General features: G+C 39.1%; 3 protein-coding genes and 1 non-coding gene across 4 annotated transcripts; 3 read left to right on the plus strand and 1 right to left on the minus strand.

Moving 5' to 3' along the window:
* The first annotated feature begins 3,968 nt into the window (after positions 1–3,968).
* Positions 3,969–6,014, plus strand: LOC132236146 (DNA-directed RNA polymerases I and III subunit RPAC2-like). Its single transcript, XM_059699532.1, is given in 4 exon segments — positions 3,969–4,062; positions 5,370–5,515; positions 5,518–5,536; positions 5,539–6,014. Coding segments are annotated over 4 exon segments (525 nt in total). The 3' UTR covers positions 5,805–6,014.
* Positions 6,015–25,333: 19,319 nt separating this feature from the next.
* On the plus strand, positions 25,334–242,067 carry ADAMTS19 (ADAM metallopeptidase with thrombospondin type 1 motif 19). The gene is made up of 23 exons (XM_059695332.1): positions 25,334–25,478; positions 26,057–26,703; positions 66,457–66,622; positions 74,059–74,231; positions 75,781–75,864; positions 76,551–76,708; positions 89,623–89,666; positions 119,788–119,893; positions 138,810–138,950; positions 140,343–140,493; positions 154,084–154,185; positions 160,214–160,344; positions 161,604–161,776; positions 169,081–169,208; positions 174,833–174,953; positions 182,263–182,343; positions 194,040–194,197; positions 203,929–204,082; positions 213,633–213,768; positions 218,744–218,948; positions 220,564–220,716; positions 238,309–238,486; positions 240,897–242,067. The coding sequence occupies exons 1-23, from the start codon at positions 25,385–25,387 to the stop codon at positions 241,046–241,048; spliced, it is 3,636 nt and encodes a 1,211-aa protein (XP_059551315.1). The 5' UTR covers positions 25,334–25,384; the 3' UTR covers positions 241,049–242,067.
* On the minus strand, positions 36,120–36,312 carry LOC132236373 (U2 spliceosomal RNA). Its single transcript, XR_009453300.1, has one exon. It is a non-coding gene; the product is annotated as a U2 spliceosomal RNA (small nuclear RNA).
* Positions 242,068–248,365: 6,298 nt separating the features above from the next.
* On the plus strand, positions 248,366–261,462 carry MINAR2 (membrane integral NOTCH2 associated receptor 2). Its single transcript, XM_059695333.1, has 3 exons — positions 248,366–248,535; positions 256,820–257,047; positions 261,283–261,462. The coding sequence occupies exons 1-3, from the start codon at positions 248,371–248,373 to the stop codon at positions 261,460–261,462; spliced, it is 573 nt and encodes a 190-aa protein (XP_059551316.1). The 5' UTR covers positions 248,366–248,370.
* The last annotated feature ends 26,896 nt before the right edge of the window (positions 261,463–288,358 follow it).

Below are 288,358 nucleotides of genomic sequence, written 5' to 3' on the forward strand. Positions count from 1 at the left end.
TTTTTTTTAAAAAAAATTGTGAACATTTTCAAATATATACACCAGCTTCTACAATCATCCTCCGAAAGTCTACCAAGTTTTATCTCTAGCCCCACCAACTTCACAACACCTATCCCAGTAATTTTGATAGAAATCACCATTTGTACAGAATAGTCCTGGTTTTAGCACTGGAAGTTCCAAGTTTCAAGAAACCTCTCAATCCTGGGCAAAGCAGTACATTTGCTTGCCATAGATATTCTATCATCTCTGTAAATATTTAAAAGGATAAGGAATCTTTTCTTAAAAAAAATACAATGTTATTAGCATACTTAGCAATCATTACTCTCATCAAATATTCCATTAGTGTTCACTTTCTCTAATTGTCATGAACTTTTAAACAAGTTGTTTTTCAGATTAGGATCTAACTAAGGTGCATAAGCGTGATTGCTTGATATGTTTTTTAAACTATTTTAGTTTTATTATTTTGTTTTGTTTTAAGTCTATAGAGTCTCCCTTTCTCTCTCTTCCAGTTTTTGTTATTGAAGAAACAAAAGAGTTGTTTATCCTGTACAATTCCTCATAGTCTGTATTTTGCTGATTGCATTCTCCTGGCACATTTAACATGTTCCACTGACCCTTATTTATCTTGTAAATTTCTAATTAGATGTACGGTCTTGGCCACATCCAAGTTACAATTTGGTGGGGAGAGGACAGGACTACAGGGGATGTGTGCTTCTGTTATCCATCCGTGTGAAAGTCCATGTCTACCTGATGATAACAGCCAGCAGTCAATATTGCCTAGACTCGTATGTAGTCTTAGGATATTTAGTCTAGACCAGTGATGGCGAACCTATGACACGCAAACTCATTTTTTTGGTTGATTTTTCTTTGTTAAATGGCATTTAAATATATAAAATAAATATCAACAATATAAATCTTTGTTTTACTATGGTTGCAAATATCAAAAAATTTCTATATGTGACATGGCACCAGAGTTAAGTTAGAGTTTTTCAAAATGCTGACACGCTGAGCTCAAAAGGATCGCCATCACTGGTCTGGATGATTCAGTAGAAAAATATTTCAAGAGTAATGGAAAATTACACAGGTCTTGCATAATTACTGTTCATTCTATCTAGCATGGCCCATTTCTAACTGGCACCAAAGGTGGGAGTTGTCATATTTTGTTTCCAATCAATTCTAACTCAGGTATATTAAAGTAATCCTTTTTCTTATGTGTATTATCACTTTAAAATGGAATTTTTAAGGCTAGAAACACCCTGCACATATATGAAGTTATACTAGTGTAGAGGTAGGACAAAAAAAGTATTTCAGAACATTGTCTTGTTTTTGTGCCCCTTCTAATAATGTCTTATAAATAGTCATTCAGGGGACTTGCGCATTTGTGTATAGGAATATTTCATTTATTAGTGATACTAATCATTTTGATATATTGTGTGTATTGCATATTTTCCCCCAGTGTTTATTGTTTTATTTTTTAAGGTGATTTGAGCCTTTAGAAGTTTTTAATTTTGATATTGTTATCTATATTCTTCTTTTTTAAACTATATTTTTATTGATTTCAGAGAGGAAGGGAGAAGGAGAGGGAGATAGAAACATCAATGATGAAAGAGAATCATTGATTGGCTGCCTCCTGCATGCCCCCCACTGGGGATCGAGCCCGCAGCCCATGCATGTGCCCTTGGCTGGAATCAAACCTGGGACCCTTCAGTCCGCAGGTCGATGCTCTATCCACTGAGCCAAACCAGCGAGGGCCTTTTGAGCTTTCTTGATTCCCTTTCTTAATGATGCCTAAGGGCTGGTAATTGTTTAGAGATTGAGGTTTTCTAAATCATGCTTAGTTTTTATAAGCAACTTTAATAAATCTAAACAATGTATTAGTGTATGGAGTAGCACATAGCCAATAATTTTAGTTCCTCTTTCCCTGAAGAAATGCTAAAGTGCCTGATTCATTAACTTAATGAGGTTACATTAATCACTCGGAGAAAACGGCCAGCACTAAAGGCAAGAGTCCAAAGGAGGAAATAGCACACGGATGGCAAATAGGCTTAATTGTGAGTGCTGGCTTACATATGTTGGTAGTGAGACCTGAAATATAATGCCATGAATATTTATAACTATGAATTCGTCGGGATTTAGGGAGAAACAAAACTCTGATTAACTAATACTATCAACAATTGATTTAAGAGAAGGGAGTGATGGCACACTTGCCGTTTATTTGCTGATCCTTTCCAAAACCAATTCTTTACCAAGCTTTGTCTTAGTCACTTAAGCCAGTTTCCTAAAATTACCACCATATGCTAGATGCATTGAAGAATGTAAGAAAGTATGGCAGTAGCTTTATTCATCATGATGTATAAATTAACCTTTAAGAAAATATAAAGTCTATATGCCAAATATTATCATCGCTTGATGCCTTTTAAAATTTTTTATGGGAATTACTTGATGTTTTGTAGTAATACTTTATAGTCAACATAAAGTTGAGAGAATTCATACCTAGGAAATATTCAGGTCATTATATAGCTACATCTTGAAAAAATTAAGTCCATTTCATTATAGTGACTACACAAAACAAGCCAACAGGAATCTTAATCACTGGGCTCTATCTCATGTGAATATCTAAAAAACTCCCCAACTAGGTATCATTAAAATTACCAGAGGCAGAATAGTCAGATCTCAGAAAATTTAGGAACTGGTCAGTTTTTCAACATCCTAAGTAGCCTTCCCAACTGTTTCCTAAGAATTGTAAGCCTACCAACCTCCATTCTGTTAATATTTATCAGCTATGTTTTCTGTCTCTTCACTGTATATGTCTTCATCTTAGGTTGTTTTTGCTGCCAAACCAATAATGCACTCTTTCCTATGAAGGGCTTTTGGACTTGTGTTTACACATGGATTCTATTTCCTCTTCCTGCCCATCGCTACTTATTGGTCTCTTTTTTCTCTCTTTCACTTTCTGATTCTACTACCAAACAAATAGCCTCTGACTACTTATTTACAGTTCAGATTATTAAGAGAAAGGAAGTTTCTAATTCTTGTGTGGCTTTTTCCAGGCTATCGATTGACTGCTCTTGAGTTACAGGCCAGCTATCATGTAATCATGTTTAACTGGAGAGATGGCACCCTTACAACACTGTCATGTCGACTAAAACAAAAGGAAATTCTGAGGCTCAGTGTAATGTACATTTACCTTTCAGAATATTGAATTGTATTAGGAAATGTGCATAGGTCTATAGTTTGTAAAACAGAGATGAAAACATTCAAATTTTGAGTATAAATAAATAGTAAGCAACGAGCTTGTTAGGCATAAGCAGAATTCATGTTTAATAAACATAAGTACTTAGTAGCATAGTAATCTTAAACATTAAAAGAAATGAACTGCCCTAACTGGTTTGGCTCAATGAATAGAGCATTGGACCTTGGCCTGTAGGGTGGCAAGTTCAGTTCCAGTCAAGGGCACATACCTCAGTTGCAGGCTTGCTCCCTGGCCCTGGTCTGGGCATGTGCAGGAGGGCAGGAGGCAACCAATTGATGTGTCTCTCTCACATGGATGTTTCTCTCTCTCTGTCTCTCCCCTTCCTTTCTACTCTCTCTAAAAACCAATGGAAAATATCCTTGAGTGAGGATTAACAAAAAATAAAATAAAATAAAAAGGAGTGGACAATGCTTCATTTTATAAATATCATTTTCTTTGGATGGTTGACAGGGGTCTAGAAAGAAAAGAAAGGAAAAAAATTGAAAAGGAGTACAAGGAGATATGAGGTAGAAGTTTATGAATGGACATACCAGTATGAGAGTGGATGTAGGGTGTGACTATTGTTTGTTGCATCATATGGTAATGCCCAAAAAAGAACATCCCTCATAGAAGAGGCAAGAATTAAAAAGGACCTAGCCAAGGGCATTCGATTCGCCAGCCTCTCTCATTGGCCACTCTAGTACTGCTACAATGGACCACGAATAAAGTGGCCTTGATGGCAGAGGTGGAGGCTATCTATGTGCCCAATAGCATTTGCTCCTACTTGCTGATCTACCGGAAGCCAACGTCAAAGGTCTCACCAACCAACGGTAAAGACTGACACTCAGCCCCCATTTCGGTACCATTCTTTGAGGAGACCAATTGGCTAGTTAGTGCCATGGTGACTATATTGTACCCCTTTCACTCTGGACAGGCCAGCAAATTGTTCCCCAAAGAATGGATAATATTCAGAGCTGAGGTTCGTCTTTCCTACACATAGGGTCTCAGCGAGCACTACTATTTGAAGTTTGATAGCGTGATGGATCCACTGGCATGGGGCCCCACAGTACAGTGCATCAGGCCAAGGGGCCAACTTTATAGCAGAGAAAGTATTTGCTTACCTGGGGCATATACCATCAGATGGCATGTAATCTTGTAAGAATGACTAAAGGCCAAACCTAGGCCATTGTCAGAGTGTGTAGCTGCAGGGTGGGGGGGTGGGGGGGGGGCGGCTGCAGCTTTTAACTCCCTGAACGCCAGGAGGGGTTCAAGGGAAAGGCTGAGGGAACTGCTGAGAACTTTCCCTGGTAGTGTCAGCTGGGAGAGAGAAACAATAACCAATGCCAGAAATCCCACCTGTCCCATCTGCCCTATCTTCCTCATAGAACAAAAAGCTTAATTTGCAAGGGAAAGAGCATGAACAATTGTCACTGTTTCTACTGGGAGAAAAGAAAAAAGAAAAAAGAAGAGCTGTACCTGGGAGTGAGCTGCAATACTTGTTAGTCCCCCCACCCCCCAACACTACAGCTAGAAGAGGGACACATTCCACAAGTTCATAGAGGCTGCTAGGATTGAAGCTTACTCAGAACGTCAGAGGATGCCCCCTGCTTCCCTCCACAAGGGTAAGAAACCCTGAGTGAAAACAACCAGAGGACAGCAGGGACTGCTCCGGGAGACAGCTCCTCCCTGCGCCTTGGCCGTGGGGAGCCTCTCGGGTAAACTGGCCCTCACCCGAACTCCTACAGTCACCGTACAAATATGAAGCCTCTGGGACAGGGAAGGTAACCATAGCAACACCAAACTTTAAACCCAGCCTGATATTTGACTAGATCACCGCCCCCCCCCCCCCCCCCACACACACACGCATACACAGACACTAAGGGTGTAGAAGCGGAAAAGGTATGCTCATCTCTAAGGTAAACTTGCTTCAGAATCTTACCTGTCTGACTTCTAGCAACAATGATAAGGCGTTTGAAAAGCGAAGAATAGATACAGTCTGAAGATGGAAAGTCATCACCAGAACCAGCCTCAGATACAACCCAAATGCTGGAACTGACAGGGAATTTAAAATAGCTATTAAGCCTTCCTGCTTCTCTCGCACGTTTCACAACATGAGGCAGAGCGTACCTTCCTCCAGCTCCGCCTGAACAGCCCGGAAGCCGGCCAGCGAGGGACGAGGGCCACGAGCTGGAGAGAAAAATGTCTGGATTGAAGACCTCAATGGCTGAAGGCGAGAGGAAGGCAGCTCTGGGAGCGGTCCAGGCAGCTGGAACAGGTAGACACCGTGTGTGACACTTGTTTTGCACCGGAGGACCAGACCCTAGGAAATGCTCTTTGCTACATGATCATGAAGAACCCAGAAGTGGAATTTTGTGGTTACACTACAACCCATCCTTCAGAGAGTAAAATTAATTTACGAATTCAGACTCGTGGTGCTCTTCCAGCTGTCGAGCCATTTCAGAGAGGCCTGAATGAGCTCAGGAATGTCTGCCAACATGTGCTTGACAAGTTTGAGGACAGCATAAAGGAATATAAGGACCAAAAAGCAAGCAGAAATGAATCCACATTCTAGTCCCTTGTGCACGACACAGGGAGGAACATCCTCTGGGATAGTCTCTTCCTGATCTTGCAAGACCCAGAAATAGAAGTTTATGATCACAACAGGACCTGCCCTTCAGAAAGGCGTGATTCTAGCGATTAACTCATTTCAGCTGTGGGAATCCCTGCAAGAACCTTTTGTATTTTTCTAACAAATTCCCTCTTTAAACTAAAAAATAAATGAATAAACAAAATAACTAATAATACAGTAAAACCTCAATATAATGGACTAATTCAGGCGAGGGGGTGTCTGTTAAAGCCAAAAGTCTGTTCTATAATAAAGGAGGTTTTCTCAATGCATATGTTAAAAAATTGGCAAATTAGTTAGTGTATCTGTTTTTACTTACGTAGACACATTTGTGTAATTAAAATTAAGTAGGCATGAAAAGTTTAATTTCACAGAAAAGTTTTCTATATGTATTACTGTAATTTTAAATGTCTACCGAATGGGTGCATTCACCAGTCACTGTGAGTAAACAAAGGCACACGGCTGGGGAGTGGCTCAGTGCATGTGAGAACATGGGCATTAAAACTGCTGCAGAAAGTTATGCCAACAGATCCAATTACCCAGGGTGATGCGGATTTATACTGTAGTTGTAGATATGTAATGTTTTTTATGTTGGCAAAATTACTACAGTTTTCCCCCCAACATATGGCCTATTCACTAAACTCTGTTAAAAATAACAGTGAATTAATAACAAAAACATAACTTGTTAATTTAATTATAAGCAAATCTTAGTTAAAAGTATTTTAAAGTTCACAGTGTGGTAATTTTCACTTATGATATACAGATCAGAAATTTGTCCATTAAATCCAAAGTCCGATAAATCGAGATCCACGAAATTGAGGGTTTACTGTAATATGTTAAAGGCTCTAATAGAAAAGTTAGACAACATGCAAGAACAGATGGGTAATTTTAGCATAGAGAAGGAAACTATGGGAAAGAGTCAAATCATAAGGAAATACTAGAAGTAAAAAACACAGTAACGGCAATGATGACATTTCTATATACTTAATTTTCAGAGCTCTGAAAACAAAATTTAGTTGTTATTTAGCTCCTTATTTTATACTTCTACTGCTACAAGAACGCAGACTGATTTGACATAGTGTTTTAAACTTAGCAGTATTTCTTTTGGATTTTTTGAGTAATAAAATGAATAAAAACAAGCAAATCCAATAGAAAGCTATTTTACCGACTCAACTGTGTTTAAGTATGTATGTGTATATGTCACTGTATCTGTAAACTGCTTTTATCAAATTTAATAAAAACAGCTGAATTCTGCATAAAGTCATTCATTTTCGAGGGATTGATTCAGGTGTAAAGATGGAAAAGGGCTTTGTGTCTGAAAGAATGCTACTTATTCTAGAAATTTCTGCATATCAGACAAGCATGCAATCTTTCAGGCAGCAACAATTTTTTATTTCAACTTAGACTAAACTTCCCAGGGAATTCCATTGAATTGAATTGTTCTGGGGAAACACAACACTGTGTATGATGTAAAACAGCCCCTGGCAATTTACTAAATTGCTTTTTCATTAAGCTGTATTTTTAAAAGTAAAAATGATCAGTTTAAGCATTTCTCCGTAGCATAATGCACCTAAGACAAGATCAAGAAAATCTTGACTGACAATCCAATTAGTGTTCTGTTGAACAGTGCTCTTAAAAAAAAATAACCATCCAAATTCTACCCACATGTACTGCTGTTAATAGTGCTATTTATTATTTGTTGAGTGCTGACAGTGAGCAGACACAGCCCCTGCCCTAGGGGCTTATAATAGAACCTAGACAGCCAAGGAGAGAAATCTGAATAAAGTCCGCCAGTAGGTGTGAGGCTTTGGAGCTTATGTCCGTCTATAAATTTCTCTTCCTTTCCTCTTCATTTGTCTTGCAAAACACTGTATATAAAGTAAGAATATTACTGTAGTATTTTTCCCCAGATTTCTTGTAATTTACATTAAACAAGTCACATGTTACTAGTAATTTGTAATATGTAAATAATAGATGTCATTTAAGTGGAGAATGCTGTAAGTTCATAAAAGCTTTTCACAGAGAATTTGAGATTAAATCCATAAATGTTTGTAATCAAATAAAAACATTTTAGTGACTAAAATGATCCTTTCTCATTTTCAGAGAAGAGGACTATTTTAGTTGGCTAACAAAAAGAAGGAAAGAAGGAAGACCTGTTAACTACACGCTATTTATTCACAGTATTTGAAGTCATTATTTTTCCTAACAGTTTTCTGTAGTGTAGTTGAATTTTTATAAGTGAATTTTGTTCTAAAACAAGTTTTCCTTAAGAAACTTAAAAAAAGCTTTTGAAACAATCTCTAATATATGTGTATATATATATATATATATGTAAATATTTTAGTTAAGCATATAAATATAATATAGAATTACACATTGAACATTTAGAAATCTTGAGTTAATGTGATGTAAATTTACTGTTTAGATCAACAGAAATACATTGTTGCCTTCATTGAAGAGAACAACACTCTTTTCACTAAGCATTTTAAAACAAAAATCAATATCTAGCACATACATGTATGTTTCTGGGATGAAAAACCAGCTTATAATCTATCTTGAGTTTTTATAAGAGTTTATTTATCCTGAGATAACATTTGAAAGACTTTCCAGAAACAGGAAGACATAAGTTTCTGGTTCTAATTTAAATAGTCATATGATATGTGACCTTAATGTAGTAAGAGGTATTCCAGCCAGGGTAGTTTCTCCTATGGATCAAGTGTATTTTTGTTAAATTGTAAAAATTTAAAACAAATGTCTCCCAAGCTGAAAAAAAAACCTCAAGGGCATCATCAGTCATAGGTTTAAAACACATGCCCAAATAATTAACAGCTAAATCATAGTAGAAAAAAATAAGAGCTTTTCCTGAACAATTTGTGGCATTATTTAAAGTCTTCTCTTAGAAGGCAATTGTTCTAGAATGACTGATTTTCTCTGTGTACTTTTGCTCAATAAACATTAATGAGTCAATTATGTAAAAGTAGAAATAAAGCAACACAGAGGAGCATTGAACACTTGGAATGGCAATGTTTTTTCTTTAAAGACTCTTTAGTAGATTTCTCAAAAGTTACAGGGAATTAAGCGACACAATAGAAAACATTCTGAAAAGTTTTTCTCTGTGTCGCTCTCTCTCTTACACCTAACATACATCCACATTCCTTTGATATATTTCAATAGTTTATTGTATACTCTGCCACCCTTTTCTGTAATTCATACAAATGCATACAGCCGCTGCATATCAGAGGCAATGCTATTCCTGTACTTTATGACTGACATTTAAAAAATTATAAAATATAGAACATACTTTTTTGCATATCAGTAGAAAAAGGTCAGTGCTTTTGAAAAGTAATTGAGAATATCCCACAGCAAGGTGTGCTGTAAATTATTCAATCATTTGCTTAATGATGGACATTGAGGCTTTCCTGCACTTTAAGTGCCACTAGAAACAGCGGTGCCGTAGACATCGCTGGACGATAGCCTGAGGTGCGTTGGCTTCGAGCTCTTCAAGATAGGTTTCTTCAAGTGGGATGGACGGGTCAAGAGCATGTGTTGTTTAAATGTTGCTGAAGAGGTCCAGAGGGCTTAGCACACACTCTCAGAAACAGGTTAAGACTGTTTCTCTCTCTCACACTTCACCTGCAGTGACTCTTAACACTTTATTTTGAGGGGTTTTACTAGTAAAAAAAAGTCAAAACAGGATCTTTTTGTAATAATCTGCATTATTCTCCCTAGTGGTGAAGTTGAGCATCTTTTTCATATTGTTTCTCATTTGAATTTCCTCTTCCCTCAACGACTTATTCTATCCATTATCTATTTTTCTTTTTGGCTGCTGGTCTTCTTTTAACATTAACTTATGAGAACCCTTTTTATACCAAGGATATTAACCCGTTGTCTGTCCTGTGTGTGTGTTTTCACTTTTTAGATATATATTTTGCAATACAATCTATTTTAAAGAGATGAAGACAAATGTCTTTTTCTTTATGACTATTAGCCTTTCTATATTATTTCAAAAAACTTTCTTAACCAAAGATTATTCAGATATTTTCCTATAATGTAATGATATTTTTGCTGCTGGCATATTAGTGGTAGTAGAGGCCCAGTTAATTTTAGCGAGGGAAGTGGCCCCCAATGCTTTTTAGTTACCCTCTCATGGATTAATGATGAGTGTGTGGAAACAGAGGCTGGCTGACGTTGGCAGAGAGAGCTGGTTTGTATAATCACAGAGGGGGCTTTGGAGGAGTAATCACATGGGACACAAATGGCTTCCAATCTGGGAGGTTCTTGAACTTCAGCTTCAAGAAGTTCATCCACATAATTCTTAGACAGGCTTCTTTTTCACCAGTCCTTTAATCAGACTTCTTCCTAGGTTCTCACCATTAACCACCTTCCATTAATCAGTAGAGAAACTTACTTCATGCCACGCCTCTTTTCAGGGGCGGACAAGAGCGATGCGCGGCTTGCAATTTAGCACGCTGTTCTTCAGGACAGCTCCTTTGCAGCTGTCCACTTGTGGTTGGTGCCAACAAATTGTACAGAGAAACGTGTGAACCAGGGCTGAATTTATTCCTCTGTAATTGTCAGCTGCTCTTAAGGAAACTTCCCATGAAACAATAGATAAGGTCTGTGGGAGGGACTTCAGTGAAATTAGAGTAAGCCTGCTCATATTTTGAGAGAACTGTTTATGAGGGCTTTCAGGACCTGCTTAGATGCTATCCTGTTGATGCGAGTTCTACTCGATGAGAATGTTTCTGAGCAGGTGGAGCTAGAATCCTTTCTCTCTCTCATCCTCCCTTGTTCCTTCCTTCCATCCTTTCTTTTTCCTTTCCTCCATCGATTAGCAGATATTTACTAAACAATGATTACATGCCATGTATCAGTCCAGAATCTGGGGAAAGAGTGGTGCCTGTGCCTTCCTTCATGGTGGTAATATTCTGATAGAGTAGAGTAGCACCTGATTTATGATGGGCAGCTCCGTTTACATGGCCGCCTCCTATTCCACAGCCAGGTATTCAGTCTCAGTCATGGCCTAGTGGAAAGGCAAGAGCTTTTGTAAAGAAAGGAATTATTTGCCAAAGAGGGCCTGGCAATGCTCCAGAATTTTTCCTGCCTCCATTTCGATTTTCTAATCGCTACTGCTCCACACAGGGATGGGATAGTACACACTTGCCCGATGCCCCTCTTAATCCCCAGGTCTATAGGATAGAGAGGCAGAGCTATTTGCACCCCAACAAGGCCAAATGGGGAAACTTTGGTTGCTCTGAACCATGCTCAACATATGTCATCCTTTAGATCAACTGGTAAGTATGTCGGGAAGGCTAACTCACATGGGGTGCATGTTTTCTCCTGAACTCAAAGAACCAACAAAATGTTTTTCATATTAGTAGGGGTGCACGGTACACCAAAATATTTCTTTATTTTGAGAGATCCTGTCTTGTCCCCAAATCACTGGAGTACTAGAAACTTTACTAAGTTGGTTGGCCCTTAATCCCCACTCTTTAATCTATGTAATATATATGGTTTTCTTCAAGACTGGCTACATCATGCCCTCTGTGTTCTATTAGCATCATTATTAATTTAATGGAAAAGCATTATATCCTTGAGGGATCAGAAACTTTGATATCCCTGTGGGCTAAATTATGGAAAACATCAGAGAGTAGATATTATCCAGGAGGAAGCTATACTTTGATCTTTTTCAGGTAAAAACAAATTGTTTCCATTGATTTACATTTATAGGAATAAAGGAAAAACTTTTACCAAACAGCTGCCTATTAATTTTCAGAGGCTATATTTATTTGTCCAAGCAAAAAATTACATCTAGAATAGCAGCTAAAATAGGTGAAATATACAACCTCATTTATTATTTTCCAAGGCTCGCCTGTTATCTGCAGATAAGTGATTTAATAGGAATATGACAAAAGTCACCACCTTTGCATCTTCTAAGTCTTTGATAGAGGCACTAATTTCTGTAGTTTCACAGTAATTCAGAATTACTTTGATAAATAATTTTGGTTCAGAGGTGGAGTTGTAGTGGTTTCCATTTGGTATCTTATTGCAGTAGACATTACCTTATGTGTCAGGAAACCCATGTGGGAGATCAGCCAATTCTCAGTATTTTTATTTCTGCCCAAAGAAGAAAGGAACCTGTGTTCTGTAGTATAAGGAACATCTATCTCAACTGTGACATAAGTGATAAATATATTTCTATTGTTTTGTAGCTATGATGCATTTTTGAGTATATTTGTTCCTGTAGTCTTTTAAACACAGTGTGGATTCAGGATTTTACTACACCGTTCGTGAGCATACTCAAATCAAAATTCATTTATGACTTTCAGAAGCCCCACTCTAACCTGCATATTGCAATGGATGTTGGGTCCTCAACTCCATTTCTCAGAGTTAGTGTCCAACAGTAAGACTCAAAAGATCTGGGCAAATTCTATTCCCCAAAGCAAAACAATCTTAGTAAATAATTATAGGTCCTTTTCTGGCAGGAAAGAAGATTGGCTGATAGCCGATGTTATCAGGTCTTTTCAGGGGTATCCAGGTTTTTCTTCCTTCAAGGGACTGGGGACTATGTAATGAGCCAGGCCAAGGAATTTGATAAGTAGCATGGGGATAGATTATGGTAACTCTTCCTTAGCTGGGGAATCCTGGGTACCTATACTCATAATACCTAAAAGTGAAGCATCAGGGAATGTTGCATATTCATCTCAAGTCTTTCCTTAAATAGGTTTTATTGAGATATAATTTACATACAATAGATTGCATCATTGCTAGGTATGCAATTTGAATGAGTTTGGAAAAATACAGTTAGGTAACCAGTATCATAATCATGATATAGAACATTTTCATCACCTAAGAAGGCTCTTTCATACTCCTTTGCCTTCTGTGGCCACAGGCCAGCTCCTGGCACTGATCTTTCCATCACTTTGGTTTTGCCTTTTCTAGAATTTTATATAAATATAAGCATTATTTATTCAGAATAATGCTTTTGAGGTTCATCCATATTGTTGCATGTATCAGTAGTTTGTTTCCTTGTATTGTTGAGTGAAATTCCACTACCAAGATATAGTGAAATTTGTTTATCCATTCACCAGTTGATGGACATTTGAATTGTTTCCAGTTTGGGGCTATTACTAATGAAGGTGATGTGAAAATTCCAGCAGTACTTTGTATATACATGTTTCCATTTCTCTTGGAAAATATCTAGAAAATGGGTTGCTGGGTTGTATGATTAAGAAACGTAAATTGTCATCCCCTCCCCGCAAAGTTGCTGTATTTTGCATTCGCATTGGCAATGTATGAGAGTTCCAGTTGTTCCACATCCTAGCAAACATTTGGTATTGTAGATATTTTAAATTTTCTCCATTCTTTTAAAATATGTTTTTACTGATTTTAGAGAGACAGGAAGGGAGAGGGATAGAGAAGTAGAAACATCAATGAGAGAGAAACATCCATTGGCTGCCTCCTGCATGCCCCCTACTGGGGATTGAGCCCATAACCTGGGCATGTGCCTGACCCAGAATGTAACTGGGGACCACTTGGTTCATGGGTCGATGCTCAACCACTGAGCCACACTAGCCAGGCAAAATTTTCTCCATCCTAATGGGTGTGTGGTATTATCTACCTGTGTTTTTAATTTGCAGTTAATGTTTATTTAGTTACTAATGATGTTGGCTATTCATATATAAAAATATAAATCTTTATCTTATCTCACCTCATCTACCAGAATTAGGCCAAAATGGATCAGAGACTTAAATGGAAGACAAAAATTCTTAAAACTTTTAGAAAAGCATTTGATCTTGGGTTATGCAAAAATTTCTTAGATAGCAAACCAAAAGGACAAACCATACAGGACAAATTAATAAATTAGGCTTTAAATTAATAAATTAGACAAAATTCAAAATGTTTGCTCTTCAAAGGACATTGTTTAATAAACAAAAAGACAAGCCACAGACTAGGAGAAACTCTAGTTTACTACATATATATATATATATATATATATATATATATATATATATATATATATATCTGTTAAAGGGTTCTCTCTTCTGGTTTGTATATATTTTGATAAGAAATTTGCTGTCATTATTATCTTTGTTTCTCTACATAATGCATCTTTTTTTCCTCTGCCTGCTTTTAACATTTTCTATTTCTCTTTGGTTTTAGGCATTTAATTAAGATATACATTGGCAACATTTTCATTAGGTATGCTCTGCTTGCATATACTACATATATATCCTACGTTCAAAGGCTATTAAATTGCATTGTTTACCCATATCTTCAGAAAAAAATCACTTCTACTGTCGTGGTAAACAACCTGCTTCCCTATGTATAATGGCCTGGCCCTCTAGCAACTTCAGTGCAAAATTATAGCTACTTTGCCTACAAACGTCAGGTCGTCATAATAGTCTGGCCACTCAGTGTATATGTTGTACAGTAGCTTTTATCAAATTTGGATAATGTTCAGCCATATTTCCTCAAATGGTCTCCCTTCCTCTTCCATTTCATCTCTCCTCTAGGACTCCATTTACTCATATGTTGGATCATTCATTATTACCCCACAACTCACCAACATTCAAGTAATTTCTCGTTTGCATTTTTTTCTCTCTCTTTCTCTGTACTTTGACATAGTTTCTGTTGCTGTGTCTTCAAGTTCATTCATCTTTTTTTTCCTGAAGTGCCTAATCTGATTTCAATCCCACCTGGTGTGTATTTCATTTGAAATATTGTGCATTTTATGTCTAGAATCTCCAATTGGGCCCGTTTTAAATCTCTCCTCATCAGGTTCATCATTTCCTCCATCTTCTTGTAAAGCAGCATATTTGCAATAGCTGTTTTAGTGGTTTTGTTAGCTCATTCTGTTACTTCTGTCATGTCTGGATCTATTTTCACTAATTGACTTTTCCCGTTTTGTTAAGAGTAATATTTTTCTGCTTTGTGCATGCCTGGGATTTTTAAAAAAATATATTTTATTGATTTTTTACAGAGAGGAAGGGAGAGGTATAGAGAGTTAGAAACATCGATGTGAGAGAAACATCGATCAGCTGCCTCCTGCACACCTCCCACTGGGGATGTGCCCACAACCAAGGTACATGCCCTTGACCGGAATTGAACCTGGGATCTTTTAGTCCAAAGGCCAACACTCTATCCACTGAGCCAAACCAGTTAGGGCATATGCCTGGGATTTTTTATCAGATGCCAGATAATGAGAATTTTACATCCTTGCTGCCTATTATTATTATTCCTTTAAATACAATGGGTTTTGTTCTGATAGGCAATTAAGTTACTTGGAATCAAATGAATCATTTTGTGGCTTGCTTTTAAGGTTTGTTGGAATGAGTTCAAATCAGTTTTAATTATAGGTCTAATTTAGCCCCACCAAGCAGATAATTTTCTAAGAGTACTATCAAATGCAACTTGCACTGTGAGGTCCTTCCATTGTACCTGGGGTATTGGTTGACCTAATGCTTTCTGCCTCCCCGCCCCCCCCCCCTCCTCAAGACTGTAGGTAGTTTTTCCCCTCATGCTGCATGAATCAGGACACAGACAATTACTTCAGAGTTCTCTCTCTCCTCTCTCTCTCTCTCTCTCTCTCTCTCTCTCTCTCTCTCTCCTGTAGTTTTAAGAGTGTGTCCACAAATTCTTTGACTATTCCTCCCATCAAATGGAAGCGTATTGTCTCCTTCTGAGAGTGAATTAGACTGAGTAACCCATGTTTGACAAATAGATTATGACAGCAGTGATGGGGTATCAGTTTTGTGGTTTTTATGAAAATATTGTGTCTTCCTTCTTGGGCGTACTCTCTTGCTCCCTCTTGGATAGCTGCTCCAAAGGAAGCCAGAACCTTCAGGCCCAGTCAAATTGTCAGTGATTGTAAACTGTGGATCTGGCCAACAGCTTGGTTGAAGCCTTATGAGAAATCTGGAGCCTGAATTACTCAGATACACCCTTCCTGGATTCTTAACACTAACAGACTGTCAGATAATACATGTTTATTGTTTTAAGACACTAACTTTTGAGGTAATTTGTTATTTGCAGTAGCTAACTAATACATATTTTGGTACCTTGAAGTAAGTATTGCTGTAACAACAACTTCAATCGTGAGCGTGGTTTGGAGCTGGTCAGTGAGCATTGAGGAGAGTATTAGTGAAAGCCTAAAGTACTTTGAAAAAGCTTATTTTAGGTTTACTTGAAAAACTTTGTACTAAAAAAATTACAGATATTTCCTATGAATCCTTCATCCAATTTTCACTAATGATAATATCTTATATAACCATAGTATATTATCAAAACCAGGAAATTGACATTGGTACAATATTATTAAGTAAACTACAGACTTTACTTGGATTTTACCAGTTGTATATGTGTTTGTGTGTAGTTCTGTGAAATATTATCATGTATAGATTTATGTAATCACTCTATGATTAAGAGAGAACTGCTTCATTATAGCAATAAAACTCCCTTTTCCATTTATTGATAGATACCAATCAATACTGCTCCAAAACTTAATCCCTAGAAGCCACTGATACGTTTTCCATCACTATAATTTTACTAGGGACCCAGTGCACGAATTTGTGCACCTTGAAAGGAACTGTAGGCTGCGAGGCTGTGGTGGGCACAGGGGTGGGTCTCGGCCCATCCTTCGTGCCCCTACCCAGCCCTTCCTGCCCCTGGTCCCCTGTCTGCCAGCAGCCCCACTCCATCTGCCACCACGCCCATGCGCTGACAGCACCAGCCCCGCTCGCACCCACTGATGGCGTGGAGCACTTGGGGCTGGTGCCAGCAGCAGGTGCAAGTGGGGCTGGCACTGGCAGTGGGTGTGAGCGGCGGCAGCAAGTGTGAGCAGGGCCGTCACCAGCAGTGGGTGCGAGCCGCAGCTGCTGGCCCCGATCATCCCTCAGGAGCAGGGGTAGGTGGAGAAGCCCTGAGGGGCGATCGGGGCCAGCAGCCACCGCTCGCACCCGTTGATAGCGCTGAGCAATTGGGGCCGGAACCAGGCTCTGGCAGTGGGTGTGAGCGGCGGCTTTGGCGCTGGCCGTGGGTGTGAGCAGGGCCAACGCTGGCAGCGGGTGCAAGCGCCGGGCAGGACTGTGGCGCACGGGAGCAAAGAACTTTTAGTAACCACCAGAGGCTTGCCTGGATGACAGTGACCAGTGCCCCGCCTTGGTTTGGCACCCCCACTCACCTACTCCACCATCTTGCCATGGCTGACACTCGCCGTGTTCTACGTGTGCCCCCTGGTGGTCAGCGCACGTCAAAGCGACTGGTTGTTCAGCCGTTTGGTCTATTTGCATACTAGGGTTTTATATATGTATATATATATATATATATATATATATATATATATATATATATATAATTTCAAGAATGATATGTAAATGGAATCATGGAGCAATGTAATGTTTTTAGATTGACTTTTCATTTAGCACAATGCCTTTGTGATCCATTCAATAGTATATTAAAAAAATATTTTATTGATTTTTTACAGAGAGGAAGGGAGAGGGATAGAGAGCTAGAAACATCGATGAGAGAGAAACATCGATCAGCTATGCCCGCAACCAAGATACATGCCTCCGACTGGAATCAAACCTGGGACCCTTCAGTCCGCAGGCCGATGTTCCATCCACTGAGCCAAACCAGTCAGGGCAATTCAATAGTACATTTAATGTATGAGAGTTCCAGTTGATTCCAGGTCCTTGACAACACTTGAAATTGTCAGTATTTTGTATTTTAGCCATTCTTATAGGTATGTAATAGCATTAAATTATTTTAATTCATATTTATCTACAAATTAATGATGTTTAATATCTTTTCATATTCTTATTGTTTCTGAATATACTTGATTTTCAAGTTTTTTGCTCATTTTTTAGTTGGATTTCTTATTCTCTTAGTCATAAGTTCAAATATTTTTTAAAAGTTCTATATTTAAGTCTTTATCAAATACATTTTCAAGTATCTTTCTGCAGCCTGTGGCCCATTTCTACATTGTTTTATTGGGATCTTTTTCAGAGAAAAAGTTTTTAATATTGATGAAGTCCAATCTATCATTTTATTTTTTTATGGATTAATAATAATGGTAACTATTATTATTATTTTACAGATTCTGATTTTGATGTCATTTCTAAGAACTCTTTGTTTAACCATAAGTCACAAAGACAAAAGATTTTGTTTCATATTTTTTTCTAGAAGGTTTATGTTTTATACTTTTACATTTTATATTTAGATCTATGATCCATTTTGAGTTAATTTTTGTATATGAGATTCAAGTTTAAGTTCTTTTTTTGGTCCAGTTATTCCAACCTCATTTGTTGAAATACTATATTTTCTACATTGAATTGCTTTTGAACCTTTGTCAAAAAACAGTTGTGTACTTATGTGAAACTATTTCTAGACTTTCTATTCTGTTTCACTGATCTATAGAATCCCATAATCTCTTGGTTAGTGTAGCTATAGAATAACTTTAACATTACTCTGTTAGTCCTTGAACTTTATTCTTCTTTGTCAATTTTTAGTTCCTTTCTGTTTCTGTATATATTGAAAAATTAGTTTGTTGCCCTAACCAGTTTGGCTCAGTAGACGGGGCGTCGGCCCCCTGGACTGAAGTGTCCCAAGTTTGATTCTGATCAAGGGCATGTACCTTGGTTTCGGGCTCCATCCCCAATAGGGGGCATGCAGGAGGCAGCTGATTGATGTTTCTTATCGATGTTTCTAACTCTCTATTCCTTTCTCATTCTTTCTGTAAAATTAATAAAATATATTTAAAAAACCAGTTTGTCTATATCTATAAAATTATTCTGCTGGCATGTTAATAGAAATTTATATAAACAAAAAGATAATTTGGGCAGAATTGTCACCTTTAATAATTTTATTCTTCCAAACTATAAACCCACTATGTCTTTCTATTTATTTAGGTCTTTAATTATTATTATTATTATTTTTTTAAAATATATTTTATTGATTTTTTTTTTTACAGAGAGGAAGGGAGAGAGACAGAGAGCTAGAAACATCGATGAGAGAGAAACATCGATCAGCTGCCTCCTGCACACCCCCCACTGGGGATGTGCCCGCAACCCAGGTACATGCCCTTGACCGGAATCGAACCTGGGACCTTTCAGTCCGCAGGCCGACGCTCTATCCACTGAGCCAAACCGGTTTCGGCATCTTTAATTATTATTAATGTTTTGTGATCTTCAGTAACTAGATCCTATACATGTTTGATAAGACTTATAATAGTTCATATAAATAGTTCATTGTTTTGAATTAATTTAAATGGTATAGAATTTTAACTTTAGTTTCCAATTGTTCATTGCTAGTATATAGAAATATGATTGATTTTTGGTGTTGACCTGTGTCCTGTGATTTTGAGATCTAAGAATTTTTCTTACTCTAATAATTTTTTAAATCTTACTCCAAGGCTATGTTTAGAGAGAGGAATTGAAAGAGAGGTTAAGAGAGGGAGAGAAAAACTTTGATGTGAGAGAGAAACATTGATCAGTTGCCTCCCATACACATCTGAACTGGGGATTGAACTTGCAACCTAGGTATGTGCCCTAACCAGGAATGGAACCCACAACTTTTGGGGTGTGGGATGATGCTTCAATCAACTGGCCACCTGGCCAGAGCATCTAAGAATTCTTTGGGGGAATTTATTTTGAGGATTTTCTACATAGACAGACATGTCATTGGCAAATAGGGACAGTTTATTTTTTCTTTTCAATTTATATTAATTTTATTTGTTTTATTGCTTTATTGCACTGGTTAGGATTTTCAATACTATGTTGAATAGGAGTGGCAAGAGTGGAAATCTATGCCTCAATCTCAATTTTTAGAGGAATAGCTTCCAGTCCTTCACACTTAGCTATAGCTTAAAAAAATAGATTATTCTTCACCCTGTTGAACAATTTCCTTTTTACTCCTATTACAGTTTGCTGAAAGTTTAATCAAGAATGGATGTTGAATTTTGTTTAATGCTTTTTTCTGCATCAATTGGTATACTCATGTTTTTTTTCTTTAGCCTATTGTTATGAATTACATTGACTGATTTTAGAATATTGAACTAGCCTTGCATTCCTTAAATAAATCTCACTGGTCATATTACATTATTCTTTTTATATATTGCTGGATTCGATTTACTATTATTTTGTTGATTTTGCATCTATATTCATGAGATACATTGGTCTGTATTTTCCCTTTTTGTTCTGGCTTTGTCTGGTTTTGGTATGAGATTATTGCCACCTCATAGAATGAGTCATGAACTATGGTCTTCTATTTTCTGGGAAAGATTATATAGAATTGGTGTTACTTTAAAAACAAATGTTCAGTAGAATGAACCATTGAAACCATCTGGAACTAGATATTTCTTTTTTGAAAGTTTTTTTTAACCACAAATTTAATTTCTTTGCTACCTTAGAAAAGTTTTTAGTCGAAGCCATATGATTTTTTTGGTAAGGATATAGGTGAGGGTTTATAGGAAAGTGAGGTAAATATCATTAGAAACTAAAGGAAGGGGAATCCTTGTTATATAATGGCAATAAGCTTACTAACACTGTTGTCTGCCATAGAAAATGGACCTAGTGAACTTGTTCATCAAGTTCAGGACATTTCCAAACATTTTTGTAGGTCCCACCTGGTTTCTTCCTGCTTATAGAACATGTGAAAGGAGAGAAGATAAACTAAAGAAAGACTGTTAATAAAAAGCAGCCAGGACTGGATGACTTCAAAATTGTTTAGCCTCTTTTTCTGGTAAATAATGTTAAATTAAGAACAAATTGCATCATAGCAAAGATGAAATACAGGGCACTTTCAGGAAAGCATGGTCTAATGATGAAGCCAAAGATGTGACTGTAATATCCCTTGTTAAAAAATCATAAAGATCACATGTGGTCATTCAGAGTATCTTTCAGTTAGAACGAAGGCCCTCTAAACTGCAGCGGTTCCCAACCTGCGGGTCGCGAACAATGAGAATACGTCCTGCATGTCAGATACTTACATGACGATTCATAACAGTAGCAACATTACAGTTATGAAGTAGCCACGAAAATAATTTTATGGTTGGGGGTCACCACAACATGAGGAACTGTATTCAAGGGTCGCGGCTTTAGGAAGGTTGAGAACCACTGCGAGTCTAAAGTGTTTAAGTGTGTATCTCCTAGATCCTTTCAATCAAACATTAGGGCTTCTAAGAAGTATAAGAGCACTGCTTCTCAGCAGTCTCATCAAAAAGTCAAGATAGAGAGGTCTCATCTTCCAGAAATTTGAGGGTGTGGCTTTTGTCTAAACTTCATAAAGATTCACAGAAGACTCACAAAGTTTGGAAAACAGAATTACATATGCAAAACCATTTCTGGACAGAAAGGGGCAGATACTCTATAAAATAATATGGTCAATGGACTTAGTGATTTGCTTCAGATGAATAGAATAGCCTTTTCAAGATTAGGTTAAAAGAAGATCATAGTTTATAGTTTGGTTGCACTCTATTGGATCACTTGTTTTGAGGGAACATGTAATGAGCAGCCCTATGGAGAGATCCATGTGGCTGGTTCCATGTCTATCTCCAGTTAAGTCTTCAGAAACTATAGACCTGGCTAAGGGTTTGATTTTAATCTTATGAGAGAACCTGAGCCATAAATATCCAGCTTAGCTACTCCTAGATTCCTGATCCTCAGAAACCATTTGAGAAAATAAATGTTTTTTGTTTTTAACTACTAAGTTGGTTATGCAGTGAGACATAAATACTACACTGTCTATGTAGGTCACTCATCTCTGGTACTTTGCCCTATAAATTCTAGTCATTTTGCTCTGTCTTCTCAAATCTGCTGGTCTTTAGGGCTCTGTTTAGACTTTTGCTCCTTGTGCTGAAGACTGGACATTGCCTTCAGGTAGTAAGCTGGGGAAATTTTAGTGATAACCTATTTGCTTTCTTTCTCTAATAGATCATAGTCCTAGGCTGCCTGTTGTCCAATGTCTGAAAACCATTCCTTTTTAAAAAATATTTTAAAAAATATTTTGTCTGTTTTTCTAATTGCTGAAGGTGAGAGTTAATCTGGTTCCTGCTACTCTGCTACTCTACCGCGGCCAGAACTAGCGTAAGTCTTTTTTTTTTTTTTTTAAATCCTCTCCTGAGGATTATTTACTTAGAGATGAAAGGAGAGATAGATAGATACAGAGATAGATAGATAGATCAATTGGCTGCCGCCCATGAGAGCCCTGATCTGGGACTCAAACCAACAACCCAGGCCTGTGCCCTGACCACGAACCGAACCCACAACCTTTAGGTGTGTAAGAGACTATGCTCCAACCAACTGAGCTACTGGCCAGGCCAGAACTAGCTTAAGTCTTGATGTCCATTTACATGTGAGTGCTATTGGGAGTTGGTATGCTCACATAACTCAGTGAAAGGGTTCTTTGTATTTCATAAGATTTTATGGTTTCTTGGATTGGAAAATTTTTAAGATTAGCTTTAGGTAGTGAGAGGCTTCAGGCCAATGAGGGAAGAGAATGAGTAAGGGCTGAAGGCATCAAAGCCAACTTTCTATATAGAAAAGCATGGGTTATAAAATGCAGCATGTGAGCACCTTGTGCATAAGAACAGTTGGTTCCACTTACTCTGATGCTTGGTCACTTACCTCCACTTCACAAAAGCTTTGCTTGGTTGATGCTAGCTACCATCTGGTGACATATGTATTGACCTGTCTTAAGCAACATATTTTTCCCAGCTGTTCTTTTCTTCCCTCTAAGATTGGTATTGCACACATATGTCACAGTCCTGCCCTTTTTCCTCTATCTCACCATATGTAATTTACTCAATTCCAAATCAGGCTAGTTCTTTCTTTCACTTACATGCATATGTGAAACTTACTCCAATCCACTTTAACCAATGCTCTTGTTTGCACATCTAAGTCTCTTCTAGTTAGAGCACAGAAACTTCCTACAAGTCATTGCTCTCCTAGGCTTGTCCTCCATAAACCAGAAAAATCCTACTGGTAGTCGAAGATCACCAACTGAGCTAATGTTGTAACTGTGGGTTAAACTTGGAATTGAAATAAAGTACTACACAGACAGCAATTTCTATCATCTCCTAAAGCATCTTAGAGAATTTCTACACCTATTTGGTGTAAATCGTTGAATTAGGCAGGGTGATAAAAAATTAAAAGCAATTATTCCTACCTTCAAAATTGATGGTATAATAGGAGAAATATGTATACAAGTCATTGCAAACCAAATTATTTATAAAAGCCTTTGAAAATATACCAGTAAATTAGAACAGTATTTCAAGTGGGAGGAAGAGAAGAGCTTGCTGGGAATTAGGCAAACCTTTCTGGATTACGTTAGTAGCGGGGGAAACGGCAGAGATGGGAACTCACATAGGCAACCTGTGCTTTTGAGTTGTATATTTAATTTAATCATATAACTCATCGTGTTTTAAGGAATCACAAATGTACTCCAATAAATGCATACAATTTAATATGCATTCCTACAATTTTACTCTTATATTTTTGTCATTGTTAAAATTATATGAGAAAAATTTAAGACATACCCTATGGAGGTGTTTCATTGAAACTAGCCTTCTGTCTTATTGACTTGCTGTATTTATTAAAAATAAACTGTCTCTGATCTCTTGCCTAGTTTAAAATCTGTATAATTGAGTCCCATAAAAAGAATTGTGTAGGTTCCTAAGTAACTCAGAAATTTCTTGAGTGTCAGGATACCCACACCCATCCATTTTAGATCTTTTGCAAGACAAGGTTTGGAGACAAAACACTCTCTACAAACACACCTAGAGGGTCTTTGTGTTTGTTTTAAAACTCCGGACCACTCAAACAAAGTATTCTAGGACCCTGCTTATTCAAACAATGGCTTTCCTTTGAAATAAGATCGTCTGCCTCCCTGAAAGGCATAGTGGTCACCTTTGACACAAGGAACAGAAGGTAAAACAACAAAGGACATGAAAAACCAACCTCAGTGCCGGCATTTAAAAAAACCCTCACCGATTTGCATTAACTCTTATATGTAGGTGCCTGGCCTAGACTAGAGGGTGCAAATAGCAGGTTAGATCAATCACCCTTGAGTCTGACTTGAAAGGTTTGATGTGGACAAGAAAAGAGGTGTGGAAAGGGGGTAGGCACCATGAAAAGCTGCAACAAAGGAGGCAATATTTAAGGTTGAGTTTCCCCCCAAAGACAGAAATAGCAAAAATATATTTAATGTACGTAAAAAAGACAAAATAATCTCACTTGGCCTGAGACCTTTAGAATACAATATTCAACATTGGTCCTCTTAATCTTACCCTCATTATGAGTGCTTGGTGTGTGTGTGTGTGAGTGAGAGAGAGAGAGAGAGAGAGAGAGAGAGAGAGAGAGAGAGAGAGAGAGAGAAATTGATAGCACTGATTAATGGGAAGCCGGAAAGCTAAGGTGGGATAAGGGGCTCTGAAATGTCAGGATGTCTGGATGTCTACTGTCCTGGGAACCTTTGAAGCACACTCCATGACGAATTACATTATCTCCAGACTTAGGAAATTCCTAGAGACAAAGATGGGAAGAAAAATCAAAGGTCTTTGGTAAATGGGGCCCAGCTTTGTGCTTAAGTTTGCATTTAAGTTTTGCTTTGTGTGATGCGCGGTGGGGAATTCGACCGAAGGAGGAGCCTGAGTGAGGAGGTGGGGTGGGGAGAGGGAGGCACTTCTACCTGCTCACACCTCCACGAGGGGTGGGTGAGTGGGTGCGGTGTTAAGGATGCAAATCGGGCGCCTCGGGTAGCCAATCAGGAGTCAGGTGAGGAAATTTGGGTCCCCACCCCATCCCAACCGGGCGTGTGAGCACGTGTGCGGTGTTCAGGGACCTTTGTCCGGCAAAGTCACACTTGGCGGGCAACCCTGGTCCCTTTTTCTTGTGGGATCCGTTTGAAACTTTTCTCCTCTAACATCCCACCTTGCATGTCGAGTCTCCCCCTCATCCTCCCACAAATTCTCTCCCGCGCCGCGGCGGGCGAGAGCCTGCAGGACTCCGGTCTCAAGGCGGATGAGGCGTGCGCGGATACGGGCACACCAGGTTGCTGGGACTGCGGCACCAACCCCTGGCAGTTCGGCGCGGGTGCAGGCGGCGAGCCTCGGCTCGGACACCACGGCTCTTCAGCCCGCGCAGGGCAGTCCTCCCTCCGTCTCCAGGCAGCCCTGACCGCCTGGCGCTTGCCGGTTCTCTGCTGATTGTGGGTCGGTCCTGTGGGGCTCCGGAAACTCCTGCAACATCCAGGACACGGGAAATAGACTCATCACCTAATTCGCCAGGGAGCCGGGGAGCCGCGGGCTTTGGCGCTGCCTGCCCCCGCTCCTCCCCCCACCCCACCCCCGCCTGTGCTCGGGCAGCCTCTCGGAGTCACACAGCAACCCCCCCCCCCGCCCCCCTTCAGACAAAGGGCCTGGGCAAACTCGCCGCCTGGCCTTCTAGCGCTCCGGGGAGGCGGCGGCGCCCACGGTGGATCGCGCAGGGAGGCGCGCGCGGGGCAGGGAGCCGCGGCCGCTGGAGCGCGGGATGGGGAAGAGTCGCGAGATGCGCCTGGCTCGCCTCTGCTGCTGCTGCTGCCTCCTTTACCAGCTGGGGGTCTTGTCGAACGGGATGGTTTCAGGTAAGCTCTGGCGTGACCTGCGGAAGCCGCTTTCCAAGGTCCCCAGCGGGGACCGGAACGCGCGGGGGTCGGCGGGGCTGGTGCAGCCCGTGCGCGGGGAGCAGGGCTCAGTGGGCAGCTAGGAAAGGCGCGTGCGGGCGCGGAGGACGGGGACACGCTCCGCAGCCAGCACCGTTCTCCAGGCCTTTAAAAAGCCGCCCGAGAGGGTTCGTCTTCCTCTATGAGAGGAGTGGTGTTTGGAGAGGTGCGTTTACAGCACCTGGAGGAAAACTGGGACGTCCATCAATGGAGAGCTCTGCTCTGGCATGTACTTAAGACAATTGCTTAATGGTGCTGTGGTCTTTGCACCGTTCAGCAACCAAGGGCTGTCACCAGACTCGACTGCCCCATCCCCGCTCCCTTCCCCCCACCCTGTAATAGTACTTTTATTTTGAAAACCTGGGGCTCTGTAATCTGATCGCCAGGCTCCAGGGCTTGCCGGAGTTCCAGGGGCTAGACGGGTGGTCTGCAGCGACGGGGAGCCGGGCACGCCGGGGCGGTGCGCTCTCAGCCCGCACTTCTGTCTGCCCCGCCCGCAGGGCTGCAGCTCGCCCCGGACCGCGAGGAGTGGGAAGTCGTGTTTCCTGCGCTCTGGCGCCGGGAGCCGGTGGACGCCGCGGGTGGCAGCGGGGGCAGCGCCGACCCGGGCTGGGTGCGCGGCGGCGGAGGCGCCCGGACGCAGGCGGCCGGCAGCTCCCGCGAGGTGCGCTCCGTGGCTCCGGCGCCCCCTGAGGAGCAGGCGGAGGGCCCGTCCGAGCCCGGGCCCCGGCCCTCGCCACCGCCCGGGGGCGAGGAGGACGAAGAGCTCGAGTCGCAGGAGCTGCCGCGGGGATCCGGCGGGGCTGCCGCCCTGTCCCCAGGCGCCCCGGCCTCGTGGCAGCCGCCGCCGCCCCCGCTGCCGCCCCCGTCCCCGCCCCCGGCCCCGCACGCCGACCCGGAAGGCGACGAGGTGCTGCTGCGGATCCCGGCCTTCTCCCGGGACCTCTACCTGTTGCTCCGGAGGGACGGCCGCTTCCTGGCGCCGCGCTTCGCGGTGGAGCAGTGGCCGAGCCCCGGCCCGGGTCCCACGCGGGCAGAAGCCGCCCCGCGCCCTCCCGCGCCGCCCGACGTCGCCTGTTTCTACACCGGGGCGGTGCTGCGGCACCCCGGCTCCCTGGCCTCGTTCAGCACCTGTGGAGGTGGCCTGGTAAGCCCGCTCCTCCCGCTCCCCCCTCCCCGGCCGCCCTCCCTCCCCCCTCGCAGACCAGCGGATTCACGCGCACCTTCCCCCTAGTCCCAGCCACCACCCCGCTCACCTCCCAGCGAGCATCGCCAGGGCAGCCCTCGGACCTGAAGGCTCAGGGGGTGGGTTCGGAGCCTTCTCCTTCCAGACGATTCCCACTGCTATAGGGAACGGCCTCCTTACAACTCTTTCCCTGATTTTGCTCTTCTCTGGTCTCCAAAACAAGCCCACCACGTGGTGTCTTTCAGGAGCTTGGAAGACAACCAATCTGCTCACTGCCCCCCCCCCCCCCAGTTCCTCTTCTATTACCTTGTAGTATTTCTCATGCCCTACTGCGAAGTTGTCAGAACAGCTCTCTGAATTACATTCTGACAACTGTCTATAGTTTATGCACATCCACGAACCAGATTGGACCGCTGTTCACGGTTCCGGTGAAGGACAGGAGTTGAGCGGGACCAGCCTGAAAGACTGGGAGCTGTTGACTAGCGGATGACCTTGTAATCTAGTCAGTTTCAAGGGTTATGGTTCTATGACTTAACATTATCTTTCCTTAGGTTAATATTTTATCTGGCAGTCGTTCCTTTTCTTCTTTCCACTCCACGGGGAAAGGCACTTGCTGGTGGAACTGGAGCGTGAAAGCCATTTGCTCTCTGTCTGAAAAATAGAGATCATTCATTACTCGCGCCCCCCCCCCCCCCCCCCCCCGCACCCCACCCCCGTCTTGACGAAGGGTTTGGGATAATTGTTACCTCCTGTAAGTTCGCCTTCACTTTGTGGTAAAGTATGCATAAAGTTACCATTGTAACCATTTTTAGGTGTCCGCTTCAGTGGCGTTTAGTACACTCACATTGTTGTACAGCCTTCATGACCATGGCCTTTATTGTTGGTTTAAAGCAAAACCCACAATATATTGAAAATGCACAAGTGATTTGTGGCTTCATTTTGTTGTTCCCAGTGAGCCATTGATGAAACCCACAAGGACTTGTCTGAAAGCAACCTGTCTATTTGGAGAAAAATCTAACAGTAATTATTTAATCTTTTCCAAAGTACTTAATCTTTCTGGATCTCATTTTCCCTATTTATAGCAGGAAATATCAGCCCAATCAAAGCTACCCAAAGCCATGAAATGGAAAAAGACGGTTAAAAATTCAAACAGAATGAAACTGGATTTTAAAAAATATATATTTTATTGATTTTTTACAGAGAGGAAGGGAGAGGGATAGAGTTAGAAACATCGATCAGCTGCCTCCTGCACACTCCCTACTGGGGGTGTGCTGGCAACCAAGGTACATGCCCTTGACTGGAATCGAACCTGGGATCCTTCAGTCCGCAGGCTGACGCTCTATCCACTGAGCAAAACCAGTTAGGGCGAAACTGGAATTTTTTACCTCTTCCCTTCTAAGGTCCAGTAGTCAAAAGATGCAAATTACTGGACAGGGCTATATTTTACCAGAGGCTCATAATGATGAATATTCAAATGGGAACATTTTAGCCATGAGTGAAAAAAAAATTGGCATGGAAAAAAATCACATGAAAAGCTTTTAAAAATGTTTTTTGTGGAACTGATGTTTGAACACCTCACTGCGGGGGGGGAACTTTTTGTGGGGATTTCATTGTCCACTAGTGTTCAGCCTGGGATTAAATAATTACATATAGAAAGTTCTTGGTGTGATGGAAGGGAAAGGGGATAAAGCATTTCACTGTGTTGAAATGTGGGCTTTTGGTCAGATTTTCCAAATGAGCTATGCCTTCTCTCCATACTTAAGGGAGCAAAGTTAGAATTATGAGTAGGTTTTTCATAGCCTGAATAGGAGTTTGACATACCTCCCTGTTTATCATGTTGGACTTATACTCACTTTTCCTGTTAGCCACATATGTATATGTTCTGAACTGGGAAGCCTTTGTTATTGAGGAAAACTGACATTGCCAGCAATACAGTATAGCAGTCAGACTTTGAGTAAAAAGTTAGGCAAATAGCCAAGAAGGGTGGGTTTGTTACTCCAGACTCTACCATGCCAACCCTTTCCCATATGAGGTGGGTTGTGAAGGAGTGAGCATAATTTGTTATCTGAGCCCTAACATTGGCTTGTTTCCTCATGATCAACAAGTCCCCTACCTCTCTGGAATTCAGTTTTCATAAGTAAAATGAGACAATTGGATGATTTCATAAATAATTGGATGATAGAATTAATATTCAACTGGAGGTTAAATATATTCTTAGTCCTGTGTTAGGGGTGCACAGATTAGTAGAAGGACATCACATACAAGTAGACATGACATAGATCATCATGAGACAGTGACATACTGACATGATGAATAAAAAATTATGCCTGAGGTCAAGTCCCGTTTGGGGAGTGAGTTGGAGAAGGCTTCCCAACGCTTAATTGGATTTTTAAGCATGGGAGGCTTCCTCCTGCCAGAGAAGAGCCGAGAGTGTTTCAGACAGAGGGGAGAGACGGAAGGGAGGTGTGGAAGTGCACAGTGTATCGTGGGGACAAAAAATGATCTCACAGGACGAGGCCAGAAGGTGCAGTAAGGGGAAAGGCCCCTGAACAGCTGGTGAGATCAGACCTCAGAAGCCTTGTGCGCTGGCTTCCTCTGGCTCATGCCGATCAGCACTGGACTACAGTTTTTGCTCCTTTCTATTTCCAGAATTCTGTGATCCTGGACTTGTAACGTGAGGAACCATGATGATGTCTGTCTATGAGGTTGAATGATTTATTAATGTAACTGCCTTTAGTTGGCAACAGTTTTTTCTTCTCAGTTAGTGAAGATTTCTGATGGTCAGTGGCACATAAAAGATCACGAAGTATACCTTCCCTTCCCTCTCTGAACGCCTCAGCACCTTTGGGTTGTTACAGATCATCATCTGTTCAGTATTGCAGAGTACTGAACATTTATGAGATTGGTCGTTCATTCTCCAGATATCAGTCCAGCTGGTGCTGGGATGGGAAAAGTGCTAGAATGGAGAAGTTGGGTTCAGGGCCAAGTGCTGCCTTTTCAAAGTATTTAATCTTTCTGGGTCTCATTTTCCTTATCTATAAAATGCATAAATTGTATTTTATACCTAGCAATTGATATATAAAGTGTTCTTACTATTTCTGTTTCTCCTTATTCGTCTCTAATATCTATACTAATAAAAGGGTAATATGCTAATTAGATTGGAAGACTTTCCGGGAGACCTTCTGGACGTCCTTCCAGACAAAGCCATGGTGCTGGGGCTGAGGCAGAGGTGGTTAGGGGTAATCAGGCCAGGAGGGGAGGGCAGTTGGGGGTGATCAGGCTGGCAGGGGGTGGGGCAGTTGGGGCGAGCAGGCCGGTGGGGGGGGGGAGGGCATTTGGGGTGAGCAGGCCGGCAGGGGGGGCAGTTGGGGGTGAGCAGGCCGGCAGGCAGAATGGTTAGGAACGATCAGGCAGGCAGGCAGGCAGGTGAGTGGTTAGGAGCCAGAGGTCCTGGATTGTGAGAGAGATGTCCGACTACCAGTTTCGGTCCAATCCCCGTGGGGGTCCCAGATTGGAGAGGGTGTAGGCTGGGCTGAGGGATACCACCCCCTCCCCCCACCCCATGCATGAATTTCATGCACCGGGCCACTAGTTGAATAATAATCTGATTTGAGCCATATATATATTTTTTAAATGTATTTTTTATTGATTTTTTACAGAGAGGAAGGGAGAGGGATAGAGAGTTGGAAACATCAATGAGAGAGAAACATCGATCAGCTGCCTCCTGCACACTCCCTACTGGAGATGTGCCCACAACCAAGGTACATGCCCTTGACCAGAATCGAACCTGGGACCCTTGAGTCTGCAGGCTGACGCTCTATCCACTGAGCCAAACTGGTCAGGGCTTGAGCCATATATTTGATCTAAGGGGCACACAAATATAATGCTAAAGCAATTAAACATTTATTGAACAACTCCTTTGAGCAAGGTATTGTGCAGATAACACAGAATACAAAAAGGAGATGAAGAAGCCTTGGTAGGTTACAAGGAGCTCACAGCAGCCTGGCCCACCAGTCACAAACGTCAGCAGAGAAATAGAACAGGTTGAGATATGTACAAATGCAGGGATGCCCCAAGTGCTATAATGGTACTATATTGTCTATCTCTCTTCATTTCCACAACATTGTAAGATATCTAATTTTTAGTATATACGCAATAACAATCACTAAATACAACACATGCAACACTTTATTAGGTTTTAAATAAATAATCTCTATTAAAATACAAAAAAAGCGACAATTAAATTCCATGAAAAAGTGCAACAATTATGGTTCCTCAGAGTTAACACAATACTTATACACACACACACACACACACACACACACACACACACACACACACACAACTCTAAGCACTGGGCCACGGTATACTAATCAGGACATACCTTGCCTATGGTTCTCTTTATATGGACTGCTGAAATGACTCTCAGTTATAATTAGATTATTTTTCCAGGATGATAAAGAGTGACTCCTAAAACTTAAGTTTAGAGTTTTACACAGTAGTCATTTTGATTAGCTCTGAATCAATCTGCAGCTTTGTATAAATTATAATTTTTAAAATTTTGCAATTTACTCCCTTGCTTGAAATAAAGTATTTGATGCCATGGCACATGTTAAATACTTAGCTATTTGGAGGTACCTGTCTTGGAAAAGGCACTTTATCAAGTATTAGCATGAAAGCAGGAGCGGAGGGTGTCAGGGCAGGGATGGGGAAAGGTAGTGCACAACTAGATCTGGGTAGAAGTGGAATCAGCATCCAAATGGAAAAAGTAAGATTGCAGACTAACCTCACACATCTACCTTCTTTGTTTGATCCAAATCTTAGGAATGACAGAAAATCTATTCTAAATAAATCTAAAGCAGTATTATAAAAGAATGCCATCAGTGCATCAAACATTTTGAATATCTCTTGAAAGACTGAAACAGTTTGGATTGGATTAATGGAAAACATATAGAGACGTTAGAAAACATCTGTGAATGGTGGGAGCTGAGCCAGAGGAGCTATTGCACATGCAGTGGGCAGAGGGGGCCCCTAGAACAGCTCCTTGACTTCTTCTGATTTCCAGTTATGCCAACAAGTGGAGGCCAAATGCGTGTCCCTAGGCAAGAGCACAAAGAATAGAGACAGAGCTTTCCCAGGCATGTTGGTGAATCCAGAGGATTAAGAGTCTTCTACTCTCAAAAGATGAATGATTGGTTGCCTGGACCCAGTAGAAGGTCCCACCTGTCTTACCAAATAACTGGAAGAGAGCTGGGTAAGTGAACTAGTCAACAGATAAGTGAGCAGAGAAACCAAAAAGAGATGAGCTGACAGCAAGAATACCTTTTAAGAAAACGAACCATATAAAAGAGAGCCATCAAACTCTGGTTAATTAATATATTAAGCAACAAAATTAATAGAATAAAATAAACACTTTCACAGAAGAATAAAAGTGGATATATCTTTATGGAAAAATAAGTTTAAAAAACAACAGCTTGCCGAAACCGGTTTGGCTCAGTGGATAGAGCATCGGCCTGCGGACTGAAGGGTCCCAGGTTCGATTCCGGTCAAGGGCATGTGCCTGGGTTGTGGGCACATCCCCAGTAGGAGATGTGCAGGAGGCGGCTGGTTGATGTTTCTCTCCCATCAATGTTTCTGACTCTCTCTCTCTCTCTCTCCCTTCCTCTCTGTAAAAAATCAATAAAATGTATTTAAAAAAAAAATTAAAAAACAAACAAACAAACAAAACAACAGCTTGTATTTGGAAAAAATGATTAGATGCAATGAAACTAATTTTTTTGATCATTATAATTAAAAAACTTCATATGTGAACTGATCAATAAGTTTGTGATCTAGAAGATCAAACCCAGAAATAATCCCAGAATATAATATAAGGGATAAAAGGATACAGAATATGAAAGAAAAGTTGTGAGCCAAAATTGTAGATCTAGATGGTCCAAATTTTTCTAATAGGAGTTCATTTATAAAATAAATTATAGGATAGAATTTTTAAAATGCATGATATGTATTTTAAACCCTAAACATTTAATTCTAATTTAAATCACCACAATGTATATTCATCTGCCAACCTTTGGATACAAAGCCAGATACTACTTATTCCTTTGAGTGTAGGTCACATAACTGGTGTTCCAGGTGAGCCTTCCCAACTGTGCACCAAACCAATTTCCAATGTAGGTTTCTGTATTTGGGGTAAAAATTAAAGACAAATGCAAGGCAATTTATGTGTAGAATCTTGGACTTAAAAAAAAAAAATTGAATCTTTTTTCCCCTTCATTTATTTTTTATTAACTATACTAGCGGCCCAGTGCACGAATTTGTGCACGGGTGAGGTCCAGTTGCCCGCCCCCTGATTGGGGTGGGGGTGGGATAATCGGGGGCAGGGAAGATGGTGGTTGTGCTGGGCTGGGCACCTCTCCTGGACACCTGACTGACAGTCCAGACCAGGGGTGGGCAAACTTTTTGACTCGAGGGCCACAATGGGTTCTTAAACTGGACCGGAGGGCCGGAACAAAAGCATGGATGGAGTGTTTGTGTGAACTAATATAAATTCAAAGTAAACATCATTACATAAAAGGGTACGGTCTTTTTTTTTTTTTTTAGTTTTATTCATTCCAAATGGGCCGGATCCGGCCCGCGGGCCGTAGTTTGCCCATGGCTGGTCCAGACAGAGCGGTTTTCCTCCTGGTTTTCCTCCTGATCACTCGTCATTCAGGTTCCTGATCTGTGAAGGCTGGAGAGCGTTTTACTTAGAATCACTGAAGGTCACACTTCAGTGATCAGGGCGGGGGTGGGGGGGCTGATAAGGGGCCGGGTGGCAGGGGGGAGAGGCCGCAGGCTGTTGGCTGACTGGCCCTGCCTCTGTTGGGCCGGGTGGCTACTACAGTGTGTGTCATAGCCACCAGTTGTTCTGGTCATTCTGGTCGTTCCGCCATTTGGCCGCTTGGCTTATATTATATAGATTGGAATGACATTGGTTAATAAGATGATATAAATTTCAGGTGTACAACATGAAATATAGTAAACACCTGTATACTCTATTGTGTGCTCACCACCCAAGTCTGGTCTTCTGTCACTATATATTTGGGATCCTGTTTAATCTCTTTGCTCTCCCGCCACTCCTCTTTCCTTCTGGTAATCATCAAACTATTGTCCGGATTTTTGTTTTTTTCTTTTTGTTTTATACCCCCATAAGCGTGATAGCATATGGTTCTTGTCCTTTTCCATTGACTCATTTTACTTAGCATTTATTTAGTAAATACTCTCAAAATCTACCCATGTTGATTCAAATGGCAGTAGTTCATCTTTTTTAATGGCTGAGTACTATTCCATTGTAGATATGTACCACATCTCTCATCATCTGCTGAAGGACACGTAGTTGTTTCCATGTCTTAGCTATTGTGATAATGCCACAGCAAACCCAAGGATACATATATATTTATGAATAAGTGTATTCAAAACCAGTTTTCAAATATTTTATAGTTGTTTCATCTCAAATGAAATAGATCTATCTATCTATCTATCTATCTATCTAACTTTAGCAACTTATCTGTCTCAAGCTTTTCCCAAAATCTTCCTGGAAACAAATACACCTTTTGCACTCATAGCTCACTGGCTGCTAATATTAGTGTCTGAATAAATTACGTAATTGCAAAATGTTGTGCCTACATCTGTTCAAACAAATATGGCTGATTCTTGGTAAACATGCAGGCCTGTTGGTGAAAATAATTGTGTACAGCGAGACAAGGGAGCAATCTCCAAACTGAGTACTGATGTTATTTCAATGTAATTTTATTTACTTATTTTTGTGTTATGCTAGGCTGAGATCTTTTCATATTTTTATTATAATTTCCTTTACAGTAAACTTTCATATTCCCTACTCATTTTTCCATTAAGTTTTTCGGCCTTTTCAAATTCCAAACTGCTGGGAGCCGGGCCGGTCCATCCTTGCTGTTTCAAGGGACCTGGCATATATAGCATACTGTTCTTAATATGTTTGCTCACCTTCTTGGCGCTGTGTTTTAACCAAGGTCACCTCTCCGAGAAAGGTTGAATCCCCAGGTAGGGATTTTCCCCTGAAGTTAGGGAGGGAATAAAACCTCTTAACTAAGTGCCAGGCGGGTAATTAATCATTTTAACTACGAACAATCATGCTTAAACTACATAATCTTTTCTCCCTGGAATGGAGATAAGAAACGCCCTAACCTTTGTAATAGAGATTGATAGGATTGAATCAACTGGTATAAATACAGTTGTAACAAGACAGAAATACACAGAACTCAGAACAAGACAGCAAGAGACAGAACTCAGACAGGGCTTGGAAGACAGGACCAAGAGAGACAGAGCCTAGGCACAGAACCTACACAGAACGTTCTCTAGAGACAGAAGAACTTCGCTGGAGAGAGCATGCCGGAGGATCCTGGACAGGGACTGGCCTCGGAGCCTAGAGACAGAGCCTAGCGGGAGAACATGGCAAGGGATCCTGGACTGAACCTGACTACAGAAATTGGCAAGAGAACCTGACTAGAACCTGGTGACTGAACCTGACTGGAGTACCTGGACAGAACCTCTCTGGAGAGCCTAAGCAGAACCTCTCTGGAGATCGAGACCAGAACTTGGCTGGAGATCCTGGCTGGAGATCCTGGCTAGGCTGCTGATCAACTGAACGCTGTCTCCGTGTCATTCCTTCTTCGCCGACTCCGTCTACACCTTTGGGAACCCCTGGACCCGCTGGGGTTGGACCCCGGCACCAAACCTCTATTTTTTTCAATGATTAATTTACTAGGGGCCCAATGCATGAAATTGGTGCAAGGGGCTCGGCCCTCGCAGCCCCAGCTTCACCACGAAGGTCATTCAGCTGTCTGGTCTAATTAGCATATTACACTTTTATTATTATAGATTTCAATTTCAGTTGACATTCAATATTATGTTAGTTTCAGATAGACAGCACAGTATTTGGCTGTTATATAATTAAAAAGTGATTAAGTTAGCACCAACCTGGCACCATACATAGGTATTACAATATTATTGACCACATTCCTTATGCTGTACTTAAATTCCTGTGACAATTTGTAACTATCTATTTGTACTTCTTAATCCCTTCACCTTTTTCCCCCAGCCCTTCAATCCCCCTTTCCTCTAGCAACTGTCTGTTCTCTGCATCTATGAGTCTGTATGTTTTGTTTTTTAGATTTCATAAAAGTGATTTGCTGACATTGAACCAACTTTGCATCCCAGGAATAAATCCCACTTGATCAAGATGTATAATTTTTTAAATGCATTGCTGAAATCAGTTTGCTAATATTTTGTTGATTTTTGCACTTGTGTTCATCAGGGACATTGGCCTATACTGTTTTTCTTGATTATCTTTTGTGTCCCTGAGGGGGTGCACTGCTCCCCAGAGGTACTGGAATATCAGGCCAATGCTTAGCGTGGGGGGAAGCAAGCTCCTATTCATCTCTCTGCCCCCAAAATTCATTTAATGTGGATTTCTTGGATAGAGGACGTATCAGATGTTAATCTGATAAGAGGAGATACCTACTCTTGATCTTAGCCAAAAGGCTGAGAAGCAATGGTCTATAATTTTCTTTCTTTTTTGGGGGGTAATGTCTTTCTTTCTTAGGTTTTGGGATCAGTATTATGCTGGCATCATAAAGTGAAGTTGGGAGTCTTCCTTCCTGTTCAGTTTTCGGAATAGTCTGACATGGGCCCAGGCTGGCTGCCACTGAGAGACTAGCCTTCTGGAGTTGGCGAGGACAGGGCCTCAGGGAGTCAGAAGGGTGGAGCTAGTGGAGCTCACCAGGTTAATGCCCTGTGGGGGAAGTGTTTAACCCGGGAAGATGGTGCCAGGGGACTGTGCAATAGGAAGACTCAACACAGGGGCATCAGAGGCTGTCCCTTCTGCCCCTGCCCTGAAGCCACAGAGCTGTCTGTCCTTGTGTGACTGATACCCCCTGAGCTGTTGTCCCTCTGCTGGTGCCCAGGGTGAGTGCCTGTGATAGTTTGTGAGTTGTCCTTTTAAGAGGGTGCCTGAATTTCCAGCAACTGTCCGTCTTACCCAGGCATGGATGGAATCCCCACTGAATTTCACTGCCAGATGTTATGCGAGCTCTTCTTCCTGGTTCTTGTGCCACGGGCTGGGGAACCTAGTGCGGGGTCCAGGGGGGACCTTGGCAGGTGAAATATCCCTCTGGAGTCTCAACTGACACACCTGGGTGTGGAGCCAACCCATTTTGTGTTTCTGACCCTCCAGTCTTGCTGTAGCTTCTTCTTTATACTCTTAGTTATAGGACTTAGGTTCAGCTACTCTTTTTTTAAAATTGATTTTTAGAGAGAGATTTTGATTTGTTGTTCCACTTTATGCATTCATTGGCTGATTCTTGTATTTGTCCAGACCTGGGGATTGAACCTGCAACCTTGTTATATTAGACAATGCTCTAACTCACTGAGCTACCCAGCCAGGGTTTTGGCTACTTTCAGATGGTTCTCTAGGTTGATTGCTCTATAATTTAGTTGTAATTTCGATGTGGTCATGGGAGAAGATGAGTGCAGCTTCCACTTACTTGGCTATCTTGAAGTCCTATCCCCCAGGAAATTATTTAAGGAAGTCTTAAAATATTTTTTATGCAACATTAAAACAGAGCACATTTTTATTGTGCTCACACACAATTGAAATGTTTTTGCTTAATTGAAATTATATTTTTACCCCAGATGGTCTTATGGCTTTGTGTTTGCAAAATTAAGAGTAACCAGAGGCATTCCAGGTTCCTGATAGATGGGAAGTATATTAAGTTAGGGATGTAATTTGACATATTTTGAGGCCATGGGAGAACCAATGGTTTGTCTTGGATTATGATTAGGGGGGGGGAGGGTGTTCCTGAAAGGAAGTTTTAAGATTCCCCTAGCCAAGTGAGGATCATAATTTAATGCAGAGTGCATTCAGGGTGCAGCCATGGTGAGCACATCATCTTGTCTCCATCTCATCTTTATTCTAATGCCAAGTCCTAGACTGAGAGAAGTGAGAAAATGGGAACTCAGCCATTTCAATGCTCCCAGATATTTGAACAGAATTATTGCATGGCGGTGTTGGGAGGCCCTTGGGGATGAGATAGATTGGGCCTTGCCTTTTCCAGCAAGAGAGAATTGATTTCATTTCATAATTAGTGTGCATGAATATGCAATAAATTATTAACTATTTAGGCTTTAACTCAGATAATTAGGGAATGGGACTGATCAACCCAGACCAATTTTGGCATTATTAAACAGCTTCTGTTTGCCTGTTGCTTTCCATTAAATAAAATGAGATCTAAACATCTTTTTTTTTCTCTTCACAAGCACTTAAAGATGTTTTGCCTCAGACTTTTATTTCAGTCCTCTTACCTCTGCCTGGCTTCACCTAAACTATAGGATCATCTTCTGCAGAGAGCCCATATCTCCAGCTACTTGCTCATGCTTTTGATGCCCTGTTTCTGAAAGTCTGGTGTGCAAACTCTTTATCAAAGTCATGGCAGTGGGGGTGAGGTTGAGGAAGTTGGGGTCTCTGCATTTAAAACTGGAATTTCAGAGTGTACCTCAAACCTAAGAAATGTATTTAAAAAGAATCCAAGGTAATTCTTGTGCAAGCTGAAATTTGAGGGCAGCCACTCTCGTAGCTCGGAAAACTCCAGAGCTCATGATATTCAGCGACTAGATTTGTATTCACCGAACTTTATATACCCTACGTGTTTTGAATGAATTTTAATACTCTTTTTTTTTTTTAGCTCCAATGTTAGTAAAGTTGGATACCTTCGCCTTTACCTTTCACCTCCTCCCAGGAACCCACTTAGATTTCATTGTGCTAGAAAAGATTTTACGAATTTCAAGTGATTATTTAACAAGCTATCCATGTGAACTAGTTGGAGATAATGTAATGGGGCCTTAATGCCAGTATGAATGTTTTTGTACTCTTCAGGTGGAAAAGTATACAAAAGTTGAAACTTGCTTCCCATTCTATAATTTGGAATAAATAGAGCAGATTATTTCAAACTGTCATCCACTGTTTTGTGGGTAATGTAGCAGGAGAATGAAAGTATTATATTACCAGATGTTTCATAGTAGTTACTTTAATAAGATGAAATTGTTGAAAAGTAAAGGAAGAAACATACCTTTAGGTTGAAAGGGGGCTAGCATACTACCAAGTTCCGATGTGGATAAATGAAGATGGAAGTCCATTATGGAGGGATTTTAGATGTCAGTAGGCTCTTCGTGAGAGATTGTCCACACTGACTGGCAGTGCGTGTGATCAGGTTAAGAGGTTGAGAAGACCTTGGACATGCATAGGAATGAAATGGCAAGCTTACTTAAATGGCAGAAATAAAATAATATGTTTTATCTACTTATTCACATCCTAAGAATTTTTTTATCAAGAGCCCATAAGCCCTGACCCGTGTGGCTCGGTTGGTGGGCATTGTCCCAGTACCGAAAGGTTGCTGGTTCTATTCCTGGTCAGGGCACATGCCTGAGTTGTGGGCTTGACCCCTGGTAGGGGGTGTGCAGGAGACAGCTAATTGGTATTACACTCTCACATCGATGTTTCTCTCTTCTCCCTTCTTCACTCTCTAAAAATTAATAAACTATTCTTTTTTTTTTTTTTAAAGAGTTCTATAAAACTCATTAAAGTTAACAGCCAAACAAATAACATGCTGTGAGGAGTGGCTAGGCAAATAATTATATTAGCTAATCTAATTCGTGCAAATTGTCTCTGTTATAATTTGGATTTAAATGTATGTAATAGCAACAAAAATGTGATAGGCATATCTCCATTACTAAAACATTATATTACCAGCAAATATTTAGCGCAGTTCATAGTCAGTTGATAGAGGAATTTATGTGTATTTAGCATAGGGCCTTTGTGTTATCTGACTCTGGTTATGTGCTTGAAGATAAAATAAATATAACTTCAAAATTCTATTACAAATAATAGAAAGTTGGAGTAATTTATTATGGAAATAACAATTATGTGTAAATATAATTAACAAAGTAATGTCTGAGTAATTTATTGTGGACATATCTGTCATTTTATAAGTTTAATTATTTTATCTACTAACATGGATAATTCCTGTGTCTCAAGAACTCTGTAATTAGAATTTTTCAGTTCAAAATAGGTGGTTGTGATTAGTAATGTTTTAAAAGTATTGAGTTTAGTATCTTAAGATTAAAGTTCCTACTTATAAACTTTTCCAAGTAGAAACTAATTATTTCTCATTAGTAAGATAGATTCATGAATATATTGAGCTGATTTTCTGATATAACAAATTTTAAAAGATAGTATGAATGCCTTTTTTTCTAATATCTTTCTTCTGGTATGATTTACATGCCATAAGATTCACCAAAATCTACAATTTAGTGATTTTTAGTACATTTTCAAAACTGTGCACCATCACACGATCCAGTTTTAAAATATTTCCATCATCCCAAAGAGCTTTCTCATACCCATCTGCAGATATCCAGTTCCAAGCAACCATTACTCTTTCTCTCTCTATAGATTTGCCTTTACATTTTATGTAAATGAAATTATATAAAATTTGGTCTCACTTCTTAAACTTAGTGTAATGTTTTTGAGGCTCATCCATGTGGTAGCATGTGTCACTAGTTCAGTTTATTTCCTTGCTGAGTAATAAATTATTGTTTGGATAGACCACATTTTATTTACCCATTCATCAGTTGATGGGCGTTTGGATTGTTTCCACATTTTGGCTATGATGAATAATGCTAACATGAGCATTTGTGTACAAGTCTTGTGTAGAGAGATATTTATTTTCATTTCTGTTGGGTAGATACGTGGAAATGGAATTGCTAGGTCATATTGTAAATTTTTGTTTAATATTTTACAAAGCTGCCAAATTCTTCTCCAAAGTACTATACCATTTTAAATTCCCATCAGCAATCTGTTAGGATGACAGTTTCTTCTATTATAACTATTCTTGTGATTGGGCAGTGGTAGCTTGTGGTTTCAATTTGCATTTTTCTAGTTACTAATTATCTTGAGCATCTTTTCATGTGCCATTTCATAGCCACTGATATATCACCTTTGGTGAAATGTCTACTCAAATCTTTTGGCTATTTTAAATTAGGTTTTTTGTTTTTTTGTTTTCATACTGTGGAGTTTATAGAGTTCTCTATATATTCTGGATGTAAATCTGTTATCAGACATATATGGCTTACTAATGTTTTCTTCCAGTCTATTGGTTTCTACTCGTTTTCTTAATGGTGTCTTCTAAAGCCAATTAAAAACACATACACACTGAAAATAATCCAGTTTATCAATTTTTTTCTTTTACTGAATGTGTTTTTGGTGTTGTATCCAAGAACTTTGTGTCTTAATTCAAAGTCAGATGTTCTCTTATGTTTTCTTCCATAATTTGATTTTTACATTCAGGTCTATGATTAATTTTTAGTTACTTTTTGTGTATGGTGTGAGATAAGAGTCTAATCCCTTTGCATATATGTATCCAGTTTTTTTCTCAGCACCATTTGTTGAAAAGATTATCCTGTTCTCATGAAATGCCGTACATAGAACTTCTGTCAAAAGTTAATTAATCATAAATGTAAATTTACTTTTAAACTATTAATAGTGTTCTTTTGATCTGTCTGTACATCCTTATGTCAATACCGTACTGTCTTGACTTATGTAGCTTTATAATATGCTTTAAATGCAGGAAATTTAAGTTCTTCAACTTTGATTTCCTTTTTTGAAACTGCTTTAGCTCTTCTGGATCCTTTGCATTTCTATATAAACTTTAGATTGTCAATATCTCCAAAGAGTCTGCAGGGCCTTTAATAAGGATTGTGTTTAAAGATTAATTTTGGAAGAGTTTTTTAGCTTTCTGGAAATAATGATCACTAGGCAATCATTAAGGGATATTTATGAATACCCCATTGATTAAAATGAACAAAATTAGCTACTGTAGCTCATATTATAATGTTTACAATGGACTAGACCAGCTGTGGGCAAACTACGGCCCGCAGGCCGGATCCGCCCGTTTGAAATGAATAAAACTAAAAAAAAAAAAAAAGACCGTACCCTTTTATGTAATGATGTTTACTTTGAATTTATATTAGTTCACACAAACACTCCATCCATGCTTTTGTTCCGGCCCTCCGGTCCAGTTTAAGAACCCATTGTGGCCCTCGAGCCAAAAAGTTTGCCCACCCCTGGACTAGACTTAAAATTTATAAAGGATTTATAAAAACAAGTAATCGAAGTTATTCATTTGACGGTATACAAATAAGGTATACAGAAATAGGAAGTTATACAATTAGTAGTGTCTTTGCAGGATTAGGGCATGAATTCAGGTATAAGTTCAATATTGTTTCATATATCCCACTGCTGTGAAAAAGACCAAATTTGTTAGGGTAAAGGTTCAAATCAAGTAAACAAATATATACAAAAAAACTAACAGCATCTAACTCAACCTTGGCAGGAAGTAGATTTTAGTTGTAAACAGAGTTATTCTGAAAATATAGACCTGTATCCACATTATTGTGTGTTCACTCAAATAGAACCAAGAATTCCTTTATTAAAAGTCAAAGCAATATGTTCTCTGATAATCTGAATTTAGGCTATAGGAATCATGACTGAAAAAACATTAAGGAAATAAAGGCCCTTAGTTAATCAGTTAGGTATCTATATACAAAAGCCCAAGTGACCATTATGACTAGACGACTGGCCAGTAGCTATGACGGGCACTAACCACCAGGGAGCAAACGCTCAATGCATGAGCTGCCCCCTGGTGGTCAGTGTGTTCCCATAGCCAACCTCCCACGGCCAGCCAAACTCCGGCAGTCGTCATCCCTCCCCCACCCCCCACCCCTCAATTGCCGGCCAGGCCGAGGGACCCCACCCGTGCAGGAATTCATGCATTGGGCCTCTAGTTAATTTAATAATGATATAAAGGAGCCTAGTAAAGGATAGAAATACTGTATTTAGTTAATTATAATAGATAATTTTTCACATTTTAGCAGCTCTTACAGAGGGCTATTTCATAACACAGTATCTTAGAATTGATGGATTTTGATATGAAAGCAATGTGGACTTGGTGTCATTTTTAGGAAGTGAATATTTATGAAGACCTAGTTGTAACAGTTGTCCTGGAAAATGTGGCTTAGGAAGAAATAGGGAATGATACCTGAATGCTTCTATTTAAATTTTTGGTTTTGAATAATGTATGGAGATATACACAGGAAAGCTTCATAGCTTTTTTTTTAAATTTTAAAAATTGATATCAGAGAGAAAGGGAGAGGGAGAGATGAAACATCAATGATGAGAGAGAATCATTGATTGGCTGCCTCCTGCATGCTCCACACTGGGGATAGAGCCCGCAACCTGGGCATGTGCCCTGACCGGGAATCCAACCCTGACCCCCTGGTTCATGGGTTGATGCTCAACCACTGCGCCACATTGGCTGGGCTATAGCTTTTAAAAAAAATGTGCTTAAAAATCTACTGCTTAAGTTGTCTCTAGGTCAGGATTAAACCATTTTTATCCATGTAAATCTTACAGTAAATATGAGCTTCAAGGGGTAAAATGATGACCCAATAATTTTATTAAGAGGGATGTTTTGGATCAGTCAGAGGAAAATGGACAGGACATACATACAAATGTCACTTGAAAGTTGAGACCACATCTTAATTGGTAATATGGTAAACTAAAGACATATATTTGATTAGTATTTAATTTCCATGATTATTTATTTTGCATTTTCAGATACTATAGTTCTTGTTCCTTGTCAGGCCCCAAGAGTTGACATAATCTGTATGAACTGACACAACCTTCCTATGAAGGAGGTAGTGTCATGAGGCGGTCAGTGGGTGGAAAGATAAAAGAGGAGAAGTGAATTCACTGATGTATATTTAGAGTATGTTTTAAGCTTAAGAATATGGAAACCTCTTACTCCTGTTTGAAATGCCTTTGGAATAACATACTAAAGCACCCTTGGGGACAGCCTAACAGTGCACATTAATATGGCTTAAAAGGTCTCCAAAGCCTTTGCCTATAGTTAGCTCAGTTGTAGTATTTTAGTAAGTGTTCTAATAACTTGGCTGCTCTTGCCCTTGGCCATGGAATCGCCACAAGTGCACCGTGTCCAATTTTGGGGTGTTTGGTCACTTGGTCTTACGTGTTCCGAACCTATTAATAACTCACCATAGGCTTGTAAGAGACTGCATCAGACTGTATATTACAACTGCATAATCAACGGTATACTTAGTCTTTCTCGCATTTCTTTCCATTACCTTTCCCTCTAGAAGACACACATTCAGTCCTGTGTTCAGTGCTTCTAAATTCTCTTATTTTGGTAATTCTGAAATGGATTTCAATTAATTAGTCTTGGAGAGTTAAAAAATAATACAAGGGAAAGAGAAAACAGTGGAGGAACTCTGTAATAATATAAATAGTTATCACCATGATAACGACGTAGTTTTTAAAATACCTTACAGTTTATAACCTGCATTTACAAAATCTTTGGTTATAGTACGTGTACACATTTTTAGAAAGTAAGTGACTTCCTCAAACATTTGTTTACATCTTTAAAAACTTATGTGTAAATCTAGTTTTTTTTGAACGGAATTATGTTTTAAGGGCACTATAAGATCTATTTATGTAAGGGAAACCTATGGTAATTTTTTTTGTAAATAAGTAATAACCCCTAATTTAGTATCACTTTCTTAGTACAAATTAGTTTGTAAATGCCTTATGTTTTACCTTTTAATAATTTAGGATACTTTTTTATATATTTTAAAGTATTCAGAAACTTTACATATGAAAAATAAGAATAGTTTTCTATGCCGTGGTAGTGGTAAGTAGTAAATTATGAAAAACTGCAAGAAATAAAAAAGGCGATAGAGTCTTCCACTAATCATATTTACAGGGGCAGGAAGTAAGTGCTACCTCCACTTTTTCTTTATCCAATCAGTGTCTAAATGTACCATAGTTTGTTTATTTTTAATCTACTCACCTACTGATGGACACTTGACTGCTTTCATATCTTGGCTGTTGTAAATAATGCTGCAATGAACATAAAGGTGCATATATTGTTTTGAATAAGTGTTTTGGGTCTCTTTGGATATATTCTCAGAAGTGGGGTTGCTGGGTCATAAGGCAGTTCCATTTTTAATTTTTTTTTTTAAAAAAAATATATATTAATGATTTCAGAGAAAGGGAGAGGGAGAAAGAGACACATCAATGATGACAGGGAATCATCTGATCAGCCGCCTCCTGCGCACCCCCTACTGGGGATCGAGCCCACAACCAGGACATGTGCCCTTGACCGGAATCGAACCTGGGACCCTTCAGTCCTCAGGTCGCCGCTCTATCCACCGAGCCAAACCGGCCAGGGCCATTTTTAATTTTTTAATGCTTTCAACATTGGCTGCACCAACCAACAGTGCATGATGGTTTCCTTTTCTCCACATCCTTGCCAACACTTGTTGTTTGTTGCTTTATTGATGCTAGCCACTCTGACAGGTGTGAGGTGATATCTTGTGCTTTTAATTTGCATTTCTCTGATGATTAATGATGTTGAGCACCTTTTCATGTGTTTGTTTGCCATCTGTATGTCCTCTTTGGAGAAGTGTCTATTCAGGGTCTCTGCCCATTTTTAAATTGGATTGTTTGTTTTTTGGTATTGTGTTGTGTAAGTTCTTTATAAAATTTGGATTTAACCCCTTTCAGATGTGTCATTGGCAAATATGTTCTCCCATTCAGGGGGTTGTCTTTTCATTTTGTTGATAGTTTCCTTTGCTATGCATAAACTTTTTAATTTAATGTAGTCCCATTTTTCTTTTTTGTTTCCCTTGCCTGAGGCAATATATCAGAAAAAATATTGCTATGAGAAATGTCTGAGATTTTACTGCCTATGTTTTCTTCTAGGATCTTTATGGTTTAGAGTCTAACATTTAAATCTTTAATCCACTTTATGTTTATTCTTGTGTTTGTTGTTAGAAGATGGTCTGGTTTCATTTTTTTGCACATTTATCTGTCCAATTTTCCCAACCCTATTTATTGAGTGGAGTATCGTTAGCCCATTGTATATTTTTGCCTCCTTTGTCAAATATTAATGGACCATAAAAGTGTGGGTTTATTTCTGTGCTCTCTGTCTGTTCCATTGATCCATATGTCTCAGGGCTTAAATAGCAAGTTGATAAAAATAACAGTGCATTTCAATTATAAAATATAAACTTACAGTTTTAAAGTTATATATATATCTTAATAAATTTGTTTAAAAACTTACTATAGTAAGTCAATAGAAGTGTTTTTATTAATTTTATGGATTTTGAGGTCTTTAACATTTAATACAAGTGTTTCATAACAAATATATATGTGTAGTTTATAATAACATTAGGATAGGTCTGGCTCACTATCTTGCATAGTGTCTGATCACATTTCTTTTTAAAAAATATGTTTTTATTGATTTTAGAGAGAGGGGAAGGGAGAGGGAGAAAGAGAGAAAAAAAGAGAAACATTAACATGAGAAATATCCATTGGTTGCCTCCTGCACGCTCCCTACTGGGGATTGACCCTGTAACCTGGGCATGTGCCCTGACTGGCAATCGAATTGGTGATGTTTTGGTGCATGGGATGACACTCAGCCAACTGAGCCATACCGGCCAGGGCGTGATCATATTTCTATTTATAGATCACAATATACTGTATATACATACAATATATTAGCATATACACTGAGTGGCCAGATTATTATGACCACCTGATGTCTGTAGGCAAATTAGCTATAATTTCACACTGAAGTTGCTTGAGGGCCAGACCATTATAAATAGGGAAGCAGGTTGTTTACCACGATAGTAGAAGTGATTTTTTTCTGAAGATATGGGTAAACAACGCGATTTAACAGCCTTTGAACGTGGGATATGTATATATACAGTATATGATAATTAATGTATCTGGATTTTAATGTGTTGTTTTTTTTCTTTTTTATATATGTAAGATAATGAATACATTGATCTTTTTTCCTGACACTTGAACTGAATTCCAAATAGCGTAACATTTTCTAGATGAACTTTTCTCAGTTTGAAATAATTAATCACAGTTTGTTGAAGTAATTAATTTCAGTTTGTCACCAGTAATGGTCTGTGTCCTCCCTAATTAAGAGACTAATTCAGAAAAACATGTGAAGCAGTTTACTCTGGCACATAATTAATTAGTGAGAACTGTCATTTATATGTATTCTTTCGGGCAGCTGTTGAATTCAACCTGAAGGGATTAATACCCATATGTGGTTTTGAGGTCTACATGTTGGATAAGGTGAATAAATAATCACAGATAAAATACAAGACCAAAAAGAAAGCATAAGGCAATGTATTATGTATGTGGTACAATTTTTAGGTCTTTGGTTTTACTTATTTTCTGTCAAAAACCCTATTAGTAGTCATAGCCAAGGAAAGACACCAGCCTTTTAAGTTGAAACGAAAATCTAGAATAGAATTATTTGGTGACCAAGTACTTAGGCCTTTGTCCGGTACAGCACAGGAATGGCTTAATTTCTAGAGAGTTTTATAGTTGTATAAAATGCTTTCATGTATATTATTTCATTTAATAGGCAGGGAAACTGTTATGTGTAAGATAGGAAAGGCTTGCTTTAATTTTACTCTTAATGTTGCCTTTGTCCTAATCTTTGCACAGACACTCACTCTTTTTATCTGACAAGCATCAGCCCACCTCCTTAGGTTGAAAAGTGAACCAAATTTGGTATGAGTGTTCCTTTACAAGAAAGAGTTGTATTTAAGGAATTAATCCAAAGTAGAAAGGATAATCTAAAATGTGACAATGCCTCACTAGTCTTTGAAGACTAGGCTTTTAACATTACCATTGAGCCTGTTTAACTTTGTTTCATAGTTTTGGTTTACTACACAAGTCAGTAGATAGTAATTCTGATGTCATCATCATTAAAGGCAACATTTCTCGAGTGCCCATTACGAAAAGTAAAGTTTGTGGCTCTTCTCATCTTAAAGACAGTTTGTGGCTCTCCTCATCTTAAAGAGATGAACACAAGGAACAGTATAGAAAACAGAAAAAAGGAAAAGTAATGTCGCAGAAGTCAAAGCAAACAGTGCCCACTGAAGGACAGGGTTACTTAGAGATTCTGTTTCCTATATCGTTCCTTGTGTTCATCGCTGATGTGGAACGTGTGAGTCTATGTGATCCTTTTGGTAACCAAGGTGATCTTATCTCAGGAGCATGTGGTAGGATGCTCAACTGAGTTATTAGGAAGAAGCCCATGTTGTTTATAATCTTTTGGCCTGTTTGGCTCAGCGGATAGAGTGTCAGCCTGTGGACTGAAGGGTCCCAGATTTGATTCTGGTCAAGGGCATGTACTTCCCTGGCTCAGGCCCTGGTTGGGGCTCGTGCAGGAGGCAACCAATCTATGTGTTTCTCTCACATCGATATTTGTTTCTGTCTTCCCACCACTCTTCCACTCTCTAAACAGCAGTGGGAAAGTATCCTAGGGTGAGGATTAAAAAAACAAAAACAACTTTTGGCCTAACTCGGCCACTTTGGTTTTCAAATGGGGCTGCAGGTCACTTAACCTTTCCTTTCTTAATTCCGAGATCTCCAATCTTTGGTTTTATCATTTCCGAGAATCGGATCAGGATCATTGGCTCTTAATTTTCTGGATGAATGGACAATTCAATTACAATTTCCTGAGATTGGTTGTTTTCATGTTTTCTAAGAAGCATATTTTGAATTATGGAAGTACTTCAGAAGCATCCATCTTTTGTAATTAGGACATGGGCACTCTTTTCAGAATTGTACTTAGTGTTTGTTTTGCACATTGTCGTTGATGAGAACTTTTTCCAGATTAAACTGCTTTTTTTTCTCAGGAGCCATGATCAACAGATCTTTCAGTGTTCCCACACTCACAGTGAGAAAAATAAGACCCCCTGAGGCAGTATTGTGTGCTCCAGGTCACCCAGATCCCGTCTGTGAAGCAGGTACTGAGTTTGGTCTTTCAGTGCCATAGCCTTTGCCTTTCCCTTATGCTTAAGGTTTCTTCTTGTTAGGCTGAATTGTATGAAGTTGTTAATATAGGAGTATTTGACCTACAATAAAAAGCAGTTTCATATGCTACTACAAAAACAAACAAACAAAACCACCCAAAACGAACAAACAAAAACTCCACTTAAGAAAAGCTCATTTTGCAGGCTGGAAGAGGATAATGGGGGGAAAAAGGTAAACTTCTTTAAGGGGAAAAAAACCCTTAGTCATTAATGTCTGAAAAGGATGAGCCAGAGTAACAAGAGTTCTTTGAGAATGCTTGGCTCCTTTAACTTAAAAGCATGGACTGAGGAGACGAAGTGTGTGGGTTTGAATCCCATCTCCCCTCTTACTACCCTACTAGCTCTGTGACATTAGACACTTCACTTAACCTCTTAGTGCCTCCCTGCCTTCACTTTTTAAGATCCAGTAAGTTATTTTCATCAGTATCTGGCATTATTATAAGGACTATAACTGTGTGTGTTACATAAACTGGAGATGAGAAATAGAGATAGAATATGTTTTGGTCAACGCATTAAATAACTTTCTAAACCTTTCAAAATGCTATTTATTAGACAGTTTGAAATTAATTAAGTGAATGTAGAATATTAAATTAGGTTAACATAGTAGTAATTTACCCATGTGAAGTTTGTACATTCATTTAAATGTACAAATGGTTCAACTAGATCTGAGAGTGAGTGTATACAATGAATTACCCCTTGCTTTCAAGAAATGAGTGAAATTTCCTCACAAGCATTCTTTCCCCAATATTCCTTTCAAATTTTTAGTGCTAAAGTGCCACTCAGAAACAGCTCCAAAAGGACTCTGACACTTCCCCACTCAAGTACAGATCAGGGACTTAATTAATGACTTCCCATGGCCAAGGGACTAATGTGACTATAAAGTGCACATCTACAGAAATGGTGGTTGATTTTCTTGTTTTCCTATAGCCTTCAGTTTCCTATGCAGTCTTCAAAAATTTCAGAAGAATGGGACACAGAAAGGAGAAAAGAATGTGCATTGATAACCAGCTAGTGACTGAACTAAGTGCTTTCAGGGTAAGAATAAAGTCATAATCTCTCTGTATAAAAGCCTAAGGGACCGAACGACTGGTCGACCAGTCGCTATGACACACCCTGACCACAAGGGGGCAGACGCTCAACACAGAAGCTGCACCTTGATGGTCAGTGTGCTTCCACAGTGGGAGCACCGCTCAGCTGACTGATGGGCGCCAGACGCAGGGCTCACGGCTGGCTGCTGCAGCCCAGAGTCCGCAGTGGTGTGGCAGTGAGCCTATCGAGAGATGGTGGCAGGTGCAGCGGGGCCAGGATGAGCAGGAGCAGCAGGCAGGAGTGGCAGGTGGCATTGGACTGCTGGTTTCGGCCCGATCCCCGCAGGCTATGCTGAGGGACCCCATTGGTGCACAAATCCGTGCACCAGGCCTCTAGTATTATATGAAAGGTGAATGAAGTGCTCTGATTCCTATGTTGCCTCTATCAAATCAAATACAAAATTTGTTAAAATACTTAATTTAAAGTGTGTGAAAGAGAAATACTGGCCAAATGGAATTGAAGTCTAGGTAGATAGTGAGATCAGAGAGCCCCTAATTCTTCAAATAAAAATCCATGGATAGCTAGAACCGGTTTGGCTCAGTGGATAGAGCATCAGCCTGCGGACTCAAGGGTACCAGGTTCGATTCCGGTCAAGGGCATGTACCTTGGTTGTGGGCACATCCCCAGTGGGGGGCATGCAGGAGGCAGCTGATCGATGCTTCTCTCTCATCGATGTTTCTAACTCTCATCCCTCTCCCTTCCTCTCTGTAGAAAATCAATAAAACATATTTAAAAAATAAAATCCATGGATTCTGGGGCCAGATGTGTCATTTCTTCCGAGGTTACTGAGAGAATTTGCAGAGTGAACACTGAGCCACTATTACTTATTTTTTAAGAGTATCCTATCTAATAAAAGAGAAACATGGTAATTAGTGTATGACTGCTACCCTTCCCATTGGCTAATCAGGGCAATATGCAAATTAACTGACAGCCAAGATGGCGGCCAGCAGCCAGGCAGCTTGAAACTAACATGAGGCTTGCTTGCTTCAGTGATGGAGGAAGCCAACGTTCCCGCCTGCCTTGCCGGCCTCTGAGCTGCAACTCTAAGCAACTATGTAACAAATATAGAAGCTAAACAAAACCCCAGAAACCTGCTTTACTCCACCCGGCTTCAGCCAGCAGGATCGCAACATTGTAAGCAAAGGCCAGAAACCTACTTTCAGCAGCGGAGGCCTAAGAGCTGAAGCCAAGCCTCAAAGCTAAAGCTGGCCCAGAATAAAAAAAAGAAAAAGAAAAAAAAGGAGCGGTTGGGAGCTTCAGTCACCACCAGCCTGAAAACAGCCCTCAGCCCCTCACCCAGACTGGCCAGGCACCACAGTGGGAACCCCCACCCTGAAGGGTGTGTGACCAGCTGCAAACAGCCATCATCCCCTCACCCAGGCTGGCCAGGCACCCCAGTGGGGACCCCCACCCTGATCCAGGACACCCTTCAGGGCAAACCAGCCGGCACCCACCCGTGCACCAGGCCTCTACCTTATATAGTAAAAGGGTAATATGCCTCCCAGCACCGGGATCAGCGGAGCTGCGGGGCCTCCCGGCACCAGGATCAGCGTGACAGGGGGCAGCGCCCAAACCCCCTGATCGCCCTGCGGTTCTGTGTGTGACAGGGGGCGGGGCCACAACCTCCCTATCCGCCCTGCTCTGTTCGTGACAGGGGAAGGTGCCCCAACCCCCTGATCAGCCCTGCTCTGTGCCTGATAGGGGGGAGCTCCCCAACCCCCTGATCGCCCTGCGACTCTGTGTGTGACAGGGTGCGGCGCCCCAACCCCCCCCCCCCCCCACGGGCCCTGCTCTGTGTGTGACAGGGTGCGGCGCCCCCCCCCCCCCCCTCCACGGGCCCTGCTCTGTGTGTGATGGGGTAGAGCCATAACCTCCCCATCAGCCCTGCCCTGAGTGTGACAGTGGCGGCGCCCAAACCCCCTGATCGGCCCTCTCTGTGGGTGATAGAGGGCGGTGCCCCAACCCCCTGATGGGCCCTGCTCTGTGCGTGACAGGGGGTGGCGCCGCAACCTCCCCATTGACCCTGCCTTGAGTGTGACAGGGGGTGGTGCCCCAACCCCCCAATCGGCCCTACCCTGAGCGTGACTGAGGGTGGCATCACAACCTCCCGATCGCCCTGCTCTGTGCATGACAGGGGGTGGCGCCCCACCTCCCCAATCGGCCCTGCTCTGAGCCTGACCAGGGGCTGCACCTAGGGATTGGGCCTGCCCTCTGCCACCCGGGAGCAGGCCTAAGCCAGCATGTCGTTATCTCCCGAGGGGTCCCAGACTGCGAGAGGGCACAGGCTGGGCTCAGGGACCCCCCTCCCCCCCCCCCCCCCGAGTGCACAAATTTTTGTGCACCAGCCCTCTAGTATATTTTATAAGCATCTCATTCATTTAGATCAATGGTTTTCAGCTGGTGTGCCTCAAGAATTTTTAAAACACGCAATACCTGACTATTTTAGTCAGGGGCACTGACCTCTATCCCTTAGATTGTCAAATAAAAAAAATGACAAAAGCCAATATGACAATAGCCACCTGGTGTGAATGAATCAAAATCATACCTATTTTTGTCAGATCAGCAAAGAATATATTTTTGTGTGTGTGCCACAGAATTTTAGTAATACAGAATGGAAAGAAATAATAAATGAAAACACTTTCCATCTTGTTATTCTACACCAGTCTTAATGTTTTACTTTTCTTACAGTCTCTTTATTTCAGCTCATTCTATGTGATTAAGACATTTTTTGTTCAACATTCATTTCCATACTTTAAAAGCAAAGAAAATCAACCCTCAGAATGACATTTATAAAGTAGAGAACTTCCAAGTAAAATGAAAACAGTGAAGAAGGACAGGGAACGCATTTCCTGTTGGGAATGGTTACAGTAACTGGGCACGTACGGAGAGGCTGTGAGAATATTTTGAAATGTGAAAAGGTGCTTAGGATGCAGAATCAGGGCTCATGGTCTGAAGTCATGGTGAAGCACCTTTTGGACCTTTTATAGAAATGTTTGTGAGAATTACCACTGTCCAGTGGAGGCCTGGGTTGCTTCAGAGTGGTGATCTCTCAAGTAGTGATTGAAATGCATAAACAGGATATTAAATATTTATGAGATGTTGTTGAACGATTTCTTTTCTGGGTAGAATTTGGAACAAACTGACGCCTGATTTCTTGTTCAGGTATGTTCCTGTTTATACATGTCTTTCTTTATAAAATGTGATGCATGGATATAATATTCCTGATGTGGTGTGGGATATGCAGAGTGCATTGGGTTTCCTGGTTTATACCAGATCATTTCAGCTCTTTAGGTATATGACCTCCCAGGCTAACCTCTAATAAATCAGTCTGAGATTACATTAGCTTTCTGAGCCTCTGTACTTACTGATGGGACATGTATGAAAGAGGCTAAAGAAAGGTTGGGAGGGAAAAAGGTCAAGTGTGTTCTTTCAGCTCTCCCTAGTAATACATTTGTATTAGGGATCTTGTAGTTAAGAAACAGGCCGTGTGAAAAAGAACTTTGTTGGTACACAATTTATTGCTACCTTTAAAGGGGAAAAACACCACTATAATTTATTGGATGTTACTTAATGCATTCAGAATGGGCGGAGAGAATATATGAATTATCCAAGGGTCTTAAATGAAAAACAACAACACATTTGGCTGATGTGGGTGCAAATGGGAAAGAAGATAAAATCTACAATAACTAAACTTAATTATTATAAAAGATATTTAAGATTGTTTTGAAATGACTAGTGTATTTCCTGCAGCTAGCACATTAGCTCACACATGGTTTGCACTCAGTAAGTATTGTCAAATAAATGAATTGTATTTATTTGACCTTTAATTGAATCCGGAAAATGAGTTGCAGCACATTTTCCATGTCTCCGAGTACCAGGGCCCTGGTCCTTGAGTAGTTTGCTCCGCTAATCTTGTTTCCATGGTAAAGTGAATTTGCATCTGCTCTCTAGGGGTATGTAGGAGGTTGGCAACATCTCTGCTAATTGTGAGGTCACCCGAAAGACCTGGCAGTGATGAGTCCTTCCCCAAATTGCAGCTGTGCAGCTTTCTCAGTGGTCTCATTCAGCTCCACTTCAAGCACATAACTGGGCTGGAATTGCATGAGATAAGTGCCGCCAGTGCTCATCACCATGGTGAATGGCTCTGAGAAATCAGTGAGTAACTAACCCTTTAACAGAATATACTTGCTCATTAAGTGCTAGGGTGGGTGGCAAGTTGGAAGCCCCTTTAAAAAATTAGTCAATAAGTTTAAAACGTAGCCAGTAAGTTTAAATTCTTCTCATGTCTCCCCAAAATGCAAGAAAAGTAGGTAACACTGTTATGACTTTTGAGAGCCCTGGCTGATTAGCTCAGGGGAGCATTCCTTTGCTCAGGTTTTGCTGTTGAACTTCACAGAACCATGAGTTCATGTGTTTGTTCATCTTGCATAGGGCTACTGAAGTTTTAACTTGAGCAGCCTTGGTTAGACCAGGCAATAGCTTTTTTTCAGAAGGAAATGAATGAGAGCTTTTTCTTTAAAGCCACTTCTAGAAAGAGTTAATTCTGAGTTTTAAAAAATCAACTATACAACCTCACCAGCCCTTCCTCCAGTCTCCTTAGCTGATTCCTTCTCTACTTCTCCATGTCAGGGTCCTCAGGGTTTGGTCTTAGATCCTTTTCTGTTCCTGCTCTACACTCTCTTTCTGGGTAGCATCACTTACCCCATGGATTGGAAAATGTTGGCAGCTCCCAAATGTAAGTCTCTAGCCCAAAACCCTCCACTAAACGCCATACCCCAAATATCGACTTGATTTCTCAACTTGGATGTTTCACATGATTTAAAACCCAATAAGTTCCTATAAGACACTTTGATTCTCTGTCACTAAAATTTGTTTCATCCTCAGTGTCTGGCATTTATATCCCTATCACAGACATCTACTTACCCTTCCTGAGTACTGAAGCTATAAACTCTGGAGTCATCCTAAATCCTTACGTTATTGTCCCTCCACGTTCCAACATCTAAACCATTAACAAATTGGAGTGGTTGCCCTCTAGTGTGTATGAGAATCCAAAATTAATCTCAAATGCGCTTAACGTTTCTACGCGTCTTTAGTTCAGCCACCCTGTGTTGCTTCCTTGGTCTAGCCACCATGATCTCGCACTTGGCTATTATAACTAACTGGTCTCCCTGATTCTACTCTTATCACCCTAAAATCTGTTTTCCAAAAAGAACAAGAATAACTGTCTTCAAAATTTATATCAAATTAGGCCATCTACCGACAGTTGCTTCCTATTTTAGGTCAAATAAAATCTAAATGTCTTATGGTCTTCAGAGTTCCATATGAACCATGCCCTGCCAACCCCTCTGTTCTATTTTTGCTGCTATAATGATTTCTGTGATTCTTGCCACTGTCTCAGTCTTCATGTCAGTTCTTTAACTGTGCGCTGTCTCATGTATTGTTCTTCCTCACTTACACACTTTACACTGATGCCACTTTAATTATTGCAGTTGCCTCTCAACAAGTCTTATTTCCACCTCTTTTTTTAAAATTAAAGTGTAATCTAAGTCATATATGTACATCATTTGAAAAATCAGTACTTACTACAAAAGTTATATTGGAAAAAATGAACATTCCTGCGCCCTCCTCTCCATCCTTAACTTCTGCCTGCTGTGAGCAATTGCATTTCTTTTGATACTTGCCTAGCCTCTATATTGCTAAGTAGTATAGTTATTTATTGTTTGTTTTTCATTTAAAAAAAATGTATTTTGTTGATTTTTTTACAGAGAGGAAGGGAGAGGGATAGAGAGTTAGAAACATCAATGGGAGAGAAACATCGATCAGCTGCCTCCTGCACACTCCCTACTGGGGATGTGCCCACAACCAAGGTACATGCCCTTGACTGGACTCGAACCTGGGACCCTTGAGTCCGCAGGCTGATGCTCTATTCACTGAGCCAAACCAGTTAGGGATGTTTTTCATTTTTAAAATATTTTACTGTGACATAAACATATGAGATCCAAACATACTTTGTTATAAGTAAATTTATAATTTCTTAAGGATATTTGTCTGAATACCTAATTTTTTCCCTGCCTTTCCCCCTAATATATAAGGTTCATGAAGACAGAGATTGTTTTCATCTTTCAATACTTAGTAAATTGCTAACTTGTAGGTACTCAGTGGGTATATTTGTAGTGACCATTAAATGATCATCAAGAAGATACCGTGGAATGTAGCTTTTGAAAACACTGGTTGATAAACTTAGGATAAGCTTAGAAGTAAGTTAAAAACTGGATTTGCTTAATGTCAACTGGCTTTTTGCATATTTAAAGAATCCATAGACATCCGAGGGATCAATTAAAAATCACTTAAGCAACAAGAGATTACAGTGAAGTGAATGGATATAAGAAAGTATATGAAAATCATAGTTTTTCTTGATGTGAGCAAAAATTAGACTATATAAAATGAGAAATGAGATAATCTTTATAATACAAAAAAAATCAATCATTTTGGATGAGTAAATGTTAGGATGGAACATTCATTTTCCATTTTACCAGTTTTTACCACTTCATTTTCACTTCTTCAACATAGAGCAGCTTCTGTTTATTATCACACTTGTGATGCTGTTTATCTGTAATGCAGTTAAAAAGGAACATTTTGAAATTGTCTTTAAATCTATATCTTTGTCAAATGTTGGGAAAAAGAGAACATTGGTTTTAAAGAAAATGGGAGAGAAAGCATATTTTTTTCATTTGTAAGAGTGAAATCTAGTCCTGTGTAATTATATAGATAGACTAAGACTGTGTTGTAAGACCATAAGCACAGAAGCCATTATAACATGTCCCATAGTAAAATCGGTAACCAGTGTCCAAGAGAGATAGATGGTCTAAAAACCAAGGGAGGATTTAATCAGGACTTATTTTGAATGTGTGTCAAATAAGTGACACTGTGTGGAATGCCCCTGAGTTCCTTTCTAATAGTCATTTCCCATGTATCACTGTTTCAACTGTACTACCCTTGCTTTTCCTTAAATATGCTAAGCTTATTCTGATCTCAGGGTCTTTGTTTCTCCCTCTCCCTGGAACGGTCTCCCCATACACTTTGGCCTGGCCATCTCTCAAACTCTAGGTCTCTGCTCAGATGTCACCTCACCCGAAAGGCCACCCACTCTCTCACCCCTTCATGGGATTTGGCACCTGACTTTATATTATACATATATAACTTTTCATTGAGTAAATAGGCCTTTAGGGATGTCTTCATAAAACAAGTGGTGTGTCTTTTTTTCTTTCTGGTCTTCCTTCTGGTGTTGTTCACACTTAGGTTGTGAAAAGTCCCCTGGGAAATTTAGTCACAGAAAGTCTCTGGTAATTAAAATATTTGGTAATCCACAGTCCACATTCACGTATAGTTAACATTTTTCTGCCATACGCACTCCACATCCAGGCCTTCTCAGAGCTCATCACTCCCAATGAAGAAGGCGGATGAAGTTGGAATCCTCGTTACTTCCCCACCGAGAGCGTTCATGACTCCTGCTCAGTATTGCGCTTCCTCCGGCTCCTCTAGGCCTGAGCCACTGGGGAGGCGAAGGGCAGGAGAATGCTCAGGTGACTGACAGTGTCATGGAATGGTATTGCTGAGCACTATGCATTTTAAATCCTCACCTGAGGATATGTCTTATTGCTTTTTTCTTTTTCTTTTAGGAAGGGGAAGGAAGAGAGAGAAGAGAAAGAGGGAGACAGATACATTGATTGGTTGCCTCCTGTATGCACCCCAACTGCGTATTGAACCTGCAACCTGGGCATGTGCCCTGACCAGGAATCAAACCCGAAACCTTTTGTTTCACCAGATGATGCTCCAACAACTGAGCCACACCGGCCAGGGCGAGGGCTATTTTTGATGGCTGCTTAGAATGAACATTCTCTTTCTCTCATGGGAGGGTCTCCTCTTCAGAAACACCCATCAATCCCTGGGTCTCACTCTTGTCTTTTGAAGAGGGTTAATTCATCTTCCCTGGATGGTCACTTTCAGCTCCTACTGTGGCCTATGGGCTATATTTTAACCTTGTTTTATATTGTGAAACAGAACACAGACATAAATATGTATATAAACCATCAATGTAAGCTCATTAACCAATGGTTATGGAGCAATTGTGTGTGACTTAGACCAGTTGAATCAGTAGCACATTGTCTCCCTTCCTAAAGTATAAGTTAGTGATGTGTCTTCCCTCGTTCACTGCTGCACCCTCAGCTCTGGCTGTACAAAGTTGGAACTCATGGGCATTTTATGGAATAGAGGATCAAATGAATGAATAGCTAATAAAATTATTATACATTTAAAGGACAGACTATTATTCAGCAATGAAAAAGCAAGCTTATGAAAGTTATTTAATACGATTAAGAAACAAAATAGCTATTAAAGCTATTCTTAACTGGGAAAAAGAAGTAGAACATAAAACTAACATATGTATGCATATGTATAGGAACACACATGCACACACACTGCCACATACACACACATATACTTACATATACGTTGTGTGTATGTGTGTGTGTAAATAGACTAGAAAGAAATAGTATATGCATACGTTATAATTGTGCAGGATTTGGGATGGTTATTTTCTCTCCTTAACTATGTTTTTAAATGTTCTGCTATTTAAAAGTTCAGGTTTTAAGATCACATTTTAAGAGGGTAAACAAAGAAAGAGAACTAAAAGAAAGGAAGACGGAAAGAAAACTAAAATCTGGAAATATTCCCGCAGATCTGCCACGGGAGAGTCATTGGGCAGCCACCATGGAGGAGGCCCCGAGAAAAAACCCTGGGCCACTCCGAAAGCCAGGGTGCTCTTGGCAGCTTGTAAGTCTGGTCACAGAGAACTGTCAGCCCAAGATAAAGCTCAGAGCCGAGCGCCGTATTTTATCTTCTGCTCTGTGAGGGAAGGGGCCTGCCTTGCTATTGATATCAGAGTTTGGACTAAGACCATCTGTGAGGTGCTGTGCTTGACGTCAAATCCTTAGTGCAAAATTTTTTAAAGATGAGAGTTCTTTGGAATAACACTCACAGGGCAGGCCTAGCCTCTTTCAGATAGCCTCACGAAGGCAGCGCGCGCCTGAAGCCAGGCGATCTTTGGTATGAATTCTGTTTCACCACAGACTGATTTGTGACCTTAGAATGCAAGACTACTTTTTGAAACTCTTTTCCCCCCCAACTCTACAACGGGTGAGACTAACATAGGTGTCTCAGCTGGCGGTTTCTGATTCAGTGAAATCATGTATATGCCGTGTCGGGCATACAGGTATAGTATTTTCTTACCTTATTGTTTTCTTCGAAATATTTTTACATACATTTCAAAAGAGAAGAGTGAAGGACTTTATAATTATTGAAGCCTGGGTAACTAGAAAAAAGAGTCATGAGCAGAGAAAAGACTTGGGAAGAGAATGACGGTGCCACTGTAGTGAGATGAGAAGTGGAGAGTGTGTCTCGGATGGAAGCAGTGGGATGGGAGGGGATTTGGGGAGTTATCTCCAGAGAGGGGGGGTAATAAAACCACTGGAGGTGACAAAGGCAGAACAGTTGCTGACCAGAGACCAGCCCTGGAGTGAGGAACATCGGCCTGTGTAAGGAAGCAGAAACAGTGGCTAGAGAAAAGGAAAACTAGAGCGACACAGAGGAGAAAAATTGTCCAGGTTCAAATGCCTTAGGGAGGAGAGTAAAGGAAAGGAAACTGAAGGTGACCCAGAACAATTCCTGGAGTTCAGTGGGGCAAACTAGAATGCAGGCAAAAATGTAAGTAATGTAGGTAGCAAGCAAATTTAGAGGGATGGATTAAAACCCAAAATCAGTTTGGAAATTGGGAGCTGTAGATTCCAGCCCTGACATTCACAGGGACTTACTGTGTGATTTTAGGCGAGTCCTGCAGCATTTCTAAGCCTTGGTTTTCTTGATTTTTAAAGCTCCAGTGATGGCAGGATGGTTTCCGAGTTTCCTTCTTGCACTGTAGTTTGTGATTCTCGTTGAAGCCCTTTGTCAGGGAAAGAAAATGTGAATGGTGCTCATAATGTTCCTTGAAAGCTTTTCCTAAAAATAGAACTTGGACCCCCAAAGAAAGCAACAGAACTGCCAGAGGAAGAAATTAAATTGTAACCCCCCCAACCCCCCCTTCCGTGATAGGGCCCCAGGTGGAGTAAATGGACCGCTCTTGAGGGCAGTGAATGGATATGTTTTCTTTGATCTCAAGAAGGAAGAATACATTGAGTTAAAAGCAATATTCCTTGAGCACCTGTTCTGTAGCAGACCTTGTGTATTGAAGGCATGACGAGAGGCGCTGTGGCCAATGCCTTCCCTCAGACAGCTCATGGTCTAATCAGAGAGACCCCAAAACAATAACCACAGAGGATTTATTAGTGTCATAGTGGAGAAGGTCCAGGGTATAAGTGGATAGGGGAGGCAGCGGTTACTTTGGACAGAAAACAGGGTTGGCTTGATTTTGAAGAAATAACTCTCGATACTGACAGTGACTTTCTGGACAGAGAAAGCAGCGCATGCCATGTACCAAGATGTAATCATGCAGCTGGAAGTTTTTTGGAAACACGTTACAATAGAAAGCTTGTTCACACAATTAAAATTGGTTTGTTAGGGTTCTATATGAAGTTTAAGTAGTAAAAAGAAAGCTGGAATGATAAGCAAGACTTTGTCATGACTTTATACCGTGTGTGTCTTCATTAAGGACTTGGTGTTTATCCCTGTGGCTATGAAGGGAAACAGAAAGGGTCGAGTCAGACAGAGTATTTTAGCATAAGGCAGTAGGATAGATGTGGTGTCAGAGGTGTATTTTCATACAGATTTGTGTGTGTACATAGAATGCACAAATGCATGAAAAAATACTCCAATTTTATAGTAATATTGAAAATGACATTTTAAAAATAAAGCGTGAAACAAACTTAGTAAAATTTATGTCTTGCCTATATTATGCTTACATTTTAAAGTATATAATGCTGTATTTACTTAATGAGATAGATATTCTAACATTACCATACAAGAAAATACTTAAGAAAATAAAGCCAAACTTGTGTAGACATTCAGATCATGTAGAGCATCAGACAAATATATGTCTAAAGTGTTTTTACAAGCACATACTGATGCCAAACTTTTCAGCAACTTCTATTACTGTTGTTTAGAAATGAAACACTTGTGCTACTCCCAGTATCCTCAGGTCTTCAGAAGATAGACTTTCCTTTTGCTATCAAGCACTTGGTCATTTGATGTTTCCAGTTATATGGGTTCATTTTATCTTTTGGCTACATTTCTCCAGTTCTCTTCTCAAGCCGGGCCTCTTCTTGAACTGTTTCTGAGACTCAAATTCCTCTTTGCCCTTGTTCCCAATGCCTCCTCTCATAGGGAGCCACCTTGCCGCAGTCTTATCCAAATCCTGCTATTCTTCAGGACTCCGCTTGTGTACTGAAGTTATAATGATCTACCACCTAATGTCCCTTAGCATTTAGGGACATTAGTATGGTATTTAGTTCTTAATTATCCTTTAAATATATACATACATACATACATATATACATATATACCTATATACATATATATGTATATATATAAAGGATATTCTCAAAGACTCTCACAACACACGTTTGAGCCTCAGATAAAATACTTTTAGCCAGTTCAGTTAAAGGTTAGCTAGAAAACCTAGGTTTTGTAAAATACAGACAAGTTCAAGAAAGCACATGGAAGAATGAAGGGAACACTTGAGAGAAATAACCACAGTAGTGCTTCAGTTTTGTGAGTGAACAGGAAGTGAGGCCGTGAAAGGGAGGGAGGTAACCCAGTAGGAGTGGGAACCAGAGTGGAGAGTGCCAGGTTGCTTACTAATTTTTTGGTTACTTTTTAGTTATGCTTCTACTAGAGGCCCAGTGCACGAAATTCGTGCACGGGTAGGGTCCCTAGGCCTGGTCAGCAATCAGGCCCAATCAGAGCCTTCCGGCTGCTGGCTGGGGCTTTCCTTCTGCTTGCCGGCCTGGGCTTCCCTTCCCTGCTGCCGGCTGCCAGCTGGGGCCTTCCTTCGTTCTTCGCTGCACCCTGGTGGTTAGTGCACATCATAGCGAGCAATAGAACTCCCGGTCTCCCGGTCGAACTCCCGTGGGGACACTTTGCATATAGAGATTAGAGCTTTGGAATCTGTTTGTCTATGTAATAGGCCATGGTTCATTTAAATTCAAACAAATGCAACATTGATATTTGGTGAATTGAAGAAACAGTATATAAAAATTTGTGCATATTGGCCAAATTACATTTCATGTTGTGATAGAATTTGGTGGTAGTATCAGTAAACCTACATGTAAATCAGTGTTAATGGTTGTTTTAAAAAGCACAGAGGCATCTAAATAGAGAAATGAAATATCAGAGCCAGTAAGAGAAGACATGGCTGCCAACACCTTTATGTAAGTTATGGTAAATGTGCAAAATACTGAAATTCTTGCTAAATCATCAAATCAAAGAATAACATTCAGTGACAAAATAACTGATGCCACCATATGAGGAAATGTACATGATGACAGAAATAAGGTAGGGAATAACTGTGAAACTTAATTTCATTGCCAAATATTTGCATGAAATGTCTCATTGAAAAATCTAAAAAGAGCAACTGGGAGTAAAACACTTATATATTCTGCATTTATTTTAGATAAGGAACAGTGTCGTATTAATTCACATAATATTTCCTTTCCTTCTAAAATGGAAAGGACAATATTTGCCCTAAAGTGCTGCTTCATTGCGGATCGTCGAACACAGAGGCCCTTGTGCAGAGAAGTTAATATGGAGTTGTGTTCTTCCATGGCCTGTACAATCATAGTATAGATAAAACAATCTATTTTATTAGTGGAAAAAGTAAGCCCTTTGTGGAGCACAGAAAACCTTAAGATTTTCTGCAATTTTTAAAAAAATATATTTTATTGATTTTTTTACAGAGAGGAAGGGAGAGAGATAGAGAGTTAGAAACATCGATGAGAGAGAAACATCGATCAGCTGCCTCCTGCACATCTCCAACTGGGGATGTGCCCGCAACCCAGGTACATGCCCTTGACCGGAATCGAACCTGGGACCTTTCAGTCTGCAGGCTGATGCTCTATCCACTGAGCCAAACCGGTTTCGGCTGCAATTCTTTTTAATACAAGTCATTATCTTGAAAGAAACCAACCTAAGCTAGAGCACTTCCCATGCTGCAGGATAATATTCAGACCTCAGACAGGAAACGTGTCCCTGGAGAGAGCATACCGAATGTGCCCCAGAGTGAACTGAGCCGGCACACTGTGGTCAGACAGTAAATATACATTGAATGAATAACATTTTTTTCTTTTTAGGTTGGTCCTTCTCCTTTTAAAAATGTCTATAGATAGTGTCATACTAAAGTTACACGAAAAAATGCCCCAAATATATACATATTTAAAAAATTTATTTAAAAATATTTTTATTGATTTCAGAGAGGAAGGGAGAGGGAGAGATAGAAACATCAATGATGAGAGAGAATCATTGATTGGCTGCCTCCTGCACGCCCCCTACTGGAGATTGAGCCCGCAATCCTAGGTACGTGCTAGGATTCAAACCGTGATCTCCTGGTTCACAGGTTGACGTTCAACCACTGAGCCATGCTGGCTGGACAAATCCTATCCAATAAAAGAGAAAAATGGTAATTGGCGTACGACGATACCCTTTTCATTGGCTAATCAGGGCTATATGCAAATTAACTGCCAACTAAGATTGGCAGTTAACTGCCAACAAGATGGCGGTTAATTTGCATATGTAGGCACAATGCAGGGAGGCGAAAGGGAAAGCAGGAAGAAGCCCCCTGCCACTGACAGTGATCGGAAACCCAGGGGGGAGCTAAGAGCTGGGGGGCAGGGCAAAGGCGGCCCTGGGGCCGCCTTTGCCCTGCCCCCCAGCCATGATCGGAGAATCAGGTGCCTTTTCCGCCTGGCCAGTGATAGCAGGAAGTAGGGGTGGAGCCAGCGATGGGAGCTGGGCACGGTCGAAGCTGGCAGTCCCAGGAGCTAGGGGTCCCTTGCCTGGGCCTAAAGTGAAGCCCACGATCGCGGGGCTGCTGCAGCTGTGGGTCCCTGCTGCCCGAGCCAGACGCCTCAGCCAGAGGTGTTAGGCCTGGGCAGGGGCGGAGCCTGCAACCGCGGGGAGCTGGGGGTCCCCTGCCCAGGCCTGACACCTCTGCCGGAGGCCTCAGGCCTGGTCAAGGGGCCGATCCGGTGATTGGTGATCGGAGGGTGATGAGGGTCAACTCCTCTGGCCGAGGCATCAGGCCTGGGTGGGGGGCGGAGCCGGGGATTGGGGGGATATGATGGTCCCCTTGCCCAGGCCTGAAGCCTGGGTCAGAGGCGTCAGGCTTGGGCGGGGGGTGGAGCAAGCGATCAGAGGGAGATGGGGGTCCCCTGCCCAGGCATGATTCCTGGGCCAGAGGCCTCAGGCCTGGGCAGGGGCCAGAGCCAGTGATCAGGGGGAGATGGGGGTCCCCTGTCCAAGCCTGACACCTCTGGCGGAGGCGTCAGGCCTGGGCAAGGGGCCGATCAGGCGATCGGAGGGTGATGGGGGTCTACGCCTCTGGCCGAGGCATCAGGCCTGGGCTGGGGGCAGAACCAGTGATGGGGGGAAATGAGGGTCCCCTGCCCAGGCCTGACGCCTCTGTTAGAGGTGTCAGGCCTGGGCAAGGGGCCGATCCTGTGATTGGAGGGTGATGGGGGTCAACGCCTGAGGGCTCCCAGTATGTGAGAGGGGGCAGGCTGGGCTGAGGGACACTCCCCCTCACCCCACACACACCCAGTGCACGAATTTTGTGCATCGGGCCCCTAGTATATACATATTTTAAAAGAATAATATTTTAAAAGAATCATTAAGGTAAATCTTTTTTTGCATTATTCCCACCCCCAAATGATATGTGCATGTGAGCCTGCACTGTGTGTGTGTGTGTGTGTGTGTGTGTGTGTGTGTGTGAGAGAGAGAGAGAGAGAGAGAGAGAGAGAGAGAGAGAGGGAGAGGGAAGAAAAGGGAGTGAGGGAGAGACAAGGGGACAGATAGAAGTGGTGTAATTATTATTTTATTTTTTAAATATATTTTTATTGATTTCAGAGAGGAATGGAGAGGATGAGTGAGGTAGAAACATCAATGATGAGAGAGAATCACTGATCAACTGCCTCCTGCATGCCCTGCACTAGGGATCAAGCCTGAAACCTGGACATGTGCCCTGACCAGGATTTGAACCGTGACCTCCTGGTGCATAGGTCAATGCTCAACCACTGAGCAATGCTGGCCAGGTGGAACTGTTACTCTAGTTCTTCAAAATTTTATTGGTGGTATAATAAAATGAAATTGATGAAGATTTTTAGATTACTTAAGGTATCTTATAATGTTAATTCTTACAGAATGAAATGAGATAGCATATTCGCAATCACCTGGACTTTTTGTATGGAAGATGCAACATACTTTAATCATTAGAACAAAGCAAAAGAAAAAGCCTCTTTTATACTTCTAAGGAAAATGTACTTTTTTAAAACATAGATTTATTTTTTCCTACTATTCAGCTTGGGAGAATTACTGTGTCTGAAAAAGTAATTATATTTTACTGTGGTAGGTATATGTGGATCAAGTTAAAACGAACTATATATAATTAATGCAAAGCAGAATTATGAACTTTGATATTAGCAGATTGGGTATGAATAATGCAGGTTCTAAGGGATTATTTCTTCAAAAATATTTACTAAAGAGTTAACAGAGTGATCAAATATATATTTATATATTTATTACAGTGGAGTAAAATAAAATTGAAAAGATTAAGTCATATGTTCTTCCATGTGGAATATTTTCCTAGTTATAATGCAAATTTATTCTAAAAAAGGAAAGAAATGACTAGGCTTAGCTTCAATATAATAAAAGGATACCTACTTGTTATGAGTTCTTTTTATTGATCATAACCATATTTTACAGTTTTTAGCCCTCTGCCCACAATTGGTGAGCATTAAAATCCATTTTCTTGGCATTGAATGAAATGAAACTTGTTTATGTAAGTGATGCCTTTTCTTCTCCTGTAATTTATTGTTCACAAGGTTTTCAAAATGTTTCGTAGAAGGCTTTGAGAATATTTTATATAATGACTTTAATGCTATGTCTCTTACGTTTGCTTTGATGTTACATGACTTACTTTGTTAAATAATGATTGTCAAAAAGTTGGACTATGTCGTGTATGCAATTAAAAGCTGTATTGCTCTTCTGTACATGCTGTACATGTAAGTGAACCCATGGGTCTCCCAAAGTGAGCCTTTAACATTCCAGAAGTTTTACTGTGCATCTGTTGCTGGCATCTAGCCTCCCACCCACACAGGCTAAGACTAACTAAATGAGGTTTATGCTAGTGTAATAAAGTACATAAAGATGAAGTAATAAAATGGGAAGACAGTTACTTTATTATGCGGTTGCTCGAATAGCTTCACTAGAAGAATGTATGCACATATGTGAAAGAAAATAGTGTGCGAGTAGGAGAACCCAGAAAGTAATTTATTCAAATGGCATTTTTTACATGTCTTTTTATGTTATTTATTCCAGATGGGATTCATACAGCTCAATGAGGACTTCATATTTATTGAACCACTCAACGATACAGTGGCGATAACGGGTCACCCGCACCGTGTATATAGGCAGAAAAGGTCCATGCAGGAGAAAGTCACAGAGAAGCCAACTCCTCACAGTCATTACTGTGGTATCATTTCAGGTAATGCCCTCTGAAAGATTTCACTAACTATTCAATGTGGGGGGCGGAGGGAGCAATATGAGATGGATCCTTCAAAAATTCTACCCATCCATCCATCCATTCATTTACTAGCTTTATCTTTTTCCTTTGGTTAATGACAAATCTATTTTCAGATTATTTTTTTAGTTTTCTGGGCAGTGCCATATTTTAATATCAAGAAATATAAAATCAAAATGACTTCAGAGATTAATATGTAATATACCCCACATGTCTCCTGAATTGTGAAGTGTTTCTCTTGGGATGTGGGTCACCTCACTGGGATAGAAATGACACTGAGCATCCTGAAGCCGGTCCTGTGAGCTGAGCTCCTGGCCTTATTTTAGTCCAGCTCTGTGAGAATGGCATAGCTACCTCTTTCCTTTGGCCAGAAGCATCTTTTACTCTTTCTTTCTTTTTAAAAAATTTTAAACATTTTACCCAAGTAAAACTCACCTTGGAGGTTAAAGTTATCAGAGGAATAGGAAGAAGAGTAAAAATTTCTTTGAATTTTATTCACAGTATCAGAATACCCTAAATCTGGCAGTTTCAGAGGCACATAAACCTTCCTAGCCATCAAACCCTTGTCTCTGTCTGTCTGCCAGTACTTCACAGAAATGAAACGGTGACTATTTGGTGCACTTTCTTCCTTTGGCAGAGCTTTGTGGCATTAGCAAGAATGGCAGGGGAAATGAATGATTTCTCTTATATAAGTAGGACCTGGAAGTCGTAGCCAACATTCAGAAAATAATGAGTTTCCCTAGGACAAATTTTTATACATCTAAACCAGACATCTCAGTGAATACTCACTGATATTAGATTAGAATCTGAGGAAATATGAATTTATTGAAGAATTCTTGGTGCAAAGGTTTTAAAATTCGACTTGCAGATTTCAAATTAGGTGTTAGTGCCAACATATTTAAGTCTAAAGTTGGTTATGGTTTTGAGGCAGATTTGGATATATGAATTATGACAAGAGTAACATTTGCAGAGGCCATAGGATGTTCGTATCATCAATTGGGTAGGGGGTTTGGATTCAGAAAGGTTTACGATATGTTTCTGTTTAGATATATTCATCTCAAATTAATCGGTGACTTCTGTTTTCTTTTGTGGAAGGTCATATCAGTCTTTCTGGGAATCATCTTCAAAAGCGGTTATGTGAATCTCTGTCACACCATTCGGGGTACACGATCCAGTCCATTTAAAAGACACATCTCTCTTCTCCATTCTAAGAACGATAGCAAAAGGCATATAACAGCTGAATGGAAGTCATAGCACTGTGAACAAGCAACAGAAAGGCTTTTGCATGGTGAAATGACAACAGCCACCACAGCTTGAATTTAGTCCATTTAAGGAGATAGCCGTGTATGAGTTATACTGTAGTAAGTTCCAGCTGTTCTAGATACCCATGTACATGGGTGACAGAAAGCAGGCTTTGTGTGCGTCATTATGTATGGGGAAAAGACTTCTAGAAAGTTTTTAATTTTAATAGGTTTATAACGCATAAATACTTGGTTCAGATTTGACAAACATTTCTCATGAAGTTTTAATTATTTTTTGTTAGGCATAACTGTTATATGTTAATTGACCTGCACTCGCATACAAGAAGTGCTAAGCTGTCATCAATTGGATGATTTACTGAGCTTTCCTATTTTCAGTGGCTTTTTAAGAGCCTAGAATTTAAAAAATCATTTTAAAATTAACAGTTTATTAAATAAAATATTTATTTACTTATACTGAGATGTCTAATTGTAGCTCTTACTTCAAGCTGATATATTCACATATTAAACACATGATTAAAATTTGAATAACAGTGAAGTATTTGCCTTTGCACAGTCCTATATAATAAAAGCCTAATATGCAAATTGACCAAATGGCAGAATGACTATTGGAACGACTGGTAGCTATGACGTGCACTGACCACCAGGGTGCAGATGCTCAACGCAGGAGCTGCCCCCAGCCCACAGGTCCCAGGCCAGCCAAGGCGGGTGCCAGCGGGGGCCCCCCCAATCACCCTGCCGGTTACCCTGCAGAGGAAGGCGACTGGTGGCAGCGGCGGAGGGTGGGGCTGGCGAGTGGGTGGCACCAGGCCAGCCAAGGCAGGTGCCAGTGGGGGCCCCCAATTGCCTCGCAGAGGGAGGCGACTGACGGCAGCGGCAGGGGGTGGGGTCGGCGAGCAGGTAGTGTCAGGCTGGCCAAGGCAGGTGCCAGTGGGGGCCCCCAATTGCCTCGCAGAGGGAGGCGACTGGCGGCGGCGGCAGGGGGCAGGGCCGGCGAGCTGGTAGTGTCAGGCTGGCCAAGGCAGGTGCCAGTGGGGGTCCCCCAGTCGCCCTGCTGGTTGCCCCACAGATTGGCCCTGATCGTCGGCCAGGCCTAGGGATCCTACCCATGCATGAATTTCGTCCACTGGGCCTCTAGTGGAATCATAAAGTTACTTGTATTCAACTTAGTCTTTGTCCAGTTTTCCTTCTGCATTTTGATGCCTTAGTATATTATGTTTGCATTTATTTATTATATGAATATTTTTTCAAAACAGGGATCTTTATACTTTAAGATAACTTTGCTGTATTCTTTTATTAAAATATAATTAGAGGAAGGGAAGGCACATGAGGTTGAGGGTCAGAGGCCCTGATTTTAAGGCACACCTTCACTCCCACTCCAGCTAGGTACTCTTTTTCAATTCTCTTAAAATTTTGAAGTTTAGCTTCATATTTGCAACATAAGCATGACCAGTCACCTCACAGAGATGTGGAGTTAAAAGGCATAGCTCATAGTCTCAAGAGGCAAACAATGTATTATTTTATTTTAAATATTTTATTCATTGATTGACTTAGAGAGAGAGAGAGGAATAAGGGTAGGGGGAGAGACAGACATCGATTTGTTTTTCCACTTACTGATGCATTCATTTGTTGATTCTTGTATGTGTCCTGACTGGAAATCGAACCCACAACCTTAGCATATTGGGACAATGCTCTTACCAACTGAGCTACTGAGCCAGGGCATCAATGTATTATTTTGGACAAACTGGTGAAGGAGTAATTATTCTGTAGTGTGATGAGAACTGTGACAGCCTCAGTACACAAGATCCCAAGCTTCACTATTGGGGAGGCTGAACCTCAGAGATCAAATAAAACTTCTCCGCACCACAGGAAGAAAAGAGGACAGAGTATGCAGGCTGAGTTAATGGACTTTGGGGTCTGACTGCCTGTTTTCACATTCATGTGCTACCACTTCCTAGCTTGGTGACTTTAGAAAACTTTATCTCTCGAGAGCTCCATTTACAATATACAAAACTAGAGGCCCGGTGCACAAAAATTTGTGCACTCGGGGGAGAGGGGTCCCTCAGCCCGACCTGTGCCCTCTCGCAGTCTGGGACCCCTCGGGGGATGTCCACCTGCTGGCTTAGGCCTGCTCCCCGGGGGATCGGGCCTAAGATGGAAGTCAGACATCCCTCTGGCAGCCCAGGAGCCCTCGGGGGATGTCCACTTGCCAGCGGGGAGCAGGCCTAAGCTGCAGTCGGACATCCTTAGCGCTGCTGAGGAGGCGGGAGAGGCTCGCACCACCACCGCTGTACTGGCAGCCCTCAGCCTGGCTGTGGCTGAGCAGAGCTCCAGCGTCTGCCCCCTGGTGGTCAGTGTCATAGTGACCAGTCATTCCCAGTCATTCCGCTGTTAGGGTCAATTTGCATATTACCCTTTTATTCTATAGGATGGGGATAGTGATACCCGCAGCTCAGGGTTGTTGTCAGATTTAGATGACATTATGTGAGCAAATGAAAAACTTATGTGACATTTTTAGTGCATGTTGTTAGGGGGGGAAGTATTCAGGCAGAAGGAACAACGGCATCACCGTGGGGAGTGGAAGACGGATGCCTGCAGTGCGGTCCCGAGATACCACCCTGAGAAGGTAGTCACCGGCTAGGTAACGAAGGGCCTTCTGTGCCGTGGGAAGGACTTTATCTGGAGGGCAAATGTGGTCTTTGAAGACTTTTAGCAGGCAAGTGACATTATCAGTATATACTCCTTAACATTTTAGTATAAATCGTGAGTGTGTCTAGGACTCAGACCACTGCTGAAATCATTTCCATACACCATCCATAACTGTTGTGGAGGTTATTGTCAGTATGTGGAGGATATTATGGAGATCATACATTGAGCCCCAGTGAATACACGTTTTAAAATTTATTCTCTGACTGGAAGTGTGTGATATCAATTATGTTGTCTTTATATTTGCATATGGTTGGAAAATGGCCTCAAGATTTAGGAGATGAAGAATGAGCATATTTGGTGTAGACAATGAAGGCTTCAAAGGAAGCAACTTTATAAAATGATTACTTCAATATGCATGATCTTCACACACAGTGGCTAACTTGTATGATAGCATCTACCATGAAGTGGAGATTCTTAAGAAACTTAGACTGTTCCAAGTAGCCTATCCTACATAATAAAAGCCTGATATGCTAATTGTCTGGTTGTCCAGTTGTCCGTTCCACCAATCAAAGCGTAATATGCTAATGATATGCTAAAGCCACTCAATAGCTCGCTATGATGTGCACTGACCACCAGGGGGAAGACGCTCCGACCATTAGGTTAGCTTGCTGCTGGGGTCTGGCCAATCAGGACTGAGTGAGGGGGTGGACACCCTGGAGCCCTCCTGCAGTCCCTCCTCGGCTGGCCAACCTCCTGTGTCCCTCTCCGGCCCTGATCTTGCACCAATGGGGTCCCTCAACCTGGCCTGTGCCCTCTCACAATCCAGGACCCCTTGGGGGATGTCAGAGAGCCGGTTTTGGCCTGATCTCGCAGGCCAGGCAGAGGGACCCCACTCATGCATGAATTCACGCACTGGGCCTCTGGTTTATATATATAAAAGCCTAATATGCAAAATGTTTCCTTGGGAGTTCTACCGACCAGGAGTTCGATCACTTGCTGTGATGTGTGCTGACTACCAGGGGGTGGTGCAGAACTAAGGAAGGCCCTGGCCAGTAGGTGGCAGCTGCTAGGGACCCTACCCATGCACGAATTTTGTGCACTGAGCCTCTAGTTTAAATATAACATGCAAATATGGATGCTGCATAGTGACAGTTTGGGGCCAACGTAGCTGTCACTAGCTGGGGCAACAAAGGGAACATACTTGGTCTATTTACTACTCTTGGTACAAAGCCCCTCTCATTGTGTAGCTATCTCTGTGGTTTCTTTTGGGCTCTCCTTTTATTTTTCTTACATCTCTTCATGAGTGTGTCTTCTTCCACATGTACACCCCCTACATGTAGGAGTTTCCTAGGACTTCCTCCTTTTCTTTCTACTTCTCACTCCACACGCTTTCCTGGGGGATATAATCCAAATTCCACCTACTCTTTTGTAATTGGCTTCTTGTGCTTAGCCTTATTGTTAGGAGGTTCATCCATATTTTTGCACATTGCAGTCGTTCAGGGATGGGGAACCTATGACACGTGTGTCAGAGGTGACACACGAACTCATTTTTTTTTTGGTTGATTTTTCTTTGTTAAATGGCATTTAAATATATAAAATAAATATCAAAAATATAAGTCCTTGTTTTACTATGCTTGCAAATATCAAAAAATTTCTATATGTGACATGGTACCAGAGTTAAGTTAGGGTTTTTCAAAATGCTGACATGCCGAGTTCAAAAGGTTCGCCATCACTGCAGTAGTTGGTTTATTTTTATTGGTATATAGCATTTCATTGTATGACTAGGCCAAAATGTCTTTATTCATTATACTATTTTTTAAAAAGATTTTTAAATTAATTTTTAAAAGGAGAGGGGGAGAGAAACATTGATGTGAGAGCAAAACAGAGAGAAAACATCAATGTGAGAGTAACACAGCAATCGGCTGCCTCTTGTACACCCCCAGGGGATTGAGCCTGCAACCTGGGCATGTTTCCTGACCGGGAATCCAACCAGCAACCTTTTGGTGCATGGGACAACACCCACCCAATTAAGCCACACCGGCCAGGGCTATCCATTGTACTATTGATGGTTATTTGAACTATTAAGAATAGTGCTGCTTTGAATAAATTGTACATGTGATTTGCATGCATTTTTGATGAGTATATATTTTCGATCATTGACCATTGGGTGTGCAAATGTTCAGCTTCAGTGTTTAGTATTTCAAAGTGTTTATTCTAATTTAAACTCCCAGCACGTATGTGTATGGGACTTCCAGTTCTTGTCACCACATTCTTGTTGACACCATACAATCACCTCTTTATTTTAGCCATTCTAGGGATTTTAATTAATTTTATTTATTGTAACTTCAATTTTTATTTTCTTGAATACTAATGAGATTGAGCAGCTTTTTAAAAAATATTTTTATTGATTTCAGAGAGGAAGGGAGAGGGCGAGAGAGAAACATCAATGATGAGAAGGAACCATTGATCCGCTGCCTCCTGCACACTCCACATTGGGGATCCAACCTGCAATCTGGGCATGTGCCCTGACTGGGAATCAAGCTGTGACCTCCTGGTTCATAGGTTGATGTTTAACCACAGAGCCACGCCGGCTGGCAGCATCTTCTCATATGCTTTTCATCAGCCATTTGGATATCCTTTTAGTGAGAAATCACTGTTCTAGTCCTTTGCCAGTTTTCTAATTGGTTTATCTGTCATTGATTTAGAGTAGCTTTTATTTCTTTCTTATGGAAAAACATTGTAAATATCTTCTCCCACTTGGTGGCACGCTTTTCATTAGATAGTGGCATGTTTTAATAAACAGAAATTTTATATTTTTATGTATTTAAATTTATAAATATTTTTATTTGTGGTTACCGCTTTTATTTGGCCCTGTTTGAGGAATCTTCATTACCCTTAGGTCAAACTTCTTTATGATCCTGATGGAAGGCAGAACCAAATCCTTTGTAACCCATGCATAATGTTTTAGTCGTTCGGGGTGTCTGCCTGAAATTAGGATATGTGGTGAAGTCACTTCAGGCACTTCTTGCAAGTAGACCTTTATTTTGTTACTGGTCTCAAAAAGAAAATCATCTACCTTTTGTTTATTGAGTTATTTCATTTATACTAATTTTATTTTTTGTTTTGTTTATTGAGTTATTTTATTTTTACTAATGTGACTTATAAGCCATCAACAACTCTAGAAAGTAGGTGTTAGTATTATTCATTTTACAGATGAGGAAACTAAGGCTGATATAGTGATGTTAGTTCCCCAAATGGTAGATCTAGTAAGTGGCAGAAGTCCATTCTGTCTGGTTCCAAAGTCATACTCCAATGCCAGATGCCCTTTTAGGTTCCACATGTGAAGGGGACGTACTTGGTTTTGCTCCCCATTGTATCATCATTACATACTGGTATTTGGTAAACATATTTTGAAATTATTGAATAAACAGATTTTTAAAATTTACTTTGCCAAGATGGAGGCACATTTGAAAATTCATTTCTCTGTTGCAGATAAAGGAAGACCTAGATCTAAAAAAATAACAGAGAGTGGAAGAGGGAAACGATATTCATACAAATTACCCCAAGAATACAACATAGAGACTGTAGTGGTTGCAGACCCAGCAATGGTTTCCTATCATGGAGCAGATGCAGCCAGGAGATTCATTCTAACCATCTTAAATATGGTAGGCAAACTTTAAAGTGCGCTTGGAATTTTTTCAAGAAAACTCTAAGGAAGAAATGTGTGAGTATAATGAAGTTCTTTAAAAATTCATTACTGTTCCTTTCTTTTATTGACATCAGTAAAAAAAAATATATTTAGGTTTACCACATTGATTTGTCTCAGAAAAGATATCAACATAATAATTCACATCGTCTAGTAAAAACAACAACCCTTATCGTTCATTGTGATGTGGCAAAACTCTATTAGTCTTTTCTCTCTTTTTTTGTGCCCATCTTTTCATTCTCATTTGTAAAGGCCATTTGCTGAAGTGGGCAGCAATGTTATAATATTTTTTTATATGCATGGTCCTACCCAAAATACTCTGGATTTTGAGGTGGAATAAAAATGGAGGTTGGTAACCCATTGAGCTCTTATATAGGTATGTAAAATTAGATTTCAGCTATAATACTAGTGAATGAGTAAGACCTGAGAGCTAAGAGCTAAATTTTTAACCAGCTGAATTGTTCGTAGCTAACTTTAGTTGACAATATCCGGACTGCAGAAATCTAGTTTGCACCTAGCATCTTATGGATGCTTACTGCCTAGTCAATCCTTTGACCTAATTGCGTATGGTTTTGAGTAAACCTCCTTCAAGGCCGAATTAGAAGGTCATAGTGAAAAGTGGTTCTTAGAGGGAGAATAAACATAAATAAAAGCGAAAGGCAAATGTCCATTTATAATTCCAGTCACCATATATGGGTGAGCACTACTGATTCAAGGATAAATATGTTATGTTTTTGTAAAATTTCCATTTTTACTATTTTTGTTATTATTTGGTTTGTTTTCCCAGCAAAAAGATTTTCTCACACTGCAGTCATTTCAGTGTATGTTCAGCTACCCCCTGAACACTCCGCCAACTTTCAACTAGTGCTGTCTCTGAGAGCGTGGGTTTGGTGTGTCAGTGTTGTGTTTTCTATTCCAAATTAAATAAATGCTAAATTTTCCAAAAACTCCACATACCACATAAAAATTCGCCTTGCTCTCCAGCATTTCAACATGCATCACGTTTTGAGAAAGCCTGTCATGATGATGGTCTGAAACCGTTAAGCAGCCATGAGCCACAAGCGTGTCTTCATGGGATCTTTGAAGGGAGGAGCTTTGAAGTCGTGTTTCTATTTGACAGCTAGTCCGGGGAGAGAAAAAAGACTCCAAGGAATGAATTGGGACGTGGCATAAAGCAGGCTGAGTTTTCAGGACTGTTTCTCAGAAGAAAGGAAGACACTGGCATTTTGTGAATTAAGAATGAAGACAAATTCTAGATTTTAGTTCCCAAAATTCCTCTCTTCAGTGTCATCCAAGCCCACCCTTCTCTCAGCACCCCATTGAAATGCCCAGACTAAAATGAATTAGCTGAGTTACTGCTTATTAAGCTAGTTTTTTAAATAATTAAAAAATTAAAGATATGTAAGATTTCCCAACTAAATGGACACTGCTCCCATTTCTGGGCTTTTAGAAAAATTAAGATGTTTTTCAGTTTTACTTTAGGCTTTTTTATTTTTATTTGTTTTTAGGTTTTTAACCTTTTCCAACACAAGAGTCTTGGCGCGCAGGTCAATCTCCGTGTGATAAAGCTTATTCTGCTCCATGAAACGCCAGTAAGAAAGTCTTGAGTTTTTTGTTCTAAATTAAGTGGGTGAGAAGTTGTGTTCAGCTACTTTTAAGTAAAGGGAATGTTAGGGATGTACTTTTTATTGACTAAAAATCCAGGAATATCCACTGAATCACTTAGAATATGCATAAACTGGTCTTTAGTTTTGGTTAATACCCCAACTTTTATTCCAAAAAGGGAATGTTCTTAGTTTCCAAGGATCCTGACCACAAACCTTAACTTTCTAAAAGTAATTTTAAAAAGTCATATTGAATGACAGTTTTATTTTCTTCTCTAAACATGTACGTGTAAAGCCTTTTCTTATCTGCAGTTCATTTTAAATGAGGACTATTCTGTGACATCATTTTAGCATGCTGCTTAGCTGGCACTTTGTAAAAACGTTTGTTCTTAAATTATAGAAATAATGAGTTACATAAGTCTAAAAGTTCCACATTCTCAATATTCATTGACCCTCTCTTTTTCTGAAGAGTGTTGAACAGGTTTTGTAATTACTGTTCCTTCACAAAGTTCTAAGATTTTTACTTCAGGCTAAATTAATCCTTAATGTCTTCCAGGTTCTAATTAATGTTATGGTCAGCAGTTTGCTTTAGTAATTTATGGCGTCCCCTCAGTTTTCAGTGTTTTGTATATCAGAGGATAATTTGCCTTGAAGTGAAACCTCTTCTTTTACAGGCAGATCTATATATTGGGCACCATGGAGAGAAGATGCTGGAGAGTTTTTGTAAGTGGCAACATGAAGAATTTGGCAAAAAGAATGATATACATTTAGAGATGTCCACAAGCTGGGGAGAGGACATGACTTCCGTGGATGCAGCTATTCTTATAACGAGGTAAATTCCCCAAAGCCACTTACGACATTCCTCATTCCACAGCCATGCTAGTAATCCGACCAATCCCTTCACTCAATGCTTTTATTCTAGATTTTGTGTTCCAAAAAACATTTGGCATAGTGATGTTAGTCCGTTTCCCTCAAATCTTAATAATCGGTTTCTGAACTGCCATTCATTGAGTGGTATGTTGACAAAACATTTGGCTAGTTAACTTTTAAGTAAAATTTTGCTTCAATTTTTGATGTGAAGATATAGTCATTGATAGTGATAACTGAAAACTATGGTTTAACTTAGTGGACCTCTGAAATTATGGGCCCAAACTATATATTTTTCAGTGATCACTGTATAAAGTAATCCAATATATTAAATTTAGAAATTGACAAACTTTCTTGTTCAATCTGAGAAAAAAAGTTTCAATTAGGTTTTGAGGTAATTAATTTGAGCTGCGTTGTGAATGTCTGTAGTATTCACAAGTTTTGTAATGCAGCATTATGTCTAAATATAAGGAAGTGAAATAATGAGTAAAAAGATACTATCCAAGAGCATTGTATATTAATAATTATTGGTAAATGTATCTTACTTAAAGCTAGTAAAAAGGATGGTAATTGTTCAGTAACAACTTGATTTTAGTATCAATAGTGTTGACATTTCACATCACATAATACACAGTATTATGTGATTTAAATGTGATTTTTTTGAAATGAGTCTATTAAATGCATGATAAGCTTCTGTTGCTGAATCATAAAAAACTATTCTAGCGATACATCTATATTAATCAATGCATAATATGCTAATTAGACCAGACGTCCTTCCAGACGACCTTCTGGACGAAGCCGCAGTGGCAGGGGCTGAGGCAGAGGCCCCAGGTTGCCGGGGCGGGTGGGGGTGGAGGCCGTGGTGGATGGGGGCCAAGCCCCTTGCACGAATTTCGTGCATCGAGCCTCTAGTAATTCATAAAGTGAAAAAAATCTTTATGTAAAAACATGCCTGGACTTCCACAGGTAGGAATACCTGATACTGTAATTAATAAGCATACAACTGTAAAATATTTATTTGGCATCTACTTTCAATCATTGGCAAATGAGCAATATAAAACTAAAACTCTTGAAAGAAGAAAATTTATTAACACCAGTCAATCCAGCTTTTGCCTTTTGACAATCAAAAAAAAAATTTTTTTTTAATCCTCACTAGAGGAATGATGATATATTTTCCATTGATTCTAGAGAGAGTAGAAGGACTGGGGGTGGGGATTGGACCTGAAACCCAGGTACATACCCTTGCCTGGAAACGAACATGTGACCCTCTGGTGTGCGGGCTGATGCTGTAATTACTAACCAAGGCACAATTTTTTTAAAAAAATTCTCACCCAAGGATATGTTTATTGATTTTATAAAGAGGAAAAGAGGGAAGGAAGGAGAGGAAGAGAGAAAGAGAGAGAGAAACATCCATATGAGAGAGAAACATTAATTGGTTGCCTTCCATGTGCTGTGCCCTGACTGGGGATTGAACTCACCACCTTTTGTTGTGTGCTCCAGCCGAGCCACAGAGCCAGGACGATGTTTTGACTGCAAGCTGAAATCTAGGTAGAGCACAGTGAACTCTTCCGAAGGGAAAGGTGCTAAGAAGTCTGTGTGTAGATTATCTGCGAGACCTTTGAAAGATTAGTTTGATATATATAGACATAGACTGCCCAAAATTTATCAGAGTGCTGTTGCTATGGAGTTTAGATTTTAAAAAGATACTAGCAACTGAGCAGATTCAGGCCATAAGAGTAGATCAACCTTGTTAATACTTTATTATTACACCTGACATTTAACTGAAAAAACAGGACGGCTGTGCTTTCCTAGTAGGGACCATGATCCAGAGAGATGCCCGCCCTTTAGGGGAAATAGAGTTTGGAGTTTGAGTCCCACTGATTTACAAAGGTTTGGGGATCATCTTGAGCTTTGATAGATCCTTCCTACCAAAGAATAAGCTCAAATCGACCAAAGTTCAGGTTGATCAGCCGATTGAACTGCCTCCTACAATAAAAGTTAGTACTCTTCAGAGGAAGAAAACAGAATCTTGAATCTCTATATCATCCACAATGTCTAAAAGGTAATAAAAATTAGCCAAGTAATGAGACATGAAAATGTGACCCATAGTCAAGGAAAGTAGTCAATAGAAACTGACCTTGAGATAGCTTAGATGTTGGATTTACCAATTAACTTAGTTGTAATTGGAATCTTAGGAGAAGCAAATGAGAATGGGGAAAAAAAGTTATTTGAAGATGTAATGGCCAAAAATTTCCCCAAGCTTGATAAAAATTTATAGACATAGGCATATCATAGGAAAATGGTGAAAACCAAAGATACAGAAAAAATTTTTAAAAATTTCCAGAAAAAAATAGATACATTCCACAGGGGAAACAATGTTAAGATCAACAACTGACTTCCCATCTGAAAAAAATTAGTCCAGAAGACAATGGAGTGATCTCTGTATTGTAAGGGGACTAATCCTATCAATAAAAGTTCTTAATGAGTCCTTTTAAGGGTACTTTATTAATCTACGAAGGAGAATTCACACACAAACACAAACCAGTTATCTATAACTAATATCACGCTTAATAGATATTTTTAAAATTATAGGGAAAGAAAAAGGTCTATATTCATTCAGGTTATTTAACAAGTAACTAAGATTCAATTCCTTATCTCATATTTCTCTCAATTGTCTGCTAAATTTTCACACATTTATTTAAATTATACTTAATTTTTTTGTTTTCACAGTTACATTGTTAGGATTGTTAAATTATACTGTTTAAATTATTTTATTCAAATTATATTATTAGAGTTGCTAAGATAGATTTTGAAAGCATGCATCTTTTCTATGGTGGAGGTCCATTTCATGATATTTCAGAGTGATAGGGTAAATTTGGAAAGATGGTCATTTTCTTTTTATCTTTCTTTTGTTAATCCTCATCCAAGGATATTTGGATTTATTGATTTATTATTATTATTATTATTTTTAGAGAGAGTGGAAGGGAGGGGGAGAGATAGAGAGAAACATTGATATGAGAGAGACACATCGATTGGTTGCCTCCTGCAAGCGCCTCAACCAGGGCCAGGATCCAGTCAGCAACCGAGGTACCTGCCCTTGACTAGAATCAACCCAGGACCCTTCAGTTCGTGGGCGGATGCTCTGTCCACTGAGCAAAACTGTCAGGGCAGTGATGGCGAACCTTTTGAGCTCGGCGCGTCAGCATTTTGAAAAACCCTAACTTAACTCTGGTGCCGTGTCACATATAGAAATTTTTTGATATTTGCAGCCATAGTAAAACAAAGACTTCTATTTTTGATATTTATTTTTATATTTAAATGCCATTTAACAAAGAAAAATCAACCAAAAAAATGAGTTCGCATGTCACCTCTGACACGCGTGTCATAGGTTCGCCATCACTGGTCTAGGGTGATGGCCATTTTCAATCACTTTATTTTGGGGGCCCTCTAAGAAATCAACTTATACTAAAATTTATCTTGTTTATGACTTGACGCATTTTTTATTAGAATAAGATTAACAAATAACACTTAACTCTACCAAAAGTTTAATGAATTGCTTTTGTAAAAATAAAAGAGTAGCAAATATTGCTATTAGTGAAGGTGATTAGTATCCCCAGGGAACATGCAGACTTTATTTATTTATTTTTAACATGAAATTATGTCCTGTTTTATAGTAATTCTGCATGACAAGGTTCTTAAAATATATTATTTTTATATAGTACTAAATATTATATTTCTGAAGAAAGAATTTATAGTGACATATAATCCATAGTACTAGTTACGATCACGTAAGTTATTGTATGTGGTTAATTTGAACTTCTAACCTGTGACCACCAATCTGATATAGACAAATTAGATTTCCAGAATGCATTAACCATGAGTGATTTTATATTTTTATTTCTTGATTGATGAAATCTGTCTTTCTTCTCCTCATAGTGTAGGTTTTGGAAATACTGCTTGAGACTAAAGAGGATAATAATTAAAATAATATATTTTTTCTCTTATTCAAAATTTAATACATTTATTATAGAAATTTGAGAAGTACAAGAATAACAAATAAAATATTAGCCTGTAATTCCACTACCTAGGAGTAATTATAGGTAACATTTTAAAGTATATTCCTTCAGCTTTGTTTCCTATGTATTTGTTGTCACTAAATACATACATTTATAATATTGAGCTCATACTCTTTATGCAAGTTTTGTCTTGCGACATTAATTTAATTTCCTTATCTACAATGCCATTTTCTCTTCAAAACTGTGAAAAAATAACATTCTACATCTAATTTATTTTCTTCTGTGATAAAGCTTTAAAAGTCACACGTTTAAAATTAAATTTATTGGAGTGGCTAAGGTTTCAAGTGCACATTTCTATGATACCTGATCTTGTATATTGCATTGTGTGCCCACCACCCAAAGTCAGTCTTCTTCCATCACCACATATTTGATGCCTTTTACCCTTTGCTCCCTCCTCAAGCTGCTTCCCTCTGTGTGTGTGAGTTTTTATTTGTTTTTATTGTTGGTTCATTTATTGCTTTCAGTTTTATACATCACATGTGAGTGAAATCATATGGTTCCTAACTTTTTCTGTCGGACTTATTTCGCTTAGCATTACATTCTCAAGCAAGATGAAATAAAAGCCACACTTTCACCAGTCTTCATAATTATTTCCCTTGCTGCTAGTCTTACTAGCAAGACATCACCGGAGTTCTCTTAAAAAAAAAGTTGTGTGATGCATTTGAAGAAAATATAAGAAATAATAAAATTAACAGCTGCCTGTTTACCGCTCTATAGCAGAAAGAATATTATTCATGGAGTTTAAGTGCCCATTTCATTTACAATACGCTAGAGGCCCGGTGCACGAAATGTGTGCACTTGGGGGGGCTCCCTCAGCTTGGCCTGCACCCTCTCACAATCTGGGACCACTTTGGGGATGTCCGCCTGCCGGCTTAGGCCTGATTCCCCCGCGGATCGTACCTAAGCTGGCAGTCAGACATCCCTCGCATAGTCCGGGGCTTTCGCAATCCGGGACCCCTTACTGCCCGCCTGCAGCGGAGCCGGGAGAGGCTTGCACCATCACCGCTGCACTTGCCAGCCATGAGCCCAGGTTCTGGCTGAGTGGCGCTCCCCCTGTGGGAGCACACTGACCACCAGGGGGCAACTCCTGCATTGAGTTGCCCTCTGGTGGTCAGTGCACATCATAGCGACTGGTCATTCCGCCGTTCGGTCGATTTGCATATTACAGTTTTGTTATATAGGATATTTTCCCTTAAAAATCTAGTCCAAACATGTCCTTGTTTATAAACAGTTCTTTAGGAAACACTGTTGCATAATTCCCAAGTAATGCGTGAACATCTTTTTAAAAAATATATATTTTATTGATTTTTTTACAGAGAAGAAGGGAGAGGGATAGAGAGTTAGAAACATCAATGAGAGAGAAACATTAATCAGCTGCCTCCTGCACACCTCCCACTGGGGATGTGCCCACAACCAAGGTACATGCCCTTGACCAGAATCGAACCTGGGACCTTTCAGTCCACAGGCCGACCCTCTAACCACTGAGCCAAACCGGTTAGGGCTGCATGAGCATCTTTTTATGGTAAAGTTGCTCGAAGGTAACCAGTGTTGAGTTGGTATGTAATCTAAAGAATATTGCTTCATGTTATACACAGTTTCCTCTATTGTTTTTTTTTCTCACTCTATACTATGTTTTGTAAATCCTTTCCTGTCATTAATTGTCCACAGAAGCCATGTATGTGTTCCTTTACATGACAAAAGGGACTTTGTAGATGTGACTAAGGCTGTTGAGATGGGGAGAGTAGTTATATCCCAGAGTATTTAGGTGAGTCCAATGTCATCACAAGAATCTTAAAAGATGGAAAAGGGAACAGAAGTCAGAGTCAGAGAGGCTGGACGATGCTATACTGCTGGCTCTTAAGATTGTGGAAGGGCCACGAGCCAAAGAATGCAGGCAGTCTCTAGCTGCTGGAGGGGGCAAGCCCACAGATTCCACCTGCGAGCCTTTGGAGAAATGCAGCCTTGATGCTACCTTGATTTTAGCCCAGTAACACCTATATTTGGCTTCAGATCTCTAGAACTCTAAGATAATACACTCCTGTTGTTTTAAGTAACTAAGTTTGTGGTAATTTGTTACAGCAGCAATGGGAAACGGATATAACCATATTGGTCGATATCATTTGGAGGGAGGAGCAGACATTTTGTTGCATGTACGTGTCCTAATTTATATAACTACTCTATATTTGTACAACTTTATGATTTTTTTCACATTTAAAGTAAAACATATAAGCATCTTTATGTATATATGGTTGTAAACATGTGCTACTATTTATTTAGGGTGATTAAATAGTACTTGTGTCCTGGCCGGGTGGCTCAGTTGGTTAGAACGTCATTCTTTACACCAGGGGTGGGGAAAATCTGGCCTGCGAGTCATATAAGGCCCATGAAATCATTTGGTCTGGCCCTGCCAAGGCATTAGGGGTGTGTTAATTAAACGTTTGACCAAATATAGCAGGCTAAGTTTTAAGTTGATAATTTTGTATGGCCTGCAAATGATATTTATATATCCAAATGGGCCTTGGCAGAAAAAAGGTTCCCCACCCCTGCTGTACACCAGTGGGTTCGATTCCCGGTCAGGGCACGTACCTAGGTTGCAGGTTCGATCTCTGGTCGGGGTACATATGGGAGGTAACCGGTGGATGTTTCTCTCTCACGTCCATATTTCTGTCGCTCTCCTTTCCTCTCTCTCTAAAATCAATAAATATATCCTCGGTGAGGACTAAAAAAATAGTACTTGCTATTGTGTTTAGAAATATAATCTTCCTATAGTCAGATGCCCGTAATATGCAATCAGACTTCATGTTTAGCCATAGGGCTAGGGTAATATATTAAGAGAATGAACTGAAGGTGATAATCCTATATAATAAAAGCATAATATGCAAATCGACCGAATGGCCGAACAGCGGAATAACGACGACCATCTGGGACCATGCTGTGACACCCACTGGCACCAGGCCAGCCAAGACAGGTGCAGTCTGATTGGTCGGGAGCCCAGCCATCACCCATGATTGCCCCTCAGAGGGAGCTCAGGCCACCGGCCGGCCGGCTGCAGCAGGTGGGCGGGCCTCCTTCTGTGAGGGAAGCCCGGTCCCGGTCCTGGGTTGCCGGAAGCCGGTCCATCCTTGCTGCTTGACACAGTCGCTGCAGGATAGAAACATCTGCACAGCATATGTTTCAAGGGACCTGGCGTATATAGCATACTGTTCTTAATATGTTTGCTCCCCTTAGCGCTGTGTGTTTTAACCAAGGTCACCTCTCCGAGAAAGGTTGTTTCCCCAGGTGGGGATTTTTCCCTGAAGTTAGGGAGGGGATGAAACTCCTTAACTAAGTGCCAGGCGGGTAGTTAATCAATTTAACTACAAACAATCATGCTTAAGCTACATAATCTTTACTCCCTGGAATGGAGATAAGAAACGCCCTAACCTTTGTAATAGAAATTGACAGGATTAAAATCAACTGGGATAAATACGGATGTAACAATACAATAAAGAGCAGAACCTCTCTGGAGACCCAGACCAGAACTTGGCTGGAGAACCTGGCTGGAGATCCTGGCTAGGCTGCTGATCAACTGAACGCTGTCTCCGTGTCCTTCCTTCTTCGCCGACTCTGTCTACGCCTTTGGGAACCCCTGGACCTGCTGGGGTTGGACCCCGGCACTGGGTGCTGGCAGCCAGGGGAAGGAAGGCCTCCTCTTGCACGAATTTCGTGCATCGGGCCTCTAGTATCTAAAGAATCTTCTCCAGGAACACATACAACAACCTGTGTTTTATAATTTCAATCTGCAGGATCAGGTCAACTGATAAAATCATTATTCAGACTCAGATTTTCAAAACTTGTACTGCCACATGACTAAATATGTATTCTCTATGCCCAAATTATAATTTTCAAAGCTAAAGACAGACTAAGGCAGTATTATTTCCAGCATATCTTTTAGTTATGGAAAGAAAACCCAAGCTTCACTGTTTAAACAGGACTTCTGTTCAAAACCTAATGGAAAAGCCTTTTTTGTTACAGTTTTGCTAAGCCATGTCATTTCATGGAAAAAAATTCTGTATACCTCCTCAGTCCTTTAGCAGAAATGGTGACTTCAGGTTTTTGCACCCTGATAAGTAGGTCTTGGAATAGGCTTAATAGGTTGCTTCTGGGTGTGAGTTTTCTTTTTTTTGAGGGGGGGGGGGGGTTAGGCGAAGTAATGGGAATAAAAATCTTGAAAATAGAAAAAGATCTGTTAAAAACTATACATGCATTAAATATTAATAGGTACTGACAAATAATTCTCCCTAGCTTCACCTGTGGAGATAAGGCTTATGTGGTGGGTCACTGTTTCTCCATAATAGTGTGTTCAGTGCCGTAGCAGCGAAATCAGCCCACTGAAGGGGATGTGGCCTCGCACCATTTGATCAGGAAAGTCTAAGTGAATGGGTTGACTTTAAAGGAGAATCTCTTTTTAGTTAGTGGAAGCATAAAGATGATCAGGTCTTCAGCTTTGCCAGGAACCTGTGAAAAACAAAACAAAAATTTCACTCATGGATTTCATGTGCTTATCCATATTTGACATTAAAGTCGAATCCAGCCTGGTTTCTAGTGAATGCTCATCCTAGATAATGATTAAATGTTGTCTGTTATGTGAACACATGAGTAGGAAGAGATTTTAGCTCCGTTATTAATTTTGGTTTCAACTAAAATGAATGTTTGCATAAATCCAAACCTATCTGCAATAATATCTTTGTTAAAGTTGCTCTGTGGATACAATGAAGTAAATAGTTTCAAGCTGACCTAGTGCTTGTGGGCTCATAGTAACAAAAAACACAAAACATATTTTCCCAACTGTCAACTCTGTGATTTCTTTCTGTAATTTACACGTTTCTCTTTTAAATCAGGGAGAAGACCTACGTCTATGCCTCTTGAAAACACTCTTTAATTTAGGATTTCATTTTGTTAATGATTGTTTTGCCATTCCTGTTTACTGAAATGCTCCTGGTTGATGTACAGTACTCCTGAAAGTTAGTTTCAAACTAATGACATTGGCAAGCAAGATAGAAAATTTAATATTAGAAATGGCAGAAATATATTAATTTAATACAAATCATAGAATAATATTTGAGTGAGTCATTTATAGGTATAACCCAGGGCACTATAAAACACTACAATGAGACTTATTCTCAGATGCATCTTCATTCTTGGAAATTAAAGGCTATATTTCTTTTTTTTTTTTTCAGTATAAATCAGAACTTAAGCAGAATTTATTGGCTTTCTCAGTTGCCAAAGTCTAACAGTATCGTTTCCATAAACTCACATAATGAAACTCTATGATGCAGACCTCAGGCGCACTGAGCCAACGTGAGCCAAAAATTAGAGAATTTGAATTCACATGATCACTGGTCTAGGCAAACAAATCCCCCAGCCTCCCCCCACCCCCCCAATAAATCTTTGAATATTATGAAATTAAGAATATATTTTGGTCCTCTGGAAAGAAATTGAAGATTACGAATTGCAGTCTGACCTGAACTTTTGAAGTGCTGCTGTCAATACGTTCATTCGTCAATTGTACTGAGAGGTATTTCCAGTGCTTTTGGATAAAAAAACCTTGTGTTTTTTGAAAAAATGTGCTTTATTCATCTGTTTGCTAAGTGAACAGAAATTGGCTGTGTGAAGAACGAAGTGCCCTTGACAATAAGCAGTACATTTGTCATAGTTTTATCATGTTGTTTAGTTACAGATGCGGTCCCTTGCGTCACATTATGTAAATCAAATAGTCATGTTGCAGCCTCATGCATGATTATATGATGTATTGTACGTTTAGAAAAAGCACATGAAGTCCCTTTTCCCTTACATCTGAATATACTTTGTACTCAGTAATTCTTGGCCCTAAGGTGAAGAATTGATTTTGTGTGTTTCTCTAATTTTCTGCATTACCTATTATTCAGTATCATCTGTTTGGGTGTTTCTCTCTCCATGTGCTGGCAAAGTCAGTTGCGAAATAGAACTATCCATTCTTTAATGCAATTTCCCTGGCTTCGTTCTCACCGATCCTGGGGCCCTTATCACATTACAGAGGTAATGGTGTTCATCCTCTTCTTTGCCTTCCGAAGAGAAGCCTATGTTACTTATCTTTGTAGTCTTCCCTTATCCAATGCTTGGCATATAAGAGGCACTTACTGAATCCTGCCTTATCCAATTGTATAGGGAGGTTGTGTGCTACACAACAGCAGAGGGAGCCATTGATAGTGTTGCATATGCAAACGTACCCCTAGAGGTAAGCAATAGACAACCTATACTCTAGGTCTGGTGTCCCTGTGGTGGATTTGATTTCTGTATCTCCTGATCCAGAGAAGGACTAACTACCTGGCCATTTACTGGTAAAGAAAGAATGTCAGCTAACCTTTTTCATTCTTCTTTATCTGTAGTTATAGTCAGACTCTGAACATGTTACACCACTGGTGGGGATATATTTTCCTGTTTCATTTGGTGGTGGTTTTGAACCACAGAGACCAATTTACACCAGAAGTGTTGCTTTGGGTTTTTTTTTTTTTTTGTGATAGCTGGAGGAGATTCTGTGTAGTACTTAGAATCAAGGGGAGAATTAAAGAACCGTGCATTAAGAAAGATAGTAAAGGGGCAGGGGGTTGGGGAAAAAAAAAAGACAATGGAGAAGGAAACTCTAGAAATCTCAGCTGATGGGTTTGGATGATCCAGGGCCATTTACAGTCTCTTAGGCTATTATCCACTTTAGATTTTCTGAAAAAATATTATCAGTTGCAGTCCATGTGAATAAAGCTTATATGGCTAGTTTCTATGTATATTAAGATCTAATGTTAACAATAAACAAATATGTTTCACTATGCTTAATTATCATATGATTGGTCACGGATTGGTTCATTTCTTTTAATTATGTGGTAATCTGGCTGAGTAGGTGATCAGAAAGTATTCTCATTTGTAGGCATATAGAAATTATAGAAAAAAATGTAATAAAACCCCTTTATATGCACAAATAAGCCAAAAACAAAGAGGGCTCTGGCAAAAAAAAAAAAAAAAAAAAAAGTAGCATGCTTCTGAGATCATGTGATAGCTGCCCTGGGAAAGGTTTGTTGGACTTAAAAATCTGGGTTCTTGGGTTTAGCTCCCCATGAAGAAAAACCTCTGAGATTGTGCAAAGTAGGGAAGTGGAACTGAAACGATGACATACAGCCAGAGCCCGTAGGTGGCTATTCCTTTCATGAAAGTGTGATCTGGGAAGAGCTCTGCAAACAAACATACGTTGTCAACAGGAAGCGTTTTGTCTCAACCATGATCCCACGTGAGGTGAAGCAGCCCCTCCCTGGGATTCACTACCACGGGTATCATCGCGCCACGGAGGCACGGAGCGAAAGCCTATGCAGGGCTCTGAAGTGGCCCTCTTTCAACTTACCCTACACAGGCAGCCACCACTGAGTTCAGCTAAATGAGGTCACAGTAGAACTCCGAAACGCCAAAGGACACATCTTCCATTGCAAAAGCCAAGAATTGTGATAAAGAATACTTTTTAAAAAAAGGCTGACAATGATTATAAAAGCATATTCTCATAATTAAAAGCACGCAAAAACATTCCAAAATGTTAGCATAAGGTGGTTTTAAAAAACAGTTGACTTGAAAATTAAAGAAAATTAAACACCTATAAAATAAATGTATTTATACTTGAAATCTTAATTTGTAAGTTGGAAATCAGATTAGATGCAGATGAAGGGAGCGCTAGAAAATTGGATGATAGAGCTGAGGGAATTCTCCCCGAAGGCTGCACAGAATGGTTAACAGATGGAAATACTAAACTGTGCTTGAGAGTTACAGACATTAAAATGAGGACTTATATGCACCAGAAGGAGTTTCAGGAGAAGAGAGTAGAGAGAACGTGAGAGGAATTAGCTAAATAGAAAATGGTAAGAGTTTTCATGTGTTCATGGATCTTCTAATTGGAAACATACCAATGCCAAAGAAGATAAATAGAAACAAACTTGGTATCTAGACACATCTGAGTAAGACTGTAGAACTACAAAGACAAAAATAAATTTTAAACTTAACCAGAGACCATGACGTATGCCAGTTATAACTAAAAAAAAAGAAATTAACTAGAATGCAAGTGTATGGAAGAAGAGCAAGGTGATTGCAGACTTTTAATCTATATTTAGGAATGCTAAACATTTTGCTTTCACATAGTGTGCCTCAAAATTTTATACTTTGTTATAGAATGCTCTCCAGGACATAGTAGTCAAGTAAAGAGCAAATCATAGACTGTAATTCATGGTTAGATCCCAGCTGTGTAAAAATACTAAATTCTAAATAAATACTAAATTCATGCTCTATTAGAACAATTACTATCAGTCTTTTTAAAAATTTGCTAACCTTATGATATAAAATGTTATGTTGTTTTAAGTTGTACTTCTCACGTTTAAATCTGCAATCTGGAAATTATTTTTGACTCATGTGAAGTAGAGATCTTACAATATTTTTTAAGTAGGAAGCCATGTCCCAATACCAGATACTATTATTTTATAATAAAAATATGAAATCCTGTAAAAATAAAAACAGGATGCAATTTTACTTTGGAAATATTGTCTGTGAAGTAGGAGAATGTGTTTCAGGATCATATCAGGTAAAAAGGTATAAAAATTTCTCACATTTTCTTAGAATTAAAAAATTATTTAATCTGATATTCAGTTTTAGTAAATTCTTGGAGATAAAGATAGTGGCTTATTCAAACAAATACTAAAATAAGTCACATAGTCTCTATTATTTTTGGAAAAGTTTAACTTTATATTTTTCTTTCTAGGAAAGATTTCTGTGTACACAAGGATGAACCATGCGATACTGTTGGTAAGTGTCTATATAGATTTTTACAGTTTTGAGGAGTTCTGGGGACCTTGAACACATCATTTGTTTAAATATAGGAAATTATTGCAGGGTGCTGTTTGTAATAGGATATTTTTAGAATGTCAGAGATCTATATTTTCAACCTATATGTTTAATCATTTGCCAACCCTTCAGTTATGAATGGAACAGCTTAAAGATATGTATACACTGTATTTGAAAACAATTAAATTATGCTTTAAGAATATACTGGGTCCCCGGTGGCTCAGTTGGTTGGAGTGCTATCCTCTACACCAAAAGGTTCTGGTTCAATTCCTTGTCAGGGCGCATATGGGAGGCAACTGATCTATATTTTTCTCTCACATCGATGTTTCTCTCTCTCTCTCTCTCTCTCTCTCTCTCTCTCTCTCTCTCTCTCCCTCCCTCCCTCCCTCCCTCCCTCCCTCCCTCCCTCCCTCCCTCTTCCCTCCCTCTCCCTTTCCCCTTCCCTCCCCCCCTTCCCTTCTCTCTAAAAATAAATAAAATAATATCCTTGGGTGAGGATTTAAAGAAAAAAGAATATAATGAGTATTTTCTCAGAGCTATAAATATGGGTTTAATAAAATTCTGTTATTTTTGGTAAAGCAAGGCAAAATATATTAATGACAGTATGATTGGCTTTTTTAGGCTAAAATATTTGTTTTTAAGTTATATATGCTTGAAGTTATTTGCAGTAAAATAACAGTCTATTTAATTTGACTAAAGACAATTTTCTATACATGAAGTAGCAAATTTTCTGTATTTTTGTCCTAAATATCTAAAATTCCTAAAGCATAACCATTTAGCCAGTAGAATCCATACAACCAGAGTTCTTAAGTTTGAGGGAATGACCATATATATGTACATATAAGACATATGTAAGAGTCATAATTTGGTTTTGACATCATGTGGGGTTCATTTCTACAGGGTAATAAGTATCTTAACCGTCTTGAGGTTCTATGTAAGATGAACAATAAAAAGGGGATAAAAACAGAATAAGGGGTTATGGGTATTTAAAAAAATAATTCTAACCAATTCCATTAACTTCAGTTATCATCAACCTTCTCAGATTATTAAAATCTGAGATAATAAGTGGAAAATAGTTATAAAAGAGTAAAGAGGACAACGATGTCAAAGGAATGTTTGGTTCTGAAGGAACTTTAAGCATAAAAAGAGCTGGACAACTGAGAAAAAGCTGACTTGATTTTGGGATGATCTTGATAATGTTACCTACCTGCTTCCTGCAGTTTTCTGCTCTTCTTGCCTGGATCTCCATAAATTAAATCTTAATATAGTTTAAATCAACTGAACCATGGAAACTGTTGATTACCAGTAAAGTTTGCCTCAAAATAATGACATTTTCTCCACTTAAACAGCTATGTTGCCCCTAACGCCTTTTTAAGTATAGACCAATTTCTTGCTTTATTTGTGCACTCAGAAAAATCAGCAGCATCCTACAATAATTATGCCCCTTTACAGCATGGGCTCATGGACTAAGGAAGCTAGCACAGATGAGGTAGAGCAATGTTTTCTTTTTTATTGTGACTATTTTACATCTTGCTAAATCTGCTTACCAAAAATAGCATTATATTCATGATGTATATTATCTATGAGATTTATTTTCTGGCTTAAAGCATATTTGATTCATGAAGTAGCTTGGTGGGCTTGAATATTCAGGAAAGTGATGCAGTCAGTCCCGAGCTCTATTAGTCCTGTCCATAAAGTGACCCGTCTGCTACCCATCTGGCACCAGACTTAATTATTTCAATATTATTGTTTATATTCCTTATAGGAATGCCTGACTATAGTTTAAATGCAATGCTAAGATTTATGCTGTGCATTGCAATTTGACCCACACTTTCATGGACATTATCTCATTTAATTCCTTCAAAATCTGAACTCTCTGCTTTTATAATCATTACTAGAGGCCCGTTGCAGGAAGATTCCTGCAAGAATGGGGCTTCCTGAGGCCGGAGCGAAGCCTTGATGGGCCTCACTCCCTTCTCCGCCACCTCACTCCCTCCCATCTCAGCTGCCTGACTCCCTCCCATCTCTGCTGCCTGGCTCCCTCCCGTCTCCTCCGCCTGACTCCCTTCCGTCTCCGCAGCCTGACTCCCTTCCGTCTCTGCTGCCTCGCTCCCTCCTGTCTCCGCCGCCTCGCTCCCTCCTGTCTCTGCTGCCTGACTCCCTCCCATCTCCGCTGCCTGACTCCCTCCCGTCTCCGCTGCCTGACTCCCTTCCATCTCCGCCACCTGGCTTCCTCCCATCTCCGCTGCTGTCCTGCCGGGCTGCCCCGGGTCACACACGGGAGGGCTGGATGGAGGCCGGGAGATTGCTGCTGTCCCGCCCGGCCGCCCCGGGTCACACACGGAAGGGCCGGATCGCTGCTGTCCTGCCCGGCTGCCCCGAGTCGCAGATGGCAGGCCCGGGTGGTGGTGGGGCAGACCGCGGATAGTGCTGTCCCGCCCTGCCTATAGTGTGCAAATTTAACGGCCAACTTTGTTGGGTTAATTTGCATACTCTTCTGATTGGCTGATGGGTGTAGTGAAGGTATGGTCAATTAGCATCTTTGTCTTTTATTAGTGTAGATTATTTCAAAGATAAAGAAAACCCTGAAGTAGAACAGAACATGGATTTGAAGTCAGGCTAGATCTAGATTTAAGTCAGAGTCTGATTTAAATCTAGATCCTACATTCATGTTACCTACATGAATATATGCACATTATTTAACACCTCAGAAGTTTGGGTTCCTCACATTTACTTATTTGTTTGTTTATAAATGTATTATTGATTTCAGAGAGGAAGGGAGAAAGAGATAGGAACATCAATGATGAGAGAGAATCATTGATCAGCTGCTGCCTGCACACCCTCCATTTGGGATCGAGCCCTCAACCAAGGCTCAACCACTGAACCACACCAGCTGGGCCTCATCTCTATTTATTTTATAAAGCAAAAATTTTATAATTAACATGTGAAATTTCCCAATATTGCTTCTTTCATGTCTAAATTCCCTCACGAATAAATGGAGAAAATACTGGTACCACACTTCTTAGTTGTGAGGTTTAATATCTACATGTTGTTATGGATCGTTCTGTAATTGTATTAAAATGTCAGTTACATTTGGCCCAAAAATAGAGGCTATGTTATCGACTTCACAGAATGTTGTGAAGCTCTGACACTTGCAGAGGCAGCTAGTTTTTTTAATATATATTTTTATTGATTTCAGAGAGGAAGGGAGAGGGAGAGAGAGATAGAAGCATCAATGATGAGAGGGAATCATTGATTGGCTGCCTCATGTATGCCCCCTACTGGGGATCGAGCCTGCAACCAGGGCATGTGCCCTTGATTGAAACCTAGGACCCTTCAGTCTGCAGGTCGACACTCTATCCACTGAGCCTAACCAGCTTGGGTGGCAGGTAGTTTTTAATTGGTGCTCAGTATGCACTAGTTTTTATCACTTCCTTTTATTTCCTGCAGAGAGGTTATAAATTTGCCCAGCATCATTGTTAGTAAATAGTGCTACTGGTCTCTGCTTCAGATCTTCTTAGTATAATGAGAATCATTATACTTTATAACACGAAGTGTTTGTATAATAGAGGAAAATACAACTAGAACACTCAAGGTGAGAAGTATATATTTATTCTTCATATCCACCTCTGTGTTTTGTGCTGTAGGTAACTTTTTCAGTTATTTTCTATCAGTTTATACAAATTTCCTATTTTCTTAATATGCTATTTTATCTGTTTAATTTATTTATCAAGATTCTTTATTTTAATAACTCTTATTTCTAGAGATTCCATTTATCGTTTTTTCCTCTATCTGCTGGGTGTTTCAATAATACAGTGAGTTTTCCTCATGTTTTCAATCTCTTCTTTTAGGTACTAATCATTTAAAGTATATTTTTGAATAGTCACTAACTAATAATTTTAATATTGACATTCTTTTCACTCTGGCTCCATTTCTTTATTTTCCTGAATCCTGTCCATGGCGACTTGTCCCTCACAGGCTATATACTTTTGTATTTGAGCTCTTATTAAGATTCTTTTTTTAAAAAATCTGTGGACATCCTGAGGGACCCGGGGAAAAGGCTGCCTCTCTCAAGAAATAATTTTTATTCACAAATACTAAAGGGGTATTTACGTTAATTCCTTGGGTTAGTATTCCTTGGAACATGAAAGTATTATGAATTAGGTATCCTAACTCTATGAGAGATTTCTTTAAAAAATTGAGTTTGTGTCAAAGAAGACAAGTTTTTATGCTATGACCTATGTCAGGGAGCAGTTTGTTTTGTTTTTCTAACCTACCCTTTCATTGGGTTTAGCAGTTTTGTTGATGGAGAGGGAGGTGGTATCTCCTTCCCCTCGCCTTATGTAGAAGTCCCAGATCCAGGACGTACCCGGAGCAGTTGCTCAGCGCTGCGGCTAAAGCTGAACGGCTTTGGATTTGAGTGTGGCAAATGCTCACAGGCCACCAGCACATCAGAGCTGGCTCAAAACTCTGCATTTCCCTTCTTTTCTTTAGACCCGTTGGAGGCTTTCCCTTACTTGTATGCTCAGCCTTGCATTTAAGAGGATGTTTGTTACCTTTATTCCAGCATTTGTATGTATAGGGTTGCAAACAGATTGTCTTGCTGCTAGAATGGGTATTCCAAGAAACACTCTTAAAGCGTTATTGTATATATTTCAGTGCACTCTGTAGCTGCACGTGGTGATTCAGTCCTCGTTTTCAGCATTCAGCTGTGCTCTGGCACCGATTTGGAGAATTGATGTTAGAGTTATGATGACTCCCACAAGATTTTAAAAAAATAATTTTAGAAGCTGTTCTGCTTAAATTGTCTATATGCTATAAGCCAGTGATTCTCAAACTTTTTGGTCTTTATATTCTTCAGAATTGTTTATGTAAATAATATTTATCAGTTGTCACTATAATAGAAATTAAAACTGAGAAATTATAAAAATAATTTATTTCAAATGAACAATAACACATCAAATGTTAGCATAAAGAACATGCTTTTTTAAAAATAGAAATTATGTCATTCAAATTTAAAAATAGAAGACATGACTTTGTTTTAAATTTTTGCAAATCTCTTTATATCTACTTGGCTTATAGAGGACAGCCAGGACCTTATATCTGCTTGCGCTTGTGTTGCCTTTTGTTATTTTGGTTGAAGTATAGTAGGAAAATGTGGCCTCACAAAGATATGTAATTAGAAAATGGATGAGTATTTTTAGGTTATTATGGATGTGCTTTTTGAAAGTAAACTAAAACACGTGGTAGTGTCTTAATCGTTAGGAGAGTGTGGTATGGAATGTGAAATCACATTAGTAACCTTTTATATTTTGTTAAGTTAATTTCTGATGGTATATTTTATACTTTAAGTGGATGTGTTTAACTAGGCGTGGGTTTTTAGCATCATTCATTGGTCAATTAGAAAGTATTGGTTCACTGAATTAGGCAGATTTTCTTAATGTTGACACATTTCTCCATACAGTATATATAGAAACATCTCCTTTGTCAATATTATCATTGATCTAATCAGAAAAGTCTTTAAGCATTGGGAGGTTGTCAAGCTCACAGTGGCAGATGAAAGTTTTCCAATATTCTAATTTCACTCGGAAGCTTAACATTTATCATTAGGGAAAAAATGCTATCAGTTGATTTCCTTGGAGTCACAGGTTCTCTTTGTTTATTTTTGGGTGACTGTCAGCCACGTGCCCAACCAGAATAACCATGTGTGTCCATCATTCTTTCAAGTACGAATGATATTCAATGAAAACCACATTTAGTTGAGCTCATAACTCAATCTCATGATACATTATTACCTTTTAGTCGGCAGCAGAAATGCTTTATCCATACTTTTTTGTTACACAAAATATTAGAAAATGGTTGTACGCAAGGGTTCAGATTTAATAAAATTAATACGTTTCATTTTGGGAATTTTAAAGTGGAATGGACATGTCTTCCCCTGGGGGTAAGTGGCAGTGATGGTGAAGCGCGGTCCGACTGTTCTGATTTGTGCTAGGCAGTCTTACCTACCCTTGCTTCTCATCAGTGCAAGTGTTGACACTTTTGATCTCGTGAACCTCCTGAGGAGACCTGGAAAGAGACGATGGCAGCCCAGGATTCTGCAGCACACTCTGAGAAATTTTGTCACCATCAGGGAATGATTGCTAATCAGTGGTGACAGTCATTGATTTTGTGTGTGTGTTTCATGAAATTTTTTAAGGACTTTGAAGTATAGAAAATTGGCAAATACTTAGAGCTGGCAAAGGTACACGTTGATCAATATGAGTTGGCAGCTCTGAGTATTTTCCTAATCCTAGTCGATGAGAGAGGCTGTGTGTCCTTTACCACCAGATTTCCAGTTGTGGGGTGCTTTGCCCCTTTCTGCATTGTATTGCCAAGACTTGGATGCTTCAATATTGTTAATGAACTTTCTTCTCCCGCCTTTCAGCGGGTCGGAGTGATAGTTTTATTCTTCCGTATGCTTCTAATTCTGATGTTACGTACTTGCAGATTGTCAAACAGGCATACAGACCACCTGGGAAGCAACTGCCAAAAAGAAACATATTCACTAAAACATACTTAAATCACCCTTTAATGTTGACATTGTGCATGTGAGAATCTCCAGACGTTTCCCTTTCTGAACACCAGTATGTTCTCCAAACCGCATTTCAGCAGAAGTAATCATTTTATTGGGTGAGAAGAAGAGGTCAAGCCAATTTTTAAAAGTAGCTTAATTTTTTCATTAAATAGCAGTTGTAGCATTTTTTTCATGCATTGTGGCACCTAAAGCATAGAGAATTTCAGGGTAAAAATACTTAAAGAAATTGCTGACATTATCTCTCTACTTTAATCCCCTTTGGTTAGAAATAGTTCTAAGTAGAGAGATAATATTTTTTTTTCTACTGAAAAATCATATTAGTTTAACGTTTAATATTTTTGAAATTTGAAATCCTTTGGTCTAGGCATAGAATAGAGTTAAGTTTTTCTATATAATCTTACTTTTTAAATGAATTAGTAGTGTAAGTCTTCAGAGGAGTTCAAATATATTTATTGGACATTTGCCATATTCAGAGTTCCTTGCTGAGTTCTGTGATGGATTCAAGGATGACACTGGGACATATACTTTAGCAAAAGAGATTATTAAACATATTAGAAACATGTATCAGCCTTAAATGTGGATGATTTTATATAAACTAGGGTCAGATTTGAAAGACCCAGAAGTCGTATTTGTGAGGTATGTTATGAAGTTTTGCTCAGCGTTTAATGTGGATGTTCTCAGAAATGCAAAGAGAATATGTTCAGTGTGGTGGGCAGATTCTACAGTGACAGTCCTAAGATTTTTCCTCTGGTTATTCAGTCAAACTCTAATCTAGGTAAAGCTGTGAAGGGATTTTGCAGATGTAATTACAGTCCTTCAGTAAATCTTAAAATATTGAGATCTAACTACATTTGCCCGGTAAAGCACAGGCAGGGAACTTAATTGTGCCAGTAACGTCAATGAATTTGAAAGCTCGTTCTTCCCCACACCTCAGCTTGGCTGACACCTTGATTTTGGCCTTGTGAGACCCTAAGCAGGGGACCCACTTAAGCGGTACCAGACTTCTGACCTATAGAACTGTACAATAATAAATGGGTAATACTTTCAGCCACTACATTTATAATAATTATGTAGCAATAGAAAACTAACACATTCAGACTAAAGGATGCATATTGTTATTCACTAGAGGCCTGGTGCACGAAATTCATGCACGGGTAGGGTCCCTAGACCTGGCCGGCAATCAGGGCCGATCTGAGCCTCCCGACTATAGGCTGGGGCCTTCCTTCTTTCCGCACTGCCCCCTGGTGGTCAGCACACGTCATAGCAAGCGATTGAACTCCAGTCTCCCAGTCAAACTCCTGAGGGGACAATTTGCATATTAGGCTTTTATATATAGACTAGAGGCCCGGTGCACAAAAATTTGTGCACTCGGGGAGAGGGGGTCCCTCAGCCTGGCCTATGCCCTCTTGCAGTCTGGGACCCCTCGGAGGATGTCCACCTGCTGGCTTAGGCCCGCTCCCTGGGGGGATTGGGCCTAAGCTGGCAGTCAAACATCCCTCTGGAAGCCCAGGAGCCCTCGGGGGATGTCCACTTGCCAGTGGGGAGCAGGCCTAAGCTGCAGTCAGACATCCTTAGTGCTGCTGAAGAGGTGGGAGAGGCTCCCACCACTACCGCTGTACTGGCAGCCGTCACCCTGGCTTGTGGCTGAGCAGAGCTCCCCCTGTGGGAGTGCACTGACCACCAGGGGGCAGCTCCTGCATTGAGCATCTGTCCCCTGGTGGTCAGTGTGTGTCATAGTGACCAGTCATTCCCAGTCGTTCTGCTGTTAGGGGCAATTTGCATATTACCCTTTTATTATATAGATAGAGGCCTGGTGCATGGGTGGGGGACGGCTGGTTTGCCCTGAAGGGTGTCCCAGAACAGGGTGGGGGTCCTGCTGGGGTGCCTGGCCAGCCTGGGTGAGGGGCTGATGGCTGGGTTTTTTTTTGTTTTTTTTCAATATATTTTATTGATTTTTTACAGAGAGGAAGGGAGAGGGATAGAGAGTTAGAAACATCGATCAGCTGCCTCCTGCACACCCCCTACTAGCGATGTGGTCGCAACCAAGGTACATGCCCTTGACTGGAATTGAACCTGGGACCATTGAGTCCGCAGGCCGAGGCTCTATCCACTGAGCCAAACCGGTTAGGGCTGATGGCTGTCTGCAGGCTGGTCACACCCCCTTCAGGGGGTGCCTGGCCAGTCTTGGTGAGGGGCTAAGGGCCGTTTTCAGGCTGGCCAAGCCCCTCGGCGACTGAAGCTCCCAGCCTCTCCTTTTTTTCTTTTTTTATTCTGGGATTTATTTACCTTCTATAATTGAAACTTTGTAGCCTTTGAGCTCAGAGCCGGCCAGGGCGGGCGGGAGGGAAGCCTCCTGCTCGCTCCAGCTCTGTGGTCATGGCCGGCTGAAAGCAGGTATCTGGGGTTTATTTACCTTCTATAATTGAAACTTTGTTGCTTTGAGTGGAGCTCAGAGCCGGCTGTGGCAGGCGGGAAGCTTGGCTTCCTCCATCATTGGGGCAACCAAGCCTCCTGCTTGCTACAGCACTGTGGCTGTCGGTGGCCATCTTGGTTGGGTTAATTTGCATATAGTTTCTCTGATTGGCTGGTGGGCATGGCTTAAGGCATAGTGAGGGTATGGTCAATTTACATGTTTGTCCTTTATTAGTGTAGATTGATTTGGGTTTAAATACTGGAGAAAACGAGGTCACATTGGAAGAAAGTACAGTTCATGGCCCTCTGTGAAAACAGAATTACAAAAAAAGAAAATGTTTCTTAAGAAATAAAAGGTAAGGGAGACATTCAGAGACTTCCACTAATCAGACCTGATGGGACAGTAGAACAGTGAAAGGATTTTAAGAGGATTTCCCAGGATTTGCTCTTTGCATTTTCTCCATATTTGATATTTATTTTTCCTCATCTCATCAGTGATGAACAAAAGTACATTCAAGTGCCATGGGTCTGAACACTTACCCAATAGGCCAGAAAGGAAAGAAGTAGGGAAAACTGAGTGTTGATGGAGGAAATTGGGTGGCATTAAATCAGAATACAGGAAAATGCATTACTGTATGGGCCTCCAGCAAGGAAAATAAGAAAAGCCAAGGGAGTCAGACTAAGCTGGGGCATGTATCACTTTAGTGTTGCAACACAAGGTCTGTGATGTTCATCTTTGGATAAGAAGATCATATGATCTGCAGTTCATATTAAGACACTTTGAAAAGTTAAAGGAGGCATAATTAATAATTATGCATGGACAAAAGCATAAAGTGGGATGCCCTAGGGCAGTGGTTGGCAAACTGCGGCTCGCGAGCCACATGTGGTTCTTTGGCCTCTTGAGTGTGGCTCTTCCACAAAATACCACGTGCGGGCGCGCATGTACAGTGCGATTGAAACTTCATGGCCCACGCGCAGAAGTCGGTATTTTGTGGAAGAGCCACACTCAAGGGGCCAAAGAGCCGCATGTGGCTCGCGAGCGGCAGTTTGCCAACCACTGCCCTAGGAAAACCAGCTGTATGGTCACTCTATTATTTATGAACATGTTTGAGACATTCTTTTGTATTTTGATCAGAATTGCAGATTATACATTAAAAGTGCTTATTTCAGAAATGTTAAGCTATAAAATTATTTTTGTAATTTAGGTATTTTTTTTACTGGATTCCCAGATGATAAAAATTAAACTTACTAAGAATTAACAGATGAGCATTTTTGCTGCATGTATTGGAAGCTGGTTTCACCCCATTTCTCCCAACCTTGCTTTCCTTCAACCAGATGGCCACAGAGCCTTGGCTGTGGGTACATTATAATGGTTTGAGTCTCAAATATATCAGGTATAAAAAGGGTAGTAATTTCCATCATGTTCTAAGTTCTGATCTCTGAAAGGCCTAGAAACATACTTGGAAGGTGATATGAACTGTGCTTCTTTATTTGTCCTTCTTCCTCAATTTTTATTCGTTCTTCCATTTCAGCTGATCTTCCTTTCACTTTTCTGGGTCTTTATCTCTTTATTTCCCCCCCAACCATTCCATTTTCTCTAATACCGAAGCACTATCTATTCCTGAAAGCTTATTAGGTACTAGAGATAGAGTGGTGACTAAAATGAAACTATTTGTGCATTCTTTTAAATCTTTTCCTTTTTGACATCCTTTTGTTATTGTTGCCTCGGTGGCTAAAAATGTTTCTTACTTGTCTGTCTTTCACTGTGAGCCAACTTTCTCTCCACAATTATACTGCCATGGCTTTCAAGCCTAAATGAGTTAATACACATCTCTTAAGAATCAAGAAACCTTAGTATTTTTTAAAATTTGCATATCATCTATCATCAACTTTTAGTAATCTTACTATGATCTAAAGACCCTGTCTTGACACAGTAAAATATTTTCTTTATCATTTATTTATTTTCTTCAAGTAAGCATATTGAAGAAAATTGAGAGTTCATATATTGTTTTTGGTTTCTGTTTAATCATTAGTATGTAATAATATTAGTATGACCTATATTATTTAATGTACATGTTTAGTAAACCATTTCTATGATGGTGTATAGAATATTATCAATTATTACATGGCACAAAATGTAGAAACTCTATAAGCCCATAGAAAAACAAATGCCTTTTCAGATATTGCCACGATTTGTGGCTTTAATACCTAAATAGTCTGGTGTGCAGCAGAGTTATCGCTTTGCGGTTGCCATAGTCCTCCCAGCCCTGGCCCTTCAGTAGTTGGAAGATGGTAATGACTCTAGGGCATGTTGAGGTTATTGAGATGCTTCATTTGTGTTGTAGAGATAATAAAATCCCATAGGTAGTTTTCTTTTAATTACAAGATGCTGGTTTTTATTGTTATTTTTGGAGAGAAGAAACTCTCTGTGTCTAGTTTAAGGTAACCTGGAGTACACACTCCACCCTTCCCTTTCATTGAATGCAACTATAAAACATGGGAGAATGGAACAGCTATTTGAGGATTTTAAAAAGCAAATAGTAGCATGAAAATTGGGAAGACAAGAATTTGAAGTACCAACAAACCAGCAGTGAGTTTATTATTTTGCTCTCTCTCTCTCCAGGATTCGACACAGCTGAAACATGGAAGTGGTCATTAGGTCAGGTATAGAGCGAACTACAGTGAATCCCTCTAGTTTGCATCAAGGACCAGGAAGGCCCCCTACTGGTCAGAGAAAGTGGGGGGGTAATCACCCCTTTTAAAAAATTGTCCGCATTCTCTCCTGTCATATCTACCCAGAAATCCTATCGTACTGGCAGTGAGGACAGCCACAGTGGCAGCAATGGCAGTCATAAAAATCTGAGAGGAACCTTCTCTGATCTGCAGAGCTTTTATTCCAAAAGGGTGGGGTGAACCCCAGTGCTTCGTGTCTCTGTCTTCCTATTGCTCCAACCTAGGAGAAGACAGAGTAATGGAAAGTGTACGACAGAGAGGGGTGACTAAAGCCCAGTCTTTCTGGAAGTAGGATTGAAATGAGAACCATAGAGACATGAAAGGTAGCAGGGACATAATGGAGACAGAGGAACTCGGGAAAATGCCCTGTAAAGTTATTAATCAACTCCGTTGCTCATCTCCAAGCTTTGCATGTGTGAATATGACCCTAAAATTTCTTTGAGAAATGAGCTACTAAGCCACTGAGCCACCTAGATTCCAGACTGGATGCTAGGTGACAAACACATAGGATAGAATTGCATAGCAATGAAAAAGCTTTGAAATGGAAACAAAAGTCCACAGAAGACTTGGAAGTATAGAACTCACATCCTGAACCCAACTAGGTGATTTTATGCCAAAAATTAAAAAGTATCAGCATGCATCATATGGTTTAAATAAGAGTGAGAGTCTCATAATATAAAATCAGAATTCTAGGATACAGTCCAAAATTGTACCACCTATAAAGAAATAGGAAAAAATCTCAAATTGCGTGGGAAAAGACACTTAGCAGATGACAACTCTAAGATGGTACAAATTTTGGAATTACCTGACAAAGACTAAAATGTCTACTATAAAGGTGTTACAACTAGTAAGTACAAACATTCTTGAAATGAATGGAAGGATAGAAAGTCTGAGGAAATAAATAGAATATATACAGAGAAACCAAATGGAAATATTAGAATTAAGAAAAGAATAACAAAATAAAAATCTGTCCAGATGTATGGGATAGTTAGTAGAATGGAAATGACAGAGAAAAGAGTCAGTGAACTTAATGATAGATCAGAAGAAATTATCCAATGTGAGCACCAAAGAGAAAAGAGGATTGGGGGCGCGGGAGAGAATATATAGAGTCTCAGGAATCTGGGAAATATCACAATTAGTCATTGCGAACAAAGAAAATTACCAAGAACTAAGAGGGACACTATATAATAATAAAAGTTAATTCACTAAGAAGATATAATGATCTTAGGTGTTTCAGCACCTAATTATAGTGCTTTAAATCTCATGAAACAAAAACTGACAGAACTAAAAAGAATAATAGACAAATGCAAAAGAAGACTGAAGAAAAGAAGTATGACTGAAGACTTCTCAAATTTAGCAAAAGGATTCAAGAAGCTAAGTAAACTCCAAACAAAAAATACTGAAGAAATGCACAGACAGAAATATAATCCAACATCGTAAGTCAAAGACACAGAAAAACGTGACACAAAAAAACAACTTGTAATTTTTAGAGGACAGTGATACAAATGACAGCAGAGTTCTCATGACAAGCATTGAAAGCCAGAAGAATGGCTCATCATTTTAAAAATATGAAATGAAAGGATTGTCACTGTGGGAGAACGTGAAATAAGGGCATTCTTAGATGAGGGAAAACTAAGAGAATTAATAACCAAAAGAGCTACTTTAAAAGAATTGCCAAATTAAGTAATCCTGCCAGAAGGGAAATATTACTTAAAGGAAACTTGGAACATTAGTTATGAAGAAAGAGCAAAAGAAATGACAAATCTCTGGGTAAATATAATATACTCGGGGCCCAGTGCATGAATTTGTGCACCTTGAGAGGAACTGTGGGCCGCGAGGCTGCAGTGGGCACAGGACGGGTCTCGGCCCATCCTCTGCGCCACTGCCTGGCCCCTCCTGGAAAAGCCCCCGGTCTCCTGTCTGCCAGCAGCCCCGCTCCCACCGCCACCACTCCCACACCCTGATGGCGCCGGCCCCACTTGCACCTAATGACAGCGTGGAGCAATCGGGACCTGCACCAGCAGTGGGTATGAGCGCTGGGTGGGACTGTGGCATGCGGGAGCAAAGAATTTTAAGTAACAACCAGAGGCTCACCCTGATGACAGCGACCGGCCCTCCGCCTTGGTCTGGCACCCCCGCTCACCTGCTCCACCAGCCCGCCATGGTTGACGCTCACCATGTTCCACGCTCTGCTGCCTGCTGCTGATGCCTGCCATGTTCCGTGCACACCCCCTAGTGGTCAGCGCACGCCATAGCGACTGGTTGTTCCATCGTTAGGTCTATTTGCATATTAGCCTTTTATTATATAGGATAGGCCTTTTCTCATCTTGAGTATTTTAAATAGATAGTTGAAAGCAAAAATTATAACATTTTCTGATGAAATTTATTTTGTATGTATAAGAGAAAAATACAACATACATAGAGGATGGTAAAGGGATCTGATGGGGTTAAATTTTATGCATTTCACTTGAATTGGAAAAATATTGATTCTAAGTATACTTTGAAAGTTGAAGAGGTATAATGTAAAATCTATTGTAAGCAACCACTAAACAAGTACATAGAAAGGTATAGTTAACAACATACTAAATAAAATGTAATACTAAAAAATTTGAGCCCTTTTCTCTTTTTAAATGTTTTTGTCCAAAAGAACAAAAAAGAAGGGAAGGGGAAACAGAAGAAAGGGAAATGGGGTACAGACGAAGAACAGAATGGTCGACCAAAACCCCAACATACCAATAATTACATTAAATAGTAGTGGCCTAACATGCACCATTAGAAGAAAGAGAGGGACCTGAATGGATTAAAAAGGCAAAGACACAAGTCTTTGCTGTCTGCAAGAAACTCACTTTCACAATAATAGGTAGGTTAAGAGTAAAGATATGAAAAATACATGCCATGAAAAAACTCATAAAAATTAAAAACACTCAAATGGCTATGTTAATATCAGACTATTTTGATTTCAGAGCAAAGAAAATTGCCAAGTACTAAATGGGAAATTATATACTAGTACTAATAAATAGGTAAATTTACTAAGAAGATATAATGATCTTAAATGTTTCAGCACCTAATAATAGTGTTTTAAAATTCATGAAACAAGAACTGACAGAACTAAAAGAAAAAAATGGACAAATGCACAATTATATTTGGAAGATGTCAATACTCCTCTTTCAGTAATTGACAGAATTGGTCAACAAAATCTGCAAGCATATAAGAATTGTATAGCCCTGCTGTGTGAGGCTCAGTTGGTTGGGCATCATTCCATGCTCTGAAAGGTTGCCGGTTCAATTCCTGATCAGGGGACATGCTTGGGTTGTTGGCTTGATCCCCAGTAGGGAGCATGCAGGAGGCATCCGATCAATGTTTTGCTCTCACGTCAATGTTTCTATCTCCCTTTCCCTCCACTCTCTCTCTAAAAATCAATACAATTTTAAAAATTAATAACACTATTAACATTTATACACTGCTCTACCCCAAATAATAAAATCTGCAGGCTTTTTAAGCAACATGGAAATTTTCCAAGAGAGAACATTTTACAGCTTATAAAACAAACTTTTACAAATTTAAAATAATTGAAATCATATAATTTATGTCCTTGAACAGATGGAATTAGACTAGAAGTCAATTATTGAATGATAAGAAAATATTCTCCAAAATATTTGAAAATAACATATTTCTAAATAATTTTTAGGTCAATGAGGAAGTCTCAAGGAAAATTAGAAATGATTTGAACTAAAAAAAAAGAGAGAGAAAAGGCAACATATAAATTATGGGCTGCAGATAAAGCAATGCTGAGAGGAAAATTTGTAGGACTAAATGTTTTTATTAAAAAGAGGAAAGGTATGAAGTCGATACTCTATGTTTCTACCCAAATAAACTGAAAAGGAGATGAAAGCAAAACTAACAAACATGCTCATATTAAACAGAAGGAAGGGAATAATGAAGTTAAGAAATCGAATGAAGAGAAACCAAGATGGCGGCGTAGGTTAACGCAGGAGATCGCTGCCTCGAACAACCACTTCAGAGATATAACTAAAGGACAGAACGGACATCATCCAAAACCACAGGAAGGCTGGCTGAGTGGAAATTCTACAACTAGGAGGAAAGAGAATATCATACCCAGACTCAGAGGAGGCGCAGTGCTGAAGTGAAATACTCAGGTGCGGAGTGCGCGCGCGGAGCGGGCTGGTGGCGGAGGGCGCGGTTGTTGTTTTCAATCGGGAGGGAGTTTCAGACTCTGAGCTCCAGATCCGGGCGAGTCTCTGGGGAGCAAGACTCAAACGGGAGAAGCGGGACTGTCTGGCTTCGGTTGGAACTCGAAGGCAGCTTTCTCTCCGAGGTTTGCAGCCATTGCTGGGACTCTGAGAGGCAGAGCCCCTGGGGAAGGAACTGAGAGCAGCCATAACTGCTCGCTCCGGCCCTCCCTGTAGATCCCTGGGGACCCGCCCCGCCCAAGCCCTGCGCAGAACCATTTGCCAGATAGCCTCAGGCAAACGCTAGATTAGCACCGCCTTAGAGATCCAGCACAGAAGCCCTCCCACTGCAGACACAGCGGACTCTCATAGCCAGTTAGCCTGGAGGTCAAATCACCCCCGGTATTGCCGACATCAATCAAGGCTTAAAGGCAACAAGACTGCACACAAAGACCACTAGGGGGTGTACCAAGAAAGCATAAAAAATGCGGAGACAAAGAAACAGGACAAAACTGTCAATGGAGGATATTGAGTTCAGAACCACACTTTTAAGGTCTCTTGAGAACTGTCTAGAAGCTGCCGATAAACTTAGTAAGGCCCTCGAAAAGACTGGTGAGACCGCCGATAAATGTTGTGAGATCCTCAAGAAATCTAATGAGACCCTCGATGTTATATTGGGGAACCAACTAGAAATTAAGCATACACGGACTGAAATAACGAATATTATACAGACTCCCGACAGCAGACCAGAGGAGCGCAAGAATCAAGTCAATGATTTGAAATGCGAGGAAGCAAAAAACACCCAATGGGAAAAGCAAAATGAAAAAAGAATCCAAAAATGCGAGAATAGTGTAAGGAGCCTCTGGGACAGCTTCAAGCGCACCAACATCAGAATTATAGGGGTGCCAGAAGATGAGAGAGACCAAGATATTGAAAACCTATTTGAAGAAATAATGACAGAAAACTTCCCCCACCTGGTGAAAGAAATGGACTTACAGGTCCAAGAAGCACGGAGAACCCCAAACAAAAGGAATCCAAAGAGGACCACACCAAGACACATCATAATTAAAATGCCAAGAGCAAAAGACATAGAGAGAATCTTAAAAGCAGCAAGAGAAAGAAACTCAGTTACCTACAAGGGAATACCCATACGACTGTCAGCTGATTTCTCAACAGAAACTTTGCAGGCCAGAAGGGAATGGCAAGAAATATTCAAAGTGATGAATGCCAAGAACCTACAACCACGATTACTTTATCCAGCAAAGCTATCATTCAGAATTGAAGGTCAGATAAAGAGCTTCACAGATAAGGAAAAGCTAAAGGAGTTCATCACCACCAAAGCAGGATTATATGAAATGCTGAAAGGTATCCTTTAAGAAGAGGAAGAGGAAGAAAAAGGTAAAGATACAAATTATGAACAACAAATATGCATCTATCAACAAGTGAATCTAAGAATCAAGTGAATAAATAATCTGATGAACAGAATGAACTGGTGATTATAATAGAATCAGGAACATAGAAAGGGAATGGACTGACTATTCTTGGGGGGGAAAGGGGTGTGGTAGATTCGGGAAGAGACTGGACAAAAATCGTGCACCTATGGATGAGGACAGTGGGTGGGGAGTGAGGGCGGAGGGTGGGGCGGGAACTGAGAGGAGGGGAGTTATGGGGGGAAAAAAGAGGAACAAATGTAATAATCTGAACAATAAAGATTAAAAAAAAAAGAAATCGAATGAAGTGGAAACAGAAAAACAATAGTGAAAATCAATGGAAGCAAACCCGATTTTTTGAAAATGTTGGTAAAATTTTAAATTGGACTCATTTTATGAGGCCAGCATTACCCTAATATTAAAACCAAACCAAGAAGTACAAGGGGGGAAAAAACAAACAAACTCCAGTCAAATGTTCCTAATGAACATACATTATTAGCAAATTGAACCAAGATATAAGAATATTAACAGTCCGGTGCATGAAATTTGTGCATGGGTAGGGTCCTTAGGCCTGGCCTGCAGTCAGGGCTGATCTTCCCCAGCTGCCTGCAGCCGGCCCCACCCCCCGCAGCCACCGCCAGTCACCCTGTGTGTGGGGCGTCTGGCGGGGTGGTTGGGGCCCCACTGCCACCCGTGTCTGCCGCCACCCAACCCGGTTCCCTGTCCCTGTCCCCCATCATGCGATTGGAGCCTGCCAGCCAGGGGGAGGGACTGAGAGGTTGGCTGTTCCCGCCCACTCGTCGGCCCTGCCTCCCACCACCACCACCACCACCAGTCGCCCTCTGTGTGTGGTGACTGGTAGGGTAATCGGGGTCCTGGCACTGCCTGCATCTGCTGCCACCCCCCCTCCCCCGGTTCCCCGTTCCCCATTGGGCGATTAGAGCCTGCCGGCTGTGAGGAGGGACTGAAAGGTTGGCTGGCAGGCCCTGATTGTCCAATCGGGGCCTGCGAGCTGGGGGCAGCTCCTGTGGTGAGCATCTCTCCCCTGGTGGTCAGTGCGCATCATAGCTGACCGGTTGTTCTGCTGTCCGGTCAATTTGCATATTATCCATATATATATATATATATATATATATATATATATATATATATGATGGGGCTTGTGTCAATATTTAAAAATCAGTCTGTGTAATTAAACATATTTAAAGTCTAAATAAGAGAGACGTGATTATGTCAACTGCTGCAAAAAGAGCATGTGACAAAATTCAACATCCAGTCACAATAAGAACTCTCAGGAACGTAAGAATAAGGGAACGGCCTTTTAATCTGATAAAGAGTGGCTACAAAAAAGGAAAGATTTACATCATATGTAACAGTGAAAGAATGAATGTTTTCCCATTCAGACTGGAACCAGGCAAGGCTGTTCACTCTTTTGTTTTAGAATTTCCAAATGGAAGGCTATTTCTTTGTTGTCCCCTTTCCCCTTTATCCTTGTTTATATTCTATCTACCCGTTCTTCAGAACCTTGATTAAACTCCACCTTTGGACTTCCTACATTGTCACTCTACCATGCTTGAACTTGGCGGACTTCAGTGTACTTTCCTTATAACTTGCCTTCCTTCACTCACTCCCTTTCTAATCTCTTTGTGGTCAACGATCATGCTCGATGCTCTGTGTACTCAACACAGTGATTGAGGACGTACTCAATCACAGTGACTGAACATCCCAGATTCGGAAATAAACTGTGTATTTCCGAATAGAAATGAGTTCCTGATTAGAAAATAACATCTTTCCTATGGTTTACAATAAAAGCAAGTTCAAATTTATCTGGTTTAATTCTTGGCTGCTGGTGTGTATCTTGGTAGGCACTGGCCAGAACATACACCAGACACTTTATGTTTCTATTTTGGCAAGACAAGTTGCAGGGACAGGACTTGGAAACATAATTCTTAAGGAATTACTATGAAAAGTGGTTGTTCTCAAGATATTTCTTTTCTTAAGATCTTTTATTGTTAAATATTGATTTTAATTATAGAATTTTCTTTATATTAGAAAAGTGTTAAAGGTGCTATTAAACACCATATGAATATTAAAAAGTGCAGAGCATATCCTTGCGAAACAAAAACCTTCTTAAATTAGAGAACTCCCTGAGGTCTTCCTTACAGTTTTGAGAGTTGTTATTATAAGCGTCTGGAAGTCTAGCTCTGTGTTCACCACACACACAATGTTGTCAGTGAACAATAAGACTTTTAAATACGTCACCTCCCTTAACCCTTGAAGAATTTTGTCATAAGGGATGGTTACCTCATTTTACAAATAAGAAAGTTAAATTTAACATGTAGTGGCTACCATGTTTCAGACATGTCAACATGTACTTGCATATGTTATCTAAATTAGTATTCCAAGGACAAATCATTTCCAATTTTACTGTTGGCAAAACTGTGGCTTAGAAACCAGAACTAATTTTTCTATGGTCACAAAGCTAAAAATTGAGCCTGGGACTCAAACCCTAGAATATTTGACACAAGAGCATCGATTCTTAAAATTTTCCTTGCATTTTGCCTTTTTTACACTTAATATAGAAAGCAGATCATGAAAAATTGTTATTGAATTCCAATCAGGATTTTAGAAAGTGTCTCATTCTTTCGGAGAAATTTTTAACAAATTTATTATGAACTACCTCTGCATATAGACCTCAAAAACTGGAATCTTAAAAATGCATCTAGAGTTGAAATCACTTGTCCCTAAGTAAACATTTTATTTAATACATTATGTCAAATATAATATTTTGAATATTAGTAGTTGACATGTAAGAACATCCAGATATTCATAGTTGTCCCTGAACTTGACATACAATGGTATCTAAATTTCAAATGGTATGTAGTGTTAATGTATTCATGATATATCAAAACCACAATAATGTACATTGGAGGCTGGCTTAATTTGAACTCTCCAAGGATTTGAGAGTTTAATTTCTAAAACCATCCAATAAGCTGGTAGTTTGTGTTTGTCTCTTATTTTTCATCAGTTTACTAGGGAATAATGAGCTTTTGCCAATTTCCTTTCACATTTATTTTATTCGTTTATTTTTCCTCTTTACTATTCCTTTCTTCTATTTTCTTAAGCTTTGACTCTCTCTTCTTTTCCTAGCTCCTGGAAGGAAGTTTAACCATTGATTCTCAGTCTTTTTGTATTTTCTAATAGATGCTGTGAATTTTTGTAAGTACTGTTGTTTCGGCCCACATTTGATGTGTTCTATTTTTATTATGATCATGTTTAAGTACTTTCTAATTCCCATTATAATTCCTTCTTTTACTTGTGGATGAATATCATCCCAAGTCTAGGCAGTTTGGGTTTCTCTAGTTATCTTTTTAGTTCTTGATTTCTTAATTATTTCCTTTGTGGCCTGTGAACATACTTTGGATGATTTTCACTTTTGAAATTTATTTTTTTTTCCACTTCTCAGTATATGGTCAGTTTTTATAAGTGTATTATATAGTACAATAAAAAGAAAACAGTATGGAGAATTCTCAAAAATTTATGAATGGAATTACAATATGATCCAGCCATTCCTCTTCTGGGAATTTATCGAAAGAACACTAGTTCAAAAATATATATGTACAGTCATATTCATTACATCGTTATTTATAGTAGTCATTGAAGCAACCTAAGTGTCCATAGATAGATGAATGGATAAAGAAGACATCACACACACACACACACACACACACACACACACACACACACACACACACGCAGGAATACAACTCAGCCATAAAAAAAATGATATCTTGCCATTTGTGACAGATTGGATAGACCCTGAGAGTCTTATGGTAAGCGAAATAAGTCAGACATAGGAAGACAGTGATTTCACTCATCTGTGGAATCCAGAAAAACAAACAAAGAAACAAGCAAAAGAACAACAAACTCATAGATACAGAGAACAGATTGGTGGTTACCAGAACATAAGGCAGTTGGGAGAAGAGCTAAATGGGTGAAGGGATCAATTGTATGGTGATGGATAACAACTAGACTTTTGGTGGTGATCATGTTGTAGTGTACACACACGTATGTCAAATTATAAAGTACACCTGAAATGTATATAATGTTATAAATTAATTTTATCTTAATAAAAACATAAATTTTGTTGTTGGGTGAAATATTCTAGTATGTCAGGTAAGACATAGTTGCTATTTTTTTGTTCAGATCTTTAGGTCCTTAGTGAAATTTTTATGGTTATTCTATCAGGCATTAAAAGAGACATGTTAAAGCCTTTAGGTTCAATTCTGGATTTGTCTATTTTTCTTCTTAATTCTATTTATTTTTGCTTTATATATTTTTAGGCTTAGTTAATGTGCAAATACAGATGTAGAATTGTGATATCTTGTTGGAGTGACCCCTTTATCACAAAAATATTCCTCTTTACCTCTCTTTATGCTGTGGCTTAAATTCAATTTGTCTAGTTTTATGTATTTGCAATATATTGTCACCCTTGCTCTGTTTTGGTTAATATTTGAATATTATATATTTTTCTATTCTTTTCCTATTATTTCTCTATGTCCTTATACTTAGTGTTGTTTCTTCTAAGCAGAATAGAGTTGGGGTTTATGTGTTTTTTTTTAAAATCCAGTTCTATAATCTTAGTTCTGATTTAGCAGTCTTTTTTATTTAATGAAAGTTTTGGTATGAAATGCTGTTTCTTATTTGACATTATCTCATGTTTTTCTCCTTTCTTGCATTTTTAAATAGATAAATCCAATATTTGTATGCCACTTTCTTTCTAAATGGTTGTTGGTTAAGTGTTATGTTACTGTTCTTTTGCAATTATATTACACAAGGGCCCAGTGCACAAATTTGTGCACCTTGAAAAGAACTGTGGGCTGCGAGGCCGCAGTGGGCGCCGGGGCGGGTCTCGGCCCATCCTCTGTGCCTCCACCCGGCCCCTCCCGCCATGGCCCCCAGTCCCCTGTCTGTCAGCAGCCCTGCTCCTGCTGGCCCTGCTTGCACCCACTGATGGCACAGGGCTATTGGGGCCGGCGCCAGCAGCGGGTGCAAGTGGGACTGGTTCCATCAGCGGGTGCGAGCGGTGGCTGCTGCCCTGATTGTCCCTCAGGAGCAGGGGGAGGTGGAAAAGCCTTCAGGGACATTCAGGGCTGGCAGCTGCTGCTTGCACCTGCTGATGGCGCCGAGTGATCGGGACCGGCACAAGTGGCAGCTCCAGCACCAGCTGCAGGTGCGAATGGGTCCGGCGCTGGCAGTGGGTACGAGTGGCAGCTCTGGTGCCAGCAGCGGGTGCAAGTGGGGCTGCCACTGGCAGCAGGTGCGACCACCGGGTGGGACCGTGGCACGTGGGAGCAAAGAATTTTCAGTAACTACCAGAGGCTCACCCTGATGGCAGTGCCAGTGCCCTGACTTGGTCTGGCGCCCTCGCTCTCCTGCTCCACCATCCCGCGGCAGCCGGCGCCCGCCATGTTCCGCGCATGCCCCCCGGTGGTCAGCGCACGTCATAGTGACCGGTTGTTCGGTTGTTCTGCCGTTTGGTCTATTTGCATATTAGCCTTTTATTATATAGGATGTTATGACTTTTATCCTTCACCACTCTCCTGGTATTACTAGAACTTGTGAACTCTTGAACTCGATTTATCCCCCACAGTAAATGGTCACATGTATTTTAGTTGACTATATTTTAAATTTTAAGACATTGGAATTAGTGTTTTATATATTCAATATTTGTTTATAGTTACCCATTTACTTACCCTGTTTGGTGTTCTTATCTCCTCCTTCATCTCCATGTTTTAGTCTGGGATTTTTCCTTCTGCTTGAAGAAATTTCTTTCACATTTCTTTATACCAGTATTTTGATATCATGAAGAAGGGTTTCTTTCTCCAATTTACAAAAAGATGCATTTGGATTGTGGTGACACAGTGAATGTGGATTTGAAGTTCCCTATTTTTATGTTAAAATGTCTTTATTTCATTATAATTTTTCTCTAGTGTTTATGTCAGTGGCTTTCCTCGCACCGTGGACCACTTTCTTCACTTGGTTTGTAATTTTTATTTGTGGCTCATCTTCAGGGTGAATATTCTGTTTGCTGGGATGATATAGTATGTCATAATTGTGATATTTCATTTGTTTTTTACTGAACTACCAACGTTTTCTCCAGTGTATGATCAAGTTGTACATTATAGTCATGGCTTAGTATTTGTGTATGGATCTCATTTCCTTACTCACTAATACCCATCCCTGCAGATATTTTGAAACACACCCGTTATTTAATAAGACTGGTATCTTATCTGACACCCAGGTTGTGACATCAGTCACTCATGATCTTAAGACTCCATATTTTGAGTCTTAAGCTTTATTTTTATACTTGGGAATTCTTTTTCTTCAATGTTACTATGCATTAAAATTTTTGTATATTACACAAAAGGATGCTCAGTCCACCATGATGAAGGAACACATAAATAACATTTTAATGTGTATAAAATATTCTGCACTATTTGACTACAGAAATTCACTGTACTGTTTATTAAACTAATGTTTCTTTTTGTTAGAAGTCACATTTCTCTTAATATTCATAGAGACTGTACTGTTAAGAATGTTATAGATTTGTCAAACATTTAGAAGAAACTGGAAGCCTGTTTTTAAAATATATAACTACATGATAGTAAACTCATAACTTGTATAATTGTACTTTTATATTACTAGATCATCATCTTGTATTTTAATGGAACAGAGACAGATAATTAACAAACTAGTGAGGCAAGTTATTTTAAAATATGTTTAAAATCCAAATTGAATGTAATCATGTAAATGGTTTTCATATTGTCTGGGCACCATCATTAATAATTCTATATATTTTTTCAAATTAGTGGATGAAATTCTTCAAAATTGCCATTTAAAGGTCCTGCATTGAATCACATCTTACATTAATCTTTGTTTCAGAAGATTTAATCTATGTAATTCCTTTAACACACTCTTAATCGAGAATGTGCTAAATACAGTGTTGATGCAGAGATGCATTACGTGGCTTGCACCTTTGAAGAACCTAAGCTACTCCTCTCTGGGTGACATCAACTCTCTTAAGCATCTCCTCACCCTTTTTCCTGTTCAGTCTATTGTTCAGAAATCACCCACACCCCCAGTTTCCACTGCCTTTCCCTGGCTGTTCTCTGCCCATTCTGTGATAACAACAAGCTGTTTTCTTTCTTTTTTAGAATATATTTTTATTGATTTCAGAGAGGAAAGGAGAGGGAGCGAGAGATAGAAACATCAATGATGAGAGAGAATAATTGATTGGCTGCCTCCTGCATGCCTCACCCTGGGAAGCAAGCCTGCAACCCATGCATGTGCTCTGACCGAGAATTGAACCTGGACCTCCTGGTTCTTAGGTCAACGTTGAGCCACAGTGTCTGGGCCTGTTCTCTTTTATAAAAGCACTTCGATTTTTCTATATCAGATGTCTCTTTTTATTCTCCCATAATATCCTATGTGCATCTGTATGTCTTGATCACAGTTTAGAATGAGTACTGTTTTGGCTCATGCTTCTGAAGACATGATTAGCATGTATTCATCTTTGTACCTTCGGCACCTGTCCCCTATTACATTACTTGTTCCGTTAGGTCTCAAGTAATAGTAGAACTCAGAGATAAATAACTCATACTGTGCAGTCATAGGATACTAGTAAATAACTTACCTAGGACTGTGCTAGGAGAGCAAGGATTTTAAACTCAAGTAGTCTAGCTAGTGGTTAAAAGCAACAGTTCTGGACCTGGATGACTGACTGACTTTCGTTAGGATACATCCATCTGATCACATAAAAACTCTGATTTCCCAATTAGTCCATTATTGTAACATGCACCCTGCATGGTTTTAGGGGTTTGATCATCGTGATCAGGCATATCATAGCATGTCCTAGGATAGTGCACTAGTTTTCAAATGAGAGATCTTGTACACTCCTGCATGACTTGATTAATTTTTAGGTGAGAAATTCAAGGCTATTTTGATTTCCTGTATATTTCCAGGTTTTTTTTATATTTAAAAAGGGTCTGTATTACATCTATCTTTAAATAACAGCTATATTGAATCCTTTCTTCTTCTAACCTCTACCCTTTATTATAATAGGAAACATGTGGGTTTTGGAAAGGGACTGAAAAGCATGGGCTTTTAAACAGAATAATGCAAGTCATTTAAATTAGTCATGGTTACACTCATTCTCCATAATTTTGAAGTCAAAGAAAGTCTTGGTATGCCAAATGTAAGAACAATGAAGTTAAAATTTATCAGAGTCTTAAAGATTCAGACTTAACAGTCCCATAAAAGAAGAATAACGGTAGAGGGTCATTTTTGATTGTTAAATTACACCCTGGTCTCTAAGAGATTTTATTAGTATTCACATTTCATCGACATACTGTCACATTTATATCTTTAATTTTGTCATTAATAAACTATTTATAGATATTTACATAAATGTGAAAAATGGGTAAAGAGGAGGAAAATTACCTATAATCTCTCCACCTAATATAATTTCTATTAGCTAGTTAGCATATTTTTGTAATCTTTTTGTTCTCTTAAAATGTGATGGTATAGTTTTTAATACATAGTTGTAATCATACTCCTATGTCAATATGTACTCATCATTTTTGAATTTATTATTTTATATAAATTCACGTTTTATAGTATAAATATATATCTTACATATTATAAATTATAACCTTTATCAGCATAATATTTTACATGGCCACACAATAGTCACTGACTTCCATAACCTGTTGAGGAATCTAGGGCCCCCAGAGAGGTCACTGTGCATTCTTTCTCTTCTCCTTTATCACAGGCTAATGCCAGGCAGATACCAAAGTTGTAAATCTGTTGCATTCGTCTTCCATTCTTCTTGCTTCCTACTCCTACAAAATCTCTCCTGTCCGCAGATGAAAGCTCTTCATGTGAAGCAGAAGCTGTTGAGTTTTGTAATCTTATCCCTCACTGTCACTGAGATTAATCTCACTGATTCTCGCCCCTGTCCTATGGATGCTGGCCACCGTTTCCACCTTCCTGAGTTCATTGTGATCATGTTCATGTAATCAGTCCACTCAACACTACTTAATAACTCTTTGACCCCAATATTGATGATCTCTACTTCTACCCTTCTTTACTCTCGTGGCAATACCTAATTATGTCATGAAACTTCACCTCTGAAATCCTCAACCTCTAAATCCCACCCTCTTATCGCAATCTTCAATACTTTTTTGGAAAGTGTCTGTTCTTTTTCAGTGTTCATTGATGTATTCATTCTCCTGACAACGGGATTCTATTCTCCAAATCATCAGGCTCCATTTGACCTTACTTCTTAACTTATCTAGCATAGGGCATACAAGTTCTATTCCTTTTTCCCCGTTCAGTTTTACTGCCAACTCTTACATCCTTTGATTCTTCCTTTACAACTGATCTACAAAACCTCAATGCAAATTTAATCCAAATATTACTCTTCTCTGTTTCAGCCAATAGGTTGGATATTCACAACTGGATATATTAGTGTTACTCTCTAGGCTCATGCCCTTCACTACCAGCTGAATCATCTTTTTTCTCATCAATTTACATTAAGTTTTCCACTAGCACTTAATCAGCTGTCTTTCCCATTTCTCTCAGTTGTTATGCTAAGCTTTTGTTTCTTTTCCAAAAAATACTATTCAACTCCCATCCACTTTTGACCCATGCATCAGACAATGTCCCCTGTTTTTCACTGAGACATACAAGAATATCATAAAGTAATTTTCTTAACAAGCTATATCTAAGAAAGTCCTACAGCAATCATACTCTATTGTGAAACTGTAAACATTTGTATTTAAGTCAGCAGGAAAAACAAGGAGCTCAATATCATAGATATATTTTACCAGTATGTTGGAAATCCTAGCCAATGTAGTAAAATTACAGAAAAATATTGTGTGTGTGTGTGTGTGTGTGTGTGTGTGTGTGTGTACTTTATACTGCACTAGAGGCCTGGTGCACAGATTCGTGTTCTAGTGGGGTCCCTCAGCTTGGCCTGTGGGGATCGGACCGAAACTGGCCCCCCGACATCCCTTGAGGGGTCCTGATTGTGAGAGGGTGCAGGCCAGGCTGAGGGACCCCACTGGTGCACTATTGAGGCCGGGGAGGGACCATAGGAGGGCTCCAGGGTGTGTCTGGCCCATCTTGCCCAGTCCCGATCAGCTGGACCCCAGCAGCAAGCTAACCTACCGGTTGAAGCATCTGTCCCCTGGTGGTCAGTGCATGTCATAGCGACCGGTTGAACGGTAGAATGGTTGGACACTTGGCATATTAAGCTTTTATTATATAGGATATGGTGATGATATTTAGTTGTGGTGAAATATATAAGCATCCTAAGGGAAATTTTGTACCAAATTGTGGTTATTGGCATGCTAATTACAGTTTAGCTTAATTTAGTACGTCTGTAGGAATTTTAAGCTCAAACTACATCTTTAAAAAATTTTTTAAAGCTCATAGGAATTTTAATATTCTATTGATAAGGAGATACTTTATTTTTACCTTCCTTTTCTCCCTCCCTCCTTTCTTTCTTCTTTTCTTCACTTATGACACAAGTTCAATTAGTTCCTAAATCTTCATTTTCCACTTTTTGTTGTATCAATAAGTACATGACTTAGCTCTCTTAAAATTCACATTATGTTTAAGAATTTTTAAAGGCTTTTATTTCATTTGTTGTTTAATGGAATTAAATAAAGAATATGTTTTTCTCTTCCTTCTCTTCTCACTTCCCCAACCCCTCCCCATTTAACACTACCTCCATCTTTCCTTCTTACTTTATCTTGATTTAACTCTGGAGTACCTTTAATTGCCTTAAATAAGCAAAATGAACTAGTAGGGCTTATCATCTGTCCATTTATCCATTATCCATCCATCCACCTATACATTCATAAGGAAGTAACTTAATCTATTTGTAGATTTAAAATTTCTATAAAATCTATTTTTACTTGTAAATATTTAGAGAAAAAACACATCTATATGTATATTTAATCTCAGTTGTTTGTGTAGTTATATTTTTAAAATAATATGTTTATACTATATCTCATTTAAAGAATATATCTCATTTTCCTGATAGGCTAGTGAATACCAGGCCTTCACATTCTGTATGAAGGTTTTGAATGAGTAGTAGAAGATTTTAAATATATTTTTATTTAATCTCCATTTTCAACCCTCCAGCAGTGCCTCTCCTCAAACCTGTGTGCCTCAGATCTTGAGCCTCTGTGAGCCTCTGTGGAGTTCTACCTCCTCATAAACTCCTTCTCTCCTGCCATTTGGCTGTGGCTTCACTAAATCTATTCATATTCGTCCATGAGTTTTCTATTTTTTCCCCCCAAAATGGGCAAGTTGATTTATTCTTTTATTTAAATTTAATTATTTCTTACCATTATATTTTAAGTTTCTGCAAGGAGGAGAAAACTCACAAGCAGCCAGCTAACCATCTTTAACTAGAGGCAACTCTGCTCTAGATTGTTATCAGAAGCAAAATACATGTTGACTGATAGATTAAATCAAAGTTGGGTTCAAACACTCATTCTAACATATTTAGTAGTCATGTGATATTTAGGAAATCATTTTGCCTGTTCAGGCCTTTATAATTTTATAATAAGATTAAATGTGTTTTATAAGGATATGAGAATTAGAGAATATACAGTGAATTCAATAAAGCTAGATATTATTTTAATAATTTTTGTTAAATAATTTTGTGACAATGTAGTAAAATTTACATTTAGAATATTTCAGTCCCTTGTGTTAAACGATATTTATTCAGGGATATATCTGTGTTGGTAAAATAGCACATACATCTTTGAAAAAGAGTTATGATTTCAGATATTATCATCTTTACTGATAATTTAAACCAAAAGATCAAATATCTTGCCAGAGGTTTTATCTTAAATTATATTTCAGTATTATACACTCTTCAGTTGGATCATCTTATTAGCCAAGAAATTTTTGAGGAAACATTATAAATTTTCCAAATATCACAGATAGTTTTTAAAAAATATATATTTTTATTGATTTCAGAGAGGAAGGGAGAGAGAGAGAGAGAGAGAGAGAGAGAGAAACATCAATGATGAGATAGAATCATTGATTGGCTGCCTCCTGCATGCCCCCTGCTGGTGATCGAGCCTGCAACTCGGGCATGTGACCTTGACCTGAGTGGAACCCAGGACCCTTCAGTCCCCAGGCTGACGCTCTATCCACTGAGCCAAACCGGCTAGGGCCACAGATAGTTTTTGTCATATTAATTAAAATGGTATTCCACAATATTAAATTTCAAAATGTATTAACTCAAAATATAAATGTAAGTACAAGAATATCCTATATGTAGTTTATTTTATTTTAGGATATTTCTTTGAGACTAGGTTCTTCACAAGAATTGAAAAATATTTAACATAACCGTTGTTTTTTTGTTTACATTTCTAAGTTGCAACTGTTCGTTTATCTTAAATTACAATGAAAAGTGGTCATTATAAATGTATTTTTATAGTATGCCTTTTGAGAATTGGATAATTGATTAAATCATCAGTTTATGAGTGACTTATACATATGCATTTCCTCCTAAAATTCCACTTATAAAGGCTAGATATTATATTTTAATGTTGACATTTTTTTGTTTCTTCACTTTTTGTTTCTTCTATTAGTACCTAGCATAAGTATTTGCATTTTAATTCTGAAATATCATTAATGTTTGTGTTTTCTAGGTATAGCTTATTTGAGTGGAATGTGTAGTGAAAAGAGGAAATGTATTATTGCTGAAGACAATGGTCTAAATCTTGCATTTACAATTGCTCATGAAATGGGTCACAAGTAAGTAAAAATTCTGGCTATGGTAGCAGAACTTTACAATTTGAGTTATTGAGTTACTTGCATACATTTTTCTTTGTTTTTTTAATCCTCACCTGAGGATACGTTTTTATTGATTTGAGAGAGCGAGGAAGGTAGAGAGAGAAACATTGATGTGAGAGTGATACACCAATCGGTTGCTTCCTGTATGCACCAACTGGGTATTTAACCCACAACCTGGGTATGTGCTCTGATGGGAAATTGAGCCACCTGGCCAGGGAGCATATATATATTTTTTTCTTTGGGCTCAAGCTTTTAAAAAATCGGAAACAAGAAGAGGTGGAGAAGACCTTCTAAATTTAGAAAGTGTCTTTTGAATATTGTAACCATTCCTGATAGGTTGAATAACATTTTATTACATTATTAAAATGCGCATCAGGACAGTAATTACATGGCATATGATTGGTTTCACTACACATTTTCAAATGAAATAAACATTGCAATAATCATGGCACTACAAAGCTGTGTATTATTTAAAAGTCTAAGTAAAACACTTTGAACAAGTTTAAATATTTTTAGTTTATAATGGTACCAATATTTATTATTGCCCGACACAGAGTAAAGGAATTAATCTTCATGGTTTAGGGATAATGTATTTGAAAGAGAATTAAACTGGATACATAATTAACATGTAACAACATTAACTATGTCTCAGACAGAATCTAAGCATTTGACATCAATTAGTTCATTTAAAACGAATAAAAAGAAAGCATCTCATTTTACAGATAATATTAGTAATAGCAATAAAGAATTATTAATAGGAACACTTATATAGCACTGACTATGTGCCAGGCACATTTCTGTGTGCTCTAGGGAAGTTAATTTACCTTTTCAAAGTCATAAAAACAGTAAGTGTTGGAGGAAGGATTTGAACTCAAGTCATCTAACGCAGGCCATACTATTGTGAATTTCTTTGTTATCTGTTTGCTACTTTTGGGCCCTAAATCACTCATCAGTAAAAGGGGGATAACATCTGTGTCATGAGGTCTATGCACATATTTACAGGCAGTATATTCAGTATACAGACTGAAAGTTGATTGTTGGCTTTCCTACACGGTCACAGCATCAGCAGTACAAATGAAAAGTATTTTAATTGGACTCAGATTTAGTGAGGTCCTTCTCAGGGAGGTAGGTGATCATTATGGCGGCTTATTTGGTCAAAGACATATTTAGTTTGGCTGATGGTGTTTATAAAAGTGAATCAGTTGCCAGCATTAAAAAGTATAAATTTGACATAAAAAAATTGAAATTCCAGACTTGGCAACACTAGACCCACAGTCCCATATGGCAGCCATTCCTTGGAGCTGAGTAGCGTCTGTACCCCGCAGACTGGGCCCATCTTTCCTACTCATCGCAGGCTATAGCACTCTCCTATCAGATGTCCGGCTCACTTCATTTTCATTATGTGCCTGGACTATATAGACAATGAAGTAAAGTTATGTTTGATTGATGTAAGAAAGCTTAGAAGACAACTTATATAGGATATAACAGTGTTTGATTTAAAAAACAAACAAACACCTTTTTAATCAGGTAAATGAAGTATAGGAAAATAATCAAGACATAATTATACAGCTCAGTGAATTATCAAAAATTGAATATACCTGTGTGCTTATAACCTAGTCCAAGACATTATCAATGATGATCAATTTTTGATGTGACTATTTAAATGTGTAGATATGCTTTGAGTGTTCAGTTGAGTGCTCTAGAATGCAAGTTTATTATTCAGAAAAGAAAAAAAAAGGAGATAGACTTTAATATGCAGTGCAATAACCTCATTCAGTATTGCATCCCACATATGATAGGATTTAGAATTTTAATTCCAAAACAGTTTTTATAATTTAAAGATATTTTAGTTTAATCGTACCAAGAAAAACCATGTGCATCATTAGAATGTAAATATTGAGAATAATGTTTAAAGGCAAGAAAAAAGTTATCATTAAAAAATTTTAAGACAATAAATGCAAATTAATCATAAATATAATTCTTATAAATTAAAGGCATGTTTCTGAATAATTATAATTTTCACTATTAAGCCATGCATTAACAGCTTGATATACAAGCAATCTGAATACATTTTTATACCACAGATGTTAAATGATTTTGTCAAGTACCCTGAATAGTAGGTTTACTTTCAAAAGTTATTTTACTTTTTAAAAACAGATATGTAAAATTACTTTATTCACTCGATGTTGTAATCTTAAATGTATTAAAGGAACCAGCCACAATACATGTTACTTTATTAACATGTAAGGCTTGGTCAAGAACCTACAGCTACTTAAACACAAAACTAAATGATATGATTTAAGGAAAGGCCACTTCAACTTTATGTAGTAGAAACATTGCTTTATGACCAGGAACTCAGGTTGGAATGGCTAAAATGGTAGTAAAATATTATTTTACTTGACTTTTATAGAACTGTACCCAAAATCAATAGAGATGTGCCAAAGGTATGTGTAATGCTTGATGGATTAAGACCAGGACATGTGATATATGTTGAGCTACTTCATTGCTAAAAGTTCTCCTTACTAGGAAGCGGGTATTTGTCTTTAAGTAGAGATTAGTGCTTTTTTAAAATATGTTTTTGTTGATTTTTAGAGAGCGAGGAAGGGAGAGGGATAGAGAGATAGAAACATCAACGAGAGAGAAAGATTGATTGGCTGCCTCCTGAATGCCCCCCCCCCCCCCCCCCCCCAGGGATCGAGCCAGCAACCCAGGCATGTGCTTTGACCGGGAATTACACCCATGACATCTTGTTTCATGGGTTGACCCTCTGCCACTGAGCCACACTGGCTGGGCGAGACTAGTGCTTTCTTGATGCTAGATATTAGGAGACAATAGCAGTGAGACTAATGGTATCTTTATAAAGAAATAAACAGGAGGGAGTTCATCTACATAAATTCAATGTAAGACATAATGCACAATGAAAGAAAAATGTGGGTGAAAGCACCGAATTCTAGACCACCAGGGAGGGTAAAGGGCAAAGGGGGTCAAACATATGGTGATAGAAGAAGACTTGACTTTGGGTGGTCAGCACACAGTGCAATATACAGGTCATGTATCATAGAAATGTACATTTGAAACCTGTGTAATCTTATTAACCAACTAGAGGCCAGTTGCATGAAATTCATGCACGAGTAGGCCTTCCTTCCCCCGGCTGCTGGCACTGGCTTCCCTCTGGCATCCGGGACCTGGGATTCCATCCGGGCGCCGGTAGGCACCCGGGACCCAGGCTTCCCTCGCAGCCCTGGCTTCGTCTGGAAGGTCGTCTGGTCTAATTAGCATATTATACTTTTATTATTATAGATGTCACCCCAATAAATTTAATTTAAAAAGTATTTAAAAAATGGAAAAAAAAGAAAGGAGAATGTTAATATATATATATTATATATCCTCTCCAAAAGGAAAAAAAAAATATATATCCTCTCAAATAGGAAAAGTTTCCATAGATGTTAGATCATTATATCTATGAATCCTGTGTATACACCCACACAAACATATCAATTGAGCTCTTTTGTTTTATTTTTTAAAATATATTTTTATTGATTTCAGAGAAGAAGGGAGCAGGAGGGAGATAGAAACATCAGTGATTGGAGAGAATCATTGATTGGCTGCCTCCTGCTACACAACCCCTGCTGGGGATGGAGCCCACATCTTGGGCATGTGCCTTGACCAGGACTCAAACCACCATCTTCTGGTTTCCTGGTTCAAAAGTGGATGCTCAACCACTGATCCATGCCGGCCGGGCGAGCTCTTTTGATTTAGAAAGATGCCAGTATTGAATATTGAAAAAAACAATTTTATCTATCTTCTATCATCTATCTATCTATCTATCTATCTATCTATCTATCTATCTATCTATCATTTATCTATCTATCTATCTATCTATCTATCTATCATCTACCTACCTACCTATCATTTATCTATCATCTATTTTTGAAGAGAAAAAAGATAACTAAATACTTATGGCATTAGTCAGAAAATGGGAAAAATGTAGGGCTCTTTTAATTAGAGGTGTAATTAAGAGTTAATTCCTTAAGTAAAACGGTTAAATTCTTGGTTTCTTTCTTTTAGAATTTCTTTCCCTTTTTGTTTTTTGTTTTGTTATTATTTCTTCCCCTCTAGTTCCCTATATGGATCAGAAAAATGGATCATATAATTCTGCATCCATAATTTTAAAATGGCAGAATGATTCCATTTAAACTTGTCAATTCAAGGATACCTTTATAATCACACATGAAATATTTCTAAATTGATTGTTTGTTGCCTTGAATTGCATTTCTAGAAATTCCCAGAGCAACACCATATATAGCTGGGAAAATCAATATGGGAAAAATCAATATGGGCCACCAAGGGGTAAGAATTTGAGTTATCAAAGAAAACAAAAAAATCCTTCTTTTACTATTTCAAAGGAATCTTAAATAATGTCAGCAAAAATGTATCAAATTTTTCTCTTTGGAATTTATCAATTTAAAATACCTTGTATGAAGTTATATTAAAAATGTAAGTTAGAATCATAGCAACAGAAGAGAAATAAGTGATTTTTGTGGTTGTTAACCCTCACTTGAGGATATTTTCCGTTGATTTTTCTAGACAAAGTGAAATGGGGAGGGAGAGATAGAGGGAGAGATGTGAGAAAGACACATCGAGTGGTTGCCTCCCGCAAGCACCCTGGCTTGGGCAGGGGGTTGAGGTGCATGCCCTTGACTGGAATGGAACTGGAGATATTTCAGTCCGTGGTCCAATGCTCTATGCACTGAACCAAACTGGCTAGGGCAGAAATAAATGATTTTTACCAATGTTTTATGTTTCCCTTTCAAAATTATTTTTCTTTTTAAACAATAGGTTTGGGAAGTGATAATTTTTCTTGGAACCCAAAATTTCAAGAATGTGATATTTTATTTGGTATTGAGTGTTTTTATACTTATGAAATAGGAATGAGATCTTCATTAATTTACTGTGATAAGGACTAAAACTTTTTTTATACATTAAAATATTCATGAATTTGACAGGGTTTGTTGAGTGCATACATATACACACTCACTACATTGTATATATTTTATATGATCTTGATGAGCAGCAATTTGTTGGAGAAAGAAATTTTCCTTTGATTTTAAGCCACAATTTGTTATTAATACATTAATTGCAGTTAGTTGGATTATGGTGTTGGAGGAGAAGGTCCCCAAGATCACCCTGAGGTTCCATGATTTACTGAAGGACTCACAAAACTCAGCAAATCAGTTTAACTCATAATTATGGTTTATTATAGCGAAAAGATGTAGATACAGATCAGCAAAGGAAAAAGGCACGGGGCAGGGTCCGGGAGACACCTGGCACAAGCTTCTGCCTGCCCTTGCCCACTGCACTTACACAGACAGCGCTAAACGCTCCCAACCACAATGTGTGAAAACGCACAGAGGATTGCCGACCGGAGAAGCCAACCTGAGCTGGTACCTAGGGTTTTACTGGAGTTTGGTCATGTAGGCCTGGCTGACCACCCACAAGGCAGGCCTTCAGTCTCCATCCGCCTCAGAGGTCAAGTTGGCTCAAGTCCTCCCCTCACGTGACATTGCTTGTATAAACTAACCACATAAACAAAGATACTCCTACCAGGCAGGATATCCAGAAGCTTAAAGGCTACCTCGCAGGGCCAAGCAAGGACCAGACCTTTCTTTGGAATGTGGAGGCTTTGGACCACCCAAACTCGTGGAGTTAACTCTTTACCGCACATTTACACAATAATTTTGAGGTCTTAAAATATATTTGTTAGGTTGTTAAAGGCTATCTAGCAAAAATAATGTCTCCTGCTATCAGCAGGCATTGCACTAAATACTGGGTGTCCTTACCTAATCCAATCTCATGAAAATCTTGAGCTAAGTATTGTTATTGTCTTTTTACAGATGAGGAAACTGAAGTTAATAGAGATTAATTTTTTAGCATTTCTTGTTTGATATGAAGGACATACTTTTTGATCAAATATATTCTTAAGATTTCCTCTTAGTTAATTTAATCTTGTTTTTTTAATGTTTTTGACCAATAGATATTTTTAGTAGTCAAATCCCATATTTTCTTTTATTATTTCTTCTATAGCTTTTTGCAATTAGAAGGGCTTCCTCATTATAAAATTAGGGGAACACATTTTTGTCCAGTTGTTTTATAGTTTCTTCTCTCTCCTTTCCTTCTAGCCATTTAAAATCTGGAATTTACCATAGTGTATGTAGTGAAGTTCTTGCCATTAAATTTTATTTTCTCAGTAATTGCTCAGTAAATGACCTTGCTATTCAAAATATGGTTGTGATGTGATAAGGAGCTGTGCCAGAATACAGGTGGTATATTTCCGTAAAAAAGAGTTCACCTAGTGGCAGCCAGGGCACAGACCACACTCTGAGTAACCCTGTCACATAACACATTAACTCTAAGCCAGTGTTGCATAGGAAGTCACATTTGAGTTGCTAAAGAGTAATTAATCCCCAGTCAGGGCATGTACAGGAGGCAACTGATCTATGTTTCTCTCTCGCATCAATGTAAATGTTTCTTTCTCTCTCTCTCGCTCTCTCTCTCTTTCTCTCAAATTAGTTTTAAAAAAGCATATCTTTGGATGAAGAAAATATAACAACAAATTAAATAAGAAAATCTGAGAACATAAAGCTCTATGATTAAAGAAATTGAATCAGCACTTTCCCAAAGAAAACACCGGATTTAGACATAGGAATCGGTTTAGAGATAAATAATACTGATATTAATCTAATTTTTCTAGAAAATGACAGAACATTCCCCAACTCATTATTTGAGGCTAGTATTAATGTAATATAGAAATTAGAAAAGGACAATTATGAGGAGGAAAATTACAGCAGTTTTTATCTGAAAATGATATAGAAATGTCAAGAAGGCCTTTTCAAATAAAATAGCAATGTATTAATAAACAAAGGTAATATAAGGGACCAGCGTTGCCTTTTATATCAGGATAACAAAAGTCACATATTTATTATTTTAAAATCTTAATCCCCACACTAAAAGATTAAAGGTAAAAACTACACCATCTCAGTAGATACAGAAAAAGTCCAATAAAATAAAATTTACTCATATATTTACCAAAGTTAATGGGGAACATCATTCTTAATGGTGAAATATTAGAAATTGCTTTTACAAAGTTAAGAAAAAAACAAGGGTCTCACTATACCTGCTTCTGTTATGTATTGGGGGTCCAAAGAAATACAGCATGACAGAAAAAATAAAAAGTGTAGGATGAGAGTGGAAGACAAAGGTATTTTAATTTGCAAATGATATGATTGCCTACATAAAAACATGATAGAATGTACAAGTAAAGTATAGAATTAATTGATAAGTTTAGTAAGATTATTGGATAGAAGATAAATATACAAAAATTAAATGTCAGAACAAAAATCCAAAATATCACTTTAAAAAAGGATATTATTTACTCTAGTAAATAGAAAACACAAAGTACTTAGGAATAAATCCAATAAAATATAGGAAACTCTATTCCCCTATTGAAATGCATTAAATTATCCCTGGCTGGTATGGCTCAGTTGATTGAGCATGATCCCATACACTGAAAGGTCATGGGTTCGATTCCTGGTCAGGGCATCTACCTAGGTTTCAGGCTCAGCCCCCGTTACAGGCACCTCATTGATGTTTCTCTCTCTCTCTCTCTCTCTCTCTCTCTCTCTCTCTCTCTCTCTCTCTCCTCTCCTCCCTCCCTCTCCCTCTCCTTTCCTCTCTAAAATCAATAAAAGTATATTTTTAAAAAACTTAAAAAATGACTTGAGGTTCCTGGAAACTTGAGGTTCCTGGAAATTGCAATAAATATACCATCGCAGCTTTTCTTATGGAAGTTGGCAAAGTATTTCCAAAATTTATATATAGATGCAAATTGCCCTCAAATAGCCAAAATATTATTGGAAAAGGAATAGATGAAGATGGAGGCAAAGACAGAGGAAGACGGGGAGGAGAATCATCTGTGGATCTTGGACTATTATGGAGATCAAGGACTATTATGAAACTATGGTGGTTAAGACATTTCGACATTTATGCAGATAGAGAGTTAGAGCAAAAGAATAAAATGCCGAGTGTGAATAGGGTTAGTGTTATATATGGAAACCTGAGGGCTAACCGTGGTGCCACTGCAGACCAGTAGAGGTAGCTGACTAATCAGATATATGTGATGTTGCACCTGGTTTTCCACATGTATAAAAATGAAATTAAATACCTTCTTCATATCATTCCTAAAAATCAACCTCAGGTAAAATAAAGAGTGTTAAGTCACAGTTAACACTTTTAAGAGAAAACATCTGAGACTATCTTTAGGACTTCAGGGTTGAAATGATTTCTAAAACAGCACACTTTCTGTGAGTCCTGTTTTAGAAGACAGAGGAATGAGATCTGATAGAGGAGTCTGACATGGATCTCAGGATTGGTCTTGTCCAAATTTCTTATTTATGTGATGTTTCCTTTAATACTTAAGTTATATTAGATTGCATAACACACACATAGACACATACATGTATAGTATGTATAAACACGTCATAACATATTTGTTTTTATGAAAATATTTCATATATTTATAATGAAAATAAAACTAGAAAGGAGTGGCAAAATGAGCATTATTTGTGTAATTGGAAAACTCAAGGCAATCTAAAAAATACCTATTATAATAATAAAAATGTTTTATTGGCCTGTTACAAAACTACATAAAAATTTTTGCTTTCCAATGCATAAACAACAGCCACTTGAAAACTATTAAGAAAGAAAATATAATAAATGTATATTAAAGATAGCAAAAAATAAAATAAAAATTTAAAAGATAAAATACCTAGGAATATACTTACACAGGAATGTACAAAACTTATAAAAAGAAGAATTTATAACTACACAGAGAGTCATAAAAGTGGTTTAAATAAATGGAAAGACATTTCCTGGTTTGGAATAGGAACAGTCAATATTATAAAATGACAATTATCTATATATAAATGTAATGTGATCTGCCCAAAAATGCAAATAGAATTTTCATTTCTTTTTTTATTAGACTTACTGATTATAGAGTCCATATGTAAAAATCAACATAAGAAATTCCTTGTTAAAAAAAAAGAAAAGAAACAGTGGGGGGAGAAGAGTGAATGTTATCAGATACTACATTTCATAGTACATAAAGCAGTTTGTGCTTATGCTTGAATATGCAGACAAGTCAATAGAAGAGTAAAAAGAATTCCATTTATAAGCAGGAAATGCTGTGGAGATGCAGTATATACTAAAAGCTGCACCTATAATCATTAGTGGAGGAAATGAATTAGTAACAAAAGTAACAGGAATTTGATTCTGTACCTTAGACATTACATCAGAACACACCAAAATGATTCTGTACATTGAGATATTTTGTTTTGTTGGCTGTTTTCTTTCTTTTTTTTTTAGTCTAATAGGGAACGTCTATTCTAGATATGAAATCCATAAACATTTAAGGACAAGTCATAAATTTAACAACTCAAAATTAAATAATCAGAAAAAATACAATAATCAGAAGATAAACCACTAGCAGTGAAAGGATTTGCAACATATGACAAAGTAATATTTTCCTTAATATAAAAAGAGCTCTTACAAATCAATACACAAATGACCAAGTCCCATTTGAAAAATGGCAAAGAATATAACCACACAACTCATAGAGGTGTATCCAGGGCTTATATAAAATAATTTTAGCATCATTCATAGAATGCCAGTTCAGACCACAAAGCAATTCTACTTTCACCTCTCAGATTACATCAATCTGTACAGATGAATCCATACTTACTCCCACTATAAGGACCATTTGCTTCCCTTGGCAAGAAAACTTCCTGCTCTTTCCCCTCATTTTTTTCCTCTTCCTTAGATCACTTTTCCAGCGAAGTGCTCCATGGGTAGGCTAACTCCCTCAATCTGTGCTTTCAGAGGTCCTATGCAGTTTCTGTTTCTAATTTTTTCACAGATGCTGCTTTACAGAATTTGTATGATTGATTATTTGGTGTCTGATCGGATTGTGCTTCCTGAGGACAGAGGCTGTGTCTTGTTTGTGCTGTGCATTGTTGTTGTCATTTAGCATTGTCTCGCTAACACCTTTCATATGTGCCCAATAAATAGCTGTTAAGTGATGTTTTGATAATAGTGTAAAGTGAATGAAAAGTGTTGGAATGTGTGGGAAAACATATTACATTTTTGAGAGGAGTATAAAGTGGGGCACTATTTTTGGAGACCATCTGGCAATAGTTATCCAAATTTAAATAGAGGCCTGGTTTTGACTAGTTTTAGCTCATTTTGCCAGCTTGAGTATAGCACATTTTAAATTATAACTTAATTGATATTTGTGTTTCTTTGTTTACTAGAGTGATTAGACATCTCATCTTTTTCTGATTTCCTAAATTTAGCCCCATTATGTAAAAATAACCAATAATCATAAGGACTTAAAAATGGTCACTATTTTACATTACTAAAACTTTATTTTTTGATCATTTAGTATGTGATGGCTCACAACTTTCTTTTCCTAACTATAAAAAGTGCCCTTTTAAAATATGTCATATTCTTGAAATAATTCATTCTATGGGCATAAAGTTGTGGACAGAATTGTTTGTCTTAAAATCAATACATGACATGGTTTTGTAATTTGACATTAGCACATTTATATTTGTAAGAATTTATACTTGTAATGCTGTCTGGAAAATGAAAAAGCGCTAGCACAGCGGTTCTCAACCTGTGGGTCGCGACCCCTTTGGGGGTCGAACGACCCTTTCACAGGGGCCGCCTAAGACCATCAGAAAACACATATATAATTACATATTGTTTTTGTGATTAATCACTATGCTTTAATTATGTTCAATTTGGACCAAGGAAATTAGGGGTCACCACAACATGAGGAACTGTATTAAAGGGTCGCGGCATTAGGAAGGTTGAGAACCACTGCTCTAGCAGATTTCTGTATTTTTAAAAATTAAAAGAAACTGCGTTAAACATACACAATTTATTCACTGAGAATCTCATGTGATAATTAGATTGCCTACTTTTTAGAGATGTTGAGTGGAGAAAATTTTATAAGTTAGGGGAAATCTCTTAACAAATCATGTAATAAAAACATACAGCATTTTTTGATATGAGCAAAACACGTGTTTTAGGGTTTTATTTTGCTTTTTGAATTAGGGGGACTATGTATTATTAATATATATATTATTAAACTTTGGCACAGGGACATGGCTTTTCCACTAAGTTGGCAATTCAGGAGTTTTTTGTTGTTTTTTAAACGGAGAGGATAATGAGGTAATAAATATGCAAAGTTAGCTCCTTGAAGGCAATATATATTTGGGACACCTGCTAAAGTTTTATGCCAGAGTACCAAGAATATATATGGCCCGGCCGGTGTGGCTCAGTGGTTGAGTGTCAACCTATGAACCAAGAGGTCATGGTTTGATTCCTGGTCAGTATACATGCCTGGGTTATGGGCTCGGTCGATTGCGGGAGGCAGCTGATCAATGATTCTCTCTCATCATTAATTTTTATCTCTCTCTCCCTCTCCCTCCCTCTCTGAAATCAATAAAAATATACTAAAGAATATATGTCTGTGACTAATAAGCCTTTGAAATCAATGAGATTTACTCACGTACTCTGCTGGATACTGTGCCAAGGATAGAACCAAGGGCTAGGTTGTAAGTTTGAATCTTCAGACATCTGCATTTCTGTGATTGGCACCAATAATGTTACCATTTCTTTAGTTGAGACATCTGAAACATTTTTAACTCTTTCTTCCCCTAATTCTTTCCATAATCAGTTGCCACATTCTCTTCACTCTTCATCTGAAATAGCTATCTCCTCTGTCCGTTCCTTCTCCTGTCATTCCTCCAGGTTTGGACTATTGCAGTATCTACCTCACTGGTCTCCTTGCCTTGCATGTCATCTTTCTGATCTATCTCACACATTAGTGGTCCTCATGGTCCTCATCTTCAGTTTAGAAATCTTTATTGCCCTTTACTATCTAATGAATGAATTCCAAATTCCTTACCCTTAGGTTCTTAACTTTTATAGAGTGGTCCCAATCTACCTTTCTGACTTTATAACCCACTTCTGTATTTCACGAATGGAAACAGTCCATAATTTTCAAATTTTTTGTCTTTATTAATGCTTTTGCTTATCCTAACTCCGAGCCCTTCTTTCAGTTTTACTCACCCATTAACAACCAACATAAATGCTGTCACTCTCGGGAAATTAGAACTGAAAGTTCGGCTGGAAATACATTTTCTTTTTAAATTTTCACTGTTTATTATGAATACCACTCACCACTTAGTTTCTAATATGTACTGATTTATACTGCTATCTTCACACACACACACACACACACACACACACACACACACACACACACAGTCCCACACACCCTACTAGATAGCAATCTCTCTGAAAATAGGATTTCTGTCTAATACATTTTTTCTCGGCACGAAATTGAGTGCATTGTACATTATAGGCACTAAAACATTTGTTGTGTGAATGAATAAACATTTGTTGTACAAAATATTTATCTTTTGGACAATCATCTGGAGATACAGATTAGAAGGTAATTGAATTCTAGAAGAAGAGAAGAGGAATTAGTTTGTCAAAGAATGCAATTGCCTGACTGAGTAAAAGAAAATATGACTATACAAATAACTACGGTTAAATATTTTTCCTTTTTGGTACATACTATTTGGAATTCCTATATAAAATAAGCTGTGGAAATAAAATAGTTAAACTGTATTGGTTATTATAAGTCTACTTTGAAGTCTGGTTGCAAGGTCCTATCCAATTAATTCATGCAAGTCCTGACATCATGGGTTTTGAAGGACCAAATCCAGCAGTTTTAGCAATAGGACCATTGAATCTAAAATTCTGCTAATTCAATAAGAAGCTAGCATATGCCCTAGGAGGCATCCTGCCAAACATAAATTTGGCTCGTCTCAGCTTGCTGCAGGAGTACTTTTTAGAAGAGAATAAAATATTTGCCTTTTATTTTGCATTGATATGCATCAATAGATCTACTAGAACTAGAAGATATATTCTAAATGGAGGGTAGACAGACAGTAAGAAGTAAATAAGAAATGAGGATAAAGGCAATGCCTCCTCATCTAGGATTATTAGGGTGGGAAAATATGAAATAATAACAGATTGCTGTAAGTAAATAAAAACAAATATACTCTTACCTCTGGAAATCCATTGCTCCTTAAAATGTCCAAAATTAATTATTCTGTTAAGAATGCTCCTTAACCCACTGAAATGGGGAATGGCTACATGTAAATTTCCTGCCCCCACATTTTACTCTTTAGAATTCCGTATGGCAGAAGTCACAAGTATCTTCTTCTAACACACATGCCTCAATTAGTGTTAGAAACTACTCATTGGGCAGATGAGAGAGAAAGTGTATTAGGGAAATGCAGACTTGGACCTGAATTCTTGTTCCAGCTATTCACTGAATGAATGTTAGGCAAATCCATCTGTCTGAACTAATTTTCTTCATCCCTAAAATTTGGATACATTTTCCTTTCAAGGTTCTTTATTAGATTGGTAATGCCCTAATTGCATGGCGCAGTTGTTAAGACATAATACAGGGTGAATGAATAATAAGAATAATTAGTCATATTATAATTTTTTACGAATACTTTTATGTAAAATTGAGCTTTTCAGCCTCCAATGGCCGTACATTCAAGGAGTGATTTAATATCCTTCTGAATGCTTATTGGATTGGCAGGCAAGTGAGCTTATTATGGAGAGTCTTATAGATCACGAATATATAGCGTTTGCATTTGATACTTTATTTAGACCATGATACCAGTTATAGTTATAAGGAGTTTGTCCAAGTTAATAGTGATATTGGAACTTGAGCCAGTATAGATGTGGCTGCACTCCCACACGAGGTTCTCTTCACATGTAGGTTTGGATGCCATGCTATCATAGAAGAGGGAAAAATCACCCAGCTAAAGAGTAACCTTACAAGAATTGGTCTGTTTGCATTTCTCTAATATATCCTGGTAAATGTATGCTCTAGAGCAGGGGTGGGGAAACTTTTTCCTGCCAAGGGCCATTTGTATATTTAGAACATCATTTGCTTAGTACAATTCACTTCATATAAATGCATGTTGCTATGAAAAAAGCTCCTAGATTTATTGAATTTGAAGTCCCGCCTGCAGTGGCCTTGGCAGGTCCAGAACAAATGATTTCGTGGGCCGTATTTGTGGCCTGCGGGCCGGGTGTTCCCCACCCTGTCCTAGAGTAAGGCAAGCAACTTGATTGAGCAGAATTTCTGTAGACTTTTCAGGCTACGGTTTCTCTAAGCCAGTAAGAAGCCACATTAGTTTCAACTTTTCATCACATTTACAGAATATTTAGTTGTATTGTCTGTAGACATTTATTTAATTAGGTAGATTCAAGGAATTAAAAAGAAAATATGACAGTTCTTGGTCTCTGAACACAAATTCTAGGTGGTGATAGTTTATATATATCACTTAAAATTCACCAGAAATAGAAGGTAGTTCTGATATATCTTACTTGCCATATATTTGAAGGGCACAGAAGTTTAGGATTGTGAGAAATATACGCTAGGATTTTTGAAGCGTCCTTTATGCAGGAAGAAGGTGTTAAAATTGAGTTGAATTTATAAATACAGACAAGCTGGGGAAAGCATTCTGAAAGGAAAGCACTGTGCAAAAGGTAGGCTGGAATGAACTGTTCCTGTGAAAATTAGATTGAAGTCAGTTTGCAGATTGTTTGAAAAACAGGATAAGAAGATCATTGGTTCATCCAATTGGTTCAGTTGGCCAGACCATCATCCAGTACACCGAAAGGTTGTGGGTTCGATTCCTGGCCAGGGCACATACCTAGGTTGTGGTTTCAATGGATCCCTGGTAGGGTCACTTGCAGGAACAATCAGTTGATGTTTCTCTGTCTCTCTCTTTCTCTTTCCCTTCCTCTCGCTCTAAAAAGATTTTTTTTTTAAGTCCATTGGTTCTCTGAATTTTAAGTAAGAATCATCTATAAAATGTGTTAACATAGTTTCTTGGGCCTTACCTCTAAATATTCTCTTGCAATCAGTTGGAGTAGGGCACAGGAAGCTGCATTGTCCCTAACCCAACATCATCACGCCCTCCGATTCTGATGCACACAGTTCACATTTTCAGTAAATTGCTTGTCAAGGAAAATGAAAAGATTTTGCCTAGGAAACTAGTTTGTGTATTAATGTATTTCTAAGAAACTAAAGTAATTAAAGCAATGTGAAGAGTTAGAGGGCAGGAGGTCAGTGAAGTAGACATTACAATCCAGGATTGAAGAGAATTAGCACTTGTCAGGGTTGACAGTATGTAGTAGTAGTGTGAAGGGAGGGAAGAGAGGAGAGTTTTAAGGAATGTAGAACTAACAGGATCCAGGCATTTATTAGCTGCTTAAGGGTAAGAACTGGATCTTATTCATTTCCATGACTCCAGCTGTGTACCCAGCATATAGTGGGTTCTCAACAAGTGTTTGTTGAATTGCTAGATAAGCCTGTTACATAATACATGGAAAAGTAAAAAGGAATCTTTTTGTATCTCTAATTTTTAATTAACCTCTAATTTTTTTTTACCTTGTTGCTAACTTGCTTTTAATTGGCTTTTGACTTGCAATAGAGGTACATATTTAATTGTTTTGTGCAAGTTGAAATAATTGAAATGAAATATGAAAAGTAATGAAAATATCTTGTATTTTTAAATGTTGGTCTTTTTTCCATAAACACACAGCAGTGGACTTACATCAAATCAGATATAGCCAATGAATTGTATGAAATTAAATGTGATTTTGTGGAAATACAATCCACTTCCAGTTAGATATTGCTATAATTAGTTTCTTTTTAAAATTGATTCTTCCATATAATATGTGGCTTTTAGTGGGAAATAATGTATCATGATAAAATGGTTAATGTGTTCAACACAAACTTACTCTTTTAAAATATTGATCTTTTAAAAATTATCCAAAAAGTGTGAGTGAGTTTATATATGTTCTCTTCTGTAGCTCTTTAACCATCAAAGGGACCATCTTCACAATCCGAGTGCCTCTCCCTCCAGCTTTCCGCAGGATATCACACAACTGCCTGGCAGGGAGTTTTAAAAGTTGAGAAGTTTTATAAGATAAAAATATTTTTTCAGTTGACTTGACAACCATGTACAATGTTAGTGGAGAGTTTATTTGCCCAAGGCTCTTTGTCAAAATGAATTTAAACTGAGATTATTAAAATGTAGCTCAGTCGCACAGTGTGAGAAGTGATGCTAATGTCTCACTTCGAGATGCATACAACTTGGTTGTGGGACTGTATGTGCATTTTTGCTACCAGAGAGGAGACATTTGTAATATAAAACAATAAATCATTCGCACTAATTGAGAGTTTTGATCCAGAAAGAGAAGCACCTCCTCTTTTTTTAAAAAAAATCTCTAATTTTGGTGGTTTAGAGGTCTCTCAACTTGACCTTCAGACTGCCTGGGTCTGAGACACAGCTCCACTATTAATTAACCTCAGTGCCTTCCTCATCTGTGAGATAGGAGTCATGATAATGGAAACATTATGAGAATACTGTGAGGAGTAAATGATATCATCATTGTAAATGATTAATATAGTGGCTGGAACAGATAAAGGCTCACAATTAATTGTCTTATTTCAAATGCGTAGAATCAGGACTAAGCAATGTCTCCTGATGACAGGTCCAGATGCGTGGTAAAAAGCCCTGTCCCAATTTAATGATAATCTTTTTTGTTACGAGTTAAATAGCTTTAGGAAAATTTAACTAATGGTAAACAATGCTTGAATCACCAGCTTTCTCCGTGGCTGTAGCTAATTTCTTACATGAGAATCAAGATCCCAAAAGGAAAATGCTCATCTGGATGAGAAGTTGTAATCTTCCCAATTTAGAAAATCGCATTACACTACTTCGGGAGAATGTCCAAATTGCTAAATCTTGGAAGCAGTTCCTCTTCTTCTCTCAAATGGACACATTATTTAAGAAGTTTTATTATTTCTGAGAAATATCAATTGTCTTTCAAAAATAATAGTATTTGTGTATGGTTCAGAGGACTGCACACCACCGATGGAGGGGCTGAGCGTGTTCCATGTGGCCAGTGCCCGTTGACATGAGAAGCACCCAGCGACACTGCTCAGCTGGGCTCTGTGGTGGAGGGGACAGCGGTGCTGGCAGGGGCTGTGTCAGAACTGTACAGTTAGAAATGCACTGAGGACTCTTTATCCATCCAAGAGATTGTACCATATTTGCAATTTCTTGTTTTAATTTAACATTGGAACAAAGTAAATTCTTGTCCTTATTATGTTCTTGGTTTTCCTTAAGTCCACAACCTTCACCAAAGTCAGCAAATCCAACAGATTACCTTTAATGATTATCTTTAATGATGTTTATCGCTTTGTGTTTTTCGACAAATTCAAACAATAAGATGTATTTCTCTGATTTACTGCCCCAATAAAAAGAATAGTTATGAATTCCTACTATAATCCAGCACTGTGCCAGGCATTGTACATCATCCCTATGCAAACGTCACAGCCAGTCAGTAAAGTATTTTAAACAGATGAGAAAACAGAGGCACATTTATTTTTTTATTATTATTTAACTTGCCTCTGTTCACATGAAGAAGGAAGATACAGAATTCAAATCTCTAACTCCAACATTTTTCACTCTACCCCTAGTAACTGAGCTGGCCCATACCTGCTTGACAGCATCTCTTATTTTTCCTCTTTGTTTTCAAAGTATGAGAAACACACATCTTCTTATTCTCTCTATTAATCATCTTATTAATGTGTGTTGATACAGGCCCTATTTAAAGGCATTAATTAGACTAGGAAAGATAAATGTGATTCATCATATAGCTAATTTTTTTTAACACTACAAGTGAAAAAATGATATTCAATAAAGTGTTTTTAGTTTCATTTAGGCTATAATTTTTATAGTCTTCAAAGATAGGAAACATGGTGAACTTGTTATTCCATTACTCTTATTCATTAATTAATTCCATCTATAGAATTTTCTTTCAAAATATATTGAGTATAATAATTTTTATTTAAATTCTTAATTTATCTTAATGAAAATATAGTTTGATAGTCTTGAATTTTTTTATTTAAGAAAATGTAGTCTACTTGTCTTTTTCCTTAGCAACTTCTATCATAATTCTTTTATTAGTGTTTTAAAACACACTATAGATATTCTTGTTATTCACAAATTTTCATTCTGAAAGGCTATTCCCTAGATCAAAACACAGTGAGAAAAGGGCAGTTTTTAGACATATTCAATTTAAAATTATTTTAGTACATTTTAAGTTAGATTTTTAGAATGGAATTCCAACCTAACAAAACAGATTCAGAATGCAATAGGAAAACTAAAGATGGCCATGAATGCCGTTTCCCAGAGACACAGTTTGTGCCATCTGAAGAGTGGGAGAAGATGGTCCAATGAAGCACACAGTGAAAATGATAGTTTAATGTGGTTGTGGATGTGATATAATGCATGAATAAAGGATCTCCAGTCAGGAGAAGGAATCTCAGTTGGCCAAATAGAAATTTACTACTTCTATGTGTCTCATACAACTACCATGTGAAAAATATATCTATAGATGACTTCTATATAGGTGAACTAAGCATATTATTTGCTAGGTTGATTGGGAAAATGGTTTTTACTAAATAGAAATGTAACAACATTTAAAAAAATCAATCAATCTGAAATCTGATTTTACTTTGAACTTTATAACAAATTTCTCTCCCATTATTGTAAGTCTTTAGCTGTTATTTAATTGCAGTTTTAAAAAAGCTAAAAATACTTATCTAATGTAATTTTAAAATTTTAATTATATTTCAAATCAGCATGGGCATTAATCATGACAATGACCACCCGTCATGTGCTGACGGTCTTCATATCATGTCTGGTGAATGGATTAAAGGACAAAACCTTGGTGATGTTTCATGGTCCCGATGTAGCAAGGAAGATTTGGGAAGATTTCTAAGGTACTGAGGTCACTTACTGTTGTTGTGTTATGAATGATTATGTGTGCCTGCTTCCTCTGCCAGCCAGCGAGGGTGGTATGGCAGAGCAGGACACCAGATTGGGAATCAAGGCACTTGGTCCCAATTCTGGCTCTTCCACAGTCTCATAGTGTGGATTGGGACATATTATTTAACCCACCTGCTTCTTAGTTTCCACATTTTCAAATTAAACATTGGGCAAGGTGGTTTGTAAGGTTGAAAAATTATAAGGATTTAAAATACCTGTCACAGTCTCTAATTCCCTCTTCAGAATTTTGCCGTGGGAGCACGCTCATTGCGCATCACTCAGCACATCTCTTGTCATCACAAGGCACCACTTTCACCAAAGCTGCACCTTTTCATTGAGATGCTTCTGCACTCTGACTCTTTTTTTCATCACTGCATAGTTTTCATCATTATAAATAGTCCTCGATTCTCCTCCTTTCCGCCTTCAACAGCAGTAACACTTAGCTCTCACCTGGTTGGAAAAATAAGTGAAAAATATTATTATTGTTTTAATTTTTATTTTAAAGCCCATGTTCTTTAATTATCCTTTTGATCATAAAAGAAGCAGCCGAAACAGTGGGCAAACGTAGTAAGAGAGGGTCTGCTTAAAGTATCCAAAAGTCTACGTAAGAAATATAGAAACACCTAGTTAGCTAATTTTACTGCACTGAGAAATTTAATTCATTTTTACATACCATTTAAATTATAAAGCCCATGTTTTCTGCTAAATCTACTAAAACATGTATTACATTGCCATAATTCTGCTCTGAAATATGTACAATATATTCTGCGCACGCTCTTTGTTGTGATGGCATAGCCACGGCGCTCTGAGCATGTCATATGAACACACCGGGTCACTGGAGCAGCAGCCCGAATGAGTTTCTAAGGAACAGGGGAACATGTGTGATTTTGTTTGGCTGCCCTCACATGAATCAGGATTATGATAAAATTAAATGTCACCTCATAAATGGAAGTTGTATTACAGTGTCGAGCACAGACATATTCGTACTATGCATACTCACTAGAGAATGCTTTCTATAGATTCTTTAAATCCCTGCATGTAGTTCATTTTTTACCTTCACCCATTGCTTTTGGACAAGCTAATTTCTGAGTCTGCGCTTCTCTCGTCATCTTATAAATGTGTAAAATAATAAAGCCATCTCAGTGTTATGTAGATTAGCTGAGTTAATCCAACAAATTCTATTATCTTGAACATCATTATCATTATTAGGATTCTCTTAAATGGAAATGCTTATAAATAAAAGTCAGACCATAGTTTTCATCTTATGAAATATTTCCTGTTGCATGCTAATGATAACAGCTTTTTACAGTAAATTCAGAATTTTACACATATCTGCATATTGTCAGGTCGAAGGCCAGTAACTGCTTGCTCCAGACACATCCCCAGAGCGTCAATGCCGTGATGGTCCCCTCCAAGTCGCCAGGGATGGCGTACACCGCTGACGAGCAGTGCCAGATTCTCTTTGGGCCACTGGCTTCCTTCTGTCAGGAGATGCAGGTAAGGGTTGTGTCCCGGTGGGATTTGGAAAGTGTACGTTCGCATCCATTGCTTAGACTTATGGATTAGAGGAGGGGAAGGTGACTTTATTTTAGAGTTTGTGGCTCAAATTCACCCCAAACTTAGAAAGCAGGGTTTTCTAAGGCAGTGGTTCTGAACCTTGGCTGCACATTAGAATCACCAGGAATCTTTTTAAAATCCTGACTTCTGGGCCTCGTCCTCCGGAAATCTTGTTTCTTTGTGATGGGGTGGGGCCACAACATTAGTAACAAAGAAGCAATTTCCGGAGGATGAGGCCCAGAAATCAGGATTTTAAAAAGATTCCTGGTGACTCTAATGTGCAGCCAAGGTTCAGAACCACTGCTCTAAGAGAAGTTTTCTGCATTTTTCCCTGAGCACTTTGGCGCTGATAGAAATAAGGTGTGGGCATTTAATTGATAAGGAATGACGGTCGTTAAAACTTTTCCTTCTAAGCCACACTCCACTATGAGAAGTGGAAATATTGTTTTTTATTTATTTATTTTTATTGTTGACACGGTTACAGATGATTTTAGAGACTCTTAGAGCTAAGAGGTTGGACTTCTGTGATTTCAAAATCTTATTCTGTACTAACCTTGAAAATCATCATTTTGATCCCAAATTAGTGCAGCATGTAAAGTGTAGGAACTAGATAGGTAGAGAGATAAATAGATAGAGTCGTTGAAGAGGTTACTTACAAATTCAGTCTCTGATCTGACAAATATTTATTGAGTTCCAACTACTTTCCAGACACTGCTCTGTGCACTGATAACACAGCAGGAAGCACAGACTCCCACCTTCATGGAGCATACATTTTAGTTGGGAAAACAGACAGAGAGCTAATATATATAATATGTCAGTTGGGGTAAGTGTTTTAGAGAAGTATAAACTCAGGTAAGAAGTATCGGGAATACAACCTGGACGGGAGCATAGGAATGGTGCTGTTTTATATAGGGTGGTCTGGGAAGGCTTCCTATAAAAGGTGGCACTGCAGGGGTGGGGAATGTCTGGCCCGCGGGCCATGTAAGGCCTGCCAAATCATGTGGTCAGGACCTGCCCAGGCCTTAGGGGTTAGTCAGTGACATTCTTAACCAAACATAGCAGGCCAGCTTTTAAGCTGATAGTTTTGTATGGCCTGTGAATGATGTTATAAATATCCAAATGGCCCTTGGCAGAAATAAGGTTCCCCAGCCCTGGTTTAGAGATTTGAAGGGTGTGAAGGCAAGCCATGCATTTATCTTGGGGGGACTATGGCAGGAGGAAATGGGAAGCAGAATACCTTGGAATGGAGTTGTGGCTATGTTTTAAGTTTAAGATGCCTATTAGACATCCAAGTAGACATGTAAGTTGGTACAGGATAGACAGTGGCAGGAGGTATAACAAAAATATTGGAGGAAATAGTTATTAGTTCTGCTTGTTAAGACACACACATATACCTTCAAGTGGATATACGTGGAATTATTGCACCTACCAACCTGCCATCTAGACTTTACCCAAAACAAATCTCCTAGAAGGCAAGTCCATAACATCGAAGGAGTTGTCACTGTACCTCTGGCACTAAAGAGAGTGCTCAATAAGTATTTGTTGAGTGAATAAATGAATCGGTTGAATGATGGAATAGTAATTCTAAATTTTCACTCAGATAGTGATTCTTAGCTACAGACATACCTCATTTTATTGTGCTTCACTTTATTGCGCTTTGCAGGTTTGTGGCAATCCTGTGTAGAACGAGTCTATCAATGCCACTTTTCCGTTAGGCTCAGAAGATGGTTAGCATATTTCGGTATTAAAGCACTTTTAATTAAGGTGTTTACATTGTGTTTTAGACATGGTGCTATTACACACTTAATAGACTACAGTATAGTATAAAAATGAATTTTGTATGCCCTGGGAAACCAAAAGAAATTGTGATTTGTTTTATTGCAGTGGTTTGGAACTGAACCCACAATATTTTCCAGACTTGTGGGTATATGACAAGATAATGTGAAAATAACCTTCTAAAATACTAATTTAACCAAATTAATTAATTCATTAAATTCAGTAATACCTAATTCAATAAAATATTAATTTATGACTACATAAAAACCAATGGATAAGGCCAGACAACTTTTGTTTCACAGCTTATACATGTTAATCAGGCGTCCTTACCACCATTCCATCTCCAGTTATAAATAACTATCAAGCTGCATGGAATGAGGATTTATAGCAACTTTTCAACGTGTGTTTCTGGTAAAATGTTAGAGACTATGGCAGTTGGTCTATAGTATTTAAATTACATATTGCTCTTCCATACTTGTAAACATTTATACACAAGCACTAGTGACTCCGACATTACATACATGCTGACCTAATTAAGGATAAATTTACCCGAAGACATAGCTGTAAAGATGCTTGAGAAACATCTTGACCCCCAGCAATAATAGCTCACTCTTCTGCATTAACATGCTAACTTCTTGGATATCCTTGTTCCTGAGTTCTGGTGCCTCTAGGCCATCTGGCATCTTATGGCTGAGCCAGCTCCAACTGCATCAAGTCATTATAATAGCTGCCTGTAATAGCCTAGCTGAGAACACAGATGTATGGATGTTTCCCTAGAAACAGCAAGAAGTGGCCACACAAAGTTACATTTTTTGAGTAGTAAGGAAGTGTGCTAAAATAATTGAAGACCTCCGGGAAACTTAAGGCTCTGCCTTTGCTTTTGGACAGGCACATTGTGAATTGTGTACGTACTACATTGTCTAGAAAACTTTCTAGTGTAATTGAGTTATATGGTGACTTAAAAAAGTTACGTAGAAAGTTCATTTTACATTTCTCTAATACCAACTTGATACATCAAAGTATGTAGGACTTCTAAAACCTCCCATTTGATTCCTCGAACAGTCTGGCAGTGAGTTAAGGTATCCTACGAAGAATTCTAGAAGACTGAGTCACTGTGAGCTGGCATTGTGAAACTGCAGGGTCAACAGGAATTTGGACTTAAAAAGGCTTAACATGAAATTGCCCTCAATGGCTAGTAGTTATTTGGGCAATTCAAGCAGCCTAATTGATAAATCATGTTGTCGAGATTGAAGTTGTAGATTTTATAAAGTCCTTCCTTCCTATAAGATCTGTAAAGTTATGGTGGGTTTGATTGGAATCAACAGGAATTGATTCAGCCTGTTTGGCCATCTAATCAAAGGTTCATCTTACCCTTTGAGTCTTAATGCTACCGTCTATGAGCACATGAGTTTGATGGCAGCTTATTTTACTGGATAATCTAGCTCTTTAATTTCTTTCCTCAGAACTATTATTTTCCCACGACTTCTTATGGACATGGGCTTTTATTTTTTAAGTCTCTTTCTTTGTAAATTGCCTATCTTCATTTTTGCCAATTTTTCAATTTTATACTTTTCTTGCTGATTTGCAGTTATTTCTATAGTCTAGGTGAGAATTCCTTATTTTAAACAGTGTCATTTGTGTCTTAACTTTGTATAGTATTCTCTGTCTTTTAATTTGAGGTGGTTAAATCCACCAAATTTTCTCATGGATTATGCTGCTTTTGTTTCGTTTTCCTTCTTCCATACTCTGCAATTAAATTTCACATGGTACGTTCATTTTCTTTCAGCTTACGTATTGCTTCAGAATTAAAGACATTTGGGATTTTTAAAGGATACCTTTTATTAAATACATCTACTTTGTTGCACTGCAATAAGATGAAGTCGTCTGTATGATGCCAATCCTTTAAGATGTATTGAAGTTTTCTATTTAATGTAATATATGATAAATTTTAGTATTTGTTCTCTGTGTACTTGAAAGGATGTGAGTGTTCTTTAAAGTTCATTATCTGTCACTAGATCTTAGATGAAACATATTAATATTATTATTCAAAATATCTATTTGTTTGCTTATTTTAGTTTGATTGATCTATCAGTAACTAACAAGCATGTATTAAAATACCCAACTTTATTTATTTATTTATTTGTCCCTGTAATTCTGACAGTTTTTTCTCATATATGTTGAGTTACATTACAAGGTACATGCACATTTAAAGTTTTTTCATCTGCTTGATTTGTTTTTCCTCTTCCATTTTTTTAAAAAATGATTTATGCCTTAAAACATTTTTGTCTGGCACTAAAATCACCATCCTGGCTAATATTTTCATACTTTCTCTTCAACCTTTCCAGATATAAATATAAATATAGATATTGATATGGCTAAATAGGTATGTCTACTAGAAAAAAGCTATTGCTAGATTTTATATTTTTCTGTTTAAACCAAATTATAGTTCTTTCAAATTTTTAATCAACTGATTTAACATTTTTATGTTTATTGTAATTAGTGGTATTTTTAAACATATATATGTTTTTATTGATTTCAGAGGGGAAGGGAGAGGGAGAAAGAAATAGAAACATCAGTGATGAGAGGGAATCATTGATAGGCTGCCTCCTGCACATCCCACACTGGGGATTGAGCCCACAATTCGGACATGTGCCCTGACTGGGAATCGAACCATGGCCTCCTGGTTTATAGGTCGACACTCAACCACTGAGCTATGCCAGCTGGGCTACGAAATTAGTGTTTTTTTTAGGGTTTTTATTGTCAACCTATTTTACTTTTGTGTTTCATTTTATGCCATTTCCCCCCTTTTCTCCTTTCTACTTTCAATTGGAGAAACGAAATTTCCTCTGCGTTCAGAAGTCATACATTCTTTATATGTTTTTATGTATATCAGTAATTGTTTTTTTTTCTTGCTAAATCATATTCCACTGGTAGATAAACTACTTTGTTTATCAGTTCACCTCTTCATAGACATCTGGGATGTCAGCTGCTATGAGGAAGGATACTCTGAACAATTGTGCAATGTTTGTGAGATTCTTTATGTAGCAGTGTTTTTATTCTGAAATATTAATACTTTAATACATTATATATTAACTGATTGAATTATTATAAACTGGCTTAGGAACTAGCTGTTTTTATAAATAAAGTTTTACTGGAAAATAGTCACCCCTATTTGTCCACATGTTCTCTGTGGCAGCCTTCAAGCTACAATGACAGTGTCTAATAGTTGTAGCAGAGTCCATATGGCCCACAGACCTAACGTATATACTATTTGGCACTGTACCAAAAAATTTTGCTGATCCCTTTTACAGATGCTCTGGATTTTCTTCTATTCCTCCAAAAAGTTTTGTTTTCAGAGGCAATTAAGTTTGTTCGATTCAAACTGGAAACTTTGTCCTACCTACAGGGTACAGCTACTCGTATCTTCGATAAGTTCACTCTCCCCTTATCTCAGCTATTGGAGCATGTCTCATATTTGTATGGGTTGAGTGCCAGCTAAAGATTTAGGCTTCTCTATCTCTTTACCTTTTAGGATTGTCCCTTCAGTTTTTTTTAAAAAAATGTTTTTACTGATTTTTAGAGAGCGAGGAAGGGAGAGGGATAGATAGACACATTGATCAGAGAGAAACATCACTGATCGGCTGCCTCCCGCATGCCCCCTACTGGTTATTGAGCCTACAACCTGGGTATGTGCCCTGACCGGGAGTCAAACCAATGACCTCTTGGTTCATGAGGCAGTGCTCAACCACTGGGCCACATTGGCCAGGCCCAGTTTCTGTCTTTACTGTTGTTTTAGCCACCAAATGTCATACCATGAGCATAAGCCCTATTAGGTCAAAGCTGCAAAGATGGTGAACTCAACTTGTGCCACACCTTCAGCTCCCTAAAAAATACACGTGCTTTTATCATTCTCCAGAACCACCAGGAAGTTGCTTTTTGTTTATGGTGGTTATTTACAGAAGGGTTTGTCTTCTGGGAACTTACTCCCCCGTTCCAGAAGGGGGAATCTTTATATCTATCTCTTTTGATATGAAGGAATTCTGGATCATTTCTCTTTCAAATATTTTTAATAGTTTCTTCCCATTTTTTATTCTTTGGGACTTTATTAACAAGTAGTGACAGTTCTCTTTTCTCTAAATTTGCTCTTACTCCTTCAATTTTTTATTTGTTGTTTCACGTATTTATGCATTCATTGGTTGATTCTTGTATGTGCCCTGACTGGGATCAAACCCACAACCTTGGCATATTGGGGCAATGCTCTAACCAACTGAGCTACCTGGCCATGGCCACACCTTGACTCTCTTTTTTTTTTTTTTAACACTTTCTGATGTGCTCTATTGTAACTTGCTACTTCATTTGTTCGTTAGACATAGTCTACATTTTTCTTCCCATGTCTATTAACTTTTGCCACTAGTAATCTTGAAGTATGTGGAGTCGGGAGGTAAAAGGAAAGACAAACTTATTTAACTGTTAGCAGCCAAATATCCTTTGTAAAGGGATAAAGTTATGAGATATAAGTGAGCTAGATTTCTAGTATTTCTCCTACTAAAAGTAGGGTTTATAATGATGGCTGAAATCCAATTATTGTTGCTTTATGTATTCAATGTTTATATAGAATTATCCTCATTTTTATCACTCTCTTTGCTCACATTGCTTTTTAGTTGCTATCAGATCATATTTCTTCTTGAAGTACATCATTTTGAAATTCCTTTTGGGCAATTCTGTTGGTAGTAAACACTCAGTTTTGTTTCCTGAGAGTCTTTATTTAACCTTTAGTTTTAAATAAAATTTTAGCTAAATTGAGGAGTCTATAATGACACGTTTTTTTCCTCTTGCCATTTTTGATATATTATGTATTCACTTCCTAATGTTGGTATCAAGATGCCATCTTTGTCATTTTCCTAATCTTAAAAGAAAACTTTCAACATTTCACTGTTTTTTTATGATGTTTGCTGAAGATTTTCATAAATGTCCATTAATCATGAAGACATTTCCTTCAATGGCTCATTTACCGAGATTTTTTTTAATGAATGTTTAATGGATGTTGAATTGCCTCGCATGCTTTGTACTCATAGACATCAAAATCATAGATTTCAAAGTTACTGATGTGCTTGATTACATTCATCAAATCTCTAGCGTTGCAGTAACCTTGTGTTCCAAGGAAAAAGCCAACTTGGTCATGGCACATGGCATTTTTTATGCAGTGCTGGACTCAGTATGTTAACATTTGTTTAACATATTTAAATTTAAGTTAGTAATGAGGTAGATGACTATTTTAACTTTCTTTTACAATCCCTTCTGGCTTGGATATCATAAAGTGTGTCTAGAAGTAATCCTCTTTTTCTTTCCTCTAGAGAGTTTATGTAAATTGAGAATTTAAGTTTCTTGCAAGATTGTTAGTTTTGGGGCCAGATGTATTCTTTGTGAGATTTTTAACAATCAGTTTTAACTATCATATGGTTACAAAACTGTTCAGCTTTTCTCTTGATTCTTAGGACCATTATAGTAAGCTTTTCTTAAAACAACAACAACATTCTTTCATTTTATGTAAGTTGTCAAGTTTATTGTCATGAACCTCATCCTATTTCTGTTTAAACTTTATATTGTCTGTTGTTATGACTTCATTTTTTATTACTAATAATGTTTGTTTTTGCCTTCTCTTTTCTTGCTAATTTTCAATTTTATTTAGTATTTATAAGGAATAGATTTCAGCTTTTTATTATTCCTTTTGAGTCTTTTTTTTTTTCGATTTTTAAAAATACCTCTTTCTCTTCCTTCCTTTCTTTCATTTTTAATGATACTAAAGTGTTCTGTAATGGAAAACACTGTTTTTAAAATATTGTCCTATACTGAATTACATTTTCAATCAAAAGTTTAAGTTATTGAAATTGTATTTTGGAAGATAATCTGTGGAAGAACGAAGAGTTACATGTTCAAGATTTAATCATTTCTTTAGCGTATATGCACTTAAGTTTTTTATTTTAACATAAATTTCAGAACTTCTTAATGGAACTATTTGCTATAAAGGAAGCCATAGGTATAGGTTATCTTTGAGGATAAATTTTATGATATTTATATATGAGCAATTAATCTTCCATTTAAATTATTTGTTTTAAAACATATATTATTTTCATGTAAACATTTAAAAAGCCTACTTAAGACAAACATCCAGATTCATACTATGTGCTTTTAATGGTCTTTTCTTGTTATGGAAGAATAAAAAAAGGGATATTGTATTATTTTTATTAGTTTGCTAGGAAATGCTGAGTTATACATTTCTGTTCTGGATTCCTACGCAAAGCATTTTAAGCTTGAAAGTTCTTTTCTTAATTGACATATTAAATGGTTCCAACAATTAACTTGACAAAAAAATTCAACTCTGACTTGTAACATACGGAGAGTGTTTGGGTCTAACAAAATACCCTACCCTGCCCCTCATTATCTTAAGAAAGGGCTTGATCTTACAACGCTCTAATTGCACAAGTCTGAGATATTCCATGGATGGAGAAAGACAGATTTCTTCAACATTTTCTTGCTTTCCTTTAGACAGTGGGGTTTGAAATTTTGAATAGGAGTTATTTTTAAAAAACGAGGCTGTGATTTACTTACCATAGGATCCCTAGGCCTGCAGAGCATGAAGGGGAAAGAGATCTCCTCTTTGAGAGATTTATTCTACATGACTGTGCTTATCTTGAAAAGCTGCCAAGTTTGCTTTTATGCTCTCAGTGCCTCAAGTGGAAATCAATTAAAGTACCTGCTGTTTTGAATAGTAGATAATGGTGGAAGGTCAGAATTCAGACCACCAACAGTGTTCAACAGGCAAGTATTATCCTAAAACTACAGAACAGAAGATTGGCTTTTTAATTCAGTGTGCACTGGGTAACTAATGAATTGACTGAAATAATTCATGTTTTCACACAACTAAGCTTTATTGAATATAAGTAAAGCAACACTTTTCCTTGGCAGAAAATTCAACAGTTGACCCCATGATTATAAAACATCCTTAACAGAAAGGTCTTAGCAGGAGGAAGAAAAAACTTTTAGGAACTAAAATTCTCAGGTTAGAGATCTGTTAATTCCAATAGAAATGTGTCCACAAAAGTACATCAAACAATTAACCTCTCTTTTTCATTTTCAAGGGTCTAACACAGTGGTTCTCAACCTTCCTAATGCCACGACCCTTTAATACAGTTCCTCATGTTGTGGCGACCCCCAATTTCATTGTTACAAATTGAACATAATTAAAGCACAGTGATTAATCACAAAAATAATATGTAATTATATATGTGTTTTCCTATGGTCTTAGGCAACCCCTGTGAAAGGGTCGTTCGACTCCCAAAGGGGTCACGACCCACAGGTTGAGAACTGCTGGTCTAACATATTGCACAGATTTGATTTAGGGATTTTTAAAAATGAGCTTCTGGATGAATTTTTTGATGAATAATATGTTCAAATAAAGGCATACAAAATAGACGTGTATAAAATATTTTGAAGCAGAAAACTGTCATAACGGATAAAGCAACATAAATAAAATATATCACACTGTTCCATTGACTGTTGAATTTTTAAGATCTTACAAACATTTCAGAAATTGAAATATTTAAATAAGGAAAGGACAGGAAAAGAATATTTTGGGGCTTGTGACAAATCCATTGTTAGAGTTGTAACAGACCTGTTTAAAATATTAGCTTAAATATATCTTTCCCAAATTTGGGTCATAAATTAATTTGAACTTTGCCATGTTTTTTTGTTAATTATTTTTTTTATCATTCTTTTTTTAAAATATATTTTTTATTGATTAAGATATTACATATGTGTCCTTATCCCCACGTTACCCCCTACCCCCCCCACCCCCCCGCTCATGCCCTTACCCCCCCCCCCCCCCCCGTTGTCCGTGTCCATTGGTTAGGCCTATATGCTTGCATATAAGTCCTTTGGTTGATCTTTCCCCCTTACCCCCACCCTCCCCTACCTTCCCTCCAAGGCCAGACAGCCCAATCAATGCCTCTCCGTCTCTGGATCAGTCCTTGTTCATCAGTTTATGTTGTTCATTATATTCCACAAATGAGTGAGATCATGTGGTATTTATCTGCTCTCCAGTTCCATCCATGCTGTGGCAAATGGTAAGAGTTCCTTTTTCTTCTTCCTCTTCTTAAAGAATACCTTTCAGCATTTCATATAATGCTGGTTTGGTGGTGATGAACTCCTTTAGCTTTTTCTTATCTGTGAAGCTCTTTATCTGACCTTCTATTCTGAATGATAGCTTTGCTGGATAAAGTAATCTTGGTTGTAGGTTCTTGCTATTCATCACTTTGAATATTTCTTGCCACTCTCTTCTGGCCTGCATGGTTTCTGTTGAGAAATCAGCTGACAGTCATATGGGTACTCCCTTGTAGGTAACTGACTATCTTTCTCTTGCTGCTTTTAAGATTCTCTCTTTGTCTTTTGCTCTTGGCATTTTAATTATGATGTGTCTTGGTGTGGTCCTCTTTGGGTTCCTTTTGTTTGGGGTTCTCTGTGCTTCCTGAACTTGTAAGTCTATTTCTTTGACCAGGTAGGGGAAGTTTTCTTCAAATAGGTTTTTAATATCTTGCTCTCTCTCTTCTTCTGGTACCCCTATAATTCTGATGTTGGAACGCTTGAAGTTGTCCCAGAGGCTCCTTACACTATCTTCATATTTTTGGAATCTTTTTTCTTTTTTCTTTTTCGGTTGGGTATTTTTTGTTTCTTTGTATTTCAAATCTTTGACTTGATTCTTGGGATCCTATTGTCTGCTGTTGGATCTCTGTATATTATTCTTTATTTCAGTCAGTGTATGCTTAATTTCTAGTTGGTCTTTTTTCATATCCTCCAGGGTCTCACTAAATTTATCGGCGGTTTCCATAAAATTCTTGAAAAACCTTATAAACGTGGTTTTGAACTCTATATCCAGTCGTTTGCTTTCCTCCATTTCTGTCATTTGTGACCTGTTTCTTTGTCTCCACATTTTTTTATGCTTCCCTGTGTTGGTAGAGTGGTTTTGTGTGCTAGGTGTCCTGTAGGGCCCAGTGGCTCAGCCTCCCCAGTTACCTGAGGTGGACACTCTTGGTGCACCCCCTTGTGGGCTTTGTGCACAGTCTTGTTGTAGTTATGCCTTGATTGTTGTAGGATCACTGGGAGGAATTGACCTCCAGGCCAATTGGCAGTGAGAATCAGCTGTGTCTGCAGTGGGAGAACTTCTGTGCTGAAGACACCCTTCTGGGGCAAGACTTGCTTCAGTGGGGCATTGATGTTCACTGAGTCTGCCCCCTCAGTGTGTCCCTTATGGATCTGAGGAGTTGTAATCTGGATGGTCCCACTCTGACCACTGGGTACATTGGCTCTTGGATCTAAGGAGGTGCTAATTTAGTCTCTGCCTGAGGTTACCCAGCAGGAGCTACGAAAAGATCTGCAGATTCCCCTTCCTTTTTTGGAGTTTGGAGGTGCCCAGATGAGGCCCAGCTGTGAAGCAATGCAAGCTGCTGTGGGGCCTTGGGCCTTCTCTTGGAAGTTCTGGGTCTGTCTGGCCCAGCTGTAATTTGTTAGGTAATTTTCAGGTTGCAAAGGGCCAGGTCATTCATATGCAAAAGCCTCTGCTGCAGCCTGGGTGTGGCAGGGTCTCAAGGAATCAACAGGGCGGAGCAAGGAGCTATGGCAGATCCTCACCCCTGCCCTAAGGGGCCGCGCATCTCAGTGTCCAGGTAATTGCTGCAAGCACCTCTGAGGGAAAGCCGCCCTCGAGTTCCGAGTTCTGCCCGCTGCCAGACAGTCCAGTTTCTCCCCGTATGAGTCCTGGGTCCCCAGAGACTTCCCGGAACCGGAGTTCAGAGCAGTCGGGAGCTTGTGACTCCCTCCTGATTCAAAAAGACAGCCGAGTCCTTGGTACCAGCCCCTTTCCGCGCACTCTCGAGCCTCCGTACCTCTGCACTTTACTTCCACAGCTCCTCTGAGTCTCAGTGTGCTTTTCTCTTTTCTTCTAGTTGTAGAATTTACACTCAGCCAGCCTTCCTGTAGTTCTGGATGATGTCCGTTTTGTCTTTTCGTTGTATTTTTGAAGTTGTTGTGGGAGGCAGCAATTTCCCGGTGTTTACCTATGCCGCCATCTTAGTTTCTCCTTTTTGTTAATTCTTAACTGAGGATATTTTTCCATTGATTTTTAGAGAGAGAGTGGAAGGGAGGGGAAGACATAGAGAGAAACATCAATATGAGAGAGACACATCGATTGGTTGCCTCCTGCACGTGCTTACCAGGGCCAAGGATTAAGCCTGCAACCAAGGTACAGGCCCTTGACCAGAATCGAACCTGCAACCCTTCAGACCTTGGGCTGATGCTTTCCACTGAGCAAAGCAGCTAGAGCTGCCATAGTTTTTAGGCTGTTTTGAACACCAACATCAGAGTAAACCTCCTAAAATAGCCTTTTTATCTTAACCTGCTGGTCAACTGCTAAGTGGCTTCTTTTTCTCTCCAGACATGGTGTCAGTCCCTAGTCCTTCCTGGCAAGATCTGGTTCTTCTATCTTTCAAATCTTGTCCACGTGCCCTTCCACTGTGAGCCTCCTCCATCAAACTTATCTTCTCACCCTTCATGGCCCTTACTTCTTTTCTGTCTTTATTGATCTGTTCGCTTCCACCCCCTTCTCCAAATATCTGGATAGGTAGCAACATAATCATACTCACTGTAGATTGCTTTCATCGCCTTTAAATATTCCTCATGGATTTCATATTTCTATGCAATTTTGTTAGTAACATACTTCTGTCTAAAAAACTCCAGCCTTCTTAGAGAAATAGAAGGTTCTTAAGGATATGGCAGCTGTGCCTGTTATTGTCTGTATCTCTGGGGCAGCCACCGCTACAGCTGACAGTCCTCCCTCTTGCATTTCCTTGGAGCGCTCTTCTTTCATTGTTTCTGTCTCTGCTGCTTTATCCCAGTCGTTGTTTTTATTTTTTAATTCCTTTCAACTTTTCCATGGAAAAAGTTCATTGTATCCTGGAGATCTAGAACTCATTCCTACTGAAGTAAAATGACTGATAATTTATGAAAATACACCCACTGAGTGCTCTGTATTGTGTCAAGGGCTAAGGGTGTACAATGAAATCATGACACTCGCCATGGCATTTAAGTATAAAGCAGAGGTGACTACCAGCTTTAGGACAGGAGGCATTTAAATTCCCCAAATCTGGTTCATGTAGTGGTATACATAATGATTTCTAGCTTACACTTTTTTTAAAAAATATATATTTTATTGATTTTTTACAGAGAGGAAGGGAGAGGGATAGAGAGCCAGAAACATTGATGAGAGAGAAACATCGATCAGCTGCCTCCTGCACACTCCCCACTGGGGATGTGCCCACAACCAAGGTACATGCCCTTGACCGGAATCGAACCTGGGACCCTTGAGTCTATAGGCTGATGCTCTATCCACTGAGCCAAACCGGTTAGGGCTAGCTTACACTTTCTTATTGTAGCTACTTAATGTTGCATGATCTCCTGTGTTTAATTAAAGGAAATTTAAAAATACTAAAATATATTAAACAGATTTTTCTGTTTTTATCCATCTTCTCATCACTATAAATAAGCTATATCCTATTTCAGTCATAAGTTCAATATTAAAACCACCTAAAGCACATTTTTTTCAAATACCTTCTGTTCTATTGAAATAGTTTTCTCAAAAACTATTGATTTAACCTCAAAAATATGATACTGTTCCCTTATCAGTTATTATGCACTTGTTTTCAGCATGTTATCTGCACAGGGTTGTGGTGCAAGGTGGAAGGTGAGAAAGAATGCAGAACCAAGCTGGATCCCCCGATGGATGGAACTGACTGTGACACTGGTAAGGTAAGTCATTGGTGTTGCCTGGAGTTAATTAGAATATAATCTTCTCCTGCCAGTTACATGTGTGTCCATTTTAACACTAGTGGAAATATTTTTTATATATATATATATATATATATATATATATATATATATATATATATGTTAGCATTTCATCTATTTTTCATTTTAACTTTTCATATTTTTTTAAATCCATGATTATTTTGTTAATATCAATGCAATTATTTTTATTGTTGTTGATTATGAGAATGTTGAGAGCCAGATAGATATATGTATTACCTTGCCAAAAAAAAAAGAATTCACTTTTCTACTAGCTATAACAATAGTAAGAAATAACAATAATAAATAATAGCATACATATAAAACTTCTCAGAAGTGATGAATACTTTCAGGTATAAAATATTGTCTCAGGAGAGCCACTGAATATAATTTTTCTTTGTCATTTTAAGCATCATAAATGAAATACTCTATTTGACATTTTGGGAATTAGTAAACATTTGGCTGTATAAGTTGTTTAACCTACTATGTTTTATAAGGCTATAGAGATTTATTAGTATATATTTCCAAATCAAAATAATTGTTGTTGAAAATTTAACTTTCTTTTGAAGAAACTGAAGGAGGTAGATTCCACATAAATTTATAATTACGGTAAATTTAGTCAAAAGATAGTTCAGTAGCTGACATAGTTTTTAGATTTTTATTCTATGAAGGGAAAGTGGAATGCTTATCACTTTATTCTAGATAAAAGATCAGAAACCTTGCCTCTGAAGAACATGAATTTTTTTATTACATTTGAAAAGAAACAACAAAGATTACTTGGGGTGAATACTTAGTGAAAAAATTAAGTTATGTAGAGTGCTACTTTGAAAACACATCCATCTGAAAAACTGACAGAATGGAAATCTAGCAATTCCCTTTCTAGAATTTTGCCTGAGGAAATGCTTACGCCTGGGCTCAAAGTTGGTATGTGGGTGTGTACACACACACACACACACAGATGTTTATGTAAATGCAATTTGCAATGGTGAGAAATGAGAAGCAACAAAAATATTTATCAGGAGCAGAATAGTTACAGTGTAGCTGTTAAAAGAGTGAAGTAGTCATATTTGTTCTAACATGAAAATATCTGCAAGACACAGTGGTTAGGATATAGGCATGTCAGAAAAATTGATACTTTATTATACTGTTTGAGATTTAAGAAAAAAACTTGTATACAGATGTAAATACACATCTCATAGTATATATATTTAAATTATATGTATATAATTTGAAAATATAAACTTTCAAACTGTAATTAGTAGTTAATTTTTGGGAGAGAAGTGGAATTGATGGATGGGAATAAAGCAACAGGAGGTGAAGGTGAATATAAGTTTTCTCCAGACATTTCTGGATTGTTTGCAATAAGCACGTAGTCATTTATTACTTCTATGATTTCTTTAGTTAAAAGCAAAGAAAAATGTACAATTTGTTTAGGTCTCAGATATCTTTAAAAAGACTAGAAATATTTTAATAATTTATTTTAATAAGAAAATATTTTAATAAGAAAATGGTTTCTTTAAAGGGAACTTTTGTGAAATATCAGTCAATTGTTCACATACTGTGCCAAATGTTTTTCTACAAGCTTATATGGAGAGCCAGAATTTGGATTTGTTTTATTTTTTAAATTATACACAAAAGTGCAATAATGTGTGTGTATTAGGCAAGCCTTATGGTGTTGTGCTGAGTAATTTATTGCTTGAATCATAAAACTATGCACCAGCAATACTTTTCATTATCCCTGAAACACAAAAACACTAATAAACAAAGATAACCAAATACTCTGCCATATTTCTTCAAACATCATAGAACCCATTCCCCTTAGTTACTCTTTAGCAATATAAAAGCTTTTTATAATCCGGTGTCTAAATGGTTTTCTACTATTATTTTTCTCCTGATATTTATGAGAATAATTTGCGTTCTCAAGGTCTCTAAAATAAACTTATTCTTCCAACTCCTCAAAAGTAAAATGTTTTATTTCCCCGTGATTGCACTAATGATATGCTTTTAGTGGTGCTGGTGTAATACTTTGTCTATTGAAGTAACTAATGAACTTCTCAGTTCCTCAGGCCATGTGTTTCAGCTGTTGTAGGAGCCACCATGAAGATAGCTTCCAAGGTTGTGCAGTTGAGTGCTGTAGTGCTAAAATATTTGAATGCTTGCAAACTCGCACTAAACACTATAGCTCAATACATTGCAAACCAAGAAACAGTTATGATGACACTCTAGCGATGTTAATCTAGCTGTATAACTAGTTACCTACAAATACATAATTGAAGAGGCACCTACAAAATTTTATGATTCAAAATGGTTGTGAGTATAGGGATTTATGCACTATTTATACACAGCATTTTCCAAATTTAAAATAGCCCGTTTCCTTTCTTCTTTTCTCTTAAATAATACTATCATCTGTATTTACATTTTTATAGAACAGAGGTTAAAGGGTTGATAAATGATTTGGAAAGAAATAAGAAATATATGTTTTTTTACTTCCAATATTTGCTAGGCATTGGGGGAGGGGAAAGCAAAATATTATACCAATTTACGAGAATTTTAGATTATTTTGAAGAATTCTACTTAATACATCTTCCTTATATATTTTTTAAAATTGAGATTCTTGAAATTACCATGGCCATTCTTTTTTTTTTCTTAATATATTTTTTATTGATTAAGATATTACATATGTGTCCTTATCCCCACATTATCCCCTACCCCCCGCTCATGCCCTCACCGCCCCCTGTTGTCCGTGTCCATTGGTTAGGCCTATATGCTTGCATATAAGTCCTTTGGCCAATCTCTCCCCCTTACCCCCACCCTCCCCCACCTTCCCTCCAAGGCCTGACAGTCCAATCAATGCCTCTCTGTCTCTGGATCAGTCCTTGTTCATCAGTGTATGTTTCTTTTTTTTTATTTTTATTGTCTAAAGTTTTACATATGTCTCCTTTTTCCCCAATTGACACCCCCCCCACCCCCAACCATGGTCATTCTTGGTGGAAAAAAAAAACGAAAACGGTAACACCCTTATAATAACAAATTTGTGTATGTACTGAGTTTGTTGCCTTCCTTCCTCCTCTCCTTTCCTCTTATCCAATAATGTGTGTATGAGAAGATTTGATTAGAAAACAGTATTTCCTTTGACATCTTCCTGGACCTCTTCTCATCCGCTGTTTTCATGAGCTTCCTGGACGTATCTGCATAGAAATTTGAGAGAATAGAAATATAGTCAATATTTTAGGTCGTGTACCATCCCAGAAAGAATCCATAGTACATTCTCTTAACATTTTCATAAATCAAACTGCATTAGTAGATAAAACAAATTTTGACCTTTTTTTTTTTAGACCAGGTATAATATCGTTTTTGAGGCTAAAAAATACAAATGAAACAATATATGCTGCTAGAAAATTTATGAAAAAACATAATTAGGGTCATTTTACATTCAAACTCAATATATTGTATAATAATTTAAAGAAAACATTTAACGCTTGCCTCACATTGAGGTACAGCTCCACCTGCAAGACACAAAAGCAGGTTCTCCACAGTCTTAACCCGAAATATGCTTATCTGCAAGGTGATGCACTTTAAGTATTATGTTTCTTTAAATTTCTCTGATTTCTGTCTGCAAATTTGGCTTGCATATCTGTTTCCATGTCTCTTCATCTGCCCAATTTGGTCTAGTTGAAATGACATACAAGTCTAGATCCTGGTCTTTCCCAGAATATTTTTAGTCAGCTGTGAACTCTAGACCATCCTTTTAATGTCAGCTTGCTGCTAACTGGGCAAGGAGCTATGACATTCACTCTGGGAAAAATAAACACCTTTCAGGTAGGTCAAAACAATTTGACCAATTGAAGTTTAACAGCTTTCTCCGCAGATCCACGCCCCCCCCCCCTGCCGCGCGTGCGCACACACACACACACACACACACACACACACACACACACGAATGACATAACATTAAAACCATTAAGTTTGGTTCTTAAAACCATTAAGTTGTTTAAATGTTTTCACAGGGTCTGTTTTTCCCCTCTTTTGAAATTTTTAGACTTGAATCTTCATCCAAAATCTCAGTTTCTTTAATGACAGACTTAGCATATCAATACATATGAGTTGTTGAGATTTATTTTTTTTAAGCCTGGATTTAAAATTTCTTGACTTTAAAAGTGAGTAAATTTAAAACTTGACATGATTAGAGAAAATTTGCAGGAACTAATTATTTTATTACATAGAAAAGCATTAACTGGGTTCAAACAAAACAATGTAGCATAGTTTCTAAGTTTTCTAAAGACAGCATTTAAAGACTTATTCGCAAAATAAATTTTAAAGAGGGGGGTTGGGTGCGGGCTAGAAGGGGTCAATGGGAAAAATAGGAACACCTGTAATACTTTCAGCAACAAAGATAAATTTTAAAAAATTAAAAATAAATTTTAAAAGAAACATAGATCAATGAAGAGCAGAAATGAATAGAATTTTGGTAAGGTTTCTGGAAACTTATTAATAACGTTAATATGATAAACATGCAACTTATTTTTGTTATAGCTAACCTTTATTAAATCTTTAGTATGGGCTATGCATTACACTTAGCACTTTATTCAGTCCCTGAAAAAAGTCTCTTAGATAAGTTTGACTATCATTCTCATTTTGAAATGGGAAAATTGAGAATCAGAGTGTTTCTTAATTTTCTCAAAATTCCTTGCAAATTATGTTGCCCTTAGGTACAGAAAACTGTTTAGGGCTGAAAGGGTCAACTTGCTCAACCATTAATCTAAATTTTCCTGATCTTTACTTATTATTCTCAACATGAATAATAAGTTATTATTATTAATAATAATAGTAGTAGTAATAATTTAGTTAATTTTTACCTTGAACCTGTTTGCCATGACCACCACATATGTGATTTCCCTGGAATAAGGAGAAATTATAATAAGCTGTCTACCAAGTCCTGGCAGCCATTCCTTAGTCACACAGGAACAGCCTCTTTCACTGCTTTTGTTTCAAGTTCATGCAAAAGTAAATATAAAAGAAGGAGCACACTCTTTTTTTTCTTTCACAGTTACCTTCCTCAGTAAATAGACACTAAATAAGTTACAGAAAAATGGAAATGGAATGAAAGAATTTCAAAAAGTCTAATGGCCCAAGTTTCTCAAATAAACAGCGTTCAGAAAAAAACTTGCTATAATGTTAAGGCTTCAATTTGATGGGAACTCTTTCAACAAAGAGGGTGGCGGGGAGGCATACAGGAAAGTGCTAAAATAAATAATACTCATTTTTTAATTATAAGGAGAGTACCCTGAGTCACTGATATTTCAAATAAAAATTGCTAAATTTGTTTAAATTCTGCTTCACTCTAGTTATAGGACACTGGTGTCTTATTTTCTTTCATCCTTTTATATGACTTTGCTTTTTCCGTTCATCACGTTTTAGTTGTAAGTTCTTAGAGTGTGTTAGTTTTCCTTTTCTGGCCTGTGCAACCCCACGTTTCCTCTCCACCTTTCCCTGTCACAAGTACTGAATTCTCAGGGCTGCAGTACAAATGTCTGTGTGCTAGGTTTACTTTTTTTAATACATTTTTATTGATTTTAGAGAGGAAGGGAGAGAAATATAGAAATATCATTGATGAAAGAGAATCATTGATCGGCTGCCTTCTGCATGCCCCCTACTGGGGATCGAGCCGACAACCTTGGCATGTGCCCTGACTGGGAATCACACCAGAGACTTCTTGGTCCACGGGTGACATTCAACCACTGAGCAACACTGGCTGGGCTGCGTGCTGTTTTCATGACAAGACTGTTTGATCTGACATGAAAACTCGGGGAACTGGACCATTCTATTACCATCACAATAAGGAAGTGCCTACCGATTGGTGGTCTTTTTCAATTGCATGTGTTTGGGGATCCAGTAGACCTGATTTAATCGCAATCCCAGTGACTCTGTAGGCCAGTGAATGATTTCCCATTGTGCCCTGATTTGTTCACCTAAGACATAACTTTTGGAATAGTGGTGTAAGGCTGGAGAATGTACCAGCAGGACCTCAGCACCTGGACACGTGGCCGGAGAGTGGAGCGTGTGGAGCCCCTGCAGCCGAACCTGCAGTGCTGGGATCAGCAGTCGAGAGCGCAAGTGTCCTGGGTAAACGCAAAGTTCCTGGATCGGGGGAGGGCAGTTTTTCCTTTAATTCTGAAATGCAAAGGTTTTACTGACAAACCATGTTGGAAAGCAGAAGATGCTCCTCAAACCCTGCTCCACTTTGGGAAACTGACAAGTCCCTCAAATTATTTATTTTGTGTAAAAATGCCCTTTAAAAATCTCATTTATATGTGGAATCTAAAGAGCAAAATAAACAAACAAAATAGAAACAGACTCAGAAGACAGAAAAGACTGATGGTTGCCAGAGGGGAGGGGTGTTGGGGAACTGGGTGAAAAAGATGAAGGGATTAAGAAATACAGATGGATAGTCACAAAATAGTCACGGGGATGTACAGTGCACATAGGGAATATAGTCAGTAATATTGTAATAACGATGTATGGTGAGGTGACAGGTGGGTACAGGAAATAGGAGAGAGTCTACTTTGTAAAGTATAAGATTGTCGCACTATGCTGTAACACCTGAAACTAATACAAAATAATATTGAATGTCAACTGTAATTGAAAAAAGAAAAAGAATACAAGAAGACCAATCCTTCTAAGAACAAATACTTAAACCCTACACAGGGTGGTTTCTTAATTAAATCAAATGAAATGTGTTAAATAAATAAGGAGAAATGCATTAGCAAAAGAAAGTTGACACTTAAAGGAGCCCTGAGAAGAGCTAGCAGAGGACAGGACTTCAGAAAGGGAAGGCATGAGAACAAAATCAATGTCAGAGGAAGCGAAACGCGTGCACAGATAGGGAGTAGGACGAGATCCTCTGCTCCAGCCCATCGTTTCTGCTGTGGTCCTGGAAAGTGTGAGAAAGCCATTTCAGTTTTATGCTAGCTCTTGGTGTGGGCTCAGTGCCCCAATGACTTCCCAAGCAATTTTAACAAATTTATCTGAACATGTTAGAAGCATCTTCTTAATAATTCTTATAAACAGACTCCTTCATGGGAATTGTAAGCTTTCTATTTTGCCCCAGCCTCAGCCCTTTCTCTTTAATTTTCATGGCAAGTTGGCTTTTATTTCTCATGTATTTTGGAAGCTAAATTGATCAAGGATTGGAAAAAATACCTAGTTTTAAGAAAAACATACATTTTCTACTATTATCAGTCATTTAATGAGTCCACATTTTCAAAAGTAGATTTAATATAAAGGGGTATACCTTATTAATATAATGCCTTTTAATTTTAAAAAAATGAGTAGTTAACCTAAAAAAAAAAGATAAAATTGATTATTTGTACTATCTTTTCTAGGCTAGGTTCTGAAGCAAGGGATTGTAATGGTCCCAGAAAACAATACAGAATATGTGAGAATCCACCTTGTCCTGCAGGTTTGCCTGGATTCAGAGACTGGCAATGTCAGGCCTATAGTGTTAGAACTTCGTACTCAAAGCATGTACTTCAGTGGCAAGCTGTCATGGATGAAGGTATGACCAACCACATCGCTACATCTGGGTTTGCAAAGTGTTCACAACAGTAGTAAATGTCATTTTCACAGGTTATATTCTAGGTATTTCTACACTCTATTTTTTTCTGCCTTTACTGACCTAAAACAACCACAAGCACTGGCTAAAAATATATATTTAAAAAATATCTCTACACATCAATCGGATCAACTGAAATAAAAAAGAATGAAAATACCAAATGCTGGCGAGGATGAGGAGATGCTGTGTCTGTCAGACTCTGCTGGTAGGAATCTAAAATGGTCTGTACAGCTACTCTGAAAACCAGCTTCTTCTGTAACTAAAGATATGCTCATCATCTAATTTAGAAAATGCAGTCCTGTGCATTTATCCCAGAAGAATGACAATTTACAATCATAAAATGTCGTGTACACACATGTTCATAGCAGCTTTATTTCCAACAGCCAAAAACTGTAGACAACCAAAAAGGTTCTAAATAGTTGAATGCTTACACAAACTGAGGTACATGGTCTCATATTAAGCAGCAATAAAAGGAACCAATTACTGATATGTGCAATGGCTTTTTTTTACTTCAGAGCATTATGCTGATTGAAAAGAAAACAACCTCAAAGGGTCACATACTGTATGTTTCCATTTATGTAACATTCTTGAAATGATAAAACTAGAGCGATAGGAAACACATAGGTTAGCTGTTGCCAGGAGTTAGAGATGGGAGTGGGGAAAGAAGGGATGTTACTGTAAAGGGGTAGCAGGAGGTAGAACATTGTGCTGATGAAAAATAGTTCAGTGTATTTTTGGTGGTGGTGGTTGTAAAAATCTACACGTGGTAAAATGCCATATAATCATACACATACATGTGCCAATGCCAATTTCCTGGGTTTGCTATTCTGTAGTTACCAGAGTGTAACCATGGGGAGAAACTGGGTGAAAGGTATATGGGATCTCTCTGTACTATTTTTTCAACTTCCTGTAAATCTTTAATCATAATCAGAATTTTAAGAAAATTGTATGTTGCCTATTTCTTAAGAATGATAACTCTTGCCCATGGCCAGTGGACTGTGGGTTCGAGCTGCAGTACCAAAAGTGGTGGGGAATTCGCTGTCTTAATTGACCAACTTGCCCCTGGTCTCTCCTTTTGTGGTTTCCCCCTTCGTCAATCTGGACTGTGCTTTCCCTCATTTCAACAATGCTCTTGTTAGTAGCCTACACCCCATTGTTTATCAGGTTCAGTGCACCCATCTGACAAAAACCCTTCCCTCCATGTAGGCAACTGAACTGACAAGCACTACTGTGAACAGCTCAACAATCGAGCAAATTATTCCACTACCTCTCGGTGGGGAGTAGCCATCAGATAATTCCCTCCTCATTTTCTTGCTATCAAACCCCTAAGTCTAACCATCTTCCATCTGCTCTCTACCATGTAGCACAATCTTCATTCCTCCTTTCCAAAGCCGGTGGCTCCAGCTGTGTCCGTGATGTCATACCCATGTTCCCTTTTCAGTGGGCTCATTGGTTACCCCTACTTTCTCTTATAGGATACTTCATCTGCTTTGTCTAATTTTTCACACTGGATTTTTAAACATATTTAGGACTCCTCCATGAAAACCTGCAGACCTCCCTCCAAGCTCATAGCCACCTCCAGCTGGTGCACTTACACCCTCCCCTCCCCCACCTCCCCCCAATGGACACACTTCTCAAAAGAAAAGAGTTGTCTGTTTTCCAGCCCTCTGTTTCCTGTCTTTTCAATCTGGATTTCACCAGCGCAAATCACACTAATGTCGTCAGGACTTTCATAGAAACTAGACCTAATAAATGGTTTCCAGTCCTTTTTATACTTGAACTCTCAAAGACTTTCCAGTGGTTGGCTACCCTCTGGTTCTTGAAGCACTCATGTGCCTTTGTTTCCATGACATAACACCGCTATGTCTACGCTCTCGCTGGTGTTTTCTGACTAGCCCAGATGCTATTCTGTTTTCACTCTACATTTTCTTCTTAAGTGATCTCATCTATTCCCATGACTTCAAATATGCAAATAACTCATGGAGTTATGCCTTCAGCCAGATTTTTCTTTGAGCTCCAAACTTGTTTGTACAAGTTCCTCCTTGATATTTCTACTTGGATATCTGTAAGTTTAAGACTAAATTCATGATTTTAACCCTTCCCATCCATGTCCATTCTGATCCTCTTTAGTGTCTCCTGTCTCAGTGAAGGTTACCCCAGCTTTGCAGTTGCACAAGCCAGAGATGTGACTTTCTTATATTTTCATCTTCCTCCCCCACACATCCAATCCATCACCATGTCTTATCTATTTTACTTCCCTAATCTCTCTTCACTCCATCTCCACATTCACTGTTCTACACTTCAGTTTCCACAGTTTCTTGCTTGGATTACTCTAGTGGCTCCAAAGAAGTCTTTCTGTTTCCACTCTTCTTCTGCCTCAACTCACTCTTCATAGCGCAGCCCCCAGATCTTTATATAAAGTGCAGATTTGATCATTTGAATCTCTCCCTTAAAGCCTTTCAGAGGCTTCCCATAACTCTTCAGGTAAAAACCAAAGTACACAACATGACGTGCACAACAAGACCCTCCTTAATCTGCCCCCTGATATTGTCTCCTACTTTATCTAAAACCTCCATCCCTTCCACTTGTTTTATGCCTCATACGTGTCCTGTTCTCTTTCACCACACAAGCTCCAAACATACTGTTTCTTCGGTTGAGAAGAAATTATGTCACAGTCCCTTCAATAACTGGTTATTCTGTCTTTCCAGATACTTAGACCAAAAACGTGGGAGTTGTTATATTTTCTTTTCTTTCTCTTTTACTATATATTCAAAATATCAGTAAGGTTGCATAAAATCCATCCAGAATCTCATCATTTTTCATCATCCAGAACTGCCACCCTGGTGCAAGCCACTATCTTTCACCCAGATGATTGCGGTGGTCTTCTAACTTTATGCCTGTGCCCTTACCCTGCCTTCATTCTGGACATAGCAGCTAGAATGATATATTTAAAATGTCAGTCATATCATGTTATTCTTCCATTCAAAACCCTCTAGTGTCTTCACAACTCACCAAGAGTGAAAGTTCGAAGTTCTTCTAAAAGCCTATAAGGACCTCCATTACCTGGCTTTTTGTTACCTTCTAGCTTCATCTCTACTGTTCCTTCATCACACCTTTCCACTCACAGGCTCCCTTGTTCTTTCTTGAATAAGTTAGGTACCCTCCTGTCTTAATATCTTAGAGGTTGATGTTTTCTGTGCTGAACTACTTTCCCCAGATATCGGTCTGATCCCTTCTTTCACCCCCTGCAGGTCTTTTCTTAAATATTAACTCAGTGCCTTTCCTTTCTCTTCTTTATTCTGTTGTTCCCAGAGCTTATCATCTCCCATAATACTTTTATGTTTTATCTGTTTATTATATGCCCCTCAATTAATAGTTGCAAGAGCAGGGCTTGTTGTCATATTTAGTGCACGTTATATCTTTAGCACTGTAAATATACGTGAACAGAATAGGCACGGAATAAATATTAGGTGAATGACTGATGTGTTCAATGGGAATTTTCTAGTGGTCTCTCTTGGCCCCTCTTATCTTCTCACTAAACATTCTCCTTAGGATAAGCTTACTTACTAGGTTTTGTTTATCATCCATATGTAAAGGAGCAAAAATATTAATCTCCAACCTAGATTGCTCTGTTCTGATCTCCTTAGCTACTTACCCATCTGTTGCATGGCATCTCAAAATCCCATTTGTGTCCAACTCAACATGCTCCAAGTTGAACACCCCCCCCGTTCCTTTCCTTTTTCAATCCACCTTGTGCTTCTCTGACTGGGCTCTCTCACAGAGAAAGAAATCAGCATCTGCCTCATTACCACGCTAAGCCGGAATCCTTCCTCAGTCTCCATCCACCTGTAATCAGTCATCAAATCTCACTTGTCCAAGTCTTCCTACTGCCAGCATCTTTGTTCATAATTGCACCATCTCTAACCTGGATTCCCTAGCTTCTGCACAATCTCTCTGACATAGGCTCACCCTCTGCTAGCCCCTCCGCCTCATTTCAGCTGGGTTGGCCTTTTGAAAGGACCGGCTTTCCAGGTGCATTGCCAAGTAATACCCTCCCATGAGTCCCGCTGCCCTCAGGACCAATCTCAAACTTTATTACCTGGTCTACCAGGCCCACCTCTCTGACTTCTCTCATTCCCTTCTGCAGTCCCCAGCACAGTCAGGCTGGATTCCATTCCCTTCCTCATGTGCATCGTGCTCTCTTATTTCTGGGCCTGGAAATGTGCTAGTTTCTTGGCATAATCCCTTTCTCGAGCTTTGATCTCTCTCTCCCCATTTATTTACCTTGAAAACTTCAACTGATTTTTTTTTGGACTCGGCTCATGTCAAGTTTTCTAGAAAAAAGAATCCCCTTGACCCTCCAAACTCGGTATGTGCCTCTTCCAAGTACCCCCCAAACACCCTGCTGTAGCAGATTTAATGTGTCTGTATTCTCTCTATTGTCTGTGCCTAGTGTACAGTCTGGCAATTATTAAGCTTTGATTAATATCTGCTGCATAAATTTGAAATACATAAACAAATATATTTTCATTGTAAAAATAGAATCAAGATGACTATTCAGATCATGAAAGTGATTATCTGATCATTTGAGGGATAATTCTATCTCTGCCTCTAACTGACTGTACAATTTGGTAATATTAAATTCATTTGAAACCTGTTTACTCATATGTGAAATAAGAGATAGGAAAGAGGTTTCCTTCAGGTTAAAAAAATCAGAATTGGGTGGCAGTTAGTTTGACATATTAAAGGTATTGGAAATCACAATTGAGTAAGTTCCTAACTTATAAAGTGACATTTATCACTAGAATAATCCATAACAGATAATTATATAATTAGCAGGTTAGCATTTCTTATAATGAATTTTTTACAAGTGAGGCATCAAGCAAACCTAGTAGTCTGTATGATGAATAGAATACACAACAATTAGTCTTCCTATATTGTAGCGCAATGGAAGAAATTGAAATATATAATTCTGTTTAAAAGTCTAAGTCTTAATAACATATGACACCTTGAAATGCAAGTGGCTATTTCTGTTCCTGTTATGGAGTACATGGATCTGTGGCTAGGAGAATTAAATGTAAGGCTTCGGCGCCGTAGAACATTTATTTTTTGAGAAAAATGATGCATGGCTTTAACATTCAGGTGTTTTGCATACCCTGTGCTGAAATTTGGCTGATATCCATGTTTAATGCATATCTTGGAAAGGGTTCGTCTCTTAAATCAAGACAGAACCTGCCTGCCAAGTGCTGGCATGTTAAATGGATCACTAGAATGTCACAATCTCAAGGGTATACTCCAGGAAGGAAGATTGGTATCAAATGTTTATGTCATCTGTAAAGCTAAGGCAAGCACAGCCAATTGACAATATGTTGTAAAAGGAGAAATACAAAGATTTTTATCTGAAGTCTTGCTTGGAATGTGAGTGGAATTTTCTAGATTAACTCCTGTCAACATTATTCATATATCAGGTTTGCTCCTCTCTTTCATAAAAGCTCCAGAAAGAGAATTTTATATATATATATATATATATATATATATAAAATCATTTTTAAAGTGTTACAATTACAGCAGCTGTTTTTAAGTCCAAAGATATGACACAGTAAGCAGCCATTGAATAAACATAACCTACTTTGAGGTGTGAGAGCACACTGAAACGCTTTATTGTGGCTTATAATGGCATCCTAAAGGAAAATTTCAAAACCATGCACATTGAAGGCCTTGTTCCAACTCATCAAAATTGTTCAAAGCAGTATTCAGAAGCCACATGTGAAAACTGTTTGAAATGTTCAGCTCTGAAGGCTCATTTGACTGTCCGTCTTCCCTTTGCAAAGTGATACCCTGTTCCATGCCTCTGGCTGTTACTTGGTATTTATAGAACCCCATCCGCATCCTGGAACGTTACTGAAGACATACTCGAAGATCAGTGGCAGAGACTGTCAGCTATTTTCCATTCTATTTATATGAGCTTAATAAACAGTAAAGGGCCCGCCTGGTGTCAAGCCAATCGAGTAGTAATGTAGCATGGAATTTGCTGTAAAGTTTCAGATTTGGATAATCCTACTACTGGTGTTACCAAGTACTACAGCTCCTCTGTACCATGCTTAGAAATAGAAACAGCACTTTAAAAATATTTTTGGCACTCTTTGACTGAGCTTAAAAGGCAAGTGTTTTAATTCTAACTGCCCGATCTTACTGTTTAACGAAGTACTGAAGAAGACTGCCAGCCATTCAAGAATTCTTTACCTAGAACTGTGGTTCTCAACCCTGACGTCCTAGACACTGACATGCTTTCTGACGAAGCAGTAAAGGGGGTTGAGTCTTAGACAGCACGTCAGCAATTGTGCACACCAATGGACATTCTAATGGGATTGTATTACATTTCTAAACATCCTAGTCATGCAAAAGCGTATACAGTTGTTCATCTTAGAAGTTCTTCTTTCTCCCTTTAGTAGTTTTTCAATTAGAAAATGCCAAATGCATAGGAATGAAAATTAGTATATTGGGATTTATAAGTGAGGTCAATAATACCAGAAACTAATACAAAATAATATTGACTATAAACTGTAATTGAAAAATAATTTTTAAAATATTTTTATTGATTTTAGAAAGGAAGGGAGAAGGAGAGAGAGACAGAAACATCAATGATGAGAGAATCATTGATCAGCTGCCTCCTGCACGCCCCCTACTAGGAATCAAGCCCACAACCTGGGCATGTGCCCTTGACCAGAATCGAACCCAGGACCTTTCAGTCCGCAGGCCGCACTATTCACTGAGCAAAACCTGCTAGGGCGAAAATAATTTTTTTAAGTTGAAAAAAAGGAAGGGTTTTAGAAATAAAGTAAATCTTAAGTGGGCAGATGTCTGATATGTAATTAACATAAAGGGGAATTTGCTCCAAAAGATGTGAGCAAAAATGGAAGTGGCCATAATATTTTTCAGGAAGAATGATTGGCTTGTGGTGGTAGAGGATCAGTGCCAGAAAATAATAAGTGATACATTTTGAAAATAATCTAAGGACAGATTTCTAAAGAAGGACATTGATACTCGTTGAATAACAATATTTCTCCAGGCATCATCTCCTATGCTACTCATAATAACCCTCTAGTGTTATCTACTCTAGTATTACATTATCCAGTTAACATCAAATTATATTTTTTACTCAATAACTGTTCTGAAAAATAAAGCTTAAGATAAAAATATTTATGCAGTCACGTTTGCTTGTTTCTTTTTATCTACTCCATATGTAGGAAAACCATGTGCCTTGTTTTGCTCACCTGTTGGAAAAGAACAGCCTATTCTTCTGTCAGAAAAAGTGATGGATGGAACTTCTTGTGGATATCAGGGACTGGATATCTGTGCAAATGGCAGGTGTCAGGTAAGACGGTCTAAGAGGGAGAACATATACGCTGAAAGGGGGCTGTGGGACCCCTGAGCAGCTGCCCAGTACGGCGGAGAGCTTTGCCCTAAGATTCAGAAGATGTGGATGTTGTCCTGACTCAACTGTGATCTTGACCAAGTCTGATCTACTTTGTATAATGTAGGGTGTGGACTAGATAATCTATATTATCCTTTACTAGTGGAAAGAATATGAGATTTTTATTTCGTTAGTACTTATTATAGGTCTAAAATTGTAACACTTTGGTCATTTTAAGTCAAAACATTGCAGACCAAAAATTCAAGCACTCCAGTTCTCCATGTCTGATGTCCAAGACTGAGCCATGTCATAAAAACTAAAGTCAATCCTACTACTCACTTAATATGAAAGCACTTTATTTTTTAATGGTTTTTTTTTAAATTGATTTTTAGAGGGAAGGGGGGAGAGAGAGAGAGAAACATTAACGTGAGACACATTTATTGGTTGCCTCTTGTACACACCCCAACTGGGGATCAAACCCGTAACCTGGTCATGTGCCCTGATCAGGAATTGAACTGATGACCTTTTGGTGCATGGGATGATGCTCAGCCAACTGAGCCACACCAGTCAGGGCTGAAAACATTTTAAATCCTATATAACAAAAGCCTAAAATGCTAAGTGTCTGGTTGGCTGTTCAACCTCAAAGCATAATGTGCTAATGATATGCTAAGGTTGCTCAACCACTCACTATGATGTGCAGTGACCACTAGGGGGCAGACACTCCAACCAGTCGCTTAGCTTGCTGCTGGGGACTGAGTGAATTGGGCCAGACACACCCTGGAGCCCTCCTGCGGTCCCTCCCTGGCCCCGATCCTGTGCCGGTGGGGTCCCTCAGCCTGGCCTGCACCCTCTCACAATCTGGGGACCCCTTGGGAGATGTTGAAGAGCTGGTTTTGGCCTGATCCAGCAGGCCAGGCTGAGGGACCCCACTGGTGCACTAATTCGTACACTGGGCCTCTAGCCTACATAATAAAAGCCTAAGCGACCATTACAGCAGAATGAATGGAACAACCGGTTGCTATGATATGCACTGACCACCAGGGGGCAGACGCTCAATGAAGGAGTTGGCCCAGCCGTGGGCAAACTACAGCCCATGGGCTGGATCTGGCCCGTTTGAAATGAATAAAACTAAAAAAAAAAAAAAAAGACCGTACCCTTTTATGTAATGATGTTTACTTTGAATTTATATTAGTTCACACAAACACTCCATCCATGCTTTTGTTCTGGCCTTCCGGTCCATTGTGGCCCTCGAGTCAAAAAGTTTGCCCACCCCTGGTCTAGGAGCTGGCCCCTGGTGATCAGTGCGAGGCTTATGGCTGGCGAGTGCAGCTGCCAAGGCATCGGGAGCCTCTCCCGAGGCTGCAGCAGCAGGCACAAGAGGCCGTGATGAGTGCGAGTAGCGCCCGGCCCCAATTCGGGCCCCTCTCTGCCCGCCTGCCGCTTGGCACTGCTACCTCCCTCGGGGGATGTTGGCAGTCGGACATCCCCAAGGGATCCTGGACTGCGAGAGGGTGCAGGCCTGCCTGAGGGATGCCCCCCTCCCCACCAGTGCACGAATTTCGTGCACCGGGCCTCTAGTTTTCTTATAACACTTAAACATTTCATTTGCCTCTGTCTTCCTTTTGTTAAATTTTAATTAAATTTATTGGGGGTTACATTATTAATAAGATTATATAGGTTTCAAGTGTATGATTCTATGATACATCATCTATATATTGCACTGTGCACACCACCCACAGTCAAATCATCTTCCATCACTATATATTAACCCTCTTCACATTTTACTACCCTCCCAGCCCCCTTTCCTCTGATAACCACCATACTGTTGTCTATGTCTATGCGTTTTTGTTTGTTTGTTTTTTTAAATATATTTTATTGATATTTTACAGAGAGGAAGGGAGAGGGATAGAGAGTCAGAAACATCGATGAGAGAGAAACATCGATCAGCTGCCTCCTGCACACCTCCTACTGGGGATGTGCCCGCAACCAAGGTACATGCCCTTGACTGGAATCAAGCCTGGGACCCCTCAGTCCACAAGCTGACGCTCTACCCACTGAGCCAAACCTGTTAGGGCTGTTTGTTTTTCTTGTTTGTTCATTTGTTGTTTTCAGTTTTATATCCCACATAAGAGTGAAATTATTAACTTTTGCTGTCTGATTTATTTAATTTAGTATGGTGTTTTCAAGAGCCAGCTATATGATCTTCATCTACTGCATGCTTATGTGTGCTCCTCTTCATTTATCATTAGAAAGGTAGAAATTCTGTTAAAGTGAGGATGAGAAGCATGGTGGAAAGAACCTAGGCTAGAATTTGATAGTTATAACTCTGCCACTGCCTCAGGTTGGCTTCCCTGGGAGATTAATGTGCAGGATGTTTAATGGCAAGTGTTTTCATGATAAACATTTATGTGGGGAATGACAGGAGGCAGGATTGGGCACAGGGAGAACTTGGGCTGGAGTGCAGTCACAAGACCTCAGCTGACAACTTCAGAGTTGTCCCCATTTGGGGTGGGAAAAGGCTCTTTTTACCTGCAGCATCTACGAGCATTTGGACGCAAACTGTCTTTGGAGAGAATGTGACCTTGGGAAATGAAGTTTTCTTCAGACTAGGTAGTTTCTGAAAAGGGTTGGTGGCTGCGAGCATCTGAGTGGAGCACCACCGAATCCATGACAGCCACTCGGAAACTGTTCTTGGGAAAAGCACTTGATAGGCATGCATCTGTGAACTACTCTGCAAAATGAAGTTGTTGGACCAATGGTCATTGCTTTTTGTGTGCAATACACTCCTTTGAAAATCTGATAGAAAGTGTCCTTTTCCCTGCCACATACGCTCACACACCAAAATTTGAAAACAATTGCAAGCTATTGATGGATCAGTCTGGTTCGAAAGTCTATGGACTTCTGGATAAAAACTTGAAAACAACATGAAACTTAAATGCTTCAACAGCTCTGAGATTCCGTACTTTTCCAGGATGCTATAAAGTTTAAAGCGCAGAATCATGTACTAACATTGACATAAGAAATGGTTTTTAAATTACATATTAATTTCCTTTATTCTTTAACAGAATATGGCAGTAATATAAAATGTATTTTTTCATTTATATGTAAAAATAAGTCATTGCAGATACTTCTACATATTTGTTTTCAGAATTAAAATTATGTATGTTGTATAATTAAGCTTTTAATTTAATTGTGTCATTGCATGTAAATCTGTCAGACTATTGTATGTCTTAAATGAATTTACTTTTCAAGAAAAAATTTTCCAACTATATATGCCACATACAATAGCCCAAATTACTATGCTTCTCATTTAGCAACGTTGTGTAAGCCAGATCTTTTACAGAGTTCCTAGCTAGACATTAAAATTACAGCAACAACAAAAAAAGTATGCATAAGTGCTATGAGACTCTGATGATTAGAATTACACTAAAGTCCTATGAAATGGATTTTGACTTCTAACAGCTTTGGAATACTTCAAGATTCTGGCTTTTTAACTAAAATGCTTCATTCAGTCTTTCAGTATAATTAAAAACATGTTCTCCCTCTCCCCCCTCTCCCCCCTACACACACACACACACAATCTTCTATATGTTGGGTTTGGCTTGAATGTCTTGTTTTATCACAAAATGCCTAGCACCGAAGCTGAATATAGAATTTTCAACTTGGTGAGTGGACTGAGGAGAGCAATTGAAAATAGCTTTCTCCCAGCGACATTTCCATCATGGCAAAGGGTAGGGAAAGCTTGGCCTCGTTCGGACCTCGTTACCCCTCCGTCTCCAGCAGCCAGTGGTACCTCAGGCACGCACCACCACTTAAACAGCATTGCCTGTTCGAAGTCATTCATTTTCAACTCTTGGAGTTATGTGAGCATATTCTTGCTTCTTATCTTAAAAAAGGCACGATTATTAAGCCATGGCATATGTCTATCCCAGACTTTTATTTTAGGTTTACAGACATGTAATATTCCAGTTATAAGGGTTAGACAAAGGAGAAATTATTAAGTACTAATTTATTCAATTTTCAAAGTACTATTTATTGGGTTTATTGTATTTGCCAGGGTAGAAGCTGGGGGCTAGGGACAGAACAATAAAGGTGCTTTCGTTATTTCAAAATCACTCTAGAACAGTGGTTCTCAACCTTCCTAATGCCGCAACCCTTTAATACAGTTCCTCATGTTGTGGTGACCCCCAATTTCATTGTTACAAATTGAACATAATTAAAGCATAGTGATTAATCACAAAAACTATGTAATTATATATGTGTTTTTCCGATGGTCTTAGGCGACCCCTGTGAAAGGGTCGTTCGACCCCCAAAGGGGTCGCAACCCACAGGTTGAGAACCGCTGCTCTAGAATCTACTCTAATATTTTTGTCATTTGTATATGAAAGAGATATTTTTTACTCACCCCAGGACTCCCAAGTCTTTTCATGGCTCTGCTTAGTGAAGTTCTCCCATACCTTGGTTGTGTTTTGAGAATTTCCCGTGGTGGCCACCTCTTTCATCTGGAGACGTTCCCTTTATTCCTCTCTGAATAAGCTTTCATTTGCTGGTCAGAGTTTTCTGCTGATGTGTTGCATTGTCTACCTCTTGACATGGATACAGTCCTTGACACAAGGAAGGATGCTGTATTATGCAGGTTTCATGTGATTTTTGCTCCCAGGATGTTTATCCTGCAGCTGCATGTTATCTGCCGGCTTCCCTCACTGTAACTCCACCAACACCAGCCACAGCAAAAGACCCTGCTTTTGTTTCTGTTTTATTAATATTATTTAAATCCCTCTAAAGTAATTGTAACTTATAAATGGATGTATCCTCAGTCCATCTTGCAACTCCTATTTAGCGATAAGATCCTACTATTTATTTCTGACAGCATTGATAATGATAAATTCTGTCCTTTGAGTATGCACAACTTTGCAAAATGTTGTTATATTTTCTGCACATGCACGGGAGACCAACATTATTCACTAGAAAAGAGTCAGTGATTTAATCTCAGAAGATTTGTATTAACACCGTTTTTCTGGAAGTATATAAATATAATTCCCCTGTGGTTTATATTTTCTTACAGCAGCCACATTTGTGTGCTGGATGCCAAAGAAGACAGGGATAGAAGTTTGTTCATGAAGTTTATTCATGTTTGTTGTGAAAATAAACATTTATTTTCTTTTCAAAATAGTTAATATTTAATGTTCAGTATTTACTTTGAAATCTTAGAAGTGAAGCCATCCATATAATGTAGTATATCTACTCTATTTTTGAGTAGAGTGATTTAGATTAATTATGTTTAATAGAAATGTCACTGACTTTGGGATTTATGTAAATTGCATTTGTTTCAATAATACTTTATCAAATTGCTTTAGGATAGTATTTAATTTTAATAAAATCAAAATATTCTCATCACTATTCTGCTATTGGATCACTTTTAGATAATATTTGACATGAGCTTGCTGTATTGGTTTGCACCAGAGAATATGACATTTTACTAGTTTGTCAAATATGTCTAGTTTGTAGAGACTAGGCTTGTCCTAAATTAGAGTTAAAAAAGAAAAAAACTCACTTTATGATGTACTGCTATTCTTTTGTTACAGAAAGTCGGCTGTGATGGTTTTTTAGGGTCTCTTGCAAGGGAAGATCATTGTGGTGTATGTAATGGCAATGGGAAATCGTGCAAAATCATTAAAGGAGATTTCAACCACACCAGAGGAGCAGGTGAATATATTTTTATATTTTCAAAATTAATAATTTGAACAATCTTTGGGGACAGAGATTACATTGAACTTGACTTAGAAATCGCAGTTCTGAGTCTATTGAAGACTTTGTAATGGGTATTGAATGATTTTTCATGATGACATACAATACATGTGATATGAGCCAGAAATTCTAACAAGTCCATTTCCCAATAATGAAAATATGAAGTCATCTGTTGTGCATTTAATAAATTGGAGCAGCAAGGGAATAATCTAATTTGCATTGGCAAATGTTATCAGGTTTCCACAGGCCTTATTCTCCAATGCGAAGCTCAATGTCTCACAGAGAGTAATGATTTGTAACAGCCTGAAGCAACTATTCAGAGTATTAGACTTCAGGTTTTCAGCTTTCCATTGTCTTTATTTTTTCGTAACGTTTTTACTAAATTTGAAGGGAATACATTGTTGGAAATAGAGAGTCTGTAGCAGTGTAGCATGGTGGAAACAATAACAACGGGGAGTCAGAAGGTGAGGGATGGTGTTCCTGATATATTAGTAGTGAGAAGCCACCCTCTATTCTTTTGTTCTCTCATCTATAAATACTAATACTCAGGGGCTATGAAGATGAAATGAATATGGTTGATCTATATCGTGTGAGTTTTAAAGTGATCCACAACAAAAAGTAATGTACTAGTAACCTATACTGAAATATCATGACCCACATATATACTTTAGAAACATCAAATGCTTTACACTCAGGTCCTCAAGCTTACTGGGAGGGAGCACATATTTCTGTGTTTACATTAGTTGTCACTGGACATCTACCTATTGAACTATCTTATTATTTGTGATTATATTTTCATCATCTTTAGGATGCACATAGTACATATATTAGCTTTTTCCTATTTTAAATTTCTTTCTTGGTCAAATACCAAAAACTCTGAGACTAAAATACATATTCGTTTTAATACAAAACCAAGCCATTTGTTTTTGAATGATCAAGAAAACTGAGTTCATTCTAGATAAAGGAATCCTTCAGAAGAGAATATTAGACACAGCCCTCTGAAGTCGAATGTAAGCATTTGCTAGGCCCCAGCAGAATCAAAGATAACATGAACGCAAGATTCTGAAGCCTGACCATAACCAAGGTCCAGGGTGAGGTGCAGATCAAGACCTCAGTCTCCAAAGCTGTGAAACGGGGGCCTGTGAGTCAAAATCTGCCATAACCCACTTAGAAAATTCTAAAGCTGTGACAGCTCTCAGACTTTCAGCTAAGAAGTTCAGATATAATAACTTTTTCAGCCTGATTTGGTGGCAGAAATATTTGTAGTGCAGAAGGTCAAACGAAGCCTGAAAGACTAAAGATGTAAAGACACTAGAATTTTTGAAGAATCTTCTTGCATAGTTATTTAGCATGCATGGGAACAGTTCACTGAAGAATACTGATGCACACTCAGCACTGATACCTTTCATTCTATTAACACTTGATTTTTTCACCAAGCGTAGAAAAGAGAAATACTAGTTAACCAACCAGTAATGTTTATCATTCTGACTGCAGTTATGTGAGTACACTTTTCCAGATTCCTATTTTGAAAATTGTTTGTTTTTATTGCACATTAATTTTGTTCGTTTGTTTGTTGGTTGTAGGTAAACTATATTAAAGGCATCTGTTATTTGGAAAATGTCTGAGATTCCTAAGATATTGGAATTATCAGAGACTAATAATATTACTTTCTCCCTTAAACTCTATGCCAGTTTCACGTGGCTCACAAGAAAGAGACGGGAATTCTTAACTTGGACCATATGAATGGTTCTGCATGGTGTGGTCTCTACCTGTCTCTCCAGCACCATCTCTCATTAAGGTCCCTTTCCTTTTGTAAGCTACGGCCACCAGGTTTCTTTTAGATTCTCCTATTAACTTTGTTCCCTCCAGCACCTTGCAGTTAAAAATATGGTTGTTAGCTTCCCGTTAGCTTTGCCTGGTTAATTCCTAGCCATCACTTAGATTTCAGTGCAAGTGTCACTTATGCATTGAAGTGTTCCCTGAATAGCCTCCACCTCCAAGCACTAACAACCATATTCATAGTCATATTCAAATTCATATTCATTCATATCTATATGGTGTAGCTCTATTCACATTTGTAATTGTACATTCATTAGTCTTTACTTTCCCACTTTAAGGTCAATGAGAAAAAAATATCCTGGCTATTTTTGTCCAGGCCCAGATTCTCAATGACAGGCACTGTGTCTGATTCTTTGTTAATTTAATTAACAATGAAACATTACATTATTAAGAACTTACAAAAACAAAGTGAGTCCTTAATTATATCATAGGCTTCATTTACTTGTGAATTTAGGAATGCTGTGTTCATTTCTCTTGAGACAATTTTATCCTTACGGTTTATGGACTTCCTAGAATTTCTTGAAGGAATTGCAGCCTTTTTTGGTCCAGTTGGCCATGCACACTGTGTATGTTGTATGAGTAACACATGTGCAGACACATGTGGGTGTTTCGGTCCCTGTGCTCTATTTAGAGTTTGCTTAGTCATTTTTGTTGGAGCTAGAAAATAAACTTAAAAGGAGTTCATTTTTTTTCTTGTACATTTATCATGTCCTTCATTATAACTTGCCTAGCTAGGAGATAATTTTTTAAAGGAATTTTTAAAGGTAAATTGTGTATTTGGCCAATTGTGGAACTAGGTAGTTATCAGTATACACTAAGAAGAAATGGGCATAAAATGTGTTCTTAGTGTAAGAGCTAATGATACCGATTCTGTGTAAGGAACACAGCTCTTAGACCGTTTGTTTGTGTGTTTGCCAGGAGAGTAGGAGTGTCATAGTGCCATATATTCTATTTTATAAAATAGTAGCAGTGGGTCATAGCTGGAAGTGCACAGTGGAATCAGACAGATCTGAGTTAAAAGCTTGGGTCAGCTGATTACTGAATATGGTTGTTAGTGCTAGGAGGTGGAGGCGATTCAGGGAACACTTCAATGCATCCCTTGAAAAAGGGATGAAGCCCATAATATAATTAAGGCCTCATACAGACTTTTTTTTTCTGCCTAAATTTATTTTCTCATCTATTATGTGAGAAATGTAATATTAAAACAATGGTACCTTGGATGTTATCATTATGATTAAATGTAGTAATTTATGTAAATTACCCATAATAGTGACTAGCACATAGTGTTGCTCAAAATATGGCATTTTTCATTGTTACTTACCATGAAAATAATGATAGGTATTGGAATTTTAAGATGGCTGATTAATAATGGATCTCTGGCTATAAAATAGGATGGGATTTTCCTATGTAAAAAGCAAGTTGTCACAACATGAGGACACAATTTATAACAACGTTGTCACAAGCATTGTTTCAACTTCTAAGCTCAGTGGTAGCCACTCTCATATTCACTTCTTTAAAAAATGTACAATCTCATCCTAACCGATTTGGCTCAGTGAATAGAGTGTCAGCCTGTGGACTGAAGGGTCCCAGGTTTGATTCTGGTCAAGGGCATAAACCTTGATTGCGGGCACATCCCCAGTAGGAGGTGTACAGGAGGCAGCTGATCAATGTTTCTAACTCTCTATCCCTCTCCCTTCCTCTCTGTAAAAAATCAATAAAATATATATTTTTAAAAAATGTACATTCTCAATTGTGCTAAATGGCTTATTTACTGAAAAATATCTAGGCCCCCAGTCATTAGCTATCTTTTTTCAAATGTCTTTGCTTAATATTTTTCTTCCTCTCTTTAAACTCAATTTAACTCACCTATCCTCCAGCCCATTCCAATCAAATAACAGAAAATTGCTCTGGATATAACTGTAAACTTAGCTATAACTGTTGTCCTAATTTACAACATACCTTTGCCTTTACTGCTAAACCCAGTTACTGCCTCCACTTGCTGCTACCCAGTCTTTTTTTTAAGCATCCTGATGTTTAGCATCTCCAGACACATAGCTGAATTCATGTCCTGAGAGATGAACAGTCATCTCTTGATTGTGACATCCGGGCCCAATCTCCTTTATCACTTTTCTCTTCGATGTTGCTACAATTTATGATGCAATTGACCAACCACTCTTCTTGAGATATTCTAATCCAAAATAGCCAGATCTCCTCCTTCTCAAGATTATTCCTTCTCTATATTCTTTCCTGATTTATTTTTAACCTCTGTCAGTAGGTTAGAGTATCATTCCCCAGATGCCAAGGTTGCGGGTTCGATCCCCAATCCCTGATCAGGGTACATGCAAAAGTCAAACAAGGAATGCATAAATAAGTGCAATAACAAATCAATGTTTCTCTCTTTGTCTCTCTCTAAAAATCAATATATAAAAATTAAAAAACACACACACAGATTTTTCCATTAAAAACCAAACAAACATAAAAACATCTCTTGCCAGTGGTTCTGTCGGTTGGAGCGTCATCCCATGTACCCGAAGGGTTGTGGGCTTAATTCCTGGCTTTCAGGTTCCATCCCCAGACGGGGTGCATGCGGGAGGCGGCCAATCAGTGTCTCTCTCTCACATCTATGTTTCTCCCTCCTCCCTCTCTCACTCTGAAATCAATAAAAAAACCCACATCCTTGTGTGAGTATTTTAAAAAAGCCCTACTATGACTGTCACCATGTGGAGTTCTTGACTTCTCTCTCAATTTTCTCCACTTACTTTCATGGCTTAAATGATTATCTCTGCAAAAATGCCTCCCAAAGGGACTTCAGTTGTCTGACCTTTTTCTGGAGTTCCACATGGTCAGAGTTCTTACTGGATGTTTTTACTAGTGTGTTACACCATTTTGTTAAATACAAATTCCAAAGCTGAGTTTATGATTCTTACCACAAGTTGATGTCCACCGACTTGTAAGCAATGGCCCCATTCTCACATAAGTAAGAATAAAGCATTGAGTTGAGTGTTTGTTTTCCCACTTTCCCACTTGGTTCTCAAGTTCAGAATTCTTTTTTTCCCCTTCAAATGCCTTCGGAAATTACTACCTTGGCCTCTACCATTCTTGGGTTTTTACATTACACTTCTGACACTGTTATCCACAACTGCATTGCTGGGTCTCCTGCATCCTGCTGTCTGATAAAGCCTTTCAAGCCAGTATCTGATTACCAAAGATAAAGCCTCTAACCAGTATCTCATTACCAAGTTGCTTGCTATAGAATATTCAGTCGCTGCAAATTGAAAAATTCAGTGCCCAGGGCATACTTTAAAACTCTCTTATTCTGTCAGAATTATTTTATTCATGTGTTCCTAAGGTTACCACTTGCTCCTTTACTTTTTTTTTAAGTAGTAGTTTAAAAAATATGTTCTATTGATTTTTTTTATAGAGAGAGGAAGGAAGAGGGAGAGAGAGAGAGACAGAAAACCAATAAGAGAGAAACATCATTGTTTGGCTGCCTCCTGCACACCCTCTACTGGGGATCGAGCCAGAAACCCCGAAATGTGCCCTGACCAGGAATGGAACCTGCGACCTCATAGTGCATGGGTAAATGCTCAACCACTGAGCCACACTGGCTGAACTCCTTTACTTTTCTTTACATACAGTGAACTCCTTTTTCCTTTTTTTGAATTCCTTTTTCTATATCTACCCATATCCTATCTGTTCTTCAAAGATATTTCATCTACTTCTTTGTGAAGCTTTCCTTGACTATAAAAATTGTTTTCTCCTCTGAGTCATAGTGATTCCGGCTGAAGTCAGTGTTTCTCAAACATGAGTAATGTATCTCACCATTTACAAGGGAAAAATAAAAAGTAAATCCCACTTTTGTGAGTTAAAAATAGCAGCAAACCTTTTGAGTGGTGATGTGATCAGAGAGGAGGGGGCAGTTTAAACTCCTTTAGCAGGGAGTTAACCATAACATTTTGCATATGATCTTTTAAACTTAATTTTTGAAGTTTTATTTAACTTATATTTATATAAGGTATTTCTGCCTTATCTTTCCTATTCAGTTGAGTGCAGAGACCTTCCTACCTTACTTCTGTGTACAGATAGGCAGTAAGCATTTGTTTCTATTTTCACTGCTATCTATTTGTTCATGTAACAAAAAGATAGTGCCTGTGTGGTTTGGTGTTACTAGCAATGGTTAGATTGAGTAAATAGCGTTAGCTAATGGAAATTATGATTCTAAAAAACATAATTCCAGCTACTGCCACCAGGTGGGGCATATGCTACCTTTCAATATATACCAAATACAAGAAACACTTTCAGGAATTTGAATAATTAATCAACAGCAGACAACTCTGAGGTTAACTTTGAAATTAGACTTCTACCAGATATATGAAGCTACACAAATATACTAAGAAAAATATTAAATATTGCAATAAATTTATGTATCTATTTATTTTTAAATTTATCTTTATTGTTGAAAGTATTACAGATGTCCCCTCTTTTCCCAATTAACCGCCCCCTCGAACTTGAACCCACGCCCCCCCTCAGGTTTTCACCACAGTATTGTCTGTGTCCATGGGCTGTGCACGGATGCATATAAGTTCTTTAGTTAATCTCTCCCCACCCGTTCCATCCCCATCTCCGCCTTTCCTCTGAGATTTGTCAGTCTGTTCCATGTCAGTCTTTGGATCTATTTTGTTCATCAGTTTATTTTGTTCATTAAATTCCACATATGAGTGAATATAAGTTTAAAGCTAAAAAATTATCTATACTATTCTTTATTAAATGAAGTCTTGATTTTTACCTTTTCTGCACATTCTCTCTTCTATCCCACATTATCTTATCTTATTTCACTTCAAACTTTATATTCCTAAAATTCTGCTGAAAACCTTTCCTGAAAAAGAGCTCATTGTGTTTTGTTTCTAGCTGTCGGACACCTTCCTAGATGACACTAGATTGCTTGGTGTGGCCTTACACCTACTTGTCTTGATCCCCAGTTTCACAACCCTTTGTGAGTCTCCTCTGGGCGAGGTTGGTGCTCAGCTACTCCCGGGACCTGGTGTCCTGCCAGCTGCAGTTCCTTCTTCCCTGCACTTTCTAACTTAAATGAGGTCCCTGAGCGGAATCTGGGGCTATTTGCTCTGTTCTAAGATCCACGGTGTTTCTACCTGGGCCGTCCCGCCCCATTGTGCTTTTTCTCTTCTCACCATTCATATAGTGAGTTTGACATAAAATGTAATTGTCTATTTGCCCTTGATAGTGCTGTAGACTGAACATCTTCTCCATTTGAAATGATGACAGCTTTTGTACTTAAGTTTTTCCTTCCCATAGGTATGGAAATATCAAAGCGAAAATCAAAACCAAAAAAAATGAAACGGCAAGTCAACTAAGAAAAGAGATCTCCTAAGAACTTGAGATTTACTTCATGCTTTATTAACTCTTGCAGGTTATGTGGAAGTGCTGGTGATACCCACCGGAGCACGAAGAATAAAAGTGGTGGAGGAGAAGCCAGCACACAGCTATTTAGGTAACCAGGGTTACAGACACAGAGCCCATCCAAGGACGAGCCGGCTCCCTGCCCTGGGAGTTCGATTATGACGAGGATGTCAATCTGTTTCTAGTTATATGTGTGGATTTCCCAGGAAGCACCTGTTGTCATATCAAGTAGAAGTTTCTTTCAAGGACTCCCCAGGAGCAAAAGCAATCTGGTTGTCTGTATGTTTGGGAGGGGTGTGAATTGCTTCCACATGTTAGTTCATGTTAAAAAAAAACCAACAACAACACAATCATTGGAGGATTTGGGTATGTTTTATTTCATAGGTATGCATTTGTATAAAACATTTCATAAATATATTTATTTCATATACACACACACATATACACATATTTATATTACTTGCATAAGTAAGTGCATATATTCCTGTGTGTATGTGTAATGATTACTTTTGAATTAGGAAATCTTGTGGGATGCTTTAAAAAAATCTCTATATACTGAAAGGACTTAATATTTTAATGGGAAATAATGCTCTTTTTTTGCCTCACCCATGTAGAGAGTATTTAAACTTTTTAATTATTACTTATGGAAAGAATTCTATGAGCTATTTTAATTAGGCCAATTAAAAATGATTTTTATTTAATGGTTTTTAAATATATGAAAGAAAATAGTAAATTGTCAAAATACATATTGCTTTGTATGTTCAAATTTCAAACTAAGTCATATGAAGTGATCTTTTATAGTCGTGGTATCACAGGTAGAGAAATCTAATATGATTAGGTCTGACAAAAACCATAATATTCTCCCCAAATTTAAACATTGTATTTATAATATCTTTTTAAAAAGCCTGCCTATTTTTTCTTAACAAAAAAAAGTCCCCATTATTCTTTTTCAAATAAGAAGTATCCTAATAGGGAAACACTTTGTACATGATTTAAAAAATCCAATATTATGTGATTGTTTGTATTCTACAATATTGAAAATTATCTACACTCAGATTGAATTATTTTTCTTATTAGGGTTTGCTTTCTAAGAGTAGGGAGGTTTGAGGAAAGGGGACAGTAAAATAAATCCTTTGTTATGTGACACACTCAGATTATTTTTACTAATATTTAAATTTTGTTTTTACCACCTATGATTTTAAAATGCATTTTAAATGCAAGTAAATCATCCCAAATGTCCAAATTCAGATTAAAGCTCTAATAACCAGTTTTTGGAGACACTGAAAACTAGACAATTTCAAAATATTCATTCAATAGTAGACCTTTGGCTATTACACTGGGGAATATGTGTGTGTGTTTTCCCAAGCTGGAAAGGAATATAGATGTCTCAAATGGAGTTATCTCAAATTCTACAAAATTACATTGTATTATGATTTTTTTAAATTAAATCTTTATTGTTCAGATTATTACAGTTGTTCCTCTTTTTTCCCCCCATAGCTTACCTCCACCCAGTTCCCACCCCACCCTATGCCCTTACCCCCTCACTGTCCTCATCCATAGGTGTATGATTTTTGTCCAGTCTCCTCCTGCACCTCCCACACCCCTTTCCCCCCGAGAATTGTCAGTTCACTCCCTTTCTATGCCTCTGGTTCTATTATATTCACCAGTTTATTCTGTTCATCAGATTTTTTATCACTTGATTTTTAGATTCACTTGTTGATAGATGTGTATTCGTTGTTCATAATTTGTATCTTTACCTTTTTCTTCTTCTTCCTCTTCTTAAAGAATATCTTTCAGCATTTCATATAATACTGGTTTGGTGGTGATGAACTCCTTTAACTTTTTCTTATCTGTGAAGCTCTTTATCTGACCTTCAATTCTGAATGATAGCTTTGCTGGATAAAGTAATCTTGGTTATAGGTTCTTGGTATTCATCACTTTGAATATTTCTTATCACTCCCTTCTGGCCTGCATAGTTTCTGTTGAGAAATCAGCTGACAATCTTATGGGTACTCCTGTAGGTAACTAACTGTTTTTCTCTTGCTGCTTTTAAGATTCTCTCTTTGTCTTTTGCTCTTGGCATTTTAAAATTATGAGGTATCTTGGTGTGGTCCTCTTTGGATTCCTTTTGTTTGGGGTTCTCTGCGCTTCCTTGACTTGTAAGTCTATTTCTTTGACCAGGTAGGGGAAGTTTTCTGTCATTATTTCTTCAAATAGGTTTTCAATATCTTGCTCTCTCTCTTCTTCTGGTACCCCTATAATTCAGATGTTGGTTCGCTTGAAGTTGTCCCAGAGGCTCCTTACACTATCTTGATATTTTTGGATTCTTTTCTCTTTTTGCTTTCCCGGTTGGGTGTTTTTTGCTTCTTTGTATTTCAAATCCTTGACTTGATTCTTGCGATCCTCTAGTCTGCTGTTGGATCTCTGTATAATATTCTTTATTTCAGTCAGTGTATGCTTACTTTCTAGTTGGTCCTTTTTCATATCCTTGAGGGTCTTACTAGATTTATTGTGGGTCTCACTAAATTTATCGGCGGTTTCTAGAAAATTCTTGAAAAACCTTATAACTGTGGTTTTGAACTCTATATCCATTAGTTTGCTTTCCTCCAAATTTCTGTCATTTGTGACCTGTTTCTTTGTCTCCACATTTTGGCTGCTTCCCTGTGTTGATAGAGCGGCTTTCTGTGCTAGGTGTCCTATAGGGCCCAGAGGCTCAGCCTCCCCAATTACCTGAGATGGACACTCTTGGTGCACTTCTTTGTGGGCTGTGTGCACAGTCTTGTTGTAGTTAAGCCTTGATTGTAGTTGGTATCACTGTAAGGAATTGACCTCCAGGCCAATTGGCTGTGAGAATCAGCTGTGTCTGCAGTAGGAGAACTTCTGTGCTAGAGACACCCTTAGGGGCAAGACTTGCTTCAGTGGGGCTTTGGTGCTCACTGAGTCTGCCCCCTGAGTGTGTCCCTCATGGATCTGAGGAGTTGTAATCTGGATTGTCCCACACTGACCACTGGGTACACTGGCACTTGCATCTCTGAGGAGGTGCTAATTTAGCCTCTACTTGAGGCTATCCAGCAGGAGCTAAGGAGAGATCTGCAAATTCCTCTTCTTTGTTTGGGATTTGGAGGTGCCCAGATGAGGCCTAGCTGTGAAGCAATGCAAGCTTCTGTGGGGCCTTGGGCCTTCTTTTGGATGTTCTGGATCTCTCTGACCCAGCTGCAATTTGTTAGGTAATTTTAGATTGCAAAGGGCCAGGTCATTCTTATGCAAAAGCCTCTGTGCACAGATTGGGTGGGGCGGGGGTCTCAGGAAATCAACAGGGCAGAGCAAACAGCTATGGCTGATCCTCAACCCTGCCCTAAGAGATCCTGGGTTTCAGTGTCCTGTGGTAATTGCTGCAAGCACCTCTGAGAGAAAGCCGCCCTTGAGTTCCTCCCGCTGCCAGACAGTCCAGTTTCTCCCCGTATGAGTGTATGAGTCTGGGTCCCCAGAGACTAGCCTGAAACTGGAGTTCAGAGCAGGAGCATGTGTCTCCCTCCAGATTGAAAAAGACAACCGCATACTCAGTTGCCAGCCCTTTCCGCACGTGCCTCCGTACCTCTGCACTTTACTTCCGTACTTCCTGTGAGTCTCAGAGTGCTTTTCTCTTTCCTTCTAGTTGTAGAATTTCCACTCAGCCAGCCTTCCTGTGGTTCTGGATGATGTCTGTTTTGTCTTTTAGTTGTATTTTTGAAGTGGTTGTGCAAGACAGCAATTTCAGGTGTTTACTTATGCCGCCATCTTGGTTTCTCTTGTATTATGATTTTTAAGAACCTGAAAATGTGGCTAAATACATAAGCTAGTTTTACAAATGGGAAATTTCCATGCTCTCTCTGATTCCTTACTTCCCAGGCTCTTCAACCAATCCAGGCTTTTTTCTGTCTCCACTCTACAGTAACTGCCTTGGTCAAGGTCAGCAAATGCCTTCCATATTGACAGCCCAATGGTCACATGATATTTGACCAATAAATAGCATCAAACACTGTTGACCTTTCCTCAGTTCATTAAATACTTTCTTCTTTTGGCTTCTAGGATCCTTACTGGTTTCTTTTGTAGGATTCTCAACCTCTGCATGCTTTCCAAATGTTTCTATACTATGGGCTCAAGCCAGGCACCCGCTCTCCGCCCTGCTATATTGTCTCCCTAGGAAATCCCATCTAGCTCCATTGCTTTCCATGTTTATTTGATGCAGATTATCAAATGTCTCCTATCCACCTCAGAAATAAAAAGTATAAATCAAAAATTTTATTTCCATCCCCTGCTGAAACCTCTTTCTCCTTTGGTTTTCCCCACTGTAGTAAATGTCACCCTATTAGTATTTTATGACTTCTGTAACAATTATCACAAACTTGTAAGTTTCAAAAATCAAAACAAAATGTATTCTCGCACAGTTCTGGAGGCCATAATTAGATTCAATGGACCAATATTGAAGGTGGCTGCAAAGCCATGCTCTCTCTGAAGATTAGGGTATATCCTTGACCCTTCTAGCTTCAGATAATTATCAGCATTCTTTTGCTTGTGATAATATCTGCCTCCCTAGTGTCCCTAGTGTCAATGCCTTCTCTTCTTTTCCTGTGTTTAAACCGCCCCCTTCCTATCTCTTACAAGAATACACATTGATTGCATTTCAGGCCCACTTGGATAATATCCCCATCTCAAGACCTGTAACCTGATCATATCTGCAAAGTTTGTTTATGCGCCATGTAAGGTAGCATTCTAGGTTCCAGGGATTCGGACATAGGTAACTTTATTCCCTTCACTAACACTTTTTTAAAGAATTGTTTTGCCCTAACCGGTTTGGCTCAGTGGATAGAGCGTCAGCCTGCGGACTCAAGAGTCCCAGGTTCGATTCCAGTCAAGGGCATGTACCTTGGTTGCAGGCACATCCCCAGGACGGAGTGTGCAGGAGGCAGCTGATCGATGTTTCTCTCTCATCGATGTTTCTAACTCTCTATCCCTCTCCCTTCCTTTCTGTAAAAAATCAATAAAATATATTTTTTTTAAAAAAGAATTTTTTTTATTGATTTCAGAGATGAAGAGAGAGAGAGAGAGAGAGAGAGAGAGAGAGAGAGAGAGAGAGAGGAACATCAGTAATGAGAGAGAATCACTGATCAGCTGCTTCCTATATGCCTCCCACTAGGGATCAAGCCTGCAATCCAGGCATGTACCTTGACTGGGAATTGAACTGTGACTTCCTGGTTCATAGGATGACACTCAACCCCTGAGCCACACCGCCCTGGCACACTAACACTTTTTTAAAAAAATTGTGGTAAAATAATAAAATTTACCATCTTTTCTATGCTAAGTATACAGTTCACTGGCATTGAGTACATTCACTTTGTTAACTACCACCACCACTATCCATCTCCTGAAGTCTTTTTGCCTTGCAAAACTAAAACTCTATCCATTAAATGATAACTTCCCATTCCCCCTCCTCTCATTCCCTGCTAACCACCATTAAGTTTTCTATCTCAATGAATTTTGCCACTCTACATACCTCATATATGTGGAATCATACAGGAAGTGTCCTTTTATGACTGACATATCACTTAGAGGAGTGTCCTCAAAATTTATCCATGCTATAGCAGGTGTCAGAGTTCCCTTCATTTTTAAGGCTGAATAATATTCCATTCTCTGTATATATCACATTTTGCTTATTCATTCCTTCATCCATGGATACTTGGGTTGCTTCTATGTTTTAGATGTTATAACTAATGCTGCCATGAACATGATGTACAAGTCTTTCTTCAGGATCCTGCTTTTCATTCTTTTGAGCATATACCCAGAAGTAGAATTGCTGAGGCATATGCTAATTCTATTTTTAATTGTTTTGAGAAACTGCCACACACCATTTTCCATTTCACCAATAGTATGCAATGGGTTCTAGTTTCTCTATATCCTCACCAGTGCTTGTTGTTTTCTGTTTATTTTAATAGTGGCCATCCTAAATGGGTGTGAGGTGATATCTCAAGGTGGTTTTGATATACATTTCTCCAATAATTACATATGCTGAGAATTGTTGGCCGTTTGCATGTATTATTTGGAGAAATGTCTATTTTAGCCCTTTTCCCATTTTTAAATTAGGTTTTGTGGTTTTTGTTGTTGTTGTTGATGATGATGAGTTTTAGGAGTTCTCTATATGTTCTGGATATTAATCCCTTATCAGATATCTGATTTACAAATATTTTCTCCCATTCTTTGGGTTTTTATTCTGTTAATATTGTCTTTTGGTGCACAAAAGTTTATTTATATGCAATTATTTTTAATTTTCATGAAGTTTAATTCATCTCCTTTCTTTTATTACCTGTGCCTTTGGTGCCATATCCAAGAAATCACTGCCCAATTTAGTGTCATGAAGCTTTTGTCTCATATTTTCTTCTAAGAGTTTTATAGCTTTAGGTCTTACATTTAGATCTTTGATACATTTTGAATTCATTTTTGTATATGGTGTTAGTTAAAGGTCCAACTTCATTGTTCTGTATGTAGTTACTCAATTTTCCCAGCATCCCTGGATGAAAGACTGTCCTTTCTCCTCTGAATGATCTTGGCACCATTGTCAAATATCATTTGGCAATGGTTTATTTCTGGGGTCTGTATTCTATTCCATTGGTTTGTATGTCTGCTTTTATGCCAGTAGCACACTGTTTTTGATTAGTGTAGCTTTCTAGTAAGTTTTGAAATCAGGAAGTGAGAGTTTCCAGCTTTGTTCCTCCTTTTCAAGATTGTTTTGGCTATTTAGACTCTCTTGAGATTCCATATGAATTTTAGGATAGCTTTTTTAAATTTCTGCAAAAAAAAAAAAAGGCCATTGAGCTTTTGAAAAGGATTGCATTGAATTTGTACGTTACTTTGGATAATATTAACATTTTCACAGTATTAAGTCTTACAATCTATTGACTTGGAATGGGTTTCCATTTGTGTCTTCTTTAATTTCTTTCAACAATGTTTTTTAGTTTTCATTGCATAAGTCTTTCACCTCCTTGGTTAATTTCCAAGTTTTTTTTTTTTTTTTGATGCTATTGTCAATAGGATTGTTTTCTTAATTTCATTTTCTGAGTATTCATTGTTAGTGTATAGAAATGCAACTGACTTTATATCCTGCTTCTTTGCTGAATTCATTTATTAGTTCTGACAGCTTTTTTTAAAATATAAAATCTTTAGGGTTTTCTACATATCAGAGCATATCATTAGTGAACAGAAATAATTTTACTTCTTTCTTTCTGATTTGGATGCTTTTTTGTGCTCCTGGATTTGGTTTTCTAGTATTTTGTTGAGGATTTTTACATCAATGTTCACTAGGGAAATTGGTCTGTTGTTTCATTTCTGTTTGTTTTGTTTTTGTCTGGCGTTGGTATCAGAAAAATACTGGCCTTGTAGAATGAGTTAGGAAATCTTCCCTCCACTTCAGTTCTTTGGAAAATTGAAGGATTGGTGTTAGTTCTTCTTTAAATGTTTGGTAAAATTTACTAATGAAGCCATAAAGTCCAGGGCTTTCCTTGGTTGGGATATTTTGATTACTGATTCAGTCTGCTTACTAGTTAATAGGTATATTTAGGATTTCTGTTTCTTTGTGATTCAGTCTTGGTAGGTTTTCTGTTTATAGGAATCTGTTCATTTCATATCCAATTTGTTAGTATACAGTTGTTCATGGTATTTTTATAGTCCTTTGTATTTCTGTAACATCAGTTGTAATGTTCTCACATTTCTGATTATTTAGTTGTCTTTTTTTATTATTTAGTCCATCTAGCTTAAAGGTTTGTCGAATTTGTTGATCTTTTCAAAGAACCAACTTCTGGTTTTGTTGATTTTCTCAATTATTTTTCTATTCTTTATTTCATGTATTCCTGCTCTAATCTTTATTATTTTCTTTCTGCTGGGTAGTTTTCTAGTTTCATAAGTTCTAAAGTTAGGTTATTAACTTGAGATCTTTTTATTTTCTTACTGTAAATGTTTATGATTATTAATTTCCTCCAATCATACTGCTTTCACTGTGTCCCAGCAGTTCCTGGATGTTACATTTTCATTTCTATTTGTCTTAAGATATTTCTGAATTTCCCTATGATTTCTTCTTTGATACATTGGTGTTTGAGTATGTTGTTTCATTTCTATACATTTATAGAATTCCAGTTTTCCTTCTGATGTTGATTTCTAACTTCATCCCATTGTGCTTTGTATGATACCTATCCTTTAGGACAGTGGTCGGCAAACTGGCCCCTTGAATGTGGCTCTTCCACAAAATACCACGTGCGGGCGTGCATGTACAGTGTGATTGAAACTTTGTGGCCCATGCCACGAGGCCAAAGAGCCACATGTGGCTCGCAAGCTGCGGTTTGCCGACCACTGCTTTAGGACATGGATTTCTTTGGGGAGGGGCATCATTATCCTATCACAGTCACTAATTTCTATCACATGCATGCATTTATATTGTCTATCTCCATTGTAAGTTCTTTTATATATATACTAGAGGCCTGGTGCACAAAATTCATGCACAGGGCAGGGGGGTGTGTGTCCCTCAGCCCAGTATGCACCCTCTCCAATCTGGGACCCCTCGAGGGATGTCCGACTGCCCTCCCCTGCAGGCCTGGTCGTCCCCAACTGCCCTCCCCTGCCGGCCTGGTCACCCCTAACTGCCCTCTCCTGCCAGCCTGGTCACCCCCAACTGCCCTCCCCTGCAGGCCTGGTTCCCCCCTAGCTACCCTCCCTTGCAGGCCTGGTCGCCCCCAACTGTCCTCCCCTGCAGGCCTGGTCCCCCCCGCCCCCCAGCTGCCCTCCTCTGCCGGCCCGGTCACCCCTAACTGCCCTCCCCTGCAGGCCTGGTTCCTCCCAACTGCCCTCCCCTGCTGGCCATCTTGTGTCCACATGGGGGTGGCCATCTTGTATGTTGGAGTAATGGTCAATTTGCATATTACCTCTTTATTAGGTAGGATTTCTTTATTGATTTCAGAGAGGAAAGAACAGGGAGAGAGAGATAGAAACATCAATGATGAGAGAGAATCACTGATCGGTTGCCTCCTGCACGCCCCCTTCTGGCTATCGAGTCCACAATTCAGGCATGTGCCCTTGGCTGGAATTGAACCTGGGACCCTTCAGTCTGTAGGCCGACACTCTATCCACTAAGCCAAACTGGCTAGGGCCCATTGTTAGTTCTTGAAGGCAGGGATCATTTTGCTCATGACCATATCTGCAGTAGCTAAAACAGAGTCTGTCACACAGGAAGTAGTAAAGACTTTCTGAGTGAATTTCAATTAAGAAAAGATGCTTCACATTTGTATAGTGATTAGTATGAACCAGTGCATTAAATATATCCATTACACATAAATCCTCACAATAACTCTGTGAAGTGTATACCACTAATTTCCCAATTTTATAAATCAGACAATAAAGGAATAGAGTTTACGTTTCTTTTCCAAGGTTACACATCTAAAAGACTATGATCTTAGATTTAAACCCAAGCAATCAATGTGGCCATAGTGTCAGGTTCCTACTCTGTCCTTTTTACTTTTTCTTTATATATATCTATAGATATCTATAGATATATATAAAATTGACTTCAGAGAGGAAGGGAGAGGGAGAGAGAAACATCAATGATAAGAGAGAATCATTGATCAGCTGCCTCCTACATGCCTCCTACTGGGTATTGAGCCTGCAAACCCAGCATATGCCCTGCCTGGGAATGTAACTGTGACCTCCTGGTTCATAGGTCAACTCTCAGCCTCTGAGCCACACCAGCATATCTGCATTTTTATTAGAGATTTTTAAAAAATATTATAACTGTGCCCTGAATATATATGAAAATCCATGGGGGGAATGTAATTATACTGGCCATAGTACAAATCTAGGCCAAAAAGACTTCTCACAATATTTAATAGACTTTATGAGAAATATAAGGAAATACTTTACCTTGTAAAGTAATCACTTTAGCATTATTTGAATTATATCCATTTGTAGAGTGTAATAGCCATTATTTGCAGTGTTGAGAGTTTTCTGTCAACATATTTATTTTCAAGTTAAAAATTCAAGGTAAAAATAATAGATTTTTTTTCATAAATCTGAAAATTTGTATGTTTATTTTGATCTAAAACATATCTAGAAATTAAAATTGGTGAGGTGAAAATTAAATAATTAATAGATTGCTTATAATAGTATGAATATAAGTACCAGAAAAATTACTCATGGACCAGAGAAACCTTAACAGATAGTGAACAATTTAATTAATTTAAATCAAAAAATGCAAATGACAATAAGCAAATGAAAAATGTCTTTAACCTCCATAGTAATGAAACAAGAGTGTTTTTTTTAAAAAAATCCAGATTATTCAAAATTTAATTCCTAAAGTTTCTCCTCACCCATGTCTTGGCGAGAGAAAGGTGCTTCCAAGAAGGTGTTCAGAAATGGGTGTTCTAGTCACTGTCATGGAAGCATAAATTGATGCAACCTTTATGAAAAACAATTTAAAATTTTTTTTCAAAATCTATTCGTGTGCAATTTATTTGGCTGTGTAATTCCAAATCTGGGAATCTTTCCAAAGGAAATATTCAGATGTACACATAACTAGTGTACAGTATATTTATCTGAGCATTATTTACAATACAAAAAACTTGAAAAACCTCAAACATTCAATAAGAGATTAGCTTAAATAATATTTAGGAAGATTATTGGCTTAAACACAAATATTTTCATAGAATTATGACCTAAAAGTCTTTGATTAACATGTAAATGACTTTTGAAAGAGAATTCAATTATATAGAAGAGTCTAAAATTTTTAATTTAAAAATTAAATCATTTGGCAAAAAAAAAGTCTTTAATTTAAAATGGTAATCATGGCATCTCACTTCCATGGCATAAATCTTATTTAAATAGTAACAGAGATTAGTTCAAAAAAGAAATAGAGAAAAAGAATGTAGGTAAACAAAGTTATTCTGTAAAATCCCATACAAAGGGTAGCTGTGTATGGGGGAGAATTAGCATTTATGTCCCATTTTTGTACACAGCAAATCACAAACTAGGCATGTAAAAAGGCCTTGAGTTCTGTTTTTAAGACCAACATATTATTTTTGAAATTTCTTGTAATGAAAATAACCCTGTCATTTTAAAAAATCCTCATCCAAGGATATGCTTTATGTTGATTTGAGAGAGAGGAAAAGAGAAAGAGAGAGACATTGATGAGAGAGAAACGATCAGTTGCCTCCTGCATGCACCCTCACTTGGATGGCATCCATAACTTTTTACTGTATGGGACGATGCTCCAACCAACTGAGCCATCTGGCCAGGGCTAACCCTGTCATTTTGATCCATTAGTTAACATGCTATTTAATGACATTTCTTTAATGACACACTTTCCGGAGTAGCATGGGAAATATGGAGGGTGTAAAAGATGCCCTGTCAGCCCTCACATTCTTTGTGGTATCATTGCACAGACAACACAGATACACAGAGCCTTAAAATAATAACACATTAAAGATAAGTGACTAAGGACCAAAGTAAGGGTTCCAGACACCAAATGTCCAATGATGTTGGAGGTCAAGACAAATATGGCCACACAGTTGGGACAGTTTCAGGAGAAAAGGAGAGCTTGTGGCGTTTGCTCTGATTTCGAACTTTCCCAGTGAGGACATGCCTCATGTTTTAGTCGGGAAGTTGACCCATTGGTTTAGAAATGAATGAAATACTTTCAATGAACTCATGTTAAGTAGATATTGATTAACGCTGCTTGTTGATTAATTCTCATAATATTTTTGAACCTCTTTATAGCTCTCCGAGACACTGGAAAACAGTCTATCAATAGTGACTGGAAGATCGAACACTCTGGAGCCTTCACCTTAGCTGGAACTACTGTTCATTACATAAGAAGAGGCCTCTGGGAGAAGATCTCTGCCAAAGGTCCTACTACATCACCTTTGCACCTCCTGGTATGAGGGGAAAAGTCGATACCATTGCTTAATCAGCTCCCTGTGGCGAAGGACATCCCCACCGTGCCTTCTCTAAGCTTTTTTCACAATATGAGATGTCAGGTAGACATTTAAAGTCATTTAAGAGGTGGATTTTTTAGGGATTTTAAAAATGTGTTTTCCATTGTGATATATAAAAACGGAAATTATTATAAGAGGAACAAAATTTTATAGGGCCCCACAGACTCAAAGTAGAGGTGAATTACAGGCAAGGAAGAACCTTTTTTTCCTAAAAGCATACATTTACTAACCAGGGTGGATGTCTGTGAAGAGAGAGCCGTAATATGGTAAATCCCAGCACTGTATACATTCCTGAAATAGGCCTTGTCTGATCTCTATGAAATGCCTTTGATAAAATGGCACTGTTTCTGGGGAAAGGATTGGGTACATATATCAAATAGTGCTCACAATTACTCTGTTCTGTTTTCTTACTAGGTTAATTGATCCCTGTAAAGAATTCTGGAAATTAGAATGTTTGGGATAAGTTTTTTTTACCATGTAATAAAAGACTAGACTTGAGGCAGGACAGAGTTTGAAGTGAAAGAAGCAGGACAGTGGTTCCTGCGCCCAATGGCAAGTTAAAATGCCCTTTTTGACCTTCATCTCTGCAGTCAGTGCTAATGGCTTAGGAGCCAGAGGGCTGACGGCACAGCTGGCGTGTTTTCTGTCCTAGCGACAAAGCCTAAAATTCAGACACTTCAACACCTCTTTAAGTCCACACGTAAAAACAACTTTAAAACACGATCAGCCGACTCTTTATTTGGAGCGTGGCATGCCACATTATTTAATATCGCCACACAATTTAAGTGGAATTTTTCTTCAATTGGAGACATCTGTGTTGCCAATCTAGGCGCTAGAGGTTCAAATTGTGTATCGGCCCATTTGCTTTTCCTACTTTCATGTGCCTGCAAATCCTCCCGGGTTCTTGTTCAAATGTCCAGTCTGATTCAGTAGGTCTGGAGAGGAACCTGAGATATACATTTCTAATCAGCTCGCAGGCAATGCCACCACTGCTAAGTCTATGGACCACATTTAAAATAACAATGTTTTCTAGAACTGCAATCAATAGGTTTTACCAACACAGATACAGGGAGCAAGGAGAGTTAGGTGCTTGGGGACCTTCTGTTCCAAATCTTGACGGTGATGATGATGATTCTGATTCATTTAGCACTGAGTCAGATACTGTCCAAAGTGCTTTATGTTCCTTATGGCATTTAATCGTCATGGTAACCCTGTATAATATGTATTATTATTACTCCATTTTACTGAACAACTAATTATTAGAGAAGTTAAGTGATGTGCACAGTGTCTCCCAATAACTTATTTAGTTAAGAACGACCCAGGTGTTAATCAACCTACTATGCTGGCCCTTCTGGCATGAAGCTTAGATTTAGCTCTACACCAGAGAGCCTTGGATCGTAAGTGTATGTATACTTTGAATAATTATTTGTTCATCTCCCCACAATTTCTTTGGATCGTATTATTTCATTTGAAGGGGAAACTTCACTTTGTGCCATGAGCCATCTGGAGAGAGGGGAGGGGGCTGACTAAACAAACATACATACTTAATATCTGGCTCTTTCCATAACTTACTTACTTACTTACTTACTTACTTACTTACTTTATTTATTTATTTATTTATTTATTAGTTACAGTTGACATACAATATTAATTAGTTTCAAGTGTACAGCGTAGTGATTAGACATTTATAAACTTTACAAAGTGCTCATCCAGAAGTCACTTAAACATGACATTTCCAACAACAAATATTTTTAATGATTGGATTACAGGAAATGCCTGCCTTATATGAATGTAACCTACATTTTTATGGAACAAGACCGAAGGTCTTTTACTGAGCCCCTAATTCAAAAATCTTAAAACAGTTGACGTGAGACCTCAGTGCTGGGCAGAGGGAGTTTCCTTGCTGCAGAATTCTTAATCTGACTGGTAATTACCAAGGTTTTTCCTGGAAGCATGAAACGTAATTAAAGTCAGTGAACTATGTCTAAAAGAAGGCATCTATGTGACCTGGATTTATTCCATAATCCAAGGGAAACTGCACTTCTAAGATATTTGTCTTTAATGACTATTACAGATTGAAAGCCAGTACTGCATTTTGAAAGGCAATACCTTCTGCCATGTTTCAGTCTGTGCCCCTCAACTGTAACACGGTCACACTTTCCTTCTTGCAAAAGTGTGCTGCCAACTTCAAATGCTTTCAGAAGGAGCTGATGGTTTTATAGCCAAGGTCTCTGTTTCAAAGGGCATCATTTATTCAAGGACAATCTAAAGTTATATTAATGTAAATATAGGTTTTTAGGAAAAATAGACATGTTTTTATTTAATTAAATAAGTTGGCAAGTAGCTATTATTTATAAGTTCATTTTATCAACCAAAGAACTCGTATGCTTATATTCATAACCCATGGACACAGACAATAGGGTGGTGAAGGCCTGGGGTGGGGGACGGGGCAGGCTAGAAAGGGTCAATGGGGGGAAAAGGAGACATGTAATACTTTCAACAACGAAAATTTTAAAATAAATAAAATAATGAAACACAGGCCAACTAAAATAAACAAATAAACAAACAAATGAATAAATAGTAAAAGCTATGTAATAACCAGACTCATCAAGAAAAAGAGAGGACCCAAATAAATAAAATCAGAAATGAAAGAGGAGAAGTAATAACTGACACCATAGAAATACAACAGATTATAAAAAAAATTATTCTGAGCCCTGGTCAGGTAGCTCAGTTGGTTAGAGCTTCATCCTAATACACCAAGGTTGCTGGTTTGATCCCTGGTCAGGATATATCAAAGAATCAACCAATAATGCATAAGTTAGTGCAACAAATCAATGTTTCCCTCTCTCTCCCTATCTCTCTCTAAAATCAATTTTAAAAAATATTTTAAAACTATATGGTAGCAAATTGCATAGTCTGGAAGAAATGGATAAGTTCCTAGAAACATACACTCTTCCAAAACAGAATTAAGAAGAAACAGAATATGAACAGACTGATTACAACTAATGAAATTGAAGTAGTAGCCAAAAAACCCCCAGCAAACAAAAGTCATCCTGGACAGGATGACTCCACAGGTAAACTTTACCAAACATCCAAAGAACTTACACTAATCCTTCTCAAACTATTCTAAAAATCTTAAGAGGACGGAAGGCCTCCAAGCTCATATTATGAGGTCAGCATTATCCTAATTCCAAAACCAGAAAGAAGAAAATTATAGGCCAATATTCCTGATGAATATAGATGCTAAAATCCCCAACAAAATTAGCAAACCGAATCCAGCAAAGATTAAAATGATCGTACACCAAGTGGGCTTTATTCCAGGGATGCATGGTTGGTACAATTTCTGCAAATCAGTTAACATGATATGCCATCTAAACAAAATGAAGGGTAACAACCATATGACCATGTCAATAGATGCAGAAAAAAGCATTTAACAAAATCCAGCACCCATACATGATACAAACACTCAGAAAAGTGGGACTAGAGGCAACGTACCTCAACATAATAAAGGCTATATATGACAAACTCACAGCTAACATCACACTCAATAGGGAAAAACTAAAAACATTTCCCTTAAGATCAGGAACAAGCCAGTGTTTTTAGCACTCTTATTCAACATAGCACTGGAAGTCCTAGCCACAGTAATCAGATAAGAAATAAAAGGCATCCAAATTAGTAAGGAAGAAGTAAACTGTCATTATTTGCAGATAATGTGATACTATATATAGAGAACCCTGAAGACTCCACCAAAAACCAAACTAGAACCAATAAACAAATTGAGTAACTAGCAGTTTACAAAATTAATATTCAGAAATCAGTTGCATTTTATATAGCGATAATGAACTATGAGAAAGAGAAACTAAGAAAACAATGCCATTTATAATTGAATGAAAAAAATTTGAAATTCCTATGAATAAGCTTATCCAAGGATATAAAAGACACTCAGAAAATTATAGGACATTGAAGAAAGAAGTCAAAGAATATACTAATAAATAGAAGCATATACCATGCTCATGGGTAGAAAGAATTAACACTATTAAAATGTCCAACTACCTCAATAATACTGTAATAACTATATATGATGTCAGGTGGATACTGGAGATATCAGGGGGATCACTTTGTAAAGTATGGGATTGTCTAACTACTATGTTGTACAGCTGAAACTAATATAAAATAATATTGAATGCAAACTGTGATTGAAAAGAAAATAAAGATTTTTTTGAAATGTTAAATAAAGGTCCATACCACCCAAAGTACTCTATAGATTCAACTCAATTCCTGTCAACATACCAGTGGTATAGTTCACAAAACTAGAAAAAGTAATCTAAAAATTTGTATGGAAAGACCCTAAATAATGACAGAAATCTAGAAAAAGAACAAAGTGGGATGTATCACACTACCTAATATCAAACTATATTGCAAGGCTATAGTAATTAAAACAGCATGGTACAAGCATAAAAACAGACACATGGATCAATGAACCAAGCAGAGAGCCCAGAAATCAACCTACACCTATACTTTCAATCAGTTTATGATAAAGGAAGCAAGAACATACAAAAGGGCAAAGACGGTCTATTCAATAAATGATTCTGGGAAAATTGGATAGACACAAAAACTGAAACTAGACCCAATTATACCATGTACAAGAATAAACTCAAAATGGATTACAGACTGAAATTTAAGAACTGAAACCATAAGACTCCTAGAAGAAAATATAGGCAGTAAAATCTCAGCTTGTTCTCTTTGCAGTATTTTTTTCTGACACATCTTCTCAGGCAAGGGAAACAGAAGAAAAAAATGGTTCTACATGAAAATAAAAAATTTTTGCACACAAAGGGAAACCATCAACAAAACAAAAAGACAACCTACTGGATGAGAGGAGATTTTTGCCAATGATAACATCCAATCAAGGGTTAAGATACAAAATTTATGAAGAACTCAGACAGCACCAGAAAAACAATCAATCCAATTAAAAAGTGAACAGAGGGTCTGATTAGTCACTTCTCCAGAGAGGACATACAGATTGCCAGTAGATATATGAAAGGATGCCCAAGATCGTGAATCATCAGAGAAATACAAATAAAACCACAATCAGAAAACACTTCACACCTGTCAGGATGGCTATCATCAATAAATCAGCAAACAAGTATTTGAGGATGTGGAGAAAAGGAAACCACAGTGCACTGTTAAAACAGTGTGGGGTTCATAAAAAAAAAATGGCATTGCTTTATGACCCAGTGATTCTACTTCTGGCAGTGTATCCAAAGAAATCCAAAACATTAATTTGAAAGAATATATGTATCCCTTTGTTTATTGCAGCATTATTTACAATACAAAATATGAAAGCATCCCAAGTGCCCATCAATAGATGAGTGGGTAAATAGTAGTGGTATATACACACAATGAAATACTATTTGGCCATAAAAAAGAATGAGATCTTACCTTCTGTGACAGCATGGATGGGCATAGACAAATACCATATGATTTTATTTACATGTGGAATCTTAAGAACAAAATAAACAAATAAAATAGAAATAGACTCATAGATACAGAGAAAAAACTGACAGTTGGGAGAGGGGAATGGATTGGAAATACAATTGGTAGTTACAGAATAGTCACAGAGATGTAAATACAACATAGACAATATAGTCAATAATCCTATCTAATAATAGACAAACATGGTAATTAACCGTACCTCCGACATGCTTCCCATTGGCTAATCAGGGTGATATGCAAATTAACCGCCAACCAAGATGGCGGCCGGCAGCCAGGCAGCTGAAGCGAACAGGAGGCTTGCTTGCTCCAGTGATGGAGGAAGCCAAGGTTCCCCACCTGCCGCTGCCGGCCTCTGAGCTGCACTCTAAGAAACAATGTTGCAATTATAGAAGCTAAACAAACCCCAGAAACCTGCTTTCAGCCAGCCGGGCCTCAGAGCTGGAACTGCAACAGTGTTTCAATTAGAGAATCCAAACAAACCCAGATACCTGCTTTCAGCAGCCGACGTCTCAGAGCTGGAGCCGAGCCTCAGAGCTAAAGCTGGCTCTCAGTTCCAGTGACAGCCATAGAAGGTAAATAAATCCCAGAATAAAAAAAAAAAGAAAAAAAGGAGATGTTGGGAGCTTCAGTCACCCGCCAGCCTGAAAACGGCCCTCAGCCCGGCCCTCAGCCCCTCACCCAGACTAGCCAGGCACCCAAGTGGGGACCCCCACCCTGAAGGGTGTGTGACCAGCTGCAAACAGCCATCATCCCATCATCCAGGCTGGCCAGGCACCCAACCAGGACCCACACCCTGATCTGGGACACCCTTCAGAGCAAACCAGCCGACCCCCACCCATCCACCAGGCCTCTATCCTATATAGTAAAAGGGTAATATGCAAACTGACCCTAACAGCAGAACGACTGGGAATGACTGGTCACTATGACACACACTTACCACCAGAAGGCAGACGCTCAATGCAGGAGCTGCTCTCTGGTGGTCAGTGCGCTCTCACATGGGAGGAGCTCTGCTCAGCCACAAGCCAGGCTGACGGCTGCCAGTACACTGGTGGTGGTAGGAGCCTCTCCTGCCTCCTCATCAGCACTAAGGATGTCTGACTGCAGTTTAGGCCTGCTCCCTGCTGACAAGTGGACATCCCCAGAAGGCTGCCGGGCTGCCAGAGGGATGTCTGATTGCCAGCTTAGACCCAATCCCCTGGGGAGCGGGCCTAAGCCAGCAGGTGGTCATCCTCTGAGGGGTCCCAGACTGCGAGAGGGCACAGGCCGGGCTGAGGGACCCCTTCTCCATCCCCCCCCCCCGAGTGCACAAATTTTTGTGCACCGGGCCTCTAGTATTGTAATAACTATATATGAGGCCAGGTGGGTACTTAAAATATAGGGGGGGCCACTCTGTAAAGTACATGATTATCTAACCACTATACTATACATCTGGAATTAATACAGAGTAATATTGAATGTAAACTGTAATTAAAAAATAAAAGTAGCGGACTCTCATAGCCAGTTAGCCTGGAGGTCAAATCACCCCCACTATTGCTGACAACAATCAAGGCTTAACTACAACAAGACTGCGCACAAAGACCACTAGGGGGTGTACCAAGAAAGCATAAAAAATGCGGAGACAAAGAAACAGGACAAAACTGTCAATGGAGGATATTGAGTTCAGAACCACACTTTTAAGGTCTCTTAAGAACTGTCTAGAAGCCGCCGATAAATGTAGTGAGATCCTCAAGAAAACTAATGAGACCCTCGATGTTATGATAAAGAACCAACTAGAAATTAAGCATACACGGACTGAAATAACGAATACTATACAGACTCCCAACAGCAGACCAGAGGAGCGCAAGAATCAAGGCAAAGATTTAAAACGCGAAGAAGCAAAAAACACCCAACCAGAAAAGCAAAATGAAAAAAGAATCCGAAAATACGAAGATAGTGTAAGGTGCCTCTGGGACAGCTTCAAGCGTAACAACATCAGAATTATAGGGGTGCCAGAAGATGAGAGAGAGCAAGATACTGAAAACCTATTTGAAGAAATAATGACAGAAAACTTGCCCCACCTGGTGAAAGAAATAGACTTACAGGTCCAGGAAGCACAGAGAACCCCAAACAAAAGGAATCCAAAGAGGACCACACCAAGACACATCATAATTAAAATGCCAAGAGCAAAAGACAAAGAGAAAATCCTAAAAGCAGCAAGAGAAAGAAACTCAGTTACCTACAAGGGAATACCCATACGACTGTCAGCGGATTTCTCAACAGAAACTTTACAGGCCAGAAGGGAATGGCAAGAAATATTCAAAGTGATGAATACCAAGAACCTACAACCAAGATTACTCTATCCAGCAAAGCTATCATTCAGAACTGAAGGTCAGATAAAGAGCTTCACAGATAAGGAAAAGCTAAAGGAGTTCATCACCACTAAAGCAGTATTATATGAAATGCTGAAAGGTATCCTTTAAGAAGAGGAAGAAGAAGAAAAAGGTAAAGATACAAATTATGAACAACAAACGTGCATCTATCAACAAGTGAATCTAAGAATCAAGTGAATAATCTGGTGATCATAATAGAATCAGGGACATAGAAAGGGAATGGACTGACTATTCTTGGGGCGGGGGGAAGGGGTGTGGGAGATGCGGGAAGAGACTGGACAAAAATCGTGCACGTATGGATGAGGACAGTGGGTGGGGAGTGAGGGCAGAGGGTGGGGCGGGAACTGGGAGGAGGGGAGTTAAGGGGGGGAAAAAGAGGAACAAATGTAATAATCTGAACAATAAAGATTTAAAAAATAAATAAATAAAAGTAAAAAAATTTTTAAAGCTATGCAGTAGTCTGGCTTTGTTCATAAACAAGGTAAATCAATCTCTCTTTGTTAATTAATTTAGCTGAAAGTCACCTATAACTGGCAACATCAGTGAGATATTTAAAACCAAAATAAGCACTGTAATGTACTTAGAATTAGTACCCAGTATGTATATGTGAATTTAAAACTATTATTGATATAGTTGATTGATAATGCCATCATTCTAGTTCCACAATCCACATATTGAATTAGTATTTCTGTTGATATAGTGAACTGAATTTTATTAAAAAAGTAAAGAAAATTAAACTTAGGCTCATTTAAATTTCTCCCCATGTAATTGTTAACTCTGAATCGCCTATCATTATAATGCCCTTGATACAGTTCATATAATAAAATTCTTTAATAATTTAACATAGTTTAAAGTTGAGATATATATGTTTTTATGCACCACAATGTATTATATAGATAGCTTTCATAAATCCTCAGATTCATAGAAGTGATAAATCCCATGGAGTTAACCTATTTTATGTAAATGTATTTATAAAGAAACACATATTCTTATTCTTTTATTTAAAATGATTCTTTTTCAGGTATATTTCTTTTATTTAAAATATGTATGATTGCCCATGATGACTAGTTTTGCGCTTGGCACAGGATACTAGGGGGGAACAAAACGGACAGGGTCCCTTCTTATGTCCGGTGTAGCCCCAAATACAGTCATTCTTATATTTTCATATATCCTTTATGGTTTATTGCACTGCTCACATATATGTGTACAAAACTAATTTGTTTTTATTTGTTATTAAATTAACATTTATTTAAAAGTTCAAATGGAAAATTAGTAACTATGACAAAATTGTGGTATGAAATTTTTGTCCTAAAGTTGGCTTAGAAGTTCTCTACCCTCGTGGATAGAAATGAATCCCAAAGTCTTCTGTCCTCCTCCTCTGTTGGTGCAGGGACTTTCTGTTTTATATGAATGGACATTAAATTGTGAATTATATCTTGCTGTTAGAGCGGATACATATTCCTGTCTCCCACTGCTTAAGTCATCTCAATCATGTATCATTCTTTGGGAAACTGTCTAGTCCACTGACTTGAAAGAAAATGATCTGGTATATCTGACCTCATTCAAGTGGGCTTTTCTTCATAATGCCTTTAGCTCCACAGAGGTAAGTGTGGAACTTCAGTTTTTCCAGAAGTATGACAATTACAACAGTTAAGCAATAATGCCACAATTCTACTGTTTATTAAAGAAGCATGCATCCCATGCAATAAGCATTTTAGGATATCAGCATTCTTCATTTTAAGCTTCACATTGAATGTGTTCTACTTTGACCATCTACCTTCATCACTTCTATATGTTGTATTATAGGTGCTGCTGTTTCAAGACCAGAGTTATGGTCTTCACTATGAATACACGATTCCATCAGACCCTCCTCCAGAAAATCAGAGCTCTAAAGCACCTGGACCACTTTTCATGTGGACACACACAGGCTGGGAAGATTGTGATGCCACGTGTGGAGGAGGTAAAGGATTTTCTAATATTTATATTTCCAGGATAGCGGTTACTTTCTGATTAACTGTTGATAATTAAGGCAGATCTGCAGCCTCTTCTCTAAAATTCCAAACTCCATGAAGAATTGGAAAATGAACGTTTTTTGTGATGCATTTAGTGGCTAAACATGGAATATTTTGTGGCAAAATTTGATGTGAATTGAAAAAAAGTTCATTGAGAGGTATTACATATCTCATTGCTTTGCTTTACATAAATATTAATTTATTTGCTTACAGGGGCTTACTTAATATATACTAGGGGCCCAGTGCACGAATTCATGCACCTTGAAAGGAACTCTGGGCTGCGAGGCTCTGGTGGGCACAGGGGCGGGTTTTGGCCCATCCTCCATGCCACCACCCGACCCCTCCTGCCACGGCTCCAGGTCCCCTGTCTGCTGGCAGCCCCGCTCCTGCTGCCGCTGCTCCCATGCGCCGATGGCACCAGCCCTGCTTGCACCTGCTGATGGTGCAGAGCGATTGGGGCCGGTGCCGTCAGTGGGTGTGAGTGGTGGCTGCTGCCCCGATCATCAGATTGTCCCTCAGGAGCAGGGGGAGGTGGAGAAGCCCTCATGGGCAATCCGGCCTGGCAGTCACTGCTCGCACCTGCTGATGGTGCCGAGTTATAGGGACCGGCACCAGGCACTGGCAGCGGGTGCAAGGGGTGCTGGCACAGGCAGCAGGTGTGAGCGCTGGGTGGGACTGCAGCACATGGGAGCAAAGAATTTTCAGTAACCACCAGAGGCTCTCCCCAGTGACAGCAACTGGCACCTCGCCTTGGTCTGGCACCCCTGCTCACTTGCTTCATCATCCCTCCATGGCCAATGCCCTCCATGTTCCATGCTCTGCTGTCTGCTGCCAATGCCCACCATGTTTGGTGTGCGCCCCCTGGTGATCAGCACACATCATAGCAACCTGTTGTTCAGTTCTGCCTTTTGGTCTATTTGCATATTAGGGTTTTATATATAAGGATACTTTTTATACTTTATTATTTGTATAAAGTATTAAAAGTTCTAAATTCCAAAATACATCTGCCCACAAGACCTGAAATGCATGTGAAGGTGCTAGGAAAGAGCAGTATTGAGTTTGCTTCTGAGTTGTCTGCATACACAGGTAAGAATGTATAGTGCAGATGAAGAAAATATACTGAAGACTCAAGGGAGAGGCCTGGAAATGCAGGAGATAATGGCAGAAAATAGAGCTAAGGTCATGGAGGGGGTCTAGTTATTGGTAATAACCAGACCAGGGGAGCTATTGACTTAACGTGAAAGGCAAGATCTCTGGGAAGAGGAGAGGGCCATGAATGAAGAAGCCTAGGTATTATAAGAATAATTCAAGTAATTCAAATAATTCTGTAATTCTTAATGACAGAAATGGTACTAGGACCAGTGTTGGAAAATGTAACGATGATGCAGTGGCTGACACCTTAGAGGGGTGGCCCAGAGGTAGAAGTTTGACTACACCAAGGAGACTGGCGCAGAGTTGATCCAAGGCTGGAGGTTTCGGAGGAAGGAAGGGTGTAGGCTGGCAGTGGCAGCGAGGAGCAGGACACCCACGCTGCCTCTCAATCAGAGGTGCTGGAGAGAGAATGGCCCCTGGCAGGGGCTCTGGGGAAAACAAAGTGTCTTCAAGGGGGAGAAAAAACCTGCTGTAACATTGAAGGTGCAGAGGCTGGAGGGAGCAGCTTTTGTCCCCACATTCCGAGCTCTGGTGCTCATCTGGCTCCTGGGGCACCTGGCCCCCTGGAGCCGCCAGAGCAAAGGCAGCGTTTGGGGAAGGGAAGAAGGAGATATTACAGAGCACACTTTGCCCCAAATACAGCATAATTACAACAAGGGGATTTGAAATTTTCTCACAATTTAAAAAATGTTTTCAGTCCTGCTTACCTGATACAGTTTGCATTGGCCACGCATCTCCTGGGGCAGTGGTTGGCAAACCACGGCTCGCGAGCCACATGCGGCTCTTTGGCCCCATGAGTGTGGCTCTTCCACAAAATACCACGTGCGGGCGCGCACGGACAGTGCGATTGAAACTTCGTGGCCCATGCGCAGAAGTTGGTATTTTGTGGGCATCTGCTCTGAGACTTGGGACCCTCTGCCCTCCTGACCTCTCCTGCAGATGCCCCCATGTTTACACACAGGCCTGCTTCTCTGCTCACTCCTCACTGATGCCAGGACCTGTTTCACTTCAGGGCTTCTGCCTCACGTCCTCCACCCACATAAAAAATACAAAATAGAAACAAGCATACTTGAAATGAAAATCTACATGGTTAGAATTTTCTCTGCAGTAAAACTCAGGTAAGAATGACCAGCTGCCATCTGAGGGCAGGCTGTGGGGAGTGGCCCCGTGGAAAGGTGGATGGTTTCTGTTAGTGCACTGACAGGTGGCCCTTAAAGTCTGTTTACATTTGAAACTCTAGACAGGAACATGTTTGCCCAGTGAATTTTATGACCCTCAATTTTTCTTTCTTTTGTAATTGTGGTCTAATAAAAGCTGCATCAGAAGTAAACATTCAGCGCTTGTCAGTCTTCAGTTTGAACAAGCAAATTATTAGGGTTCAATTTTTCCCCCAAAATAACATTAATGGCAACCTAGACTATGTTTTGCCAATTACCAAACCTTAAGAAATAGAGGTTCACTATAAATTCCTTTTGCTTCAGAGTCAGAAGGGCTTTCTGATATTCTTAAGCATAACTTCTAAATTATGAACATGAGAAAATTGAAGCAGAGAGAGATTAAGTGACTTCCCAAGGTCACAGGCTCATTGAGGGAGGAGCCGGATTAGAATCAGGATTCCTGAGTTCAAGTCTCCTTTCCTCCTCATCATATACTTTCTTCAAGAGCAGCTTGGAAGCTAAATGTTGTTTCCACAAAATAGGGCATGTCCCTTAGAGATTATATAGAGATATTTTATTTTATTCTGTTAAATTCAGATAGAAAAGGACAAGAACCATATGATTTCACTCACGTGGGATATAAAACAGAAAGCAACAAATGAAGAAACAAACAAAAACTCATAGACATGGACAACAGTATGGTGATTACCAGAGGAAAAGGGAGTGGGGGGAGTTGATGAGGGTAAAGGGGGTCAAATATCTGGTGATGAAAGGAGACTTGACTTGGGGGGTGGGTGAACACACAATGCAATATATAGATGATATATTGCAGAACTGTACACTTGAAGCCTATATAATCTTATTAATCAGTGTCACCCCAATGAATTTAATTAAAATTAGAATTAATTTAAATATGTTCTTATTTTTATTTCAAATAATTTGTTTCGTAAAATAGTACTAATTATACACAGACTCTACAATTTGTGCTTGAGTAGACCTTCTCTTTCAAATCTGTTCCTTTGTGTTCAGTCAACAGTTTTCAATTATCTCTGACAATGTTAATAGGGCACATATTCATTTCAATGCCAAAATATTTCTGGGCTTTTGGATATTATTTTTCTTTGCAGTTCATAAATTAAGTGGATGGACAGGATTTCAGGAATCTCATCATTTCTGACTTCGCATTGTCAATGTTATAGCCAGAAAAAGCTTTGTAATCTTTCAGCATATTCATGAATTAAATGAGAGTAAGTTCAAAGCACAGAACATTGGAAACAGATTCATGCAAAATTTATCTTCAGCAGAAAAGAGGAAAAATAGCTCTATTCTACTTCACGGGAAAATACTATGCAAGAGCAAATAAAGTATCACAAGGCAGTATAAAATGTCATTGTCTCACATAAGTTATTTTTTTAATTCTACTGTAAGGCTTTAGATTGCCAGAAATAAGTGGGGAAATTAAAAAAAATACCTTGTTTCATGTAACTACATTTTAATGCTAATGATCTTTTGCATCAGTATCTTCAACTACGTTTTAAAATAAACCAAAATAAAGTTTTTATTATGCATTTCCATTAATTTATTAATATTAGTTATAAGATATGAAAAGCCTAAGATATAAACCAAATATTTTAAAAATAATGGATACTGGTGATATCAATTAAATGTTTCCAACAGTTTAAAATACATACATGTTTCATCATCTTTTTTTAAAATTTTATTTTATTGTTTAAAGTATTACAAATAGTAGTACATATGTCTCCCTTTTTTCCCCATTGACCTTCCCCCGGCCTCCCCTACACCCAGGCAGATGCCCTCATCCTCCCCCACAGCCCCGCCCCCCCCACCCCAGTGTCTTGTGTCCATTGGTTATGCTTATATGCATGCATACAAGTCCTTCGGTTGATCTCTTTCATCATCATCTTTTCAATTCTAATGATAATTCTAGAAAAATTTAAATGGATATATCATTTGTGTTATAGCATTGACCATTGAAATCAGCCCGTTTATTTTTAAACAGCTTAAAATGTACTTGTGAAATAAGTGTTTACTTTGCTTTAGTTGTTCTAAAACATCTAAATAATCTTGGAGGGAATGTTTTAAATTTATTTTGGTTTGCGTAAAAGATCTGTTTTAAGTGATCTGGATCTCACAAGGCATTAGAGATGTACCATTCCATAATACCTGAGGTTGTATGTGGAACCTGCATTTCGCACAGGGCATGCTGCTACTGTCTTATGCCAGAATTTATTGTGATCTGGCGGATAAATTAATTAAAGAAAACCTAGAAGGAGGAGCCCCAAATTTAATATCCTATTTTTGAAATAAATGAAGAGTTGAGCATGCTTTTAGGAAATCTAAATAGATACAATGTAAAGCGGAAAAACATAAGCCAACATTCCACATTCTCCACATGGGTCCAAATCCTAGTAGTTTACAACTCATGCTATTAGCCTTGTGCTGTGGTATCTGAGACACAGTTCCTTGTCCATGACCAGATTCTAAGGAGGCATCCAAGCCTGTGGGTCCAAGTTGAGGGATCATCTTAAGATACAAATGCCTGTACATTTTCAAGGGTGTTTTTCCATTTTAGAGGCACTTTGAATGTACCAAAATAAATGCTATTAGCAAAAAACAAACAAACAAATAAATAAAATACGCCAAAAATATATTTTCTCTTGGCATTACTTTATTTCAATAAAATCAATACAATTTTGTATTCTACTTCCTTTACTTAAATTAATAAGTACTTTTTATGTTAACATAAATTCTTTATAAGCTTGAATTTTAATACCTAAGTGAAAACCCATTAACTGATTTACTACAGATAACTGTTCCCCATAACTTGTCATTTTGTTTGCAGATGGTTTTTCACCATTTTAGGAAACATAGTGTTAAGATAAATCTCTTCGTAAAGAAAGCACTTTGGGCTTGAATTATATGCTTCTATTTCACTCATTGATTCCTTTACCAATACTGACTGCGCATTCACTCTTGCTGAGTGGTCAAAAGATGAGTGCTTTCTGCTTTCAGAGACCTATCTATCCATCTAGTAGATAATAGCAGCATCACTATGCAGAGTGGTTGGGGGAGATGAAGAAACCCTTCTAGGGATATGCATAGGTGCAAAGGCACTGGGATTTAGTGAGAGTATTTATTACTAGGTTGTAAAATATGAGGATCAAGCTGTCAAAAATAATTTGATCGGAAAAGTAGAAAGAAACTAATTCATGAAGTCCTTTAGTGTTACGCTAGCACTCAAGTTGCATTTAACTTGCAAGTTATGATATCCCATTTAAATATTTGTGTATGGAAATGACAATCAATTTGGATTATATATTGGGTGTCGCCTACAATACAAAATAACAGCTTTTCCCTAAAATATAAAAAAAGTCATTTTTAATATTAAATCCAAACCCTGAGAAAAAAAAATTATAGAAATGTAAAAAAAAAAAAAAAAGTCTTAGAAGTGAATGCCATGATGTGGGGAAAAAATTTATACTTCGAAAATAACCAGCATTTTATGTATCTTTAAGATGTGCTCAGCCCTAACTGGTTTGGCTCAGTGGATAGAGCGTCACCCTGCGGACTCAAGGGTCCCAGGTTCGATTCCGGTCAAGGGCATGTACCTTGGTTGTGGGCACATCCCCAGTAGGGAGTGTGCAGGAGGCAGCTGATCGATGTTTCTCTCTCATTGATGTTTCCAACTCTCTATCCCTCTCCCTTCCTCTCTGTAAAAAATCAATAAAATTCATTTTTAAAAAAAGAAATGCATGAATACAAATGGATATATATATAGACAGTCTTATAGAGTTCTATAGTTCTATTTAAAAGTTTGGAATGTCGGTGACATTTAGAGAGTTTCAGTTATGCATATCCAAACACTGAACCCACTCCCAGGACATGTTTCTGCATTTATGATGCAAGTTTTAGAAATGTGATCTACCTGGATAGAACATAGTTTTATTAAAAAAAAATAATTGTTTCAGGGGTTAAATACAGAGCATAGAAAAAAGAATCAGCTTATCTCCGAGCCTGGGAAAGAAGGAACACAATGTAGTATCTCTCTAGAAAGAGTCAGTAAGTAAAAAGGACCTTACGTTTTCGAATTTTGCCTAAATTTGTCAATGAGACAAAGGCATAATGCTTATTTTATTTTATTCATAATTGTATACAAAACATCAAAACAGATTTCCCCAATATAGATTTAATGGGAATGACCCGGAGGTGAAGTGAATTGCCATAAAGCAAGTAATACACTGTCAACAGCCTGCAGCTACTCATGGTTCAGGCAGAAGGCCAGTTCCTTCACTTTCTGTTCATCCCTGGGTCCTGCAGAGCTGGATGCATTATAAATACTGCTATTACATGCTAGAATGGAAATTTCCTGTGTTGGCTGGGACATAAAAATATATAAAAGAAAAAAAATCAAACAATAACATTTCCATATGGCTTTATGATCTTAGTTGTATTTTCATAGGCATGAAGTGTCTGTAGCTCAGCAATAGATTTTTCCCCCCTGATTCTATTGTTTTCGTTCAATAACATTTTTTTTTAAAATTAGGACTAGGTTGTTTTATCTGCCAAAAAACTTACAATGCGAGCTTCCTTGCTGCATTGTGGAAATGTCCCAATTCATATTCACAGGCTTTCAAGCGTTCTTAGAACACCACTTAGGCGCTCCCTGAAGTGGTGCTGATAGTTTTATTCCTCTTGATATATCAATACTTATACTTAAAAGATTTTTTTCAATAGCTCAATATGTTAGCTCTGGGCTGACAAAACTAAGGTTAGATATTTACTGAGGAGTGGAAGAAAATGCAGTATAATTAGCCCTGAGTTATTTATTCCACGACTACATACATGTTTAGCAAAAGCCTTCTGGATAATGTCTGTTTGTCATCTTCTTGTGTTGTAGTTGGCAAAAAGCCACGATTTAAATTAGTTTAGGTAACTCCATCTATTCTGTAGAAGAGTGTCTTATGACTGTGAAGGCTTTAAATTAGATTTTAAAACTAACATTCATATTTCATAAATGTAACATTTTTAATCCCACTTTTAGGTTGGCACCATTGCAATGCAGAAATAATACATAGGCTAAAGTGAGAGAGAGTTCGCATATCTTTTTAATGTACATGCCAGGTCATAAAGGAGCACCTGAATCATTAGAAAGTAGGAGGAACTTGACCAAAAATGTGTCCCAAAATCTTATACATTTAGATATCTCCTACAAGTGGGCCAGTTTTTTCTGACAAAAAACAAAACAAAACAAAAAAAAAGGAAGAGTAAAATAAATCATTTCTGCATCTTTAATAGTTTGTTTGAAAGTTATGTGAAGTTGATGGGCATTGCACATGACTATGATTAAATCTAATATTATACTACCTATGCTAGCAGGTGCAACTGAAGATCTAAATGGTTTTGTTTACATGATATGCAATAAGCACAGATACATTATTAGTTAATACACATATGTCTACAGATATAGTCAGGCTTTTATACTAGAAGTTATCATGGGACTATACCCAGTATTGAGAGGGAAATCTAGGGAGATCCTGAATTTGTTCCTTTGCCTTCCACTTGGCCACTCCATTGTCTCTCCCATCCCCCATTGAAGTCAAAGGAAAAGATACTCAAAAATTGTTTAAGTGTCGCTCTCTTTCTCTCTACATTCCTTCTTTGTTTTTCCCTTAATGCCAGTCTTCCCTCTGTTAACGAATGACAGAGTGACTTCTCAGCCACCAGCCCAGGTCGTCCTATTTGGCATGACCTGGACAAAAACTTCGAGCTTCCTAATTATCATTGCAAGACCGTCATAGGACCCTAGCTATTGGGCCTTTGAATAGTGACTCAGAAAACTCGTGATTTTTTTTTCTTAATCCTTAAGGATCCATTGCAATATATATAATGCAAAGTGTCCCTTTGGGAGTTCGGCTGGAAGACTGAGTTCAGTCGCTTGCTATGACATGTGCTGACCACTAGGGGGCGGTGCAGAATGAAGGAAGGCCCTGGCCAGCAGCCAGCAGCCTGGAAAGGGAAGCCCCAGCCGGCAGCTGGAAAGAAGGCCCTGGCCAGCAGCCAGAAGACCCCGATCGGCCCCGATTGCTGGCCAGGCCTAGGAACCCTACCTGTGCACAAATTTTGGGCACTGGGCCTCTAGTTTGTTTATAATGTCAAACAATAAGTTAAATTCGATTATTCAATCTTACGTAGATTTTTGACTTTTGTAGAGGAAGAATTAGCACATATATATTAGGCTTTTGAAGTGTAAGGTGAAATAAAAGTGCTGTCAGGTATGTGTGCTCATGGGGCTCTCTGAAATGTTAATACATCGTACAAATGGTCACTTTTACTTCCTGTTATCAGGCTTTATCATACCAGAGAGAGTAGAAAAGCCAGTTTTCTGAAATCTGGTGAACAATGGTAAGGGTCCCATGGCTATTAGAGAGCATGGTAGTCATTAGGGAATGAGGATTTCTAGAATTCTTGGGGCCTTTATCAGAGGCCATAAGAATAAAGGTCTGGCCGAAACCGGTTTGGCTCAGTGGATAGAGCGTCGGCCTGTGGACGAAAAAAAGGTCTCGGGTTCGATTCCGGTCAAGGGCATGTACCTGGGTTGCGGGCACATCCCCAGTAGGGGGTATGCAGGAGGCGGCTGATTGATGTTTCTCTCTCATCGATGTTTCTAACTCTCTATCTCTCTCCCTTCCTCTCTGTAAAAAATCAATAAAATATATTTTTTTTTAAAAAAAGAATAAAGGTCTGAGTCATACTCCAAGCTTGCTTTCCATAACTTAACAGAGCACTGATGTTGTACAACCAAACATGCATGCATGTTTATGGGAGTTTATGTGCTTTCATGAAGGTACCTAGGTGTATGCAAACATATCTTTCCACCACTTAATGCTAAAGATGGCATAGCCCTTTATAACAAGTCTTTAATATTGAATCAACTTATGGTGCCACAATCCCTTTATAATACAAAACTTGCCATTTAATTTCTAATGAGAAAATTACTATTCATCTTTCTTAAACCTAAAGATACATTTTTTATGTAAATAATATCATCTTCATTGATCTAGCCTACAATTTGTTTAAAATATCTCTGGAAATTACAACAAGCCTGTGAATACCTCCTAAATCCATTAGATAAAAGCCTATAATAACATTCTTTATATGTTTCTTTCAGGAGAAAGGAAGACAACAGTGTCTTGCACAAAAATCATGAACAAAAATATCAGCATTGTGGACAGCAAGAAATGCAAATACTTAACCAAGCCAGAGCCACAGATTCGCAAGTGCAATGAGCAGCCATGCCAAACTAGGTAACCCTGTCCCACACACTCTGAGTCTTACCAAAGTCACATTTTCTTTAAAACCAATGCAAGGGATCTAAACCAAAATGTAAGCTTTTAAATAAAGCAGGGTCTGAAAAGACAGAATCAACTTGATGGAATGAATATTGGAGTGGCATAGAGAGAAGCCATGCCTTAATCACTAACAGAGGTGGATGAGTGGAACCTTAGTATAGCTTTGGAGCAGGCTCCCAACAAGGCTGTTGGGAATGGCCTCTCTCACAGGGCTCCTGAAAACCCACGTGCTTTCATGTAAAACGATGCTGGGCGCTGTGGGACTAAGCCCCAGTGTCAAATGGCCTACAAACTTGTAGGGATGGAATGACAAAAGAGTGTGAGGCCGGGTTGATTCCTCCAGAACACGGGGACAGGAACATTCCTAGCCTGACACTCAGGGATTTGTTGAGGTTCAGTGAGTTAGGGTGTAGTTTCGAGTTCTTAGGAAGTCAAACAGAATTGGTCTCCTCTCACTGTAGTTTCTGCAGTGGAGTCAGTGAATGTACACATCCTACGACTCAGATACAAAGACTTTGTAGTTTTGCTGGGATCTGTAACTAATAAAATCTTCATGACCCTCCACCACAATGAGTAAGTATGGGCGGTGAAAGGGGGAGGAGGGACAGAGGTGCCTGCCAACTCTATTTAGGCTTCTCTGATCTCTGCGGGGGTGTGGTCATGTAGGCTAGTGCTCAGTTCTTCTGGTTTCTTTACCCCCTCCCCCGCCTTTCCCCGCTCTGATGCTCTGCATCCTGAGTTCCCTCAAGTTCTGCTTATTGGAAAACTGCTGTTAAGCCCTGCAGATCTGGCTTGTGCTGTGTTAATGAGAGCTTAAAAGAATTTCAAAAATCCTTCTTTCCTCTACAAAGCTGACATTTCCAGACTTGCTTTTTTTTTTTTGTAGATTTAATATATTTAAGGTATCAAAAGCTGATTATCAACCTTTCCTTCCCTTTGCATTTGTCCTCTAACCATCATACACCTCCCCCAGGAAAGTGATATGCTTCTTAAGTATAGGACAAAAGAATGATATGTAAGAGAATGTGCAAAAGGTAAAAGTACCTTACAGTACTTTCAATAATGTTACATATCTGCCTGGCTATAAGCTTTTCAGCTTAACTACATAAGTAATTGAACTAATTAAGCTTTTTGATCAGGCTGAGTAGTAATCAACAGGAAAGACAATCTAAGGAATTATTGCTTCCAGCAGTCATATCTTTGGGTCCTTTGCATTTAGTACTGGACAGATGTAGAAAAGAGTTTTGGACCTTTTTCCTGTCAGCTAAAGAACCTGGATACTTTCTTGTTATTACCAGAGGCCCAGTGCATGAATTCATGCATGGGTGGGGTCCCTAGGCCTGGCCGGTGATCGGGGTTGATCAGGGCCTGATCAGGGCTTGCTGGCCGGGGGTAGTGACTGTGGGAGGTTGGCTGTGGGAACACATTGACTACCAGGGACAGCTCCTGTATTGAGCATCTGCCCCCTAGTGGTCAGTGCGTCGTCATAGCCACCAATCAACCCATCGGAACAGTTGCTTAGGCTTTTATATATAGAGATTATTCCTAAGAATTATCTTTATCTTTATTTCTTTTTAATAAATATTAAAATGCTATTTATTTTGCATTGAGTAATTTACTAAAATATTTCAAAACACCATTTGTTTTATATTCCACCTAACTTTCCCATATGGATGAACGAATAATGGCATTTTCTGCTATATTGGGAATCTTAAATGAGCTGCTTAAAGGATGAGAGTGTACTTGTCACTTTCTCACTTGGTCACTGAAGGATCAGAGTGTACAATGCACACCATGCGTTGTTGTTCATTTGCCGACCTTGGCTATCTTAGGAGAAAAGGACTCGATGATGACTTGGTAAAATGAATGGTTTTAAAAGCTCAGTCTATTTCTGAGTGAGGGATTTTTGAGCTAGAGACTGGAAGTCTTTTTGTAAGAAATCAGTATTTTTCTTCTCTTGGGAAAAAAAAAACAGTATATTTTTGTACTACCGAGAAGCTATATTGATGGGGTTAACCAAAATATTGGAAAGTAAGAATGAACCTGGGTGATTATTAGGGATCATCACAAGAAACTTTCCAAAACTTACTGGCATTGCACAAACTTTATTCCTCCTGCCTCTTCTTTTGCCCCACCTAGTAAGAAACATTCTAATTTCTATTCACATTTATTGAAAATGTCACCAAAATGTCTGATGGAACCCTATGTGCCAAATATAAAATATATTGATGTCCTAGTAAATAGCTTTGTAAGAAAGAATCCTAAAGATAAGGAAATGGGACAATTCCAAATTAGATGGATTCTATAATACGTGTTCTCCTTTTTGAGCAGTTTTCACAAGAATGGAAAAAAATAACTTTTTATCATTATGCTAAGAATCCCTAAAATAATTTTATTTCAAAAAATGAGATTCCATAACATTGCAAATTGTTCTTTTTTTCAGTTGGGGATTCCATAGTTGGGGAGAGAGGGACATGGATTTTAATGTGTATCCTTGTGCAGAAAGATGAAGCAGAACCTGAATGAAATTGGATGATAAGTACACCCTTTAGGGAAAAACCCAGTAGGAACCTCCAAAGCCAGATGGTAGGTCCACATCATTCTTAATAGGCCAGCACACCAGAACCTTGCTGGAGGAGATACTGGAGTGCAGGTGTTATCATGAAGTGTTTTTTTGTTTTGTTTTTTCGTTGTTTTTCCCCCTCCTGACCCAGAAACAAAGGCATAGAATCATTTAGAAGTAAACCATTGTCCAGATAAGAAAACTAGGCTGTAAGAGGATGGAACATCTCTTGGTCTCATTGTTAAGAACATATGGGCTTAAGTAAATTTGGAATAACTGAGGCTGTTTCTGTAAAATGGAGAGAAACATACTGTAAATTCCATTTTGAGGAATGTTTAACGCCAAGCTCTTGTATGAAAAGTGTTACAGATGCAAAGAGGAATAAAGCCCTGTCCCTGCCTTTGAAGAGCTTATGTACTCAGCAGCAAAAGAAGGCCACGTTCTCTAGGTAGCCTGTGAGCCCCTCCACTTCCCCAGGGAGTAACGTGTACTTGTCTTGTGAGTGCCACAAGCCAGGTGACACCGGGCAAAGGGGAACGCAATCCCTGCGGGTTGAATGGGAGAAGCCCTGCTAGGAGGAAGGGACTTGGAGCTGCTATCGAGGATCTTAGCAGAAAATGATCCAGAAACAAGTGCCGCCTTTGGCTGCCCTGTCGGCTCCCCCATGAACCCAGGGCAGCTGTGTGAAGTGTGGTAGACCTGGGTCCCGGGAGAAATGGCCAGCTGTTGCTAGGGTCTGGGGCAGCTCGCCCAGCAAGGCTGTTTGCTCTGGAGTTTGGAGAAGGCACATGCCAGCTAGACTGGGTCTAGCCCCTCCACACCACAAGTGACATAGGTCCCAGTCCCTGCTCAGCCACCACATTGTGCCTCTGCTTTGGGGGTGCCCCTGCCTCTAGCAGAGCCCCCACCACTCACTGTGACATCCTTCCATGTCACCTTGCCTGAAGGAGGCCTGGGTGGGGGGTGGGGGGCACCAGCTCCCCCAGGAAGGAGCCGGCTTTTCTAGCCGCAAGCTCACATGGCTGGATGGCCATGGGGCCTGCTATGCTTCTTCTGGAGGCTCACACAATGCTCACTTGGGAGTGGACTTAGGTCCTTTAGCACCCCCCTCAGGGGCCACCCTCCACCTCATGCTCCTCATACTGCTGCTTCCCACACTGCTGCCAACCCTCACTGACAGACCAACTGTGCTTGGCTCTTAGTGGAAGCCCCAGGGCCTCTGCAAGCCTCCCTGCTGCCTCCTGGTTTCCCTGGGCTCAGAGTGGAAGTGTGTATGTGTAGGGGATGCTAGTTCCTGTGTCTTGGGGCACAACTCTTAAGGGAGGGCTGAGTCTTCCCGGACTAGCCGGAAAGCAGATACATCAGGGAGAGGGAAGGACAGAGTTTATTTTTACAGGGAAGAGGGTGGGGAGGGTGTGGTCTTGGCCCTGTAGGACCCTGTGCCAATAAATAGACACGCATCAGTCAAAAAAAAAAAACAAAAAAAAAACAAGTGCCGTGAAGTGACAACAGAGGGTGTTTGGGGAGCGAGCTGAGCATATGGCTTATTTTCTAAACAAGTGGGCAACGAAGCTAGAGAAACTTATGAATCAGTATGGCTTTTAGAAATATAAGGTAGTATAGATAATATACACTACATACTGAGCACCCGTTGGATGTCAGCCTTAATAAGCACTTTTACAAATGAGAAATACTTAACAGATATTAACTATTGTTTTAAGAATATGCACAGCTTGTACAGAACCCAGAATTAAGTCCAGGCTTCTGACTGCCCTGCTCTGTGCTTAAATGCCATTGTGCAGATAGTTGAGTGGGGGACTCGGATCCCACTGTGAGGTTGTCCCAATGAGGGGAAATGCAGAAAGGGTTTTATTGACAGGAATTGCGCAAGTACCAAATTTCGTGAAACACTTTTCTGGCAGAGGCCTTGGTTCATTCCTGAAATAAATTTGGAGCAGTGTTTAAATTAGGAGTTCTTAGGGGAGACCCCAATTCATTAGAAATGATAGCTGTCTTTTAATTTGTTTCAGTGACTGTTGCTTTACTTTTATTTATTTTTAATCTTTATTATTGAAAGTATTACATATGTCCCTGTTTTCCCCCATTGACCTCTTCTAACCCACCTCCACTTCCCACCCCAGGCCTTCACTACCCTATTGTCTGTGTCCATGGGTTATGCATATATGCATACAAGTTCTTTGGTTGATCTCTCCCCACCTACCCGCTACCTCCTTTATTCTGAGATTCCACAATCGGTTCCTTGCTTCTATGTCTCTGGATCTATTTTGTTCATTAGATTCCACATATGAGTGAGATCTTTGATACTTGTCTCTCTCTGACGGGCTTATTTTGTTTTCTTACTTTTAGATGGATGATGACAGAATGGACCCCGTGTTCACGAACTTGTGGAAAAGGGATGCAGAGCAGACAAGTGGCGTGTACCCAACAACTGAGCAACGGAACCCTGATTCGGGCCCGGGAGAGGGACTGTGCTGGGCCCAAGCCGGCCTCCGCCCAGCGCTGTGAGGGCCAGGACTGCATGACCGTGTGGGAGGCGGGGGTGTGGTCAGAGGTGCGGCACACGTCCCATTTCTTTCCCTTTCCTTTTCTTTTTTGACTTTTAGATTCTTTAAGGTCGTGTTGTATCATGTTTTGACAGTATTTTTCAATACCATCTGTTGATTTTGCTGATAATAAAAAAGTATGCTCATTATAAATAATTTTGAAAATAGGAAAACAAAGATTTTTTTACTCTTTATTTTGTAAATAACGTAACATGATGAAGAGCATGTTTTATGTACATTTTAGAATCCTGCTTTTTCATTTACGTACCATGAGTATACTTTTAAGTGAGCACATATTAAAATACACATTTGACTCATCACAAATCCCTGAATATTTAAACAAGAAAGGAGAAGAAAGGGATTAACATTTAACAATCATTTTCTGTGAGCAAGGACTATGTTTTTAATTAATATTTAGGACGTTATTTATATTTAATCAGGAATTCAAGAAAGTTAACAGTTTTATCCTTTTATAATATAGCTTAGAGAAATTAAATCATTTTCTTGAAAATTCAAGATAGTCTAATGCAAGCTATAAATTATGAGATATTTATGTATTTGTGAAAAATTTGAGTACGTGTAAAATATTATTAGCTCCACGCTTAAGTTTTCAGGAACACAACTTTTGGAATCTGCATGGCCGTTCCTGCACTGTGTTGTTGCTAAATGTTTGCCTGCACCTCTTTCTTTAGGCCTTTTTCAGAAACAGATATAACTTGGATTTTCACATTTTGCCATAGCTCCCATTTCGCTCACGCTCCCCTGTCCCACCTAATGTCATTCTGGTCCCTGTGTCCAGATAGTCAGTGATACGTACCTTTGGGAAGCTTTACATAATAGAAAGCATCAAGGTAAATGGGCGGGCAAGTTGCACCTAAAAGGTTGGTGGGGTATACATGTGTGCTTCATATCTGTGATGTCCCCACTGTCAGTCAGGAATCAGTTATTTATAATGTAAATTAAACTGTTTGTGGATCAACTTATATTTCAATCCATACAACTATTTAGAATGATGTTTTCCAGGGCTATATAAGCATGTAAAGAAATTCTTTTTATTTTTGCTAAGATTTTCTTGGTTTTAGCTTTAAGAACAGTTTGTGAGAAATGGCATTCTATAAGAAATTTGGACACAGACAATAGTGTGGTGATGGCGAGGGGGTATGGAGGTAGGTGGAGGTGGAAGAAGGTATAGGGGGGATAAATAGTGCTGGAAGAAAAGAAAATACATTTGAAAAAAATTCTCATTTTTTACAGTTCTAGGCTAACACAGATAAAATCTTAGCAAAAATAAAGCAATGAACTTTATTACACAATTTATGTAAATATTTGATGTCAATCAAATGTAGCATTTACATTTTGATCACTGCATTCTATTTGTTTTTCCTAAATAATCCCTATGCTCTATTTCTCTCTGCAATCACGGTCCTGTGCTCCTGAAAGCCTTTCGCCCCAGCACTGTGCCGAGCTACCTCGGGCCTCTAATACTGGTGCACAGCCTGTTCTCCTTATTCTGTATGTGGGTTATAGGCTTATGGAGATGAGTAGGATCCACACTTTACATAATTTCATCATTTGTCTCTCTTCTAAACACTGGCTTTATGCAAACCCTCTGATGTCTTCCAGTGCTCCGTCAAGTGTGGCAAAGGTGTCCGTCAGCGGACCGTGAGGTGTACTAACCCCAGAAAGAAGTGCGTCCTTTCCACCCGACCCAGGGAGTCCGAGGACTGTGAGGATTACTCCAAATGCTACCTGTGGCGAATGGGTGACTGGTCTAAGGTGAGAATCATTCTGCACATTCTCGGTATTGGGTTTCAATAATATCCGCATTGCCCTGGATACTGCATCCATATAGTATGGATGTAGGAGGGATGGAGGATAGAGGTGAAGATTCTGGGATATGGAGTATTATATCCTCAGGTTCAAGTCCTGCCTCTGCCGGTAATCATGATCTCTATAAAACTGTTTTAAAGATTGAGATAAAATGTATAAAGCAATTAACATGATTTTGGACACAAAGAAAGCTCTCAAAATACAAATCATTGTTGCTTTGTTGCTAGTTTTTGTGATATTGTTCTTTGTCAGATTATTTTTTGCATAAAACTTCCCTAAGAAATAGAATACTATCAGGTGAGTCAATTCAAAATATAATTAAGGAAAGTATTGGCAAAATCAAACAAAGGAATGCCCATCATAATAGGTAAAAGACAGTTTTTTCCTACCAATATTTGGGGTTGTAGATAGAAGAAAAGAGAAGGAATGGGATTCTTGAAGCCTTTTGGTCAAATCAAGTGGACACAGTTCATTTAGTAGTTGAACAGTAAGTTCAATACCATGATATTAATAATGCTTATTTAAAATTTATGAATGGAGTCTCATATAAATGAGCCATAAAAACAAGTCACATATTCACTCTGCAAAGTGACTTGATAAATAAATATATAAATCCCATGGTTTAAGGTAAAATTCTGATCACACCTAGGGAAAACAGCTCTCAAATACTAGTTTTCAGAAATGTAAATATTAATCAAATGGTCCCCTGTGCCTTGCCACATTTAGCTGTAATCTAATATACTTATTGTTATGGGATCATAAAATTCTAGGGCTTAGAAGAGACTTAAATCCTATCTTTTCCCCTTTTATTTATTGTATAAATAAAAAGCGGTGGCTGCTGGGGAATGGTGGAGAGTGCAGTAGCTCTTCGTAAGTAACACCGAGGGAAATTCTGAAAGAAAATTTTTCATTGAACTATGCACTGTGGTTAGCCAGCTTGCCCAATGTTGAAATCCGTGACATTGCCTCTCCTCACTAACAAAAGTTTGCATATTAACATAGCATTTGAGTTCTCAGTAAGCTATACTCTCTTTCCACTACTTACAACATTCAGGGTTCACACTGGGACTCTTACAGGAGGCATTTGTAAACAATGTAAATCAATCTCTGGGTACAGAATTAGGAAATATTCAGCCCAATCCAGGAATCTTCTAACTGGTGAACCATATAAGGAAACATCGTACTTCAGAATAAACAACTTTTAGGCGAAACAAAATTCCAAATTAACCACAAATATATATTTTTAATGTTAAGGTTTATTTATGTTTCCCCAATTCTTAGAGAGGAAAAATACAGTAGGATGATAGGGAAAGACAATGATTTGGAAGTCAAGAGACAATGGGGACAGTTTGGACTCCCTCACTGTGCAGATGGCCAAAAATTGCATACCTTTGTGTATTTGGTTCCATAGGAGTGAAATAAAGAATATAGACATCACTATTGTGTGTATATATAAACTCTTAATTCAGCTCTGAAGGTATGAAACAGGATGAGAAAATAAATTACTAGTCGGAGGGGGTGGAGAAGATCGCTTATTGCTCACTTTCTATTATAAGAACTCCCTATTCCTTTATTTGGGCCAGTGAAATTCTAGAGATTTTCCTTAAGTGATTCTAAACTAAGGAAAAATTTCAAAACCACTAGAATATATGAGTGACCTTTTCCCAACTTTATTAGTAGAAATATTTTTAAGTGATAAATGTTAAGTCTGTTAACTACAAAAGACAAATTTGTAATTGTAAAAAACCAGAAGATCCAGGTTTTACTGTAAATTATGACACAGAACTAACTAAGCTCCTCCATTGCAGCATATGGAAATAGGGCTAGCAAATCCTATTTTCATGACAAAAACTGTTGATTAAAATGTGCCTATTATGTGGACTCTGGTTAAATCTTAAGCAAGATCAAAATTAACTGGAGAGATTATAGAAGACGTTAGTTTTGGTTTTTTATGCTAAGCCTAAAATATATATATATTAAAATTTTACCACAATTACATGTATCTAACTTTTATTTTTATTTTTTTTAAAACAAAACAAAACATGTATCTAACTTTTAAATGTACTTGGATTGAATTACTTTAAATTGATTTTGTTGAGTTACCAAATTGCTACCCAGCTTATAGTACATGGCCATTGTGAGGAACAAAATCAATAGCCACAATATGTATTCATTACTGTTCTATGACTTCTTACCTTTGTTTGTTGGACTGTTTGTTTCTTTGTTTGCTTATTTAGGAGATCCAGTATGTTGCATTTTTCTTCTCTTTCTGTGAATATAAATCTGCTCTTTACCCTAAAGCCATTTTCTCCTTCTTCATTTATATCAGAGGCCTCAGCATAACAGATTCAAACAGCAGTAGAACTTGAAGCCAGTGGCTACATGTGAACTTCATTGATTTCTCTCCTCCTTTTTTCATGCCTAAGATACCACTATCGTGTTAAAATGAAGATCATCCCAAAATAATTACAGAGAAAAAGAATAATGCTGTGATATTTCAATTTCAGTGGTTAAAATCTTAATGGACAGAGGAAACATAGATCTCTTATTCTTACCAGCTGTGACCCTGGGATAAGGAGAACAGTAAGATGTGTGCAGTGGGAGTGGATTTCTGTGCTCTTCTGAGGTCAGTTAAGCGGTTAGTGTCACTCAAATTCTACTAACATTGTTAAACTACTGATACACCTAAGTGGACTTAAAATTCACCCTTGCATTCTTTAATCCGGAGTATTCAATCGACTGTCCAGAAAGTCGAGCTCTAAAGCCCTGCTTCAGTAATATTAGTAGCGAATCAGTTAAAAGACAGATAGACTCTCAGGTCCACTGTGTAAAACTCATTGACCACTCTTGGACCAAGGTAATTTGGGCTAAACAGTTAAGGCTTCCTAAGAATATGGCTTATGCCTCACACCGTGTTCACTGCATGCTGTCAGCCTGTGAGATTTCTAGCATTTATGATTTGGTGGTGTGTAAACAGCGGGAAAATTGCCCTCAGCTTCAAAGGAAAAATATAGATCCAAGTGTACTCAAAGGGAAAAATCTCCTGTCCTAAAATCATTACCTCTGATTTCAACCCTGTAATAAGTTGAATAATACTCATGTTTATTTCATCGAGATTGGAGAGTTGGAAAAATAGGGTACAAACTATGTGGTCGCTCTGTTCTGGCTGGGCTTAACCGTAGACACAATTATGTGCCACACTGTGACCGTATCTCTGATGCACATATGGCTTTAAGGTTTTTCCTGGGAGAGCAGACTACAACCCTTATGTTCTCTGGCAGTATAAGTCTGTATTTGCTCTTTTAAGCTGACCAAAGTATAGAATACTGACTTTAAAGATATATACTGACTTTAAAAATAACAGCCCCTTTATGTTCAATTAAATACCATATTTTCTGCCTCTATTTGGCCTGACTTTATTTGACCTTCTACAACTTTCTTGTTTTCATTGTTGGAAACCAGTAGAGGAGCAAATGAAAGAGTATTGTCTTATCTACCAGTTAGACAGAATTTAGTTCTTCATGAAGCTTTTTAGAGTTAACTTTTCTATGCAGTATTAACAAATGGTTTACACTTTTTCAGGTGAATTATAAGGACAATAAAACACCTTGGTATTGCAGATAATCATGGTTTATTCTCAATTTATACACTACAATTTGAATTTAATTTAGTCCTTCAAAATTCTGCGAAAAAAATAGTATCATATCAAATTATGATATTAATAGATTATTTTGAGAAGAGATTATGTGTCTTTTGTGATGATGTAGTACAAAATAATGCTCAAAGCAAAAAAAAAAATCATTTTGGGTGATTTAATTATATAGATGATATGATATATCTTTGTTTAGAAAAAGTATATTTAAAGCTTTCAGTATAAAAAAGTCATTTTTAACTTTTGCTGCAGAAGGAAACGACAATTATAGTCAGTATATTCAGTTGAATAGAGAGAGGAATTAGATAGAAGAGGAACCCAAAAACTAAGGTAATTCTTTCTAATGAGTAGGGGAGCAATATCAGACTAAATACGTGTTTCCTAACGATATAAATTGCATTTAAGCTAATAGGAATTCTACTTATTCTGAGTCATCCTCTGAGTGGAGATTTTCTAGTTCTATGTAGTTACAAATCTCAAAATGTTATGCGGCAATTATTTTTTTCCGAAAAACAATGCTGCGGCTCAAAACAAATCGATTGCTTCATAGCTTATTTTTGAAACCATGAAAAACCTGCATCTCCTTGTATTATTTCTGGTAAAAATAATTTTCTTACCACACATACTACAGATGTTATTAAAATCCACCTAGTGTATTATAATGTCCTTGGACCCTGTAATAACTATGGGAAAATGTGTCCTCAGTAGTTAGCACTGTATTTTTCAAAGAAGCTCAAAAATAGAATTTTAAATTAATTAGGTAAATTATGCTCTTTCTTTAAGGTGGCTTTGCATAATCAAATGTTACAATCTTAAAGTGTCCCCATATTGCATAATTAGTAAATGAAAACAATTCAACAGGAAGGTGCAAGATCAAAGAAACAACAAATCAATGAAAGATTCCTTAGTGACATACTTCAAACAAGTCTAGAAAGACAAACAGAAGATTTATTACCCTGTCATACCTTTATTCAGATTGGCCAGCAGTCACTGTAACTGGGTTGGTTTGCGCGTTTTCACCTATTGCTAAAAAAATTATTTTATCTTGCTCTCTTTGTTATATTGGATTTGTACAGACAGATCATGTGAATTTGAAGCTCTGAATATGATAATAGGCCCTAATAGGCTGTTCCAAAGTCTCACAGCGTTCCTGGCCTGGTGATACGCCTTCTATTTTCTATACGGAAGCTTGTCACTCCTTAAAATTAACATTGACAGTAGTAATTGTGACTTATCACAGTTGGTAGGAAATTATGGGTAATCACCAGGGCCATTTCTTTCCACTGAAGGAAAACTCAGGGAATCATTAAAGGAAAGTTAAAGAAACATCTTAATCAGTGCAATCAAGAATATCTTAAACTAAATGACGAGATAATATCATGTTTTTAATGATGCATCTCTGTAGCCTAGTGTTTTTGCATTAGTTATAAGGGAACGAAAAGAACGAGACCCAAAAATCCCAAAGGAGGGATTTCTTGTTGCCCCAGGATCACGCTAGGATCTTAGGACTACGGATTCTTCTATGTCTGGACTGACCCGATACTGGCAGCTACCTCCCCCCCCCCCCCAATTGAAATCAATTTCAGGCGGTCCCAGCATGCATCTGAGGCGATGCAGAGCTTGCTGGTTTTAAGCGAATTCTTTTAGGTTAATAGAGGAAGGCTCAATCAGTTGTTGGAAGGATTTCATTCAACTTTGAAGAAATAATTAGCAGCAATAGCAAATAACCAAATTAAATACCCTACAAGGATGTAAAAATAGAAAATGTTAAGTATTGGCTGAAACTAGAGAATACAGTAAAATAATGAATAAAATGAGAAATGCCATAATGAAAAAAATATATTGTCTTCCCAGTCTGCTCAAAACCATTCCATGACATTAGCATCAGTAAAACTGGTAGCTACCGGAAACCAGAATGTCATCCTTTTTATAAGACTAAATTCATAATTTTCGAATTCTTGAGACTTGTATCCCCAAAATTATGTCCCATAGAAAACTCATTCCTTGGGATGTGGTTTCCATGTATGAGAAATGCTGTAATTAAGCAATGATAATAGGTAGTTCTTGCTTTAGGACTTTACAAACATTCTGCTGTGCATAGTAAGTCTCGAAGGGAGAATATAGTATTTCTCTTTTCTTTTTTCTTTTTACCAAAGGTGATTTTTGCAGAGCATGTAGCTAGTTTGTTATTTTGTGTAACACACTTTGGGAAAGCTGGCATTAGATTATTCTGATTTCAAAGACTAGTTTGGTAAATATTATTTTCAAACTAGAGGAAATTCGTAAATTGAAATCAAACTGAAGTTATCTATAATCTAGAAAATTATTTTTGAGATGAATTATTATTTCTATTCAAAAGTATTTTCTTTTTTTAAAAAAAAAAAGTAGTTTTCAATTACAGAATTATTTTCTAATTATTTCTACCAGTCTATTGATATTTGGAAAAATAACTGCTTATCGTTTTTATAATTTTAAATAATCACATAAAACAGGAGAAAGGGGTACTCAAAGGAGCAGGAGGAAAATCATGGGAAACAAGAGAAGAAAGTACTTTTAAGAACATTCAGTGAGATGGGGACTGAGTCAGAGGGAGTTAAAGAAGCCCATTCTCACAGGAAACTTCAGCCGCTTTAGGACTGTGCCATTGGCATTCCAACCGTTCCTGACATTTGGAATATTTAAAACAAAATGTCTCGTTTTGTTTCCTACAACCAATTTCCTTTTTCTGGGAAAATGTTGATATCATCTTCCCATTTACCCTGACTGGAAGCTACCCTGAGCCTTTCTTCTATACGCAAGTAGGGTTTTGTCTCGGTTGCTGTCTGTTTATTTGTTTTTCAGTTACAGTTGACGTTCCATATTATATTACTGTCAGGTGTGTAACAGAATGGCCAGACATTTACAGAACGTACAAAGGGGTCGCCTCGAAAAGCCCGCCACCCACCTGGCACCATACGCAGTTTTCACAGTATTATTGACTGTGTTCCCTGGGCTGTCCTGTACGTCCCCGTGACTGTTCGGTGACTACCAATTTGTACTTCTCACCCCCTTCACCTTTTTCATCCAGCCTCCCAACCGCTCTCCCATCTGGCAACCATCAAAATGTACTCGGAATCTATGAGTTTGTTTCTGTTTTGTTTGTTCATTTATTTTGTTCTTTAGATTCCACATATAAGTGAAATCATATGGTATTTGTCTTTCTCTGACTGACATTTCACTTAGCATAATACCCACAAGGTCCATCCATATATTCACAGATGGTAAGGTTTCATTCTCTTTTTATGGCCAAGTAAAGATGTGATATATATATATCTCACATCTTTATCCAATCTCAGTTGGTCTTTATTCCCAGTATAATACTACTATCCTTATTTTTTCACCAAGACTAGAGTAAAAATTTCTAATATGTTCCCTTATCCACATACTCCTCCTCTTTCACATCCATTCACTCACAGGCATGACTTCCTCACTCTGTTCTAGAGCCCAGTACTTGCAGAGAATTCCCCATGGCTGCACTGTCACCTACCAGATACTTTCTTGGCATTCAAAGCTTTCCATACTCTAGCCCTAACCTACCTATTGAAATGGTCTCCGCATTCTCATTAATTTAGTTTGTCTGCTAAGCTCAGGCCTGAGCAGTGTATACTTCTGCAATCTCCATGTCTTTGTTTATATTTTTCTCTTGCCTGGAATGTGTTTCTTCCAACTCTCTAAATCCTTCAAGTGCGTAATTTTTTAAAGGGCTTCCCCCAAAAGTGGCAGAAATAATTTGCACTTATTGACTATATTACATTTTCTTTCTTTTAAAATACATTTTTATTGATTTCAGAGAGAAAAGGAGAGGGACAAAGGGATAGGAACATCAATACTGAGAGAGAACATTGATTGGCTGCCTCCTGCATGCCCCACACTGGGGATTGAGCCTGCAACCTGGGCATGGACCTTGACCGAGAATTGAACCGTGACCTCCTGGTTCATAGGTCCATGCTCAACCACTGAGCCACAATGTAGGGCTACATTACATTTTCTCAGTGAATTATTTGTTGCCTTACATTGTTGCTGTTTTATTAAGAATGTCTCAACCTTCTCACAGATCTGAGTGACCAGAGCATTGCACTCCGTGTAGCAATATTTATTGAATAAATGACTGCTAAACAAACAAACAAAAACTGTGTGATGCACTGAAGCATTGTATGTCTTTTGATCTATTTTATTTTTTGGCATCTAATTCTATAACAACTACAACTATATGACAACAGCATTTTCCTACAAAAGAATTAGTAACTAGCTTCTTTTTCTCCAGGAAAATTAAACTAACCAATATAATTTTATGTAAACACATGACTCCCCTGACATTTTCCTGTATGAAAAATCAAACTACTTAAAAATGTGATTTAAGAAAAAAAAAAGAAAAGTAAATTCACCCTTATTTGAAGAACATGCAATTTAAGCCAAAAAAAGTGTGCTTGACATTGAGCTTCAAGGGAGCTGGCAGACTTCCTCTGCATTCTTGCGAGTCCATTTGGCTGAACACCTGCCAGCAGGTTAGACAGCAGTGATCTAACCTGGAAGGAAAGCAGTAGATGGAAGCAAAGCACACTGAGGAATGTTCTTTGTGAACTGGCAGAGACAGTATTTATTTCAGGTTGGAATAACTTAAAGGTAGTTATATATGCTCTCTGTGCTATTTTAAATCAGTACTCTATTTATTAAAACAAAACAAAAGCACACACTCCGGCAATGTGGCCACAGAAGGATCCGATCCATTTTTGACTGGGAATGGTTGGGCTGGACCTGGAAAGTATGTTCTTTGAAAAGGAAGTTCAATCACTGTCGTTCCCAGCAGTTCTCTCTGGTGGCAAGATGTTTCCCTGGGAGGGTAGGGCTAAAATAGAAACGTCTTGATAATCTTTTTTTCACCTCTGCGGCCCCTGTGATTGATTGTCTGAGCACCGGCAGGACTGCACATGTGCCCAAGACTTTGTGCTTATTAATTAGTTCTTAATGCAAAACATCTTTTTTTTTCTTTCATCATTGCAGTGATCAATGTGGACTTTGATATAAAAAATTTATTTTTTGTTACTTTGACAGTCTTTTCATAACATATTCACTTCCCTGCTAATCATTCATAGGTAATCTGCTTGATTTTGCCACACACATTTTCTTGATTTGTTATAACTATATGCAAATGTTTTCATTAAAGAAACAAAAATAGTTTGAACTGTACAACCAAACGATGAATTAATTAAGCACATACGCAAAAAATTTTTTTTCCAAATGTCTGACCTCTAGGAATAGATTCAATCCCAAATACCCATGTGTTAAATAAGGCAGATAAACTACTTTAAAAAGATGCTGAAACACTGACCAAAATAAATAGCAAATCATAAAAACAAACCTAACTTTTGTTCCTTAGTATGTTTGTTTCACACTCACTTTATTAAAAAGTTGAAAGATGGAACTGCCAAACATATACAGAAATGAATAGGAATGCTGCACTAATAATTTCCAGTAGAAGTCATCATTTAGTTTCCTTATGAGATCCATTCTCCACTGTGAATGCTACTTCACTCTTGTTAAAACTCTTGTTAAAATAATCCACTTATTCCCAAAGACAAATTATTCAAGTCAGTGTTGTTAAGCTTGTTGTAGTTTGACACTTAACATTACAGATTATATCAGGTCCTGTAAGATTGTATATTATATTGGTAGAAAAACAATTTGAACGCTTTTTGCCAGTGACAATTTTCTCTTAATTTAGGAATTCCTATTTCTTACCGAGGCCAGCTGGAAATAAGTAAAGCATTACAGAGCCTTCCTTAGCTGTTGGCCTGGAGAATACACATTCTCTCCAAAATATATATCTTTGGCACAGTCCAGAAGGAAGGAATCTCGGGTAATCTTTGTGCTGGCCAAGTGTGGGAATTATTATTTTTAACCCCTACATACACTGAAATTTGGTTTTCTTTCAAGGAATTCAAAATCAGACCAGTGCTAGTTTAGTTATATTTGTTAACCAACAAAACTCAAAGTAAGTAGCTTATAGTAGTATGCATTTTTACTACTGGGTTTTCTGCCTCCTGGGTTTATAATGTTTAGAGGACTTTTTACAAAATTTACAACTTGAAGAGTTTCACAGTTTAACATTAGAATTTAACATAGACAGATTCATAATTCTGTAAACTCATTGGCAAACTAGTTAATTATTTAACCTAAGTCTATGAAGTTATTATACTATCATGTCCCATTTGGTTCCCAAAACTAAGTTATGTCAATATTCAGAGTAACAAATAACTAACCAGCACCAAAACAGTGTCTACATGACTATTCTGAAGTCCTGAAAGGAAAGGTAGAAACTCATTTAACCAATAATTTTAAAGTTTGGCATTTTACCATAAGGATCCCAATACTTAGGACTAGATGTGGAAATCTTGTTTAACTCCATGTTCGAAGTCACGTATGTGGAATGAATTTCCTTGGCATAAGAACCTGTGGAACACAGAATTTGTTAGTATTTAGTGGACTTATGTCAGTAGGCATAGTGGTATTCATAGGAACAATACACATTTTTAAATGATGCAGATTTTTGATAAATTCAGATATGTCATAAAAGGAATATTTCTATATAAAATAGAAATTTAGCAACAGAATATATTCATATTATGTATATAGTATTTAATCCATCAAAAAATTTATTGTGCTAATAAGACCTAATTATCCTCAATGCATCTGATTAGACTTGAAAACCTAAGTAATTTCATCGGACCACAGTTATTCGACAGCACACACTCACTGCCCTTGAACGTACTGAAATGATAACTTCAATAAAATGTCTCAGGATAAGTGACATTTCCTTGAACTCCTTCTATAAGATATTTACATATTTTCCAAAGTATTACACCAAGGTCTTAATAACACTCTCTATCAGTGCTATAAATAATGCTGTGTCAGGAATAAAATTTTCATGGTCAGTTTCTTTCTACAATTTACTATTGGGCAGTGTCTCACCACCTGTCTATCCTTTGTGATGGAAGAAAGGATTCCACTCTTTGGCTTGTCCATTAGATGGACATCATAGCCATTTAGAGTTCGTTTAATTCCTTTGTTTCTATGATAATGCCACAGTTAAGAATTGGTTAAGAATTTTTTAGTGTGTGTTTTTTCTACATTTTTTATTTTCCCTCATTTGTTTGCGTTTAGGCCAATCCATAAATTTGCCAAGTCATTCTGGAATCTTCCATTGTCTTTACCAGAACTGCCAAGCCCTGTCCCCTCAGGGCTCCCATCTAATTTAGTCAATAAAACTTTCTAAGAGTTCACATCTCTATCTATCACCAGATCATCCTTGGCCATTTTTAGAAAACTCTAAATATCTGAGTTAAAGGTCTCCTGTACGCTTCCACCAACTTGGGCATTGCTTATATGTCCCCAGATATTTCCCTCACAGCTTATTTAGATGGAATTTTCTTAGGTAAAACGAAGTCAGTCAGCTCTTATCACCTGGTAAAGCCTTTTTCTTATTGGTTTGCTGCCATTTGTATTCGTGGTTTTCATTTACTATATTTCGCTAATCTTTTAATAGTCCCAACTGTTTGAATTATTGAGAAAGTTTCCTTTTCTTGGTTAGTGTTTGGCATGCAAGCTCTAGTATAGACATAATTTAATACAGTCTTAGAAATTGTCACCAATGTCCCATGTCAAGGAAGGATGTATTTTAGGAGAAAGCCATAGCAATATTATCTAAAAACATTAGTCATGTGAACCCAAGTGCGGGGAAGGTCATAGTTTCTCAGGTAGATTGAAATAATGACTATCACTAAGTCAGTAAAACAAACTTCATTTTCAAAGATGTCGGGGCTCAGTTTTTGGTGGGAAAGAGAGATGGCCAATATACGTTTTCCTTGTGCTATGTTGTCTCTGTCAAAAGGCTATTTTTAACTCCAAAATCATGACAGCCATTTTCTAAGCTGTTCTAAATTTGTTTTAAAGATTACTGTCTCCTTTTTACTCTAGTGAAGCTGGGACATCAAGACTGTGTTTGCTGTTCAGAATTAAAGGCTTCTAGTTCATGAAATTGATTAATAGGATGTTTTGTTTCAAGGTCTTTCAAGGTGATGGATAGTAAACTGTTTGGGGAATAGAATATTTGTCAGGCAATCCAATTCTCTTTTTAAAAAATACTCTTGTCAGGAAATGTTCCTTGTAAAAGAAAGATTATTGGCAAGTTATCTGATAACCCTGTGTTTGTTTACCGGTTGCTGGCAAATTAATGTTGACATTTTAGCATTTTGGACTTTAGTGAAAGTCTATAGTGTTATTTTATATTATTGGGTTTTGTAACAAAGAGTATGGAATAAAGTACCAGCTCCACAGTATTAATAACTTCTGCTGTTTATATTTTCTGCATGGGATCCTGAACACAATGGGTGATGCATAAATATTTAGAAAGCCAGTAAATGATTGGATATTCTAAGACAGTCAAGCAAATTATATTTTGAGACTTTACTGAGAAGAATTTCTGTCATACCATTTTTGGGTGGTGCAGTGAATAATCAGATAATGAAACTAGAGTCCTTACTGTTTCACAGCTTCACCACTTAAAAATTGCCAGACTATAATAATTTTTAATAAAATTTGGAATTTTTACTTTCATAGTAATTTAGGCCTAAAATTATAGCTATGATCTACTCCAGTGCCTTGATTACCAAAAAGAAAAAAAAGTTCCAGGTGAATTAGTTGCTAGTGGCAATATTGGAGCCCAGGTCTCCTCATTTCAAGGCCAGAATTAATTTGGCTTTTCCTTTTAATGTCTGTCTTTAATCATAGTAATATGATTTGACAAAATATTCAATTATTTAGTATATTCTATAATAAAGTAAGAACTAATTTAGAAAATACCTTAGAATTTCAGTGAACTGAAATATCTGTTCATTTTCCATACATTTGTAATAAATTTTTTACTAAAATGTGTTATGAAGAAAATAATTACTAGTAAGAGGTTGATATTTTATTATGAAATTATAATGAGAATTACTTTCTAAGGCTATTAGACTATTTAATTCCATCCAATATAATAAAAGGCTAATATGCAAATTGTCCCCTCGGGAGTTTGACCAACCGGGAGTTCGACTTCTCGCTGTGACATGCAGTGACCACCAGGGGGGCAGCGCAGAATGAAGGAAGGCCCCGGCTGGCAGCTGGCAACCAGGGGAAGGAAGGCCCTGATTGGCCCTGATTGCTGGCCAGGCTGGGGACCCTACCCTTGCATGAATTTCGTGCACTGGGCTTCTAGTGTCTATACCAGGGGTGGGCAAACTTTTTGACTCAAGGGCCACAATGGGTTCTTAAACTGGACCGGAGTGCCGGAACAAAAGCATGGATGGAGTGTTTATGTGAACTAATATAAATTCAAAGTAAACCTCATTACATAAAAGGGTACGGTCTTCTCTTTTTTTAGTTTTATTCATTTCAAACGGGCCGGATCTGGCCCGCGGGCCGTAGTTTGCCCACGGCTGATCTATACTAATAAAAGACAAACATGCAAATTTACCATGCCTTTACTACACCTTAAGCCACACCCACCAGCCAATCAGAGTGACTGTATGCAAATTAACCCAACCAAGATGGCGGCCAGCAGCCACGGAGCTGGAGCAAGCAGGAGGCTTGGTTGCCCCAATGATGGAGGAAGCCAAGCTTCCCGCCTGCCGTGGCCAGCTCTGAGCTCCACTCAAAGCAACAAAGTTTCAATTATAGAAGGTAAATATATCCCAGAATAAAAAAAAAGAAAGAAAAAAAGGAGAGGCTGGGAGCTTCCATCACTGGGGGGGGCTTGGCCAGCCTGCAAACAGCCATCAGCCCCTCACCCAGGCTGGCAAGGCACCCCATTGGGGACCCCCACCCTGAAGGGGGTGTGACCAGCCTGCAAACAGCCATCAGCCCCTCACCCAGGCTGGCCAGGCACCCCAGTGGGACACCCTTTAGGGCAAACCAGCCGGCCCCCACCCTTGCACCAGGCCTCTATCCTATATAATAAAAGGGTAATATGCAAACTGACCCTAACAGCAGAATGACTGGGAATGACTGGTCACTATGACACACACTGACCACCAGGGGGCAGACACTCAATGCAGGAGTTGCCCCTTGGTCAGTGTGCTTCCACCGGGGGAGCTCTGCTCAGCCACAAGCCAGGCTGACAGCTGCCAGTACAGTGGTGGTGGTGGTGGGAGCCTCTCCCGCCTCCTCAGCAGCGCTAAGGATGTCTGACTGCAGCTTAGGCCTGCTCCCCGCTGGCAAGTGGACATCCCCCGAGGGCTCCTGGGCTGCCAGAGGGATATCTGATTGCCAGCTTAGGCCCAATCCCCTAGGGAGCAGGCCTAAGCCAGCAGGTGGTCATCCCCCGAGGGATCCCAGACTGCAAGAGGGCATAGGACGGGCTGAGGGACACCCCCCACCCCAAGTGCACAAATTTTTGTGCACCGGTCCTCTAGTCCTATATAATAAATAGATAATATGCAAATTGACCATCACTCTAACACACAAGATGGCCACCCCATGTGGTCAAATATGGCCACCCCCATGTGGACACAAGATGGCCGGCAGGGGAGGGCAGTTGTGGGTGATCAGGGCAGTTGGGAGGGACCAGGCCTGAAAGGAAGGGTAGTTAGGGGTGACCAGGACAGCAGGGGAGGTCAGTTGGGGGTGACCAGGCCTGCAGGGGAGGGCATTGGGGGGGTTGAGGGGGGGAAGACCAGGCCTGCAGGGGAGAGAAGTTAAGGGTGACCAGCCCTGCAGGGAAGGGCAGTTGGGGTTACCAGGCCTGCAGGGGAGGGCACTTGGGGGTGACCAGGCCTGCAAGGGAGGGCAGTTAATGGTGACCAGGTCTGCAGGGGAGGGCAGTTAGGGGCAATCAGGGCAGCAGGGGAGCAGTTAGGCATCGAACAGGCTGGCAGGGGAGAATAGTTAGGGGTGACCAGGCCTGCAGGGGAGGACATTAAGGGGTGACCAGGCCAGCAGGGGAGGCCAGTTAGGGGCAATTGGGCCAGCACGGGAGCAGTTAGGCAGCGATCAGGCTGGCAGGGAAGTGGTTAGGGGGTGATCAGGCTGACAGGCAGAAGCAGTTAGGGGCAGTCAGCCAGGCAAGCAGGCAAGCGGTTGGGAGCCAGCAGTCCTGGATTGTGAGAGGGATATCTGACTGCCCATTTAGGCCCCATCCCGGTGGGTCCCAGATTGGAGAGGGTGCAGGCTGGGCTGAGGGACACACATCACCACCCCCTGGGCACGAATTTCATGCACTGGGCCTCTAGTTTTATAATAAAACTTATCCTAAATCTTTCAAAGGCAAAATGAGTCTGTTTTAGTTAAATGAATTCTAGAACTTTTATTATTTCCTGGATGCTATTTTTATTTCTGGGTCATTCCCATATACAAGTTACAAAATTTAACTTGCAAAAGGAATACAACTAACATTTTTTTCTCTAGTTTTTCAGATTTTTATGAAAGACACTATTCAGCCATTATCTGCTAAAATTATTTATTGTTACTTTATTGAATTTTTTATAATTCTGAAAAATTATATGTTACTTTGGTTTGTTCATGTCCTATGGAGTTGATATAAAATTAATCAAAAGTTTTGGGAATAGTCTGTGACTGATTCCTGGGCTTCCGTGACATGATTGCGAACTTCCTCTACTGATCAAAATGAGTTCATCTGTTAAGAAGCTCTATTATTAGTATTTTCTCAGATATTTCAAGATCTACATAAATTTTAGGAATAGATACTAGAATGATATTTTCCCATATTAACTTAACCCCTTAAAAGTCTTTAGTTTAACTATTTTGAATTTTCTTGAAGATATTTTTCTAAGAAACATAATATCTTCACTTATGTAACTATATCAATTTTATGAGTGGTATTAAGAAGCTTTTAAGGAAGAAAGACCATTTTAAGTAGTTACTCCTCTTATAATAGTTTTAAATTATAGTAAAGCTTAAACTGAACTGGAAACATTCAGATTGTAAAGTTAACAAGAAAAATAAACCATAAATATGTGTAAATTGTTGGGGTAATTGTGGAACACTTACTAGATTGTGATTTGAAAAGCAGCCAGGCATTTGGAAAAGAGTAATACTATGGATACAATTATAGATGTGGGAATAGAAAATGCATGGGCATGATCTATATATATAAAAGCCTAAGTGACTGTTACGACTGAACGACCGGAATGACCAGAACAATTGGTCGACCAGTCACTATGATGTGCACTGACCACCAGAGGGCAGATGCTCAATGTAGGAGCTGCCCCCTGGTGGTCAGTGTGCTCCCACAGCCAACTTCCTGTGGCCTCTCCCCCAGCTGGCTAACCTCCTGCAGTCCCTCCCCCCTGCCGGGCGGCCTTCCCAATAGGCCCCGATTGGGGGGTCGGCCGGCCAAACTCCCCAGGTTCCTCCCCAAAGCCAGTTGGCCCCCCCGCTAGGCCTCGATCACCTGCCAGGCCGAAGGACCCCACCCATGCATGAATTCGTGCACCGGGCCTCTAGTTAATCTATAATAGAGCAAATGATTCCTAAGTGAAGTGTGGAAAATAAAGCTGAGGAGATAGATAAACACCAACCTGGAGATTCTGGGATACTGGGCTGTACCTTGTAGGCAATGACTCAGTAATCAAAGATTTTTGTCTGATGAGATTATATATGTAAAGCAATTTTGGAAGAATATATATTCAGTATTAACAAGTGGGATTGATTGGAAGACGGGACTAAAGACAAAATGAACATTAGTAAACTAGGCTTGAGGTGAATAGGGTTTGTGTAGGATGCTTCTTGTGCAAATGAAAAGAAGAGCTGGGACCCGTAACAATGTAAAGGAAGAATTGATAGCAAAGAGAGTGCAGTCCTAATAATGACTTGGTAAAGCACAAAGGGAAAAAATACATTAAAACCTTATGCCTGTATATCTAAAAGGGGACAATCAGAAAGTATTTACCAGTTTTCAATGAGAATATACTAAGATCATTTGGCTAAAGATCAATATGGGTAAGATGACTAGTAAAATAAGTCATTATTTTCAGAAACGCAAGCATATTCCCTCTCATGTAATTGTGATACCATAAAATCACTTTATTCTCTCAGTCAAGTAAGCACCAGCTTATTTGTGTAACAAATCAAATCTGGGGATACATGAGGACCCAAGAGGCTTCCCTAATAAAAGACCTTTGTACATCAAATACATTTTTCTTTGCAAAATATCTTACAAATGAAGACAAACTGCAGTTATGAAATACAAGGAATCCATTGAAAGGGTATTTTATTAGAAAAATCCGATTATCAAATATTTTTATTAGCATAGTATTGGATATTGTGTCATCTGCCAAGAAATAGCAGCTATTTCCCTCATATGCCAGGTTGATAAGCCATATCGAAACTCTTGATCAAGACTTTAAGGCCAGAGCAAAAGAGTAGACGAGGAGACAAAGACTGCAACAGGCATCCAGCTCCACAGCTGGGCGTAGGCTAACTCTTGAGATCAATGACTAAATTGAAAAATAGCAAATCAAAATGTTGTCGCAAACTAGACAGAACTTTAGAAAACTGTCTGCCCAAGTGCATGTCTGGTATTAGTCATCCTATTCCTTGCCCACTGATACTCGCGGGCTTTCTTCACTCGCCTTTGTCCTGCATCGCCCTGAGCTCTGCCTGAGGTCAGCCAGAGGGCGCAGAAAACATTGTACCCAAGTATGAGCATCACCGTTTCTAACCCATGTTTGGCATCAACTCTGGAGGTTGTGGCTCATGTTCAATTTTAAGAAATACAGGGAGAAGGTGGCTCACAGCCTAGAAGAGAGAAACAGCAAAAAGGACTTTAAACAAGCCTTCTATCTCTCTCCCAGTGCTCAATTACCTGTGGCAAAGGAATGCAGTCCCGTGTTATCCAGTGCATGCACAAGGTCACAGGACGACATGGAAATGAATGTTTTTCTTCAGAAAAGCCTGCAGCATACAGGCCATGCCACCTTCAGCCCTGCAATGAGAAGATTAACGTAAATACCATAACATCACCCAGGCTGGGTAAGCTGACCAAAAGGGAATGGTTTTGAGAAATACGGAAATACTCATGGTTTCTTCTATTTTGCACATCACTTTAAAACTTAGTTATAAATGGATACTAATTAGTTTGGTCCTAACTAAATTGACTCTATTTTACTGTGGGTTCATCCAAATGGCCAGGTGGGTAAAATATCGTGAAAAATAAATTATTTTGATCCCTGAAGCTGTCTACTCAGAACCAGACCCTGGAAATATGAATGTCATACCACCCAAGCTCATCATGTAAAGGGTTGAAGGGTATAACCGTATTTTGGGTTCTGACCACTCTCATGGAAGAACTATCAATTAAGGTAGTATCTAGTTCAGTGGTTCTCAACCTTCCTAATGCCTCGACCCTTTAATACAGTTCCTCATGTTGTGGTGACCCCCAATTTCATTGTTACAAATAGAACATAATTAAAGCACAGTGATTAATCACAAAACAATATATAATTATATATGTGTTTTCTGATGGTCTTAGGTGACCCCTGTGAAAGGGTCATTCGACCCCCAAAGGGGTTGCAACCCACAGGTTGAGAACCGCTGGTCTAGTTGAAAGGTACTTGTAGTATATACCTTAGATCTCTCCACTGTCAGAATCCTTCCTTGTGATCCTGGGTACAAATTATCCTTTGGAGAAACTTAGAGTAAAAAATGACTTTCAAGACAAATGGGTACATTGGATCTATATCACTCAGCAAAAGGTACAATTTTGTTCATACTTAAGGACATAATATGACATACAAATAGCTACTAGTAACATTGATTCCAATGACTTTTATGTTGTAAAATGCTTTCATGTGTATTCTCAATACCTGTTATTTAATCAGCCATCATGAAGAAGTAGGGTATGTATTTTAATTAAATATAGCCTGCACTTGCATAACAAATATTCATGAACGAATTAGCCTTTATGTCTGTGGCAATTAGTGGCTTTTACCAGCACTGCTGCTTGGCTGTTATTGGGTTAGTCTATGTTGAACACCTTCCGTTTTGATCTGTGCACATAATCTTCAGGAAAACAATTTAATCGTAAATTCTTATAGATACTCTTCCAGGCATAGATTCAAACAAATGGAAAAGTTTGGTTCTTAAAAAAAAAAATGCTCTTTTTTGAGCCAAATAATTAACATTTCTAAGAAATAATCAGTTCAAGGAGAATTAAGACTAGTTAAAACAAAAAGTTAAGCAATCCTAGAGCAAATGCAGCTAAAGCCATGTATTTCAAACAACATAATCCTTTTCTCCAGCAATTACTTGGAGTTCTTCTTGAAGTATGTGGCAAAAAATAATGACCTCAAAGAAGAATTTAATTAGAATTGCATTGTTTTGTTTATTATTTCTTGACAGTGTACCCCTAAACACAGAAGCACAGTGATCGGTAAATCTAAGGTTTCTAAGTGTAAAATAATGAATTATATTAGAATAGTGGCAAAAGAAAGAATTGTAGCAGGACTGACTTTTATTATGCATGCCAGAACACACTATTTCTTCAGAAAACCTGAGCCTAAATTTACATGACCAATTTTTTTTGTATCGAATTCCCATCTTAAATACTTGAATGCTATACATTTCAGTCACATGATAAATGGCTTTGATGTTAAAGGTGCATTAAATCACTATCCCACAAACAAAATAGAAAGACTCATACTGTAGATACAGAGAACAGACTCACAGTTGGCAGAGGGCGGGGGTTTGGGGAACTGGATGAAAAAGGTAAAGGGATTAAGCAGAAAAAATTGGTAGTTACAGAATAGCCACATAGATATAAACTGCAACATGGGGAACATATTCAATAATATCATAACTATGTATGGGGTCAGCTGGGTGCTTGAAGAAGAGGGGGGACCACTCTGTAAAGTGCATGATTTTCTAAGCACTTTGCTGTGCATCTGAAATGATATTGAGTGTGAACTGTAATGGAAATATAAAAAAAGAGGAAAGAATAAAATAAAATGTGCAAGCATTTTTTTGTTTTGCTATTTCTTTGCAAATTGACCTATAACAATACTTAATTAAATTTCATTCCCATAAAGGTAGATATATTGAGCACATTTATTTGTGTTTTTAATCTTCCCAACTTAAAATCCAAAAGAAACGTAAATAAAAACCGTAAAATTGATCCTGAAAAGCCATTTACAGGACAATTCATTGAATTTGGGAATATCTGTGAGAGCATTATTCATTCACTTTACTCCTTTATCTCAGGGTGTGTGTGTGTGTGTGTGTGTGTGTGTGTGTGTGTGTGTGTGCATAGCTCTGTGTTTTAAGTTCCACAGGGAGTATAAATGAGTCAGTGGACAAAATCCCCATTTACATGATTGCTGTTTACTTCTACTCATGACACCTGGAATATCTACCTGTATTGAGTTTCCTGTGTTCTGCTTCACAGCTGCTCTGACTTTCAAGTGCCTAGGAGATCAATGGCCTGTGTACTGCCGAGTGATACGCGAGAAGAACCTGTGTCAGGACATGCGGTGGTATCAGCGCTGCTGTGAGACGTGCAGGGACTTCTATGCCCAAAAGCTGCAGCAAAAGAGTTGACCTCTAGCAGGCTGGCTGGCTCACAGCTCTTTGCAATTACATTATTTATAGACACACACACTAGCATGTTTTTCAGACCAAATATTATCAGATTACATATAATTTAATCAAATTAATTTATTTTGGGGCCTGCCTAACATCAATATGGTGCTTATTTTGGTAATACAAACATTGTGATTTATACTATAGGGCTTCATAAGTCATTTGTTATGAATAAGTTGAATCCAGTTACCAGAAAAAGAAAATTAAGATTGGTAGGCTTAAAAAAATGTTTTTTAAGTTAGGGCTGGCTCTAAGGTGCTACTCTCTCCACACCAATACCATTGAGTTATGCATAATGTATACTACTAATTTAGCATAATAGTTTAGCTATCTATGGGGAAAATTATTTTTGTGTTTTGGTGTCCTAATACAGAATTAGCCCATTTTCTGTACTCTGAAGGAGATGTGTAAACATAACAAACCTCATAGTGTTGAACAGGTTTTTAGAGAATGTATTATGAATTTGGTTCAGACTTAGAGACATCTATAGGAAAAATTCTACTGTAATTATATCCTTATTTTAATAATGGAAAAGAAAAAATCAAAATAGAGACTTTGATCATGTTCACGAACATGTACTTGAACACAAGTATTGTAACAATGAAACACTGTAATTAATGGTTTACACTGAATCATCATTGCACTGTCGATATAGTGTAGAGAAACCGTTATGGAAATGGTAACACCCTACAAAAATGTGTATTATTTTTAACATGTTGTCATTAGATTTTAGCTTTTTTAAATATTTTGAAGAAAGAAAGCATTGATCCACCCATTTCCTTGTATTTTTTTTTTTAGCAGATTTTAAAAGAATATAGTAGGTACTTAAGCCTCACAAATCATGAGAAAACTTACTAAATATTTTTCAGCCTTTTCCCTAGAAACAAGAAAAGACTAAAAGCTGATATTATTGTGGTAGTTTCATTGTGTTTTTTCTTTATAAAAATTAAAAAGTTTTACAATTCTGTGAAACGTTAAAAAAAAACAGCTTAAATTTTTTCTTGTGAGAAAATATTGTACATGATTCACATGATTTCTTAGATTTTTTTTGCAATAAAATATGTGAAATTTCCTTTTGGGAGGCAATTCTTCATAGGTCTCTCATGTTTCCACAAGTCTTGGCACTGTCTGCTTTTGTTCTGGAATATCTTCTAAGGGATGTTTGTATGGTGAACAGCTTTGGAAGATAAAGTTCGTGTCTCTCTTTGGAGCAAAGGGCAGACGTGTTTATTTCTCATTATAGAAGTTTCACAGTCCCTAAATGGGGCCCCTCACCTGTAATACAGCGCTCTGCATGTGTAGGTATCATGTCTTCTTTATGTCTGGTGCTTCCATTGGCATTACTACCATGAAAGCCCTCATGCCACAGATCATGGCATCAAAAAGGGGAAGATGGGTTTTTGCCAGTTCATGTTTTTTTAATTAAATTTGTCGAAATAACATTGGTTAATAACATATAAATTTCAGGTGTACAATTTTATAATACGACATCTGTGTACTATATGGTGCTCACCACTCGAAGTCTTTTGAGTATGTCTGTTTCAAATAGACCTTCCAGAATTAGGGAAGTTACCATGGGGTAGGCTCAGGGACTCTTGGGTCCACTATGAGACAGATTTAAGCCAAGCTTGATCCAGTTATCTGACTTCCATAAGCTTTTGCTCTGACTGTGGGACTGCCGTGGCAATGTAGTGTCACCAAGAATCCAGGAATCATCAAAAAGTCAGATTATTTTCCTTTCCCCAATATATAGTTCCCATCAGGAAAGACTAGAAGGTAGATTAACAATATGGGTTTTGGACAGTGTAACAAAATCTCTCCCCAAAGGATCTGGCCTCCCCTTCATTCAAGGAATTCTGGATCTGTGAACCTGCTCTCATGTGGAATTTGATCTAGAAATGCAATTCCCTGCTATGGTGAGTCAAATCAGACTTCTGTTCACTAAGACTAGAAATTTAGTGCTTATACAAATACAAGACTTTAGTAGAATGTGTATCTATTTCAGTCCGAGGACTCCATGATTAGTTAGGCAATACCAAAAATCTTTGCCGGTCAAACCATTCTCTCTACCCCTTGAACTCTACTGCCCTTTATGGTAAGTGTGCTTGCCTGGTCTGTGGCGGTGAAATTCAGTCATTTGGTTCCTGCCTTTATGGTATTACATATTCTCATTAAACCCAGTTCAGTGGCAGCATTTCCCAATGTCATTCCTGACATTTGCAGACTAGCCACTTGAGAGTTCTTTAGGGATTCCAATGCTGCCTTCAGCGATGAATTTTTCAAAGCCTTAGTGAAGGGTGTGCCTTCTAGATGGAACACTGAGGGGACTTAGGGAACAGGTGAGTGAACACATCTATCATATTAAAACCAATCTCCCTAAACATTTGTATACCTCCCTCTGTAGTACCTTATAGCAAGTATGTTTTAGCATCTCAACTTCATTCAGTATAGACAACCACTGGGTTCAGTTTTCAGATAAATTGTTAGAATTACTCCCAGCCACATCAACTAATCCTTTCTAGAATCTCTACTTAGTGAACCCATGTCAAAAACATTTAGGCTAATTCAACATTGTATGCTTTCCATCCTAACATAACCCTCTTAAGAAACACCCCTGAAACACGTACTTTGGGTTTCAGTAAATATGAATTAGTGAAACCCTGCAATTCCTTTGATCGGTATGGTGCCACTTGAGAAGTCACACTTTTTGTCTGGCCCCCTTAAATCTTCTGGGACTTGATCTGGATGTGGATGTAGAAGACATGATAGATGTGGGACATGAGCCGTAGAGCTGAAAAGGTTTTATTTCAAGATAGTCAGTGTAAGCTTTCTAGGTCCCAGCTTAGTCTTTGAGCTGTGACTTTTAAACCTGATTTCTCCCTTTAACTTCTCTAGTCTTTTTAGGAGCAATGAATCAACCCCACAGTCATTAGTCTCTTTGTTTCTATTAAAAAGAGTTTATGCAGCAGGTACTTGCTTTCTATAGGCGCTTCACTCCAGATGACAATAGGTAAGAATTTAAATAACCACGTTGGCATTTTGTGCCATGGATGACCAGTGTCCCATTTACTGGAAAGAGGGTCACTAATGTCATTGAGTCTAGTCAGAGCAGAGAACGAATTCCAGGTTTCATTTCTTAAAATCTTCTTCCTTGGAAACATTTATTTTTTGTGCCGGTAATTGTCATGGTTCAGTCAGCCAAACAGTGTTGGAGTGTTATGGGATAACGGATCTGAATTCATAACATCAGGAGGAGCTGGGGAAGATCCATGAGAAGGGTTGGAGAATCAGGAGTCACCAACTGGTCTGAGCAGCCAGGCACATCCAGGCAAGTATGACTATGAAAGATGGACTGTAAAGATGTCTATAGGATGCTGCTGCCTATGTATGCCTCCCTTCTGTGTAGGTCCACAGCCAAACATCTGGTGGTGGATTTGAGTTTGCTGTTAGTCAGCAGGTCCAGCAGTTGGAAAAAAGAAATGGGCATGGAGCTCAAGAACAGGCCACTTGGGAACTGCCAGGCACCTGTGCCTCTGTCTCTCCCTGCATCTGATTACAAAAAGACTTCTGGGTTCATGCATGCTGCTTCCATTTTGCCTTCCAAATGCCATGCAAGTTCCTCTTTGGGCCAATTCTAACCCAGAATCACACAAAGAAGGGGATTCTTGGAAATGTAGTTTGCTTTTTACCTATAGATGACTAATATGATTTTTATTGTTTCAGTTTGCTTTATAACAGAGACAACTGAGATGAAAATCCATATTCTTACTCTCTTAAAATAACAGTAAACCTTTTTAAGTGCTTATTATATCCTGAACATTCTGTTAACCACTTTACCTATTAAACCTCACAGCAAACTTGTAAGGTAGTATTAATATTTTCACATTATAACTGAGCAATCTGAGGCTCAGAGAGTTTTGGTAACTTGCCCAAGAACACACTTTAGTTGGATGTAGTAAAACCACTAGGACTCCAAATTCTGTGCACTCAATTATCCTGATTGCCTCCCTTGTTCACCACTTTTGAAAATAGGTGCACAAGGACTTATAATCTCATCACAGACTTTCTTTGTATTTAAAACTATCCAACTAATTTTGAAATTCTCTCAGGTAATTTTGATGAATCCCAACTGCTCATCTGAATTGTACAGGCTTTTCACCTGAAAATACTTTCAGGTATTTCAATAAGTTATTGTTACAAATTAGAGAGGAGGGGGGAAAGGAAAGAAAAGAGAAAAGGAAAGAGGTGAAAATGAAAGAAAATAAATGAAAGAGGAGAGAGGAAGAAAGGAAAGGTCAGAGAATGAGAAGAAAGAAGAAAAAAGTTAATATGTAAAAAAGTTTTGCTTAGTGAACCATATTTAATTCTATTTTCACAATTCTCATAGTTCAGAAAACAGTAATTCCGGATCCAAACCCAAGGGGAAATGATACTTTTATAAGAATTTTCTGTGAAGAAAGCAAATGCTTACCTGCATCCAGAGGGTTGAGAAGTACCAGACAGATATCCACATTTCCACCAGATTGTCCCTGCAATATACTAGTAGTTCCTTTTTTTAAAACAAGGCAGAGAAGTTATTTTACTTCTTTCCTATTTTTATTAATTTCAGAGAAGAAGGGAGAAGGAGAGAGAGATAGAAACATCAATGATGAGAGAGAATCATTGATCGGCTGCCTCCTGCACACCCCACACAGGATTAAGCCCGCAACCCGGTGCCGTAACCAGGAATTACTAGTAAACCATGACCTCCTGGTTCACAGGTGTATGCTCAACCGCTGAGCCATGCTGGCCAGGCCTAGTTCCTTATATTTCTTCAATATGAGTTTGTACATTAAAAAATACCAGAACAGAATATAGAGAATGTCTGTAAATAATTTTGGCAATGGGTTCCTTTTTCACTGAGCATGATCAACTAGAAAACAGAACATTAAGCCATTTTTAAAATCAAATTTAATTAGATCATCCATTTCCAACCAGAGTAGAACCATCATTTGTTGAGCAAAAAGCTTCGTGAAGGTCTACAGAAATGATTCCGGTGTGGAAGGAAGCATCCAATGGGTCCCTTTTGTGTTGTGTCACCTCGTACAGAGACTCATGAAGGAAACGTATGAAATACATAATCAAACACCTATGAGAGTATAAACAAATCACCCTGAAATTCCAAAGGAAGGACAGTCACTCCTACTAAGGAACATATGCAAAGGTTTTGTGAAAGAGAGGCTAGGTACTAGAGATGACCCATAAAGGATGCTTAGAGGTGGTCAGTAACCAGGGCCGTGGAGAAATGTTTCCAGACAGGAGGACTGACACAAGTAGAGGCACAGGGGGTGAGGTCGGGGTATGGCCAGTACAAGGGAGGGGGGAGAAGGACTGATTTCTTCATTGTCAGTCACGTGGGAAACCTACAGGGGTAGTAGTGAGAACAAGAACTGATGGTTTGGGTGGGGATAGAAAAGATGGTGGGGAAAGATGGAGAGTCTGAGACTAAACGACTTGTAAATGGAAAGACGGTATACAACCCTCTGGGCATCTGGAGCATGGCGGAGGAATCTGAAGGAAGGACGCCCAAGGAAAACTGAAGGCTCCTTTCACCCACCTCATAATTTGGCTAAGAAAAAGGCCTGGCCTAATCAATATGTTTGGATCTAAGTTCTGTGTCTCCACTTGCCAATATAGAGAGCCAAAAAGAAGTTAGGTTCTCCTTGAAGATGTTTGTTATTCCCCAAAGAATCTTTTAGGAAAAGCAAACAGCCTGAGAAATATTTGTTCATTAGATGTATTCTGGCAGCAACCAGAAAATTCCAGAAAGTACCAAGCACATGCACATAATACACTTGATTCTTGAAACAACTGATTTAACTGGTTATTGTCATTATAAAGTACTTTTACCCACTAAATGTATTGATAAAACCACCCAGATGTATTTCTAATATTGTAAGACAGAGAGAGAGTTTGGTCCAAAAATTCTTATAGAAAGTGTTGATTGCTTAATCCAGTTTTACAGTCATAAGTAGGACAGATGTTTTGGTTTGGGTTTTTTTAACACCCCCGTGCTTATTGCTATAGAGAAAGTCAGTACTCTCCAACGTCTTGCTCAATTCGAGAACATCCTGGCTGCTGATTCTTATATGGCTCTATGGCACTCTCCTGAAATGTGCTGCTGATACATTCCACATGCAACCATTCCCCCTGGAAGGGAAGCTTTCCTGCTGCGTCAGATGGGTCTACAGAGGTGCAAACAGAACAAACAATTTATGTCTTTCAGAACTGCTGACGTGTCTATCTTTTTGCCTTCTCGCAAGTGGGAAGGTTTTCTCTTCCCAGTCTAGATGGAAATCAGTACTTTCCCACTGAGAAGTATGGGTTGCCTAAGGCAGAATGGCTTCAGTAAGAGAGCTTATCTCCGTTGAAGTCATCATCGCTTCCTGACTTAGTACACTGTCTGTAGCTTCACTCCCACCTTGGCTCCCTGACCAGCAGATGGGTTCACTTAGGACAGCACGTCGGCCATGTTCCCACTTGGTTCCAAATGTACGGCGTGGACACCAAACACATTGTAGGAGTGTATGCAAGTAGGAAGAGTCTAAGGGGCCTCAGGTAGTGAATGGGTTAAGACAGTAGGTTGGGACACTAATTTACTGTGGCAAACTAAGCAGCAAATGTTTGCCATTTCTCTACTCAAAACGAAGCTGACAAGCTAAGCACGATTAGGTTTCACCTGAGCCTGAGACTCTGGGAGTGAAAAGATGAGAAGAAACAAGATCTTGCCTATCACATTTGAGGTTGCGTGGGCAGGGCCAAGTCTGCCGGGTTAGCTTAGTAATGATCAGAGAGAAAAATTAAGTTATGTCTCTTTAGGTGACTATCTCATGTGCTCCAAATTATGGACCGTAATACTGAAATTCTGGCAGTCTTTCTCCAAAGAATAGCTCCTCTTTATTAACCTGTTATTTCTGACTCTGTATGGAGAGGCATTAAGTGCTACACATATCTAATTTTGGCATCCTATTAATTTTAATGTGTTGCCCCATTTAAGCATCCTAACTGTGTGTGTGTGTGTGTGTGTGTGTGTGTGTGTGTGTGTGTGTGTGGTGAAAAACAAGGCAGGGTGCTGCATTGTTCCTGTGTGTTGATGTGTCATTTTGAGCGTGGCATCCGAGTGCAGCTGAGAGAGCTGGTTTCAGGTGCCAGTAGGAGAATCCTCGGACTCATTCATAATGGACGAGTCTGACGGGACCAGCCTCACTTGCCTTTGTTTCCTCCCTTAGACGAAGGGAGACATGGATCTCTCTGCTTTGCCAAATAACAACCATCCTGACAAATTCCTGCAGCTTGACGTGAAGTTGTTAATGAGGAACTCAGCCCTCCTTCAGGCCAGCCTGGTGAGGTTTCCGGGCGGGAACTACCCTGCAGCCCAGCACTGGCAAAACCTCGTCTACTCACAGGTACGGCCTGGGAGCCCGAGGACGGGGACGGGGGCTCCTTTCTCGCTCTCTGCCATCTCAGCATTTGTGCAAAAGGAAGGCTGGAGGGAACCTAGGGCAAGGTCGCTTCCTCATTATTGCCACAGAGAAAAGGTCTTTCTTCCTTAACATAAGAGACTCTCGGATCACTTTATCAAAGATGTGAATTCTCCCACCCATTCATTCCCCTCCAACCATTAGCTTCCCAGCATGTCTTCATTTTAGAGTTTGCCTAGCCCTCACTTTACTTCTCTGAGGATTTTTCAAACCAATTTGCAAGTAAGGTTTCGGAGGGAAAAGCTACCTCCATTTTTTGGTGTATTCTAAGCACAAAGCATCAGAAGCTTAATTGGAAGCTCATACACCTCATTCAGGTCAACTGCCTTTCATTTCATGCAGGAAAGACTCAGACAGCAGGAAAGTGGAAAGTTAAGGATGGAAGGAGAGGATATAGCAGGAACTCCCCACCTTGTAAAGGTGCTGTCTGTTATTTTAGATACTCTTAGTCCCTCCACATGGAAGGACGTACCAACCACGTCTTCAAACCCAATGCAGACTTGATTTCTTGCTTTCTTCTTTTGCATCTTCCTTCCTTTTGCTGACCAGGAGAGAATAAAACTGTGATGAGTTCCATGTGCTGGAATAAACATAAAGGCCCTGACTGCTGCACAGCTCATGAAACAGGAATCATCTTTGTTTTAAGATGTGAGGGCTAATGGGGTTAAGGGTTAGTCCATTTAGAAACAGGAAGAAGCATTGCCTTTCAGAACAGATGTGACTGACCCACAAACCCCTGCAAGTCATTAAATCCTTTGGAGTGGTTCAAATTCCCTGAACAGAAATTTGTTTTCTTTTAAGAAACAGTTGCTACTCATGAGTCCTGGTGTAAAGTGACTCCTTTGTGGTGCGTTTTGTGGGCTCCTGGGGACCTTTATCATGAGATCATTCAAAATCAAGTACACTCAAATGATTATGTAAGTGTTTCCTCCACCTATAAGGGTTTTAATTTATTTCCATGGTAAGGCAGCTTATTATGACAACTGACTTTTAAAAATTTTTTGCATCTTTTCTATTTGGAATCCTCAAAACCCTCCTGCCCATCATATGCACCTTTTTAGTTATTACTTTTGTGTTTTGTTTAGTTTTAAGCTAAGTGCAATGAAATCCCTCCTTTTTCTTCCTTATTGTTTATATCATGGAATAAAATGATTCAAAAATCAGTTAAGAAAACCTTGGCTTCCCTATGCTATGAAGTTAAGTCTAAGAAAACATATCCAATAAATTCCTTTCAGGTTGGAACACATACATCTAACATCTTTTGTTTGGTACTGGAGTTGACCTATTTTCTTCATGTGGAACTTCACAGTTTCAAGCTCTGTTGAATATTATTCCAAAACCTGAATGAAACACAAATTTTTAAAGGGTATATTTTTCCACAACCTCTATTGGGTTGAAATAGTTATTCAAGGAAAAACCAAGGAGGTAAAAAAAAAAAAATCTGCTTCTTATGTCCTTGAATACATTATTGGTAATTGTAAACTGCAGATAAAGTTGATTTTGTTATCCTTCTACCCTAAAAAGAAATATTAAATGATTGAAAAAAGGCCAATTTACTATTGAAATAATGCATGGGGATGTAAATGGGTATAAATCAATTACAAACTCAGGTAGTTGGGTAGGTGTAGCACAAATTATGAGTAACAACAATTATATTTACTATTTCAGATTGCAATGTGTCAATAAGTAATTCTTCTCTCCTTGGCTGAATCTTAAAATCTGAGAGTGATATATTCATTGGATAAAAAGTAAATCTGAAAAGAAATGAACACACGAAATTTTTCAGTAACTATAATGATAACTGGAAGAAGGTGCTGTATATACCAAGTGAATTGAGGTGTTGGGATACACAAGGTGGCAATTGTCAAATAGTTCTTAATTTAAAACCCTTACTCTACTGGGGAGACATTACGCATTGAATAAAGAGGTTAGAAATTTGGCTTCTTGTGTCATATCCTCAGCAAGACAGTGTGAGATACATCTGTTATGGTCCTTATTCAGTCCATGCTTCAGTTTATTTCCACTTGCAGAATTAGGATAATATTCATTTTACGTATTTCCTTAAAACTGAGAACAAATAAAATATGACAAAAGTAATTGAGAAAAAAGATTTTCTATACAAGTATAAGAAATGTACATTATTATTATCATCATTTGTCAATATTCAAAATGTGTTGAAATTATCCCTTCATTATAATTTGGAAAACAGCAGATAATATCACTTGCATTGTTCGATTTATACTGTGGATGGAGGTGTGTGTGTGTGTGTGTGTCTGTGTGTTTGTAGATGGTGGTGTTGGAGGATGTAGTTAATACATCTGTCAAGCTACATGGCTAACTCAAGCAGTAGATTTTATACTGACCTGAAATCCACACAAACTTCAGATTTGTGTCAGCTTATCATTTGGTATTACACCACCCCAGGTAGGGGCATGGTGTTTGGGACTCAGACTACCTCAAGGAATGTCAAGGGATTTGACCTACAAACATTGCCTTCAAAACTGCTGGTAACTCAGCAGTTAAAACAAAAATCCCCTAGATACCAAATATGAAGTTGAATTACATTTTGAAAATGAAATGAATTTTAATATTTTAATAAGCACGGCGTTTATAATTATTCAAAGTATGTATACATTTTTGGGACACCTTGTATGTATCATTTATATTCATTATTATTTGTTTTTAAGATTTTTAAAAATTCACATTCTACTTTCAGAGTTGAGTCCCTATGCCATTTTTTTAATGAGCTGAAGCAATACGGTGCATAAAGAAAAGTGGACACAGGTTCAAAGGCTTGCCAATGGCCCCAGTCAACTCCCTTCTGCGCAGACACACAGCTCACCCATATTTGCAGAGAGTACAAGCAAATAGCCCTTGATTCTACTATACTTATATTCCTTAAGTTCTTTCACTAGAGGAATAAAGAAGCTTCACAACAAATTTCATCTCAGTGTACCGAGAAACTTTCTCCAAAATCTAATGTTTCTGGTTGTTAAAATTATTTGGGGCATGCGTCTGATGAAGGCCCTTGGAATTGTATTCTACATATTTCTGCCAATCCCTTTAGAAAACGGGGCAATGAAAGGAAAGGGCTGATTTTTTATTTAGTTTAAATGATAAAATATGTTTTTGCAGATATTGCGGTGGGCCTTTTTTTCTGATTAGTAGTTAGACTTCAGAATATTTTCTGACTAATGCCTTTGCTGTGTCTTTTCTTGGCTTCTGTCACATCTGTTTCAGAACCCAGGAACATTCCTCACTAAACCTGAAAGCTGGAGCGACACGCCCAGGGTAAGAGGCTCTTCTCCCCGTGACTTTTAGACACTGTTCTTCACTGGGTTTATTTCTTCATCACCTTTCCTTGCTTGGCTGTTGTATGCCCATGAAAAAGAAGTGCATTTGGTGAGTATCTAGCCAGGCTCTGCCACAGGCTATCATTCTGGTAAAATAGTATATATATCTTCCTTGCTGAACGGGAAAAGTGAAAGACGCCACAGTAATTCTGGGGTCCCTCTGGGAACAGTGTGTGTGGCCTTCTTCCTTGAAGGTGGGGAAGGTTGGTTGGGATGCTTCTGCTCTTGAGACCTCCTGACGCGTTGTTCTCTGAGGTCCGTGGTGCCATAGTCTAGGAGACATTCCCATGTTCATTGCTCTCTTTCTCCATATCAGAGTGGGCCCTCCTTCAAGCCTGTGTAAGGATTCAAAAAGTTTACTCCTATTCATGGATATTTAGAGGCCTAGGGTTATTGTTGTTGCCTTGTCTGTTTTGTTTTGTTTTTAATTTCAAACAATCAAAAACTTTTAGGTGTAGGGTAATGGTTTCTTTGGTAAAACCTATCTTACAAAAATTAGTAAGCTATTCGTTAGTGTGAGCCTTGCTTTTCTGCCTCCCTTTCTCTGTCCTTCGACTTGAGGACAGCCACCTGGAGGCTGTTAGGGATTAGTTATGAAACCGCACCCTTAACGTAATCTTTACCCCAAGTCACTTCATTCAGCTGAGATGTTTTAATGGACTTCTTTGGCTCAATGCTTTTTAAAAAAAGTCTGTATATCAGTTTTTGGGGTCTATAAACATTCAGATTTTAAACAGTAGAAGGCATAAAATGTCTAAACTTGCACACTGTCCCGTTCTTTCTCTCATCTCATCTCTTTCTTGTATTACACCAATGCTCTGATTCTTGTAGTATCATTATATGTACATGAACACTCTGATAATATGTAAGTATTTCTCCTAGAGCTACAGGTGATTAGATTCCACTGGCCACAGATGATACTTTCACCAAATGATTTTCATTTTAGGATGTGAATAGGCATCATTCTAGCTTCTGATATTGCTTTATCCTTTTCTACCACTTGACTGTTAAGCCAATGTCACACATTTGTGGAATTTCAATATGCCGCTTGTGTGTTAGGAGGGGTACAGTGGCCTATACTGTGATGATAAATACCCCAAAGACTGTCAGTTACTATAAAGGAAAAAAACATTATTGCTCATGAAAAGTCTGAGGAAGAGCAGGTGTGTTTGGAGGACAGCTCTTTTCCAAGCAGTAACCCAAGGCTTCACGTTCTTTGTGTTTGTAGCGCTGCCATCTCAGACCCTAGCTTACAGTGACAGAAAAGAAGAAAAGTGAGCCAAAAATCTTTTGGTGGATTTCAAGAGCCAGGCTTGGACGTGTAGCCTCTGTTATTTTGTGCATAAATGATCAACTAGAAAAAAGGCTGCCTCCAGCCCAGCTGGTGTGGCTCAGTGGTTGAGTGTCAACCCAGGACCGAGGTCACCGGTTTGATTCCCAGTGAGGGCACATGCCCGGACCATGGGCTCAGTCCCCAGTGGGGGGCGTGTGCGAGGCAGCTGATTTGCTTCTCTCTCATTGATCTTTCTCTACATATATCTGTCTCCCTTCCTCTCTCTCTAAAAATCAGTTAAAACATATTAAAAAAAAGTTTGCCCCAGTTTAAATTCAAGAAGGGAAAACCAAATTGGTGTGCATTTAACCAGTCACCATAATACCCAGCTCTCATTTGTTTACATTTGCCTGCTATATACTTTCTACCTTCATTCACTCTTATTCTTTCTGAGTCCTTATATTTTAGGTATTTCTCCTGTAAATATTACATAACTGAATTTAATGTTTAAGATAATCTGACAATCTGTCATCTAAATAGAGGGTTTAGTCTATTTACATTTAATGTGATTATTTCTCTTTTTTTTTCTACTTTCCTGAGGCCTCCCCCATTTTTTTATTTCTCTTGTCTTATTTTTTTACTTTCTCTTATATTTTTTTATTGCTTTACTGAATTAAGCAATACATGTTTTAGTAATATCTCTGTGTGATCACTGAAGTGATTCCTTAGTGTCCTCATAAAAAAAAATATGCCTGATACTCTTGTTACTGTTCAATGTTTAAGCTGTCTCTTATTTTAAAAATCATATGTTAATGATTACTATTCCTATTTACCATGAAATCAATGCTTTCTTAGATTTATACATATATTTATCAATGTTCTTTTTTTACCTTTTTGTTTTCTTGCTCAGCATTCCTTTTTGCATCTTATTTTTTCCTTCTAGTACAAATTTTATTCTTCCTGAAGTACATTTTTTAGAGATTCCTTCTTTATTGACCTATTAATGATATATTCTCAGTTTTTATTTGTTTAAATATGTCTTCTATTTTACTCTTTTTATTGAATGACAAGTTACTTATACATAAATAATAAATTGCATAAAGAATAAATGGACTAAGTAATGGTTAATGCCAGAAAAGGTTCGGTAAGTTTTAAAATATTACTTTTTTACATAAATATTTTAAGATGTAAGTTATCTTAGAGTCCATATAACTAAAATAATGGAATTACTATTGAGTTTTCCTTTACTAAATAAAATCTATCTAAAATGTAGATGAAGAGTTGTAATCAAATACATGCTTTTTTTCTTTCTTAAGCTATTTCAAAAATATTATCAAAGTATAAATGAACTCCAACCATAGTTGGTACTTTTATGCAGCCATCAAATTGTTAATAAAGCAATACTCTTAATTTTTAAGTATATGTCTTTCAGGCATGAGATTACCATGCAACACAAAAATAAATGGCACCATGTTTGAGGAGAAATCTCAGACTTTCATGAATGTGACTATAACTCTGATTATTTTGCTATGTTTTATATATTAGTTTTTCAAGGTCCTTATACATTGTAATGGAGTGTATTGCTTTTTCTTTACCCTGAAACTGTTCCCTCATTTATGGAACTTCCTTGTTTAAGAAACTCAAGGAATAATCTAGCAGGCAAGAAAACTGACATAGCCAATTTATCAATGTCAGAAGAATTATTCCTCCTCAAAGATGATCAAAGATGTCTAGCCTTGAAGAAAAAAGCTTGAGTCAGAATTATGCTAATCTGAAATGATCTAAATTTCATATCAAATTGTTTTTCCTCAATTCAGAAACATTTTCATGAGGTCATCCATCTTAAAGAGAAATACTAAGTCAAGATGATTTATTATTTCACTGCAAACTTCAGTATTACAGAATATAAATTGATTTTGAGCACGCTAACAACCTAGTAAAGTCAGAGAAGATCTCTAAGTTTATCTCTAATTATGTAAAAAAAAGTATGGATTAAGAAAATTAGAAAAACCTAAGACCAAAGAGAATGTGAAAGGTTTTATACAGATGATTTTTTGAGACTACTAGCCATTACAAAAGGAAACTATGTAATATTAGTTGACAACTTAGCGTATATAAATACATATTTAACATGACCTACATACCCCAGTAGATGCTGAGAGAATCAACCTATTGATGATCATAAATATGACACAGAGGAATATTTATTGCTACTATTGAATCTTCTCTGTTTTGTGAAACACATTTTAAAAATTGCTATAAATTAATAAAATTTGCTGCCAGTTTTTAAGGGGTAAGCCTAAGTTTTCTGAAAATTAACTTATGTGGAATTCCTCTCCCTTGATGCTCCATGATAAATGAAGCATTATGCTATAAGTTTTTTGTTTCTTCTCAATTATATTTGGCCAATGAACAAATTTTAACTTAAACATTTTCTGCCTTCATGATAATTTTGTAGTCATAAGAAAAAAAAGGAAAGAAAAAAACTGAGGTCAACTTAGACGAAAGGAAAGCACACATTATATGATTCCATTTATATAAAATGCAAAAAAAAGAGAGAGAGAGAGAGAGAGCGTCCAACTGCCTGACACTGTTAAATTTGGAATACTGGTTATCCTTGGGCAGAGTGAGGGATAGTGACTGGGAGAGCGCATGAGGCATGCTGGTAATGTTCTGTTCCTTGGTAGAACCTTAAGGTTTATTTGGTTTGTGAAAATGTATTTATGACATATGTGCTTGTCTTTATGTATATTATGCTTCAATTAACATGTTTTTTAAAATCTGAAGGTCAATATTAGAGCCATCTAATAGCCAGCGTGTCTGTAGACACAGATAGGAGTGCTATGCTAACTTAGTCCATTTCTCCAAGATATCTGAAATAAGAGTCCCAAGAGAATTTTCATGAAAGCCAAGGCATGTCTATAAATGCCTTTTAATCTTGAATTTGCTGGGTTAATAGAGCAATATTAAATATTATTCTTATCAGTCATGGAATGCACAAATAGAAATGAAATGTCATTAAATCTCAATGCAAGCGAGCTGGGGAAAATGGCTTTGTTCAGAATTCTACAATTTGAATTAAAGAACAGTGTTCTTTCTCCATAGTTATAAAATAGCATTTTAATGAATGATTACTGAAGCCAAAAAGATTATAGGCAAAGAAAGAACTCAATGGCCCAGCCGGCATGGCTCAGTGGTTCACTGTCAACCTATGAACCAGAAGGTCACGGTTCGATTCCCTGTCAGGGCACATGTCTGGTTTGTGGGCTCGATCCCCAATGTGGGTAGGGTGTGCAGGTGGCAGCCAATTAATGATTCTCTCTCATCATTGGTGTTTCTATCTCTCACCCTTTCCCTTCCTCTCTGAAATCAATAAAAACATTTTTTAAAAAGGACAGAAAAGAAAGAACTCAATGAAATAGAATTCTAGGTCAAACTAGATCCCAGACTCCTTTCCTCATTATCCTAATCTGTTGGGTTTCCAGGCAGAATCAACACATTTTGGGGTACAGTTCTTTCCTACTACATTTTCTGTCATCAGTGGCCCGCTGGTAAGAGAAGCCTTGTCTCTGCCTCCTAACAGAGAGGAAAGAAGAATATTACTGCTCAGCGAATGAGGGGATCCAGTGTGAAGGGTGCTGCCTTCGTAGACAGGCCCCCACCATCTCTCTCATCGGTTCTGAAGAATAACCCACTATATGGCGACGTAAGCTTGGAGGAAGCTATGGAAGAAAGGAAAAAGAATCCTTCATGGACCATCGAAGAATATGACAAGCGTTCCCTGCACACAAACCTTTCTGGACATCTGAAGGTACTCACGGCAAAGAGCCAGTTCTTCAGTTGAAGGGGGAGACCAGTTAAATATCCTAAACAACATCGGTTTTGAGGTGACAGGCATTCCTCCCTGGGCACAAAGCCTCCAGGTTTCAGGCCATTTTAGCCTCTGGCTTCCCTTGTTCTCGCCTCTCTTTGGGTTTATTTATTTGTTTTGAGTTTTACAACAAGTTTGATGTGGCACAGAAACAGGGTTTACCTGGAAGGTAAAAGTTTTTTGAAAATTAGCTTGCCAAATTATGTATGTTTTCCCATGGTTGTGTGACCATTTGTGTGCATGAATACTTACGAATCTCTTGTTCAACATGTATTCAAAAAATACTGATTCAATGTTCTGTCTTCGGCACTGTGCAAAGCAGTTCTCATCAAAGATCAGTTCATTTCAAGCCCACTCGGTGATTTAAGATTGCAGACTTACATTTTGGACTCTTTCCTGTGTCTCAGTAACAAAACAAACCAAAACAAAACAAAAGCATTTCAACACAGGAAAAATATGCAATGAACTCATTCACCCAACTTAAATCCCCCCCACCCCACTTGTATCCCACGCCCAGTGTCACCCATCACATAGAGGATCTGGAAATACCTGAAAAGCAGGAGAGTGGCCCTCTCTTTTCTGAGTTGGACTGGATTCCTTCCCAGCCTCTGCTTGCCTCTGCTGCCCTGGAGCCAGGAAGGCCTGACGGTTTCCAAGTACCCTTTATGCATATCTGTTCATACATTAAGTATCTAAAGACTTTTGCAGGGAACAGCCTTATGTCCTCTTAAAATCTTACACTTTAAAAATCTCAAATGTGCACTCCTTGAAATATCTCATTGTCCGGAGTCTTTGAAGTTTCTTAATCTCCTCGTAGATGTAATGTATCTCCTCCTTAATGTAGTCTCTTTTCCAGAGAAGTTTCCATAACAGATGCTCCCCCATAGCAACAATAATCATGTGTTTTTTATCAGGAGCCTGAAGATCAACCTCTAAGAAGTCACTTCCTACAAGTAGGAAAAATGTATTGATTTATTTCGCAAACATGTCTTGACTGTAGAACCAGAAAGAGCGACAAGATTGAGAGAGAGGACTGTGCCCATCGTGGTTGTAGAAAGTGCTGTGCAAAGTCAGAAGAGAACAAAACCACATTGGATTATTAAAAGCCTCGTGAAAAGTTAATTTATGCTGGATTTGAAAGATGTAGAGAATTCAAAAGATATAGATGGTTTGCATAAGTGTGGTGTGGCGGGGGGGCTCTTCTGTCAGGCATAGCAAGAGGAAATGCACAAGTACAAGAAAGTTAGAGAATTTGTCAGACTGAGCAGTCTAGCTTTGCTGGCGCTACAGCTAAAGTAATAGAATAATGGGAAAATAAGGCTAAAACAGACGAAAAGAAATTGTTTGAATGTAAGAATAAGGAAATTGAACATTATTGGCAATGAGGAGTAATTTTTTTGTTGAACAATTCCATGAGTTATGTTTAAGAAGCTCAAACATGGGGATGATGGCTATATTGCTTTTCTATAACCAGGGTCTACCCCCTCCCCCCATCCTCTACATGAAATCGCTCACTGCAAAGCAGTCGCCCCTCAGGTCACAGGGTAATTTGCATTCTTGAGGGATGTTTCTGGAAGTCATGACTTTTGTTTTGATTATAATTTCTTCCTATTTATGATGCCTCATTAATTCAACTTTTCCCCTCACCTTTCCCTATTCATACCTCTTGTTTAGCAGACAGAGCCCCTAACTTATTTCTGAAAACTTTTCACCACCATGGGTCATAAAAGTTTAAAGTTTCTTGGGCCACTCTCTTTTTTCTAAATTGCTAAGAATATATATATCTGGGGCTCCTTTTCTCCTTTCTTATTTATAAACTAGAGTTCCGGTGCATGGATTTGTGCACCGGTGGGGTCCCTAGGCCTGGTGCAAAAGGATAGATGTAAAATGTAAGAATGCAAGAAGAATTTAGACCTCCTGAAGAATCCCACATATCCTTCCCCACATCAACTCCTACACTCCATGTCTGTTTCTTTCACGGACCTCATCTTCCTTTCTTCAGAATTCTTCAGGAGTTTCTGCAAAATGCAAGAATGCAAAGCAGCCTAAGTGACTGTTACAAATGAACGACCTGGATGACCAGAATGACCGGTTGAACAGTCTCTATGATGTGCACTGACCACCAGGGGGCAGACGCTCAATGCAGGAGCTTCCCTCTGGTGGTCAGTGCGTTCCACAGGGGGTATGCCACTCAGCCAGAAGCCAGGCTCATGACTGGTGAGCGCAGCTGTGGCAGCGGGAGCCTGTCTCGAGTCTGCGGCAGCACTACTGAGTGGCAGCAGCGGTGGCAGGCACAGCAGGCTGGGATGAGCATGAGCGGCACGGTGCTGGCTTGGGCTCCTCCCTGGTTGCCTGCTGCTTGGAGCACTGCTACATCCCTGGAGAGGTCCTGAATTGTGACAGGGCGCAGGCCAGGCTGAGGGACCACCCCTCCTCATGCAAGAATCCATGCACTGGGCCTCTATTATATATATAAAAGCCTAAGTGATTGATCGACCATTTGACCATTCGACTGGTAGCTATGACACGCACTGACCACCAGGGATAGATGCTCAATGCACAAGCACAGAAATATGGAACGGACTGATGAATCTCAAAGGGGAGGGGAAAGGAGGGAGGGCGGGAAGAGATTAACCAAAGATCTTATATGTATACTAGAGGCCCAGTACACAGATTTCGCGCACTGGTGGAGTTCCTCAGCCTGGCCTGCAGGGATCAGGCTGAAACTGGCAGTCTGACATCCCTCAAAGGATCCTGGGTTGTGAGATAGTGCAGGCCAGACCTAGGGACCCCACCGGTGCACGAATCCATGCACCGGGACTCTAGTTTATAAATAAGAAAGGAGAAAAGGAGCCCCATATTTAGCTATGAGGGGAAGCTCTAAGCAGAATTCTGGAAGTCCTCACTGAAGAATGGAGGCAATTAACCTTGCAGACAAAGTGCCGGCCGCTGATGAGGACACACACAAGGGCAAGAGTAGAGTAGACAATTTAAATCATCTATCCTTTTGCACCAGTCATCCAAATTTTATTTTAATACTTTAGCATTCCTAAAACTGTAAAATTGAAACTACTAGCAATGTGATGGAAGAGTTGTATTGCCATGGCCAGAATCCATCCAGCCCCCTGCAGGCATGCACATTGCCTCTTACTGGGCATTGGTGAGTCTGAAACTAGTTCACTGACCCCGAAGCTGCCATGGAAATTGGCTGATTTTAAGTCCACTGAGTCTAGAGAGTGAGAGAGAGGGTGGGCAGTCCAACTGCAAGCTATTGCAGTAATTCAGGTAAGAAATAATGAAGTGGGTTTTTAAAAACTAGAGTTTCAGCATTCACCATAAATTTGTTGTATGCTTACTGGAATCCGGGCAGAGACACTGACTCTTTAGCACTGAACATAGCTGGATAGAATAGAAGAAAAAAAAAATTTTAATGTATGACCAGTAGAGTTCGCAGGTGATATTTTGGACATAGGAATGAGGTTGAGTTGAAGACAATTCTTTCAGCTGAAAGGAAGATGAGGCCCATGAAAGAAACAGACATGGAGTGTAAGAGTTGATGTGGGGAAGGATATGTGGGACTCTTCCTTCAGGAGGTCAAACAGTGCCAAAGTTCTGCACGTCAAGCATGCTGTCGCCCTCTACAAGGGGGACCAGCAACCTCAAAGGCATGGAAGGGACCCTTGATTCTTAGTCTTACTCCTCCTCCCATGTAAGTCAGCTCCTGGATTTACTGAAAACTCATCACATCTGTTTATCTCTACCTTGCCAACTAAATCCAACCTTGAAGGCTCATCTAAAGCAAGGGAGGAATTTCAATTTTATTTCAACTCACTAACCTGATTGGCACACACTATTCATGAGATGTAAGAGGCACTAAATTGGCATAAAAGACGGCAGAAACACTTGAGCAATGTAGTCAGTAAATCATGTAGGCCTCCTAATGCATTCTCATGCAGACCTACGGCTTGGAGCCACAGGGATTCCTGGTCAGCCCAGAGGCTGCACTTCCGTGTGGGTGCTGTTCAGGGAAGCCTAGCCTCTCTTATTTGAATCATGACACTTCAGCCTCACCCAAGACAGTGTGAACATGGGCCTTTGGTACCTCTGGCGGCGCTTTGTCTACAATCTTGTATTGATCACTGATTGAGCCTATTCTCCATGTAATTTTCTTTTAGGAAAATCCTAATGACCTACGGTTTTGGTTGGGAGACATGTACACGCCCGGTTTTGATACCTTATTGAAAAAGGAAGAGGAACAAGAGAAGCATTCAAAATACTGTCGAATAGGTCTGATTTTGCTCCTTGTTGCCTGCATCTTGGTTTCCATAGTGACTGTTAGCACATTTTTCACCTAAAGAAACTGCCACAGACACAACCACGTGAAATTTCTTAAAAATCTTTTCAAATAAACATTTGCAGAAAAACATGTTCAGGTGGTGTGAGTGTATTGTTGATTGCTTGAGATTTGTTGGCTTTCTCTACTTTGTGCTCTGAAACCTGGGTAAGAATTCCAGTCCGAACTTTGTCCTTTGGGAAGGAATGCTGGGGATTGAAACCACAGAAAGTTACTATGTACAACCCAACTAAACACTGATAGAGAGCAAAGCAGCACCAACAGTTGTCAACAGTTTTGTCTTAATGCTCAAACTACATTCACCTTGTCTTTAAAGCACTGTTACCTTGCCTCCCCCCCCCCGCCCCCCAAACCCCGTCATTCCTAGGAAAGTTGAGCAGGTCATTTTTTGACCAACTGCCAGCCACACAGGGTAAAAGCTTCTGGTTGTGCTGCCTATTGAGTTGAGTTCTGCTGTTTTATCTCCCTTTATTCCTCTTTAAGCCAGAAAAAAAGAGGAGAAAGTGAAGACTTCCTTTAAATGTATTGCTATTTCCCCAGTAATCCTTTGTAATGCCTCTGTTTCATGCAGTAATTCCAGGAGACCTAAACTGAGACAGGCCGTAGTTATATAATTGATTGCACTTAGAGCCAATTGTGCTCATGAAGTGATCCAATTGGTGAGTGGTGGCCCCTGGTGGCAGGCGGTGAGAATGTCTCACCAGCCATGGCTTAGGAAGGAAGGCCCTAAAAAGCAGAGGAAATACTGTGAAGAGAACAGGATTTGAACCCTCACTGTGCCATTTGCTAACTGTTGGATCTGGGAAGTTATTCTCTCCCAAGAAGGGATAATACTGTCTTCCCAACAGAGCTTGCCTAAGGACTAAATAAGAGACATAGGTAGGAGCAACGCCTGGTTCCCAGTTAAGTAGCTCCATAGTTGAGGGCAGTTGCTGCTACTGCTATGTGCTAGCTTATTGGCACCCTGGAGTCATCTTACGTTGCCTGCAGATACCTGGGGACATGGTTCTGGCCACAGATGAATAAAGTCACTACCCCTCTCTTTCTCTTAGAACTCCCTTCCCTAAGTCCCTCATCTCCACTCCTTTCTTTTCTTTCAACTCCCGCAGCCCCCACTATGTTGTGCAAGAAACAGCAAAGGTACCTTTTCCATTTCTCATTAGTCAGATTTTGCCCTTTGGGGTCGCCATATCATTTTGTTGTATTTCTCTTAAAGATACTTGAAATAAACTCCGTCAAAGTGCAGCTATACTGTACAATAAAATCATTGTGCACAAAAATTGTCTTAAGCATATTTGCAGCCTTTAACGTCTTACTCCTCCACTCCTCTATGATAGGTTCCAGTCCAATTTAGAACTGAAACAGGAGAAATGAACGCCCAGGGGACTCTCTGAATGCAGGTCCGCTCTCACTGTGCACACCTCCTGGACAACCGCTTGCTATTACAGTTAACCCTTAAACAGCACGGCAGGAGCGCCAACCCCCACACAGATGAAAAGTCCACGTACTACTTTTGACTGCAGTTGGCCCTTTGTGTCCACAGATTCAACTAACCGCGGGTTGAAATCAGTATTTCTGTCTGCGGCTGGGCATCTGCGGCTGGGGATGCGAAAATACTGTTTTCACCTGCTGCTGGTTGATCTGCACATGTGATGTGAAACCCATGGAGAGGAGGGGCCAGCTATTGATAGAAAAAGATCCGCCTACAAGGGAACCTGCACAGTTCAATCTGTGCTGTTTGAGGGCCAACTATAGACTCTGTTTTCAAAGCTTCGCTGCCCCGTGTTTGCTTCCGAGGAATTCCAACACGTTCAGGTTTCTGCTCCCCGTGGGAAGAGTCCGTGCCGCAGCAGGTTGCTTCTGGCCATCCACAGGTAAGGCTCTCGGCGCTGAGCGGGGCAGCCACAGGAGTGCGGAGCTGCTCAGCTGGACTCCTGGCCCATCTCATTCCCTTCCCTTCTGCCGAGTCAGGCCCCGAGGACTCTGCTCGCTCCGGCCCCACTCTGCTCTCACCTCTCACCTCTCACCATTTCTGTTTCAGCATGAATGAGGTATCACCGTGCTATTGCTCCCTAACCAAGTCTTCGTTGTTAGCCTTTAATGTCACTATAGAATCAAACTATATTATTACCCCTCACTGCGTTAATGTTATGCAACTACACGAGAGTGAATGCCATGAACAGAGAGTACATCCCTGTGTGCACTCGAAATCCTACCGTGAAAACAGTTCCAATTCCTGCAGTATGGGTTTTGCAATGGCTCAAGCAGGGAAATTACAATAAGGTCACAGAAAATGTAGAGATGATAGCCCTAAAAAGCCTTACGTTAAGATCTAGGTTTTCTTACAAAGTGCTGATCCAGAGTCAATGGACTAATGTTTTAAAGCATTTTAATACAATCTTTGCCATATGATAGGTGGTCAATAAATAGTATTATCTGCAAAAAAGTGACTATTTTAACTATTTTAGTCACTTTTTTTTTTCTAACTTGGGGTAAGAATGTCTGGACTCCATAAATTCTTAAGTAATAATGGTTTCAAATAGTAATCTTTCCCAGGTTCTTTAGAAAGCGAACCCCCGCAAAAGTTTTGTTTTTGTATATTAGGTTAATGCGAGGGAGGCCAATAGCAAATAGTATTGCATATTCTAGATCTAGAGCAGTGGTTCTCAACCTTGGCTGCACATTAGAATCACCTGGGAATCTTTTGAAAATCCTGATTTCTGGACCTCATCCTCCGGAAATTCTGGTTGTTTTTTGTTTTGTTTTGTTTTTTGTTACTAATGTTGTGGCCCCACCCCCTAACAAAGAAACAGAATTTCCGGAGGATGAGGCCGAGAAATCAGGATTTTAAAGAGATTCCCAGGTGATTCTAATGTGCAGCCAAGGTTGAGAACCACTGATCTAGAGGAAAGAAATCCAACTGTGGATACTTTTTAAAATTGCTACTCTCAAAGGCATGTGAGATCTTGCTCCCCAGCATATGTGTCAGTTTGACTCAAATAAACTTATCAAAATTCAAAAATAAAAAGCAAAAGGTAGCTCTCATGTTTAAAAGAAAGATTGAATTTATGTGACTCATTGAAGGCCATCGCATTACAGACGTGCTGCTGTCACCTAGTGGAGAGTTTAGTGAGTGGAAGACAGAAAAAGGGCTCTTGGCTGCTCTGTTTATTCAGCGTGCACTGCTGCCATCCGGTGGTGACACGCACTGGGCCTGCTCTGAGCCCACGAAAAAGCCTTTACCGAAGGGACATTGTGCAGGTAGGGGAAGGCCTAAGTATGCCTCTGATCAGAATCAGTTCCTTTGGGTGGCCAAGGATGCCTTGAAACCTCCCCCTTGCCACCAATAATTTTGATACCCTCTCAGCTTGCAAGAAAAGGGATAGACTGTCCTAGAGTCAGACCAACACTTGAAGGCAGAGATGGGAGCCTCAGCATACACTCCTGACCCTGTTACACAAAATATGCTAAAAGCAGAAGTATTCTGAGAGCCAGCCCCATTCCTAACCTCAGCTTGGTTAAGATTTTGGGAATATTTCATAATTTGATGCTTGTTTTAGATATGCTATGATCTGAATTTCTATATTTTTATCTTGAGAGTTTCAATATTTTTAATTCCTCTTTTTTCTATACCCATTGTTTATGATCAGTTGTTAAATGCTCCCCTCATATAATTAAAGATGTAAGTGTATCATAGGTGAGAAATCATTTTTAAACTGTCCTTAGATGGGGTTGTGAAATCACAATCTCTTTAGATTTGTACTTACATAACCACAGAGACTAACACTGTGCTTTTTAGAGGAAAGATAAATTTTTTGGTTCCTTCCAAATAATCACTTAGTCCAGGCTCTTGCCAAACTTGAGGTGAGAATATTCAACCAAAGTGAGCAACTTCAGGAATCAAGCACAGCTCTCTGCCAGGCAGTTCTGCTCTCGCTGACTCCTGTACCTGCTCAGGTTTCACTCTCTGTGCAGATTGCTGGGAAACATCAGGACCAAATTGGGGCCCTCTCTTCTTAAGAAGTGCATGGACGTCCCGTGTGCTCCTGTCCTGTCCTCATTCATGGCTCCATCTCATAGTCTGTCCTCTGCCTCAGCTTCCTCCCTGCTTCAAATATCTGGCCTCTCAGCATTATGCTAAGTGAAATAAGCCAGTCAATAAAGGAAAAATACCACATGATCTCACTCATTCGTGGACAATAGAGACCATTATAAACTTTTGAACAATAATAGATACAGAGGCAGAGCTGCCTCAAACAGATTGTCGAGCTGCAGCGGGAAGGCTGGGGAGGGTTGGGGGGCAGGAGGTAGGGGGGTAAGAGATCAACTAAAGGACTTGTATGCATGCATATAAGCATAACCAATGGACATAAGACACTGGGTGATAGGGGAGGCTAGGGGACTGTCTAGGGCGGGGGGATAAAATGGATACATATGTAATACCCTTTGTAATACTTTAAGCAATAAAAAAATAAATAAATAAATAAATAAATAAAAAACAAATATCTGGCCTCTCATGGTACTCTATTTTTGCTCAGTGTCTTGGACCTATTGAAGAGATAGAAAGTAAATAGAGATAGAGCGTACAGAGAATTATATGTGTGTATTTGTTATATATATATGTGTGTGTGTATATATATATATATATAATGCAAAAGGCTCTCTTTCAAAAGAAAAATTTGAAATTTAAAAAGTCTTAAAATAAAGAAATTAGTTTTTTAGTAAAAAATGATTTCTAAGTTTATTTGGCCAAAGAAATGTGAGTCACGATTCACATGGGTTTGCTTACGCATACTTACTGTTTTCAAGTTCCTGACAAAGAGAACAAAGTAAGAATTCTTCTTAAGCTAATTAAAATGTGTTAGTTTTGCCAAATTATGAAATAAGTATTAAAATTCCTCATGTTTGAATTAGCTTAAAGTTGGTGGGACATTGTTTAGATTAATTGCCTGAATAATAAGACATTGGCTTGGCTACATTTAAAGCTTTATCAGTCACTATAAATGCAACAGCAGTTAACTCAGCTTCTTTCTAAAAATGCATTATTTAAAAGCTGACACATTTAGAACCAACACTTAAGGGTGAGAATAATTTCACTGTCCCTCCTGCCATTGTGTTCTTCTTAAAAATGTAATGGTCACAAACCTCTTTCTTTAATTCTAAACATATTTTTAAAAAACATTTTGTTTTGCATAAATGCACAACTTTTGGAGCCATTTTTTGAGTCATTCAGAGAGACTCCCAGTAGATGCCCTTGGGCAGCTGTCACCCCATCCTCCCACCCACACCTGCACCTTTCTGTCCGGCCCTCACTGGAGCTGTCTGGGGCTAATGTCAATGCAACAGACATATTCATACTTTTGACATTTCCTAATTTCCCAACCCTTCCACTGCCACGACCTCATTTCGTCTCAACTACAATCTTGTGAGATTAAGCATAAAACCTGCATTTTATAAGAGAAGAGATGAAAGCTCAGGGCCATAAGACTTATAAGAAGAAAAACTGGAGCGAGAGCCTAGATCTAACCTTGTCTGCATGCTCCTCTAGCCTCATGTTTATTTTCTCACTAGAGGCCCGATGCACCGGCCTCTGCCTTGGCACCTGTCTGCTGCAGAGGCCACCTTGGCCCTTGCAGCCCGGGCTTCGTCCGGAAGGTCGTCTGGAAGGACGTCCGGTCTAATTAGCATATTACTTTATTATTATACATGACTGTAACAAGAGCTTGGTATATCCCAGATGTTGACAAAATAGGAACAGTGTATCTCTTCTCTTCTCACCCCACAGCCATGTTCCTTTCTGGCCCCACCCTCCAAAAGTGAATACAGAAAACACATGGTTGCAGTAATTGCAAACAGAGTGTGCCCAGAATGCCAGTAATCCCAAATGCCATCAGGCTGCACCATGTTGTCAATTTAGGTAAACCCTAGACCCCACAATTAAGAGTATTCACGGATGAATTGCCCTTTCTTAGTAAATGATGGTCATAGAATGTCTTTCCCCTGGCAGTGTTCCGATTTCTCCAACCTCACCTCCGATGGTCCCTAAATTAGGTGGCAGCCCCAGGACGCTCCCACAACTCTGGAATCCAGCCAGGAGCCCAGGTCCAGAGGAGCTGACACCAAACCCACTCGGAGGAGAACCTAACCTCCTGCAAACCTCCAGGTCCACAGTCAGCTGCAGAAAGCATTCCTGGGTTCAATCCCTCAAACGCCCATTCTTCAAGCCTGCCTGGTAAGGCACAGTTTGGCAACATGAAAACCAAGAAGCAGAAAGGGAAGGATCACTTGAATTTCCGTGTCTTGCAGTTAGCCTCTCACCACCAGATGGCAGGTGTGCACCATCACACAATTTGAAGACCGTAGTTCTTTGGTGTCAAAAACATGGAAATCCTGACAAATGAGTGGAGAACTTGCAAAGAATAGGAGTGATGAACTGCTGATTAAGCCCTAGCGTGGGCAGCAGGGGCCTGCGGAGACCGTCCAGTGTGCATCAGCACAGGGAAGTGAGCGTAATTGGGTTCCCACACTGAGAAGGCTTCAGACCAGGGCCGTTCAAGCTGCGCTCACAGAACTCATTAACCAAGTCCTCTGTGCTGTCTTTCCTCAGACTGTGGTGCGTGCCTGTTAAAAAATGCAGGCTCCCAGGGCAGCTAGGTCAGATCTTCATGTTTAACAAGCTCCCTGGGTGATTTTTCTCTCTCTCAAGTTTGAGAAAAGAACTTGCAGCCAGGGTTCAGGAAGGGGGAGACCCGCGTGATCCTGGGTTGTATTGTGAAATGTAACACTCTAGGCTCCCATGAGGGAACGGTCTACTTGGTAGCTTTTCCCTCTGGAACAAAAAGGCAGCCGTGGAGCTGGGAGTTATCTGTTTGTCCTGTCTTCTTCCTCTGCCTTTTCACTCTCCTGGGGAATACAAAATTCACGAGCAGTTTAACCCTTCAGATATTTAAATTTTGATCTTTATTCAGTAGGTGCTTTATACTTAACAGGTTTGAGCTGAAATTGGTACTGCATTTTTTTTTTTAATGAAATCTGAGAAATGTGTTTTGGGTCTGAGACAACACGGAGAAAGCCTCGGCCACCCTGGGAACGCGGTAACGATTCCTTGTGCGTCAGCGGGATTTCTCTGTGAGTCAGAGGTTGGCACTCTAGCCGCACAGCGTCTCTGAAGCTGGTCTCTGGAATACAAAGTCCATCCTGCTGACCCCAGATTTGTGCCACAGGTTTCAATTCTACACTCGCCAACTTGGGTGAGAAGAAGAGGAGCCACTGATCTGCCTCCAGAAAAATAGTGTTGGTGTCAATTCAGTTCCGTCAGCGATTTCTCAGGATTACCGATTCAGTTCCAATCAATTTCAGGTCTTAACTCTGACTTTCCTATCCGCCCTTCTCAAGGGGATTCAAGCCTAGGAAGAAGAAGTTCATTCAGACCAGCATTCACACACTCATGGCAGGGAGGGTGAGGTTCCTTTTTCTTTCCTTGTTCTGTGGCACCCATGCTGGGCGGCACTGGCTCCTGCGGGTGACACCGGCCGCCGCACGGTGTGCCGGAGTTGCCAGCCATCAAAGGTCCATGAGCATCACTATAATGTGCTTCTCTCTTTTGACCGGGAGGCTGCAGGGGATGGGCCTCAGCTCCCTCTCCAGGCTAATTTCCACAGCTCTCCCTGGAGCCATGGGGAGGGTATAGGCCCCTTCGATGCCACAGGGAAGGCTGGGAGGACTGGGCTCTTGTCCAAATATTACATTTAATTGTCTCTACTGTTTCCCCAGAGCTATTGGTGGGAGCACACCTCTGGCCCTGTTCTCCAACTGCATCTAAGAAATGGCACATCTGTCTCCCCATTACTCAGGAACCCCTCAGTCTTCAAGGGATCCACTTACATTGTCTTCCTTTCCCTTCTTCACCAGCGCCAGGAGGAAGTGCGAATCTCCATTCCTCCCTCCACCTGGAACAGCTTTCCCTCGTCAGCTGTGTCCTTGAGCTAGTGTACAAATCATTCCAAGACAGAGAGAAAACCAGTTTGATTCCTTATATCCTTTTGAGTGATCAGAGCAGCATCTTTGAATGATAGAATTTAGACTATGGCCTTTCCCCTTCATCTCGCTACCTGTGATTGTGCCCAGAGGGTGAGCCATGGCATCATCTTAAACTCCTTTATCTCTTTCAAAACATTTCCTCTCAGAGCCTATCCACAAGGAAGTGATTGACGTTACCACCTTCGCCCAGACAGTAACAGATTTCTGGAATTTCCCTGGAGTGGAGGAACCCTTGTGGGAAACACTGAATGAAATGTATTTGATATGCCCAGCTGGTGTGGCTCAGAGGAACCAGGAAGTCATGGTTCAATTCCTGGTTAGAGCACATGCTGGGGTTGTGGGCTGGATCGCCTGTGGGGGGCATGCAGGAGGCAGCTGATGGATAATTCTCTCTCTTCATTGATGTTTCTCTCTCTCTCTCTCTCTTCCTTCCTCTCTCTATCTCCCTTCCTCCCTCTGAAATCAACATAAATATATTTTTTAAAAATGTATTTGACAAGAGACAAAAGTATAGCCAAGGAGAGGACATCAGCCAAGAGTTGGGGTGATTTGAGTATGTGACTGAAAGGGGAAGCCTACTCTTTTGAGGGTGATGGAAGTGCTCTGTATCCTGATTCTGGTGGCATATACACTGATCTATAAATGTGTTCAGACTTATAAAACTATGCACCAAAATGCCAGTTTTGTTATATCTATCTGTCTATCTATCATCTTTCTCTCACTCTATGTCTCTGATCTTTCTGTCATCAATCTGTCTTTGAATGACAAATGAAAACTTCTCTCAGAAAGATCTGTATCTATAAGTAGGCTTAAACGAGCTGTCATTTAAAACGTAGGTGAAAGTTGAGATTATACATTAGAGGTCTATGTTGTGTTTGTTTTCTGCAATAGCCTGGCTCAACCACCTACACATAAATTTATAAAGCAAATATTCTTCATTTTCTTAAGTTTTATAAAATATTAACAAAAACAATCTTACAATGTCTAATTTATAGATTAATCTTTCATTATTATATACATTACATATTTTGAAACCCTTTCAATTTCATTGAATATTTTAAAATAATTACGTTGTTTTCACTATCTTATCTAAAAATATGCTCTAAAATTGCATCCCATGTATTCATTATATGTGTTAGTTGAATCCTTAGAGCTTTCTTATATATGACACAGAAACAGAATTCCATGTCTTCATATATTTTCCTTTAAAAAAAGTGCAATATATAAAAGTAGAGACACTTTTGCTAAATTGCTACTATAAATACCTCTGCAATTGAGGCTTATTAATGTTTGAATTAAAAGAACAGAAATTCCAATAGAAATAAATATGACTTCTGAGTTGAGTTTTAACTTTTCTTGTTGAGGAGGAAGAGAATGGGAATCAAGAGGATTTTCCTTGAGCTATATACAACAGAGAAATAAAGAAGGTTTTAAAAATAAAAGAGCATGTCAAACATCTAGAACCAAATCAAGTGTAACACAGTTTATAGCACCAAGGCATCTCCTACTGAGGGTAGCAAGAAATTATATATAAACATATATTTTTATTTTAGTGCTATCTTTCCTCCCTTTGGCAATCATCAGCTAATTCTCTATACCTACGGGTCTGCTTCTATCATGTTTTATTCATTTGATTTTTTAGATTCCACATATAAGTGAAATCATGGTATTTGTCTTTCTCTGACATATTTCACTTAACATAATACCCTCTAGGTCAGTGGTCGGCAAACTGCGGCTCTTTGGCCCCATGAGTGTGGCTCTTCCACAAAATACAAATGTCTGCGCATGGGCCACGAAGTTTCAATCTCACTGTACGCGCGCGCCCCCATGTGGAATTTTGTGGAAGAGCCACACTCAAGGAGCCAAAGAGCTAGCTGCTGACCACAGCTCTAGGTCCATCAAAGTTCTCACAAGTAGCAAGACTTCATTCTTTTTTGATGCCTGAGTAATATTCCATTGTGTACATTCGTACCACAATGTCTTTATCTACTGATGGCCACCTAGGTTGCTTCTCTATCTTGGCTATTACTGGTAATGCTGCAATGAACACAGGGGCACACATATATTTTCAGATTTTGTTGTTTTCCTTTGGATAGATACTCAGAAGTAAAATTGCTGAATCATATGGCAGCTTTATTTTTAATATTTTGAGGAATTCTTCATACTGATTTCCATAGTGGCTGTACCGATGTGCAATCCTACCAAGAGTGCACTAGGGCTCCCTTTTCTCCACATCCTCCCCAGCACTTATTGTTTGTTGATTTGTTGATGATAGGCATATCACCATTCTGACAGGCATAACGTAAAGTGATGTCTCATTGTGGTTTAGATTTGCATTTCCATGCTTAGTAAGGATCTTTTCATATGTCTCTTGGCCATCTGTATGTATCCTTTGGAGAAATGCCTGTTCAGGTCCTCTGCCCAGTTTTAACTTGGATTGTTAGCTTTTAAGTGTTGAGTTGTATGAGTTCCTTATATATTTTGGATATTAACCCTTTATCAGATATGTCATTGGTAGATATCTTCTCCCATTTAGTAAGTTGTCTTTTTGCTATGTTGATGGTTTCATTTGCTGTGCATAGACATTTTGTTTTGATGAAGTTCCATTTGTTTATTTTTTTCTTTTGTTGCCCTTGCCTGAGGAGACATATCCAAAAAGATATTGCTACAGAGCGATGTCAGAGTTCACTGCCTACACTTTCTTTAGGGGATTTATGGTTGCAGGTCCTACATTTAAGTCTTTAATCCATTCTGAGTTTATTTTTGTAAGAAAGTGATCCAATTTCTTTCTTTTTTTTGGTTTCTGTTTTTGCATGTATCTGTCCAGTTTTTCTAACACTACTTACTGAAGAGACGGTCTTTACCCCATTGTATATCCTTGCCTCCTTGTTTGTAGATAAATTGACCATATAATCAAGAATTTATTTCTGGACTCTCTATTCCATTTATCTATCAATATGTCTGTTTTTATACCATACTGTTTTGGTTTTTGTATTTTTTAATGAAAAGAAATAACACAAACAAAAGTCAAAATACAAATATCTACAGAACAACATCTATGCTTTATTTCTCCAATAAATAAAATCCAAGATAACCCACATTTTAAAAGTACTAGCTATTATATTCCTAGCTTACTACTATCTATCTAGTAATTAGCTGCACTACCCCTAGCTAATTCTCTACTATCTAACTACTACTACCTATTACTACAATTACCTAACCCTACTGGTAATACTGCTAATACCACCACCAACTAACTACAGTGGGGCCTTGACTTACAAGTTTAATTCATTCCGAGACCGAGCTTGTTAACTCAAATTACTCTGTCAACTCAATGCAAAAAATCAGCCAAGAGACGGCTGGTATCTCAAAAAACTCGTTAGTCGGGACACTCGTAAGTCAAGGCCCCACTGTACCTGTTAATTTCCTACCTGGCTATGAGGGAGGAAAAATAGTGTTTTCATTCCACAGTGCCCCAGGTACATTCAATTTAATGGAAATAATAAAACAGATCCACAACAGCTCAAAAGGAATATATCATAAATTTAGTGTAGTTGGTACCACTTGTATGTACTTAGCAGGCTGACGGTGAAAGGAACCTTTTAGAAAAATCAGAGAACTTGCAGAGGGTGTGTGCTTTAGGCTGGACATTGAAGACCAACATGGATTTCAACAAGAGAATTAGAGGAATGAATTTCCTGTGGAAGGAATAATATGATTAATAGCCCAGAGGTAGGAAAGCCACATGTTCAGAATATGATGCGCAAGAAGCTATTGCTCCATTTTTCCATTGTCTTTACAATAAATTTGGAGAAATTGTCCAAATCCTGATCTCAATCTTTTCTCTTGAACCCTGTTCATGCTTTGGTCCCTCTCCCTATCATAAAATACTAAATATTTAGTATTTTAGTATCATAAAATACTAAAATTTCCATTATTAAGATTACCAATGATCTTAATATTGCCAATCCCAATAGTCAGTTTCAGTTCTCAACTATTCAGTTGGTCAAACATGTTTGCCTAGATGATTCTTCTAGAAAAGTAGTCACTACTTAGTCTCCAGGTCATCTACTCTCTCATGATGCAGTGGCTGCTTCTTTTCCTGTGTTTTCCTTCACTGGATCCTCCTCAGTCTCTTTTCCTCTATGTGGAGGGCCCCAGGTCTCTGTCCTCACAGCTTCACATCTACCTTCATTTCTGTGGTAATCTTATACAACTCCATGATTTCAAATTCCATCACTGAAAACTCCAAATAGTCTAATGCCTGAGCTATCCTCTCAACTCTAGACTTGGATATCCAACTACCTACTCAATCTTGCCAGTCAAACATCTGATTGGCATTTCTAATTTACCATGAACTCTCTGGGATTATTGCAAATAGCCTCTTAACTGGCCTCCCTGCTTTCCAGCTTGCCAGTTACAGTCCAATTTCAACATAACAGCTAGAGAAGCCTTTCAAAAACATAACTGGATCATGTCACTCTTCTGCTCTGAACCTTTCAGTGGTTTTTCTATTTTTGTGGACTGAAGGTTTGTGCCCCCTCAAAATCTGTATGTTGACATCTTAACCCCTAACATGATGGAATTAGGAGATAGGGCCTTTGGGAGGTGATTAGGTCATTAGGATGGTACCCTCACGAATGACATTAGTGTTCTTAAAAAGGAGACCCCAGAGAGCTCTCTTGCCCTCTGCACCATGTGAGGATACTACGAGACCATAGCCTTCCACCATCTAGATGAGGGTTCTCATCAGAATCCAACCCTGCTGCCACCCTGACCTCAGACTTCCCTCCTCCAGAGCTGGGAGAAATAAAATCTCTATTGTTGATAAGCCACCCAGTCTATAACGTTCTGTTATAGCAGCCCCAACTGCTTAAGACACATATCTTGTTCAGTATCATAGCTAAAGTCTATCCTCTGACCTAAGAGTCCACATACTCTGACTCCCTGCAGTCTGTTTGACCTCATCTTCCTTTTCCTCACTAGATTCAAGTCACACTCAACTCATGGGTATTCCTTGAAAACACCAACTATGTTCCCAATCCTGAGCCATTGCATTTACTCATCCTTTCACCACAATAGCTCTTCTCTTAGATAACCTCATGGCTAGCCTGCTCATTTATTCTCTGCTCTACTTTCCTTTTTTTTTTGTTCAGAGTCCTTCTCTAACCATTCCATATAAAATAGTCTATCTTCCCTCATCCTACCCAAGGTGTTCATCTCCCCTTAACCAAGTGAATTTTCTCTATAGAACCTATCACCCCATACATTATTTGTCTGTTTATTGTCTGTCACCCTACCCATTGCTCCCTCATTCCCACTTCACATGCCACCAACACTAGAATGAATGAACCACAGTAGCCAAGAGGTTTTTGGTTTTAGTCACTACCACAGCTCCATGCTCATTAACTAATAGGTTAATTATATAACATTGACACTGATGTAGAAAGTTCACAAAGACTGAAAATTGATGATCAGGGGTTTTAATGTTTTTTAAATACACAGTTATAATTAAAATTTTTGACAAAGTTATCTACATAAACATTGGGATTTTACATAAATATTGGGTTTATAATTTCTATTAAAAATTAGAAACTGCTCATTTTAGTTGACAGTTAGTACATTCTAGGCTCTGTAATTGCTTTAAGGTATTGCAAAGAATTATTGCATTTAGTCATAAAATATCTCTGTGATCAATTACTATGGAAGCACAGGAGGGTTAAGAACTTTTCTATGTAGTTACCTTTGAATCGGGATTCACACTCAGATAGAGTAACTTCACAGCTCATGCCTTTAGCTTTATCCTCTCTGAAGGCAGCTTTTCTGAAAGGCTACAAACAGTTGTAGCTCAGTTCCAGGCCCCATGTTTAGTTGGAAAAAGTATACTTTGCCAAGAATAGATAAACCAAGTTCAGTAATTAATGTTTTAGTATTTTCTTGTATGAAAATTATCTATTCAATGAATAGCCATCATTTAACTTAATTTATGTAATCATATAACTTTAAGATTTCAAGCTACCAAAAAGATATTGGAAAATATTTTTAAGTAGAAATATTGTTGAAGAGTTTACTTATAACCTTTTCTCTTACTTATATCAACCTGTTCTTAATAATTATGGTTGGCTTGTTCACGAAAATTTCATTAAGCAGCTAACCATCTTTGTAAGTATTTTTCTTCCTGACAAATTTAGTAGGCAATAACATGAACTATGACTGAACACCCAGGTAGAATAGAAGTTGTATGTCTGCATTACATTTAAAGCTGAGACTGCTGAAGACATGCTCATTTTAATTAAGCCAGCAAACTTAAGCTAAATTTTATTTACCAGAGATTATCCTAGATCATGTGAACTTGAATATCAGGATTCGCTTTTAGATTGCTGAGAGTGTACTTAATTTATGTGGGCACTCACTATTTATTAAGCCAATGAAATAGAGCTCTTTACAAATTAACTTTGGCAATACTATACAGAGGTAGAAAAATATCACACATTTATATAGAGAGACATACATAAACATAATAACAGACACAGAAGCCTTTTAAATTAAAAAAATAAATCACTAAGATTTTTTTCATTTAACCAGTTAAAAATTTAATCATAAGACAAATACAATAATGAAAAACGCCCTAGTTTATAAAAGGATAGCTGGATGCAAATGGTGTTCTGGCAGATGAAATGAGGCAAGTTGTCTGCTCAGATGGCTAAAGCTTCTTATTAACATTTATGGAAAAGACTTTTTAGATTTTTCATTCATTCACCTAACTTCCAAATAACTTCTTGTTTCTCTCTTTCTAATAATAATTGCCTCCCTAAAGTTTGCATTTCAAGAGCTGGCTCTGGATTCCTAGAGACTAGGATGTTTACACACAAAAGCACAGAGAACGGATGTAAATTTCTCCAAATAGGGCTCTGTTTCCTAAATCCAGATCATGTACAATCTCTACAAGCCTTCTGAGATGAATAGGGGAGGATTTGGAATTGGTAAAAAGGATAAGGGGGTTTGAACTGTTCCTAGAGGCGCATTTCTGTTTTTGCCGGGGGGGTAGGAAACGTCCAAATCTGTAGAGAAATTTCATAAAAATTTATTTGAGTCAAACAGAGAATATGCCTGGAAGGAAGATCTGAGCAGACTGAGAAAATGCTTCCCAGAATGGCAGTTTGCAGCTTCTTTTGTACATTTGGAATTAAGGAGGCCACAAAGGAAGATTACACGGAGGTGGGAGAAGCAAGGGGTGGGGGGACCGGATAAAGATAATGTGGAGAAAGGAGGCATTCTAAAGGTGGGTTAACCTAGACACGCAGAGACAATGGACAGGGCTGGTGTAAGGCAAAGATAAACCTTTGACTAAGGAAGTTATATGCCTGGGGTGTGACTACCCACCAGACCTGCCCTGTGCGGTTGCTTTCCATAGAACCCTTTTTTGACCACATTGTAGATTCAGTGTGTAAGACATACAGTTGTTTCCATTCCTCTAAGAATTGGGTTGCAGCCTGAATGATATCGAGAGGTTGACCCACCCACCCAACTACATTATCTTTCACTTGCTTCTTTACGTCAGGGAGAACGTCAGCTAAGATGGAATCCAAACAGCCTGATGTTCTAGGGCTGTGTGTCTTTAGCCTTTCAAAAATGATCTCGGAGTGTTTTTTTTTCTTTCCTTCTTGACATGGTTTCACTTTAGCTTAGGGAACAAGGCATTAAAAAAGTTCCAATCAGGCTCTGAATGTCAGCTAACAATTTGACCAACTTCTGACCATGGAGCTACTTTAAAAATATTTTTGCAGCCCTAGCCTGTTTGGCTCTGTGGATAGAGCCTCGGCCTGCAGACCAAAGGGTCCTGGGTTCGATTCCGGTTAAGGGTATGTGCTTCGGTTGCAGGTTCCTCCCCAGTCCAGGTTTCTCTATCTTTCCCTCTCTCTTCCATTTTCTCTAAAAATCAATGGAAAAATATCCTCAGGTGAGGATTTAAAAAAAATACTTTTGCATATCTTGTCAGGTTTCAGCGAAGCCAACAGTAAATATCCCTGGCAGTACTGAACAACACTATGAACTCAAGAGATGTCCCCAAAGAGAGGGTGTAAGGTACTACTCCCCCAAGATCCATAGCCACTTCCGAAAATAACCGGAAAAAGGCAAGAGACAGATCCCCTGAGAGCTGGCAGTAGCTGGTAGGAGCCTATCACAAATGGAGTGTAACCCACATTTCTGTCTGGCCATACTTTGGGGCCCCCAACCTGACGTTGAGTAGCCAACCCACACACAACCTGCGTGCCCCAGGAAGGCCAAGGTCTCAGGACACAAAATGAGACGAAGAAAGCAGGAGTTGATCTAGGAGGAGAAGGGTCCATACTGAAATGGGAAATTTGGACTGGAAACGCGCAGTGTTCCCCTGGGGAGGATGGTCTCCCCGGCTCTTGTCTGGTGGAGTCGAAGAATGAAACCACGGATGAAAGGTGGTATAGTAAAAGGTGGGAATTTATTGAAGAACGAGTACAGACTCCCACGTGGGGAGGGGGAAAGAGTCCCACCCAGTCCCTTTTCCCATGGTGTAGGGAGCGGCTATATGGTTAAGCCTCGGACTGACCTGCCGGCAAAGCCACAAGCAAGTCCCAGCTTAGAGGGCAGAGCCCTCTAAGCATAATTAAGCTTGACCTTATGAGTGCCCTAGATCCTTCCTGGGTAGCTAATGGGCTGTGGGAGGTGCAGCAAGTGCTGCCAAAACAAGTGAAACTCACAAGAACACTGTAACTATGGTGACGACTACCTTGTTTACCTCTGGCTGTGAAATAAAGCCTAGCTTGCTGTCTAGATCTCTCTCTGTGGCTTCAGGCAGGCACAGGAGATCCACCAAGCCCCAGCTTATTCTCTTTGTCTGTCTTTTCTTTAATCCTTTGCCACTCCCCACCCTCAGGCTCACCAAACCCTTGGCTGTGCTGGCCCGGCACACCATGGTTTATAAAGGCTGCAGTTTTTTGTGCCTCAATATCCCCTCTGATTGGTCACTCTTCCCCCTTTTATGTGGTCACTATAGCAACTCCTGGGCTCAAGTCTCACATGAAATACTTGAAGTTCCCTCCTTCTTCTCCCTTATTGTTCTATTCCCTCTGGGCTTTTCTTCCTCCTTCCCTTTATTTTGTAAGCTAGAGGCCTGGTGCACTCCTTGGCCTGGCCTGCACCCTCTCGCAATCCAGGACCCCTCAGGGGATGTTGGAGAGGTGGTTTCAGCCCGATCCCCGCAGGCCAGGCTGAGGGACCCAACCAGTGCACAAATCCATGCACCGGGCCTCTAGTTTGCATATAAGATATTTGGTTAATTTCTTTTCGCCCTCCCTTCTCCGCCCTTCCCTCTGAGATTCATCAGTCTGTTCCATGTTTCCATGCCTGTGGTTTCCACTCCTGCATTGAGCGTCTGCCTGTGATGGTCAGTGTGTGTCATAGCTATCTGCCGGTCAGCCAGTCAGCCGGTCACTTAGGCTTTTATATATAGACTAGGGGCCCGGTGCACGAAATTCGTGCACTGGGTGTGTGTGTGGGGGGGAGTGTCCCTCAGCCCAGCCTGCCCCCTCTCACATACTGGGAGCCCTCAGGCATTGACCCCCATCACCCTCCAATCACAGGATCGGCCCCCCATCATTTCCCCCCATCACTGGTTCTGCCCCCAGCCCAGGCCTGATGCCTCTGGCCCAGGCACCAGGCCTGGGCAGGGGACCCCCAGACCCCTCTGATTGCTGGCTCTGCCCCTTGCCCAGGCCTGATGCCTCGGCCAGAGGCGTAGACCCCCATCACCCTCCGATCGCCTGATCGGCCCCTTGCCCAGGCCTGACACCTCCGCCAGAGGTGTCAGGCTTGGACAGGGGACCCCCATCTCCCACTGATCACTGGCTCTGGCCCCCGCCCAGGCCTGAGGCCTCTGGCCCAGGAATCATGCCTGGACAGGGGACCCCCATCTCCCTCTGATCGCTTGCTCCACCCCCCGCCCAAGCCTGACGCCTCTGACCCAGGCTTCAGGCCTGGGCAAGGGGACCATCATATCCCTCCAATCCCCAGCTCCGCCCCCCACCCAGGCCTGGTGCCTTGGCCAGAGGAGTTGACCCTCATCACCCTCCGATCACCAATCACCGGATCAACCCCTTAACCAGGCCTGAGGCCTCCGGCAGAGGTGTCAGGCCTGGGCAGGGGACCCCCAGCTCCCTGCGGTTGCAGGCTCCGCCCCTGCCCAGGCCTAACGCCTCTGGCTGAGGCGTCCGGCCTGGGCAGCGGGGACCCGCAGCTGCAGTGGCCCCGCGATCGTGGGCTTCGCTTTAGGCCCAGGCAAGGGACCCCTAGCTCCCGGGACTGCCAGCTTCGATCGTGCCCAGCTCCCATTGCTGGCTCCACCTCTACTTCCTGCTATCACTGGCCAGGGCGGCAAAGGTGCCTGATTCTCCGATCATGGGGCCGCCTTTGCCCTGCCCCCCAGCTCTTAGCTCCCCCCTGGGTTTCCGATCACTGTCAGTGACAGGGGGCTTCTTCCTGCTTTCCCTTTCGCCTTCCTGCATTGTGCCTACATATGCAAATTAACCGCCATCTTGTTGGCAGTTAACTGCCAATCTTAGTTGGCAGTTAATTTGCATATAGCCCTGATTAGCCAATGAAAAGGGTAGCGCCGTACACCAATTTCCATTTTTCTCTTTTATTAGTGTAGATGTGTACCTTTTGCAGCTCCCTTATCTTATGGAAATATAACTTCTGCTGCTCCCTTGTCTTATGGAAATGTACCCTTTTGCAACTCTGTAGCCCTGTGTTTTTTCCATGGACCCCCTTAATTTTTTAAAATTTCCTAAACCTGCCTATTTCACCCTCAAAAATCCCTTTCATAACCACTGAGGGTATCCAAACCAAATTCACAAGTCAAAATTCAAAGGTCCAATTCTCACAAAGATTTTTCCCCTGCCTATCTGAATTTGGAAAAGAGGGGACATGATGAAATTTTCATCTGGCAGAGCTGACTGTGGTATGAAAGTGCTCTTACCCTAACCGATTTTTGCCAGTTTTCCCAGGATGCTGTCTGTCCTCAGGATCTGGAGTGAGCGGGGTGTCCCAGCAGGTCTTGTCTCAGCCACCAGAAACTATAGAGCAGGGAAAATAATTTTTCCTCTACTCTTCATAGTGAGTACTTGGCTGAGTCCCTTTTTCTTTAGGGTAAGCTTATCTAGGTTAAAAGCTCTTCGCTGTGGCCACTGTAATTCAAAATTATCTTTGGTAAGCTTAAACTACTTGTTTAGCCTTAAGACAAAATGTTATTTACTTGAGCCTCACAGTGCACCAGGTCCAGATGAAGGCAGACCCAGTTCAACTCTGGTCAGTTTCTGGAAAAAGAAATGCTCCAGTGAAGCATGAAAGCTCAGAACAGAAAGAAAGCTGCCGAGCTAGGATCTCAGAGGGACTTACCCACGACCTCCAGAGGCAGCGAGAGAGCAGAGCCCCAGGGGCTCAACTCGTACCTCGTCTGGTTGCTCGTGGCTCCTGAGGGCCTCTGGGGTCTTCTTAGTTCCCTCTTCCAACACCAGAACTGTTCAAGATAAACTGAGGCATGTTAAACATTTTAAGAGTTTATTTAAACAAAAATCAATTCGAATCGGACAGTGCCAGTCTGGAAGTGGTGGGAGTGCTCTGCGGACAGGAGTCAGGGGAAGACGTATAGAGAGAGAGGGCAGAAACAGAAAAGAAATTATCTATTGACCATAGTGTAACACCTGTTGGCCATGAACTGTTGTCCTTAGCATTTTGGTTTCATCATCTCGAGGCTTAGATCTCAGTTTGCTTACATAGGCTGCTCTGGCCTTAGAGCCACCCGAGTGCAGTGGCCTCCTTGTTCAACGAATTGCACAGCACATAGAAAGTATAAAACAACAAATGAACACAAGTAAAGTACAATGATAGTTTGAAAGAAGAAGGGACCATACCTGGCTGAGGGGATCAGAGTTTTGATCTGTGGAGAGGTCTGGAAGAACTGGGAACATTTTAGCAGGCAGAGGTAAATGGAAGTGCTTTTCAGGCTCATAAAAGTGAGTCAGACCAAACTATTCATACTCCATGCTGGGGTGTTTGGCAGCTGCTGAGGGTGTTGAGCAGGTAAATGTTGATTTTCTTTTGACATATACTTGGCTTAAGAAAATAATTGAAAGTGGATCTATGCTATAAAAAATTAATAACTAAAGCAAAAGTGAAATTCTGGCTTTGATTTATTTACAAGGTCATCGCTGGCAGCTTTCCGAGTACTCAACCTCCTGTAACCAGGCAGTTCTGTCAAATTTGTCTTCCCCCCAAAATCAATGAGCCAAGATACCGGGTGAGGAGGCAGCAGCCTTAGTCAGTTACCACTGGTGTGACCTCGAGCAAGTCACCCGCTCAGCCTGAAGTTCTTCATCCACTAAAAAATAATGAGTCATTTCACGCCTTCCTCACAACACTGGAATGATCAAACGAGTGAGCACACCGCGGAATCCTCTGGAAGCTGTGAAGAGCCCTGCCAAAGAAAGACAGCTTTGTTCTTTCATTCTCGTTGCCCCCAGACTGCCTCGGCAGCACAATGACTGCATGTGTGAAAGCGTATAAAGACGTGATGGTGTAAACTTGGACTTTCATTACTCGGCGTTTTTGGCTCTTAGCATGTGCAAGGATGCTAGAAAGGACACGTGTTCCCGGCCTATCTGGAATCCAAAAGGACACGGTGCCTTTGTGTTTCTTTGCTATTGCGAGGGGTATTGTTTCCTACTTGCTGAGACAGGCTTGAGGATGAAATGATTCAAAGCCAAATAGGACAGTGACATTTGTGGAGTCATCTATGCCCCTAATAAGTGTCGCATAGTGCTGTGACCTAAGCTTTGGGTGTTGAGCTAACTATCATGGGGCAAGTTATTTTGTGCCCCAAGCAAAAAAGAATGATTATGAAAAGAATGTGATATATATAAAAAAAATAGAGCAGGTTCCACAGAAGAAAAGGCTGAACTACAAATACAGTGTAGCCCTGTATTTGGTCTAAGCAGTGAGATGCCACTCACGAAAGTGAGCAGTTTGAAAATGACTTAGAATTTAACCGGTCAAATTTCAGCGGAGCTCTCTGAGGTCTATTCTGGCTCTAAAAACCCATCATGCCAATTTCGTGCTGCTTCTCCAGCATCTGGGAGAAGAGGAACTGCCCCATAGCTGCTGCTGCTGCTCCGACGGAGGCATGATGCCCTTACACTTGAATCCGTACACGGAACTGTGTTTATAGGCACCTGCCCCCACCCAAACCCTTAAAACTCGTCATGAGTAAGGCAGGGTGCAAGCCCACAAGAGCAGCTACATCTCTGAAAAGCCCTTTCTCTTAACCTCATTTTTATTAGAGTATTTTAAAAGTCTAGTGTGTAGCAATTACTGAACAAAGAGTCTGTTTTGCTTCCCACCACAAACCCCCACTGAAATTACTGGTAAAGCTCCCATCTAAAATTAAGGAGAGGGACGGGGGCAAAAAAAAAAAATCAATGTTCAAAACCAAAGAAGCATATAAATTTATATCACTGCAAATAAAACAGGGCTTGTAGTCATGGTTCCTCTATTAATCCACCATATGGCACAGTGTGAATCATTTAACCTTTCTGAGTGTTAGTTTCCTCCTTTGTAAATGAAAGGAGTGATTTTTGAGTCCTACCAGCATTAACATTCTACGAGTATACGTTTGCAAACCACAAACACAAAGTCCAGAGCTGACAAGTTGCCGACGAGGATGACATTATATAATTCACATTAAAGTGCTCTGAAAAGTTAAATATACCACATAGGTGGACCTTGGTGTACAGCAATTTGATGTCCAGCAATTTGATGTCCAGCAATTTTCTTCTATAGCCTTCAGCCAATTAAATCTATGTCATTGACTACATTCATTGCTAGCGGAGAGCACACAAATGAACCTTAACCTGCCATTCTCCTTCTTAATGTATGCCCAATACTAGGCCCAGTATCATCTAACCTCTCATACTTTGCCATAACCCTCTACCATTCTTGCTTCACAGGGCCAAGCACGTGAGACAGGCAAAACAAAAGAGACTTTGGGCCAGTGGTGACTGTCCCTAAGTGTAAGGATAATGGTTTTTATCTGTTTGTTTTTTGTAATTTTCATGCTTTACATACTCTTTTAAGCCATTCACATGAGGTGATCCCAAAAGATATCTGGGGTAATAGAGGCATTATTTCCACATGTATTACCTTCCAATAGCTCCTCTGAGGAGTTCTACTTGGTTGTTGTTCATGTTCTTGACTTAGTATGAAAGAGCTTGGGCTTTGAAATTGGATAAACCAGAACTAAATCCACGTTTGACTCTTATTGCCTTGGACAAGTTGCTTAGCTCTTTGAGACTCAATTGTTCCTCTTTTTAAAATGATGGTTAAAAAAATTTACCCAATGGAGAGGTTGTGTGAGTCAGAGATTAATGTTACTGCATGGACCAGCTGTAGAGTGCTTGGCACAGTGTGGGTCCTCAGTGCTTGATCAATGACACCTCTTGCCAGGGTGTGAGGGCCCTGGGTGTGAGGGGCCCTGGGCCAGTATTTTGTATGGGGCATCTCTCTGTATAAATAGTTTGATTTAAAACAATTATTATAAAATGTATTGGCACATGAGATATATTGATATCCCCATGGAGATTTGGAGTAATAAGAAGAGAAGTACTTACACATTTGCTGATTGTCCAGTCAGTGCACATGAAGAGGATTCATGGTGTTCATACACCATTTCTTTCAGTTAGGGCCCAAGAACCCCTTCTTGTGACCCTTATGGCCACATACACCATCCTGTCTAATTTCATACCTCCCACTGCAAAAAAAGAGGTAGCTACACTGTTATTACAGACAATGCCACACTCTTCAGAACCCATTTTTGTATTTTGTATTGAAACAAAATTTGCCTCTGTAATTTCATAATATCCTTTATTAATTGATTGTTTCATCATTACTCGTAACACTCGTCATTCTTCATGTGGTCCAGGAATCAATGATATGATCACTGGTTTCCAGTGATCCTCTCAAAGAGGTTACTGAGCTTCATGAGTGGTGGCCACAAATGCATGTGTACCCAGAGTATGTAGGGAAATGTGACCAGTAATTTATCTTCTGGTCACGTTAAAGTTATCACTTAAAATTTTATAGCATAAAATGTAGAACAATATATCTTCATCAGTGTCTCTCCAGCTGCATTCAATCACGGCATTCCTGGAATGTGATCTCTTTCAACGTTGACCACACTCCTTCTTCCCACATGTTGCCACCAGTGAGAGGGATAAAGCAGGCCAGGCATTCATGGGCAGATGGAAAAGTCAGTCCTTCCTCCATCATGGTTTAAGATACTGCTTTTCAGACTTCTATGAAAATAAATTGGAAAACCTAGGCTAACTGGGTAATTTCTGAAGGAATAGCTTAATGAGAGAAGCCCTAGAATCTTTAAATCAACTTTGCTGGCTGTTTATTCTAGGCCAGCAATTCTAGTGCAAAGGGCAGCCGTTAAAATGAACAAAATTGGACCCTGTGATTTTAGCAATAATGGAGGTATCTGGTGGGCAGAAGCCAGATATTGGCAAATAGAGCAGAAGGGTAGGAAGAGTTAGCATCTTAGGGAATGATTGCACACTCAGAATTCTCTAGAATATTTAAATAATTATAGTGGCCCACCCAAATAAAATAATCAGAAAGCTAATTTGGTCTTACTTGAATTGTAAAAATCCCAAATTCCACGTCTGGTGAGGCCTGACTTGTGTCACAAAAGTAGAAAGTCCAAATCTCTACCTAGGTCTCATGCCTGCATCGGATCAAAACTCAGAGCACTTTGGAGAAAGAGGTCAGGTCCCATTAGGAAGAATGTTATGAATTTATCAAGTAAACACTTCCTGCGTGGAGCACAGGGTGCTGGATGGTGAGCTGCTGCAGTTCAACATCAGGCCACAAGAGACATTAAATTGTTTATCAATTGCAGATTCTGGAGGAAGGCCCTGGCACACCGCCTCAGGCTCACGTGCAGACAGAGAGAGGCAGGACGTAGGGTGCATGCCTTTGTTAGGGTCTTTGGGTGCAGTGCTTCCAAGGCTGAGGCCAGATTGGTCAATTCAAATCAAAAGAGGAAGGTCTTGGCTATGCTCCACAGTGGTGTCTTCTTTAAGGGTCCAAGGGAAGGCACTGGAGGCAGGGGAGACTTGGTCACAAGAGGGTTTGAGAAATCTTATGCTTTCATGCTCTTGCTTGAGTTTAAAGCCACTGCAGGCTGCTTGGCCAAATAACATGGGTGCCAAGGCGGCAATACCATGAAGTAGCTGAGCTAAACTCTTGACAGAGAGACACTGTGATAACACTCACATGTATCCCTTCTTTCTACTTTTTCAAAGGCACCCTTGAGTAAGGAAGGACTGTTGGATACTGGCAGATTATAAATTATCTTATTAGCATTAAAAAGTTGATGTAGACCATTCTCTATAGAGGAATTAGAGAGTTATTAAGCATCTACCCCACATAAAGCACCAGGCCCAAATGGTTTCACAGGTAAATTCCTTCAAATTTTCACTGTCGCAAAGAGAAGGCTCAGTGTCTTGTGTTTATATTAATGCCATTAATATAAACTGGCATTAGCTCAGACATGTATTTCTTAGAGGAACTCAAGAAATGGTACATGTTCCATTTGCTACAATGTAGAAAATTTTTCTGAAAAGCCCTATTTTACTTGCTTAAAATTTATAAATGTTACCTTTCTTTTTCCTAAGAGATAAAAACCATTAGATTTATAAGTGTGAAGTGATTTCTCATAAATGTCACCAAGACATGTAGAGTTCCCATTACTTTCTGTTCTTCAAGGCCTGTCAGCGTGAAGTTATCCTTGTGTGAACCACACTGGAGGGCTGTGGTGTACGGTCCTGATGGATTTCAGTCCAAACTAGATCATAGCATTTGTCAGAAGAGTAGGACATTCAAAGCAAAATCATTTCACTGTAGGAACTTCAAGATTAGAATCTACATTCTGATCACATCCTCATTAAATTCCAGATGGGGAGTTACAAGCATTGAAACGTCTCAGAGAATGGTAAAAGGTTCTTATAAATCTAATGAGGTGATGGCTTGAAATGCTGTTTGTGTCTCAGCGGTGCAGGTGCTTCTAAGTGCCGATACCATGCCCCATAGTGGGTGTGGAGCTCAGAACACACACATGTGATGAAGACGCGCTGGATTCGTTGGTATGTAAATGATCATTTCAGCAGTAGCTTTGGTTGAAATGTCCCAGGTAATGTATAGAGAGGAGAAGTAGGACCAACTCCCAAGAAACAGCCTAAAAAGACAGGCATAAAGAGTTTGCAAAGAAGGCCAACATAAGATGTCCAAAGAAAGACAAAGGAAGGAAGTGAGGAGAGTGAAGTGTCAGGGAAATCAAGGGCCAAGTGTTTCAATAAGAACAGAGTTGTCAGCAGTGTTAAATTCTGGTAAAGGGATCAAGTAAGAGGTGGCTTTGGTGACCTTGGTGAGAAATGTTCCAATGACCTTGTGGGTAAGAGGTGAGCAGAATTCACATGTCACAGTCTTAGATAAAGTGGAAAATGAAAACAACTTGAGACAACAACTCTCTCAAGAAATTTAGTTAAAGGGAAAGGAGACCTGGAACATGAAAACTGAGGTGGGGGAGGGGACATAGGATGGCTGAGGATTTTGTAACAGGGAATGTTGATATCTAGCTCACTAAGTGGCTTAATAGTCTATTTATGTAATTATCTCCGTGTGTGTGTGTGTGTGTGTGTGTGTGTGTCTGTCTGTCTGTCTTGTTTAATTACAAGTGTTAAGTTAAGAGGTCTAACATCTTGCTGTATATTCTCAGCATCTGCAACTTATCTGATACATCACAAAAAGGTCATGCATTTCATTAAATTAAGTACCTTTTTTACTGCTTCTTAATATAAGGCAAGCTTATAAAGGGTGTCCCAAAATTCACGCAAGAAGTAATTTTGATAGAAAACACAAGTTTATAATTAAAAATTGTAAATTTTTTATTGATTCATAAAGTATACAGTATAAGGTTATGTATGGAATAGCATATAGGGTAAATGGCCTCCACGGCTTTGCTGGCACATACACACTCTTTTGTTGAAATTTTCCATGACTGTTTTGCATATATGTGGCTGAATTTCGATAAGGCTCATTTTCATCTTGATGGCTTGGTCAATCGACAAAATTGTCGCATTTGGGGCTCAGAAAATCCACGAGTGATTGTTGGGAAACAAATGCATCCACAACGTGTCACTGTTCGGTGCGGATTTTGGGCTGGAGGCATCATCAGACCATTCTTCTTCAAAAATGTGGCTGCTCAGGCAATAACAAAAGAGTGCGTATGTGCCAGCAAAGCTGTGGAGGCCAATTACCCGATATGGTATTCCTTACATAACCCTATACTATATACTTTATGAATCAATAAAAAATTTACAATTTTTAATTATAAACCTGTGTTTTCTATCAAAATTACTTCTTGCGTGAATTTTGGGACAACCTTTAGTTCGTTCCTAATAAACAATGGAAATAAAAAGCTGGTTATCAGCCTGGCTGGCAAGGCTCAGTGGTTGAGTGTCCACCTACAAACCAGGAGGTCACGGTTCAATTCCTAGTCAGGGCACATGCCCAGGTTGTGGGCTCAATCCCCAGTAGGGGGCATGCAGGAGGCAGCTGATCAATGATTCTCTCTCATCATTGATGTTTCTATCTCTCTCTCCCTCTCCCTTCTTCTCTGAAATCAATTAAAAAAAAAAAAAGCTGGTTGTCATCTCACTTAAAAGAAACCTTAAAATGCTTATGCTAATGAGGCCCTGGCAGCT

This window comes from Myotis daubentonii, chromosome 5 (assembly GCF_963259705.1).
Source record: "Myotis daubentonii chromosome 5, mMyoDau2.1, whole genome shotgun sequence".
NCBI classification, from domain to species: Eukaryota; Metazoa; Chordata; class Mammalia; order Chiroptera; family Vespertilionidae; genus Myotis; species Myotis daubentonii.

What these genes read in the sequence shown, in the direction of transcription:
- MINAR2 (XM_059695333.1), top strand. Translation starts at nt 248,371, where the DNA reads ATGGATCTCTCTGCTTTGCCAAATAACAACCATCCTGACAAATTCCTG. An exon ending in AAAACCTCGTCTACTCACAG is followed by an intron (nt 248,536 to 256,819) that starts GTACGGCCTGGG and finishes GCCTCCTAACAG; the next exon opens with AGAGGAAAGAAGAATATTAC. An exon ending in ACCTTTCTGGACATCTGAAG is followed by an intron (nt 257,048 to 261,282) that starts GTACTCACGGCA and finishes ATTTTCTTTTAG; the next exon opens with GAAAATCCTAATGACCTACG.
- ADAMTS19 (XM_059695332.1), top strand. Translation starts at nt 25,385, where the DNA reads ATGGGGAAGAGTCGCGAGATGCGCCTGGCTCGCCTCTGCTGCTGCTGC. An exon ending in CGAGAGCGCAAGTGTCCTGG is followed by an intron (nt 160,345 to 161,603) that starts GTAAACGCAAAG and finishes TATCTTTTCTAG; the next exon opens with GCTAGGTTCTGAAGCAAGGG. An exon ending in GTGCAAATGGCAGGTGTCAG is followed by an intron (nt 169,209 to 174,832) that starts GTAAGACGGTCT and finishes CTTTTGTTACAG; the next exon opens with AAAGTCGGCTGTGATGGTTT.